The sequence below is a fragment of the Dermacentor silvarum genome, chromosome 2 (genome assembly GCF_013339745.2).
Source record: "Dermacentor silvarum isolate Dsil-2018 chromosome 2, BIME_Dsil_1.4, whole genome shotgun sequence".
NCBI lineage: Eukaryota > Metazoa > Arthropoda > Arachnida > Ixodida > Ixodidae > Dermacentor > Dermacentor silvarum.
Genome location: NC_051155.1, coordinates 192,856,336 through 193,144,693, shown reverse-complemented (window position 1 = coordinate 193,144,693; position 288,358 = coordinate 192,856,336). Strand labels below are relative to the sequence as shown.

The 288,358-nt window shown below is 45.6% G+C and overlaps 1 protein-coding gene and 6 non-coding genes across 7 annotated transcripts; 3 read left to right on the top strand and 4 right to left on the bottom strand.

The window, feature by feature from the left end:
- Nucleotides 1–60,326: 60,326 nt before the first annotated feature.
- LOC119442365 (neuronal acetylcholine receptor subunit alpha-10-like) lies at nt 60,327–235,595 on the bottom strand. The gene is made up of 7 exons (XM_037707220.2): nt 234,518–235,595; nt 146,326–146,516; nt 106,972–107,016; nt 81,661–81,770; nt 78,777–78,957; nt 64,376–64,733; nt 60,327–63,476 (listed from the first exon to the last, which is right to left on the bottom strand). Exons 1-7 carry the CDS (start codon nt 234,591–234,593, stop codon nt 62,782–62,784), a joined length of 1,656 nt encoding a protein of 551 aa, XP_037563148.1. The 5' UTR covers nt 234,594–235,595; the 3' UTR covers nt 60,327–62,781.
- Nucleotides 153,965–154,036, bottom strand: Trnap-ugg (transfer RNA proline (anticodon UGG)). The gene has a single exon. It is a non-coding gene; the product is annotated as a tRNA-Pro (tRNA).
- Trnap-cgg (transfer RNA proline (anticodon CGG)) lies at nt 158,659–158,730 on the top strand. The gene has a single exon. It is a non-coding gene; the product is annotated as a tRNA-Pro (tRNA).
- Nucleotides 166,087–166,158, bottom strand: Trnap-ugg (transfer RNA proline (anticodon UGG)). Its single transcript has one exon. It is a non-coding gene; the product is annotated as a tRNA-Pro (tRNA).
- A 10,643-nt stretch (nt 235,596–246,238) lies between the features above and the next one.
- Nucleotides 246,239–246,310, top strand: Trnap-ugg (transfer RNA proline (anticodon UGG)). Its single transcript has one exon. It is a non-coding gene; the product is annotated as a tRNA-Pro (tRNA).
- A 38,440-nt stretch (nt 246,311–284,750) lies between these two features.
- Nucleotides 284,751–284,822, bottom strand: Trnap-ugg (transfer RNA proline (anticodon UGG)). The gene has a single exon. It is a non-coding gene; the product is annotated as a tRNA-Pro (tRNA).
- Nucleotides 284,823–287,177: 2,355 nt separating this feature from the next.
- On the top strand, nt 287,178–287,249 carry Trnap-ugg (transfer RNA proline (anticodon UGG)). Its single transcript has one exon. It is a non-coding gene; the product is annotated as a tRNA-Pro (tRNA).
- Nucleotides 287,250–288,358: the final 1,109 nt, after the last annotated feature.

Sequence of the window (288,358 nt, the reverse complement as noted above, 5' to 3'; positions counted from 1 at the left end):
AGCTGCACGGCGTTCCCCGTCGTTCCTGCGAACCCCCCCCCCCCTCTTCGTTTCATTGCCTGTATGTACGTGAGCGACTAAGCTCGTGTGTGTGAGAAGAGAGCTCGTGTTTGTATGTACGCACTGAGCGATTTGCTCTCGGAGTGCACCGATTCGCGCGGTTCTCCCCCGGGTCGTGCCTCGTGTCTATACCCTCCCTCCTTTCTTTGCCGTTCCGCGGCTTGGCTCTGGCTTGCGATGTTTGTGTTGGGCGTAGCGGCCGGTTTGTTCTCTCTGTACACACACGTACACGCCGGAGCCCGTGAGCTTTCGGATGTGATCCGGCCTGCCTGCCTGCCTGCCTGCCCCGCAAGGACCATGGAAATGCGCGTATAAATACACACTCCTCGAGCGCTGGCAGCGCTGATTTGTAGTAGTTTAGCTGGCGGCGGCTTTCTTTTGGCCGCTGCGCGCGGCGAAGGAAGCGAGCGTGGCGCATCGCCCGGAGCGGCCCAGGTTACGTCCGCGCGCGCACACAGTCTCCCCGCGCTACGCCAGGTGCGATGACGCTGTGTTTGATCAAGCCGCCGGCGTACGGTGTGCCGTCTGTTGTTTCGCAAGCATTTGTTCCCCCCGCGCGCCACTGCGGTGAAGCAAAGAGATAGAAAAATGCGTGGTGTGCGGGGAAAAGCTGAGGACCTTGTTTGTCTTCGGCGCCACAGCGAAATCAAGGAGTATATACACAGGGTCTACAGCAAAGGTGAGAAGAAACACACACACTCTCTCACGGCTCGGTGTAGGCTTTCTTACAAGACGTGCAAACAAGGGAACTCACTATACAGGCTTTGCCCATCAATCTCGTGATCTGTCAGCCTGCCTATGGAGCCTAATTACGTATTTCGCGCCTCAGGCACACCACCATGGCTCACGTAAGTGCTGCTCTTTCTCTTTCTCTTTCTTTTTTATTTCCTGTGAATCTTTTAGAGACGTAGAGCATGGTGGCGTTAATTGTCTACTGCCTGATGTAGCCTCGTGTGGGGGATGTTACGCAACTAGATGCCATATGCTCCTGTAGCTTTTTACAACATATGCTCATTTACCAAATGTAGCCATTCAGGCGTTGTGCCGTGCTCCCTAAAGGGCTGCAGGAAATAGCGCCTCTTCCTCTCCACGATCACTTTCTCTCTCTCCCTCTTGTGTAGCATTTATCATGAGGCTCGCTTTTACAAGTATCCTTTCTTGGTACATGGGACCACAGGTGTTTGTTGTACAAGGTTCAGAGCTGTACTTGCTTAAAGGCAATTAAATTTTCTTGCCGAGGTACAAGCAGATTTGAGAAACAAGCTGCGTGTGAACGCTCGCTTTCCCTTCGTGCTTGTATCAGAGGCTCGTACAAATAGAGGAAACGCTCGCCGTATACAAGCTAAGTTTTACCCGTTAGACGGAGGAAGGAGGATGATGTCATTTAGCATGTCAGAATTCTTTACTGTGGGAACAGCCGAACCAAAATAAGCGAAACTTTCCATATCACCAATGGTATATTTCTGCGGGCATTCAGATACACTATATAGCTCACGCGGGAACGACAAGACAGACGATGCGGTATTACGGCCCCATAAACGCCGCGACACGGGTTGCCTAGTCATGCTGAGCACTATTACTCGAGTTGAAAGTTGGTTGTGTACTGGGGTGTGAACGTTTATACCGACAAGGACGTATACACACAGTCGCGGTTGTGTGCGTCTCGTGCTTCCCACGAGACTATAATTTACTTGGCCTGAGGTGTACGACCCCCGATGATTGCCTGTAAGCTATGGTGGTATGCGCTTCCCGACACGACCACCAGGCTCGAGTCCACATATATATGTGGGTCTGGACTGTAGGCTTTGAGTAAACCAAATTGCTTGCCATATGTTTTACATCCTCCTTTTCTCGTCATCGTCACCCATCTTGTGCCTCTTCCCTTTCCCCCAACGCAGAGAAGCTGGCTAGAGGAATATACCTCAGGCTGACCTCCCTGCATTTCGTATCATTAAACATCTCTCTCTCTCTGTATTCATATCGAATAATAATAATAATAGACAGTTTTAGCTTAACGTTAGCGTAATAACGGGGCTAAGGTAAATCTCATTACCGTTCCGCGATCGAATTTTCCAGAAAGGGAGTTTTAGTATAGCGTAGTTTACGGGCGAGACACTTCCATTAAGCTTTGAATTTCCCATCCATGGTGCACCTAAGTGATTCTATCTGTGTGTGCGTCCGAAAAGGGCGAGAGGCAGCGCAATGGATGCCAGGAGCGCGTTGTATTTGTACGTCCCATATCCGCCGATCTGCGGCGAAACAGACAAGCAGTACAAGCTGTCTACCATAGCCTCCGAAATCTTCCGATCTCAGAGGCCACATACCGTCGTTGCGCCTATCTCCTGAGTTCACCGATAGGTGGCGCTGGCATCTTGGAGATTTCTCTCGTTAGGCTTACACGCGTTCGAAACGAGAAGTGATCGCGAAAAATCCTTCAAGGTTATCCATAATACTCTGTCGTCGAAGCGACCTGAGACTAAGCGAAAGCCGTTTACACAGCCATTTGCTACGAACGAAGTGAATTATACAAGAACAACGCAAAATTCAGTACGAAGCGGGCGGCCGGGACCACCGCCATGTTTTACGTAAATTACGTAAACCACGCAAAGACGGTAGCCTGCGTACGCTAAAAGGTATGGGTCGTTTAGCGTTCTGCGCATGCGCATTTAGATCCCGCTATTCTGCTAAGCCCGCTATGGTAAACATGCTAAACTAAAACTGTTAATAATAATAATAATAATAATAATAATAATAATAATAATAATAATAATAATAATAATAATAATAATAATAATAGTAATAATAATAATAATAAAATGTTTATTATAGTGTCCAGGAACAGCTACGGAGCCTTCGTACTGGTGCACTTAAAAAGTAATACGCAAGACAATTTGTGCACAGAAGACAAGTATGGTAGACAGACCAATGTGAGATAGAGAAACAAATAAGGAAGACAGAAAACGAGGAGGGGGTCGTAAAAGGGAGTTAATAGTGCAACATGAGTACCTGCATATATACAAAACACTGGGAATGAACTCTGAAATATGTCAATACAGGCAGAATACCTATTACTTTTTTATTATTCTTTGCCGTCGAGCCATAGGACATTCTCGAATGCAACAAAGCCACGCAGAAACCGTGGAATGCTGCCTGGTATACTATTGCGGAACGGAACATTGTACATGGTGAAGAAGCTTTGGGCAATGTATGATGACATGGACCATGTAATACAAAACCAAGAAGGAATATGACCAAGTTCGTTGTTATGGAGCGCCCTGATACAAAGCCATGCTGGTAAAATATTCTTTGCACTACCAGAAAGCAGGGAATGCAATACAGATTCAAACACTTTTGAAGGCGCTGAGGACATAGATAAATGCCATCACTATTGCTTTCCTATAAAAATTTCTTTCCATATTGTTTTTCTCCTCGCGTGTCTTTCACAAACTTTCCAGCCCCAACTTGCCCTAAGATATGGCAAACCATAGGATTTTGTTCCGGAATTTGGCACGTAAGACCTGCTTCTAGTGCTACTTCCTGGTACCAAAAAGTTCAGGGCCGTAAGTGCGTTGTTATGCGACGGAAAACTATGTGTTTTTGTCGTATGCAGAGATAGACATCTTAAAATATTTTTGCTGCTTTCTTGTTATATTTCACAGCCTCATCATAGCCGCTCGTATTATGCTTGTGTTCCTGTCACATGCAAAGTTGTACGGCTCCTATATCCACTCAATGCGGCACAAATTACATTGAGAGCTCTGAAAATCAAATTCCTTCGTGGTCTCCCTCCTGTCTTCGTTCACTCTGGGACGGAAGTACTTTACTGAGTTAGATTCTCTCCCTGGTAAGTAGAAACAGCGAACACATCCTGTACTTCAGGAAAGCTGCTCTAGTCTTTGAAAAGTAAAGCATTTTGTGTCCAACACTTGAAGAAGAATTATTTTGCTTTTTGCTGTTACATTGATTTCCTACCTTTGTCCTAGGGATGATATATATATATATATATATATATATATATATATATATATATATATATATATAATAAGCTCTCACTGAATCTTAAATGGCACTAATAATATTTGCGCAGTATAGCTCACATCCACTTGGCAAATAATCGTCTGGATTAGAATATAACTATTAGATTAGAATCTTGAATCAAAACACTGACGAAAAATTGCGTTTCCTCCGAAAAGCTATCTTCTTCTTTTTCTCCAATCCAGTGTACAGGACGAGCCTATGCACACCCAAAACCGCGAAGGAAGCGAAGCGTCCTCTGTGCTCGCGAGCAAGAACCAACCCAACCAACAGCCCGCAAGCTCCGTCCCGATGGGCGATCCCTGTCTCAAGCAGTTTTCGCTAATAGCCACGGGCCAACTCGCCGTCATTGGGCGCAGTTTAGGCACGGTCGTTTTTTTCTCGCCGTCCGCGACTCGCCAGACGCTGTTCCTTCGTCCGTGCATTGCGCGAAGACCATGCGGAGGCCGGGCGACCGGGCGACCGGGTTGGGCGGAAGAGGTGCCGGAGAGGGGGAAGGGGCCACAACGGAGCGTGTTTTCCACCTCAAATATTTAGCTGCCGTCACGCCCACTTCCTCCGCGGTGCCGCGACAGCGTCGGTGCAGCGACGCGACGACGATTCAGCTCCCGGCCCGGTGGCAACGCTCTGCGCAGCTCGCGCGCCGCGGAGAATGGAGTTCACCTGCCCACCGTTCTCTCTTTCTCTCTCACCCTGTGTGTGCGTGTGTGTGCGTGCACGTGTGTGATTATACATGCTGCCCGCCCGGCTGGACAGAGAAACACGAAAAAGAAAGGAAACCGAAAGCATGAAAGGCTTCGCCGCCGGCGTGGACGCACCGTGGCGCGCACATGTTGTTCGGACGAGGCCGCCCATCCTTTTGTACACATCCGTGCGTATATATATATATATATATATATATATATATATACCGCGTACTTTTGTTGAATTTTGCTCGTTCTTTGGTGCTAGACGGAACAGCGATGGGTTTGATGTATTCGCGGAATAAGAACGGTGAAAGTATAAAGTCCGCTGGTTTTCATGCATAATATAGGGACACCAGCCGGCAGCTCGTCCTCAGGCTAGACTTGAAGGGTTGTAAAGAAAAAAGCAGGACTGCCAATCAGCCTCTAAAGTCTGTAAAGAAGTACGTTTATTTAGATCAATTACTCACGGGGGACCCTGATCATGAGAACGAAATTTGCAGAAGAATAAAATTGGGTTGGAGTGCATACGGCAGACATTGCCAAATCCTGACTGGGAGCTTACCACTATCGTTGAATATAAAAATGTTCAATCATTGTATTCTACCGGTGCTAACTTAGGGCAGAAACTTGGAGGTTAACAAAGAAGCTCGAGAACAAGTTAAGTACCGCACAAGGAGCGATGGAACGAAAAATGTCAGGCCTAACGTTAAGAGACAGGAAGAGAACAGGGATAGTCGATATTCTAATTGACATTAAGACAAAAAAATGGAGATGTACAGGTCATGTAATGCGTAGGATGAATAACCGGTGGGCCATTAGAGTTGCAGAATGGATACCAAGAGAAGGGAAGCGCAGTCGAGGACCGCAGAAAACTAGGTGGGGTGATGAAGTTATAAAATTTACAGGGGCAAGTTGGAATCAGCTAGCGCAAGACAGGGGCAATTGAAGATCGCAGGGAGAGGCCTTTGTCCTGCAGTGGACATAAATATAGGCTGATGATGAAAGAAAAAGCAAGGGTCAGTGATGATACTGGTCAACAGAGGCTGCCCCTAGGTCGAGTGTAATCCACGCGTAGATGTACTATGCTGATGACAACTTCCTTTCTCATTTTCAATCAACGCTCTGTACGAAAACATCCTTGCCACAGCTGTAGGTAGTGATGCGTGTGCCAACAACCGTCCACCTTTATGATTCCAATTCAATTCTTTACTTACCCGCCGCGGTTGTTCAGTGGCTGTGGTGTTGGGCTGCTGAGAACGAGGTCGCGGGATCGATTGCCGGCCACGGCGGCCGCATTTCGATGGGGGCGAAATGCGAAAACACCCATGAACTTAGATTTAGGTGCACGTTAAAGAACCCCAGGTGGTCCAAATTTCCGGCGTGCCTCATAATCAGATTGTGGTTTTGGCACGTAAAACCCCATATTTAATTAATTATTTACTTACCGAAATTAGATTCTTTATACTATTCAAAGTTCTTAAGTTCATTATTTATTAACCTAATGGCACTTGATCCTGCTGTAGTTCCAGTAGGATCCAGTACACGCCGTACAGCCTGTACTGGATCCCCTTCCACGAACACTCATTGGCAAGCCATGGCATGATGCGATATATCCCGCAATGCCACGACACCCCTTATGTAATACCTTCTGGAGGGGCTTTTACGATATAGTAAGCTGAACTGAACTGAAATTTACTATTCGAGACTGCCACTTTTGGTTCAGCTGGTGTGCCGCACAGGTTGAAGCCGTTCGTACGGTTAATGCGCATTTGTATGTGCATTTTACGAGCTTAAGCGCAAAAAAAAAAGAAAAAAAAAAAGAAAAAAGGCACTTTAGTTGCTTCACCTCGTTGTTCTCGGTACAGTCATTTGAACTGTTACGGCTCTTTTTCTACGTACAGTGATACGAGGTGAAAATGTAGGAGATGAACTTGTATCTGAATATTGTTGTTCATTGTTATGCCGGTTTTCACTCGGACGATTCAGCTATGAGGCCGCTGCCGAGAGTTTATTATTTAGGACATGCTCCTGGGATATAGTGTTGGTTGAGGCACTGTAAAGATGCCGTAAAGTCGTTAATGAAGGATGACTTCTACACCGCATCATTTTTTGCACGCGTTGAAGCCTCTCCATGTGAAAGACGTCAATTGCGGTGACACGTTAACGTCTTGCATTAGCATTACAAAGACTATACAGATCTGAATATATATATATATATATATATATATATATATATATATATATATACATATAACGTTAGTCCTAAGATCTTTTCGTTCCATCGCTCTTTGTGCGGTCCTTAACTTGTTCTCGAGCTTCTTTGTTAACCTCCAAGTTTCTGCCCCATATGTTAGCACCGGTAGAATGACAGGAAGACAGGAATGACGGTAAGAGACAGGAAGAGAGCGGTGTGGATCAGAGAACAAACAGGGATAGCCGATATTTTAGTTGACATTAAGCGGAAGAAATGGAGCTGGGCAGGCCATGTAATGCGTAGGATGGATAACCGGTGGACCATTAGGGTTACAGAATGGATACCAAGAGAAGGGAAAGCGCAGTCGAGGTAGGCAGAAAACCAGATGGGATGATGAAGTTAGGAAATTTGCAGGCGCAAGCTGGAATACGCTAGCGCAAGACAGGGGTAATTGGAGATCGCAGGGAGAGGCCTTCGTTCCTGCAGTGGACATAAAAATATAGGCCGATGATGATATATATATATATATATATATATATATATATATATATATATATATATATATATATATATATACGAGTATTTTGTACAGTACGTACATGCTTCCCCATACCTGTTTCCTACATACGACTGTACTCGCGACTGAGTACACGTGTTCATCGGAAACTTTATGAATTTCGCCCTTTTTTGCTAGTATACAGTACAAATAAGGCGTAAAGCATCCGTGGTCGTATACCTTCGATGGCGACTGTATAGTCAGTTTTCGGAACATTCTTGTTTTCATTTTTGCCGACATGTTCTGATGAAACCTCAACGAACTCATCACTGTGCTTAGTTTCGCTTTTACTTTTAACATTCCGGTGTATAACACAGCATCACGATTGTTCACTCCGAAATACAAGCGCGAATACCCGCGTATTTCTTGCAGGGGTCAGTTTTCTACTTGGAATGCAGTTTCCTTAGTTCGCTCTAGTCGGTTCCTACATTTTCGCTACACGTTCGTGACCCACTCAGAGCTGAGGAGCTGTGAACCAGGAACAGCCCCTAGTGTCACACAATTAATGATTTCCTCAAAGTTGGCGTTTTCACCGTGTAAACCGCTCAAGCATCTCGGATGACTCCAGCCTCTACTGAGCCCTACAGTTTGTATGTAGAAGCTAATTACACCCCTTGCCTCATTGTTAAATTACTTTAAGACGGAAATTGCATCCCTCAAAAGAACGTTTATTTATAAGACGGCAGAAGATATGTCAGTCTGAAGTGCACTCATTTAGCCAACTAGTCGGCCCAGGAGGAAGGAAAAGAGGGCGGAGAAAGAGGAGTGATTGATGACATGAAAGCGCTGAGAAGAGGCGCATGAAAACCTATAAAGCCACATGAAGAAAGACCTGGAGACCTGTGTTGTTTAAGAAACTTGCTAAAGATTTGAATGGCCTCAAAACAACAGATACAGTCAGCCGAGAAGCTGGTATATAGGTTACTTTGACAACCACTCACAGTAAACTAGCGGCTGAACTGGTCAGAGTTGTCAGTCAGCAGTTTTCCTGCGTTTTTGTGTTCTCTTGTCTCCGTTTCATTCGCACTGCGTTCCTATACCAAGTACGAAAATACGGTACGTATAGAAGCTCGATTAACGGAGTAATCTTACTGCTACAACGTTTATTGTGAATCGATTGAAATTAAAATTACCGGGTTCAACGCTCCAAACGGCACAGTGGATTATGAAGAAAGGCTAGGGCTAATTTTGTTCACCTGGGCTTCTTTAACGTGCAGCACGTCTCACGAGCGTTTCTGCATTCCACCATCTTCGGAATGGGCGCGCCTTGGGCGAAAAATTGAACCCGTGACCTCGCGCTAAGCAGGAGAATGCAATAGCCGAACCCACGCAGAGGGTGTGAAGCGATTCCAATACAACAGTTTTGCTTTAAGGCTCAGTCTCCAACTCCTGTCCCCTTTCTCATCCACTGAGACGTCTCATTCAACCCATTATCCATCAGTCGGCGCGAACGCCTGCACATCCTTCATCTATCTCGCTCGTGTTTTCCAAAACAATGCGCCGCTCGCGTTATAAACAAACTATTACACGGAGGCGATCGTTAGAGTCTTTCGAAGCCTTTTCCCCCAAAGCCGCGCCGCCACGATCTCATCGGCCGATTAACACTTCAAACGTGGAGGCCGAAAACAATGGGCTACGCAACGTTTTGATAAGCCGCCATCGCCGAAGTTCAGTCGAAGAAAGAAAGAAAGAAAGAAAGAAAGAAAGAAAGAAGAAAGAAAGAAAGAAAGAAAGAAAGAAAGAAAGGTGAGCAAGAGCAACTAAATGTGTGTGGACGCATCAAAGAAACGGAGGCTGCTCGAAAGGAAAGGAGAAGCGGGTGTGGAAGAAAGGGGGGAGTTCACAAGCACGAGCGCCCTCGAGCGGTGAGATAAGGAAGCTCTGGTGTGAACTGGGCGGAGCTGGACATTATATCCCCCCCTCATCCGCTGCTGTCGGCTCCACGCTGGTGCAGCCCATCGGCGCTCTTTAGATGTTCGCCGACGACGCGCCGTCCTCACCGGCGAGCCGAGCGCTAATCACGCTGATCGTTAACGCATGATAGCTCCATGTTTAGGCTCCTTGCAGTGTACGGAGCGGCCGAACCGCTCTTTTGTCATGACTCGCTTTGTTTCGTCGTCGCCTCCACCGCTTGAGCGCTAGCTGTTGGGTTGCTTCTTCATTTCTGCGGCGTGCCTCTTTCCCGCGTCCTGTTTGACCGCTCGCGCGCGGAGTGAGATTTCCTGGCATCGGGTGTACTCGTTGCGTGATGCTTTGACGCGCGGCTCCAGGAGAGGAGTTAGCGCTTCTTGTTGGCAGCTTCGTTAGGTCCTGTGACGCAACAAACTGTCTTTTGTAGCACCGTGTGTGCTGCGCTATGCGAACGAGTTCTCCTTTTCCTTTTTGTTGCTTGATGCTTCTCTGCCGGCATTGGTGGCCTACTGTTCCGCTCATGACAGTAGTCGAAAAAGCTGACTATTCATCTTCATCGCAGCAGCCTGTGACAAAAAAAAAAAAATGACACAAAGAAGTCTCCGTTTCACCCGAAAAGTGAATCACCGATTGCGATAGCAAAATAGTGGGCAGCTATACGAAGTAAGGATAGTAGTTTTATCTGCGGTATAAACTTATAAAGATAGGCATACTAACTAAATTAACAAGCATGGTGTCACGAGCGCACACGTAAACATGAACGCATTTCACTCGATGACCGCGGAAACTCGCTGTCAAAACGCTGGAGTGAGTGAGTGCGGTCGCAGCAGCGAGCGAATTGATCTTCGAGTGGCCGCTCGCATCAACGCGAACTAAGCCGCGAAGTCACAGCGTAGGGCGGACTCTGTCCCCGCCGCATATGGCTTTCAAGATACAGCGGCCCGAGCGGCTGGTCCTTCCCCTCCCCCTCCCTACCCTCCCCGCAAGCTGTCATGTAACGTAGACGCAAGCTCGAGTCTACGCACCTTGCGCCTGTCGCGCCTCGCGAGGAATGGCGGTTTGCATCCACAAAGACGCGCGACAGCGCGCGCTCACTGGGCTCACTCACAGCTAGACGTATTGGCAGACGCCGCTTCGTACTTTGTTAATGACAGTGTTTCAAAATGCTTCGATATCTATAAACGTAATTGTTATATGTTAGAGCTGTTAGGTCAGCACAAAAAGGAAAGAAGAAGCACTTTCTTGCTTGATATAAATCTGCATCACTGAGAGTTGAATGTACCGCGCCGTAGCTGCGTAGCCAGGCCCGCCGACGCGAAGCATCCAACGCGCGCGATAACAGAGAGGAGCTGTTCACGGAGATCGCGCCGTGTTCGACGCGTACGAGCCGTGGCGCACCGTCTGCGCATGCGTGGTCTCGCGGCCGCGAGCTTGCGCGCGACCGCAAGCGTACGTGTTATCCGGGCTTAACATGCCCCCTTTTAATACCCACCCTCCGGAGAGTTGCGCGTCACTGGAAGACAATGCACTTCCTTCCTGCTCCCCTCCCTTGCGTGCGCGAGATTGAGCCGCGATCGCCGCTCACTCTAGCACGCTTTCACTCGCATGCACACAGCACACGGCGCGCGGCGACGATTTTATCGCCCTTAGACTTTATACAGAACCTCACAGCGACGGCGACGGCAGAAATACGCCGGGGTTGTGCCTTTAATTGCTATCGTAATAAAAGGGGAAAACGATGGAAAACGGAAGGAAGCAATCGTTACAGAATACGGTCCAAGTGCTTGTTTGAAAACGAATAAGGAGCGCACTGCTCTTGCTTACATGAAGGAAAACTCTATAATCATAGCCTATATTGTATAAACAACATTGCGACAGCAGTTAAAAGCTCGAAACGGTATTTTCTGAGTTCATATTATTTGATAGGCTCATAATCATCGAATGATAGGGAGTTTCGAGCTTCGATCATTGCCCGTCGACCGCCATGTGAAACTCCTCCACCTATTTTTTTTTTTTTACTTTTCCATATATAGCGACACTACCCTTTTGTGCTCACTTGAACAGAAGAACAACCCGATGCCTGAATTGAGCAGTCATATAGCCACCGACTGCGCCGCTCATTCGCAGGTCTATGCAACACGAGCGACTGTAAGGTCGATTCCTATCATTCGATAAAAGTACGTTGTTTTTAGTTTTCTTCAGTGCCATCAACATCGCAATCCGCCGCTTACGTCAACGTAGAGCTTCCATAACATGCACGACATGACATGAATGACAGGACATGTAATGCCATCACACGATACACCTGACATGCAGGCATGACGTATCATGACATGAATTACATGACATGGATGACATGAACGACCACGACTACATACCTAGTGGTCCAAGCTAATGCATGGCATGACATGAATGACTGGCTTCTGCAGCCAGGCAGCGTTTGGCTCCTTGGCGCGAGAAGGCCTTACCGCATAGCTTTGGAACAATATGGCGGACCTTTGCGCAACTCTTCTCACTAAGACTAACTAAGACTGACAAACGCACCAATCTAGTGTCGAAAACTAGATGGGTGCATCGAAAACTAAATGATCATCGCTTTGGCGCAATGCTATGATCATTCCAATTCCCAAATCAGGTTCGAAATAAAAATTAAATAACTACCGCCCTGTGTCGTTAACAAGTGCTTGTTGCAAACTAATGAAACACATAATTTACTAATAAACACGTATCCCATTTAGAAAGTAACGAACTGCTTTACAGCCGACAACACGGATTTAGATCAGGTCTTTCAATCGTAACCCAACTCGCTGAGTTAACGGACGAAATAGCTAATGAAAGAAACGATGGAGAGCAAATAGACGCAATATTCTTAGATTTTTCCAAAGCGTTTGTCCCGCATCAAGATTTCATTGCAAAACTCTCAGCTTTTGGTATTGACAGCGAAATAATTGCATGGATTTACAGCTTTCTATTAAATCGAAAAAAAAGTGTGGCCATAGATAACCGTGCTTCGCAGCAACTTGAAATTTACTCGGGGGTTCCGCAAGGGTCCGTTCTTGCTCCTATCTTATTTCTTATGTATGTCAATGATATCCAGTTCAATGGTCATGGAATTGTCCAAATGCGGCTTTTCGCCGATGATTGTGTAGTATACACAGTTGCACGTAATATAGGATACCGAAATCAAACTGAACAATTAAATTCAATCCATCCATTCATGATGCGATACATGGGGCATGAGACTTAGTGCATCAAAAAAGAAATGCGTCACATTTAGTACCAAGGAAAATCCACTTCATTTCATGTATACTCTCGGAAACATGGCACTCGACAAATGTAATCAGGTAAAATACTTGGGCCTTAATATCACGTCGAACCTTAAATGGGAACCTCACATTTTCTCCATATGTGAGACCGCCGAAAGCAAACTGTCCTTGCGAAGTAAGCCGCGCAGTACTGCGCCACATGTCAAATTAAATGCCCGCAAAACGCTTATTAGACCATCATTAGAATATGCTGATTTGATCTGAATTCCTTATAAAAACACCTAATTCATAAAGTAGAGCACATACAAAAACTGGCAGTCAGATTCATATATTCTGATTATTCGAGACATTCCAGTGTCTCTGAACTATTATCGAAAGCAAATTTAGAAATACTTGCACAACGAAGAATAGTTTCAAAGCTTAAATTCATTTACCTTTTGTACCATAGCCACTTCAAAATTCCACGGTCACGTTACTTGCTTGATCCGTTTTTACACTCATCAAGAAATTCGCCAACCTCCAAGCCGCGTTAATACACATAAATATTCACTGTTTTACTCTGCCATCTCTTATTGGAACGACTTACCTAACAGTGCTGTGTGTTGTAATACTGTGGAATCTTTTGTAATCTAAGTTAAAACCATTCATTTTTGTTCATGATTGTTGTTGTTTTACCTGTGTAACCACTCCTTGCAAGGGCCGTCAGAGTCTGCAGGATGTTAAAAAAAAAAAAAAAAATGCAACTAGACGCAAGCTGACGGATATGCTCGTCGTTGGTTCACACTACAAGATATTTTTGCTCACGATTACTATACTCGTCACCAACTTCCGACGACGTCTAAACTGGTTAAGCGTTTAGAAGACACTTCAGCCGTAATAAAACACATATCGTGAATTGGCATCAGATCAGTCCACCCACAACTTTCACATGGTCTCCGGGATAGCTCCATATCCTAACCTGCAGACGCCCCAGATTTTTGGCCGGCCGAATAATTTCTACAGTGCTAAATCATTAGAAGCGGCGTAGCTGATTAGTTCATGTTGCTTATGTTCGACTGCCTCCTGAGGATAAAGCCTGTTCCTCTTGCTGTCGACGGAACAGGACGCCCGCCTTCTGAGCAATCATCGCGAGTCGCATTTACATAACGCGACGGGCAATCGCAGGCCATGTACGCGGGCTGTGATCGGTTATGCGTACAAGACCTAACGGGTCTCTGATGAGTGCGGCATAATAGCACGTATCAGGTGCCGAAGCGCGCGGCCTTGCGCTCACGGTGCGGTGTCGAGGTCAAGGCGACGTTACGGGAGAACCGCTCAACGGGTATGCACACATCACACTCATTGTCGACACGGAAACTTCATAACGCACGCGCTCGAGGCAGAAATTGGAGAGGTACCCTCGACCGCACGCATTGAGTCCAAGGCACGCGGTAGGTGGCGCGACGAAGAACGTATATACTGCGGCAAAGAGGTTCTACCGCGGTCATCATTGCTTTCCAATCACCGTCGCTCATTTTCGTGCGAAGGTGTTCGGTCACGCGTCCTTTGAGCCTTCGTTTTAGCTCAGCCTTGGGCAGTATATGTGTCCGAAAATGCGACGGTCTATTCTTTCCCTCATTAGCACGGGGCGTGCGGATGTAGGTCGAGGATCTCCGCATGCATCGTGTAACTCGGGTCGCGAGAGTAGTTTTTGTGCAGAAGTCACTTTACCAAGGACGAAACTGTGATTACACGCAAAGTTAGCGCTCGCTCTATAGCTATCGGCTTGTGTTTTCGAAAAAAAAAACAATAAAAAAATCCAAGCATGGTTTATTTCTTTCATGGGCAGAGTAGCATCTGCAGTGATCATCATCATCAGAAGCATATTTTTATGTCCGCTGCAGGACGAAGGCCTCTTCCTACGATCGCCAATTACCCCTGTCTTGCGCTAGCTGAATCCAACTTGCGCCTGCAAGTTTCCTAATTTCATCGCACTTTCTCTTGAGACTTCTTTCTAGCTGCGCTCCTCTCCTAACTTCTCATTGTTTCTCTCTCCTTCCGTACGTGTTCTCCGTCTCTCAAGTGTTATTGCTGTATTTTTGCTCATTATGTCATTGTTTATCCGGTACTTTTTTGTTTTGTTTTTTGAATTCTATTTTTTATCCCATAACTTTTGGTCATAGCTGTTTTACATTTTTACTGTTTTTTGTTTATGGTTTTCTGTGCACTAGCACCCAGACATCAGTGTTGTTCCAGGGCACGTTAAATAAATTGCAGGATCATCTTCATCATCATCATCATCATCGGCGGCGGCGGCAGCAGCAGCAGCAGCATTAATGCATTAATGCGATTACTTAGATTACTTCATGCGCTTTCTGAGAGCTGACTGTCCATTTGTGTCTCTAACTGGTCTGCTACCAACTATAGGGTCCCTGGGTAGCCCATGGTCTAATGGTTTTTGAGCATCAGGTTGCTGTGATGAAGGAGCCGGATACGAAATCAATCGTCGGGCCAACTTGGGTCACTGGTATGTTACACAGCGTATGTGGCAATCATCAGTTAAACCATTTCACGCCAACTTGTTGATGGGTATGTGTCACTGCTTATGTGCTCCTCTTCAATCTCTTTTGCCCAACTTTGATCAATGGGTATGTGAAACAAGGCATGTGACACAATCCAACGAACCTCTTTTATGTCCACTTGGGTCACTGGGCGAGTGGCACTGAGTATGTTCCTTTCCTGAATGACAAAATATCATTTGAATATATGAGGAGCTGGGCGGAGTCCGACCGGGTCATACATATTCAGACAATCTTGTTAATACATATTCAGACAATCTTGTTTTAATACATATTCACACAAGCGTCATGCGTAACTTCGTGGTGGCGCCGCTAAACGGCGCAGCGTGTCCAAAGGGAAACTTTAGAAGGGAACCTGGCTGCATACAAACTTCATACAAGACGCGTCTCTGCGGTGGCAATGCGCTGTGTCGCTGCATTGCTTCAATGCTAATCGCATTAACGTCGACTTTCACCGTGAGATGGGTTCTGCCAGTATTTTATTAATAATGCTGAACTGTATAAACGTTGGCGCTGACCCCCGCTGATTTTATTTCAGCAACCCCAGTTGGAACACATCGCCGTATTCTGAATATTTCACGTTGTGGTGACGGTGAAGAACAAAAGACTGCCGAAACTGTCAGTCACGAATCTAACTCTTTAATAAGGAAACTTGTACTCCCCCCCTCGCCCCTCAAAAAAAATTAGACAAAAAGGTGAGGCAAGTTCTATTGAAGTTGCATCGGTTTTAGGAAATAAAAATACATTTCATTTCGGGCCCCGCTTCGCTCCCGATATTGCTCTCGACTACATCTTCACTGCATTGCAACTAGCGATGCGGTGAAGATGTAGCATTGAGACTGCTGCGAACATGAATTTAGAAAGAATAAGAAGAAAAAAAAAGAAGAGAGAAACATTTTCCTACATTTTATAACATAATGAGGAACAAAGGAAGACGTTAATAAAATTGTAAAGATCACTTTTTCGAGCTTTCAAAATTCAGTTCAGTATATCCTCTGCAGTGTCTCCACTATTGGCTATGCCTTACGGCCGTTGACATAATACGAATTAAATTTGTCTAACCCTCTTTAAAACCTTGTAAAAGCTTTTACTTTAAACCATAAATCGCTGCAATAGAACATTCAGAAACAAAACTGGCCTTATCATTACCCTGAATGCCTCATCTCTCGTATTTTTAGACGAAACACCTACGCACTTTAATGGTCGACTACAGGGCAAAATAAATTTTCGTCACTCCGTAAGTTTCATTATCGCACATATCGTGTTAGTCATGTTCCCAAATGTCCTGAAAGCTATATATACGCTACAAATGTTTCAAATATACTTGTTTAAATGACTGGCGGCCTGCGAACATTCTGTTTTTAGGACGTCCCAAATCTGCTGTTTATTTTCGGGTCCATGCAGAAATAACATAAGAATGTCCAATGACCACTGCAGGCAAGACGAATATCAATGTCAGTTCATCTAAATGTTCTGATCCCATATTAGGCGAGTCCTATACGCCAGTCTCTTATGCTTTCTTTCGGCCAACATGTTTCGCTGCCTAGTGTGAAATCAAGCTTTCGTTGATAAATTAAAACACAAGAGCAAAGCAAATTAAATAATATTTTTTTAAAGTTTGGCGATGGACCTCTTCCGTAGCAACAGTGGTCCCCAACATATCTGGAGCATACTGGAGAGCGTTGGTCCGTGGTGGTTCGTGACAAGTCGGCAGACAATGCACAGAACCTGACGACTGGTATTTGGAACACACGTCCAGTAATAAAGTGACTAATACAAGTTACCAATAAAAGCAATACTGAAAGCATCGTAAGTAATTAGTATATGAATCAGGAAAGTATTTCATACATCAATTCCTCATGGGCAGGCAAACTAATAGCAAAAATTACAACTTAAAAAGTAGAACCTTTCTTACGGGTAATAGATCAAGATGGAAAGTATTTTCTAATATATCTAGTTACTGAAGGCAACGAAAACAGAAGGGCGAAAAATCACGGGTTAAAACAGCCTACAGGTGTTCTCTTCCTGCGTGTGAACATGAAACGTAAAGCGAAAGACCTTGGCTTGTACTTCGTACTAGTACGGTATTGACCCTGAAAGGGTTAAAAGATGGTAACTAGGGCCGCAAATTAGGATAACACTCCCGCTCATGAATCGCGATATAAATATGTCTTGTACCTTGAGTTGATGATGCAAACTGCAACAAAAAGACATATACCGTGCGTTTATACACGCTATACCAACGCGGATAAAGCACACGCAAAATAGCCCCTACACCTCCTCATGCCTCTCGCGCTCAGCCCTGCGTTAATTCCTACTTATATTTTCGCCTTGACCTAAAACAAACACGTTTCCTGCAGTCTTCGACAAAAGAAGTATCGCGCGGCACGCACACCTTAAATTGTTGCCATAAATTTCGAACTCCCCACCCGTGTGGAATGTTTGAATTGCGCCTCTGCTGACAGGGAGCCTCGCAAGCTGTAGCATTAGTTTTTTGTAACTTTTAAAAAGCGACAGGGAAGGACTCTTGACCCGCTATACGGGGTGCTAAATAACGGCGCTTTGTTTTAAAGAAGATAAAAAAAGGGGGGGGGGAAGGAAAGAAAGGAAAAGGAAACACAGTATAGGAGCACAGAGACACCCTTCTATTCCTCTTTCCCATTCACCCTCCTGTACATTTTTTTTTGCTTTGCTTTTTTATACGTGCATTCGAGTTCGTGTCTGTTGCGCAGATAGAGTCCCCTATATTGCATTTCAAAAAAGAAAAAGAAGAGAGAAAGAAATAAAGAAAGAAAGACAGACAGAAAGAATCGTCGAGCCGCGACTCTTCAAACAGTTCGGTTCCCAGTACTCGGTGCTATCTTTACACATGTTGGGTTTCCAATCGAGCCGCCCGACCGAGGAGCAATGAAATTTAAAGCCGCCAAGGCATGCGACGAAGAGACAAAAGGAACAGGCCACCCCATATACATGCGGTGGAAGCACAATATTGGGCGAACGACGACTCGGCCCCAAGTGCTTGGTTCAGCTCTCCGCGCCGGCGCATTGCGTAGAAGGCAGCCAGGGCTATTTGTTCTCGAAAGACAATATTGAATTCTCGGCAGCGAATTTTTCAAGGTGTTATAGCCTCTGCCGATGGCTTTCTCGCCAGCCCGGTTCCAAATGAATTGGAACTGTTCATTCCGGATCGCTGATGTCAGCGGGACTATTTGTTCCCCCTGGGTTCGGAAGGTTCGCTTTTGCCCGACACTGTCCTTCGGCAGCCGCCATAAAAACGAGCTCTCGCCTCGCCTGAGTGCTATTGGTTTCCGAGTGGTGCGTATAAGAACAGTTTATATCTTCTCTTGAATTGTTTCTTCGAACCACCGCTATAAAACACTAGCGGTGCGTAGCCTTTAACAGTGCTGCACTTTATGCTTTCACTCCCCGTGCTCCTTGAACAGCGTTGGAAATTGTATCGCTGCTGCTTTTATATCCAAAATAAATATCTTCTTCTGTGTAACTGTATTCCTCGTGCGCGTGCTTGTGTGCCGGCGTGTGCGTACCTGTGGGAGCGCTTGTTTTATTTCGTCCTATAGCCCACGCTAAAGTGACTCTATATTTACTGCCGTTTGCTGCACAGTCCTTATATCTGTCCCAGTAAACACCGCGTAGCTGCCGATATCAGACTGTGACGCGCCGCACTGGATGCGATGGTGCTGATATGAAGGTCCTTGTATGTATACAGTTTGCCAGAGGGCACCTCTGGCGCCAAACTTACCACAAGACAGCATCTTGTCTGAAGCTGGATAAGGAGGTTGCCACAGACAGCGGATCGTGTTGGGATAACTGCAGTGAAGTGTGATTGTAGGTACGGATTCGTTACTAACAAATACTGTCCACATTGGATACAACTTGAGCCCTTGAAACGCTCATTTACCGTCTGCGGCTTGGTAACACGTACACGAAACACTTCTTGCTAAACATTTGAAGAGCTGACAGTCCGGAATGCACTTGTGGCCACGCGGGTGAGGATGTACAGCATCTTCTGTTAGAATGTCCGCGACACGACACACACAGATAACGCTTAGCACGTGATTTAGTGGCATTACACTGCAGACCTTTCAGCCTCAGGAAGATCTTAGGTCCTTGGCCAACATATTAACGCGAAGGCGTTAACGCCGTGTCGCAGAAAATCCGGCGTCAGCGTCGGTGTCGGCGTCGGCGTGCGATGTCGGCGTTCGTGGCGGAGAAAATCGTTCCGAACCACCCCAACGGCGCAGGCCCAAAGTTTCAGTGAACAAAAATTGAATTTCTCGCAGTGAAATCCGTCAGAAAAATGGTAAAGTACGACTTAATCACAACCTACAGTCACGGTGGCGTCGGATTGTAATTTGAATGTACGAGAAAACATAATTCTGTTGCGAGGAAACTCAAACCCTCTATTCCCTTTCCAGCATTTCTACCAGACCTACAGCTGCGCGCTCGGGTAGTTTACTTGCGAAAATAATATCCAGATGGCGCTCGCATCCTCGGCACGTCAAATTGGGATTTCGCCTGCTTAATGCGTTTTGGACACGCGCGCGTCGGGGCAATAGCAAACAATTAATAAAATAGTAAAAAAAAGGTGCTAGGGCCTTCAAATTTTAGTATAGCATGACTTATGTTGCCCGTGGAAAAACGTCTTCCCAGCAATGCATTTCTGTTTAAAAGTGAAGCCGACTTTAAGGGGATCGGTGTAACCTTGGTCTTTGTAAGCTGGCTTTCCCACGTTCTGTGATGCAGTGGGAAAGCGAGCTTACAACGGGGCCCGATAATGCCATCGCGTCCCACTCTGGAAGGCGAAGCTTAAGCGTCCTCCAATTTTTCATTCCAAAGACGAGCGTTAATGTCCCTCCAAATATTTCTAGAAGCGATCAATTAATATTCTCGGAAACTGTTGAGTAGAGTGTTTATCTGCGATAAGCTCACTGTGTAATTTTTCCTCTCGACTCTGGTCAATTCAGCGTTTGGGTCCGTGTACTTTCATTTGAATCTAATCCATGCTTTCTTATGTGCACTGCTTTTAGTGTAGTCAGGTGATCGGACTTTGTGTTTACATTAGTGCACCAAGGGGATTGGACTTTGTGTTGTGTTTCTGAGTTGACTTTCAGTTTTAGTGTGGCATTAGTGCACCTATTTGACTGGACTTTGTGTTTACTTTAGTGCACCTTAATTTATGACTTAACTTTGTGTTTACTGTGTTTCTGAGTTGACTTTCAGCTTTAGTGTGGCATTAGTGTACTTATGTGAGTGGAGTTTGTGTTATTGGGATTTGGAGTTGACTTTTAGTTTTAATGCATGTAGGTTAATTCTTGTTTTCCATATCTCTATGTGAAAAGGAGTAGCCGGCGCCAAATAAAGGCGACAACATCTCTTAAGTACCATATAATAATAAAAAATATGGAACACAAAGCACGCGATACAAGAGGCACATGCAAGGCACTCCCCGTGTCTGCACCTTGCGTCCCGTGCACTTAATTTGTTACTAATGCGATGAACGTAAACAAATGCTAATTGTAGAGATCTCTTATATTTTTCTCCAGATCGTTCACGCAAGTCTTTTGTATGTAGGTACCCTATATTTACGCATATCTTGCATTTTAGATACATTGCCCATATTGCGGAAATGTCGCATTTTGTTAAGATCGCCAGCACGCAGGGAATCGCACAAATGTCTCGTTATCCTTAGTCTGTTATCCTAAGACACATGGTCCGTGAGTTTATGAGATGTTCATTCTTTGGTTTTAGTGCGCAGTGACAAATAACAACCTTGTGTGACCAAACGATGCTGCTGCCGATTTTCCGCAATGTCTTCGTTTTACGCACGAGTATCATTAAATTTTCGTTTTGCATAAACGTATTCGTACGTTTTCCTTATTTCTTTTCCTTGCTTTTTACTTGCTCTGTCAAGTGTAACCGTTGAAAGTGCGTAATGAAAGTTAGAGTTGGTATTAAGAAATGTATTTTGTTCGTAGTTTCTAGTACAGCGTCTTGCGCAGTTTTCTTTAACATGTAGCCGTGACACCTACAGCTTCAGTTAAATAGTTAGTTAGACACCGTTACGACACGAGTTTGAGTTGCATGTTCCTAATGGGTCTTGATCAAATGCAACGAGAACGTCCAGCACAAGGAAGGAAGAACGATGCTTTCATGCGACCAGCTATAACGTTGCATTGTTAGCTTCAACGCCACAGGTGGTGAGCTGCACTTTCAACGCACGCACCTATGCGTTTCGCAAGCGCAGCGTCCTCGCCAGCGCTCAGGCTGCACGGCAGGCAGGTACAGGTAGTAAGTCCGCCGTCTCGTCGCTTTCTGTGTGCATATGCGCTGGACGACCGGCCAGCCACCACAACGTTCGGAACATGCAAAGCCTCAATCAGACTCCAATCAAGGACGCAAAACAATGGCCCTAACTCGTGTAAACACGGGCTATTCTCCCAGAGGTGCGCGCTCGCACATTAGGGGGAGCCCATTCCGCTCGCACGCGGACGCAAACTGAATTTAGGCTTTCCGCAAACACGGCTGGCCGGAACGCAAGAACTCGATCTCAGCTCGGCGGCACATCGCGTTCCCGCTCACGCGCGGCCACGTCTATACGGAGGCTTCCTTCCTTCCTGCTCGTTTATACTTTTGATATTCCTGTTGTTGCGTCGAAGCACGGCACAGCAGTCGGACACTGCTGGAGGGCATAGCGGCACAAGGCACGAGCCCATTCGAGCGCGAATTATGGTTCGTCCACGGCGAAGAGAGAACGGACCGGAAGCCCGCGGAACACAATAAGAAGATGGGAGACAGCTCTGCAATCCCGCCCATGATTTTTGGTGTGCCACTGGGAACGCCCCCATGGTTGCGGCTGCTACACGTAATAAAACGCTTCCGAACCAGCAGGGAAGAACTAAGTCAGACGCAGATATACGTGAGAAGATACAAATCCGTATACCCGTGCGTGAGCGTCTCAGTGAAAATATATGGACAGTGTGGAGAAGGGGATAAGGAAGACCTCCCACGTATGAGGTAAGTTTATAGAGAAAACACTCTTAAAAAATTCGGCTGTACTTGTTCTCCGGTTTATATAGCATCAGGAACTCCGTTATTACATAGAGCTTAATATAAAGTTTGCGGGCACTGCCTAGTGCTGGCCTAAGCAACTTTGCCAACTGGTGGAAGAACAGATTGTGGGAATCCGGCCGCAGAAGGCGAGGATGTGGAACACTTATTTGGTTATCCGTGCAGTTTGATGTGGGAAGGATGGCGTTGCTTCACAACCTATATTAAAAAAAAAAAAAAAAGGTCTCCACACGCGAGCTTTGTGGACATAGTTTTCCTTGAAGGGTCCGCAGTAATAAGGACGGGAGTTCTACGGCTGTTGGTTGCCTTTCTTCGAGACATAGAGCAGATCAACGTTTTGTGAGCAGTCAAACCTTGTCTGCTGCAACACCACCACCGCTGTATAATGCCGCTAATAAGCAAAAGTAACCACGGACACCGCGACTGGACCTTGGCGCTTTAGTCAACGTTCCTGTGCGCGTATCCGCCTTTCAAAGTCGAAATTTTCACTCCCGTCTACAGAGAAAATAATTCGGTTAGTTTACTTTATAGAACAGTGGACGAAGCACTCTGAGACGGGACGAAGTGTCAACATTGGCTTAAATTGAATGTCGAAAACAAGAAAGAGAAAGAAAGGGAAGAAAAAGAGAGTGAGATCCTAAACATAATAAAATGTCAAATAAACGAAAGTTGTCGACATTATGTAGCATAATATGGCAATCGCAGCCCTGACAACCTACCTACTTTTATGCTAATTACCGTAGTGTACTGTAGCGAACAGATTACCCTGATAAAGTCCTCCGATTGTTTAGGCAACATCGGCATGATGTAATTCGATTTTCTAAGGGAACCACACTTACTTGAATTAATAATGGGTAGTATCTATATGCAGTTCTGAGATCTCTTGTAGCGGCGATGTGCGTTGCGTCTTTGATTGCATCGCTTTGTTGCCTATGCTACAAGAGACTTGGAGGACAACTCTGGCCATAATGATGCTTCCACGAAATCACACGAGTTGTTCTAGTGGCCCAGCGTGTGTTAAACCGTCTGTAAAGGTCAACTGTAGGGGTTACGGATAAGATGTAAATCGCGGCATCAGATTAACGCTCCTATTTTACAACTGGGACCTTGACGCAATCCACTCTTTATAGTCCTGCTTCAAGAGAATTCGCTTTTACAGTGTCGGGTCTAAACGACCGACCTTCGAGCTTTAGCCATGAACAATTGATTATGCAGTTGAAAAGGACGACTACAAGCGTTTCGAACTCTAATATAATTACATGCATTTTTACATGGCGCAGTAAGTGGTTTTCACCTCAGTATCTATGAGCATGAAAACAAACAAACAGTTAACGTGGGACGCCACTGACACCTCCAATTCCCGATTATGTGCAGCGTGATTCAAAATTAGTATACTTTCTGAATGCTAAAAGAAGAGCAAAAGCTATACAATAGTTGTACTACTGCCTGTAATTACATTATTAGCATTTCTTTTCATTAAATGAATTTTTATTACAATATTTGCAATATATATTGTAAATTTTAGAAATATACTTGCAAGTATACTTGTAAAAACTGTGGTTACTAAGAAACAATGAGAAATAAAAGTAAACAGTTTAGAAGGGACGATGGCTTCGAATACTTGCTAATTGAAAAGTATTAACGACATCTAAATACTCGCAGATACAGTAGCGACAATGATGTCATATGAACGTTTACAGCTTAACAGCTTGTATTTTCCAGGTATGGAATTCTGCTGGTGATCTATCTATTGTGTTGTGCGGAGAGGCTAGGAATTGCGAAAACAGTGAAGTAGAAAGGAGAAAACTGTCAAGGGGCCGTGGGAACGAGAAAAAAAAATTTGACTGGTGTGTCTGTGTTGCCATCTAGCGGCCGACGCGCCTGATCGTACGGTGCGCAGTTTTGCTCTGGGTTTCTAGATGGCGCAAGCAGCGCGCAACTCGCGCACGTTCGATGGACTTGCAAACAGAACAGCGTAATTTTTACGCTGCTGAACAAAACTTGAGTTAAAACCGCAAAAAGATGCATGAGTTTGTGCTCCAGTAATCTTTCTTTTGTTATGTAAGTTTCTGACCTGCCAGAACTCACGACGCTGCGCCCGTGCACCTTTATTTCGCAGTTTCTGTCATTCTGTATGTTTCTTCAAGTACGAGATTGTTTGCGTGAACCGCGGTGCCAGGTTTCGAATCCAGCGTACCGGATCGGCACCTGGGGCGTTCCGTTGATTGAACCCCTCTCAAGAAGTCAAATTTCCAGACATTCTGACGGCACATCCGAGTGAAGTACAGAGAAAAACACGCGCAAAGATGAAGGAATGCTCCTGTTAGAGCCCATCGAGCAAGCTCGGGCTCATCAGAATACACACATTCATTTTCCTGGAGGTGTTTCCCACTTCTGCTGTTCGAAGGGATGTTTTGGGGTTCGACAGTTTTCTGCAATCATGTCTTGACTTTTCTTTAATGCAGTTTATCACCTGTACCACACGATTTCAGCTACCTCCGCGAATATCTTAAATATAGCAAGAACCACTGATGGCTCATCAAGATGAACTATCTGATCATGATATGATTACAGGCAGTCTCGCCGTTTTACTTCACAAACGTCAGTGCTCCGATAAGTAAATCCGATGTTACAATGGGGTCGATTTTGACAGAATCAACTCCGAGCTCTCAGCCTTTCTATTCAACTCATGAACAGCTGCCAGTCACGCACCTTTAAGACAACTGGGCAATGATAAATGTTACTTTTATTGGCTTAATTGGTTGTTTCGTTGATCTTATAAAATATCTTGCACTCGTACAACACCATGGTTTAACAAAGCTACGACACCTTAATAATAATAAAATCCGACATGAATTGTCTCTCAGATTCTTGGCACCATTAGCAGATCTGCGATAAGGAATACAAATCACTGTTAAACTCTTCAAACGACATTTAGTTTCGTATGAGGTATCCTTTATGCTCATTCTATTCCCAACATTTTGGGCGCTAATAAATCCAAGTAGTTATCCCGGTATAACACTCGTTAATGAGCACGGAAATACTGTTCACGGCTAGGAATGTGCTGATTTATAGAATAATGACTTTTTATCTGTGTTTTCGCATGAAGACACTACATCACTTGCCCTGGACGATCCCCTGAATTTATTGATGCCAGAAATTTATAGCGCAATAAATTTACTATTCGAAGTATCTAAACGTGCAGTGATTTATCTAGGAAGAGAGGAGAATTTTATTCTTGGTTGTTTCGTTCATCTTATCAAATATCTTATAAAATAAAAGCCAAAATTTCGCCTCGCTTCAAGTTGTTTTTGTTGTGTTTTGTCTGTGTCTCTGTCATTTGTATGTTTCCTATTTTCTTTCCTCCTACTTTCATTTCCTCTATTCCCTCCTCCTGAAAGAGTAGGCAGGCGTTGTGCAACTCTCGGTGACAGTTGTCAGCTTGCTCCCTCCCTATTTCCTTCATGTCCTTGTGTGTATATGTGCACAAACCAAATAATAATAATAATAATAATAATAATAATAATAATAATAATAATAATAATAATAATAATAATAATAATAATAATAATAATAATAATAATAATAATAATAATAATAATTTTTAAAGCAGTATTTTCAGATCTGCGTAGTCTCCTCTTAAAACGATGTACGGACGCCTACAGCATCAATTACGGTAGGCGATGGCACTACCATGCCGGTAAAAGTGCGAGACTGGAAGCGCATAGGGTTTAATCGCATAATCAATTGCGCATAATTGTGTCGCGCATAATCAAATGGCTAAGTGACTTAGCACAACGAAGCGTTACTGGGGCGATCGCGGCACAAAAGAACATTTCAGTAAATAGGTTATGGAATGTATTTGCCAGAAACACGATATCACAATGAGGCACGCCGTACTGGGCCACCTGGAGTTCTCTAACGCGCACCTAAATCTAAGTACAGGAGCAATGGCGCCTAATTTCTGTGGGCGGATCATGCTTGCTTAATTCGTGCTCTATCACGACGTCGAAATGCACAAACGTAAGCTAGCACCGACACAGGCAGGCGACTCGTTCAAAGCTTTGAAAAAAAAAAAAAAAAAAAACAGTACACAAAATGATAAGCAAACATATAACCCGCCAAATTTGAGGTATAGTGTGTTTCCCGCACATGACGATGTTTTGCACAGATATCCACTTCTACGTACACCGACACAGGCAGGCGACTCGTTCAAAGCTTTGAAAAAAAAAAAAAAACAGTACACAAAATGATAAGCAAACATATAACCCGCCAAATTTGAGGTATAGTGTGTTTCCCGCACATGACGATGTTTTGCACAGATATCCCACTTCTACGTACCCGCGAAAATGTAATGGGAGCGTGTGTGTAGAAAAATATAGACGCATTTGAGAACAAATAGGTGCCAGCACGCGCTTTGCCCCTCGCACACCTTCAACCGTCATTTCGAAATCAGTAAGGGATGATATTTAGTATTTTTTTTCTCGCCTCACTGAAGCCGCAGCAACAGTACTGGAGCACCCGAAGGCTTCGATGCATGAAAAGCCCTCGGTTGCAAGCGCCGCGATGCGGAGAAGGAGCCGACCACATCCACCACTGAACTCTTGCTCTCTCCGAGCGAGCTCTCTCTGTGCGAATGGGACGACCGAAGCCAAATCCTGCCGGTGCGCTCAATCTCGGAGGGCATGTTCGCACTATCGTGGTTTACCCAGTGTCTGCCAGGTGGCGACTCCGCTCTATCTTGCGGCCAATACCCTTTTATGAAGACAGTATGGTTGGCGTGGCGTTCACCAATGCCTACTACGCTTTCTACATAGGAATGACCGAAACCGCAGCCTGTGACCACTGCCGTGAAGAGGAATGCGTCAGCCACACTCTATGCCGGTGTCCGCAGTATTGTATACAGAGACGCTCACTTACTGCTGTGCTCAAGTTAGACGACTGACCTCTCTCGGAAGAGATAATATTACGACATAGACGTGACTCTATACCATCTGCGTCAAAAGTTATTGTACAGATTCATTGAGCTACGAAAATCATAACGTTCTTGAAAAAGCAAATATATTTTGGCTACGTATTTGACATAAACCAAACAACAATATATGCATGTCTCCCTTTAGCCACAACACAAGCCCTTAGACGCTTGATAAAAGCGTCCGCCATAGCACACAATCAGTACTAAGAAAGTTTCCTTCACGAGTGAAGGCTTGAGGGACTGCAGATCGCGACGGGCGGTGCGGAAGGCGTTGCTCTCCAAGTACCTAGAGACAGAGCAGTCCATTGGACTGAGGGTAGGTGAGTTCGACGACCAATACTAAGCCGCAATGCAGTCAGGAAACGTGTTTATGCACCACTGGTGCACTGTCCTGGCGTTGTCGGAGGGCACAGCGTGTTGTTGAAACATAAATGTTTTTTTCCCCCAAAGTGCTTTGTGGCCCAGGCGTGAAGTGTTGTTTTCTGGATGCCCTCCAGGTAAATTTCCTTCTTCACTTTCACCCCTTTTCGATTGAAAGCAAGTTTTAACTTTCCACCAAACGTGATGGCTACCCAGACCATCACTTTCTTTGGATGACCAGACCTCTGCACAATTATCTCCACTAGTTAGCCTCCTGCAGCACTTCAAGCCACAGTACTGCCATTTTCTCTGCTATTGCACTTTGCGCTATAGTTAAAAATTTCGCTTCGTAGAGCACAATGCCACGATGGTGCATTCGCGGCAAAGAACCACACGAGCTTTAAGCATCATTGTAGCCGTACTTCTCGCATTTTCTCTGTGAGCGCATGACACCTTTGAACATTCTAGCTCTTCATGCTCAAGACATGGAGGCATATTCGTCGTACGGAAGTGTCACTAATTTACATGTCCTCGGCCATGTGGCGCATGCTTCGCGGTTCTTTGCATCGGATCCATTCTCGAACCCGTTTAACGTTTTTCTCGTTGATATCAGAGCGAGGCCACCCACTCAATTTTATGTCACGCATTGTCCGGAGTTAAAGGAAGCGTTTGATGGTATAATACACCGTCAACGTCTGCACACGAAGCCTCTTTGAGATTACAGAAGCTGGGACGATTACAAGCGGATTACAAAACCCTTTCGAGTCGTTGTAAACAAATAAACTGGTCGCAGCGAGACGTCCGCGCAGCGCTCATTTCAACGCGGTATATAATTGCACGACTTGCGTAGAGGTTAGGCGAACAGCCTTATCTGCGCCTGAGGTGTCCTTTTGTTATGTGGTTTTGGCACTACTACGAAAAAATCGCTTTGCCTCGCAATTAAATTGTGTTACTTTAGTACTTCGAACTAGAATATTGCACATGCAATATGTTAGTTCAAACACGCTGCTCAGACTTGGAGACACTTGATGCGTAAACGCTGCAGTGTCTTTCGGGACTTTCGTTCACGTCACAGCGCTTACGCAATGCAGTATGTTTTTATAAAATAATACTTGCAGGGAGCTGGGTAACGAGCTGGAGAGACAAAGGCTATCCTGGTTCTTTGTTCCTTGCACCACGTTCCCCAACGCACATACGAGCTCGTACAGACGGACAATCATATCCTCTCGAGCGAATTGTCTACAGACTACCGCACTGCAGAGCTATGTGAGAGTATTAGCCTTTTCGTAAATAACTTACCATTACGAATTATAGCGTTACCGGAGCCGTGTACGGCAGTAGCATAGAATGAGCGTACAGTGGCAAATCGGGTAGCGACGGCTTGGCAAGACTTGCCCAACTATAATGCGTTTGAAAAATACTTGTGGCGTGTCGGTGTTATCGTCGAAGGAATATAATAAAATAACTGCATGCTTACAATTATACCACTGCGAACACTTCCCCCCATCAGTTAAGCAGAATATGTAAGTTACTGCAGTATTAGCTCGGCGTGATCTAGGGTTACACTCTGCATTACCAGATGTCGCTACCAGTGTTGTTGCTGTCGTACACCTCTGCGGTAACAAGGTATTCCGCAACCGCCAGTACGTTTACGGACAAGCTAAATCTCTCATTTTGAACGTTTTAGCATTTGCGGAATACCGGGTAACCGGAGACGTGTAAATGGGGGCTGTCAGGTATGTGGCACCACCTGACGCCGGGAGGTTTAACCCCAAAGGACCCAGCTAGTATTGTTGTAACCAACCATATTCTACTCAGATGTTGCTGTAAACCACCGAGAGTGACATTATCGTCAACACGCAGTCCTTTTCCGTATTTTCCTTCAATAAGCACATCTATCTAAAACAAAAACACTTGTAAAGGGTTGTGGTTGAACAAGACGCCACAATATGTCGCTACCAGCAATGCTAGTGCGGTTCGCGGCTCCGGTAAGCCGCCATTCCGTGAAGGGTAATAATACTTATGTGGAAAAGCTAGAGCTTTCTATTAGAGTACACAGATAGCATTGCGAAGTGTCATGACGACGTTTTTTTCCTTTACTTTTTTTGTGAGATGATGTCGCACAGACGTTTTACTATCAGGTCGGAAGGGACACAGAGACGTACTTTGAGCATTATTTAATTAGCTTGCAGAGCCGAACACAATAATCACTTTATACTATCCGACCGCATTCTTTGCATCATTGATGTAAAAGAATACCCACTAACACAGCCTGCGGCATCTTCAAAAAGGTTCGAGATCATGTCCTGGGAAAACGACGAGTAACATGAATAGACCACGTAGGTCGTCAGAATACAATTTTGTCTCATGCAATTTAGGCAGGCGACTTCACTGGGGGGAAAGATGAAGTTTAAAGTTGTAGTACATTTCTGCACACTGTGGCATAGATCAAAAGAAATGACCTTATCAATGTGGAAGAAAAGATAGTCCTAAGCGAAGCCGCGCCTATCTTGGTTGTATTATCATCTTTATCGGAGGGCTTTTCCACTTTCTCACCCTAGACTCACTCGACCGCAATAGTCGGCCTTGAGGATGCCCCAAACGGGGTCTTTCCCTTCGAGGGGCACTTTTAGTCACTTCTCGCCCAACAACGAACCGCAATGTCCGGACAGCGGAGAGGCGTATTGCTCATTAGCACATATGCTCTGGCAATGTCCTGCGTTATGCGACACAGAGTTCATCAACGAAGAGGACTGGGAGGAAGCCCTTAAAAGCGGCGACCTCTCGGTTCAACTTCGGGCTGTCCAGAGGGCCTGCGAGAGGGCGGAGGGCCACGGTCTTCCGGTCCCTGCGTGGGAGCGGCCCGCGCCTGCTACCGACTCCCCCTGAAAGGGGGCGTCCCAACGCAGTTCCTCAGGGACCTGAATAAAAGTTTTTTGTCTGTCTGTCTTGGTTCTATTTACCGTATACCAAACTTTGGCCTCTCGGTTTCTATAAGGCAAGGCATAACTTCACATTGTGATGGAACGCATCCGAGTCATTCCCATGGCCGTCACCGGTAAAACTGCCACTGAAACTGCCTCGCCCACCTTCTAGTGAATCCATTCCAGCCCGCTATATCCATAGAGTGAGCACTGGGCGTATCTATTATTTTCTGCCGCACAGTTATGGAGGTACATACTATCAAGCGACGAGTGCACCCAACTAGAGACATACCTTCTGCTTATGTCCCTGATACAGCTACTTGCGGCAGTCATAGTTTCCGGCAAGGTCTTTCGTCTTTTTCGTGCTCTTAACACCTTTGATATTCTATTCACACCATGCCCACGCAGTTTCAAAGGCGCCTTGGTGGCAAGTCGCGAAGCTTTTGTACCTCGTTCGATATGCGATTTTCGCGGTTGCGCCGAACGAGCGGAGCGGCTTATCACGACCTCTGCACGCCCCGCAAACTTGCCCACCTCCTTCCACCCATCGCCTACCCCGCTTTTCAGAACGATTGCTTCATCCGAAAACAAACAGACCAAATAGTAGTCTGGCAGTCGCGCGCCGGCAACTCTATAGCGAGGGCCACATTCCCGAGTCAAAGGCGCGAGATGCTGCGGCGATGAACCGAGCGTTTTAACGCAACACCTGGCAGACCGTCTTCTCTGGGGTCCTCTTGGTTCTGCTCCTGTGTGCTATGAGCATGCGTGGGCATGGAGTGGATGTGCGCCTTGAAGCGATTTTGAAAGTGATTCGTTTAGTGGTGGTGGTGGTGGTGTTGATGTTGTAACAGGCGTATTTAGCCTGCGAAGCCAAAGCCGGCGATTCTTCCACCTATAGCGATCCTTCATGTGTATATTTTGTCACCACAAGTTTGAATTAATATCCACTAATGCGAAGAACCACAAGCGAAAGGCGCAATGTTTCTCTTCGGGACGATCTGCATGGTAGCCTTCTGAAAACGCTAAATGTCGTACACAATCGTGCGGGCACCTTCTTCACACGATTTTGTACAGCAGTATAGTGCTGTCGTGACTGTATGAAGTCCGCTTACGGCCACCTTTGCAATGATGAAACATTCCCACAACGGCTATTTCGCGCAAGCGGATCGCAGCTCGTGCTTTTACTTCGCTGCTAACCCGCTGACGGTGACAACCTAAGATTGTAGTTTCAAATACACCACTAGTCTAACTAAATGAGGATTTTTATAGATGTGCGGGTCAGTTATGTTCGCACATATCCCTGACGCCAAGGCGAATTTTGTTGCGTGACGATAACACTTAGTCTATACTGACATGATATACACTAAATCGCTGAGAATGGCTGAGAGTCGCCACTGTACATTGTATGCAATGCTCGCGATGACTTGCATCACGTTTTGCGCATCGGGACGCGCTTTGCAGTGGCAAGTACAGTATTCAAATCTGCTTTCAAATTACGGGGTAGCTTTTTCGAGTAGCAAAATTACTGGCGAACCTTGGACCAGCGCCGTCAATTCCTTGCGCACAACGAAGGCACTATTAGACTTACTGTAGGACAGTGCCCTTAACCTCCCGATGCTTGGTATTGTTTGCGCCCGTGCTTGTTACTTGTACATGTTGCGTAGCGTGTACGGCATATGAGGAGGTCATTTCATGCATCGCCTTTGTCCTTTTTAATTGCATGGTAGGCCTACGACCAGACAAACATCTGCAGCGTCATTAAAGAATCCATTTCTCTCTGCGGCGCTGAAAGGTACACTGCCGAGTGTGTGCTCTGTCGCGCCCCAGCATGTTGAGCGTACTGCCTGCCTGATGTTGCTTCCGAAAAATACTCGCGGATGCAACCGCTCACTCTGTCTACGTCGTGCATTTACGAACCACCCGCGATCCGCCAAGCGGCGACTTTCGACGTTAATTTAGCGGTTATCGCTTTGGGCTGTCGACTGCACATTGTCGTTGTGGTCGCATGAGTTCGTCGCTAAGTGTCGGCTGTTACCAAAGATTTGTTTTTCTTTTCCACGCAGCAAAAACGAGATTGAGAAGGAGGTAAGGGCAAGAATGTGGCATGACAACAGCGGTGGTGAGACGGCCAAGCCAACAGACAGCGCAAATACAATTACGGGCTCCTAACTGCATGCTGTAGCAGTGGAACGCATACGTGTATCGTGATTTGGGTACACGTTGAAGAACAAGTGGTCAAAACTAATCAGGAGCCCCAAGTTACCGTGCCTCTCATAAACCGCTGTCCATCTTTGGGACTAACCTCCATACCTCGATGTAATAAAAACAATATATTATTAGTGACTACCGCATGATAGTTTTTGAAGGCACATAAGGATGTTAGAAACAGAGTGCTTCTACCCCAGGAACAGTTGAGACGCACGTAAACTTTTTGTGTTTCACTTAGAGCTGCCGTGTTGCAATGTTTTCACTGTTTTGAATAGCGATACGTCGCCGCGCTCTGAGCAACCATGGCATTCAGGCCCCGGGCCGCGCATTGTCCTCGGCAAAAAGGAAGGCGAAGAAAAGAAAATGAACCTGTTGAAGAAAAATGTGTCGATTGAGTATGGAAAGCATACAAGCCAGTACCATATTGCATGAATTCATTTCGGAGCCCCGTTGAACATTTGAAGTTCGACCGTAAGTAAGCTTGGCGATTGCTATAATATTGACGTTTTTATGCCATGTTTCATAACTTAGTTTCAGTATGGTCGCGCTTACTTACTCAAGTTTTTATGTGTTGATCAATAAACCACAAACGAACAGACCTGATTGAATTTTTGTTCACCTTTATACTTCTGCGGGATTTCATGAGAAGACATGTCCGGCAATAAAAACTGGTAGTGTACTTTTCTGTATATTCCTAGTGCTCTGCGCAAATCGGTTATTTCTGCACTTTGTGTTTTTTTAATGCAAAAAAGGCAGTCATGCCTGGATGTTTGCAGATTCTTAGTGCTTAGAATGTTAGAATATTGCTCATGTTGCTGAGCAAATGTCGAAGCTGTATGACAATAACTGGAAACGTTACTCATTACGTGTGTTGCGTTCCATAAATCTTTCATAGTTACCTTCACTCCGTGCTGTTATTCTTGTTGTGTACAGGTTGTCAAAAATTTCTTAGGGATTAATTTAGGGGCCATCATTGCCACGTACACTTTATAGAAGGCACAATAGCAGTATTGTGATTTGGACAGAGGAAAGTTGACAAATACGCCCACTCTTAGCCTTCAGCACACCATTGAATGCGTAAGTGTCAGATAACAGAGTACTCTTAGAAATACGTTATGTATTCAAGGCCTAATAATGAACCCTAATAAGTACCCGCTTGTGTCTCCCGTCCTGTCCAACCCTCTCCCGCCCTCCCCTGTCCTCCCAAACGTGTCTCCCGTTGCTCTCCCGTCCTGTTCAATCTGAAAGAGATGCTTCAGGGTGGGATAGTTTCAGCACAAAGGACTATTTCAGTGGATGTCACAACGCCTAAAAAGCCGTGCGCTAGGTGGTGGCAAAACGAAACACGAAACACGCGACGTGTTATTTGTTCTTGTGCTACAGGGCCCGGTTGTCTATAAGAGTACGTCTCGGCATCTCTGAGCTGATTTTCTAGAAGCGGGAAAGCTACCACCGCCACGTGTATTTTCACAACAGTTTTACCCTTTCCATGAAAAGTTTCTAATAACATTTTGTGCTGAACACTTTCTGCGGCAGACACAGAATACATTTGGCGTTTGCAGTGAGCGCTGCTTTATGTGCGGAAATCGAGCGCTCGGTACTAAGCATGGCTCAATCATACCATTCTAGAAATACCTCTAATGACTAGTGCAAAGGTTAGCCTCTTATTCGGGCTCGTTTACTGGCGCATTGAGGTCGATTAATCGAAAATACTCTTTATGCGACAGCTAATAATTGCTCTCAATCGCTGTCAGCCTGTCGTTTGCTCAAGGCCGCACCGCTTCATTTACTGAGCCCCATGACAGCTTGTCAGTCCACATTTTGACTCCCTGTTTGCTTTCGACGTCTTCGGTTTGCTTCTTCGTTGGGCGTATATTGATCACCCCACTTTTGCTGAATGTTTCTCAGCCGCCATGCATTACTGTCAATGACATCCGCCAACTTTGTCTCAAGTGAAACTTTTCCTGGCAGACTTCCACCCTGAATTGCATTAAATGTTTTTTGCATGCATTACTTATTGTAATAATTTGAATATTTTTCTTTAATTAGAGCTTACATTACAGCGAAGCTGTTTTCGACTAAAACCGGCCAAAAAGGTTATATGCCAGTTTTCAATACTGCGAAAAAAAAAAACGGGAAGTTTGCACTCGGTCGTGCAAAGCTTAGGCACAGCGAAACTGTCGATCCTCAAGTCTTACTGGCTGCTACTACTAGGTATTAACTTGGTTGCTGCTAGGTCTTCACTTGGTTTAACTTAACTACGGATGTAGGAAGGTATTCTCGAGGGATCATTTTCGGAGGTACCTTCCCATTCGCGACATTTTGCGTGACTAGCGCTGCACGCGTAGGTGCCTACGAGCGACAGCGTTCCTTGCATGGCAAAAACGCAGGCAGGCTAACCAAGGTTGGCACAGTGCCAAGAACGCTGTTGCTTGCCGACGCCGAACGCGTTGGAGGCTAGCCGCTCGATATCAATCGGCGAGCGTTTTTTTTTTCTCCTGGCTCAGCGCGCCGCGGAGAGAAGAGAGGCGGTGGTCGGGAAGGGAGGGAGCTGGCGAGGAGGAGACCACGTGCGCATGCACGCGGTCTCCTCCGCGTGCATGCGTTGTAAAATTCCAAGTACCATTCTAACGATGTCAGCATAATTCTCTCCATTACCTTGCTGACGCAGCTGGCTAGTGCCATTGGATGGTAAGATGACAATTCCAATGAAGATTTGCCAGGCTTGAGGAGCGGAACAAGGCGACTGGATTTCCATGTGGTAGGACCACGCCATCACGCCATGATGCGTTGTATACGCCAAGGCGTGCATCTCTGGCCTCTTGACCAAGGTGTGCCAGCGCAGAGTATGTGATGCCATCGGGTCCTGGTGATCAAGATCGCCTGCACCCAGTGAGCTGCGGCCTCCAGTTCTTCGACGAAGAAAGGAGCGCCCATACGGGGATCTAGGGAGCCAGGAGTAAAAACAAGAAGAGGTTTACAAGTCTGGAAAGTCGGGCCCGCGATCCTTGTGTAGTAATCTTCTACTACGTCGCCTTCTCGGCGTCCTTGATGGAGGGCCAGAGATTTAAATGGACGGCGCTGTTGAGGAGCTGTTCGAAGTTCACGGACTGTTCTCCAGACAACCGACAGAGGTTTACGCGGATTCAGAGACTCACAAAAAGATTTCCAGCGTTGATTTTGCAGTACGGCAATGCGACGCTGAATTTTCTTTTGAGCACGTCTGGCCTCTCTGAGGTCGTAAACTGATTTAGTCCGTCTGTGCCGTTGCTCCACTCGCCAGCGGATTGCACGGAGGCTCTGTACTTCTGCCTCAAAATCCGTGTATTTCTTCAATGGTTTAAATGAACGCATAGCATCCTGCATGGTCTTGGCGATCTGAATTTCCAGTCTGGACGAAAAGCCTTCGTGGCTATGCGTCTCCCATGAGTGATTTAAACACGGACCAATCCATTGTGTGATGAAGATTTGAAGAAGCCGATTTGGCTAGGCCCTTTATCTTCAGGTAGGTAGGAATGTGGCCGCTTCCGTGGGTTTATATATGGGCGAACCAATGGATGCTGCGGGTGAGAAATTGCGAGACAAAAGATAAGTCTAAACAACTGCTGTATTTCCCGCCACGCAGAAACGTGGGACTGCCATCGTTTAGACAGCAAAGTTCATGGTCGCAGGCAAAGGAAATAAGGTTTCTTCCTTTGGAATTTAACTTGATCCTTCCCCAAAGTGAATGATGCGCGTTAAAGTCCCCAACAACAATCCATGGACCAGGAGTCATATCTAAAATGTCACTGAGTCTCTGCCTGTCGAAACGGCTTGATGGAGAAAGGTAAGTGCCCACTAGAGTAAACGCAAGTTTGTGTTTTTTCACAGTCATATAGACATACTCATTACTGTCATGAGGCCGCACTGGATGAACAATATAAGTCAGTTGAGACCGGATGTGGATGATCACCTTGCTAATGTCATTACAAATCGATGACACATAAGGTAATAGCCTGAGAGCCGGACAGGTTTTTGTAGGTTCGGTTCACATACAACAATGATGGGGAATCGATTGGCGAAAACGAACTGGCGAAATCAGCAATACGGGATTTCAGTTCACGGGTGTTCCATTGCATAATGGACGCTTCCTTAACGTGTCTGAAGCACCGTTGAGACGGTAGAGCCAAGGTGCTTGCTATTCGAGGCTCGCAAGAACCGGATCCAGACCGTCCAATTCTTGCAGTGCACCCCGAACACCCCGTCTGCATGTCATTTATCAACACGCGAATGACTTTCATAAGAGACTTGACGATTTCGATTACTTGATTTCTTGGCCTTGCACGCAATCTGTGCCGTCATTGGTGCGTCGGTAGTGTACTGTCGGTCTTTGTTCTGCTGGAGGACTTGGTGCCGGAAGTGCAGGCCAGGCGTTTGCAGTAGACGTATTCACTGCGTCAGACACCGTGTTGTCAGTGCGGGTGACCGCCTTATGAGCACCAGCTGCAGAAAGTAGTGTCTTGCTTACGACGGTATGAGTATTTTTCCTAGACGAAGATCGTCTGCGGCGGGCACGACGCAGTCGCACTTTGGCGGCAGCCTCTCTGTGCGTTGAGTTGTCTCTCACCATTTGTTTGAGGACTTTCAGCTCTGTCTTGTACCTCGGGCATTCTTTCGACGATGCTTCATGGGGACCAGAGCAATTGGCACACTTGAAGTCAGTCGCACGGCAAGCATCAGCGCTGTGCTGCTCAGAGCATTTTGGGCACACGGTCGAATTTTTGCATATACCGCTAACATGCCGGATCTTCAAGCAGTTACGGCACTGAAGTGGTCTGGGAACGAAAGGTCGCACTGGGTGACGAAAAAATCCAACTTTCACGTGTGACGACAAGCTTTGTCCCTTGAAGGTTATCTTCACACAACGTGATTCTCTTAGGCGACGGACTTAAATAATATTTACATCTGCTGTGGTGGGTTTAACCAAAATAGGCAGGTCGTTGTTCATTGGCTCATCGATGTCATAAATCACACCTGATGAAGTATCGCTGTCCTGTGGTATTGTGTTGCGAACCTTTGACTGTGCTCAATATGTCCAGTGATGCTCTTTTCTTGACATGGACCACAAGAATTTTCTTACGGGTGGTAATTCTCACATCCGTAACCTTACTCGGAACAAGAGCCTCTGGTGTGACAGATATGGCTTGCCTGTTTAGCCGATTCAGGTCATCGGTTGGCGTCTCGGGCAAGAAGAGGATGGTATGGACCGTGTCAGTGTTCTTTCCCGTCGCCGTCGTCCTTGTTGAAGAGGACAAAGCAGTGACAATTCTCCTCTTTCCTTTTTGCCGTACAACTGTCAAGTAGTCACCGTCATCCGACACATCTTCTGAAGCAGAGTAGTACAGCATGGTGTCCTCGCTGCCTGTGTTGCTCATGAGGTGGTTGCGCTTCCTCGGGGCGCTTGAAGTTGACGCTGTGACGTCTGTCTCGTCCAGACGCCTAGCTGACTCCGCTTCCATGGCCGAAGCTCTCGGGAGCGGCGCCTTCCGAAAACACGCAAAAATACTCGTAAAATGAGAGCACTAGAAAACGGGTTTCTACACAAGAGCCACGTCTCATAACCACATAAAGCGAACAGACAATGAAGCCAAGGAAAGCATCGGGGAAATTAAGTGTGGTTGAAATTGGAATGTAGAAAATAAAAGTAGGAAAGTAAGGAAAGGTTTTTTTTTTGTTGCGAAGTGCAATCATTCTCGCGATTAGCTTCTTTGTTGTTGTTGTTGTTGTTGTTGTGTTGTCCTCCCTACTTCGACCTTCAGTACCCACTGTACATATTCTACAAAAAATATATATATCCCTGCCTTTCCTTCGTGTCTTTCTCTCTCTTGTAGAAAATAAATGAAAATAAAAAATTCATTGCCCTCCTCGACGATATTAGTCGCAATATATATATATATATATATATATATTTCATAACGCGCTAATTCTTTCAAAACAAATTCTCTTTCGTTATGCAGTGTTCGTGGGAAAAGTAGGGCGGGAACCAGCTGAAAATTTCTGGCATACAGGTGGCTTTTCTGTGTAGCGCGAGCGACACAATGCGTATGTTTGGCTTTCCCCGTTCTCATCTACTACGATTTCAGTAACCCGCCGTGGTTGCTCAGTGGTTACGGTGTTGGGCTGCTGAGCACGAGGTCGCGGGATCGAATCCCGGCCACGGCGGCCGCATTTCCATGGGGGCGAGATGCGAAAACACCCGTGTACTTAGATTTAGGTGCACGTTAAAGAACCCCAGGTGGTCCAAATTTCCGGAGTCCCCCACTGCGGCGTGCCTCATAATCAGATCGTGGTTTTGGCACGTAAAACCCCATAATTTAATTAATTACGATGTCAGCAACATCTTTCATACCTACATATTGTGGGATCCCCTCTATACATTCGTAATTTGTGTTCTGGTGGCATAATAGACTTGCTTTTTGCCGCATCACGTAAGGATATCATAAATTAACCACGTGTTCTGTTCATGGATGCGCAGGAGATTTCAGGGGCAAGCAGCTTCGAATCAGCTTGCACTTAGTCATTCATCTATCGGCCGCAGAGGGTTGTTCCTAACGTTCATTGTTGACCCCCACCTGCAGTTATGCAAATAGCGTGCGCTTCGGGGATCTACGTTGCGGTGAGGCACCGCCAGTCGTAAGAACAATGAAATTATTTTAGGTGCTTTGATATTCAGGAGGCACAATCACGTCGCGGTGATTAGGCATAACAACGGTACCGTGTTGCCATAATGCGTTTCATTCCAAACAAAACTCCAGCAATAAGGGCTAGGAGGAATACGGGACGAATGCTGGACTGCCAGTGTGATGAGGAGCTTCAGCAGAACGACAGCGGGAACTTTGTACACGCGTCTGCGACAGTGGTGCTACAGAGCAAGCATTTGGATGTTGCAATACGAACAAAGAATTACAAACAATGAAATGCTTACCTTGCATTGTGTATACTGTAGTACGAAAACACGCCCTGTTTGTCCAGCCGCAAGCTTGCTGTTCGCTGTCACCAAATGAAATGTGCTCTTTAAGCTACTACAAACGCACGAAGAAAGGTTGCGATATCGCGCTGTTCACGAGTGCCAGCGCAACCTTGCGATGGTACTGCATTCTGTAGCCACGAACAGCGAATTTCCCTTGAAAGGCGAACGCTATACATATAGTGTGTACCCACACTACGTATTGCAGATTTCGACATAATCAGTGAATCACTGTCCCCTTTGGCTGGTAGAGGTAGGGGTGATCACATCGCCAACGCCATGCTGAGCAGCTTACTAGGCACGCAAAAAAACAACAACAAGGAAATAAAAAGAAAACCCCTTATAAAACTTCTTTCGACTGTTGAAGAAATTTGATGATATAGAATTTACAGAACCTGATCATTCCTCTTCGCCTTTTTTTATCGACTATATTCTGAAATTTCATTATCTTTCTATTTTTAGGTCAAATACATTGGAAGCAACTTGAGTGCGCTTTTCGCTCATACATTTTGTTGCTGGACTTATTTCCGCTTTTTCTTCGTCGTGAGAAACAGCCACGAACGCTATCGCACCACAAAAGGGGGAAAAAAATGGTCTGCGTAATGCAGCTTGTAGTACTAACCCAAGGCAGCGCAGCCAGCATAAGTTTTGGCAGCGTAATCGCTCACCTTTTGCTAACGAACCATTTGGTAAGTGACTCTTATTTTTATTGTTTTTTTTTCTTTATTTAAAGGCAGTTTCTCAATATAGTGGGCCAAATGGGAAACTTTGCTGATGGCTCATATAAGATTACGTATTTTGTTCAGTGCTGCCTTTGAAAGTGCTTACAAACTCAATTTTGAGCCACAAGAAATGCTCTGGGCCTCATGGAAGTAAATGAATTGGAATAGTGACAGTAATGTTGAATGAAGGTGGAAAAAGTAATAATATATAGCAAGTGAGCAATAGAGGGAAAAGAAGACCCCAGACTGCTACGGTGTGATTAAGGCTATGCACGAACATTTGTCTTCGTGGGGCGTTTGTATGCATAGGAAACAATGGCAAATTGTGAATTCATTGAGGACGGGTTAGAGAGGGTGTCCCTACATCCTCCCCTCTTTAAAATGTTAAATAAAACTCAAGGGGCACTTAGTTATCCCTACGTGGATGAATGCGGAAGCATTGCGGCCACGTCGGCAGAAGCGCGGCGACGTCCTGTAACGCCACTGGCAGAGTCCCGTGACTCTCTCCATGCCATCTATGGCTTGGAGTAGCATTTTCAAATGCGTACTCTTTTCTGATCGGAATGGCTAACAGCCCACGTTGTGACTTCTGCGGGTGCAGCGAAACGATTGCGCACCTTTTTTGCGAGTGCCCTTGTTTCAACCCGCAAAGAGCAGCCCTCTCAGCCCCGCTTAGATCAACTGGACAAGCGCCCACTCACGGAAAACAAGCTTCTTGGAGATTGGCCGACATGAACAACAGCGCGAGCCGTTATGAAGGTGCTGCTGCGTTATTTAAGTAAAAGACATCGGGCTGTGCGACAAATTGTGACGGTACCCTGTGTGACGTAGAGCTGTTGACGCTGCGTAACACTATGCAACGCCTTCGCAGACTGTGTGACAGCGCCCACAGAAACAGTTCTGTATTGTGCGTGTGTTTGTTTTGTGTTGTTTTCTTTTCGTATTCTTTTTCTCTGATCTATTGCGGCCCTTTCTCCCGCCCTCGGTACAGGGTAGCCAACCGCAGGTAATCTCTGGTTAACCTTCCTGTCTTTCCTTTGCCTTTCTCTCTCTCTCTCTCTCTCTAGTTTCTCAGTGACAACGCACTATGTTAAGAGTGCTGTTTGTTCATAAGCTGCGCGTTTGAAATGAACTGGGATCGGGCCGTGCAAAGAGGTAATCATGTTTTTAGTTCTTTTCTTTTTCCTGTGGCGAAGTTTTCCCAGGGAGCGGAAACTCCCTATACCTCCCTTGGGACAATCAGACTCATGCCGATACAAGGTGGCAACGCCGCTTCCGCCACTGGCAGTTGCCGGATATTCTACTGGAAATAATTCGCAAACAAAACAATGCCTCCATGACGTCACTGATAAGTCAGTTGGTAGAGGCAGAGGGCGTGTAGCCGGGAGGAGGAGGGTTGCTGCAGAAGCCCTCCTTTCCCACTTCGCATGCAAGTGGGCTGTGTTCGTGCTCCCTTGCGTGTCCGGTGGCCGCGAGGCGACATTGGCCAAATCGCGGAGCAGAAACCGCTGATGTGTGCCGTGTTTAGGAAGCGCTTTCTTTCTGCCGCATTTACCTTGCAAGCTTCTATTCATTTCTTAAATGACTGGGGCATCGCTCGTACATACCAGCGCCAATCAATTATAATGAGAAATATTTATATAGCAAACCGTCGTTAACTACCAATATTCACTGTTAAAGTTACATTTTGTCACTTCGTCAAAGTAGTCGCTTTGAAATTCCTAACATGTGGGTATGTTTAGGGACTACGATTTCATCTAGTCCGAATATACAGTGGGGCTAGCATAAAGAAAATAACTTCATAGTACCATCATTCGTTAATTTTGTTCGTGTGTTGGGAAGTGGATCAACTAAAGCTGGCTGACTTCTCAGTCAGCCAGACTCAACACAAGTAAAAGTCGAACGTTTTCATTTTTTTCACACATTTCGTACTGGAAGAAGACTGACCTCCACGCAGTGCGAAAGTGTAAATCTGCAGAAGTAATTTTCAATCACAACGGAAATTTGTACATATAATAAGCGAACATACGCGTAGATATACCAGAAGATCTGAACCAATGCGAAAATTATTAACCACCACGCCTGTGTCTTTCCTTTTTTTACTTTTACCTGGGCTGTGCATGTCGACAAAGTAAAGAGTGAACAAAATGTATTGCCCAACAAACACGCACTCTAGCCCTTCATTACAAGTATTTCAGTGGCAGCAGATGGGCTACCGTCATGACGAATGAGTCGAGCGACGCTGCCCTTATGTCAGTCGACTCAGGCTTGCGCAGAACTGGTTTACTCATGCGAAATGAATACCTGCTCAGAAAATACAGTGAAATACTTGTGCTTACCTGCTGTCATAAGGAAACCTGGAAAACTTGGCAGAAACTGGCAATCCTGGCGTTTGAACACCACACAGCCGCACAAGACATGCGATGCCCCGATTTAGCCATCTTCGTCTAATGCTTGGTTGGCCTGGTTTCCTGCGTCTTCCATTCCTTGCACGCCTGATCAAGCTTATCTGTCATATCTTTCGCATCTTCATACTTGACCCGACAACCGAAGCAGGTAATCGAGCGCTATCCGACATGTGATACTGCTGAGCGAGTGGCAAAGGGTGAGCGGAGGCAAGCTCGACGGACGCACGAAGACAACCACTTCCCGCGATTCACCCGATTTAAAATTCACAAAAAGAGAATAAAAAAAAAAAAAAACTTACGATGTCCGGCAACCGCTAGGAGCGCGCATGTTCCTTGAAACCGAAAATAGCACTCACCTTCCGGGGGTTGGTTTTCCTTCCGACCCGTCCCTGACTTTCCTGACCGTGACGGCTGCCCTGCCAAGTAGCTCCTACTTAGAAAGTAACTAAATTACGTGCCTGATGCGGGGATCGAGCCTCGATCCACCAACACAACAGCCCGATGGTCTAACTATTAGGTCACAACCGCGCGCATACATTTAGCGTGGCATCACCAACTAGCTTTTTGAGATGATCACAGCGTTATTAAGCTAGAGCGGGTGCGCGAGAGCCCATGCGAGTGCGCCAGTATCCTTTACGCCAAAGACGCGGCAATGAAATGGGCAAAGTTATAGCATTTGATTACCCGCTTTACGAAAGCTTCCCATCAAGATTCCAAGGTGTGAGTTAGATGTGCAATTTATTTTTTTCATGTGTCGCTAAATATTTTAAGACGCGGAACGTATTGCGTACTAAGTAAGAAGCTAAATATTGCTGAATTGGAGGTTTCTTATAAAGGTTTACTGCTTTCCCATTCAAAGTTTTGCCCTGTAAGTCGGATACTTGTGAAGTTCCTCAATTAACCTTGACTATATTATGAAGTAGGAGGACTGAATGCTTCAAGTAGCGTGAGTTACTCGATGAAGTTACCAGCAACATGATTTCTACAACGCAGTATATGTTACAGGCATATACCATGTATTTTTTAAATGCGTACAAAACAAAGTTTTTTAAGCGACGTCCCGTACGCAGCGTCTCTTAGAGCTAGTGCCCAAACTTGGCGGCCACGTTAAGGTCAGTGAACCTTATCATTACGCGTACATCATTTTGCTTTTTTGATAGTCCGCGTTCTCAGCGGATTATCACTGTTATCGATTAGCCACTTGGTGCAAGTCGAGCCTTTGGTACTATCGTGCTGTCACGTTTCTTGTTTACACAGCTTCTCGGCCATGTAGGTTCATACAATTACTAGATGAAAATGTGGCGCTACTCACTACGGAAGGTGCAAGCAGGGCAGTTCAGCCAGCATGACAATGATGAGTAGTACCACATGCATTTGCCTAAACTTCGTCCTCCTGGCTTTAAATGGCTACGGGACTTTGCAAAGTGATCATGTTTAAGAGAGTACTGCCTTATAAATGATTAAACATTACCGAAACAATCCGACGGCAGCATTCTAACAAATGACCTCTAGCACAGAAGCCAGACATTGAAATCAGTACGCCATGGAAGCATGGACAAGCGGAACCACTGTCGTTAGCAGCGATTATGCATTCTAGCAGAGTCTTTTTACTTTCTGCATTAAAAGTATATCTTGCTTTGAACTTTAGCCCAATTTAGGCCCAGATCAAGCGTAATAACTAGGTGAGGTGATGAACTAGGTGAGATGATGAAGTTAGGAAATTTGTAGGCGCAAGTTGTAATCAGCTAGCGCAAGACAGAGGTAATTGGAGATCACAGGGAGAGGCGTTCGTCCTGCAGTGGACATAAATATAGGCTGATGATGATGATGATGATGAAAGCATAATAAGCGAAGCCGCAATAACTCCTGAAGTCCGAAGCACGAAGCTCAGGCACATCCATGTACTACCCAACATTACCACGGTGGCTGAACGATTGCAGCGGCAGAGTTCCCTCCATAGTAATTGTAGGAAACTATATGTTCTCGGCGAGCTAGCACCCCAATATGGCGGACACGATGATGTCAATGAAAACTAGGTGACCGTACTTATTAACCGATTCGCCCATATGTGTGTCGTCTCCAGCAGGGTGTTACCGTTGTCTCCAGTGATGCGATGCGCCGGCTTTGAAGGCGACTGTCATCCTCCTCTCTCGCAGCCGCCACAGGGCGAGAGCGCGGCGGGAGAAGTAAACTCGCGGACAATTTTCTGGGGCAATGAAGGGAAAGCTACGAAGACAAAGCACTCACAAGTGACAGCGCTTCTGAAAAGAGTCCCGTGTTTAAATCCGCGTTATTTTAGGCTGGGGAAGAGAAAACAAACACCTTAATATCCACACTTAATTAAGACAGAACACACCCCTGAGCGTAAAAATTTGCTTATTTTACGGTTTTTCCCTTCTGCGTCTCGGCAAACGCGAAACCATCGCACGTCGAAGCTGCGTCGATTCAGCGTCTGTTCCGAGCAACCAAAAGCAGTGGGCCTCTTCAATTATCCGTCCCTGACAGTCGTCGCGGACTGTCCGAGATGCTGCATACGCAACGCTCATTGGCTGAAAGCACCGCCTCGGACAGTCCGGGACTGCCAGGGACGGTAATCGAAGAGGCCCACTGTCAAACGCTGCCGGACTACTTGGCGCTTTAACACACGTGCAGCAGCCACGCGCCCGTAGCTTTCCCTTCATTGCCACAGAAAGTTGTCCGCAAGTTATAGACCTGTCCTTGCCGAGTGATCTACCGCAGCATTTAAATGGCTCTCGCGCGACAGCACGTGCGTTTCAACGAGTTATATAGTAGTTGGCGTTCGACGACGAACGCGCCCCCCAACTCGGTCGCGCGAGATCACGTGCCTTTTGCTTTGGCGCCTTTGTACCAGCGGTCAAAGTTCGACCACCGCCGACCACCACGGAAGCGGGCTAAAGAGAAAGCTACTCGATTGAAAACCAGGAAGCGACGAAGAAGGAGTGTACATACATACAAGTGCTGGCGGGGTGGACGACGCCGCCATGGTCTCGATGGTTTGCTGGTTGTGAAGGACAGACCATGCGAAAGGGCCCTCTCCGGGCGAGTTTTCACTATTGACCACAAAAGTTACTAGCGTTGTCGCTTTGAGCCATCATCGATACAAGCCCAGCGCGTAGAAGTCAGGAGAAGGGTATCTGAAAAGCAAAATCGTTGAAAGACCGTCTATATTATCTCGACGGAATGAGACCGTAACAGCAGAGCCCCTAGCTTTTGGTACATGCTGCGCCGTCTAATTGCGCTAAAATAAATTGCTGCAGATGCTCAGTTAAGTCTATGCTGTATCGTAGTATGATTTCAAGTAGATCCCCACGATGCCCAGATCCACCGACTCATTCCTTGTACCAAGCGGGATGTAGATCAGTCGGCTACCCTCGCAAGGCAGCCATGCTATGGCGTGCCCATGCGCACCTCGATTCATGTTTGTTTTACGGTACGTGGCTTCCAGTTGCTTACATTCGCGGACTACATGCAGATGCGCAGAAAAAAAAAACCCGTGTGTGATTCGGCTCCATAGCTTTCGCTGCGCTGCCACAGATAGTTGTCGTCGGGTGTAGGTCCTGCAATTAGGCAGTGACTGGGTACGTCGTCAGGATCCTTATTTATTGAGGGAAAGGGCGGTGAGAAATATAACTTGCCCAAGACAAACATGGGTGCCGCTTTAGCGGAGGAGGGACGTAATACATGAGCAAAAAAAAAAGCAAGAAAAAAAAGAAAAAACTAGAGATGCTCATCACCCCGCTCCTTAATTTGTTGATGTTCTTATTCCGGCCGTTTTCCAAGTACATGGCGGTGAAACCACTGCGGACACTGTATAACTGTCACGTCCGAGGAAGACACATGGGTCATGTTAACAAAGCGCGGTCAGGACTCGGCGTTTTCATGTGGTTTCTGCCCCAAGCACTGATCGAGCACGATGCTGCCCAACTTCGGTGATCCGATGAGAAGTGGCGCATTTATTTAGCATGACGCATCCATGGCAAGCGGCAAATGGTCCTGCTAGATTTTGGGAAGGTTTGTATCTTCTGCCCTCGAAGCTGCTCTCGTCTTTTTTTTGCTGTCATTCCCGCATGACGAAGTAGTCATGACACAGCGAGGTCACCATGCGGTTCAGAAGCAAGGATTATTGGTTCGAATAACTTCAGTAATTTTTATTCCCAAGTGATACGGTACCTACATTATGGGACTGCTGCTCTACAGTAAGTGAGAATGTGTGTTTGCAAGCGTAAAAATGGAGCTCGAGGGCGTGAGTGACCGAGGTGATTAAGCGCTTACTCCCTAAGTTACGAAGGAAAGCGTGCGCAGACTGCGTGGAACGGGCAGCCTTGAATTGTTTGAACACTTTATGAAATTTATAGCCTTGCAAGGGAACTATTTTGACTAATGTGCTCTGGCGCACCATCTTTTTTTTTCTTTTTTGCTATCCCTTATGAACATATTTGTTCTCCGTCCAAGGTATAATTAGTTCAAATCCACGCAGCAGCTTATAGGACTGCATTAATTCATGGAAATTATGCACTGGCGCGCACAAAGCTTGCTTCACACAACTTCGTACACCGTGCCAGTGATATATAAAATTCTTCAGTTTTTGATCTTATCTGGTTTTAGAAGAGAAAAACAACAGCACGAACTCAAGTAAGCAACACAGATAAAGTCTTATCAGCACTTACAGTACTTAACTACTTACTTAGCTCCACGAAGCGGCTTTGGTCTCAGTTTTGAGATAGTAAGCTTGAATCTTCGTCGCTTTGCGCAAGACTCGTCTGAGCCTTCGCGTCGCGCTCTTATAAGTCCCCAAGCAGTCGGTGTTATCAGGCGCTTGAAGTACGGCTATGTTTTCCAGCGCCAGCAAGCAGTCTCCATCTTCCAAGCAAACAAGAGGGAGGTTAATCCCTGCTGTATCCCAAAATCCCGAGGAAGCTTTGTTCGCCGTGCCTATGTTCTCTAGTTGCTTATTTAGTGGACGTTCTCGGCTTTCTTGCAATTCCGAGGACTAAGATGGCCGTTTTAGCTGTGAACGTTTAGATTTTCTGCACTGAGCGAGAAGTGAACGGTAGATATCATTTTAGAAATGCATTTATGATAGAGACACATCTGCAAATGAATTTTTTAAACTTTTCTATCTTTCAGATCTACCTGAAGGTAGCTGACATACTCGTTATCATCACCTCACTGGCTACCAGCACTTCTTCAATTTACCCGAAGAGCTCTTGTCAGGCGTTCGACACTGACGTGTATGAACCTGTTTCACTAGATCAGCTTGTCTGCGGAGAGCGAATGACGGCATATATACTCGCACATAAGATGCGTCATGACGGAGAGCGGCTAATTCGCTAAGTTCTGCAAATATTTGCAAATTGCTTGGGCAACAGCTGCTTTCAATAGTTGCTACCTGTAGAGCTAAGAGAATAATTGGGCAGTCTTAACGTTTCCCATTTTTTCGATAGTTGTCCTTCATTATCTTAGCGTGCTCTCAAGCTTTGCGGCAGATTAAAAACCCTAAATTACAAAAAATATAAGGGACCGTGAAATGAGCGTATCCATGGAGCGGTATAGAATGCGATGGGCGACTGCGGCGGAATCTAGTCAGTTTCTGTATCAGTGTCTCAGCTGGAAAGCGTGAAAACGAAAACGCAAGTTCGACTTCCATGTACTAGCTGCAGGCGTGGACAAAATATCCTGTGATCTACGAGTGCATCAGTTGCTGCCAACCTCAGGGGGCATACGCAAAACCGAATTTGCACCCTCTAACGAAGCAAGCGCCAGGAGTCGAAACATAACATTACTCACGAGCGTTCGTTTGTGCTTGCGTGTTTTCCAATACGCCCACCTCTGGCCAGCCCGTTGTCGGAATCGCGATGGACGCGAAATATTACGCTATATCAGAACGGCGCCTATTTCGGCTGCTGTGAAGTACGACAATGCACCGCATGCTCCACCGGCTGAAACAGACACCGCGCTTCAAGCGTAATCTTCATCACTCAGTGCAATTCCGTTAAGGCTCATTCACACTAGGCCGTCACAACACCGATTTTGGTCTGCTGACTGTTGGCGACAGCGTTTTCCTTCCTTTAAGCCGATGGCCACAGCGCTTTCCGTCCGGGAAACTGCTGTCGCCAACAGTCGGGAGACCAAAATCAGTGTCGTGTCGGCCTAGTGTGAATGAGCCTTTAGCAGAGTGGCCAGAAGTGGGTGCTTTGGGAGGCATACGATAACGAAAGGAGGCCCACGCACAATGCCATAGTTCGATACCAAGCACTTACTTCGTTAGAGGGCATGAGAATGCACATTGGCACGCGCTCGCAGATGCCGCAATATGTTGTCCCCGTCTGTACTTTCCATATGACGTGCTGGAACCACGCTTCAATCGCGTCATCAGCTGGTAAAGAAGCTTCCTTAGTAGTCCATACGCTCAAACATCGATGTTCATTGGCGGTTCATGGGGCTTAGCATCATCCGTGTGACAAAGAAACACTTTCCCTGATACAAAAAATAATGGGACGTCATATCCATTAAAAACAGAAGTGACGTCATTTTTGTTGTCAAAGGAGCGAAATTCGTTTTCGTAGCCTGTCATTAGAGCTGTATTTTCAAGGGATCAGCAATTCTATTCGATGGCTGTTTAGAGATTATAGCACGCAAAGCGATGTAGAAAAACAGCAGTCGTATACGGGTGTTGAAATCGCACCCATGCAAAGAACATCGTTTCTTTGCTGGCCAAAGAAACTTTGGGTGTTGAATGCTGGTCGCATCGTCGGACGCCAAACCCGTCGGCTAACGCCCTCGCACAAAGGCACCTAAAATAAATAATTATCTGGTGGTCGCGGCTCACTACTTTTGACTGAGTATGTCGAATGACAAAAAAAAAATACACATCTGCAGTAGTGGGAATGTTGCGCCAATTGCGCCAATCTGTGCCGACTGGAATTTATTGCTCCATACTTCTCCAAAAGGGCCCTTTTCACCTAAGTTACGCCACTGCTGCGCCACGAAGTAGTTTCGGCAGTGGGAAAATTGGGAACCTACCACGCAATGCACTACAAACCAAGGAGCCGCTGAATCATTGGCCGCATTCGTTCATGGCGTTACAGCCAGCGAGACTGCAGTTGTGACAGCCGACAGTATCGAATTGATTCCTATTTTTATGCACCAACCATGAGGCCTTCGAAAGGCTGCAATGAGTTGGATGGCCATGCGTGCTGGCTTTGCGAAGCCATGATCAACGCAGTAGTTTTACGCATCGAGGGCTCAAGCCCGATTGTGCTTCGTAGAAAAAAAAGAAGGTGATCAGTGTCTACCGTATTTATTCCTGTTGCTTGCAACGTTATTAGTTGCACAGTATTACTTTTTTTTTTCAGGAGAACTTGAGGTCGTTGGTTTTAGCATCGGGCATGATAACCACACGCACGGTGATCGGGTACTAGATGGCGGTTCGTGCTCTTTTTCATCTATGTCTTTGGTAATACATGCGCATATGGCAAAGCTCGTGGTAATAAAGTTGAACGCGAACGAGCCTAGCCCTATTTGCCTTGTCCTGCGAGCGGATGTCAGTGGCGGAATAAAGAACATTCTCGACTCGCACCACTGATTACGGTTCGTAAAACGAAAACAGTGTGTTTAGCTTTTTAATGCTTCTATCCTTCTTGTTCTTTTTGAGGTCATTAAAATGGAGTGTCAAGTCTACAAAAAAGTGCATTTTCGACACCTTCTGCCTTTTGGGTTTAATTGAGGTGCCAAATCCACAGACGCTGCTCGAAAGACTTGTGAAGTGTATGGCGATGAAGCGATGCCTCTTAGGACGGCTCAAAATTGGTTTAAGCACTTCGAAGACGGCAATGTCGACCTCAAATACATGCATCGCACCGAAAGGTGATTTCCAGGTGAACCAGGGGATTTCTATACCGTCGAGGCATTGACCAGCTTGTTCAACGTTGAGAAGAAGTTGTAAACAACAACGGAGAATACATTATTGATTGAGTTGTTCATTTCTCGTTTAGTTTTGCTGCAAACCTAAACTTAGAAAAAGCACCAGAACAAATGGACCAACCCGATACATCCCAGAAAAAAATTGGGTCCTAGCACTCTAAAAACACGTGCTTAATCGTTTCAGGTTTCTTACATAAGAAGCAGTTAATTGACCAAGGGACAGAAATACCTTCAATGCATCCATCTTTTAACTGATAGTGTATTAGTGTGTAGTTTAAAGAAAAAAAAAGTTTTTACCAAAGGGTGTACTGGCATTCTTTTAACCCCTTTTGAGAACTTCTCCTGGGCCTCCACGGTACAGTGTCTATTAGGTCCTTATACAATTTTTTCTAGTAACATTGGAGAGATACTGCATTGAAAACCGCACATGCAACAGTCTGCACGCAAGGACAACTTCTTGTGGATAACCTTTAACGGCACCACACATCGCTTCAAACTAGCATACAACAAATCCTGAAAGGTGACGACATAAACGCACTAGCAATGACTGTGCGATGGAACATATCGTTCTGATCGCGAAGGTGCATAATGCGCGATGCAAGTTTTCGCACAAATAAATGGTCAGACCAAGACCACTTTTCTTTACGGGCAAGAACCACGGCTGCTCCACGGTTCTGGATTACTAAATGTGTACCTAGTGCGTGCCTGATTGCACACGTCACGTGGTCAAAGAGACGCGCTCGTGCCACTGCTCGCACGTTCGTCGTCGTCTTCTTCCACAGCTGGCAGGCTTTTGGCTTCAGGTTTTACAAAGGTGTGACTCTTGCTTCATCATCATCATCATCATCATCATCATCATCATCATCATCATCATCATCATCATCATCATCATAATCACCATCATCATCATCATCATAAGCCTATATTATGTATAGTGCAGGACGAAGGCCTCTCCCTGTGACTCTTGCTTACGTTTTGTTAATTATAAAATAAAAGAGAGTGGTCTTTTCTTTCCTTGCGACAGGCGTATAACATTGGTTAGGAATTTTATTTTCGCTGAATGAAACCAAACTGGCTTGTTTTAATTAAAATACGGTTTTGCTGATATTGGTGACAGTTGGTCCTGAATCGCTTTTCACCCGAAGCTTCGCGACCAATTTAGATCGACCTTGCTTCAACTATCCCACTTGCACTTGAGATGCTTATTTTTATATGTTAACCGGGCACCAGTACCTGAACATCGCTGCGACAATTTAAACGCCACATTTAACGCGGTTCACAATATTTTTGAAACGAAAGAACCTGCAGCGCTTGTATCTCCATTTCTGATCGTGTCATATACGTATCGTTTACATATCCTTTATGTACACCGATTACTTTACCACGTTTTTGGGGTGATTTTGTGCATAACATCGCTGGTGAATCAGCTGTACAATGTTTCCGCTGAAACCGCTAGCATGCTCACTCAATTTAACGTTTTCCTGGCTTGGTCGAACCCTTGAATTTCCCTGAGTCTGTGAACCCTGAGTCTATGTACCCGCCAGAATCCATGACGTAATATAAAAGCGCAGCGTCTCGCCTGTAATTCACACGCGACGCTAAGCGTATATACCATCAAAGATGTTTGCGCAAAAGGGGGGAGCCACGATTTCACTGTATCGATCCGGTTTTTGTATTTCGGTATGAACGGCTCCTTTGCGTTGGAAGCGTGCGTATACAGACGACTGCAGTTGTCGCAACCCGATTACCTCTGCAATAGCGGAACGATTAAGTTTAACGATCGGAGGTGTGGTAACGTCGTTTCCTTTGATTTGGCCCCCGAATCGACGATATGTGGTTGGTATTGCACTAACGTGAGGCATGGCACTCACGCGGCGGCCGCATTTCGGTGGGGAGCGAAATGCAAAAAAAAAAAAAAACTGTGTACTTAGATTTAGGCGCAAGCTAAGTAACTCCAGGGGTCAAAATTAATCCGAAGTTCGTCACTGTGGCGTGCCTCATAATCACATTGTGGTTTTGGCACGTAACATGCCACTTAATTGTAAGTTGGTGAGGCAACATCTTTGAAAGGAGCGGCGCATAGACGCGACAGACCGGTTTCAAGCGCACACCCGAAACGTTGACTTTCAACGAAGTTTACAAACAACAAGTGATCCGTTTTTACGTAGTCGCAAGCAACAGTTCAAGCCACTGCGTATGCGAACAGTGCAGTTTATTGATAGTTTGATCTAACTTTCTTCTTACAGGTAATCGATTCCAGTCATCAAGGAAGATGCATGTCAGATTTATTCCGGATTTGAGGCCGAACTTCCTTTATTGCGATTAGCATTCTTAGATACTTCACGCATGTTCCGGTGTCTATGTGCCTGTTTGTCAATCTGCCTGTATATCAAACCATTTTCCCAACACCTTAGCTTGCCGGGTAGCCCATGGTTTAATGGGCAGAACTTTGGGCTACTGTGCTGAGAAATCCGGGATTGAAACCAACCGTGGCTTTCTGGGCGTCTGCCCCTGGTAATGTGCAACTCTTCAACGACAAACATGTGATTAACGATTTCTCCATTAACGATTTAAGACCGAACACTGTCGGTCTTAAAATTGTTTCTTGCACAGTGTTTTTGAAATGTTTTTTTTTTAGATTCATTCCAAGTGGATACTCGCCTGACAAGCTCACTGGCTACAATTCGTAAATTGGAATATATGTATCGTAAAGTAAGTAACTAAGAACTTAATTAGTTAATTTTTATTATTTAGTTGAATATGTGTTTCGATTTCTCGTGCTACTAATGTCCGCCTCATCGAATAACCCAGCTCAACGATAAGAATTATGCTACCTGCCACAGGCGATTTCTAAAACATTCCGTAAAACTTAAAAAAAATTACACCCCGTATATTAAGAGAAGCGCCACGCGCGGACTTCGCGCCGCTGAATGACCCAGCGTGTCCGGAGGGAAGCAGTACAGAGACGAGCCTGGTTGCGTACAGGCCTTATAAATGACGAGTCTCTGTCTTAGCAATACGGAGTGTTGCCACTTCGCTTCATCGCTAATCCATTAACGTGGACAAGAAAATTACCGAGAACTCGCAATAAATTTCAAAATAAAGACAATGTTTGCTGCATGGCTTCGTCTAGCGCTAATTTTTTATGATGATTTGGCAGGGATCGAGTACCGTATTTGCAAAGCTGCTCTTACGCTAAAGTGGTTCGTAAGACGAACTCCGACCAATCATTAAAGCAAGCGTGTTACCGAAGGTGACCAGCCAATGACCAAGTGTTCTTGCAAACAAAGATATTTGCTGATTTGTTCCCTGGTCTTATGGCCAGATTGTGGGCTCGTAAAGAGGTCTCTTGCCTCAGTTCATGCATTGTGCTGTCCTCAAGAGCGCCGTCAGTGTCACGGGACATGAAACCGGCGCACTTGCACAAGAATGCTATTATAATTTCGAGCACACGGATGATCGCTTAGCAAACGTCGTATGTGTTCTTCCTTTCACCCAAACGCAAGTGAGCCAAACGAAGCATGCTTTGATGACCAGTTTGATGTTCCGTACCTAAGTAATCGCGCTAATGATTGCGGACATGCACAGTCATTCCGACTAAATCGGCTTCAGGGATAACAAAAAGTGCGTTACAAACGTCGTCTGTCTCTGCCGTCCTCTCTTATTGTGTTTAGATTCAATGAAGCCATCAAAAAGAACGGCCGGGCGGATTTATTTTTTTCGCTGTCGGAGGTGGCACTTCTCTCGAACCACCGAATTTTTGCAAGAGTTCGCTGCATTCACTCTTCCGCACGGAGGCATTCCCCGTTAACTCCCGTATAGTCACCCCCGGAGCGTATCATTCAAATTATATTGCCCTGGCCGTAGTTTAAATACTGCCACCGAGCCCTGCTATTTGAACTTGTTTTTCTCGCGCCAGGCATGCTGGCCTTACGCTGTCCAGAATACGGGGTAAAAGATGGGGAGGGGGGGAGTGGACATATGTATGAGGCTCTGAATCCACGTATATAGAAATAATCTGGACACGAGTTATAGCACAAAACATGTTTATTCGAAATAATTTTATTTGAAGTGAAAAGAGTAATGCAGCTCAAAAGGTCACAGTAATAGAATACTTGCTTTTTAAAAATATTTATTGCTTGTGAGAGCACGAAAACGATTGCAGCTCAAACTAGATCAAGAAAAATTCAATTACGAAAGATACGCCGAAGTTCTAAAACATAAATTTTCAAGAGGCTACGGGCTAATTCCTTAATAGGATCTTGAAAAATGGCATGCACTTCTAATATTAAAAAAGTAAATACAAAAACTGAAACCCGAATTAAAGTCAAGTAAGGGCATAAGAAACAGGCAAAATAATGACATAACTTCTTTTCTGTAGCCTAGATACCACTTTCTTTTTGTTGTTGCGCCGAAAGTCCTTGCCGAGCCTTCTCTGATGAATACGCCACTGAAGCAGCGCGTGCTGAGTTGCCTTAGGCGTTCAATTCTGATTGGCGGCTACCAAGGAAGTGAAGTTGTAACGAGGCACGCTGAACGAAACCACAGCACGACGCGGAACACTTCAAGGCGGTATGAACGCCAGCCTCGAGACGAACTTTGGTCCTCCTCTCGGGTTTCGATGCGATGAAAAAACACTCCAGCGCCCGCGCACGCAAACACGCACAGCGAGTCATCAGAGGAAGATGGCACGGTCGTATAGAGAGAGCCTCACCACCGTGGCGTGGCGTTCGATACCGCCCCGCTATGCGCTCCCTGGAGAAGGTCAATTTTAGAACAAGGCCCTGGGGGCGCCTGTTTCTGACGCTCTTGTGCTTCAATGAGACGCGGTAGGCAGACCCAGCGTCTCCGCGCACGCACGCACGCCGGCAGCGCACGCAACAATAGCGGTCCCGCTGCAGCTTAGATCACGCGCTCAATCACTCCCGGGAGCCCTTCCGAAGATGCCGCCTCTGCGCTGACAATAGAAATGCACGCGCCGCATTTGCAAATAGTATAGGGCGGCGTTAGAAGCCGTTCAATGCGAGCGACTCTGTATACGTGGCATTCGTGGGTGTCCACGTTGTCGGTATCGACTACGCTGAAAGAGAACATCTAGAAGGGAATGGAGAATCGGTAGACTTCAGCCATTCCTGCAGATCTGAAGTAATTTACTCGAACAGCAGCAGGTTCTCAGAGTGGTCACTGCCATCTTCGCAAAAACGACTTCGTTGCAATGCTCACAACGTCGTCCTCGTCCGCTGCTTGGTATTGCCTTATTTGGCTTCCGAACTACAGGCACAGACCACACCGACCTCATGGCCTGTTTACGTATGGTGGAATAACGCAAAGTGACGGACAGACAAAAAAAATGGGTAAGCAGGTAAACACATTCTGTTAATTAACTGCTCGTAGCATAGCACTCGTCCTTGGTCTTTTTTCTTGTGTGGGTGTCTGTCCGCCGCGCCTGTTGCACTAATTCACCACCGTCAGAACGCAATACCAACTGCTAGCACACTCAATCCTTAGCAGAGTCTATGTCGGGAAGATAACCCAGCACAAATTGCCAAGCGCCGAAGCTTTCGGTAGCACAGTGGTTGTCCCGTCCAGCTGCACGCTGCCGCATCAGCACGAATTCGAATCATGATGGCGGCGCTGTCAGCAAAACTTTGTTTTGGTGCAATAGCAATGATATGGACACTCCAGACGAATGGCCGCCGTCGTCGTCGCCGCCATTGGCGTCATCGTGAGGTTTCGTATAAAGTACAAGTGCGATAAGATTCGGCAGCGCCTGCATTGACGGCGTCGACTGTCGTACTGACGCATCCGCGTGATCCAGGAACCTTCTGCGGAACCAATGGCGACTGGCTGGAGATGTATGAATGGGTGAGCCACCACAACAAATGGGATCCCACAGTGATGCTGACGAACATAATTCTTTACTTGGCGGGAACAGCGCGAGTGTGGTTTCAGAACCATGAAGAAGAACTCCGTGACTGGGAGACCTGCAAGCAGAAGCTGCGAGTTTTCTTTGAAAAACCGTTGGGTTGGAAGGTCGTCGCCAAGAAAGAGTTGGCATCACGTGTTCAAACGTCCCCCGAAGATTACTTCGCCTGTATACAAGACGTGCTGGCACTCTGCCGCAGACCGACTCTGAAATGGCAGAGTCTGACAAAGTCGGGCATGTCCTAAAAAGGTATCGCCGATGACGCCTTTAATCTACTGATTTGTAAGAACTGTACTTCGGTTAACAACATAATCACGGAGTGTAAGCGTTTCGAGCAGGCGAAAAGCCGTCGTATCTATCAGTCATTTGCACGGCTTCCCAATACGGCTGCCTGTCGGTCTTGACACTCCTTCGTGGCAGCGGCAGCCTTCAGAGCAGCTGACGAAGATTGTGCGCCGTGAGCTGGAAGCCATGTGTCCCGCGGCTCTGCACCAACCTGTCAACGATACATGCGCTCTTATGATTCCCCTTGTTCAGGTTATTGTGCGCCAAGAACTCACCAATATCGGCTTTCAATCAGTTTGCACTATGGCCAGTTCCCGTCCAACAGAACGTCCTGTGCATACCGAAAATCAATGGATCCCTGGAGGTTCTCGCAACATGGCAGAGTGGCCAACGCCGGATGAGCGACCTATTTGCTTCAGTTGTCGCCGCGTTGGTCACGTTGCCCGATACTGCGGCAACATCACGAAAACCGCAAGTTTTGATATTAAGCATTTGGTTAATATCACTTACTTTGAAGTGACCTGCTATTGACGAAGAGAGCGTTTGATCGCTCGGTTCAAACAACGCTGCGGGTCACCGCTCGTTGCTTGCGTCGGCGGTTACATAAATTTGATGTCAGGAAGTTGAAATAAAAACAGTTTGGAATAGATTTACGCTAGAGGGCCCCAAGTTCCTAAAAGAAGCCAAAACTAAGCATGAATAGAAAAATGCAGATGCACTTGTCATCAATGAAGCTGGTGATATGCATTTTAGTGTGTCGTGTGTTCTGCTGGAAAAAGAATAATTGTTTCTAGATAATCACAAATGACACTTTTGTATTATGCGCATGCTCGCTCTCACAATATTTCTTTTTGTGTGCGCGAAAGTGCGGTGTATGTGTTCACCTTTTCTTAATAAAATTCAGTTGGTTGTCAGCGTCTGTCTGTCCTAAACTCTTTTCTTTTTGCCAATATTTCATGCTGTTTCAAGATTAAAAATCGAACATAGAATTCCGACATGAACTGACTGCAAGTCATTCAAAATAATGCCTTCAGAGTACTAACTTGCTGCTCTTACAACATCAATTCAAAAAAGCTGTGCAGGTCTCTATAATAACATGCTTACAGTGGGTCAGATAGTTGGCACCTTGTTCTAGAACGTAATAAATTATCAGCTCTCTGTTAATAATCTACTTTTGGAATCGTCTGTAGTGAATAATAACCTTACAATAATTTGCATCTAATAAAAACATTATTCTCTTTGAAGTACGCGCTAATTATTCTATATTTAGGTTTCAAATTTTCCGTGCATTTAGGTGTGGAACTTTTTGCTGTATTTATGAAAGAATGTAAAACCACATGCAGGTATAACAATGATCTTAAGATAATCTAGAATAATTTCTTTTAATTGCCGTACACATTTTTCTTGATTACTGTGTATCATAGCGCTTTTCAGATTTTTATCTGCGTTGTCTCTTTTCATTAGTGTATGGTACCTTTTAGCTACTCAGGTTAAGGTGACAGTGCATTTTCTATTTCCAGAATCTTTCACGTTTTCACTGAATGTTTCACTCATGATTGGAACTGTCCTTGTACCCAAATATATGTAAATACGTACATATATGTAAATAAGCACCAAGTCCCAAAAAGTCAGTGTCGTGGATTGGTCGCAGTTGCTCCATGCATGTTTCGTCTCTGTTTTGCTGTTATTCTCGATGTAAATATGCCTTATCGTTAACATACCGTTCCGGACACAAATATAGGCTGATAATGATGATGATGATGACGTCTTGTTATATGCGTGCTGTTAATGCTTGATTTATGTCTGTAAGTGCCTGCGTATTTGTGTTCGTTTTTTTTCTACCAATGCTTTTCTTTCTTTTCTTGTGAATATTTGTGCGGCAATCGTTTTCCCCTGATATTTGTTGATCTCTTATCTCTTATATCTCTTATCTTGATTTTTCGTATATAAATAATATTTTAATATATTTATTTTGCTGCTGTGCATTTACGCCTTCAAACAATCAACCTAGACAGGAGGAACCAAACATTAGGTGGCTATAGGACCTCCTTTTGTATTTCATACTTACCAAAAATGTAACTATATGAGAAGCAATTGATAAATTGAAATTCAGTTGAAAGGCATGCAGAGAGCACGCGAATGCTGAGAGCGTAGCAATATACTTTTTGGTGGCTGTCGGGACCAGTAAAAATTTGTACAAGGGCACCGAAAGGGGACCTTGTGGTGGCCGCCGAAGTTAGTGGTAGCTGGCCTGACAAAAAAATGGCCAGGATGACAGGATAACGAACAGGACGACGGTGGCGACAATGAAGACGTAACATTGACGATGACAAGAATGAAGACAGCTACACAACGACGAAGATGACCGATGGCGATGATTGCAGGATGAGCGCTGAATTTCAACGATAGCACGACGGCAAAACGGACACCCCGACGATCACGGCCCGACGGTTCACTCACCGTGGGCCCGGTATCCTATGCTGGGTGCCTTATAGAGGTTTCTTCTCAGTCGACTTCTGCCAAGGAAGCGCGATACCGATAAAAAGATTATATTGATACATGTAATATATGGCAGAAAAATTTGTTTAAACACCTAATACCTACGTGTTTTCCCGCAACTTCCTCTTCACGAACACTCTTCCATTAGTGTGGCCTTGTCATGGTGGACTCCTTTTCTTGAGGAAAAAAAAAAAGACACACTCGCTGTAAAGTACACTACGCAAAAAGACTAAGATTTGTAGGAGCGGGAATTTATAGGTGTTCATTTTAGGCATGTGAGAGAAGTTACGCTTTCACGGCATGCCCTAGAACTATTGTCTGGTTTGGGAGTCGTGAAATCAGGGGGCAGATTTACAAAGATTTTCTTTTGTACGTACTATGTGGTAATGGCCGGTCACCTTAGATAATAACATGTAGTGCATTCCGGCTTGGCTGAAATTATTTCGTACGAACAATTCTAGCGTAAGAAGTTTTTGCGAATTCGGGCCCAGATTTTTTGGACATCCAGACCAAAGTGGCGCATCGTGCAGTTTCTTGTATCTCCAACTTCCTCTTTTTGCCCCTGCGTATATGTTCGCCGGTGTATAAGTACGATAGAGCAAAAGTAAGAGAGATTGAGAGATGACTGGTTTTCGTTCTTTACGGGTCGTCAATGCCAAATTGCGTTTTTCCACTCATCATCTTTGTTGTGTTTTTCGGGATTACTCGGCTATAGAAGAAAGAGTCACTACGATAGTGGTCATTTATTGGAAGAACAGGAACAAAATATTTCGTGGCCAAAGAAACACAAGTAAGGCTAATGCAGCACGCGTGCATGGATGCAAGCAGATTTCCTACTCCGGCTAACACAAGACCCACATTGAAATTTGATAAAAAAAGTTTAACCAAGTAATTGTGCTGTGCGAGAACATAAATTCGTGCGCTCAAGTCAGACCGCTGCTCAGGCCCTCGTCCGCATTTCGGTCTGAGCAGTGATATGACTGGAGCGTCAGAAGAACGACTGTATAGGTGCATATAAATGAACTTAAGGAGGCTCCACAACAGCAAGCGATAGCCAGGCAAAAGATAACAATATTTTCTGGCCGACTCAGCCTTCAAGGTGGGGGTTGTGGTGCGCGAGGCTACGTATAAGCGTTAAAATTTCAGGCTTCCCTGAGTTGAGCCCTCAAGCACCAAGTCACAAAAAGTCAGTGTCGTGGATTGGTCGCAGTTGCTCCATGCACGCTTCGTTTCTATTTTGCTGGTATTCTCGATGTAAAGATGCCTTATCGTTAACATACCGTTCCGGATGACTTTTCTACGTCACCGACCGCTCATCATCGTCAACAGCAACGAAGGAACACAAACACTTTTGGTCGCTGTAGTAGTTTCTTTTATCACCCATGTGCTTGCAACAAACCACATGATTGCACGATGGATGTATAAAATCACTACCACAGCAGCAAGTCATGGACAGCAACTCGCTAGCACAACATACATATATATACAGCAGAAGTACTAATAATAACGTACTATTGAGCAAACGCGCGCTTGGATGACTCTGAGCAGTTCTCTGAAGATTCACGCGCTCTTTTATCTCCAGTGAGGAGATGCAAAACGCTAAAGCTTAATAAAAGCTGTTTATTAGCGCTGTAATCTATTCGCGTGAGAAACATGTTTGTTCGATAACGAACTCAGTGGTTTGCGTGTTATATATCATATTCACAGAAAACTGGTACGTGTATTGGGGCACGTACCAAGGCTGATGATACACCTTTACTTTATCTGTATACGATTTTCCGCAAGATCATTGTTGACAGTGAAGCTAAAAAAAGAGGGGGGGGGGGGGGAGGAATCAATGGGCGTGGAACTTTCATGCACATGCCACAACAGAAGTTACTTGAAAGGAACAATATGACATTTTGCTAAAGACAAAACCAGGCTTCCTGCCTACATATTTTGGCACGTCTATGTAACTTGTGTGATAGTGGGTGCCGCAACCTACGATGTTTTTGTTTTTAAGATATGACCAGCAAATCATAAATGTGCTTCCTCTGTCGCACTATGAATAAAGCTTAGATCCCCAAGGAATATTGCGCGAAACTTGTCTCGGGGACGGTTGGGGCAAAGTTAGTCTCTGGAAATATCCCAAGCACCATAGTTGTCACTCGTTAACTAAGTGCAGTCGGTTGCATTTTAATTTTGTTCTCGAGCACACTACTCCAAGTTCTTTTTCAACACGCTTTGTACGTGGCGGTACAGCTCACTAACAACAAGCATAAGCTTCATAACATATAACAGCATGGCCTGTCTCCATGGAGATGTAGTGTTTGCTGAAGTTTGTGAGAACAGGTATTCTGCTAATGAAGTGAAATGTCCCATCTCTGTAGTCACAGAACCGGAGCGTTCAAGCACTCTGACAGCACTTTGTATGCCGGTTGTCTCGTTCACGTTGATTTGTTCTTGCGAACATGCGGCCCATCTGGCACAAATAAAACATTTTTAACAAGCAAGATATTCGTAATTGTTCCGGTGAACAAGAATTTCATATATTGAATATGTGGCATGTGTTACCGTCTTGACTAGCAGCATTGTTATTTTTGCCTGTGTTAAAGCACAAAGTTCGGAGCTCGTAGTACATATTACGTAATGAAACTCGGACATACCTAAAGGCTTGCAGTTTTGAATACGTGTCGCCTTGACAAATAAGATTTCTTTCTGTCAGGTACAGCCAGATGTGCATTTATTAATTAATTATTATTTATTTATTTACTTATTTTATATGCTCTCCTAATTCGTCTGTTACTGCATCTTAAGCGCAACAAAGCGTTCATAAAACATATCTGTGCAATCCTGAGATGTGCATGGCCGAACCGGGCTGCTAGATCTATTTTAAATAATCTTAGTCGGGAACTCGCCGTAATGTTTATTTACAATAAAATAGTGCATATGCCCTCCAGCGTTTACTCGCGGAAAGGGCCAGAACCGCAGCTCGGCCACGGCTTGTTTTGTCACCCCCTGCGACTACGGCAAACAGAAAGTTCAGGCCCAACTAAGGCAAGGCGTACACCGCCCCAGACAGCCAAGACGGTAACACACATATCCTTTTTCTCTCTTCTCCCTCCCCCCCCACTATCTTTCAGCACATCACCATATGACGAACTAGCAGACAACTCTGCTCAAGTCACAGTCACAGTCCCCGCCTCTGCATAGGTATGACAACAAGGAAGCAGATGGATGAGACGGCTGTGATGATCAGGAAGAACCAGAAGAGCGTGCGGTCTATCACGAGCGCAATCTGTCGCCACTCATTTACAGTCCGGGTGAGGTGCTCTTCCCGTTGTTGCTTCTCCAGTAGGTACCGCAAAGTCCGCAGCACTTCTTCCTGCACGCGCTTAGTGGATCCGCCGCCACTGCCTGCGCCACTGCGACACCGTCGGTGCCTGGCTGTTGCGGAGGCGTTGTTTCGCGCCGCGTCGCCGTGGATGACAGGGCTCGGTGACTCGTTGCTCGCGGAGTGCTCGGCGTACTCGCCACGCGGGTAGCGGTCTTCGCCGCCGATCAGGACGCTGTCGACCACGAGCCGGAAGGTATCGTCGGCCGGCCGCCGGCCACCGTCGCCGTCGTCGTCGAGGTCGGAGCGGTCCTTGGCAGGCGCTGTGCGCGACGGCAAGTCGTAGAAGTGCACGTGGTTGTCGCCGACTGTCTTGCGGCGCGCCGGCCTCGAGAACCACCCGCGACCGGATGAAGATCGGTCGAGCAGGAAACGGCGGAGCCACGCCGGCACTTCCTTGCGGCTGGGACCACGGTAGTGGAAGTTGAGCACGATCACTGTCATCACGACCGAGATGGATGTGATGGCCATCACGGCCGTGAGGTAGATTCCTGCATTTCGGTTGAACGAGCGACATTGTGAGAATACATCGATTCATCATGCACTTCGAGTATGAGTTAACAATACCGAACCTCTAACTGTTGCCTTGCGCAGAGTCCACATAGGTTATGTGCATAACACACCAAGGGATCCGCCCATATTTGAATCGACCAGATGAAACTGCGCCACGCTCCAACGGTTGTTAAGTTACACTCTAAACCTGGTAACATTACGGAAGATCAAAGTAACGTTTTGTTCGTCATCGGTAACTTTCATTTAAGTAGTTCCCGAGTTTGAATATACTGAATAATTTTCTTCAGACTTTGCACCAATTATAGCAAACTGCGGCACCAAGTGTCATGTTGCAGCATGTATAAAATAAGGCCTGGCGCTTAAGTGCATATTTTTGAAATTTTGATATTATTGATGATATCATTTCAGAGCTGGTTATTTCTGTGGTTAAGCTTATATTTTATAAAGAAATAACCAGAACATTCATGCCTATGTGGTAGTTGCCATTATTTAAAATACAGATGCCTTTTTTTTCGCACATACAAATTTGCACTTATAAAATGCTACTATACGTTTAGGGTGCCGCTGTGAAACAACTTTAAGCATGCGAACTCTAAGAGCTGCATTTTCCCGTACATGTGAAAATGGTCAGAAGGGGTTATATATCGTATTTCGATCGCAGTACGGAGGATAACCTGCCTAGTAGAAGCATTTTATTGCTGTCATATCCACCTTCCTCAGCTCATGCAACCTCCATCTTATTATAGTCCGATTCCCAACTCAATGTGCCGCCGTTTTCCTAGCGCTTAGAACTGTGCGAGCGGATTAAGGTGCCCCACATACTTTAAGATTGAAGGTCGGGAGCTTCATTTCGTACTCATGTATCGGGTGCACTGACCTAGTAAGGGTATGGACTCTGATGTCTCGGGCATCTTCTCCGCTATGGCCAGCATGAACACGGAGAATGCGAGCAGCACTGTGACGCCGAGTGCGATCTTCTCGCCCGAGTCCGGCGGTAGACAGAAGACAAGCAGAGTGAGTACGGACATCATGATGCAGGGCATGACCACGTTGTACATGTAGTAGAGCGTCTTGCGCCTGATAACCAGAACCACCGTGATGTCCGGGAAGGGCTGGTCCGGACAGCACGGGTAGTACACCACGTTGCGCACCATTCGCGCCTCGAGCAGCTCCCACTCGCCGTTCGGCATGTAGTTGACCAGGTCGACCTCAGACGTGCGATTCTGGATGTCCACCTGCACGTGAGCAATTTTGATTGGTCACGTGCTGGACCATTCTGGTTGACTGATGATTGATTAGGGTCTACACATCAGTACTATACGATTATCTTTAATGCATATAGCTCCGGATGAAATGGCATCATTGCTTCCTTTCCTTCCTTTAATTCCCATCGCTTGCACTCCTTCCCTTGTGTAGGGTAGCAAACCGATCGTGCACCTGTTTGAGCTTTTCTACCTTTTCTTTCTTTCTTTTTTTTGCTGTCTCATCTTATGTGCAGCATTCATATAAATGCGATGGTGTGATGGCGCATTGATATCGCACGACCTTAGCGTCAGAAGAAGGGCCTGCATGTAAACATACAGGCACAGGGCAGCCGACGCGCTACATCGTGTCGGGTATCTGAAAGAAAAGTCAGCGTTGCATGTTTGGTCAGAGAGCATGTGGGCCAAGCCTTGCTTTCCCTTTCTATCCTTTGATGCAGTGCATCCGCCGTTTGCACCTGTTCGCTGCAGTTGGCTGCACTCGACCCCCACCTCTTAATTTATGTATCCCTTTTGTCCCATTACTGCAGTGCTTGTTCTCCGCGCATTACCCCTGCACGTATTTTTGTCCACTTCCACTTCCCTCTACGTTATTATTATTTCTACTATTTCAGTCAAACATAATATTTAATTTCTCCTACGCTTCCTCTGGTTTCATTGACTTCGCATTGTTGTGACTTAAATGGATGTGATGCACTTGAATAATGGTGCATGTGCATTTATGCCTGGTGAACATATTTTATGTATACGAAATTATTATATTTATGATATGGTATGCGCTTTTCGCTCTTGTGATGCCCTGTGTCTCTACTGTACGTGTAGTGTTTGTGAGATGTTTAGCTGTATTTCTCCATGGTGCAATGTTGTGCTTTGGTTTATCTAAATGTCGTTTTATAATGTATCGTTCTAACCTATCTGATGTGCGATACATTTCCGTGTTACTCATGTGAAAAAGAGTACCCGGCATCATGTGTTGGTGCCAACATCTTATTTATTAATGTCAAGAAAACATGTTTATGCCAAGCGTATATAATTTTATGAATCCATATCGCATACGTCTATCAAGAGGAAGGAGTGGCATTTAGCGAGTATATGTTATCTGCTGAGGCATTACCGAGGCAGAGATAAGAGATTTCGACATAGTTGGCTCTCCGCTTGTCGCCAAAAATGTCAGGAGGCAAACATTACGAGCTGGTGCTTTGCATGTGTAAAATGGTGCGTCACGCCCAGAGCACGACACTTGAGGCGGTACATGTAAAGCGCATTGAAGCACATTATTACGTTAGTCAATCGCATGATTTATAAGTCGCGCTCATATCAGCAACGGTTTTCACTAACGCCACAGTGAAATACTTTAAATTAATTTTAGTCACCAGGTCTACATACTTAATTGAACATCGACTCGCGTTTCTGTATCGTGAATCGTCATCTTTAGACTCTGTACATGGATATCTTCGCATTTCACTCGCAGAATGATGAGTCTACCGCGCTCCGAAATCAAACACGTGACGGATAAACAGGCTGGTCTCCGTCCGAGGGCACCACAGAAGCTTTATTGGAGCACTGGCTTACTGACGCACAAAATGAGAGTTGTGCCAAGACAGTGATAAATTCTTCGCAGACGTTTCAATGCATTAGATGGACATCCTTCGACCTTATAGTCGTACCCCAACAAAGATTGAATCTCAAAGCACTGCGGGATTTTGTCGTGGACAGCGACTTGATCAATGCCCTGTGAGCAGTTTTTTTCACTCTTTACTCTGTGTTTCTGTGAATTGTTCGTACGTAAAACCTATTTCTTTCTCTCCTTTACTTGATTCATGGATTTGTTTCGATAGTTTTTATTGCTTCGTTAACTCTTCTCTTTTTCTTGATGTAATTGTTGGCTAAGATTCTGGGATAGCCAGTCTTCCCATATTTAACAACCTATAAAGCAGCACAAGAGTCGCCAGTCTCTAAAGAAGCATTATCGGATTAATTTCCTTTCGTGTTAGGTATGACGAAGGGCCCATATTTAAATTTTATAATACATACATTATTGTGCTAAATATGGCGGTATCTCACTTTAATATACGAAATAAAAGAGTCTTTCTGGCAGTTTTTCAAGGAAACAATAGTTTCACTCTAGCATATCGGAACTTCTAAAAACTAAATTGGTACCAACAACACTTCTCTGAATAATCAGTGTTTTCTTAATATTTTTGTTGTAACTTTAAGAATCGTGAGCTACATATGAGACTGTCGAAAGCTCCTTTAAGGGAATGAAACCTTTGCCTTGGTGTATAATCTGACGGTTTACCGTCTTCGTGAGCAGTGATCGGTTGCGAAAATGTAGCTCGAGGTCACTGCTCGGGAAGAGAAGCTAAATGATCATCAGAGATCTTTGAAAGATGAGAATGATGTGCCCTTAGGGAGCCGACAACTAGTTGTACTGTAATCTGCAATATATGGCAATGGCAGTAAACCATTAGAACAGTAGTTATTACAAAGAGCCCAAGATAGAGCGCGTCGGTGGTGACATCCGGTTAACCAATAAAATGACACTTCAACTTCACGCGCACATAAAATTGCGTATGCGCACCGAAGTCACCATGCTTTGCAGTGACAGGGTTAGGTGTCGTACACCAAGATATTAAAATGGCTAGGACGCGATGTTCTCTGATTATACTGTGCCGCGTGCTTTAGTGGCCAGGTGGCAGCACAGCCGGTCGCCGCCGGGTTTGAGCCCACGGCTCTGGTCGCCGTTCAGCCCCCTTCACTTGCTTGCTGGCGTCCGCAGCACTCCATGTTAGGAGAGGAAAGCTTGGGTCGTCAAACAAACAAGCGTCTGGTTTGCTACGCTAAGTTATTAAACTATGGCTGCCAGCGTTGAACTAAGTACCAGAGTAAGTTCGTAATCCAATAGAGAAAAGTAGCTTTTTTTTTAAATACTCGCCGCGTAATGCTTTGTTAAATGATGACACGTGCATGATCATTGCACACTTAAACAACCTAATGGCAGTAACTAAACATGACCATTAGCTGCGCAGAACGTAAAAGAGTATGTGAGAATGAGCTCTTGCCGCCGTCGTGAACAGGGATGATTCATTTTTAGCCGTCCATGAGTGCTATTACAAGGGTGAAACGCAGCGCTAAATGAAAAGGCGTGTATGTAGGTTAGGTGGTGTCTGTTATTTGATAAATCACTGAGAGAACTCTTGATGTACTGTGGTCAATTGGTTTTTACTTCTCAACGCAGTTTTGAATAACTAGTCGGCGGACAATCGCCACGACTTTGAAACGAGCGTATATGACAAGCTCGTTGGCTACTATAGCTACGCACTGGTGGACTCTTGACTAAGAAGATTACCCTTATACAATCTCAGAACACTCACCCGAATGCACTGCTAATCGAATTTGCCAAAATGTAGCGCACACCCGCAAGCAGTGGTTGCAAGGAGCGTAGGAGTGTACATCTTGCGTACATCTTAGTGTGCATCTTGTTTGGACTAACATTAGCGGACTTGGAGCGCTTCTAAAAGGCTGTCGATCTCTCTTGAAGTTGTGTTAAAGCAATTTGACTGGGATCGCAGTGTACAGTTAACTTTCCTGCAAGCAATTTATCAAGAAGTTGTAAGTAAATGGTTTTGTTTTATTGACGTTGCACTTGTTAACGAGTTTGTGTTCGCAATCGACCTTTTCCCTGTCTTGTCGAGTTGGTTGAGGAAATTGGATGCGTCGCTTTTTTTTTTTTTTGGTAGACACTGTTTGCGTAGGATGAACTGCATGCTAAGAAAATAGGATTATGTGAAACTTTCGAATAAGAGTTCAGCTTATCGAGCTCATCTTTTGAGAGCTCTAGCCCCTTCATCTCCTTTGCTACACTTTCACCGATTATTCTAACTAAAGCATGCTTACGAATGTAAGTAACCCAGCACCTAACCCCGCGGTAACGCAGGTGGAAAGCTTGAGTCTATAACAGTGTTAGAGCGTTAATGCTCGGTTGCTATGCCGAAAGAAATGTAAATGACGACAAACGTGCACTAATGGCTCTATACCGAAGACTATTTTGTGAACCAATGGATCTGCAGTAATGTGCCGTCTGGGTCGGTAAGTTTGCCTACCACTGACGCCAAGGCTTAAAACCAAACACCAGTGCTGAAAAATTTAATCTGAGGATAATAGGAGAAAAAAGACCATACATCAACATAAGGCGTCTGTTGCGGAACGCCGGCCACTTATAGGTCGCGTCACAAGAAAAGACGGATCCACGAGACACACAACAAAGCCTTTAATGGCGAGAGACGAACACAAAAGGTAACATCATGATAAAGGTGCGCACACTTCTTGGCGCCAGCCGCGGAGGCAGTAGCCCACGATTCATGATTTTTCTTCGTCGTCTGCTAATCTCCGACATCCTCCGGGGCCTCAAATGAGGTTACATCTAGTTCCAGACGATGTAGCTTCTCCACTGGCCTCTTGAAGACTTTGCCTGCCTGTAATCGGATTAAACAGGCACGCCCAAATCCGTCAGTGCCTGGGTACAACTCTTGAACCCGGGCTAGCGGCCAGAATAACTTGGGCGTGTTAGGAATGTAGACTATTACGATGTCGCCGACCTTTAAATTTCTTGAGTGATGCGCGGGTGAGCGATGAGCCGATGGTAGTCGCAGCAAATATTCATGTTTCCATTGCTTCCAGAAGTCATTCATCGTTTTTTTGTAGATGTTGAAAGCGTCGCTGATAGTCGTTGCCATCATGGCTGGTTACTCGGTCTAACAATGTCTCTCTTCTGGTAACGTCGTAAGTTGCTGGCCCACTAGGGAATGCGCTGGCGTGAGGGCTACAGGCTCGCCTGCCTGTTTATCACAATACGTTAGTGGCCGTGAATTGAGCACCGCTTCAATCTCAGTCATAATAGTTGAAAGTTCTTCTGCGCACAGACAACTTCGACCTAAAACTTTGCGGAGTGCTATTTTACGGTTCCGACCAACCGTTCCCACCAGCCTCCCCACCATGGGGTCCGCTTCGACGACTGAACTTTCATTGAATTCTTTCGTTCGCAATGTAAGCCTGGAAGTCGTCTTGTCGTAGGACTTTCCATATTTTTTGTAGCTCCCGCGACGTTCTCCTAAAGGTTAAGGCATTGTCGGAGTATATGGTACCTCGCAGTCGCCTTCTTGCAATGAAACGCCGGAATGCCAACAGGAACGCAGGTGAAGACATATCCGAGACCAGTTTCAAATGCAGTGCTCTTGTTACTGCACATGTGAAAAGTACGATGTACATTTTCCTGTCGGAGCTCTCGGATGACTTCGCATACAATGGTCTGGCAATATCATGTCCTGTAGTGTCGAACGGTTTCGTCCTTTCGACCCGGCACACTGGAAGCGGCGGGTACGGCGTCACTGTCGGTTTCGTGCGAAAACGGATGCATAGAAGGCATCGGTTCATTGCTTTCTTTGCCGCTTGTCGTGCTCTTGGGACCCAGAATCATTCGCGCACGTTGTGTATAATCGCCGTTACTCCTCCATGCATGACTAGACGAAGGGCATCCGCAAATACCAGCTCGGTGAAACGATGTCGACTTGGAAGTAGCAATGGATGCTTCACGTCTCGGCAGTCTGTGAGGTTTTGTAGGCTTCCTCTGACGCGTAGAAGCCCGTTATCGTCGAGAAATGGGTGTAGTTGTGCTATCCATGAATTACTGGGCAACCCTGTCTTTCTAGCAGCCAACTCCTCTCTTCGGGAAACGATTCAGTTTGAACTTGCCGGATCCAGTATCTCTCTGCTGCCAATATTTCTTCAGCAGAGATGACTCCTGCTTTTTAATCTTGCATTTGACGTTGGAGACAAAGCGCTGCACCCATGCTGTGACACAGAGAACCTTGTGCAGTGAACTGAACATTGTGGCGTCTATCAGTGGGGTTAACTGCACTGCGTTTCCTGTAGAGTGAAGCGTCGTTGGTTCTGTCGCTGTTATCCCTAAGATGTCGTTGATTTGGGGCTGTGAATGATTCACAGCTGGCCATTTTTCCGAGTCGTTACTCAGCCAAGCTGGTCCTTGCCCCCAGTCTACCTGGGTAGCCAGTGCATCTAAGGAAACACCTCGGGTCAGTATATCAGCAGGATTGGGTTCTCCTGGACAATGCCGCCAGCTACATTCCGAAGTAATAGACAGAATTTCTGTGACTTGGTTCTTCACAAAGGCGTCTAAAGTCGAAAGCGCTCGCTGTAACTAGCCAAGCACTATGGTTTCGTCAGTCCAAAGAAAACATTGTGCTCTTGGCATGAGATCTCCGCAGCTTTCCACTATATATTTTAACAGACTGCTTTCTGTCAACGCACCCATTAGCTCTAGTCGCGGCAATGATAGAGCTTTCAGTGGGGCTATCCTTGACTTGGCTACAATCAGAGTGCTTGCCACGCTCCCATTCACATCTTCTACACGAAGTTATACACAAGCTCAGTATGCCTTTGTGCTTGCGTCGACGAAAACGTGTAGCTGATGGTCACGCGGTTCTGCAACTCCACTCATGAGGTGACGGGGAACGTTGACTTTGGACAAACGGATCAACTCGTTTCTCCAGTCGTGCCACTTTTCCGCAATGTGATCAGGAAGATATTCGTCCCAGTCGGCCTTCGAAACCCTTAACTTCTGAAAGAGCATTTTTCCTTGCACTACGTACGGCGCGAGAAATCCTAATGGGTCGTAGATCCTTGACACTGTCTGGAGGACAAAACGCTTAGTGTACTTTGCCTTCTCCAAGAAAGTAAATATGTTAAAGAGGTTGTAGATGAAGGCGTCCGTTGCTTTGGACCAACACATACCCAGCACTCTCTCTTGATGTCCAGCGTTCTCATAGGCTAGAGGGGTAAGAGCATCATTGGAGTCGAACAGTCGTTCTAGTTGCCTACAGCTTGATCTCCATTTCTTTAAAGGCATGCCAGCATCATCCATCAGCTCTTTCGTGCACTTGTAAAGAGTGACCACTGCTTCTAAGTCATTCGCTCCAAACAAGTGGTCATCGACGTAAAAGGATTTCAGAAGTAGCTATGCTACGGCACTTTTCTCGGGATGAACTTGTGTCTTCAAGTGATGCTGTATAGTAGCCGTAAGCACGAATGAACTTGCTGTAGATACATAGGGTACTTTGGTCATACGCCAAACCTCTACCGCTTCTTCCTTGAAAGGAACAGCAGGTCTTTTGTCAAACCAGAGAAATATGAACATGTAACGGTCCTCTTTTCGTAACTCCACTTGCAGGAACGCCTTCTCGATGTCTGCTGTCATAGGCACTACGTATCATCTGAAGCGAAGGAGAGCCTGCAGTAAGTCCGGGTTTAGGTTCGGGCCAGCTTCGAGGCAACTGTTCAGAGATCTCTCTCCTTTGGCGTGAGAGGACGCATCAAAAACCACGCGCAGCTTGGTTGTGAGTGAGTCCTCAAGAATAACCTACCTGTGTGGCATTTAGTAGGCAGGGCCATCTATCTATTCCTTCTCGAGTACAACTTCAGCATGGCCGGAAACAATGTGTCGACGAATCGCCGTATCGTATCGGGCTTCGAGATGCACTTAACCAGATTTCGTAAACGATTGAGTGCGACGCCGTAATTGTCTTGTAGCAGCTCAATATCTGATTCTTTACACGGCATGGCTGTTTAGTACCGCTTTCCAATCTTTGCAATTTTACGTTGGAAAACAGCCCACGTGTCTGGATGCCCATGAGTTGCTTCCTTTGGCGCAATTCCCATAGCATCCAACGTCCAAAAGTACTCCAGTGTGCTTTGGTCTAATCCTTTAGTTTCTTCAGCTTGCACTCGCAGGACGCAGATCATCATTTTGGATGTTCCGTTTATGAAGCTCGTTTTCGTGACAGGACCTTGCAGCGTCCAGCCGAGAGTGGTCTTGTGGTCTTGACCGTGTTGTGTCTGGCGGTCCTTCAGGACAAAGGAGGCCTCATCGACAGACGTGACGCTATCAAGTGCTCTTCACGCTTGTCGTTTCTCGCGGCAGAGGAGTGTCAGTCAGTCACCTGGGACTGATGGATGAGCAATTAGTCTCCAGGCTGCAATGATTCATCGGCCTCATGCGTCGCTAAACAGCAAAGTCGCCCTTTGGTGCGTTTCCGTGAATTACCAGCGCCGCCCGAACTATGACGAGGCCCGGCGCCGACTGTGACGCGCCAACCTGGAGCCCCCTTTCGAGACACCAGCCACCGCCCTCCCTGGAAATGGTGGCTTCAGCGAACGGACCGCTACGGAGAGGCGACTCTTGCAAGGGGCCAGCGTCTAGCATTCCCGTGGGGGCCACATCAACGTTTGGTTCCCAAGGTGTCAACCGCTGCCTGTGTTCGGGGGTGACCAGGTAAGATTGGAGGCGGAGCTCGGTGGCACGGGGGCGACGCTCATGGGCGGGATATGGTGAACTGGTCGGAGGTGGTCATTGGCTAAGAAGAAATAAAGTGCATTCCCTCGTTGTGTGAAAGAGGGAAACGGAAGGGATAAAAAGAAGAGCTGAAGTGTTGTGAGGTGTCGGACATGAAAACCAGATCATGTAAATTTGTATATTAAACCCTTTTCCCATCTCTTCGACGTGGCTCTGGGCCTCTCCTTCTCCCGGTACCTGGCCCGGCACCATCCATGGACGCTTGGTGGCCGCTCGGACCCTCGGACTTCGCAACAACCGCCACCAATCCTTGCACTTTCATGCTGCGTATGATGTCGCCGCTCAAGATGTTCCACAGTTGATCAGATGCTATGAGCAGGCTAATGCCTTTCTCCCCACATCTTCGAGGCACAGTTTGGTCGTCCGCGAGCAGGTAACTTTGCTCTCGTAATTTGGCTGCGAAGGAACATTCTATAGCCGTGGCAGGGATGTCGTGGCAGATTACTGGCATGGCTATCGCTTCAATGATGTGCTCGCTGTCATCAAATTGACTACGTAGACAAACCTCGACGACATTGTAATTTCTCACACGAGAAGGAGCGTCTGACGCAAACGTGTTCACCGCTAGGCATACGTATATAATGATTTTTAGTCCCACCAGCGCCACCAGGTCCTCCTTAGTGAACGTGCGTTGACTGCCTCCATCGAAGATGCCTCTGATATAACACGTCTCGTTGAAACCGACGATCCAAGAACGAATAGTCTGTAAATTAATGGCCTTTTCAAGTTGACAGCTTGTAATGGCAGTCGAACCGGGACTCTTTTCATTGGCTTGGTAGCATCAGATACGACGTTATATAACTTCTCGCCCCTTGTCGTTCGAAAAACTGGGTCGCACATCGTTGAAGCATGCCTGCCTTTGCCATGCCGCGCACACCAACTTCCGCCGGCACTCGTTTGCGCGGTGGCTCTTTATAGTACATCGGTAGCAATGCATAGCTTGAGCAAGCTGGTTCTTTTTCTTTGATGTACTCGTAGTCAAGGTAGCGCTGCATGCCTCGGTTGCATGTCTTGTAGATTTGCAAAAGAAACATTTGTTGCGGATTTGTTTCCATTCTTCCGATGCATGCTGGACTGATGACAATGGCCCAAGCTTTCTGTGGGACCCACCGCCTTTGAAGCAGGACGCCGATAGAGCACACTGCTCTCGTGTTTCGAGCTCTATCTGTGTATATCACAAGAGCTGCTCGTGTTTCTTGCAAGACGTTGTGGTTGCCTGCCCTGAAGCAGAGGGTACCGTGCCTTGTTCGTCATCCTGGAGACGGCTATGGCGGTGGAACGCCACGACGATTTCTTGTGGCAGGGATTGAAGCAGAACGTCGTAGAGCATTGCCGCAAAACTGCTAGTTGGAACGTCTAGGACGATCAGGCCACGGACATTCAGCTGGACTCCGTCGTACAGCCTGCGCGACTCCCTCCTATCCGATGGAGACGTCACGGACTGCCGTTCGCGGAGCGCTCTGAAGTGATGCTGTACAATCTGGCTCCTGTGCCCGAACCTCTTCTTTAGCAGATAGATGACACTCCCATAACACGCTTCAGTCGTTGGTAGTCCGGCAATGGCAACTGCTGTTTCCCCCTACCAGGTAGTTGCGGAGATAATAGAATTTATCAGTCGTGCGCAGAGTTGTACTCGCGTGGAGAGCACCATTGAATTGCTCCCAAAACAACGTCCATTGACACGTCCCTATGGAAAGGCTTGATGGTTAGTGTTGGGAGACGAGCTGTCGTTGGGGCAGGTGGCGTATTGAGCGTCGTCGAGGGAGGAGTCTGCACCGTGCTGCCGACGCTGAGATCATTGATCCGGCCCCGGAGGTGAGTCAGGGTCTCAAGCGTCTGGTCGTCATAATGCGCTGCAGACTCGTACTCCCTTTCAAGATCCTCGATGGGAATCACGTCTTCAAGCTCGGCATTGATCCGTCGAAGCTCGTCACGGCTGGCGACGAGCTTGTCTAGAACCTTGCTGAAAGCCGTACGGTCGTTGCAGCCGCTCTCCAACAGCTTCGTCGCCTCATTCCTAATTTTGGTTGATTGGGTTCATCTAGCAGAGCGTTTAGATTTCCGGCGGTGCATGTTTCGGTAGGATCATGGATTACTTGCTCGTGAGGTAGCCGGCTCCACGCGTTGCTTCTCTGGGTGCGGTTCCCATGAGGATCAGGTTGCTCCAGCTGCAGTTTCTAGAAGAAACTCGTCGGCGCCCTCTCTATTTGTCCACGCCGTTGGGATCCGCTCGCTGTCCGGGGGTTTAGGCACCATACGTTGCGAAACGCCGGCCACTTATAGGTCGCGTCGCCAGAAAAGACGGATCCGCGAGACACTCAACAAAGCCTTTAATGGCGAGAGACGAGCACAAAAGGTAGCATGATGATGATAAAGGTACGCGCATTTCTTGGAGCCAGCCGTGGAGGCAGCAGCCCACGATCCATTCTTTTTCTTTGTTATCTGCTAATCTCCGACAGCGTCTGTTACCGAGAAACATCACTTAGAGGAGAGCAGAAATATTATTCCAGTGTAGAGTGTTATCGACACTCTACACTGTTCTCCCCCTCTCCCCCCGTCATCCCTTCTCATTTTATCGCTTTCTAGTAATCAACAAAGCTATATTTAACGTAAATATCTTGTCGGCATGCCAACTATTCTCATAGGGATTATAAGGCTGTCAGGAAGGCATGTACACAAGGTAACAAGCATTACAGTGTACGTGTCCACGCAGGCGTCAAAAGAACTACGAGTACACTTGACGTATAGATTGGTAAATAAAGTTTACGAAACCTCGCAATTAAAAAAATTAACATTGGTTTCAGCAAAATTTGTGATATCTTAAAGCCCACTTAGCAGGCAACAGTTTTCTAAACAAAGTTCAGCAAAACCGGGAAAGCACAGCCGTATGCATCCAACACAAGGAAACACACTCAGTCTGTTGGTTTACAGTAGGGAATATTACGAAGGGCTAAATTAGAAACAAAAGCGAGTGAAACATGGCTCAATAGAATTGTACCTATACAACTGCCTTGTCATGTTATCCCTGTAGTTGAAACACCAAACGTGCTTTGTCCACGAAGTCCGAGGCACTTCTTTTGTTCAGTGTTGCTTTTATCTCCGCATGGTGCCGCTTGCCCTTTCTCGCTTCCTATTGCATTCTTGCCGTGGTGCCTGTAGGGTCTCTGTCTAGATGTGTTCTCATTTCCGTGATAACTCCGATGACCCGCCTTATATACTAGGCAAAGAGCAGGGTACATCGTGTCAATGCTTTTCATGTTTCCTGTGGCCGAGCCATTGATTCAGTTCTCTATACTGCACCCAATTAAGTGCACGCATGGTGGGTGTATGCCTTGAGTTGATAAATTAGTTGGTTGACTGTTCCTTAGTGAAATGATGCAACGCACTCTATGTATCGGCCGCGAATCTGGCAGTATGTGGGTTCAAAACATTAAAAAAAATTCTGGAATATAAGTTGACAAAGAATTACCTGGACATATTAAAACATCGCGTTTACTGATACAGATGTGATGTGAAGAATGAATAAATATTACAGTTAAAACAATGAGATTACCAAAAAAGTATGCACTTGTCTCGCTCAGAAAATTGCAAATGGCATTACAAACGTTCCTGTGGTTGAAACCCAGAGCAGTAGCATCAAAAGAAAGTGCCATCGGAAGAGCCAAGTTTACGCCAACATTTCGAAAGGGTTCTCCCAAATTTATTTTCCTTTGAACAGTGAACCGGCAACATACTAAGAAAGAATGTTCTTGAGATTCGCTCTCACCACAAAAATGGCATAATAGCGACGGAGGCAGACGAGACCTATGCAGCTAAAATTTAAGTGGGACAACTCGACAACGTAGTTTTGTATGCTGGGCTTCAAACTTTCTAGTGGAACACCATCTATTTTTCCAAGGAAAGTTTAGACGCAGAAAATCAGAGGGCGATGAAGATTTTGCAAAGTTATTGGCAGTAGCAAATTTTCAGAATGGCGCCTCAATGACGAACGTAGACGTTGGTAAAGTTGAAATTACAGGGCTAACTCTGGATGCCACTGCGAGTGCATCAGCAAATTCATTTTGGACAACATTTGTTGCCCGGCGCGCACGCCAAACGAACGAGGTGTTTATAGTAATAGCAAACTGGGCGAGTTGGTAGTGGTTCATCCTTGAAAAGCCGCTTAGAGCTCGAAAAAAAAAAAAAGAAAAGACGACGAATTGAGGCAAGGTCTATCTTCCATCTTCACCTAGTTCTCCGTCTTAAACTTCTTTTCAAAGATGAGCGATGTGTAATTGTCTTGTGACGAAATAATCTAGAATGCCTCTAGTAGAGCACTGCACGGGCCGATTTTTTCAGCCCAGCCCGGGCCCGTTTTTACGTTGGGCTGCCCGCCCGAGCCCGACCAAAAGTTTTATGGCAAAACCCGGGCCCGGCCCGGGCCCGGAAAATAATCTACGTTACCCGCCCGGCCCGGCCCGGCCCGCCACCCCTTTACCTGAGGCCCGAGCCCGGCCCGAGCCCGGCTCGAAACCGGCCCGAACCCGGCCCGAGACCGAAAAAGACATGTTTTTCAGGGTCGAGACGCGCGAGGATAACTCGTTGCACGTTACATCACACCACCAGAAAGTTCGAGCCCTGCCCGGGCCCGCGTCAGAAAACCCGAGCCCGGCCCGGATCGGGTCAAAAAGCACATGCCGTGCCCGAGCCCGGCCCGATCCCGCGAAAAAACTGCCCTACCCGGCCCGGCCCGACCCGTGGGCCGGGCCGGACTCGGGCTTTCGGGTAAGCCCGAGCCTGTGCAGTGCTCTAGCCTCTAGGACGTTTCATAAATTGGTTGTGATTAGCGAAGCAGATATTAAAAAAAATCAATGTTCTAAAATAGGGCAGACAACAAAGACAAAAACACTTTCAGTACAACTGCCAATAATTCAGCCTGAAAGGTAGGCGCGATGTCTCTTAGGCGAATGGAACAAGCCCGTATACAACGAGCTCCCAAGAACACCTTCCTCGCGATGTACATAACGTAGTATTCGTCCAATACAGAACTAACTGCTCTAGCCTCCGAAATGGAGCTGCTGAAGCTAGAGTGCTGATACGTTTAAATTGCAACAACAATGCATTCCGCCGTAGATTTTGACATATTCCTTGAAAATAGTGCCAAGCATTGGATTGCTGCTAAATAGATACGACTACGTTAATGCTCGTTTTCAATCCTGCGTTAATACATGTGTCGTAAAGCGAATAATTACTAAGTTAATTAGTTAGCACCACACTCCGAGTTGGCGCGCAAGGAACATCCGCCCCTGTCACATCAGATGGATATAGCTTATGTGACAGAATGACACTTTCTACCACACATGATTTTTATGTAGATTCACGATAAAAATGTCACCTAGTACATGCACAAAGAGTATAGTCTAGAAGCCTAGAGGGCAAAGCTATTGATGAAAAGTGTTTGAAAATTCTCTTTTATGAGGACCACAATGCGAAAAAGAGTGCCCAATCCGTCCGCGCCATCACTATCGAGAGGTGCGTTTCTTGAGTCCTCTAGGAGACAAGCGTGCGTACTTTGAGGAAACAGAAACACGGTGTGCTGCTTCACTCACCTGAAGCCCGTCGTAGATCCAAGAACCGAACTTCATTGTGCACACCTGGTCGTCAAAAGGAAAGTATGTCACGTCCACTGGGCAGGTGCTGCGAAACTTGGTGGGTGGCGGCCAGAACACTCGGCCCTGGGGGTCGATCATGGCGCGTGTCTGGAAATAGCCCCGCGTGTAGTCGTCCGCACTGCGAGTTGAGCACACAGTGACATTTGTAGCTTGGTGCGAGCTTGAGAAAGAGAGTGTAAAATAAAAGACGTGTATGTAAGCAAGTATTTTAACAAATTATGTCAGTTAGTGCTGCCGTGGCGTTTTGCTATCATACTCAAGGAAATCGAATGAAGTGTGCTGGAAGGTTCTCGTAAAGTGTGACATGAAGAGATACGTAGTACGTCATGTCGCATCGCTATCTTTGGAACGTATACACAACTCGCATGTTAGACAGCCCCAATTTGTATATTAGTCGTACTGGATTCTCATAAACGAAGCTTTGTGACCTCAGCCTTCGGACGCAAAGCGAAAAATAGGTTTGTAGCAGATGTCCGTCCGATTTCGCTCGGTGGATTTTTAGATTGCCGGAAAGATAACTTTGCGAGACACCCTCGATGAAGTCTTTAACTGCACGGGACTCGCATACTTTCTACCCCGAGATATACGCCAGCGATATATGCAAGCTATGCAAGTCTGCTAGAGCCATCCTTCAACACATGTTGTGGGGATGTAAAATATATCAAGAAAAAATGGCAGTCTCCCCGGAAAATCTAGGGGCGCGGTGGTCGGCCACGCTGCTCAGCTCAGAACTCCAAGACCAACTTTGGGTCGTCCAGCGAGCCATGGATGCCGTGCGGGAGCAACAGCTCCCAGTGGCCATCTAGGCGCCTCCAGGCCCGGGCCTCCCAATCGCCGGATTTCAAATAAAGTTATGTCACTCACTCTCGATGAACGAAATGCGGTGGGCCGGCTGTGCATTAACCGTTGCTGCACATGTCAGAATGATATGAACACTAATGTTGCTATAGTATTCTTTAATCGCCAAGACAGCTTATTTAACTTTTATAGCGTTAAGCTGGCCGAGAACCGTAATAGCGGCACAATTAGCGGCCTGCAAGTCCATCTTTCAATTTTTGTTTTGAGGTGCTGTTTTTTTTATTATATGGTTTTTAGGAGATGTTGGCGCCTTTAATTGGCGCCGGCTACTCCTTTTCACATAGAGGTATGAAAAAAAAAGAAAGAAAGTATGAACCTACACGCATTAAATTAAATGTCAACTCCAAATCACAATAACACAAAGTCCAGGCACATAAGTGCACTAATACCACACTAATACTGAAAGTCAACTCAGAAACACAGCAACACAAAGGTGCTGTTAATGCGACTAAAGGGGGTCTCCTTCACGATCTGAGTAGTAGCCTGACGAGCGGCAAAAGCGTCGTGTGGTCGATTATTGACAAGCCCTCAAGAGCACCGAAGGAAAGCGACGAACGCCCAGCCCATTGCTGTTACGCTTTTGCATTTGTGGATGGAGAGAAAGGGCTCACGTTGCTTGGTTCGAGTGTCAGGCCAAACTTCCGATTTGCTTCTCGGAGCGCGGTCAGGGTGGCTCGTGTTCACCGCTCTGGGCGCAGTTCCGGCGGACACTTGATCATATACTGTCGTCCTGCTGTTGCTCCGAATCAATGGAGCGCGCGGCGCTCTCGGCAACGGCGTGCAAACAGTTCTCGCGAGGCCGCGGAAATGTTCCTACGCGCCCACAAACCAGCTTGTCCCCACACTGGCGCTTGCTTCCTTTGATGCTCACTTTCCTAACCATTCCCAGTATTCAGACCAAAGTATACCGTAGCACGCCTCCTACATTCTTTGTGTATACTTATCGTCATGTGTTTCTTTTTTTGCAGCGTTTCCTGTTGTCGTTGTTCTGAGCATGAAGTTTTGTGTTCAAGGCCAACAAGGTGTGTTGCTTTAGTCATACGTAGCTGTTTTGTGCTGTTTTTATTAATCATTGCATTTGTAAACTACGATCGATTCTAAGGCTCTGCTCTATTTCATTCTATTACTTCTTTTGCCATCTGTTTCAGTAAATTGTTCGTATATCTAACTTTTTCTTTACGGTGCAGTGTTATGCGGACGAAGGAGTAGTTTTTTAATGTACTATAGTGGTGGCTTTTTCATGGTTGTAATATTTCTCTATTAATTATCTTGTCAATTTATTTCCCCATACGCTTTATGTCCTCTCTGCATCGAGGAAGGCGGGCGTTGTGCATCTTCCTCAGCGGCGGCGGTGGTAGTGGTGGTGGTGGTGGTGGTGGCAGTAGTAGTAGTAGTAGCAGTAGCAGTAGTAGTAGTAGTAGTAGTAGTAGTAGTAGTAGTAGTAGTGTAGTACTACTACTAGTACTACTAGTAAGAGTAGTAGTAGTAGTAGTAGTAGTAGTACTACTGCTGCTTCTACTACTACTATACTACTACTACTACAACAACTACTACTACTACTACTGCTGCTGCTGCTGCTGCTGCTGCTGCTGCTGCCGCCGCCGCCACTGTTTCTAGTGGTCATAGCAGCAGTAGCAGTATAACAATAATAGTAGTATAATAATGTCGCAATGGCGCATGACCAACGCGAACTAAATCATGGACGCACTGTGTGATAGTACCGTAAACACGAGAACAGTTAAAGAATACGTGCTGGTACGACACTACAGGGCATAGCTTAGTCGATATTGTAGACTCACGAACTGTGCTTTTTTTTCTCTTTTTTGCAGCCAGATGACATGTATAGTGACTGAGCACCGAGACATTGTGTGTCTGTATGGGGCACCTTGTCGCTGTTCTAGCTCACTGCAGATGGAATATCTATGCAGGAAAATGTAATTCCAAGAGATGATATTGTACTGACTTGTTGTAGAGAACGATGTCTGGCAGCCAAATCTTGTGGCAGGGCAGCCTGAGGTTGCTGAAGTTCCCAAACTCCAACGGGTCCCAGACGAGGTACTCGTCGAACCACTCCTGAAGGAAGAGAAAGAATACCATTGATACAGTACCCGTGTAGATCGCGAAAAGATTATTTGACAGGACTGTACGCACCGAATCGAACAGTTCGTTACGTACAAGGGTCTTGTTGTGTTGTTAATTAAACAATTAGATAATGTAAAAATTGGCCATCGAAGGTCTGGCTATCATCATCATAATCGTTTTGATGTGATGTGAGCACAGCAGTGGCCATAGACGTTGAGCCACCACGATGGTCTTGAGCCATGCTTCAATGAGAAATCGTATTTGAAAATGCTGCTATAGGAAATCAGGAAAGAGAGAGATGGCGAACAAAGAAAGAGCGGAAAATCTAAACACGTCTGTATGCCATAAGCCACCGCAACAGCCACCGAACAATTGACACCCAGACGAAAAGACCACGGTCGTGCAGCTTAAGATAACCATGAGCGTCGTTATATTAGTTATAACTTGATAACCTTCAGAAAACTGAAACTGATTAAGTAGATGGAAAGGTGAAATTCCAGGATGGGAAGAACTAAGCATTTCGACAAGACGCGATACGTGGATATTTGTCTTTAGAATCGCGTCCAATAGTGTAGGTAGGTAGATAGTAGCTAGTAAAATTTATTGAGGGCCGGAAGAATCTTCACCCCGTTTTTATAGGGGCAAGACTGCGGGTCGCTCCCACGTGGGACGGGAAGGCCAAGCCTCACCACCGCATCGTGGGCTTTCTGGACAGCCCGGAGTTGATCAATTCATTCGTGGCTCTTGACCAATGACTAAAATGCTTCCGTCATCAATACGTGGTCCGTGTGGTGCTGTACTACACTCTTGGATGCTCTGGGAGTGTCCAATAGTGTAGTAAAAAATATTGGCAGAGTATTGTTGGCAAAGTAATATTGACTCAAATGAACAAACAACCCCCTTACTTTCAATGAAAAGAACGAATGTCGAAAGCGCCCGAAAGCATAAAAAATAAATGTTCGCGCTAATCTATATCAGCTCTCCATGACGCACCAGCTATTTACCAAACGTCCAATAAGCCCACAGTCTTGCTGGTACTGCAGCCGTGTATTGTGAAATTGATGAATGTAACTGATGAATAGCCTGCCTGCGCTATACACGCGATTCGTAAGAGCCGCACACAAAGGCCATCCTCCATTAAGGGACAAAAAGGCTTTGACACCGAGAAAAAAGCTCGCTTGCGTACGAGACTGGACGATAAATCTGTGATCGACCTGCAGATGAAGGATGGTCTCGAAAGATCAGAATCTGGATAAGATAGCCACAAGATTCTTCGTCAAGTGTATAGTCGTTGAAAGAAGTCATGTAGAGTCAATTGTTAGCTTAGCTGATGCGCCTGCATATCCTGTGCAGCGCGACCAAATCTTCGTCTTGGCGCGAACGTTGTACGCTCACAGGCCACAGCATTGTACGTGCCTGCTCCAGGCTAGTATGATGCCGCCAAGAAGCAAACGACGTCTGTTCGTAGGAGCTATTCTCGACACCGGGATCATAACTGCCCCTAGGGTTCTTTCACTGGGCGGAACTGTCAGCGTCGCCGGAGAGGTCATTACCGACGATGACGCCCGGTGAACCGGCAGGCTGTGAAAAATGATGCCCTGGTGCGATGCTGAATGTACCAAATGTCAGGGCCCCGTTTCTGCTAATTGCTGTGCCGTAGAAGCCGAGTGCAGCCGTCAAGCACTGCCATGTGGGGGCGAAGTAAAAGCCAGATCCGAGGGGAAAGGAAATGTAAGAGTTAGAGTTGCTCTATTTATAGCCTACGCGAGTCATGATTGACATTAATATTTACCATTACGAGATGGCTATCTGGCAGTTATTCAGTGCAGAAAAGCGTAAAACAATAATAAAAACATAGGGCCAACCAAGTGTCGGCGTTAAAAAAAAGTACAAGGTGGTTGTTCAAGTGATCCGATAATTAAATGTCGATTATATATTTCTATTCTGCCTTTTTGTGTCTCTTCTTAAAGTTCATTAGTAACTTATTTCGAATCTTAATCACGTCGCATTCCAGTGCAATTACGTCGACTCCCATCGGGTATCCCTGGCCGCCTTGCAATGTAGGGGAAAACCACTGTATTTTTCGGAAGTATCGGGCCGACCGCGTCTGTGTTGGGTGACTCGGCTCCACTTCAGGGCCTCCAAAGGCTGCTCGACGTCAGGCTTCTCCTGGCGGGCCCGATACAAATCACGCTTTTAGGCGCGATGGGCCTCGCGAGCTTCGGCGTCTTCTCGTAGTGGCTGGTGCGTGCTTTGGCGAGACGAGCTTCCCGTGCGTCGATATTCTCGCTGGCCCCTCACACACTACGAGACGCACACGGTCGGCGGCTCTCCGCTGTTAAGTTGGATGGAACTACTTGTTGCTGGCTATTGCTATATACTTGCTCTCGGTTTGGAGAGGTAATGTAACGAGCATACAAGAGGCAGTTGGGAAGAAGAGGAGGACGAAGTGCTTCTAGGCCGGATTGCTCGGTCACCATCATCCATCTCCTGTAAATAAAGTCATTTCTGCACAACTCTCCGTAACAGTTGTGGTGGAGGTGCTGGGTAATCGACACCCGAAGACGGAGGTTATACCGCAAGTTCTTCGTCGAAGCCGTCGCCTTGCTGGACTTCCACCGAGCCCAGCGGAGTTGGAGATGTCCCGCGACGCGGAAGAGCAACGGCCTGTCGCAGCCCCTGCCAGTTCTGTCCAGCAACTACGAGATGCACGTCCCTTCGCCGGAAAGCCGGGCGAAGACGTCGATGAATGGCTCATCCATTACAAACGGGTAAGCGCCTACAACAAGTGGAATAGCACTTCTCAGCTTTCCAACGTTGTGTTCTTTCTTGCGGGTACCGCGTTGGTGTGGTTTGATAAAAGTCGCAGTTTCATCTGAAAGGCGAAGCATCAATTGCGATAGCAAATTTGTAGAGAGCTATACGGAGTAATGATATTAGCTTTATCAGCTGTATAAACTTGGACATGCAGCAGCGCCGGCAACACGCAGAACTGTTGTCGACGCCGTCGGCGTTTTGCCCGCGTTCGCTCAAAAGGCGTGCGGCGTTGGTGACTGTTGCCGGAGCCTCTGATATAAATAGGCACTTGGTGCCGCAGCTAAGCGTCGCCTCCCTTCCCTCCCCCTCCCCCATGGCCTCTTGCGCGTCGGAAGAAGGCGCGTTTGCTCTACATATATGATGATTGCAAAGGAGGAAAGAGACGCCTACTTCTGCAGCCGTTAAGGGAGCACAGAGCAGAACGCGCGTTTGTTCTCCGCCGTGCGTTCACTCCCCGTGAAAGCGCGCGTCCCTCGCCCCCTTTCACTCGCACATACAGCGTTCGGCGCGCGACGACGATTTCATCTTTGGCGCTGAGCCGTGCTCCCTCAAGGGCTGCAGAAGATAGCGCCAACCTTTCCCTTTCCCTCAAGAACCACTTATCATCGATTTCATCTCCATTGACGTCATACGGAACCTCACGGCGACGGCGACGGCGACGCCGACGGCAGAAATCTGCTTTTGAGTGTCCATATAATAAGATACCTATCAAGAAAGGGGTCAGGCAAGGAGACACAATCTCTCCAATGCTATTCACTGCATGCTTAGAAGAAGTATTCAAGCTCTTAGACTGGGAAGGATTAGGAGTGAGGATCGATGGCGAATATCTCAGCAACCTTCGGTTTGCAGATGACATTGTCCTATTGAGCAACAATGGAGAGGAATTACAACAAATGATTGAGGACCTTCATCGAGAAAGTGCAAGAATTGGGTTGAAGATGAATATGCAGAAGACAAAGATAATGTTCAATAGCCTGGCAAGGGAACAAGAATTCAGGATCGCCCGTCAGCCTCTAGAATCTGTAAAGGAATATGTTTATCTAGGTCAATTACTCACAGGGGACCCTGATCATGAGAAAGAAATTTACAGAAGAATAAAATTGGGTTGGAGTGCATATGGCAGGCATTGCCAAATCCTGACTGGGAGCTTACCACTGTCGTTGAAAAGAAAAGTGTACAATCATTGCATTCTACCGGTGCTAACATACGGGGCAGAAACTTGGAGGTTAACAAAGAAGCTCGAGAACAAGTTAAGGACCGCACAAAGAGCAATGGAACGAAAAATCTTAGGAGTAACGTTAAGAGACAGGAAGAGAGCGGTGTGGATCAGAGAACAAACGGGGGTAGACGATATTCTAGTTGACATTAAGCGGAAGAAATGGAGCTGGGCAGGCCATGTAATACGTAGGATGGATAACCGGTGGACCATTAGGGTTACAGAATGGATACCAAGAGAAGGGAAGCGCAGTCGAGGACGGCAGAAAGTCAGGTGGGATGATGAGGTTAAATCGCAGCGCAAGTGGAATACTGCGCAAGTGGTTGGTTTTTTCTTGCGTGATAAAGGGGTGGTATGGTTCCAATAACGAGGAGACATTCACAACATGGGAAAGATTTGTTTCGCAAATCAAAGAGCGCTTCGGTGACTCCGGGACGAAAAAGAAAAGGGCAGAGCAGACGCTTTCACAACGCGCACAAGTGCCGGGAGAAACATGCATGACCTACATTGAGGAAGTGTTAAAACTCTGCAGCATGGTGGACTCTGGCATGTCGGAAGACAAAGTCGGCCACATCCTAAAAGGAACCGCCGAGGACGTTTATAGCTTCCTGATCGCTAAAGACAACGTGGCATCCGTCGCCGACGTCATCCGGCACTGCCGCACGTTCGAGCACCTTAAGACGAGGCGCGTTACGCCGAAGTTTGGTGGATTAGCCAACGTTACGACCGTTGCAAGCATAGATAACGACCAGTCGCTCGATCTTGCTTCAACGATCCGTCAAATAGTTCGATAAGAGCTCAGCCTGCACTCACAAGTGATTCACCGCGATACTCATCACCCATGCTCGACACCAACTGTTGAAACAACTGTTTCATCCTTCTCCGAGTATCCCGCGGATTATGGACTCCCGCCTCGACAGCCACCACTTGTCTACGAAAGCGGCGTTCCCTCTGACGCTCGATCACGATGGGCAGAGCCACGTTATTATCGCCAAGGCCCCGTGACTTATGATGCCGGGACGCGACCAGAGCAACGTCGACCCTACTACCAGGACCCCAATTACGACCGATACAGCCGATCCCAGCGAACACCGGAGGCGAGTTACCCAAAAGAGAACGACCTCGCTTACCGCCCACAGAGAGCAAGCATTGGTTTTGAGGAGTATACAGTGAACCGTGACCCTCCCGTGTGCTACAGCTGCGGTTCCACTGGACACATAGCTCGTTACATTAGAAACGATTCTCGTGTTGGTACGATATCTACAAGTCACCTAACCGACCACCTAACCCGATGAGGACAAAAAGGCATTTCTATCATTACATTATATCTTAAAGCGAAGCTTTCTTGCTTTCTCCTTCGACTTTTGTGCTGCTGCTGCTGCTGCTGTTGTCTTGCACGCCGCGTCGGGGGATAGTTCAGAGCGTGTATATACATGGCAGGGGCGTGGCAGAGAGGAAAGTCTACGCGAGAAACTTGTTTGTACCTTTCCATCGCTTCGCATGTGCACAGTGCCCTATGGAGCTCGCTGGGTGTCGCCGAATCAGCCTCTTGACAGCTATAATTGTACATGACCCACCTCAAAAGCATGATAGAAACCGCAGCGCTAACCTTTCTACTAACGTGCAAATCCAGAGGGGAGGTAGATAGAACTGTAGACAGGAGGATGGAGAGGAGGCAGAGAATGGGTAGAACCGACGCAGTCGCGAAACGAGTGAATAACAGCCTTGCCACTCTCGCAGTTCCCATACAGGGGGAGCACGGGAGAGGAAAAAAGATGAGGCGAAAAGGCAAGGAAACATTGGTTCCGGGCAAACCGAAGGTATTTCTGAAAAAAAAAACACCCTGCAAAATTTGTCAAGCGGGCAATTGACGCAGGGTGTGCAGACGCAAAGCCACTTTAAACCACCGTATGCTTTAGGCTGCACTACGGAAGCGGTCGCACGTCAAATCAGCACTTCTGTGCCAGCCGCGGTAGCTTGAAGGCTATGGCATTGCTCGAGGTCGTGGGTTCAATCCCGCCTGTGGCAGCCGCATTTCGACGGGAGCGAAAAAAAAAAACTCACTAGTGCATTTAGGTTTAGGTACATGTTAAACACCAGGGTGTCGAAATTAATCCGGAGAACGCCACTATGGCGTTCCTCATAATCCGATCGTGGTTTTGGCACGTACAGCCCCGTAATTCAATTAAAGTTTAACACTTCTGCCACGATGCGATGTGTCATGTGAGGCAACGATAAAGCTCAACCCTCTCAGCGAATATGAACAATGGCGCACAACAACGCCTCAAGGCAAACCCGTCTCCTTGTGTGATCTGTGTACTACGCAGACAAACAGCAGTGGAATGGCTTACATTAATTTCTACAGAGCCTGGGATCCGCAGAGTTTCTTGACTTTCTGGTCGATCTTCTACCATTATATACATTACTACTCGACCTTATGGTCCCTTCTAAAAGTTTAGTAGAGCAGAAGGTAGCTGACTATCGCAAACCTGAATAATAAACATATTTGATGGAAAATGAACCATGTGGGGTGCCATAGTGAATCGTTAAGTAGCTTGGTCTCACAACCCCGAAATATATCAAGTATGGTGACACCCCTTCCCCCCCCCCCCCCCTCCGAGCACGCACACGCACGCACGCACGCACGCACGCACGCACGCACGCACGCACGCACGCACGCACGCCCGCGCACATGCGGACACGCGCACATGCACACACATACACAATTGTTAGCTCATCGTCTGTCTTTCCTGACCTCATTCGTCCCTCTTGGAGCAGTAAAATAAGTTGACAAACACTGGCCAAGTATAACTTCCGGTGGCTTGTAAGTATTTAACGGCTTCTCAACGAGATCGCGTAACCGTTAAAGGTTAAATTAGCTTTCTAAACGGGGCGCTTCCCGTTAGCCGTGCGAGCGTGTAATCGAGGCGATAGAGCTATCGACCCCGAGCCTCCTGAACCGAAAACCATTTGAGCCCGCATTCCGGTCGACCGGAGGTCGTGTCCTAACTCAGGCTCGTTAAGACCTTTTGGACTAAAACAGTCCTACCGTAGTCGCAGGTGGAAATTCTCAACTAGGCACTGAAGCCGACCTGGTCATTACAAGATGCGTGAAAGAACAGGGAACGGCTACAAATTGTACATTATAGTTTCACTCAAGTGGGGCACGTGCTTGTGAACGCCGTCCGCGTGTAGTTGTCAAGCGATTATAGTTTTGTTCAGTGAAGCGGCCGGAACGATTGCACTTCATAGAATATCGGTTGCATGACCTATACTCCTGAAGTTTGCTGAAAAGTTTTTGTTATATTTGCTCTTCTTTCTTTAGAATATCTTAACATTAAATTTTACGTTTACATGGTGAGATATGCGGCACGCCGCAGCGTAGGACTTCGAAATAATTGTGCCCACTTGGGGTTCTTTTATAAACGTGTACCACGCTACAGGAGAGCCTTGCGCTTCGTAAGCTCGGAATGCGGCAGCCGTGGCCACGGAATTGAACCCACAATCTCGTGCTCACAGGACGAGTAGACTGCATTGTTCGATCAGATGTTATTTGATTGTTTTGGCTTACAGCTCATGTGACGACGTTTAAACCTCGCGCTTTGACTTCGAATTGAACGGTTGAAAGCAGCGCTTTGTGTCGTCATTGTCGCCGTCTGTGAGTTTTCCTGTATGTCGCACTGACGATGTCATACCGCACGAATACGCAATGTTCGTCTGAATTCTTCAAGCGATAAGTTTATTTCTGCAGGTTTCCTTTATTCAAATTTCTCACTCCTTTCGGATCCATCCTCTGGATTCCAAGAACTGTACTCGCCGAGCTCTCATGTGAAACGGCTATGTTACGGCCAAACAAATATTTTCGCATGGTTGTCACGTCGCGTATGGTATGACTGTCAACTGTAAGTGCGATGTCAGTCCTGCTGGGACGCGATCGGAGATCTTTGTTCGTTTCGGTTTCTCTTCAGTTGCCGCGACGTCACGAAGTGGCAGTATGAAAAATATATTCAGAACGAGAGGGAGAGAGCAGCCAATCGGCAAGCGGTAAACCATTCCGTAGCCGCAGCCGCCGTTTGGATCCAATCCAATCCACGAGACGTGCCATGCGAAGCCGGTCGCGTAGCGAGCGGATGATCGCTCGAACTTCACATCTCTCGTCGCGTTCTGCTCCTAGCAGATGACGGGCTCGTAATCAAAATGATTGACAGGAGCGTGTCGTGATTTTGACGTCACCAAAGCGACGAACTCCCCGGACGTTCGTCGTCTGGCGAGTTTGTCCTCCGTGTCGTCCAGGAAGGTCGCCGCTTGCCGATTGGCTGCTCTCTCCCTCCCGTTGTCACAAGTTTTGCATAGTGTCACTTTGTGACATTGCAGCAACTGAGCAGAACGCGAAACGAACAAAGATCTTCCATATAATTTAAATGTGTTATGGTTTCTAGCTCGGGCACGAGTCTATGGCGTATAATATATCACAGCTTGCTTATTGGTGTCCATGTGCGTGGCTGGCGAAGACGAAAGGCGAGTGTTTGGGATCTCTCTCGCCGGTCTCACCAAAAATTAAAGTTGTGTTGTCACAGCGCGTTGGCGGTTGCCTTGCACCGCTGTTCACGGCTATATTTTAGCAGTATACAATGGCTCGAATTCGGTCCTTAGTTCACACTCTAAAGGTATGGCCCCTGCGTAGCCAAAGAGAACACCAACATGTAGCAATAATGCTTGCAATAAACTCCTGAGAGTTAAACCGCTTTGACCCTGAGTACGCGGTCGTAAGACAGATGAACATGCGGACAGCTTGACCACGGATTCGGAGACAAACGGTGCAATGCTCGGCGGAAGGACAGAAATCCGAACCTTCGGACACGGAATTCAATTAGCGTCGTCGGGCCTCAGATTGAAAAAAAAAGAGACGAAAAAATTAGCGAGGGAAGCACGCTTGCCCGACATCCTGCGAACGAAACTTTCTGCGTTAGCGCTAATTAGAGGGACCAAGATTCTCGCAAAGCAAGAGCGCAGGTTCGCGACGCTGCACTAGTAGACGGGGATGTTTAGGGTCACGCTTGCTTCGTCTGGCCTTCCCAAGCGCCTCGCTCCTCCTGCAAACCCCCAAACAGCGGGTTATTAGCCGCACGCCCGAGTGATGCCCAGCCAGGCGGTCCGCTGAGTCGCGCGCTTCCATGGGCTTTCAAACCATTAGCGCCACAAGTAAGGAGGTGAAGGCTGTCTGCTGGAGCGTCCTTTTGAGAGGCTGAGAACGAGACGGCGACGGCCCGCCCGCCTCATTTGCGCACGTCCTTTCAATCCAGTGTCCAAGATTGCCCCCTAATATCGTTCAGCTTTTATTCCTCGAACACTCTCATTTATGGAAAGAATAAACAAAATAGAAGGGATAGAAACGTGAAATGACGAAGACAAGCAGAGCCAGATCAATGCAGTTGCGTATAGTGACACAGATATTGCAAGTTTCGCAACGTTGAACCTTATAAGGTGAAAATTTTCGCTGACAAAATGCCAAATATTTGAAAAAAAAAAACGAAAGACGTAAAAGATATGCCAGTGAGGGAACACAATGCATGTCACGTAGAACACTGCTGGAAAGAGCTGTAGATGGTTCGGGAAATTTTACCGAGCCTTTGTTGCATAAAGCAAAGATTGGGGAAAGGATGTCCTTGTTGAACGCGTTTCCTCAGTTGTAGTGATATTAAAACTATAAAGGAACTGATGTCACTCGGATCGAAACGCTAGGCTCATTAAGATTCACGCAGCGATTGAGCCGGAAGTGCTCTGTCCTGCCGTCTCGTGTGTGATTACGTGCCAGGCATATACAACCAATCCATTATATAGAAACGGTAGAGTGTTGTGTAAATACGTGACCGCTACTTGACTGCACTTGCTGCGGGTGCGCGGTGTGCTTTGAGAATGGTCCTTTAATTAACGGCCGTTTTACGAAGGAAATCTCGCCTAGAAACAGACATTTGGTATAACTTAAAGCAAGGACGTTGCAAGGATATTGGGCTTCAATGCAATCGTAAGTTCATCTATCAACGTTTTCATTGAATGAACTTCCAATATAGCATAGATTTTTTTGAAGCGTTTCAATAATTTTTGAAGAGCTCCTTTGCTGTGTTTCGCTTAATGATTCGGAAAGAATATTAGTATGGCGTTGGCAAGACAATCCGGTCTTCAGTATATTTCCTTTTTTAGCTCGGGAAGTGAGATAAAACCCGATAGGCCTACGCGTTGTTTCCATGAATAGCGTTGCTTAAGGGTAACATAGACCGATAAAAAGAACACTTCTACGGCGTTACTTTAGAAAGCAACAGCAAACACAGCAGTTGTTCGGTTCACATGAAGTCGAAGTCATTTTTCGAGCATCCAAATCAGAAATCTGAATGTTAGTCGCGTGCACTGAGAGCTCAGTTTCGCTGCCTTCGTGGCACATATGTCTTCTGAAAAGGGGTTGACCTCCCTTCCTTTCCTCTCTTCACTTTCTCTCAAGAGACAGCAAGTGTTAGACTGACCAACAGTGGCCGAATAAAGGATGTTCGGCAACTGTTGTTCGGACAATGGTTGAGAAATTTTTAAATGCAAAGCATTTCTTGCCCCTGCGGCTCTCTCTGTTGTCCCGCGTCCCACATCCCCACAGCGCATGCGCGTACCCTCCCCTCTCTCCTCTCCTACGCTCCCCCCTTTCTCTCCTCTAGGAATACTCTACGGAGCGGCGCCCGCGTGCCACACCCCCACAGCGCATACGCGTCCCCTCCCCCCCTCTCTCTCTCTTTTACACTGCCGCCTTTCTCTCCTCTAGGAATCCGGAGCGGCGCGCTCGACAGGTGGTGCGACAGCTGCATATTCCACTGGAGGCGCCATGGTAGTTCCGCGGTATGAAAATGACGGAGCGCGCGCGCCTCAAGCGGGTGACACACGGTCCGATTCGGTGTCCGATCCGGCATCCGACGCGCCGGAACCGAGGCGTTTTGCCGTGCCGAAGCGCCGGATCGGATGCCCGGCGTGCGACAAACTGGACAGATTTTCACCGTCCGACGCGTCCGACAACAGCACCGTCGTTTGGCCGCAGCCAATGACAGCGCGCCTGGCATGTGACGTTCTCTGACGCTCCCTGCAGAGAGGCGGTGCCGGCGGGCCGGTTTCTCGTCGCCTCTCTCTCTTTTTTTTATGCCGGCTGCAACAGCATTGATACAATTCGTTTCTGGCGCGAAATTGTTACCAGTGCGATAAAATTATCTCGAACCTGTGCCTGTTCTGCAAAGCAGCGCCCAGTACTAGCACTCGGCTACTTGCGAGAACGGCCGGGAGCCGCGATGCGACAGCATTTCACAGGTAGACAGCACACACCAACTGTCTGAGCGAGGCTACTCGCTTAGCTTGCACGCTTGCCCTTCGCATCGACGGCGTCGAGTAATCCAATTGTATTTAATTACGGGTAACCTACGTGTACAGTGTTAATCGTGTTGGCAAAATTAAGCGCACTTCGACCAGGCTCGGACTGGATCGCAGGAGCCGTCGGCCGTGGCGTCCGCCGAGCTAGGCTTACCGGCCCTATCCCTGGCTGTCGGCGAGCCGTCAGTGGAGAACACACCGCTGCGAAGTGTTTTGTCGCTCGCCAAGACGTAATTTTAGTGACAGTGTTCGCGTAAAGCGAAGCCGCATTGCGCAAAGTTGTTTATTTTGTATTTCTCGACGAGGATACGAAGTCTTCCGAGCGTACAAGCTTGGGCGCAAGATCTGGGCGGAGCTTAGGCGCCGCTCACTCGTTCGGATGCCAGTCCCGGGTGCCCCGAATCGTCGTATGCCGCATGCCGGAGCATGCGGCGCCGCACATCGGCTCGGACGCCGAATCGTACCGTGTGTCTCCTGCTTCATTCTCTCTCCTGTGCAGCGCCGCGATGAGCGCTCGGGCCGCTGCCGCGAAACCATCTCCCGCTCAAGCTAACCATCTCCCCGCTGCTTCGCATCCACACATGGTTCCCTTTGGTGGGAGATGGAGTAATTTTTTTTTCTTCAGCCAGTGTTTTGTCGATCACTTCAAGTTTCCGTCTTACTATATGAACCGATGCTTTATTAGAAAGTGTTATAGGTGGTCATACAGAGGGGTCATCGCAAATATATATATATATATATATATATATATATATATATATATATAATGCAGATCCACGGGCTGTGGGAATCACAGTTATGCGAAGCATTTTGCAGGTAGCTGGCTATGGCGTCGACCCTGCGGTGTTGCATCGCGCCCGGCTCTTTGACTCACTCGATGACTTCGAGCAGGCGCTCATGGTGGAGCTCGAATAGCCGCCGTAGTTCGCACATGTTGAGGGTCAGAAAGAACGTGGCCTTGTCTAGCTGCTCCATCATTGCGAACCGTTCCCCTTCCTCCGCGCCACCCGAGTAGTACGCCATCCTCGAGCTGCTCAAGCAAACGTTTTGTAGGAAACCATGCCCTTGTTCCTATTCTTACCTTCTGTAACCGTTTCATGTTGGTTTCAGTCGTTCGGATGTCGGTCGGTTGCTGGAATCCAAAAGTCCTTTGCGAGGAAATCACGAAGAAAGAAACGAAATATTCTCATCGCGCCGCGAGGATTCGAACTTACGACCAACAAATACTACCTCTCAGCCACATTTACTTTTGTTATTTCTTAAAATTATGAGTATTTATTGCAGTAAACATTGTTAACTCTACCGATGCTATTCTCCTCTGTTGTAGCCATTCTGCTGATGCTACAGCTGTGGAGAATACTGGTCCTGGAGAGCGCGCGACCACGTCATAAACTGCCATCATTGGCTAACGCCCGCTCAACATTAGTGTACTGGGATCCTATAACGTCAGACTATTACAACCTGTTTTTATCCTGACCTGCTGAAGTCAAAGTTACGTAACCGCAAAGTTACGTAACGTAAACATTTCTTTTTTACTCGGCCGCAACTGGTAACTCAAATGTTACAAATTCTGCAATAACTGAAGTTCATTACCGATTCGAAAAACAGTAAATAGTAGAGCCCGTTTGCTGCCTCTGCAGGACTATCGCGTCACTTGAAAGAAGTGGCTAAAGTAAGTAAAAAAAAAAAAAAAAACTGAATGCATCGTGCACCTGTGGGCGTACAATGTCACAAAGCGCCACTTTGTACGTAGTAGCGAAATCGTAGCACCACGGCAGAACGAGAAAAAAAAGGCAAATGGCGAAACGTCTCGAAGCAGATGTTAACCCCACAAAGCCCAAACCTTAGTCTACACGGAAGAAAATTAAATTAACTTGCTCACATTGAGCAATTTGAGCCGAGAATTGAAAAGAAAATCGAGGAAATGAGAGCAAAAATAGACAAAATAGAGGAAACAATCGGAGCAAAGATAAAAGAAATGGGTGCTGAAATACTGCAACAGTTAAGCAACTTGTAGGGAATAGTATCAAGGGTAGCAGAATTTGAAACAAAATGGGGACCTTCATCCAGCGGAGGAGGACCCATTAAAACGACAGGCAGGCCCTATAACAGACCGCTGATTTCAGAACCAGGGGCACTAAAGCCGTAACGCCGTCATGGACAGACACGATACTTACAAAATTTGGCAATGGAATTGTAGAGGGTACAATAGGAAAAGATTCATGGACCGAAAAGCGAAAGAACGTCGTAACAAAGGCAACACAAATAGTCCCGACTGAAGCGCACCTGGAAGCCATATAGACAGCAGGCTCCTCCATATGTGGGAAGCGAAAGAGGGGCTACAAAGGAGACGTAAAAAGCAGAGACATTACAGAACACTCAGGAAAAAAAATTGCCGAGCTAAATAGAGTGATAGACGAACATGCACAGCACTTACGCTTGCAGAAGTGGGAAGGGACATGTAATGACATGGACAATAAGTTAGGATTAGCAAATTACTCAGATTAATTAGCAATTTAGCAAATTAGCAATTTACTCAGATACCTGCTCAACCCGGAAGAAACCAAAACAGCATACAGACAAAACTTTAATAAAATAATCCATACCTATAAAGGAACAGAACAGGAATTACTAAAGGAAGTGGCGGAAAAATGTATTTCGCAAGCCAAGCTGATTGCACATCCAAATTACACTGTAAGAACCAACGAAGATCTAGACGAAGAGTTTAGTGAATACTAAATAAGAGCAGCACTGCATAAACTCAATACCAAATCGGCACCCGGACCAGACGGGATAACCAACAAAACGTTAAGAAGCCTAGACGATGAGTCTATAACAAAACGAACAGATTATAATAATGAATGCTGGAAAGCGAGACAAATTCCAAAACAATGGAAGACAGCGCATGTCATATTAATACCTAATCCAGGAAAACGCTTACAATTGGAGCATGTAAGACCTATATCTCTCACATCTTGTGTAGGAAAGCTAATGGAACATGCAGTCTTAACGAGAATTACAAATTGCATGGAAGACAGAGATCTACTACCCACCACAATGCTGGGATTCAGAAGGAACCTCTAGACTCAAGACGCAATGCTCCAGCTTAAGCACCAAATCATAGGCGACCGAAACAGATTAACCAGAGCCATTCTTGGCCTTGATTTAAAAATGGCATTTTACAACGTGTCTCACGCAACAATACTCAACAGATTGAAAGAGCTACGCTTAGGAGAGAGAATATACAACTATGTTCGAGACTTCTTAACTGGCAGAAAAGGAAAAATTAATATAGGAGATTTGGAATCGGAAGAAATAAATATAGGCAGCGCAGGCACGCCGACAAAGATCGGTGATATCGCCTATGCTCTTTAATTTAGCACTAATCGGATTGCCAACCAAACTAAATGAAATAGACGGCCTAAATCACACCTTATACGCCGATGACATCGCCATAAGGGTGAATAGTGGCAGTGATGGGCAAATAGAACAAACACTTCAGAACGCAATGGAGACTTAGAAGGGACCGGGCTGGCCTGCTCGGCAGAAAAGTCGGAATTATTGCTATACAGGCCCACACATAGAGGACGCAAACCAAATAATATCAAAGAACGTAATGAGCCAGAAGAAGCAGAAATACAACTGAGAACTGCGGATGGAACACTCATACTTAAAGTTGATAAAATCAGAATACTAGGACTAATAATAAAGGCCAAAGGCAACAACGGGGAAACAATCAGGAAATTAGAGGGAATGGTTTTTAATATAATCAGATTAATCAAAAGGATAACTAACTAACACAACGTAATGGGAGAAAAATACACAATAAGACTGGTATAGGCATTTGCCTTAAGCAGAATAGTATACGTAGCACCATACCTCAGATGATATGTGGCTGAAAAGAACAAACTAGAATGTCTAATAAGAAAAGTATACAAGCAGGCATTAGGACTGCCAATAAGCGCTAGTACAGAAAGACTACTAGCATTAGGACTACACAACACATTGGATGAACTCATAGAAGATCAGCGCATATTACAGTATGAAAGACTGTCTAAGACCAAGACAGGAATACGTATATTAGAAAGATTGGGTATTAACTACCCCACACAACACGGAGAGAAGAAGGAAATGACAAGAGAGATCAGAAATATGATAATGGTTCCCCCCCTGCCAAAGAACATGCATCCCACTCAACATGAAGAACGAAGACAAAGCCGAGCCAAGGAGATACAGAAAAGATTTGGACAAGATAAGGCAGCAGTTTTTGTAGACGCTGCTAGACTCAAATGCAGGAAAGGGCTCACTGCAGTCGTAGTAAATCACAAAAAAGAATATGCAACAAGCGTCAGAATAAAGACAGAATATACAGAAGCAGCAGAAGCGACGGCGATAGCACTTGCAATAACACAAATGGAAGCATACATAATAATCAGTGACTCACAGACAGCAATTCGCAACTATGCAAATGACCGAATCTCCCCAGAGGCACTACACATATTATTGAAAGGAGCCAGAAAAATAGAAGACAAACATGTTCAATTACTGTGGACACCTGCCCAATACTCCGAGCTCACCGGGGGACGGTGGAAACAACCAGGCGGCACACAACGCAGCTCGAGGGCTAACCGACCGAGTTGCGACAAACAACGGTGCTGTCAACTCGGGGGCCGCCGAAGAAGGGGAGGACGGAGATTGGGAGTGGGGAGACAGATTGGCCAACTACAAAGATATAACAACAGATTCTTCTTCGTTCTTGGGTTTTACGTGCCAAAAGCAGTTCTGATTATGAGGCACTATAACAACAGATTATAAAATGCAGAGGTGTATTTATCCACCACCTCATCAAAAACTAATTAAATCGCAGTCTGCCCAGTGGCGGCAGTCACAAACGAGGACATACTGTAATCCAGTAATGTGAAATATACTATATCCGGATATATATACGACAAACGAATGCAAGTCATGCGGCTCAAGAGCAATTCTTGTGCATATGCTGTGGGAATGCCAAGGGCTAACGGGTAGCAACGGGGAGACAGCCTCTAGCGAAAGCCTCCGCGCGCGTTGGTGTGCTGTGCTGCTCAACTCAGCCCCAGAGAATTAAGTGTGGGCAGTCAGCAGGCCGACGACGCCGCCAGAGCCCAAGGGCTCGTGGCAGACGCCTAGGCAGGGTGAAGCCCACCCTATTAACGTGTCGGACAAAAATTTTTTACCTACCTACCTCACATTGATTTCTGGCCATGGAGAGCGAATGTAAAAAAAAAGAAAGAAAATACAATGAAAGTTCAGTACAAATTAATTAGTATGACAAATGATTAGTTAGTAACTGGTTTGCTTAACTAACCAAAGTTGAAAGCTTTTTCAAGCATATCGAAAACGCTACTTAGGCTTTGCGTTGAGCTTACAGGGCTTATATTAAAATTTCAAGCTATCAGATTCAGCATATTACGAATGATAAGTTGGGCTGTGTAGTGTTAAGCGTCTCTAAGCAGATCTTACAAAGCCATGTAACATATATTACATAGTCACCAACTTCGCTGAATAATCCTTAACGCACGTTAGCAGTGACGCGTGTATTACCGGTTAATGGCGCATACATCAACCGCATACGCCATGGAAATGAAGAGCCCTGCGGTCCCACGCTGTGGTTGCTAATAAAAAAAATGAAGATAATAAATGAGGGTGTGACGCGGTACAAGAACCTAGGAATGCAAATACGTATTTCCGCTATGTTGACCTTAGCCTTCTTGCGTTTTTCGAGGTTGGCTACCGTGGGTGGGTTTTCTCTTGCTTCGCGGAGCTCCTTCTGTTTTGTTTTTGTCTGCCTTTTTGCTTACCGTTACGCTTTAATTCCGTTTATTCCGGTTCGTCGCGCGAGAGTATTGAGACAAAATCAATAATCGCGTACGCCACCGTCTGGAAGCAACGTCTCGTGTCTGAAATAAGGGTGGCCACCCGGCCGGTTCGCGTGCTCGCGGGTTTTAACGTCGTCGGCGAAATCGACAGGCCTCAGCGTCTCAGTCAACAGCGGGGCTGACACAAGGGGCTGGCGCACTGAGTGAACGCATCGGGCCCCGATAGCCAGCGCGTCGCTTCAAGCTTCGCAAGATCGATGTGCCGTCAAAATAGTGGCAACCAGTACGCGGTCTCCCAACAAGGTATGATAACGGGCTCGTTGGTAATCCATAATGAAAGGTAGGACACTGCGGGAAGAGAGAAAGTATGAATAACAAAGGACTGACGCGAGCGCTTCCCTCCAACTAAATGTTTATATTCAGTTTCATCGATACGTATTCACGAATGGATAAACACATTACCAACAACCGCAACACACGTGGGCAACAAAGGAACAGTTGCTATTGGGGGCCGCGTGTTCACGAATTTGTGCATACGTAACGGCTAAATTGAATATGCTTTCGTTAACAATCAGCGCTTATGTCTGTAGCTTGTTGCCATGGGCAACAACGGAACCATTGTGATTGGCGGTGATGTGTTAACGAATATGTGTATATGTATCTATATACAACCATACATAAACCTTTAGTCGGAAGGCCATGCTTGTGTCTGCCCCCTTTTATTCGTCCTTTGTTTCAGAGGTGTAGTCGCTTCCCTAACTGTCCCCCGACCAGCGAAGCCCGGTCTTGCGCAAAAAAAGTCTGGCTTCAAACTAGAAATCTGGCGGACAAACACGTTACATTCGAGCAGTCCGAGCTGCATATAGCAACAGCTCAATAATGACTGGACGTGAAATAGTGCTGCTTCATTAATCACTGCGGCGATTGACTTAAAGGTCACACTGCGGCTTATATGTATATATGCCGAATACCAGTACGTGCTTCCTCTGTAAATGATGAACGAACGATTTGCAGGGCGATTTGCATGAGTATCATGCATGCACGAGAAATCGTAAATGCGAGATAAAAACGAGCAGCGAACGATGCAGCGCAGTACACGCTGAATGAATAAATGGCCGTCGAGTGCCCTATTTTTACTCCAACTGAAGGCTGTTTGTCCTAAATTCAATGCCGCAATGGCAATATAAAAGCAACAATTTTGTTCTAACATGTCGCGAAATGTTAGTAGTATAGGGATACCAATTATGTTAATGCCATGATGAACTAAGCACGTGGAGCTCATTTAACGATAATGGAGAGTTGCCGTGTCTTTATGGTTAGCGGATGATGAGAGTAACACGAGCATGTTTGGTTTTATCCTATCTGGTAAAGTCAATGATATCCCCTTATGTAAGCTATGTTAAACTATATTGGAGGTGGTGTCAACAACTTCTGTAAGTTCTGCCACAATATAGTTTTTATTACTTAAATGTCATCATCATAATCATCATAATAATAAGCCTATTTTTATGTCTTCTGCAGGACGAAGGCCTCTCCCAGCGATCTGCAACTGTCCCTGTCTTGCGCTAGCTGATTACAACTTGCACCTACAAATTTCCTAATTTTATCTCCCCACCTAGTTTTGTGCCGTCCTCGACTGCGCTTCCCTTTCATTGGCACCCATTCTGTAACTCTAATGGTCCAGTGGTTATCTGCCCTACCTAGCTTACCCAACCATGGCCTTTCTTTGACCTAAATTATGATCGAAATTTATTACTAACTAACTAACTAACTAACTAACTAACTAACTAACTAACTAACTAACTAACTAACTAACTAACTAACTAACTAACTAACTAACTAACTAACTAACTAACTAACTAACTAACTAAAATATTATCATATATTACCGTGCTGGCCAAAACTACACAAATTGACTCATCCAAGCTGACTCTGATACCATCTTCAAGAAAGTGACGCAATGACGCTTCTGTCAGCCACTGCGGGGCGGGGCGCTCGCAGCGTGGCCTGCGTCAAACGCTAAGTTTGAGAGGCTGATACAATCTCAAGGGTGGCGGTAATGGAAAAGAAACCTGCAATGAGTATATAGGATGAAAAAACGAAATCATGAAAGAAGCTATTTATGATAACTCAAAGGGAAGCTCCTTACTTTTCGAAGCGAGATCTATCCATCCATCCATCCATCCATCCATCCATCCATCCATCCATCCATCCATCCATCCATCCATCCATCCATCCATCCATCCATCCATCCGTCCGTCCGTCCGTCCGTCCGTCCATCCGTCCATCATCCATCCATCCATCCATCCATCCATCCCATCCATCCATCCATCCATCCATCCATCCATCCATCCATCCATCCATCCATCCATCCATCCATCCATCCATCCATCCATCCATCCATCCATCCATCCATCCATCCATCCATCCATCCATCCATCCATCCATCCATCCATCCATCCATCCATCCATCCATCCATCCATCCATCCATCCATCCATCCGTGTGGGGAGTCTGAATGCGGGTCACATAATCGTTTCAATCTCACTTTGATATGCCACGCTTTTTCTATAGGCGTGATCGAACGTGCTTTCATGAAATTTCCTTGAATGTAGCCTGCACGAAACACCATTTATTTAAAAATTTACTGGCGATTACGATACTCCCTAACGCAAAATTAGAGCGCAGCTCTATATGTGTTTTCATTTCGCTATTTATTGACTGGCGCGGACAATCTGTCTCGTGCGGCACGTTGCAGACGGAGCAAAGCGTTGCAATACATTTAACACTCAGGCATAAGGATAGCGGCGAGCAGAGTCGGCGATCGTCGAAAATCTGATCGGCGGGTGAAGCGCGTCGACTTTTATACATTTTATTTATTTACAGTACTGCCAATCTCCAGCTAGATCATAGCAGGCGGGGCACACAATCAACTACAGCACCAAGTCATGAATTAATAACAGGCGAATTCACAATACACAATATTCAAGTGTAACATGACGCGGTGCGGCAACTTTTAAACATAAGCGCATTGTATCATCAGTAAAGACAATTCAGTCATCCTAATTAAGTATGTCCATGTTACACATTTTACACTTAAGCGTCGAACTAGAGCAGCATAACAGTGCAGTACAGATGCAATCATGAATACAATATATGTACACATGAAGAAACTAAGAAATGAAAAAAAGCTCAATAAATAAAATCGCCATATATACATAAAACACGTACTCTATTAAACACGTATTAGTATTACTGGCCGTATAACAGAGATAACATACTACGAGATTATTTCTTATGAAAAAAAAGTAACAGTAGTTATTGTAACTGAAATGCCAGTAGTGGTTTTTCTGATATGTATGCAAAATTGTTTAATGACTGAGTGTTAGTGATTTCTTTGTCTAATTTATTCCATTCATTATTTACAAGTGGAAAATATGAATATTTAAATCAGTTTGAGTTGGCTGAGAATTTGTCCAGCGTTCAGGAGTGCTTATGTCGGGTTGGTCTGGTGATGGTTAAAGAAATGAACTTATATGTATTAATTTTAATGTCGCCTTTCAGACATTGGAACATAAATTTTAGTCTTACTAGTTTCGCTCTGTTTTCAATAGTTAGTAAACAGGCTTTATTTATCATTTCCATTGGCGAATCAGTTCATGTGTATTTGCTGAATACAAATCAGATTGCCTTACGTTGAACAGCTTCTAGTTGTGATAAAAGTTACTTATTGTGAGGAAACCAAGCAATTATGGCATATTCTAGGATTGGCTGAACCAGTGCAGTATAGGCTAGTAGTTTCATTTTAGGTGGCGCGGAGCGGAGTCGACGTCTAAGAAAAAGCTTTTTCCATGCAGATGACGTGATGTTGCCTACATGACTCGTCGAAGGTTCCAGAGTAATCGCTGGTGCCCGCGTGACTTCCCTACATAATTCGCGTCGAGCATATAATCAGATAACCAAAAGGTTTCGTGGCAACAGCCAACGGATAGAACTATCGATAACATTCGAGAAGCTTCTGATACATGCAGGCGCGTCGTGCGTCGAGGGACAACGTTTTAGCATTTGTTGGCCGATGAAACGCAGTGACCGAAGTAAGATAAAGTGAACAGACACTCTGGCGCCTTCTCGTAGCGAGCGTCGGTACTACGGTTTTCTCTTTCATCCTTCGCTGTTGTGCTCATTCGCTCGGTTACGCCGCCAACGCTCGCCACAGGAACGGGCCATTAAGAGCTGCGCTCTAAAACAATTCTTCCGGCACCCCAATGCGTCCCACCGGCGGGGTGGACAACAACACAGACCATTGAATTTGTATTTGCGGACACTTTACAACCTCAATAGCTGTATTGAGGAGTGCTCTAACCAAGCGACACGACAGGCGACTTGAGCTACAAGAGGTTCTTGGACCGTGTCAATGGCTGGTTCTGTATGTATGTATGTATGTATGTATGTATGTATGTATGTATGTATGTATGTATGTATGTATGTATGTATGTATGTATGTATGTATGTATGTATGTATGTATGTATGTATGTATGTATGTATGTATGTATGTATGTATGTATGTATGTATGTATGTATGTATGTATGTATGTATGTATGTATGTATGTATGCATGCATGCATGCATGCATGCATGCATGTATCTATGTATGTATGCATGCACGCATGCATGTATGCATGTATGTATGTATGTATGTATGTATGTATGTATGTATGTATGTATGTATGTATGTATGTATGTATGTATGTATGTATGTATGTATGTATGTATGTATGTATGTATGTATGTATGTATGTATGTATGTGTCGTGTTGGTGTGTCTTTTTTTTTCTCACTCCTACCTCACCTGGAGTAGCATGCCAAGACTTTCGCAAGGCTAAACCTCTCCAGATAATATTAAGCTATCTTTCTAGTGTTTTTGAGAGACAGAAACGTTGACTAATTAAATTGAGAGGGCTTCTTACACGTATGGAAAAGGCAGATAGAGCACGGAAGTTTTTTACCGTTCTGCTATCAAGAGAACTAATTGGCTTCGCCTTGCGAGGTCATTCACACGATCTTGTCCTTCCGAAGCATTACTTATCAACAAGAGCAATCCCCTCCCCCTTTCCTCGATTAAAAAATAAAAAGAGAGAATCAACCTGTGAAGATGAAACAAAAGGTGCGTGACCGTAACCACGCCTAATGTATGCACAGAAATTTTTCTGCCACACGGTCTCGTCAAATTAATAAACGGCTGCTGTTGTCAAAATAGGCTCGCGCCTAAATTCCTACCAATATCAAAATATGATAACGCAGCATCTTTTATATGCCGGTATTTCCACCTTTGTGAGATTAGTATGGATCTTTGAAAAAAGCCCGGTACATTTCGATCTATTTCGTTTCACCGCAGTCTGAGTAAACGTGCACCTGTAAGGTGCTCTGACTGCACACTTGAAATATTCGCCCCTGTACCATCACGTCTTGTTTTTCACGAACTTACGACATCTTTGTTTAAGTGCGGAACATGAATTCAGTTGGAAGCTCCGGACATATATATATATAGTTGCACCCTACTGAACTTATAAGTTCAACTTACATGGGTATTGTTCTAGAGCGTAATTATGTTACGATACTCTAGGAAAGTAGGCGGCCTTGGTACAAAGCTCACTATAACTCGAGCTAAGATAGAGAACTTTGTAATGTCCATCACTGCCTTTAATCGGCTGAGGTAATACCTAAAACATACTTGTTCATGGAGTGCCTCTAAACTCTACAATAAGCCCTGTATCGCAGTCCTAACAAATTGTTGATATCCCAAATACGATAATCTTACTACCGCGCCGTTGAATATGGGCACACCATCTAATTTCAGTGGCTGCCGGGTCGTTGCGGCGCCATCGGCTACGAAAGGGCCGATGGTGCCGCACCCAATCTTTCCCGGGTGCGGAATGCCGAGATCGAAGCGCATTGTGAAACCAATCTTTTGCAGCCCGTCAGAATATGGTCATCAGGAACGGACACTCAAAGGACCCCACAGTGGAAGGTCCGCTGGACTAAAAGCCGTGAAAACGGCTTGACCGGGCCCAGCTGACCGTTACATGGCAGCAGCTATACAAAAAATTTGCCGAGGTTGAACGCGGTTAAACCAAGTTTGTCGAGCGATAGAGTGGTTTCGCTTGCTTTGGAAAAGGACACAGACAATGCTCGGCGCTGTCAGCAACTACCGCATCTACAATTGCACCACAGGACCACACACAGGCGCTGCTGGGCGCGGAAGCAGCAGCGAGCGAATTGACCTTTATGCTGTGTCTCGCTTCAACGTGAACTAAGCGTCGAATGCACAGCGCATACGAAGCTACCAGAACTCGGCGCACTTTGTACACATCGCAGATCGCTTGCAAGATGTGGGAGCAGCAGACACCGGTAGTGGCAGGCCAAGTCCCAGTTTGACCTTGGCTGAGCTTGAAGGTTAGATTTAAGGAACCAGGCGTTTTCTGGGTTTGTACCTGGAGTAGTAGAGCTATTGCTCTAAAATGCGTATAATAATATACAGATAGGGCAGATCCATGCGTGAGCGTTTTGGGCAGCGAACGTGCCGATGAAGCTGCTCGATCTGCTCATGAAGACGGCGTGCAGGAACCAATCCCGCTGTCAAGAACAGATGCAAACTTCGAGTGCTTGCAAACAATGTCACACAATTGTTGTAGAACACATCGAGTTTGCAGTACACATGTCTACAACGACTGGACCCCTGTCCTCCACCTGGACTATCCCAACCCGAGAAAACGGTACTTTGCCGTTTATGGCTTGGAGTCGCATTTATGAAGTCATTTGCTTTCCCCATCGGATGGGAGGATAGTGCTGCGTGTGACCACTGCGGCGACGAGGAAACTATTGAACACGTTCTTTGTCATTGTCCCCGATACAGCGCACACAGGCAGACACTAAGCGACCATGCTGGTGCGTCTTGACGACCGGCCGCTTCCGGAGCACACAGTCATGGACCGCCGGTCTATACAGTAGTCACACAACAAGGCAGTCAAGGCAATCATGGAGTTTTGCGTTCGAGTGGACTATTAGAGAGAGTGTAGTTCTCACGAACGTTTCTAACCTCCTCTATCTTTTTTCGTGACCTTGATTTCTCTCACCACTATTCTTTGCGTCTTTCATTTCCCATTACCCTTCCCCCAGTGCAGGGTAGCAAACCAGAGTCTCTTCGAATTAACCTCCCTGCCTTTCCCACCCCGTTTCTCCCTCTCTCTGTGTACAGATACGCCGTCACAGAGGCAAAATAGAAACAAGCAAATTAAAATATATAATCAAACATATTCATCAATCACACAATAGTGTTACAATTACATTATACATCATTACAGAATGTTAAAAGGGCAGATACGGAGGCGCGCTGCTATAGCTTCGGCGAAACGGTCCTTGGGTGGCTGTCAGCGACTGCACCAGGTTGCCTGGAGCGCGCGCGAGTGGTCTTCTGTTATGCCACCAGACTACCACCCTCATCTTCCGTGATCTATGCATCCTCTGGCTTTTTGTCCGAAGCCACGCTAAACTCAGCTGACGTCTCGAACTGGTCGCATAAAAATGTGATCTAATTACCTATTTGCAGCGCTCTAGAGAAATTACGGCTTCATAGCGGGATGTTTTTATGGGTCAACAGATATATAAAAAGAAAAAAAAAAGAAAAAGGAGAGAAAAACCATCATGAATAATAAGCGAGACACAATTTTTTGTAAGTACTTTCTTAATAGCGTTTGTCCACCTGATGTAATTTGCCTCGTCGTTCTAATTAAGCAGCAAATATGCATGCGAATGCACTATGTACCACGTGCGACTTGAAAGAAAAAGTTCGAAATAAAAGAGAAAACCAACCTGTACAACTACATGCGAGCACTCGTCACTGCACTTACCTGGTCGAGCCAAACGATGGTTGTAAGGACTTGATTCTTCTCGTCCTGCGTAGAAAATTGAAGCTGAAGTTAGTCACAAATATTCGCAGAGTTTGCAGTGAGCTTGTAAGCAGCACTTACGTTCAACTAATCTGTAGGTGACTGGCGAGCTACAAACACTCGTAACCAAACCTGTGTGGTACATGTGTGTTTCATTTATGAAGAAAATAATGTGCCACACAAACACGTAGTCACCGTGTCTTGTTTGTAAAGAGTGACGTTCCCTTCATGCGGTGTGGTTAATTGCTTTGTTACCGAGCTTCTGTGTAAACCAGACTAAAGTAATAAGCATCACAAAATATAACAATATGCTAACAGAAAACTGTCTTCTTGTTAACTTCCCTGTCTTTCCTCTCATTATCTCTAGAGTACGCCTACTTACGGCCAACAATAAACCTCTAGAAATAATTGTGCAGTAACCATCGACGATAATTCTCAATGCAAGTGAATAACGGCATGCTTCTAGAGAGCTATTCACTTTATTAAAGGAATGATTCGCTTGACGTCGCATATATATTGTAGAGGTATTTAGGTATGCAGCGTTTATTGTTTTTTTTAGCTTAATGCCCGTTAGAAAACACAATCGTAAACCAGCACATCTGTAGTGGTAGTATACATTGACAGTACGTGCGTCTCAAAGATCTATAATAGTTGGCGTTCACCGACAAAAGCACCCCACAACTCAGTTGCTTGAGAGCGCTCTTTGTATCGAAGCTTTAGTATCAGCGCTGAAAGCTGTGAAAGTCCAACCAACAACCGTCGAAAACCGCCAGAACGGCCTAAAAAAGCTATTCGCTTTGAAAAGGGCTGACATTTTTAAACTAATTAATAAGCACATATAAGGGATATTCAAAATTGTAAAACTGAAAGAAATTCAGGAAGCAACATCAGCAAGAAATCAATTTTTGCCGCATTTGACGAAATCAAATCATCTTTCGGAAGCTAGCGCAAGATGTTCAATGTTGCGATTTATGAATTGCAAAGAGGGGGCCGCTTTTAGACGAAGCCGCGCTTGCATACACCCACGAGGTACACAGAGTCGCACTTGCCATGACACACCACATATTTTACAGGAAATTTCTCTAACCTTCATCGCACGTGCGTCATTTCTATTTCACATGCAATAGACCATAAAAGGTATGTTATCTGTAATGGTGTTCATATCTTTATGATTTTGCCGTGAAATCCTTGAAACGTTTCGCGATGCATCATGTTCCTTGTATACATAAAAATGTGTAAAGTACGTGTATTTTCCTGTTTATTTTTTTACCGAGAATTCTTAGATTACAGGATGCCTGCCAAAGAAAGGGAAACACATTCGAGATGTTCGATGAGGTTAGGCGATCCGCAGGCATATAGAATTGAGCTCGCGGACGCAAGAAAAAGGTAATTGGAGGTCGCTCGTAATGGCCTTCGTTCTGCATTGTGCATAAAGCTAGGCTGATGATGACTAACTTGGCACCCAGTGGAGGCGAGAAGAAAACCTTGTTTTTTTTTTTCACAGTAAGTGAGAGTGAAGCTGAGGACCAAGAGGTAGCCGGACATCGACGATACGATATCCATCGACGACACCACGACGACGGTGTACCGCAAAGAGCGCAAACACCGAACCCCAGTTTAGAGCTCCTATCTGCTGCGGCACTAAACGATCTGCTACAAATAAGTGGGTATCGGTTCAGAACTGCGCCACTATACTGCTGGTCCTGAGCTGCAGGATCATTTCTCATACGAGGAGGAGAGACAGCTTTCGGGATAACTCTAAAAGCAGGTCTAGGCGTGATTAATGAGCTTTCACGACACTTTTTATTACTTTTCTACACACATGGAAAGTAATTAGAGTGAGGAAGGCGCTAATCTCGCCTTTTTTTATTGGCCTACGTTTTCGTGCTAATTAACGGAAAAATCAAGCTTTGATAAGTCCTTTCACTTCGTCCCTATCGCTTAGAAACATTTCCTGCCAAGTAGTCGTCAAAATACCAATGCGGGAATCGACAGCGCAGTAATTCAGATTTTTAAATATAATAACTGCGTCACAGTCCTCTAAGCCTCAAAAATGAAATATGTATTTATTAGATTCATATCTATCGGACTCGTAGCGAAAGCTTGAACTCCAATGAAGCCATATAGAAAATTTCCATTCGCATCAGAAGTCATCGTGTCCTGATTGCGTGAGAGATATACACACGACAGAACAAGATTATTGCGACAGCCAAGATGAAAAATAATGTATTTAATTAGGTTTGACTCGCGTCATGGCATTAAAAACGTTTCCTCGCCCAAACATTGTTATCTGTCCTTGTAGCAATCTTCGGCGGCACTCATTTAGCCCGACTGCATAGTCCGTACCCCTCACGACATATCTTTATTTCATCTTTTGAACAAGCACCAATTAAAGAGAGTTCAGTGCAGCTTTCTGAACGGAAACATAAAACAAAGAAACAAAAACACTTATCAACATTTCTAGCCAGACTTTTCTACAAAGGGGAAATAAAAAGAAACGTACGTATGAAGGCTGAAAGAAACCCGGTGGACATGGTATATACTAAACGCACTGACAGAAAGCGGACATCACGTTTAAGAAACGCGGCAGGCGCTAAATTTTGTCGAAGCAGCACTAATTAAGTCCTTGCTTACACAAGAATCTGGGGATCCTCCACGCAGCTCCAAGTGAAAGTAGATTTTCAGCACTCGACAGCTTTAAGTTTGCCCAGCGAAGTAGACAGTCAATAAAAATAAAATCAGGCTAACGCTTGCGCATGTTTAACATGCTCTTCTGATGCAGCAATTCTTCACTATCGGTGCGGGAAGCGCTACCTTGTAAAAATAAGGGAACGGAGTAAATAAGAAGCAGCTTTCAAGATTACTCCGATCGAAGAAGATGGGCAAGTGGGAGGATTAGAGACGCGCGCCTTTTCTTGGCCATAAAGCACGTACCACACCATGAGCACACATGCACGCGGGCACCCAAACGCACCCACTTCCAAGCGGGCTCTTATTTTTCATAAGAAAATTGTGTTACTTACTTTAAGAGTTTCGACATTGCTTAATGGGCCATTTTGTTTGTCCGCATTCGTTGAACTCGAGTGGTTATTCGATGAAAACAGAACGCATGCGCCATCTACATTTTCACCAATATAACGTTAACATAATAGTACAGTCAAAATATGTGCGTTAGAGAGAGAAAAGAATTCTTCTTTCTGAGGTTTTACGTGCCAAAACCAGTTCTGATTATGAGGCACGCCGTAGTGGAGGGCTCCGGATTAATTTTGACCACCTGGGGTTCTTTAACGTGCACTACAACGCAAGCACACGGGCGTTTTTGCATTTCGCCTCCATCGAAATGCGGCCGCCGCGGCCGGGATTCGATCCCGCTACCTCGTGCTCAGCAGCGTAACGCCTTAGCTGACTGAGCCACCCCGGCGGGTGAGAGAAAAAAAAAAGTGGTTGATCCCTCTTATATAGGAATCGGTATAGAACACGAAAGTGAAACGTGTCTTCACAGAAGTAGTGTAATGTTTATTGCACATTGATATATAATGTCTATTGGTGTTTTGTGGCTAAAGCGCCCTTAGGCGTTGATGCACCCACGCTGACGCCTGGTGGCACGTCTCCTCCATCACGACTACCAACGTCGACGACCATGAGCAACCGTCGTGCATATGGAAGCTGCACTACGCTGCACACGCTAGCACAACGCGAAAGACGAAGCACGTAACTGACACACTAATACAACGCGCAAGACAAAGCACGTAACTGAATCGTCACCGAGTCAAATCAGCGCGTACAGCGCGTCGTAATTGCAGCCTCCGCGATCAACTTCAGAAACATTTTCAGAGCTAATTGCGGAGGCCACGCTCCGCTGTGCTGAGTACGGTGAACGCCACCTAAGTGGCGTTGGTAGTGCTTCTTGATGCCAGCGTCCCTTCGAATGCTGGCATCGAGGCGTCGTAGTGCTGAGACCACCGAAGCGTTCACTGTCGGTGCGCGTTAGTGTCATAATGCAGTACTTCTCTTTTCTGCTCGTAGGCGGCGGCACCGCCCCGAGCAAGAGCGCGGGTACACGGAGGAGTGTTAGATATATAAGGCGCGTCTGTGTAGCTCTCTGCAAATGCGTTTGTGGCGCAATGGGTTAAACGCTCGGCGATCTATCGTCGCGGACCGAGAGGTCGTGGGTTCGATTTCCAAATTTTGCATGTTTGTGGAACTTTTTCTTCTGGTTTCTTTCTTTGTATTATGTTCTATGACGTATTTCCGTGACGGAAATACGTCAGTGAAGTCTTGGTGGACCCCGGCATAAAACACTTTCGTGTTAAAAAAAAAATATGGTTGATTCCTATTTCATAGGAATGGGTAAACACGAGAGTGAAACGTGTCTTCACAGAAGCTGTTGCATGTTTGCTTCGTGAAGTCACGGTCCGCTGCAGCGAAAGGCTCACGATTTGCGGGCCGGCGGCCATGTTGCAAGTTTACTTGGCGAGCGCCGTCCTGCTGGCGAGTGGCTTCGGCGAAGGTGCGGGCATTCTGGTCCGGCTACTTAGTGGATATGGCAGTCAGTCGATCTGCGACGCGCACAGCTGCAGGAATGCCAGTGGCAGAATTTGCACCGTGCGCCGCGAACGCGCGAAGGCATTCTATTTCACGCTGGCGTGTGTCTCGCCTGAGCAAAGCGAGATTCGCCCGGAGACGTCGTTGTCTTTTTGCGCCTTTTAGCGCAGCAGGGCCGGTATATTGTAGCGATGCGTTATGCTTTATTCTATATTAGTCTTATCAACCACCGCTCACGTACGGCCGGCTGATCCTGTTGATAACGTGAGCGGACCGTCGCTCTGTCCACTGACCAAGCGCGAAAAGCGCGAAAAAGCATTAGCATCGGAAAGGCACCGCTACAAAATACCGGCCCTGTTGTCTTAGGTGGTGCCATCGCAAGCGAAACAGTAGGCGATGCACTGCTGATGCACGTTGAAGCCTCACTCCGTAGGCGACGAGGCGCCACAGGCTAATGCGACGCTAACTGCCTACACGAGGCCACAGGGCCGGTATTTTGTAGCGATGCCTTTCCAGTGCTAATGCCTTTTCGCGCTTATCGGGCTTTGTCAGTGGTCAGAGTGACGCTCCGCTCGCGTTATCAACGGGATCAGTGGGCCGTGAGCGGTGGATGATAAAACTAGTATAAAAAAAGTCATAAGGCATCGCGAAAAAATACCGGCTCAGAAGTACATGGATTTGTCTGATCTTCGTGCTTGTGGATTTAGATGTTTTTGTGGCTCTGTAGTTGGCGCTTTATATGCTTTCATTGCTGTACATTGCCGCGCAATGTATACCTTTCTTAGTGCAGAAGACGCTGTGAACACGCACAATCGCTACTAATTACAACGGTTCAGCTTGGTGAGGTGGCCAAATCGCAACGCTCCAAGTGTCTCAATGCACTGGCTTGTCCGTGATAAAATCATAAGTTTGTTTTATGTCTCGTGTCGAGGCGTTCGTCCGTGGCGTAATGGTTTCAACATCGCGCCTTTCTTCCAGAGTTCCCTTGTTCGAATCCTGCCATCGGACAATATTAATAATGTTTTTTATTGTATGATTATTTATTGTATAATTATTGTATGAAACTATGCACGAGGCTACACTTGGTTGTTTATCCTATGGCTACACCGCGTTGGACCATCCGCTGTGCTGTGACTACCGAAGCGCTCCCTGTCGGCGCTCGTGAGTGTCACATTGCAGTGCTTCGCTTCACCGCTCCTATATGGCGACTGTCACATCCATTACATCCGTTGTCGGAAATCAGTCGTTAAACCCGGGATAAAACACTTTCGTGTTAAAAAGTTAAGACAAAGACAGGGAGGTCAGCCAGAGGCACGGTCGGCTTGCTACCCTACCAAAGAAAGAACAGGAAGAGTTCTTGAGGGGGCGCTCACATGGAGATACACATATAGGGAGCCTACATGCAAGCGCCGTTTTAAAACGGCGTTGCATGGAGGCTCCCTAGGTACACATAGAAACTACATTTGGTCACTGCACGGCCGCTGGATAACGACGCGTTTCATCGCCGATGGCTAGCGCCGTTCGGACCAGCCAAGCGGCCGACAATGGAAATACGGCCGTCACATTCGCTCCCATTGCAAACGCGCCCGACGCGGTAGGCCGCACCTTTTTTGTTATCCAGAGGCCGTGGTCATTGTCACAATGTGTCCTTAAGAACTGTAGCAATGCACGCGTCGCTTTCTGAGCTTGAAACGCAGGACGTTCTCCACTGAGAGGGATATTGAGTAGAACGTATTGCGGAGTGCCGGGCTCTGGTCGTCATAGCGGGGACAAATGGAGAAGAGAGTTTGATAGACTCACCTCAGACGTCCTTATCGTATGAAGAGATATACAAAGAAGAGGCTCTTTTGTGATGGTGTTCAACACTTATCCATACGAAACGGATAGGCCACCCAGCCGAAAGCGATACAATGTGACTTCTTTATTTACAGGAAGAAATCAGCAGTCGTCGGCAGCAATAAATGGTTGCCGGCTACTCCTTTTCGCAACAGAAACATGGAAATGTATTGTGAATGGTCAGCTTATGATAGAGCTCTGACGTGGACTCCAATGATCATCCTGCAGATACGTCGCTATACGCATACTATATTTCACAAAGTGAAGGCTATTAAACTTTGCACGCAGACACAAACGGAATAACGAAAATGATACTGTAACAAAAGTGATGGACGTTTAGGAGTGGTCGCAAGGCGGATCTGAAATCTCCATAACAGCGCTACGGAAGCTTTCGTATCACATCTTGGTTAGAAAGAATATAGCCGGTGTAAAAGTATCAGCCATGCAATCTAGGTGTTTCCGCGACGCCGATACCACCACAGTTTGGCAAGCTTGGAAACAGAGCACGATGAGACGTCTCATATGGTGTAAGTATCGACTTCGGAAATCATATTGTTGCAAGCCATGACTTTTCCGTAAGAGTAAAAATACAAATAAAAATACATTGTAACAAGATAATTTCTCGGATATATTTATACTGAATCACTTTAAGGCCTAGCATAGTGGAAATAAACGAAAACAAAAATGCGCCTATTTGGGGCTATTTGAAACAAAATAAATTCTGTTTATTTACGTTGAATTGCAATTACCATTTGTGTTAGTTTTTCATGCCTTTGTTCTCAGACATTACCTTAATTGTTTCTATAAACAATTTTCCAAGAATAAAGGTCAAAGAAGTCACGCTTTGCAGCTGTGGTCCTTACTTTTTTGGTGAGGTTAAATGCGCAGGGGCTGCCGACCACAATTAATGGTCTATATATGCTATGCGTCACTTCATGCGATTCATAGTAGAATCTTAGTTTCTTCAGTAATCTTAGTTTCAAGTTGAAAGTGCTGACATTACTGCTATAATTTCATCAAGCATAGCCTTTTTAGGCAACAAAAACCGAGAGGTAAGGTAAGGATGACAACTCCGATGGTTACAACTAAAGATGTTTCCGTATGCAGAGTAGCATATTGGCCTTAAACCAAAGCAGCATGATGTGTTTGCGTCATTCGCTTTTTGTGATTGTACAAGTATACTCGTGAGCAAAAAAAAAAAAAAGTTGAACTTTTAGAATCTGTGTGGCCAATGTGCTGGAGGCAGGAATAAACTACTGTGGAGCAAAAGAGGATATTTCCAGTGAAAAAGAACATATACGAATGTGTTGTGAACTTTAATTAATGTCAGTGCAGCATTCCGCTGCAAGAACACTAAACTTTCGGTTATGGCGGCATAACAGTGCTTGAAGGATTACTGCCGGCACATCTATTATCCAAATCCACTAAATGTTAGACAGGCTTAAGTGCGATGAAGTCGTTGGAGGAGCAAGTACTTTAGAGATCTAGCTGAACGTTATGAGAAATTTAGCTTCGCGTCTTTATAAAGACACTGGGTGTTTCGAAGTCGCCCTGAAAAAAAAATCTACATATCAATAAGTTAAGCTTAATTCGAGTTGCCGACGTTGTTTCCAGAGCATTTGGAACAACGGCGAATGAATCGCGGCGTCAGAACCACGACGTCAGGGAGGTCATCTTATACTGCCGTCTTACGAGTGAAACGCAATACAGTAAACCATTTGGCAGACCGGAACTAGGACCGCTTCGCCCGCACTTTGCTGGGAAGAGACTCAGCGGGCACGAAGAGGCTGGCCTGCTGCGGGGCCTTTCCATTAGGGAAATGTCCGGGCTGTGGAAGAAGCCGTAGCGTGCTGGGTGGCGTTGTGGTCGGAGAAGGGCGTTGCACCCATCCCATCCCGAAGAGTGCTCGATAGCTGGGATCGGTGTCGCCATATGTGGCGTGGCTATTTTTCTCAATATCTAGGACGCGTACCCAACATACGCGACTGCGAAGGTGACTAGCCGTCGGTCATATTAGTCGACGCACGGCGGCAGTGGAGAAGAACTGGCGCAGTTCCTACAGTGCAAACGAACTGGTGCTTCCCTGTAAGCATGCGATGCGATAAAAAGCCTAATTCTTGTTTTTATTTTCTCCTTTTTGGTTCTTTATTCATTGCTTCAGGAGAATCGGAAGCTATTCGGGTCAAGTCTTGTTTTTGTTGTCGTTGTATTTGGCTTTGCTCTTTGGTCATGACTTGTTTTACACGTTCTTCGTTCTCTGTGCATGCTTGACTGCAGTCAATTCCCAAATCATTGAGTTAGATAGCGTGCACGCAAGTTGACAAGAAGAAACGTCAGGAGCCGTGCGCTTTCAGCGCACAAGAACAAGATAAAGTGCTCTTGGCACCCGTTTTCGCTAACCCAAGTCTGCTAATAACGATATATATAGAAGTGAAAGGAAGTACCAGGAAGTAAATGCTTCCAACCTTTCCACCTTATCCCCCAGTTAAATATAATGTAACTTAATTTGAAACATTTCCCGTGTTCTTCCCCTCTTTCTTTGTTCATGTCATCAATTTCCATGTTTCCGTCTCTTCGTCTATAAACAGTAGGCCGGCGAAGTGCCTCTTCCGCTAGTATTTGTGAGCCTGCTCGTTTTCTTCTTTTATTTTTCAGTCTTCTGCTATGTTTGTTTGTTTAAAAACTAAATATTATTTTAAAAAATGACACCTCAAAGTTACCTTGTTTCTACGTAGCCAGGATGGGAGGCTCTGTTTGAATATACACGGCACTGCGCTTAGTCTTCGGCCCACTATAAACAAAGATCAAGCATTTGTACTAGGACTCTGAGGAGGTCCTGTTGTATCTGTATCAGGAATCTGACACGTGTGCTTGCCCTTGCCACACGCAGTGTTACTGTCGTTGTATCACCATCGTCAGCCTATGTTCATGTCCACTGCAGGAAGGCCTCTCCCAGCGATCTCCAATTACCCCTGTCTTGCGCTAGCTGATTCCAAAGTGCGCCATTATATTATTGTATTTGCGTCTGTATTTTTGCCATCTCTGTGGCACGTCCGTGGGGACGCGCCGAGAACTGCGGCTTCACCTGTCTAGTGTTTCGTGTGGCATTTTGTCTCTTGTCCCCAGGCGCTGCCTCATGAGTGCTCGGTCACACGCTTTACGTATGGCATCGTGATCGGGCTTAATAAACGGTTCAACGACGTTTCAGCCTACGTTCCTTTTGAGATGCGATGACGCAACGAGTGCCTAAGCCTTATAGTAAATATATCGCTTTCCAATCAGTGTTTGCGGTCATGTCTTCCACGTGCAGCTCGTGTCAACTAGCCTACTTTCTAAGGGTCATGCACATGAGCCACAGCTCTCGAAGAAAAAAATAAGCTGGTGAAATGAAAGGGTGAAGAAGGGTATATGGGAAGTCTAGATATTTAAGATATCTAGCGTATTCTTGGAAAATTCACATGAACGTTTTATATTTAGCAAACTGCCATGAGGAGGTCCATGGAGTTTTGAACATACACTTTAGTCGATTAAGTCGATTACTGCCAGAGAGAGAGAGAGAGAGGGAGAGAGAGACGGCGGGGAGATTAACCTAATCTAAGTATCTGGTTTGCTATTCTGCACAGGGATGGAGGAAAAGGGGTTAGAATGGATAAAAAGAGAGAGATAAAAAACAACTATATGCGTTCACCGAATACGGTGAATCGCAGCCCGCACAATAATAATTCCACGGTCTTCTCATGTGATACAGAGCCACATTTATGTTGTTCCGTCAGAGATGTGTCGTCCATCTTGCTGAGCACAGTGGTGAGCGAGCGTCTCTGCACGCATGCTTACGGACATCGTTGGTACAGAATGTGACTAATTGTTCTCTCTTCACTGCACTGTTCAAAGCCTGCGGTGTGCGGCTTAAAGAATGCATATAAGTCATGTATAGGAAAAGCGATCTTGTAAGGGTGCTAATAAACAGTCGTTAACTTGTTTGAAACCACTTACATGAACGCTGAGCTGGCTTAATTGCCTCAGAGGTCACCACACTTGCATCTAGATTGAAGTAACTGTTCATATATTTGTCTCCACGGACACGTGCATTGTTCATCGCTTCTATCCAGTCATAGCGGTCTGCCACTTATGCTCTTTACACATGCCTGGCTCCACCATAGCGCTGTCATCACTCCCCTCTGATCTTGTGTGACGGTAGTGGTGACACACACAACCAAAATAAACGGCAGCGCAAACTGTTTCAACAAACATACCGCATTCTTTCGGACACTGTTAGCCAGAAACACGGCGCGACTGCGTCGTAGATGGGTGGATGACGAAATCAGCAGATGTTCATGACGAGTCCGCGATCTCTCATTAGCTACACAGAAATGACGCCAGCGATCGATCCTTTCGGAATCCTCTTTGCTCACCGCTCGTCAGAAGGTTGCATCCTAGCATCGCGGCAGGCGATTTGATTAGCTACGGTTTCGCCGTCCAGTCAAGCTTTCTGGACTCTCAGCATTGCCGATCGAGCAATAAGTGGCAGGACTGCGCTCCTTGTGGCCAACCACCGAAAAGGAGAAGGCTGTCGTCATGGTGTTCTCTGAAGTTAGCTACGACATACAAGCCAGAGCTTCTTGCCTTCTTTCTTTTTTTTTCATACGTTCACGTCACTGATTAACGCTTCGAAGGCTCGCCCGGTACGAACGGCCGACGCAAACGAATACGGCTGCCGAAATTACACGTCCGTGCGCCTAATGACATGTTTTCGTGAGAGCTCTGCTGGTGCGTTCATTGTGGGGTGGTGCAGCTATGTTTAGTAATAAACTACACGCAAAAGTTTGGCGAACGCAACACCTGCAGTGAAGTAAAGCACACCAATTATATATATATATATATATATATATATATATATATATTATAGCGAAGAGAGAGACGCTAGTGGGTTCAGCGCTACTGGTTCAAAGTGCAAAACGCTAGTGGGTCGCGCGCTCCTGATCGGCAACGGCTCTCGTGCTTGAAAGCTGTTACTGCGCTGACCGTTGACATTGCGCTGCTCCGAGCTCTACCGAATAAACACCTTTAGAATTGGTGGATTGTGCTGGGTAACCTCAGACAATCATCCTGGAACTCCGATCCCGTACCCTACCATCTACCATGCCCCAAGACACCTCCGAGCAAACGCCTCATCCCGCACCAACTGCGTGTCCCGGGGTACCTCGTCACCGCGACCCTCCTATCTACACAGGAGCGGACGACACTTCCGTGGACGAATGGCTCACGGCGTATGACAGGGTAAGCGCCCATAACAAGTGGGAAGAAGCGGACAAACTGCGCTATGTTCTGTTCTACCTCGCTGGTGTAGCAGGCCTGTGGTATAATAACCATGAAGCAGAGTTCCAGACATGGTCCAAATTTAAGGCTTCTCTCGCCGATGTATTTGGTCACCCTGCTGTTCGCAAGATGCGTGCCGAGCAGCGTTTGCGAGAACGAGCTCAATGGCCAGGTGAAACATTCACCAGTTATATTGAAGATGTCCTGGACCTATGCCGGAAAGTCATTTCGACCATGGCGGAGTCTGATAGAATCCAAAAGATCCTGAAGAGCATTGAAGACGACGCCTTTAACATGTTGCTGGCCAAAAATCCTCTCTCTGTGGCCGAAATTATTACGCTGTGCCAGAGCTACGAAGAACTCCGCAGGCAGCGATCACTGACCCGTCGTTCTCTACCGCGTGATGAACACGTCGCTGGTTTGGCTGCCATGTCCGACCAGACAACTTTGCTCGCAGAAATGAAGGCGTTCGTCCGCGAGGAAGTTGCCCGGCAACTCTCATTGATGGAGTTTGCACAGCCGCAGCCGGTGCACGCGCCAACGCCGAGTTTTGCGCCTCCGCTTCGCCGCGTCATAGCGCAAGAACTGCACGAGGTTTTGCCTGAGCACTACAAGCATGTTCCGGCGGCTGCGCCTCACAGCTACGCTGAAGTCATGGCCAGGCCCCGACAGATCCCGACGGCTGTACCACTCAGCTGCGCAGAAGTCGTCCCCCAGCCCCAACAGCTCCCTCAATGGGGACCTCTCACGTACGCCGAAGTCCTCGCTATGCCTCGACAACAGCCTGCCATGCAATCACTTCATCAGCCGCCCCGTCCAACGCGTCCTCCCACATGGATGGGGCCTACCGCAGCGACTCGGTGGCGCACAGCGGACAATCGGCCGACATGTTTTGCGTGCGGCTACGCAGGCCACGTCGCACGCCACTGTAGCTGCATACAGTCGCCTAGCGCTACACCATATGCGCCAAGTCGTATGGTGGATTCACCGCACCCATATTACGATGATGAACCTCGTGCTGCGTCACCACCATTCCGCCGGTCTGCCAACATCCGCCGCTCATCCTCTCCACGTCGACGCTCCCCATCACCGATGCGGCCGCGTCCCGAAGCTCGGGAAGAGTAAAACTAGTCGTCGCAGTCCATGAGGCAAAGGCTGCGACGCCGTCGAAACGAAAAGTCCTCGACGTAGCCCGACCAATGTGATAGACGTGTTAGTTGACGGTGTGCACATATATGCCCTCGTAGACACCGGAGCCGCTGTATCAGTTATGGACGCAAAGCTTTGTCGCTTCCTTCGAAAGGTCACGACGCCCCTTGCTGGATTTTCCCTCCGCACAGCAGGCGCACAGCGTATTCACCCGATAGCCGCGTGCACCGCTCGTGTTCTCATCGAGGGCGTTGTATAGGCCATCGAATTTATTGTAATTTCATCGTGCTCCCACGAAGTTATCCTGGGGTGGGACTTTCTCGCCCTCCACAATGCTGTCATTCATTGCGCACGGGCCGAACTAGAACTGTCGCCGATGTCAGATATGGCGCTTGCCGATAATGCTTCTTTTCTGAACAAGCTACTCGTCAGGCACGACACCATTGTACCTCCGAACTCGTCAGTGATTGTCACTATGCATTGCAGCAGCCTCTCTGACGCCGTCCCACTACTTTCTCCATCCGGCCGCTTTTATAATCGAAAAGGTCTGCTGCTACCTTTTGCAACAGTGAACGTCAAACAGGGCTCCACAGCTATTCTTGTCTGTAACCCCTTGTCATACCCTGTCATGCTGCTTCAAGGCGAATGTCTTGGCTGTGTGGAAGCGATCGACGCCGTACAAATTACGGATGCTCCCGAAGACAAGTCCTGCGCCAGTTACAGCACGCTCGGTTCTCTCTCTATGTCCGACCCTTTGCCTACATCCACAGGTGCGTTCAATTCATCTATTGCCGATGGCCTCACCCCAGCTCAGCGTTCTCAGCATCTGCGCATCTTAGAAGAATTTCGTTTTTCTTTTGATGTCGGGCAACCTTCCCTGGGCCGGACATCTGCTGTCACGCACCATATTGACACTGGCTCCCAATCGCCACTGCGGCAACGCCCATATCGCGTCTCTGCCGCAGAACGTCGCGTCATTAATGAGCAAGTCGAAGAAATGCTTCACCGCGAAGTGATCCAACCCTCAAACAGTCCATGGGCATCTCCTGTCGCCCTTGTGACGAAAAAGGATGGCTCTGTACGGTTCTGTGTAGACTATCGGCGCCTGAACAAGATCACTCGCAAAGATGTATACCTGCTACCGCGAATCGATGACGCTATCGATAGCCTACAAGGAGCTGAATTCTTTTCATCTCTAGATTTACGCTCCGCTATTGGCAAGTGCCCATGGCTGACGCCGATAGGCCGAAGACAGCCTTTGTCACACCCGACGGCTTATACAAATTTAGCGTCATGCCCTTTGGACTTTGTAATGCGCCAGCAACCTTTGAACGCATGATGGACACAGTTCTGCGCGGCTTGAAGTGGCACACGTGTTTATGTTACCTAGACGACGTTGTTGTTTTTGCCCCTGACTTCACCACGCACCTTCAACACCTCCGGCGTGTTTTGACGTACCTAACAAACGCTGGCCTACAACTGAACCTAAAGAAGTGCCGATTTGCAGCGCGGCAGCTCACGATACTGAGTTACGTCGTCTCGAAGGATAGAATCCTCCCCGATCGAGCCAAACTTCGTGAAGTCGCCGAATTCCTGAAACCGACGTCCGTCAAAGAACTGCGCAGTTTCGTAGGCTTGTGTTCCTACTTCAGGCGCTTCATTCGTAATTTCGCCACCGTCATATCGCCCCTGACGAAGCTCCTTGGAAGCAACGGGCCCCTCCATTCGTGGTCATCCGAGTGCGACGAAGCGTTCGCAAAGCTCCGTCGTTTGCTGACGTCTCCTCCCATTTTGCGCCACTACGACCCAACGGCACCTATTGAGGTACACACGGATGCCAGCGGTGTTGGCCTCGGCGCTGTCCTAGCGCAGCGCAAACGAGGGTTTGCTGAGTATTTTGTGGCATATGCAAGCTGTACGCTTACTAAGGCCGAGACCAATTACACCGTCACAGAAAAAGAATGCCTGGCGATCATCTGGGCACTTACTAAGTTCCGGCCCTATTTGTATGGTCGCCAATTTGATGTCGTCACGGACCACCATGCATTATGCTGGCTGTCGTCATTGAAGGATCCCCCAGGCCGTCTCGCCCGCTGGGCACTTCGCTTGCAGGATTACGATATCCGCGTACTGTACCGCAACGGACGCCAGCATGCTGACGCTGACGCCCTCTCACGTTCGCCCTTGCCTGACGACAATGCATGCTGCTCACTATCCCAGCTTGACGTTTCTTCCATCGACATCGGGACCATCGCTTCCGAGCAGCGCAAGGACCCCTGGATTGCCTCCATCATAGACTTCCTTGCTGATCCGTCATCGCAGCCAACCACTCGTGCGTTGCGCCGTTAAGCTCGCCATTTCGCCATTCGCGGCGACCTGCTTCACCGACGCAATTACACCTCTGACGGCCGCCAGTGGTTATTAGTAGTACCTCGAAGCCTCAGTTCTGAGATCTGCGCATCGTTCCACTCTGATCCACAGTGTGCACACTCGGGACTTTTAAAAACCTATCAGCGCCTCCGACAACGCTACTACTGGCGAGGAATGTACAACTACGTTCGAAAGTTCATTCGCTCATGCCCCGACTGCCAGCGCCGGAAATCTTCACCCCAGCTCTCGCCAGCTGGTCTGCATCCTCTACCCTGCCCTAACCGGCCGTTCGGCCGCGTTGGAATCGATCTGTATGGACCACTTCCTTTGACATCAGCTGGTAACCGCTGGGCCATTGTTGCAGTCGATCACCTCACACGATACGCCGAAACGGCCGCCCTTCCGGCAGCTACAGAGCGCGACTTTGCCGCATTCCTGCTTCGCCGATTCATTCTGCGGCATGGTCCACCTCAAGAACTGCTCAGCGATCGCGGACGAGTCTTTCTGTCGGAAGTAGTTGAAGCCATTCTCAAATAGTGCCACGTTGTTCATCGCACAACTACGGCGCACCACCCTCATACAAATGGCCTCACGGAACGCTTCAACCAGTACTCTCGGTGATATGCTTTCAATGTACGTCGCCTCCGACCACACGAACTGGGACGCCATCCTACCCTTCGTCACCTACGCGTATAACACCGCTACGCAGACCACCACTGGGTTTTCACCCTATTTCTTATTGTATATATATGGTCGGCACCCTTCGCACACCATCGACACAATTCTGCCGTACCGGCCGGATGCATCCGAGTTCGTGCCTATTTCTGCCACGGTCAGACATGCAGAAGAGTGCCGCGACCTCGCTCAGGCCTTTACTACCGAAGATCAAGAGCGCCAGAGGAGCACTCGCGGTGACGCCACTTTCCCGGTCACCTTAGATCCGGGAGCGCTCGTGTGGCTTTCAGTCCCTCTCACTGCCCCTGGCCTCTCATCAAAACTGGTTCCGAAGTATGAAGGCCCTTATCGTGTCAGCGAAGGCGCATCTCCTGTGAGCTATGTAATAGAACCAGTAGAGCCATCTTCAGACATGCGCCGCCGTGGACGAGACATTGTCCATGTCGACCGTCTAAAGCCTTATTACGACCCGCTCATCGTGACGAACTGCTAGGTCGCCGGACGGCTCCCTTATCGCTCCCGGGGGTGATTGTAGCGAAGAAGAGAGACGCTAGTGGGTTCAGCGCTACTGGTTCAAAACGCTAGTGGTTCGAGCGCTCTTGATCGGCAACGGCTCTCGTGCTTGAAAGCTGTTACTGCGCTGACCGTTGACGTTGCGCTGCTCCAAGCTCTACCGAATAAACACCTTTAGTATATATATATATATATATATATATATATATATATATATATATATAGTGCAATCAATACTGCAAGACACGCCTGCTGTGCTATTCATTACAGTCAGTAATTATGATGAATTGCCGATAAAGGTGGCAGCGTTGCATAATTTTAGTTCAAGGCATTGCAGATTCCACAGGAAATAAAGTCAAGGTGCAAAATGAAGCTTCGTACATTTTCTAGTCAGCACTTATAATTACAGAATAAATAAATATCGGCACACAAGCATTCTTGATAAAATCAACTCACTGATTGTCTCAAAGCACACGAAGACGTTTGCCGTTGACTGGAAGCATTAGACAAAAATTGGAAACGAATCTTTCGCCATCGTTGACGAAGTAGAGCACACCGAATATCCTGTGAAACGTGCATGGTAGGGCCTCCACCGTAGTGGTCGTATATAGCAATACTTAGCGCACTGAATTGAAACGGAGCACATATTGAGTACGCAGCGGCTTCAACTTACCCGCTTTACATGCTAGTTACGTCAGACTTCGACTTTCGAATTGACCAGATTTCACCAACTCCTGATTGTATTCACTGGGCCCTTACTTGCGACTTCGCCTGCCTCCGGGAAACAAATTTAATGTGCCGCCTGTGTTGGGCGTCTCATTCTCGAACGCTTCCTTATCCTTAGCCATTGCTTCTCTCAACGATGGGGACTGCGTACTAGCCTTGCCGCTTTGACGACGGGCCGTTCTCGGAAGCAAAGGTAGGAAGAACTGGCCGAAGATCTCTGATATGCTAAAGGCCACGAAAGCGCTAATGACATTTCTTGTGGCCAACTGGGGTATACGAGCGTACTGGGGTGGCGTGCGCACACTGACTTTCCTTCTTCCGTCGCGCCTCTTACATTTCTTTTCCAATTTTCCCTTTGTAGGGTAGCGATATATATATATATATATATATATATATATATATATTATGATGAAGTATCTATATATCCCGGACGCAGGAGTCCTGGGATATATATATATATATATATATATATATATATATATATATATATATATATAATCATATCATAAGAAGCCAACAAACAATGACACCAAGGACAACATAGGGGAAACTACTTGTACTTACTAATTGAATTAAAGAAATTATACATTAATGAAAATGTAAACGGATAAAAAAAAACTGTCCGCAGGTGGGAAACGAACCCACGTCTTCGCATTACGCGTGCGATGCTCTCACCATTGAGCTACCATGGAGCCGTTTTCCCATCCACTTTCTGGGGATGGGATATATATATATATATATATATATATATATATATATATATATAGCAAGGGGATATAGCCGCCTCTACATGTTTTCCAACGCATGTCCTTTGTGCATGTCCTTTGCATCTCGAACCGCAAAGATACTTCACTTGCAATGCACAGTGGAGCTTCCCGAACCAGCAGATAGGCAAGTAACGACTAACGTACGGAAACGTATCCTCTTCGAGAGCGCCATGAAATAAGAAGGCCAGAATGTTATAAAATTGAGGTGGAACTCAAACCCGTGGTGACATATCGTCAGGCCAGCTTTGACTGCTATCTTTTATTTTCTTAGTTCGCGCAACTGGATAACTTTAAAGCAGAAACAAAATGCGTTGCGAAGATATACTAGTACACTGCAGAACAAGTAACGGAATACAAAAAGACCTGGCCCCGTCGTATAACACCGCAGGAGTTGAACCGAAAGACAAAGCTGTTGAAAGGGACTACATGAATGGAAGACAAGGACAAATATAGTCTGCCAAAATTCGAAGTACAGTAAAAGGCTGGCAGCACTTTGTTGCTGAGCCTTTTACGACATGTGCCCGTAGCTTGCGCGCACGACGCATGCGTACTTGTCGCCTGGCGATGCGCGACTCGTCGTACAAGCCATCGAGACGCTTAGGCCAACAGTTAAGCCCAAGCCAGAGCGCGCGCAAACGTGTTCACTCTCAGGAGAGGCGGATACAGCAGGAGCCAGGGAGAAAATAAAAGGCACAGAAGATTGAGGGTGCTTCCAGAAAGTCGTGTTACATTGCTCGCTTTCTTTCTATAGACTATAAAAACGGGCCCGGAAACGTTCGCTATATACGGCCCTTTGTTTACGATCGCGCTTTGAGCTGTCCTGCAGTCTATGACCATGCGCTCTAGACGCAATTTGAGACGACCGATATGACCGCCAGGCTCTTCATTGCGGCTTTTCGTTTTGTTTCAAAGTGTGTGAAGAAGAAGGAGAGATTCTAAAGCTGAGACGCAAGTACGTGATGAGCGAAACGGCAGGGGTGAATAAATGTCAACTCAAGATACAAAGAGTCGAAAATATTGGCAATTTCGCCTGAAGTTCAATGCTGTCGTTTCGAGGCGATAGTCGCCAACTTTTTGCACCACATTTCTTCCAAATCAGAATAAATGGTAAGGTGCTTGTCACAATTTGTTGAAGCGTGGGTGCGTCCTAGGTCTTGAGCATGTGAAATAAAACAAAACCACAGTTTGTGTTTCTCATTTTCTTGCAATAACAATGAGAAAAATGTGATCGCGATATATGTGTCCACTATCCCTGATTTAATCGCCAGCTACAGCAATCTATTCGATTGGGATGTTTATACGACGGTCAGCTGTTTGCGAAAACGATGTTAGCACAAGGATCTCACTGTTCTCCAAGAATAAGGCTTCGAATGTGCTATACCGCGTTCTCTCAAGCTCTACGTCATCGACATATGTCATCGTATTTGGCGACGCCGCATGGGATATTGTCAGCGCAAGCACCTACAAGGACTTGATTTCTTGCGTCTTTCCATTTATCACATTTATTTACACAGCCTTCTCCTTCCTATGTCAAATCACACAAGTGAAAATTGATGGTTTTCTGGCCAACTTCCCTGATTGTATTGCTTCAGCTTTTTCTTCGCATGTGGGAACTGGACGAAAGGAGTTGGTGCGATGCGGTTCACCCGTCGGGGAAGCTTAGCGCAGGAGTCCGGGATGCGCTTGCGCCCATTTTTTTCGCTTGGTGAACGTCAGCAAGCGAAAAAAGAAAGCATGACGTACGGTAGCAGTGGTGGGCACTGAACCGTGAAGATGGCTGCGGTTCCTTTGTTTGTATGATATAATTCAATCCTTGCTGAAGTTACATATTTATCGTTTTCCTCTTATTTCCCCGGATATCTTGAAGCCCACAGTAGGTAGAATAGTTGACAGCCCATCTGACGGCCCTCTATCAAATCCCTTGACAACAGATGGCGAAACGCCCACGCTTGTTTCACAGGAACTGACTTCTTGCCTCTCGTCTCCCCTTCAATGAGCTTGTTTACGTTCGAAGTGGCGTAGCGTCCGCTACTGTTTTCTCTATCAACCTCGATGCGATCCGACGGCCTATCGCTTTCCACTTCGTTCGAGGAAACAAGACCTTGGCCTCAATTCAGTTTTACAGATTTTCTGTCAGCGTTGGAGCAGTCCTGTTCTCAGTGCCAAGGCAGGGCATGGATACGAGAATGACGTTGTTTGGGCAGTTGTATGCGCTTGATACATTACATATTAGGTCATTCTTTGCGGGCTCGAATCGGGTATGATGATGATGATGATGATGATGGTGATGATGATAATTTATTGGCATCCCCTTTGAAACGGGGCGGCGACACATAGTCACCTAGCCTTATTGATTTAATCAGGTGTGCTATACATGTTTTTATCTGGTATTGTTTGTATACATTTCATTAATTTTTTTTCCTCAAAAATCTACCTTGTACCACTACCTATGACTTTTAGAGATCAGGTCGTATCAATTTATTCCCTGCTTTCTTTCCCACCAATACTCCTTGCTTATCTCGAGTGCTGACCGGTTGATGCTTCCGTCCACTTCCCAGTTTCCTTCGTGTTCTTGTGTGTATATGTGTACATACCAAATAATAATAATAATAATAATAATAATAATAATAATAATAATAATAATAATAATAATAATAATAATAATAATAATAATAATAATAATAATAATAATAATAATAATAATAATAATAGCTACCGTAACGAGCGGACCTAATGGCCGAATCGGGAGTTTTAGCAGAAATGGTGATTTCAAGGATCTGCCGATGAGAATTTTTGGCCGCGGACTAAAGCTGACATGGCGAAGTTCAGAAGTCCTCCCGTCTCTGCCGAGGAGGCCGCAGTTACCTATCATCCATCCCCATTCTCCCACACAACGCAATTCATCATCTTCTTTCTGGGGTTTTACCTGCCAAAACCAGCTCTGATTACGAGGTACGCCGTAGTGGAGGGCTCCGGATTAATTTTGACCACCTGGGGTTCTTTAACGTGCACTACTACGCAAGCACACAAAGCAATTCATGGGTCGTACCAATCTGCTAGTCGCGCGCACTGAAGTAATAGTTATTTCTAAAAATCAGGAACCTTTATGAAGAGCCGTTGTTTCCCTATATGCTTGAACCGTTTCGTGCCGATCCAGTAACCGTTATAATTTGTTTTTCGGTTTAGGTTTGGTTCGGGCTCAAGCACGTTCCCAAAAAATATCGGTTCGGGTTTAGGTTCAGTTCCGGCCAAAATTCTGGTTCGGGTTTGGGTTGGTTCGACATCCTCCTTTACATGCTACGTTTGTTAGCGCGAGAGTTTCTACGCGCCCTTTAAACGCCGCAAACGGCATGACCAAATAATTTCGTGTGTCCAAATGAACGCGCTTCCAAATTTGGGCAAGGTTTTTTGACCCACACAGACTCCTAAAGTGGTGGTGTCTCAGCATGTAAATTGCTAGGGCCACAAGATGCAATCATGTAGCAGACGAAGACAACATTTTGCGGGTCGTAAAGAGGTGGTTCTTGTGAAATTAATGTCCGCTCTTAGAACATTTTGTAGTCGTTGTATATGAGTCCAAAGGAGAAAGAATTGTTGAAGTCTGTTGAATAAAAAAAGAGTTATTTCTTCGCACAGAGAAAGGAAGGAGCGTGAAGGACGGCTTGCTTCATAGGATCTTGCAGAGTGCAACCAGAGAGGCACGCACGCGGCCACGCGCGTCCTTTTGCAGGAGACGTACCGCTTGCAATAAATTTGTACCCGGGCTCTTTCGGAAGCTGATGATAATGACCCTGTCATCGTGCGGCTGCAAACTGCTCTCCAGGGAAAAGTTTATCAGGGTGCTTGGGCACAGCGTTGTTAACTTATGCTATCATTCGTATTCTGACAAGAAAGAGAACTGATGGGTCCTTGCGCGCGAATACGATCGGTACAGAGACGCCGTAAGTTGGGTCACGTGGCAGCGGGAAATATACGAAAGAAGTACGTAGAAAAGATGAATGGACTAAGACAAACAATGGAGGCCACCGCGAAAAGACATGCACACTTGTCAGTTGCCTGTTATGGCGGTACGTGACCCAATTTCCGAGCAGCGGCAGCCACGTGCGAGGATTCGGCGGCCAAATTTAACGTCTTTTTGGGAGGGGGAAGAATAAACGGTAAGGACCTGTCGTCGAAACCTTGAAATGTCGCAACCTTTGTTTTTATTCTTGAGGCTCGTTGTCATCGTAAAACATATTCAAATCCTTCGTACAAGCCCAACAGGATCGAGGCCTTGCGTTGAGAAGACGTATATGTCCAGCTGTCTATTGCATAAAAGATATTGTAGCTGCATTTGTGCTCCGCAGTGTTGTGCCCGAATACTGTCAGCCGGCGCGAGCTCGAAACAAATCAAATGGTCTCTGAATTGCAGCTTCGGCCAAGGATAGCGGTGTACATAACCGTCGTAAGCCCTGACGCATTCTGAGTGTAGTGGAAGCAAGGTGGACGATGTATACAGTGTTGAAACGCAAGCCATAACTCACACAATAAAGGCCGGCCTTGAAAGATTCTCCAGTCAAAAATGAACCATGTTTTCGCGATCTGAGTAAGTTAAAGAAATAGAAAGAGACGGACACATACAGGGAAGCAAAAAAGAAGTGCTTCCGGGAAAGACGCATGTTGAAGTCTGTGCCACATTTTTGCGGTTACCATTTGCCTGGGCGGCTGTTGATCATTGCCACGAGAACCGAATGATTTACGACGCCATAACAGTTTTCCTTCCTCTACAGATTAGGTGCTTGCCGCTTTTGTAGCCAGGGTGAAATGCGGCGCCTCTAAAGGGGTTAAATGGGAGATCGTTCTTTCGGCGCAAGGGCAAACTCACTTAGTGTATGCCGGCGTGAAAAAGGGCAACTGCCGTGGCCGGCATACTTCGAGGTTGACGACGGTGTAAATTTATGCCGTTAGTTTTGGAAGAACCTCAGTAAAACAATTTCCCTGCTGTGTGTCGCCATACGCTTCCTAGCTCTATAGAAGCTGGACATGAAAGAATAAAACAGGGAAGCGAGATGTAAACACCCTGCTAACAGGGCCGAACTTGTTGCCCTTCCTAACCGCCGCTCCCAAACTGTATGCAGCGCCCATTGATTATCCCTGGCTCTTCTATGCACGCAGACGCCGTGGTTATGCGAAGCATTTAGAGGTCCTGACATTAACGATCGCAGCAGAGATGGGATGAAAAGCAGTCAGCCACTCAATCTTGTCCTGGGTGTGCGGTGCTGAAAAAAAAGAAAAAAAAGGAAAAGAAAAGAAAAGAGACGTTGTTACGATAAGAGTTGATGTCCCGCTATTCGGGTCGCGTTTGGAAACTGCCGGATGCTTCGGTTTTTCTCGTCTTTTTCGGAATTTGACTACTTTTTTTTCATATTTGTGCCCGTTTCATTAACTTTTGCAGGGGCTGGCTGTTCACTCCGAGTTTTTGACAAAGTGCCTTTGTGATCTCCTATAGCTGACTGATTTTTGATAGGGCGGCCACAACGCACAAATAGAGCAGCTAAAAGGCCGAGGAAACTTTCTCGCCACTATATCACATTGTTTTTACGCTTGAGCACAATAACATGCGCATTTTTTCGGATGTTCTCACCACTGTACCCTTCAAGCGAAGCATCGATGCGCGTATAATGTCAATTTAAAACACATCAACAACAGCAACAAAAGAGAGAGAGAGAAAGATAATCTATTCAGAAGTTGTTGTTTTTTTATAATGTGACGATGCATTTACGACAATGTGGCATACAGCAAGAATCCAAAGCTAGTACGAACCATTCATATGGAATCCGTTTTGATTGGAGGAAAGCAATCAAAGTGAAAATAATTATGAAGTAGTACCGGCTTTGAAACGGTGCAAGGCAGGATTGAAAATAACTGCTAAAACTGCAGCCGTACACGTTTTCGAACTTGTGTCATTCGAAATTGCAAAAATATTGCGGTACCCAATTCCCCATGTCGCTGTACACTGACCAGTTGCGTTCAAACATCATGGAGAGTGAGAGAGAAAGCAAGGAGAGGAAATGTACGGAGGTAAACAAAACATGCGTTCAGTTTGCTGGCCTTCGCTAAAGGCAGGAGAAATGGGGAAATAGAAAGGCGAAAAGAAGTAGACAGTCAACAACTTAAGGTCGTGGAAAATTTATTAAATAAAGAGGCAAATGATCATATCTGTAAAGCATCTGGATCTTCTGGGATTGCCACACGTATATTTTTGTAAGCACTTCTAGCTTTGCTGCAGCTATTTCCCACCCTGAGTCAAGTTGTACTGGAGCATCGAAAACGCTTTAGTCAACGATGCGATCTTTTTGAGATTATTTCAGTCGGTTAGATATTTCCTCGAACTTCGTCCAATTGTTAGTGCGTACTGTACAGCTGCACATTGCCTGAGCAGAGAGGGCTCGCAAATGGCTGAATAATACTAGCGAATGTGCGGGCTAATGTGCAACGCTCTACTTTCTATGCCTCCTTTATCTTTTGTGATCTCCTTTTAGACCTTTCCACGGGCTCAATGCCAACCCAGCTCAGTCCTTGCTGAGCTCCGTTTCCTTCCAGTTAGCGTTTCTTTTCGTCTCTTCCCAAAGAAACACTCGGGTTGTGAGAGATGCCGTGGTGAAATGCTCTGTGCCTAAACGTAAACCTAAACATGCACCTACATCTACGCACAAGAGAATTTTTGCATTCACGGGAAAACCAACTGACGACCTCGGGCTCAGCAGTAGAAAGTCATATACGCTGAGCCACTGAGGTGGTATCTGCATGATTAGCAGCTACTACTACTACTAGTGCTATTACAGAGTAAGCTGTTGTGGGCTCATTCCAATAGCCATTTCGGTTCGCGATGGTGTCCGCCGCCACCGCCGCCTCCGCCTCCGCCACTGGTGACCGTAACCGCTATCACCGGAAATGCGAACAAAAGCACCCGGTCCCCGCCGGGATCGAGCCCAGGCCCGCGGGAGTCGTTTACCACTGAGCCACGCAAGCGCTTACTATCCGGCAGCGGAAAAATGCCCTATAAACGCGCCCTAGGCAGGCGCGCAAGCGCAGATGACCCGAGCATCCGCCAGTGTGGTGGCGCCATCTAGGTAAGGCTCCTGCAAACGCAGCGTGCGCAGGCGCAGACGACGAGATGCGATTCAGACGAGGCGCGCAATAAACGCGATCCCGAGTTGCCCGAGCCTCCGCCAGATAGCGGCGCCATCTAGTTAAGGTGTCTGCAAACGCAGCGTGCCCGACATGTAAGTTGCATATAGCAATTGCATGCTGCATGTAACTGGACCTGGTTCACTCAAGCAGGCTATTCGACCTTTTGTCACCAGCCCATTTTGAAGATTCTAATAAACAATCATAATCATCATCAACAACAACGTACGATGCCACGGGTCAAGGGATGGGAGATGTGCGCCACGTATTCTGGATACCTATTCGGCACACGTTATATGGCGTCTCCTCGCAAGGTACGAATCGCTGCTGAAGAAGCGAATCGTAGAGCTATGTGCACGGCTACATCGGGCTAAGCAGACTGCTGTGCAGCGAGCATTAGAAGCCGCACGTCGCCGTCGACGCCGGGTGGACAGTTCAGATCGTTCTCATCAAAACGAGGCGAAGAGACTTTGCCGCGAAGACCCATGTTGTGCGTGGTGCCGAAATTGGAGCTACTCTTGAGCCACTCCACCAGCTTGCGCTGTGACTGTGCTGCGTGTGCCGCGCAGGCCTGTGACTTTTATACTACTACAACTATTACTAATACTACTACACCCCCGTGGTGGCTTATCGGCTATAGTGTTGCGCTGCTAAGCACGAGGTCGCGGGATTGATCCCGGCCGCATTTCGATGGAGGCGAAATACAAGAACGTCCGTGTCCCGTGCATTGGGGGCACGTTACAGATCCCCTGGTGGTCAAAATTAATCCGGAGTCCATCAATACGGCGTGCCTGATAATCAAATCGTGGTTTGGGCACAGTAATACCCCAGAATTCAATTCAATTTTACTACTACTACTAATACTAATAATGGTAACATTAATGACAAGTAGAAGCAGAAAGACACTTTGCAATCGAAGAAAAGCTTCTTTTTGACGTGTAAGGATGCTCTCTCCACCGTGGAGAAATTTCTACTGAATTCAAGACAATGTTCTCAGTAAATTCATAGTACATTATGTCATTTTTCATTCCTTTCATTCTCAACCAAAATTTCAGTTGTCTTTATCAAGAACCATCCGACATTTAGTCAATTCTCTGCAGTCGGTATGCGCCATCAGCAAAAACAAACGAAACCAATTGCGACTTGCGCGGTCGTCACTACTTGAATCACTACTAGCAAGTCCTTGAGCGCGGTTGTGCGAACGAGACTTGAGCGGGAGTGCCACCAGGGTTGGTAGCTGCACACGAAGGCGGCATCGACTTCTTGGAGAGCAAAGGACGACACGAGACGGGGATGACGGGGGAGGATGCGCTGCGCACCGTGGCGCGTCGTCGCACGCTGGCCCTGGCAAAACCGAGCGGTCCGGGTAATAACCCAGATTGCACGGGATCGCCCAACCGTTACTCTGCGCCCCACTCCCATGCGCGCGCTTACGGGGGCGTACCACGCCTTGGCGCCGATGCCATACAGCACGCCCGCCTCTTCCCTGTCGACGCCGCTTTTGATTTCCCCGTCGTCTCTGCTTTTCTCTTTATGATTTTCCCCCTTTCTTTGCTGTACCTTTTGCGCTGCTTCTTTACGTTAAGCCACGCTTGTTGGGACTCGGATCCAATTACTGAGTAGAAAAACTCGTTGCGCACACGCGCACAGTTCGTTAACTTCACTGACCATACAAGCACTGCCTGATATCTCTCACTTTACGTGTGTTTGTGCGTGTGTGTGTGTGTGTGCGTAAGCATTTGCTTAAGAAGGCTCGCAAGCTCTTGTTACTTGTTTGTCTGCCAGCTTGATGGTGAATGCCCGCAGGCTTGCCCCAGAAGCCCCCGCCCCGCGACTTAGCCGCCAACTCCAGCTTCTGCACCGCCCCTTTCTGCGATCGCGCTCTCCCGTATAGAGTACAACGACAGCGGTCGTAAAGATACCAGAGGTTCTTCGCGGCTTCCCGAGTATCTCGCTGTGATGTTGGTTGTTGCCAACAAAGCGACAACGACGAAGTGGGCGCCTTCACTTACCGAAGGCGTCGGACACGCGCTAGCGAAAGACCACAAGTGGAGCACGAAAAGGGCCAGTAGTGTACGGGCTCGTCCGACGACGCACGACATGGCAAAACTGGCCTAGATTTGCGGAGCTTCAGCTCGTTTGCACTTATTGCAATGAGAGCGTTCCTTGTACTCTTTTGCTGGGGAGAAGAAGTTTTTATTTACCTATTTATTTGAAATATGTCGGAGTATCCGAGAGGCGTTTCCTAAAGAGGGATGTATGATGATGCAGATGGCTGTAATGTGCGAAACTTTTGCGCGACAGCATGTTATAATGCAATAATTCAACATATAAAGAAAATGCAAGTAACGCCTTATACGGGTTAAAGCTACGCCACAAATTAGAATACATGAATACATGATTAAATGACATTGCGAATATGTAGATCAGTGTTTGTTTAAGGAAATTATTTATGAAAAATGTAATCGACGAAAAGCAAGAAAAAAGAGTGCGAACATCCCGTTTACTTTACTCAAACAGCCAGAGAAAATGCCAATCTAAAGATGACAGAAGCACACATGGCCACAAGCGTCCAACAATGCTACGATTCTTGCTCAGCCTACATCTTGCATCTATAGAAGTGCGAAAACACAACGCGTTGATATTATTAGCAGGCAGCAGACAGCTCTTTACACCCAACATTGTGTTGAAGGCTATGTAAAAGTTTCAGAAGAAAGCGTATCTCGAAGCAGGAAGTTCCTTACGAAACTGAGCATTCCGCCAGATTACTTGTACAGTAAAGGGCTTCCAATGTGTTAGTTTGACCAATCAACTTAACTATGAAACAGTCGACTCTAAAAACTAGTTGTCTTCAGCGTAAACAAAACTGTTTTTATCAGCCCCGTGCGATTGATTCAGGTTATATAGCAACGCCAGACGTGTCACGCCTTCACCCGGTCATTACGTAATTAACCCACTATGATGTTACGTTACGGCAAAAGTTAATCACAAGAAAGAAATATAATGTGGCACTTGTCACATAGACCGCTGCTCAGGGCATACAGGTGAGCCAGAAACTGGGAACATCCGTTCTCTTTGCTCGCGTCACCAACCACGATTTAATTTGTGTAATAGCAGTAAGATATCCGGGCTCAGCTGCCGGTACTTACATACTACACGATACTTACAAAGACAAAACTGGGGAAACGGTGATGTGCACGCTGAGAGACTCTCGATGCGTAACGAGCAAGGACGCTGACGACGGCAGAACCTATAGGGATTTGTGGTAATTGGCCGCAGGAAATGGGGATGCTTATCCTGTTGCGACTACAACCAGCGGGTCGCGATATGTTCAGGCAAATTTGTTGCGCCACACCGGAAATCGGCATCTAAGTTGGCATGTCTTCCGAGACACATCTGCCTCGGAACTACGGTGTCAGCAGGCTAAATGTGCTCGGAGGAGCTCAACGGCCGCATAGATTATGAGAGGTTATGAGGTCGGGACAAATGCCGAGTAAAGAAAAGCGCTGCCTTAGCTAAGGCCCGTTGTTGATCCGTTGAGCAGAGAGATGGACAGAAATATACAGAATGCAAGGAGGTTAACTAGATGGCGATATCTGGTTTGCTAAATTACACTAGGGGAGATATAAAAGGGAGCATACAAAGGTAAACGAAGAGAGAGAGCGTACAACACCATGAGGGTGTGCGCAATACATGTTCGAAAGCAAGAACAGGTGATACAAAAACAGGTCGGTCATACAAGCAGTTGTCCGAAGGAAGCGCACCATCGTCTTTGCTGACAATCGCTGAGGTCGCGTTTACATCTTCCGTGCAAGAAATGATGAACATTTTGGAGCCTTCCTCTTCTCAAAGTACCAGTAGAAATGCGTACGGAAAGAAGAGGAAAAGAAAGTACTAGATTCATTAGGATCACTAGGATTCATCAGGATCTAATAAAGTACTAGTGGTAGGAAGGTGAGAAGCTTTAGTACCAGCAAGATTTGAAAAATACTAATGCTCGGAAGTATACATTGAAGAGTCTGCTGAGGGTGCATTCACTTCTACAAAATATCAAACGAGTTTGACGCCGTCTTGAATTAACGACGCCACAGTTAGGTTCAGTCCACCAGAAATTTTGCCCAAGCGTTTTTGCGTGTTCTATCTCCGTTGGAAGCAATTAAAGACGTGAGAATTAACTTGCAACGGATAAATTGAGGTTGCCGGATACTTATTTGTTTCTCGGCTGTGTTTTTGTATGGGGACATGATGCTTGACTTCTTGTTCGAGAAATCAGTACAAAATTAAAAAAAATTAGGCGCACGTATACTAGCGTTACCGTAACAGCACAACAATCATGAAACTCTTGTCGACAAAGTGACGCTTTCTAGGAATCGCTGCCAGGTCAGACAGCGGACGCGCCACCCGGCGAGACGGCGGGCGCACGGCTGGCGCCATCGGTCTTCAAGGCGTCTTTCAGTGTCTCTCGCAGCTTCTGCGTCTCAAAACTTGAAGAGGAAGAAAAAATAGCGGAATCCACTTATTAGGTTAGTCTCCCCTGGTAGCCGCGAACACTGCAATGCGATGGGTTGTCGGCGCCGACGGAAGGATTTCTGTCTACTTGGGACTATAGGTCCAGTCGTTTTCGTTGGTGCGTCAAGCTAAAACATTGTTCGGCACAATTATTCAACCTGCCGGATAGCCGGTTCGTGCCGGGGATGCAACCAAATATAACAAGCGCTGCTCGTGACCACGTACGCCCCTACGAAGTAAGAGGTATTTCGTGAACACTTTGTTTCTTCAAAACGCTTCTTTGTACGCCGTTATTGGGAACCCGACACCTACTGTTACTGCCAACCGACCACTGATACAAAATAGTGCAGTGAGCATATTTTGTTGCAGACGGCCTCTCACGGCTTCCCGGTACTACTGCTAGCCCAAATTCCAGGGCGTATAGAACGTTCAATTTGTTCGTTCAGGGAACCTCGTCGCTGTGCTGGTATGTCAGCAAATACGAACGTCGGCCGCCATATAAGCTTGCCTTAGCCTCCGTGTAAGCCTTTATGCATTTTCTTGTGTTGTCAAGGACAGTGCTCAAATCAGACTGATCGGACAAGCGGGTGCTTAAAATGTATTTTGCATCATTACTCCTCCTACTCCTCTACATTCCACTTCTTCCCTTTCCCTTTTACCCCAACGTGGTATAACTTGTCAGAGGCATGCTTCTCTGGCCAACTTCTCCGTTTTTGCCCTCATTACACCTTCTTTTTCTTTGCGTTCATTTCGCAGTTTTGTAAAGATTAACTGTTTCATTCACTGTGGTTGCTATTAGTAGTCCGTGCATAAGTAGTTGCACCGCATAGGACGTTACAGAGCCTAGTAGATGCGAGAACTTCGCAACAAAAAAGAGCCTTCCAGAAGATCGATGTCGAGATCGAGCTCCTAAATTTTGCCTAATAGAGAACAGAGCGTACTAGCTCGCCACAGCTCTTGAACCCCTCAAATGTCCCACCAAAAAAAGCAGACTCCTTGTATTTTAGTCAGCGCTGACGTTGGCCCGACCGCTTTTACACTGCTGCGTTTCTTTTAAGACATGTTGGCTGTGTGACAGACTGAACGTTTTCGCGTGCTTCCCAACGTGTACGCAGAGAGTTCTTTCTTTTTTCTCATTTTTGCTTTATTTTACTTCATGGACTTCACGGTTGCCAACCGGACATTCTTTTTTGTTGGATTAACCTTCTTCTCTTTAGTAGTCTTCTCTCTCTCTTCCCGTCTTTTAATAAGAGCGTCCATCTATGTGTTTGCAGTGTTCTGTAGTGAGCCAAACATATCAAATCATAATCGTTGACTGTTGGGCCAGTTGTTGCATCATGTTGTGTCGTTGAGTGGAATAAGGGCGGAATTGAGCGGAATCCGTCAGTCAGAGGGGCCCAAGCGAGTGTGAGTCTAATTTTGAGTGAGCCTCGGTGAGCTTTCTTACTGATTTTCTTACTGTGTCCCTGAATCCGTGAGTAGCAGTAATCGAAAGTGGACTTCGACCTCATGAACTCTTGAGCCTGACTGTGTCTGTATGGGTTCCGAGTAATATTCCGTGCGGGTGCGTCTCGTGCTTACCATGTTGAGCCTTACTTCAGGTGAGTTTATGACGCGTAGCCAACTTGTCTGATTTCACAAATAAAATATTTTGATAATAAAACTTAAATTAAGATACATTTAGAGCATGAGTATGAGTGTGTTTTCTTTCATCCATCTTATCTTTTTTGCCCACATGCATGCGCAAATAAAATTGTGGAAACTTGAAAAAGCTGCCTTACTAACCACTTCATGTTTTTTTTTTGTTATAGGACGACAAAAACCCACGTGATGAAGAAGACCATGAAATGAATAAAAAAGAGCTTTAATTCTATTTACAGCTAGTGTCACTTTCTTAAAAAAAAGTATGAATTGGTGGAGCAGCAGATCAGAGCTTGACGCATCTAGTCGACCTCACGACTCTCTCCGTGTCTAAATTGAATAATGACGGTTTAGCGCGAGATACCTAATGTGTCTTGCGCAATGAAATGCACACAAGACGGAGGTTCACAAGAAGATGGGGATTTGAAGTGATAAATAATGGCCAAAGGTTGTCATGAACTGGAGCCAATGTTTCGACGAGGGGACTCGGTTTCCTCGGGGCCTGATGAAGACAAATCCTCTTGTGAAAACATTGGCTCCAGCTTGTGACATTTCGGCGCAATGAAAATTTAAAATGACTTAGGCCATCAAACATTTGTCGGAGCCCTTTATATTAACTTGCTTTGGAGATATTGATGGGGCGGTTGGTTGACCATTATTGTAAAAGCAGCGCGCTTGTTGGTATTTGGACGAATACCAAAGTCGCGCTCACTGTTTGGCTGCCTTGCAACACTAACTCTACATTAAAGTATTCATTCAAGTCATTTTTAAATACGCAGCAGCCAACGTAGGAGATATATAATAAGCCTGTATATTTAGACTTGCACTACGAGCAAGGTCTCCTTTAATCTCTCGCTTTTATAAGCTCTTAATCTCTTCTCCTTCTCCATTTCAAATATATATATATATATATATTTGCAGCTATTTTTATACTTGTCATCACGACTACTACGTTTTCCATTTTCCAGAGGCTCAAGTGGAGGCAATTATGGCGGGGCACTGAGTCCGCCGAGAAGCATTAAGGGAAGTTAATGTCTGTGATCTTTGCTCACTCTAGCCTCGAGTGCACCATCAGCGCTAATAAGCTACTCAACTATTTGATGTAAGTTCATAAGCTACGTCGAGCTGCCGCCAAGAGTCCACCGAGATATTAACAAGCAAAACGCCATGGCTTCCCGGCCAGTATCGTTCTCACTGCACTGTGCAGCACGCACTGTTATGAAACAAGTTCCCAGACTGTCCAAGGGGAGCTTTTTTTTTTCCAGAGTGCGTTCGTAAGAGCTATTATACCCTGTATAGAATTGCAGGATTAACGAGCGAGACGCACTTGTGTTGCAACAGCTAACTGACATGTGGCAGTTTGCTACTGCGCGACATGGGGCATGCTGTCCTTGCAAACGACCTGTTCTTCCATAAGGGATGGCGGCAGAAAGCCGGACACAATCGCGGCCGCTAGTCGACAAGACGTCTAATGGCCAACGGCAGCTCTACAGCGTCAGGTGGCTGGTGTTGTCTACACCAGCGGAGAAGAGATTACGCCACGCTTTTACGGCGCGGCAGCTTCCAGTGGGCGGGGTGTCTAAATGCACTAAAATTAGCGCCTTTAACACTACGGCGAATCCTCAGGTACCGTAATTAGGTCACCGGTGATACGCCCCTTCGGAGTTTTCATAGTGTCCCTCTGCCCTCGTAACGCTCTTGAGAAATCAGGATCTCTGCTACAGCGAGTATGTCGGCAAACTGCTGAGTAACTGTATATTGCACCTCACCTTCGATGATTATTACTCTGCCTCGTTTGGACGGTCCCCGCTAAAGCAGCTACAGATGGTTGGACGCTATAGCTACTGAGTGACGCACACAGCAATAAAGACAACCAAAGTTCACCCTCTTGACGCATAGATATATGAAACAAATCTGTGGTTGTGCTATAAAACAACCTTAGAATTGGTTGGTTTTGCATTAGGGCAATGCAAAAAAAAAATGTTACACGGAACCACATTTTATCCAAGTGAAGTAAAATCGAACAAAAAATATTACCAAAGCTTGTGCTGGCAGTGCCGGTAAGCTGCGAATGTGCTTCGCTATTCCGATGTGGCCCAGAAATAGCCACACAATGAACGCATGCTGGACACAAAGTTCAAAGCTATATCGACAATTGTGAGAGTCGTTTGACTAAAATGGTAATTACTTTACTAGATGACTCTTTCTTCTTTTTGTGATTATGTTTTGTGCTGCAAGCTCTAATCAGCTACTGCGAGCAAGTATAACCTTTGCAAAATAAAGCTTTGTAAACAGATCTGCCATACCTATTACCTGCAGTTGACGATAAGATATCTGTTCCTTTCAAAAGAGCATCTTGTGTGCCCTTAAGGGCGCGGCACGGCCCGCGAAGGTGCACTTATGTACCGCTAATTTGATTTTGATAAACATTGGAGGATGTATTCAGGATAATATTGTAAGACCAGGTGCCAAATTTTAATTTTCTAGAAGAATATTCGAAAGAGTTACAAATTTTCAAATGTTGAAGTGACTGGTTAGTTGCAAAAACTGTCCTTCTGAAATTACAAGAAAATTCGGAATTCTTTTGCGTAATACATTATAAGAAAGTACCAAACTATGCCACTGCGCAGCTGTATTGCTCACTCGCCACAGTCCTTATGTAAAAGAAATTGCATAATTAGCTTCACCAGGATCTTAACTTCCACTTTGCGACCAAAATTTCAATTGTCATATAAAAAGTTGTGGAATCTGAAAATTTTGGTCTGCAGTTGCATTCTGCATAAAGTTTTACCACAGTAAGCACCCTAACAATAAGTCTTCCTTTTCTTATACCAGAACGATAGTTATTGCAATACGAACTTTTGTGGAAAAAAAATGGCTCCAAAAGTTCTGCAGTGTCTCATCTTATACAAATTGCATCTATCGTAACTAAAACTCTCCTGCAGCATACACTGGGCCTTCTTCTTCAATTCGCCTTTGTTCTGTAGTAATAGCTGTAATCTTAATGTTTTTCTGAGCCACTTTTGAGCTGTAATGTTCCCTGGCTTTTGCCCGTGTCGAGCACAATCTGGTGCTGGTGCTTCCGAGTACTGCCTGGAAAAGTTGCCGCGCGATCACATAACTAGCGCAAAGGAACGTCAAATAACGTCTCCAAAAGCGGAGCTTCTGTTAGCGAAATGAGCGATAAGAGAAATGGCGCTGAGCGAAAAGGCGCGAAAATGTTGCGGCAGCTATATATATATAAAAGGACCATCACTGCCTTCTTTTCACATTGAGCGCGACTCTTATCACTGCGAGCATCAGTTAGTGCGGTATTCCTCCTCGCCCCCTGCAGCTGCGTACGAGTGAACCACACGTAGTCCGCGAGCGCGGCGAAGCGGCTGGAAATCGGGACATTCTCATTTGCGCAGAGTCACCGGCTTGTGAAGAAACTCTAGTTTGAGCATTTCTACTGCGCTGATGAGGTTAAAATTTTTGTGGCCCGTTCTCAGATAGTAATGGAACCTGCAACTGCTATAATCCGTAAATGCGTTTTTTTTTTTCTTTTGGTCGGGAATCGCAATTATTTGCCCTGTGTCCCCACTTACGCTCAATCTCTCGGTAAAGGGAACTCCTATGAACAGAATTTATTTACCTGGTATCTTGAGGTTCCGTTTGTCGAGAGTCCATTTACATGCAGATGTTTATGCTGCACTGTACGTACAGTGTGCTAGGCAGGTTGAACTACGTGTGTGCTATATGTTTCCCACATTGCGATTTCTTTATTTCACTAAGTTCTTGTAGGTAATTCTTTATATTCTTATTAAAACAGAGCACACGTAATTCCATTTTCGTAAATCTAAAAAAAAAACACAGTTGCCGGCACCAACAAAATTTTCAACATAAACTATAGACGTACGTTAAAGGGACATTATACGTATAAGACCAAAGGGCCAACTTCTCCAATTGAGAAATGCCATTTATCGGACGCTAAATAAAAACTCAAGATAAATGAGACTGTTGCACTGTAGCTTTAGACAATCTTTGAGGTTGTCAATGGTAGAAAAAAAGATGTATTTTAAAAACAGAGATAATACTTAAACAAAAGAAAAGTGATCGACCCTTTCGAATTTCGAGGCGCAATCGCTTCGCTCACAACGCCAGTTTATGTTAACTATACCACGTATATTTTTGCCGTTTTTAACAGCGAAGCTGTTTAAGCCAGCCTTAATTTGTGGTTTGTAGCCGTGGTAGCCATGGCAACCCAGAAAAAAAGAAGGAGGAGACCGCGTGCGTGCGCTCCACGGCGCTCTGAGCCAGGAGAAAAAAAAAAGCATAAGCTTGCACTAGACCGCACAAAGCACAAGACACAGTGAAGCCGGCCGATTGATATCGAGCGTCTAGCCTCCAACGCGTTCGGTGTCGGCAAGCAGCAGCGTTCTTGGCACTGTGCCAACCTTGGTTAGCCTGCCTGTGTTTGTGGCATGCCAGGAACGCTGTCGCTTGTAGGCGCCGACGCGTCCAGCGCTAGTCACGCGAAATGTTGCCAACGCGTTCGGTGTTGGCAAGCGACGGCGTTCTTGGCACTGTAACAAACTTGGTTAGCCTACCTGTGTTTGTGGCATGCCAGGAGCGCTGTCGCTTGTAGGCGCCCGCACGTCCAGCGCTAGTCACGCGAAATTGTCGCGAAAGGGAAGGTACCTCCGAAAATGATCGCTCGAGAATACCTTCCTACGCATAAACCAAGTTAAGACCTAGCATCAACCAATTTCATACCTAGCAGTAGCAGCCAGTAAGCTTCGCTGTGCCTAAGCTTTGTGCGACCGAGTGCAAACTTGCCTGATTTTTTGTTTCTGGAAGGAAAGCTAGCATAAGTTGGTGGATAAGTCTTTGAGTTAGAGTACGATATACCGTTTTTTTAGTAACTATTACGTTAGCATTAGCGCAAGGAAGGCGCTGTCTAAGTAAGTGGCATCATAAAGAGATGGTGCAGGAACTTCGAGGTGCTTAGTCACTTTCCTTTTGTTATTGCATCGGTATTATCCCTTTGCTTACTTTTTTTCCCTTGTCACTGTGTCCTGCATGTACCAGTGTAGCAATGTAGGTGCAACCTGATTAACCTCCCTGCCTTGCCTTTTCTTTCTCGCTGCCTTTCTGCGTCTTTGTAGAAATAGCTGGCTTGCAATTCCCCAATTGAAAGGGACTCTAAGAAAAATATTCAGTCGAGCCAGACCGAAAAAGATCAGGCTTCTGTAATAAGGAAAACAGTGCTTTATAAAGCTAGAAAATGACAAAAATGAAGTACCTGAGTGGTGCCTCATATTTTGGAGGGGAAGTCACGTGAGAATTACATCACCTCGTCCGTTTTGGCGCGGGCGATTCAAATTGAGGAGCAGCTGCGGGACCTTCAGCGACAATTTTGTACGCAAAAAGGACTTCACAGAGCCAACATGATATTGACTTTTACAAAACATGGAGGACGCTTAAGCTTCGCCTTTAAGAAGGCCATAGCGTTATCGGGCGCCGTAGACGCCGACATCGGATTTTCTGCGACATAGAAAACAATGGTGGGCTAATCCAGGCGGCAGTGCACGGCAGGAGCAATGGCTCCTACCCCCGTAAGGCAGAGGCTACAAAGAGTGACTCATCAATGGTTCATACCCCCGTAAGCAAGGAAAAAGGGGTTTGTGTTTGAGTTTCCCGGTAACAGAATTATGTTTTGTCGTATATTTAAATTATTTGCTCGTATATTAAAATTACAATTCGACGCTATCATGTCTGTAGGTTGTGTGCAAGTGGGACTTGCGAATTTTCTTACCCGTTTTACTTTGAGAAATTCAATGAGTTCAGTAACGCCTGTGCGCCACGCGGAGCGCTTGCGTGCATGGTTGTGGTTCGGGATGATTTTTTCCTGACGGAGGACGCCGAGACCGGTTTTCCTGCGACACGGGTCCTTTAAAGCTTTCGCGTTAAAACATTTGGCAGATCACATCACACGATGACCTTCGACGGTAATGTGTTTAGCATTGAATCAGTATAGCCACACAGCTCATTGCCACCGTCGAAACGAGTTACGTATGAGGCGTGCACTTCAGCGGGGCTGCTATTTCGCGCGGTTTGCATAGAAACACTCGGGGCCATCTATAACGCCGCCGCGGACATGAAGCCTACGCGTGGCCTCAGAAATACATGGCGCGCCAGTGCGTGCGAACGCTGAGAAACGTGTCATGTGGCAAGCGGAGTCCTCTCTTGCGCTTCTTTCTGGAAAAACGGCGCCATCCAGTGACAATGCCGAGAAGTCCGCACGTGCCTTCCGAGATAAGAAGCGTGGTGCGCCGGTGCCTGGGAACGCTGAGAATTGTTCCCTCGCTCGGTGCACACTCAGTGGCAAACACTCAGTGACCGAAGTTGGTGAGGTGTTCATGGAAGAGCGAGGCATACCCACCTGCATTCATGACACAGCTCGCTAAATTATTGGCGTGTAATGCGTTCACTGAAAGCGGCACATACCCGGTGCATTTGTGGCGCAGCCTACACATGCGTCGGGTTGCTGTACTTGAGGAACACTCGTGACGAGGGATTGAGTCGGCTCAGAATCAGAGAAATTGAAGGGATCTTTTTCGTCATTGTTGGGCGGCACATTCCCAGTGGCACACACCTAGATACCCTAGTTGGCGTCAAAAATTACTGCGGCTTAGCTCAGCTAACCCTGGACATGCAAAGCGAAAGGTTGTTTATTTTTTTTCGTCCGAAGCCTGACTTTGTCTACGGTTGTGGTTCCGCTTCCGGAGTTTTGCGAGCCGAATGGCTCGCTCTTCCTCAGTTTCCGATGACGCGCTTGGCATTCCGGACCCCCTCCAGCGAAGCAGCTCGCCGGGCGATATCCGCGGGGTGGTCAGACGCCGCTTGCCGACGACGGCTCAAAGCCTACCGCTCCCCGCGCAACGTTCAGAGAACGCCTCGCTCTCATTCATGGCCAAGCTCGCACAATTTTTTATTTTTGTAGGGGAGCACGGCGCTCCTCTTAGCCAGGCGCGTGGCGAGTGATGTGGTCAGGCGGCGACCCTTCTTTCTTCTTTCTGGGGTTTTGCGTGCCAAATCCAGTTCTGATCATGAGGCACGCCGTAGTGGAAGGGCTCCGGCTTAATTTTGACCACCTGGGGTTCTCTAACGTGCACTACAACGCAAGCACACGGGTGTTTCTGCATTTCGCCTCCATCGAAATGCGGCCGCCGGGTCCTGGATTCGATCCCGCCACCTCGTGCTCAGCAGCGCAACGCCTTAGCTGACTAAGCCACCCCGGCGGGTAACGACCCAGCTGCGGAGAGCGCATGCACCAAGCCGGAGGTGGTGGCGGAGCTCGGCGCGGCGAGTCACGTGATACGTTGCCAAGGCTACGGCGCAGCTGCGGTGAAATGAAGGTCAAATTTCTGGTGACGGCGAAACTCGGCTCGACTAGGTTAGTAAAGCTTTCGCTTTAAAGCTTCAAAGCGTTAATTAAAAAGCGGCACACACCTCCTGGCACATACCGAGTGACCCAAGTTGCCATCAACGAGTTTCACTGAAGGTACGTACCCGCACAGACGGAGTGGCATATACCCAGTTCTCCAAGTCAGCGCGAAACAGACTGGGTACCTACCGAGTCCCGCATCTACAGTGAGCCATGCCGGTCGTGACGGAAGTTCGTTGAAGAGCGGCACGTATGTACACATTGGCACTGGTACACAAGTTGGTCCGATGGGTTGTTTCGAACCCTGTTACCTCAGCACAGCAGCTCGGTGCGATAACCCTTCGACCACAGACTAATCGGTGATTAATGTAGGCGGGAAAAATGTTTAAATGCAGACTTAGGTAGATAGACAGTCCCCGGTAATTGCGTGAAGTACCCAAAGAATGCTGACGCAGCAAATAAAGTCATGTATTGGCAAGCAGGAAATATTGACTTCTAGACAAATAATCTATTGTCGTTTCATTTCACGTCCTATTTAACGTAGCCAACTAGTGAACATGGCCAACCGAACTTAGAGTTTCGTTTCAGAATTCCTTTCGATTAATGCGTCCCGAAAAAGGGTCAAATTACACGTAGTTTAAGGATCAGTCACGGCGTGCGTGTACTGACCAGGTCGAAGATCTGCGTGAGCGTGATGCCCAGCCGGATGATGACAGGCTCCGAGGAGTTTTTGACGGGCCGCACGCTGGCGTCGTAGTGGCGCAGCAGCGAGTCCATGAGCCGTTTCTCGTGGCTCAGTGGCGGCGACGAGGAGTCGTTCTCGCGGCCCGGCGACAACCATGTCTCGTCCGCCTCGGCCACTGCGGGAACAAGAGAGGTCACCATTATATTGACAGCATCGCATACGCTCATCCTGACCCGTATTCACAAAGAACGATTGCGTGTCAATTTTTCGTAAAAGGAAGCCCGTTATACCTAGTGGCACTGGGCCGGGGTAATTACGTTTCCTTTTTTTTTCTTTTTAACCCCAACCTAATATATGTTCGTAAAAGAGAGTTCAGCCAATCCTCATGCTGGGCAGGCTATCAGCAACGATGGCCTGCCAATGGCAAATAACACTTGCGAACGAACAGCAATGTGTGGGCCGCGTATGAGCGGCGGGAAAGATTTCAAACAAGCGTTGAGACCTCAGCGCAGTTGTCTATCTTTCTGAGGCCTGAAGGCCCCTCGGATTCCCAAATCGCTTTTCTGGTCTCTCCGTATTAATAACCTTTATGTTAAGAATGTGAAAAAAAACATCCTTCTTCATTGAGATGCTGCGGTTAGATGCTTAAAGTAACCCTTCTAGGTAGATGAATGAAACTAACCTTATCCGCATGTATGTTGTCGTAAAAAGTGCTTTTATTTATATAAATGCAGACATGAAGAATGGTAACATCGTGTAAGGAGTTGGCGTGCTGATACTGCATCCGATTTTCACGTCATCTCGCGATATTTAATCCGTATTTCACGGGTTATTTTCGTTGTGTAGGACGACACACTAGTCTGTAAAAATATTTGTATCGGTTGCCTTAAACTTGACGGCAATAATATTGCTACAGAACAGTATTTACGATGACGCGAAGGCGAGCAGTGTGAAGACAACGACGACGATTAGAGGCTAGTGCGGGCTGTTACCTCTTGGCTAAGTGGGGCGTATTTGTTTGTAAATATACTTGTATATAGCTTCTCGTCTGCGTCTTCCTACGTAACATATCTGGTGGAGGTGGACGTTCCCTGTACCTTGTCAGTCGTTACGGAGCTTCGCAGTGGATGGTACGTCGAGCCTTCTGTCATGGCGCCCCGCGACAACTGCTTACTGACCGTGGTCGTAACTTCCTGTCGAAAGTTATCACCGACATTGTGCGTTCCTGCTCCACTCAACACAAGATGACTACCTCATACCATCCTCAACCAATGGCCTGACGGAGCGGTTAAGCCGTACCCTTACCGATATGCTGTCCATGTACGTTTCCAAGGACGACCATGACTGGGACATTGCCCTTCCTTACGTCACATTTGTGTATAATTCTTCCCGGCACGACACCGCCGGATTTTCTCCTATTTTATCTACTGTACGGTTGTGAACCGACCTTGCCCCTTGATACGGCACTTCCTCCCGCAGCGATCTCAACAAGCGAGTATGCGCGCAACGCCATTGCCCGCGTGCCGACCATGCGCACAGCTTGCCCGTACTCAACTGACAGCCTCGCAACCACTCAGCAGTTTCTGTACAACGCCCGATACCATGACGTACAGTTTTCGCCTGGTGCGCTCGTGCTCCTGTGGTTGCCCTCTCGTCACGTCGGACTTTCAGAGAAGCTCCTTTCGCGATACACAGGGCCCTACCGCGTGCTGCGCCAGGCGACGCCTGTGACGTACGAAATTGCTCCTGTCAGTTCGACCTCGCCCTCTATACTCAGGCATCTAGTGATGTCGTGCACGACAGTAGGCTCAAGGCCTACTGCACTGCTTCCGAGTCCGGCCTTTAGTTGCACCGGGACGGCGCTTTTGCCACAGGGGATAGTCCTACGGAACAGTATTTACGGTGAGGAAGAGGCGAGCAGTGTGAAGACGACGACGCCGATTAGAGGCTAGCGCAGGCTGTTGCCTCTTTGCTAAGTGCGGCGTATTTGTTTGTAAATTTACTTGTATATAGCTTCTCGTCTGCGTCTTCCTACGTAACGATATGATTAAACTGCTCCCATAAAGTTATACAAGCATCATACTTAATATCTAGGTTGTACATTTTTCGTAATCGCTTTTGAGTTAAAATTGTATAAGTATGGAAGGCGATGTGCAATTTAATGTACAAAGGGTATCAGTAATAAAGCGTGGTAGCTGTTTGAAGCAGTGTGCGTTTGCACCTTCCAGAGAGAGAAAGTGATTGCGCCTCTTCCGCTACACAATCACTTTCTCTCCTTGAACGGTGCATTTGTGGACTCACTTGTGGAAATAGCTAAGCTGAGGTAATTTCCTCCTCAGGAAATTGTGCCTTAGTGGCAGGATGTTGCTAATGGCGCTGCCCACTTTGCATCGAAGGCTGCCGCTGTACGTAGTGGTGCATCACGCACCAGATTTGCATCTTGACGAGTAAGAATGCCCTGGCGATATCGTGGATACAAGGGGCCATTGTAAGGCAGTTCCATAACGAGGAGCACGACCAGCGCTGACCAACCCCCAACTGGCGACGCCCGCACCAAAGCAGGAAGAGGGGAAACATCAAGAATGCCTCGCATTTTTTTTTCACCAGTACTCTAAACGTCTCTTGCTTATCTCGGCTGCTCACCGCTTGATCCATCCACATTAAATACAAAGCCCTCGGCTAAAAGCGCCGTCGCGTGGCAGCCGGGCGCGCAGGCAGCATTGCACTTATTTGTTGGGTAGCGCACCGAATGAGACTACCGGAACAAAGCTGCATCGCGCGCAATCTCGGAGGCCATATTTTCCTCGGGAGCCTCATCTGCGCCTCCCCGTGAGAGCGATGATTCGTCACAATAAATTGCGCTATTGCGTAAGGTTTTCACCCGGCTTCACTGTAGTTACAAAAGCACGCAACTTCGTTCGAGGCAGTGCCGTCGAAAGAGGAGCCTAATGGAACCATCGCGTGAGCAGCGAGCGACGCTCCGATTCGGACGGTCCCGGCCAGCACGTCAGAAGACGTGCTGAAACCTTTTTAACTTCTCCTGGGCGCTCTGGATCCGGAGGGCTTTCGCCAGCGTTTCGCCCACAAAACTACAGAGTTTAAATAGTTGTATTGCATAAAGCTCCTGTCTTCATTTCTCGTGGCCTCGTTCCTCACCCTGGCATCTGTATATGGCAGCAGACTTTGTCAGCCCCGGTCACGCAACCCAAGTCCGAACGCCAGCTAGAGCTCCTCGTCAGAGCAGAAACGGTGCTGTAATTATGCACGCACCTTCGAAGCCTCAGACGGTGAAGGTGTGCGAGCCCTAGGAAAGCGTTGTATATGTGGCTTGTATTTAAAGCGAATAGCTTTTCTTGGCTCTTGCGGCGTTCGGGCTCAGTGGTCGGTGGTGAATGTACTTCCACGCCTCTCGCGTAACTTAGTTGCCGGTCGTGTTTCAGACGGAGGGGGCCGAAGGTAGGCGGCAGGCAGCGACGAAAGCGCGACGTGCTCAGGGCGTGTTTGTCGGCGCCGCCAAGGCTTGAGTTCGTTGCCAAACGCAAAACCGCCTCTTTGAGAGGAAAGCGCTGTCGCGTAATTGGTTGATTTATTAATTGATTGATTGATTGATTGATTGATTGATTGATTGAAACTTTATTAGAAAGGATGGCCCTTGGTCTAAGATGGGGGTAAGGGATCAGGTTGTAGCCTAATGGTTTGAGCAACCTGGCGGCTGGATCGAGGTTCACGCGAGAGCTTTGTGGCGTCTGAAGGTTTGAATGCTCTGGTCAGTGGGGGCGCTAAAACAAAATCATATTATAATAGCAATAAAAAAAGATATGCGCGCCGATCTTTCCAAGACGTTGTCCCAGAAATCTTCGCAATTGCTCTAAACTTAACTTTCCCACTCATGTGAAATAAAATACTGAATATTATTAGTCGGCAACACATTGTTATACTTGTTGATAGCATTGTAGTGCAAACAAAAACGAACACAAAGAACACAATACCGGACACAGCACAATATTGTATTTACTCATCTCAAAACATTACAGATAAAATATCCACCGACATCGAAACGCCTTCTAAGCTACAAGTGCAACATTTTAAGAACTTGCCGGTGCATTCAATAAATTTCAGTGATTGGCGGACGACTTCAACAGATGATTCAGTGCAATCAGAAGACTATTAGCTTATTTGATCGTTTTTTTTTAATTAAGGGGTTTTACGTGCCAAAACCAGTTCTGATTCTGAGGCACGCCGTAGTGGGGGACTCCGGAAATTTGGACCACCTGGGGTTCTTTAACGTGCACCTAGAGCTAAGTACACGGGTGTTTTCGCATTTCGCCCCCATCGAAATGCTGCCGCCGTGGCCGGGATTCGATCCCGCGACCTCGTGCTCAGCAGCCCAACACCACAGCCACTGAGCAACCACGGCGGGTTTTGACCGTTTTTAATCCAGAGCCCTCCACTACGGTGTGCCTCATACGCAGAACTGGTTTTGGTACGTAAAACCCCAGAAAGAAGATCTTTGGTCGTTTCTAAGTAATTTATAACCCATTGCGAACGTGTTTATCGCCGTTTAAGTACGGTCATAGTCCTAATTTCTTGAGCGTATGCAAGTTTCACATAAAATTGATTGCCAGCTACTTTACAATTTTTTGAAACAAATTACAAATAATGGTTAAATTGTAAATTGAATTTTAAAGACATAATAAGTAATTACAAGATGTCTCTTTTTGTCACTTCCGGGATTTTTGTGGGAGAAGGTGCGTCGGCAGCGCCAGGTCCCTTCTCACCTCGCTGTGACGAGGATTACTGGCGTCACATATAAAAAAAGAAAAAAAAAACATGTTTGAGAGTTCTGTTATTCAAGTGCTTCTGATTTAATATATTGCAATTTGTATACGTTCAGATTTGTGCCATTCTGACAGTAAATGTCTTTTATTTTCTGCGGTGTACTTATCGGCCAGCATCGTTCTTAGTCCTAAACTTAAAGCCTTCGTAATTATGTTAAACGTTGTGAGATTGTGAGATTACGTGTAAACGTTGCGAGATTCCTACGCGCTCAAGGCTGTCTTTATGGTCGATATCTCCTGCGTCACGACTATAAAATTTTGTTATTGCGATATCATCTATACGGACATCCCAAGCGAATTTTCGCCATCGTCGTCGCCATCGACGTTGCCGTGAGGCTCCGCATTATTTAGGTATATGCATGCTATGTGCCATGTCACTCTATATGCCTGCTTTATATGTGGCTTATATTGTTAGACTATTCTATCGCTTAAGTTGCTCATACCATGCAGGTCTTACGTTCTTCACAAAAATATTCCTCATAACTTTGAGAAAGGCAGCCCATAAAAGAATGTCATGAAACATAACGGCGCACGCCTTTTATCCTTAATCTTCTCGGACTACTAAATTTTAAAAGTTCAATACAATATCAGTACTCAAATTTGAAAGTAATGTAATTTTACTGGCGCGGCTCTTTATGTGCAGCGTAGTGGCATCTGTGCGATGTCATTACAGGCTCTACACGGCGTTGTAAAGCTTTTAAGTGTGCCAGTAACATTAACGTACCCGCGTATGTTGCGTCTGCATTAGTCGGACCTGTGTGTAGTCAGAACTCCATCCGAGGAGTTCAAGAGCAACGCTTAAACTTGCTATCGCAATCAATGCCTTTATGTTCATAAAGAGTTCCTAAATATAAATCGCTTGTAACCATCTGTCTCAGGTTTTTATTTAAATCCTACTTGAAAGACGCGATGAGAGGTTCACATTTTAGGGCTTAACAATCTGGTTCATTAACAATCTAGTAATTTATTAGTGGCCCAGTAACGATTGAGTTTCCAAACAGGTTAGTTCATTCAGCGGCGCAAAAAATATTAGCGTAGCATGCCTTCTGGAAATTCTTGTGGGCACATGATGGTGTCGCTTGATGTCACTCATCCTCTTTAGAACTAAAATATCATGTACGGCCATGATTGCTGTTTACAAAGAGCATACCCGCAAAATATAGCGAATAAGGCTGCACGGATGCAATCACAAAGAACAGAAAAAAATGGGGCTGCTTTTTAAAGGTGAAGTCGCGCAATATTTTAAAGTCTAATTTTTCTTAAACAAAATTATATTCGTCTTTTCATGGTCGTCTTTTCTGGCAACTAACTCTCAAAACGCAAACGCTGTGAAGGATGAAATAGCGCGATACACAAGACAGAGATGAAGACGAAACAACACAAGCGCTTGATGTCCTGTGCATTGTGCTATTTTATTTTTGATACTAACTGGGCCTATACTTATACCCTACTGACACGCAAAATCTATGCGCAAAACTCAACACATATTCGTAGAAATAGCAGCGTTCTGGTAACGACACATAAGCAAAATAAAGAGCCCTTTGTAAAAATGGAGGTGATTCCCAGACCACCTCAACATTACTTGTAGATATCTGCCTGGTGCAGACAAAATGACGGTGAAAAAGCAATAAAACTACGTGCTACCGGGAAATGTGGACAAGCTTGTTTGACAACACCACTATTTAATATTATTTAAAGTTCATATATCCATGGAAACTTGTCGTACAAGCAATATTTTAATCCTAAATAGTTATTTCACTCCCTTTCTGGACATAATGGGCGAAGGTGAATGCAAGCAGGTAACATAAGGAATTATTTGAATCAAGTACGTCGAATAATGGGAACAAAATTAACAGTCTATGCGCCAAGTATTGCTGTTTACGTTTCCTAATGCATTTTCACAATTTTTTATTTAGTTATTTATTGTGCGGCCCCGACAACACTACAGGTTGCCAATCCGGCTCTCTGACCATAACGTTTGGAGACCTTTGTCTCTAAAGGAACACATATGCGATGAAGCAGACATATCCTAGGGAATCAGCTACCAAACACCCTGCCGGGTGCTGTTCTTCCGCATAATTTCTGCTAGTAAAATATCACAAACAGTACAAAGTTAGTCTGCCCATCTTTCTGATCGAGATTACTTGCACTTCGCACAATCTCGCAGAAGACTATTCAAGAAACTTTGTGACAATTACTGTCAAACATCGATTGTTCCTCTCAGAATCTTTTCTTGAAACATATGTGGTGTATGATCTGGTCATGGTGTTTTCGAGGTATGAACTTTTTGTTAGAGATATTGTTAGATATTACATTTAACATCGCTACATTACATCTAACATCTAGCATCGGCCGTAGTTATTGCGATATCGCGGAAGCACGATGACATGTCGTTTGCGATGAAAGTTGGAATATTGCCACTGTCGCAACCAAAGAATGAGTTAAAATAACTAGCAATGACCTCTCCAATTGAACAATGCTTCATCATTTACAATGAAAGAAGAAAAGATTGATTTGGGTGTGGGAGTTGCAGTCAGAACCGAAGCACAGGCACAAGGCAGAAATGGGGCATCTTACCCGTTATGCAGCTTGCGCTTACTTTTCTTAAAATACACCAAGATTTCGGGCGTAACGCATTGTTTAATACATCAAGCATAACCAGCTCAAAAGTTGCCTAAATAATTCCTCTTTGGTATAGCCGAATGCGGAATAGCTGTTTGGACAAGTCTTTTAATAATGACGCGGCAGTAACATAATACTCAAAAAGAAAAAAAAATGCACACATGGGCCCGTCCGGGATTTGAACCCGGGACCTCTCGCACCCAAAGCGAGAATCATACCCCTAGACCAACGGGCCAGCTGCGCGCGCTCCCAGATCATACATACCCGTGTCTTCCGCCAAAGGGAGCATAGCAGAGAGCGAGAAAGAACCGGAGAAGATGGCATGCGGAAAGAGAAACTCGTTTCGCCGTGCTTGCGAAATGCTTCTTTTCACAATCGGCTTGAGAGCAAGCACAAGTGGGGCGTATACAAAGAGCGAGGATTGCGCAACACGGCACTGGGAGGATTCTTGCACACAAGATAGACGTCGCGTCTTGTTTTGATAATTGCGAACGCTGGTGTGAGATTACACCGGAATCCGGCTTCAGTGAAAGAAGATACGATACCCTATTTTCGCTCCCGGAGTCACTGACCTCTGACGAGGAATGCGAGCTGGTCAGCTACAAGGTATTACACGTAATATATTAGCATATATCAGGATTTCGTAAATACCCTATATTTAACGACTATAGTATATGTGACTGTCCACGGTCATCCTGCTGAATGCTTAATTGACGAATTATGTTTAATCAATCTCCATTGGAATGTATGACACGACAACAAATGAGATGCAAAAGTGCCATCCAACCGGTAAAAAAAATGTTTTGAGGACAGTGATCAGCCTTGAGGACCTTCTTGCACTATTGGCGCCATGTACATATGCACCATATGGCTGTTATCCCAAAAAGGCATCTTCATATGAATAATTTATTTTTATTGGGGATTTCTCTGTATTGTGCTCTTTGAACCAATATGTATACAAATGCATAACATGCCCGTATGTAGTATACTACACGTTTGTCATATATATATATATATATATATATATATATATATATATATATATATATATTGTGAGAGAGAGAGAATCACCCGCGTAATGCGAAGACGTGGGATCGTTCCCCACCTGCGGCAAGTTGTTTTTTCATCCACTTTATTTTCCGTGAATTTATAATTTCTTTAATTCACTTAGTTTAGTAAGTACAAGTAATTTCCCCTATGTTGTCCTTGGTGTCTGTGTTTGTTGGCTTTTGTTGTTAAGTGCAATACGTTTTATGAATGGGCTACATGTAGAACAACCATATGAGAAAAACACTAAATCTTCCCGGGACAAGAAGTAGCCGGCAGTGCATTTCTGGGCCAGCATCTTCTTTTTGTCAAAAAACAATGTGCGACTCTTATAGACGTGAAAAGACTATCGAATATCTCCTACGCTGTTGTTCCCACTAACTGTCACCAGCATTTTTGTACAGTGTTAAAACGACATCATTTGAGACCACTTTCAGAGGCGAAGACTTCACACCTTTGCCGTATGCGTCGCTGGAGAAGAAAGCAGCGAAGCTGTTGGTGAAATTTCTGAACTCAACAGGTCTCTACGAAAGTTTCTAGGCCGTGTGTACCTCAACGAGTGCACACAGATAGACCACTGTCAGCGAAAACCATTTCGGAATGCGGACTTCATAAGCCATCGCTCCTGAGGGTGACGAAGGTATTGCTACAGTTTCTAAGGGCAACAGACTTGCACAAGCACCTGTTAACCGTAAACAAAAATTGGGAGGACGCGTAAGCTTCGCTTTTAAGAGTGGAACGCGATAGCATTCAAATATCCCTGACTGCTACTCATGGTTCCCGACGACTGCAGCTTATGCAACCGTAATGGTTACTGGCAAACAGTGGCGGCGAACGCTATGCACGTGGGCGAGCTTTCTGGTGGAAACGCGGCCTCTTGCGTGGGCCAATCCCGGAGAACCACGCCAAAGAAATTACATAATTTTCAGGTTTCCGTATTTGTTTCACACTTTTAATATTTCAGTGTGAGAAGATTTAACATAAAAGGCATGCGCTGTGGGTGTTTTGTTTCATGACATTTGTTTGTGGATTGTCATTCTCAAAATTCCGAGGAACAGCTTTGCCAAGAATGCAAGACAAGGTATGAGCAACATTAATGATAGAATGGTGTGGCGCACCTAAACGTGGTTGGGGATGATTTTCTCGGCCGCGGGCGCCAATGCCGACGCCGGATTTTCTGCGACACGGGGCCCTAAACACTATCGCGTTAATATGCGTTGGTCGGCACGTGATTCTATGCTTTGGTAGTGTGCTGTGACAGTTACCGTCCATGATCGGCCATCTGTGTTCTCTGTCACTCTCTATCCCTTTCGACATTATTGTTCCTCTTCCTCTCCTTTTCCCCAATGTAGGGTAGCAAACCAGATTTCCCGCTGGTTATCCTCCCTGTCTTTCCCGTTTATTCTGTCTCCCTTCCTTCGTTCTCTCTTCTCACCCCTTTAGTTCCTTCTCACATCGCGAAGTAACTTATACCGGATATGCGGTTGGCTAAGGTTCCACATTTGTCCTATCTTTACACAATCTTCGTGCGGGCATAGAACTCAGTATACGTGCATATGTTGGGACTTTATATTGCGTGTGCTGCAACTCGTCCTCGCCTTTTGTCCCTGTATGCTCCAGTGTGTCGATGACTGTATGCGGATTTCCTTTAGTCTCTTTAGCTGACGGCACTCTATAGGTTTTCCAAAGCTGTGACGTCCATCTTAACTTGCAATATTTTTCTTATCAAATATACCATAATGTGAAAATGAGCAACCATCACTGTGGCAGAGTGAGGAAACCTCTTACAATTTCATCTCCATAAAATGAAATTCCATCAAGTCCCACTGACTAGCATTATTAAGCTGCCGTTTGATGCTCACATATATTTATCCCTTGTAAGAAAAGTCAAGAAAGACCTGCGGCTATTGACTTCGAAATTCAGTTTCGGCTTTCTTAAGCCAAATAGCAAGCTAATAAAGGATGGCCTATGAAGGTGCTCTTGCTTTAAAGAAGGAGGTGTAATAACTTTCGCAAAGAAATCGAAAGAAAGAGAGAAATAAGAAAAAAAAAAACCTTGCGAATATGCCTCAAGAGAATCAGCGAACCGAAGCCCATTGAGATTAGAACTTGCATTGGGACGTGTCTGTGAACTGAAAGAGCTAGAGCGGAAGTCGGAAGAGAGAGCGTCTTCTTTCCTACCGCAATGACATAGCGTTGCCGAGAAAAGAGGAGACGGGATGTGCCGACATCGCTTTGTTCTCATCTCCCATACATGACGTGACGAAGGGATTAAAGAAGAAGACACAAACACAACTATGAGGAGTTTTTCTAATAACCATTCGAGGTTCACGCCCCCTCCCCCCCCCCCCCCTTTCTCTCTCTGTCTCAACTCGTTCTATATCTTTACGCTATTCTTTACGGCGAAGTTACTGACAAAAGGATGGTTGTTTTGAAAGCGCCTTGCAGCCTCGATTCTTCTTGTGTCCCGTGTTTATTATAAGGCTACATTAACGAATATACGGTATTTTATTTTTCTGCCTTTTTCACTTTTCTGTGACCCTTTTTTCCCGCTCACTGTTTTCATGCAGTGCAGCCAATAAACCGAAGTCAGGGAGTAGGCGGAATATATCAGGTTGTGCCTTCCTCTTCCCTCTTCCCTCCTTTCTGCTTCGTTACGATTTTCAACTGCGCCAGGTAAATATTGCCCCGTTTCTGTGTTACATATACGTATCTGCGCAAGTATCTTAGCAGCCGCACTTGTGCGGCCGATAATATTAGAAATGTTGCAGTTATAACTCATTTATTATTGGTTATAACTTGTTTTTTTTTTTTTTAAGTGTGGCAGTATCGGAAGTTCGGCTACTGAGGAGCCCATTATTCCGAAATTGTAGGCGTTCTCTTAAGGAGTGGACTAGAATGTATTTTTGAATCGACACACCTTTGACGACATTTATGGCTTATTCGAGTGGTTGTTTCAGAGCACTCTGGCCGTGCTACAAAAGGGGTGAAAAACAACTTTAAAGCTGTATTACGACAATAACCGGGCATGGAAGTGATCAGAGGAACTTCGTTATCATCAGAGGAACCCGTTATGCGAACGGTAACGCTTGGTAACTGTTTTACATGACCTTCGTAGCGCTACCAGAGCGCGCTAACACGACCACCCGAATATGCCATTAATTTACGATGAAGCGTGTATAGACCTGAATTTTCAGCACTTGTGGGTGATAGTCATCTTTTGCCGGGGGCTGCGGCAACTGGCGGAAAGAACGACTACGATAACGCTCAGTCTTCTCTTATCGCATGCTTGCCGCGAGTGTTGCACTCGTCGTGGCTTTTTCGTCTGCTGCCTCGCCATCAAATCCGCCACCCCATGCAGATTATTACTTAGACAGATAGCCAGTCGTAAAGAACGCTATACCTCCCCCTTCCTTTTTATTTAGTTGAAAAATAACGTGCTTTAGAGAAGGGCTCTTGCAATGTCCGAGCACTTCAACGAGCGAGCAGGTGAGCTAACAAAAAACAACACTTCTACTACTACGACCACTACAACACTAATGATGCTGCTTCAACAATAACAACAAGAAAAAGAAAGAAAACAAGTCTCTTGGCAAACAGATGCTGGGCCCTGGCTTCGTTCAAGGTTAATCGTCGGTTTTCACACTGCAAGGCAGCGCCATTCAATCTGTCAGCAGAATCTCGGCGTGCTGCGGAAAACACGACGACCGAGATCAGGAAAACTGGTACAGCACGCCCGGCTCGTGTGACCCCTTTCAGGCGCCTGTGATTTCGTGTTTGCTTCGAGCACTAGGCGTACCTACTCATCTCGGCTCGTTGGTCTAGGGGTATGATTCTCGCTTCGGGTGCGAGAGGTCCCGGGTTCAAATCCCGGACGAGCCCGAAAATTTTTAACTTTTTTTTTCTTCCAATGCTTTGGCAAACTCTATTTTGTTCTACGGGAACGTTAAGTGATCATATGAGCATATGACCGCTGTCTGATTTCGACATAGTAATAATATACATGTACATAGCTTACATTCAAAGCAGGATTCTGGACATGACAGACTTCACAGCTTCTGTTCGTTCGGACTTATTAACGGCGGAGCTGTTTAAAGAGGGCGTGATGTGCCTGCTGAATCCAAAAATGTGGGCCGATCCTGACAGCAGTGCAGAAAGGGTCTAACTGCAATGGCACTTACCCCTGTGAACTAGCGAAGCTGAGCCTGCCTAAGTCTAGCTAAGCGGGGGTGGGACTACTTAAGCTTAGTCATCGATATCCAAACGATAGCCAATGAATAGCTAATCAATAATTGATCAATAATCAATAACTTCCGGGAAATGCTGGGGATGACATGGTAGTGATTAGCCTAGCCGAAATACGCGGCCAATACCTTGCGGTAGACAATCAATAGCCAATCAATAACTAATCTATAATCAATCAATAATCAATAAATTGCGGGAAATTCTGGGGATGACTTGGTAGTGCTTAGTCTATAGCCCAAAAGCCAGGACCTGCTAGGTGCCCATCAGCTCCGCTGTCTCTTTAGCATTGCGCCCCGACGGAAAGCAGCAGGCTCTGTCGAAGCGAACTTATGACCTAACTATCAGCAGCAGAATGCCATAGACAATTCGCGGCACGTAATTTGTAGCAGGGAAAACAAATAAAATAACCGATTGAAACAATTTGATGCAAACACGGTGGATGATTACACATTGTTGACGAGAATGTCGCTGTGGCTGAAATATATCAGTAAGCATAAAAATGCATACAAACAACACACCATTAGTTGCAGAGAGTGCAGAACGTCTTGTTTGTTCGAGCGAAGCTTCCCTTGCGTGCCCTTTGCCGCATGTCAAAAGGCAGGATCTGACTGGCCCACTTGGCGAGATGAGAAGAAATAACTAAAGTGTGAATGATAATTTCGAAAATGAGCAAATAATATTCAAAATAATATATGGGCAATATACAAAACAGGAGCGTAAAGGAGGATAAATTTTGGAAAAAAACAGCATTTACTACACGCGGATGCGCACGAGAGCAGTTAAAGCCGAACAACGATACATGTTTCGTTTTCATTCTTCCTTTTGAGCCGAATTGAGGGGTGCTTATGCGCTTCTTATTCCAAATTACAGATCTGGAGGGCAAACAAGCGACGACCACAGTTGATTGTGTTTGAGCGCGCGCTATAATTTCTCCGGCATTATTGTCTCTGCAAACCGAACCACCGGGTAGCTCGCCAGCGTGCTCGCTGGCAGTTGTTTGCGAGGGGAACACAATGGGTTATACCCCATCTTATCGCTCGCTGTTGAAGATGGACTTCCCGCGCCGACGCGCCGATGAAAGAAAGACAAACACGGCAGTTCGCTTCCCAACGCGGAAAAATCAAAGGAACGAAGGGACGACGCTGCATTATTAAGCCCTCGTCGGTGATGCTAATATTGACGGATCAATGCTCCGGAAAAGTAATTGAGGAGTTCCAGCCTACGCACTGGTGGTATGGCCATAAATAAACTTATTCTAGACGAAGCGGAGAGCATACAAATAAATACATATATATTGTAAATCTGTAGCATCCCTTCCACACGCCCTGGACTTACTGCACTCTCGTGGTCTCCTTCAACATGCCCTGGATGTAAGAAACCAAGGAACACTGTGCAAGGTTTCGGCGCTGTTCGCGCGTGACGTAGGAAACGTGGGCGCCTACCGTGCACTTAGCCAAGCATAGTAAGCTCTGAAAGATTTTGTTGCCTGAGCGGTCACGCCGGGAGGGCTAATAGAAGACATCAGTGAAGAGTCCTTGCGTTTAGAGAGGCAAGACACAAAATTGACCAAGAAATGTGGTTTTGTTCAAGTCAAGAAAGGGGTAAATCTTAGTCACCGCGCAATTTTCTCGGAGCTACGCAATCTATTCTTAAACGATGATTTAAAATTCAAGAAATTACCAGTAAAGGCATCTTTGACAGACACCTTTTTATGTATCCGTATGCATGCAACAGGTTTTCTGCATGAGGAGTCGCATGGGCGCGCGTTACGCCATCTTCGAAATTGTTCCTCTTGTCTTCTTGGACTCTTTTGTGTACTTTGACTTGTCACCTTCAGTGACGAATTATAATAAACTGTGCATAATTCTGCCACAATTGGATAATTTTATTCCACGGTGCTGAAGATTTCATTTGAAGTATAAGGATCAAGGTGGTAGGATGATGATCCCATCGTGCATTTTCTAACGAGTCCTCGTAATTTCAGAGAAATCTAATTTTTATTTAGCTTGCAGTACGTCATGTAGTATTTCTTTCATAAAAAAGATTGAGTAACCTGCTGAAAGCGCATGAATACGATAATTATTGACTGATAGCATTACGAGGAAGGAAACACTAAACCTTCATCAGTGATAACGGAAATCGTCGCGTCGAACAAACTGTCGAATATGGAGTTCCTCCTGTAATGTGGTCGTGTGCAGCAGTATACTGCGTACACCAAAGTCAAATGGAGCCACATTGGGCAGCCAAAGGGTTCAGTTAACCCACACTTCTCTTTTGCCGCCTTAGAATAGGACATACATATGGTACACATTAATATATTTTAACTGGTGCTGAACCTCCCCTCTGTGGCAGATGTGGGGAAAGGCTGACCGTACTCCACGTCTTACTGGAGTGTCGGGAAGCCGAAACAGAGAGAAGGAAACATTTCCCTGTAGCATACCACTATCATAACCCTCTTCATCCTACGATGTTTATTGGTGAAGAACCTCTTTTTAACGCCAAAGCAGTTCTCCGTTTCTTGAACGATGTTGTACTACACGCTATTAGCCCAATAAGTTCGTAGCGCATCCTCTCTCCAGAGGATGCTGCTGTGATAGTTTATTTTTATAGCACGTGCCTTCAGGCCCTTGTGTTTCAAGGGCTTTGTTTAGACACTTGTGCTTCTCGCCAATTCTTGCATCTGTTATATTTTGTAAATCGTATCATTCTCCCTCAATGAATTCTTCATTTCCCACAGCTTCATTTCCGTGTGTTTCTTTCTCGTGCCACTACAGGACAGAACTGGCAAAATCAAGTTGCTCGCACAAATCGTACATGCCCCCGGTTTGCCCACTCTGTTTTATTCCGTACTTCCCGTTCCTGCGGCACCTTCCTGTTAGACTTAAACAACAGCGAGGAAATGTTTACTATACATCATGACTGAAAGGAATATTTCTGTTTCGCAGTGTGCCTCTTTTTATTTGTGTGCGGGAGTTACCACATTTTTTTTTTTTGCTCTGTGTAGATTGTCTTGCATACCTTTCAGTGCTTTTCGTGCTTTTATTTCATTTTTTCTTGCCCTACAACGCAGGTGCAGCCGAAGCCGCAAAAGTGCCAATCTGTCCATGAGTTAATATCAATGAAACATAACATTAGTGCATGTAGAAGCGATGCTTGAATTGCAAGTTACGGCGTGGCGTCGAAAGGGTACCACGACTTTATCTCTTGAGTGGCTGTAACGTACGCTGTTCTAGCGCATTCTCGACAATGCCGATATGAACGTATGAGCCCAGGGAATATGCAGTTTTGATCGTCCACGGCAGAAACAATTTTCGTCTGTCGAAGACGAAAGCGTCACCACATGGTACTAACAGCGATTGTGATCGGCTGTTTACCCCGCGAAACCAGTCGCTCACGGAGGACGCGGCAATAGTGAACGAGCAGATTACCTTGTAAGAGCCATCCCCAACTGCATCGATTCATGGAAAATAGTCTAGTCGCTTTGTCAAGAGAGGCTATGCCAGGAGGGGCTCTGCCAGGAAGGGGGCAGGGGAACATTCCTTCACATCACCTGTCATCAGACCAAACTGCTACGTTTGCGCCGGATTGATGGGGGATGATGTCATCCATCTCCTGACGCCGGATTGGTAGACGCTGACTTGACCAGGACGACGGAGGCGTCAAAAGAGGAGAGGGGCACTTTTGAAGAGGATTGACAGCTGGAACTCGAACGTGATCACCATATATATTCAGTATTCATCACTATTCTTCTACAATATGTAAATATAAATATTTGTTTGAAGCATTCTGTATGTCGGGCCTAGTCCCACATTCCCTGACTCCGCCAGTGTGAACGAACGTCTCACATCGTCGGTCCCCCGGTCGCAACAGAGCCCATTCAGCGAAGTTTACGTTAGAACCGCGATGATGGCTCACATGTTTGCACTTTCTGTTGATCAAGGATGGTGAGCTTGACAACAACTCCTGGAAGTGAGAAAGATAAACTTCATAGAGAGAGGTTCAAAGTCTAAAAGAGAGAGTGAGAAAGAAGCAACTAAAGGCACGAAGGTCAGTAAAACGCACATATTATTTGCTGCCCTGCGCTGAAAATGGCGAAAGAAACTTGCCCGCCCACTTGAAGGTGGTCACCAAGCCTGTGAACGGATGCAAAGGCCTGTATAATTGAGGTACTGTCGCAATGTACTAGTTGTGTCGTGCGTCAGCGACGTGCATGACATGGTCCAAAGAATATTCGCTTTCCAAAAGGGCTTTCAGGTCAGCCGGTTCAATGCTGCCCGAGAGAGCTGGACGTCGTAACTAGAACAGAGGCATAGGTGTGTCCTCTAGTCTCTTCGGTGCCTCAAGTGGTCGTACGTAGGTGTGTCACCCATTTTAATGCGGAAGGAGTAATCGTTTGTAAATTCCACCCACATCCAAAACGGCGTAACAATGTCGCATTAGAGCGGGTAAATTGTGATGGCAGTTGTACCCTTAAAGAAAGGCATATAGTTTATTAAGACGACACTGCCGAGAGACAAGAATACGACCAATAACTGTGCGTGATAGTTCGATCCATATCCAATTGCCGATTGCGTTAGTTCAGGGGGATCGGGACCACCCGGGTTCATGATATATGTTTTCAGTCTATGGCTTCTGAAAGTCGCAGTCTTACGACTCTGCTCTGTGGCAACGACGACTCTGTTGAGAAACAACGGGCTCGGCAGCCACTCATCCGTGTTGTAGGTTTCAAGTGTGCGAGTCTGGTGGAACAATTCCGAATAGCTCGAGTGTCCCTCGAACAGTCCGACCGTAAACGGGTGCTGTTGACCAAATTTATATACGACCATAGTAAAAAAAAATTTTAAGAAGATGACGAGGGCCCGTCCGGGATTTGAACCCGGGACCTCTCGCACCCGTACGCGTCTGCAACCAACGGCCGTACGCGTCTTCGGCGAGAGGTCGCGTTGAGCTTCTCTGGCAGTAGAAACCGGTTCGGCGTTCCTGTCAACGACAAAGGATAATGTTTCTGCTTTCACGTGGCTTTCATTCCAGTGCGCATAACGAGGTTAATATTTTGCATCAGCAGAAACTCTGGACGTTGCTGTTGCCACCAGTGACAAGTAAGTTATCGATGACCTGCTCTGCGTAGGCACCTGAATTTAAGAATTTAGCTCGGCTTAACATGCTTCTATGGCATACAAAAACAAATCAAAGCTCCTTTCTTAAAGAAAGATGGTTGAACGCGAAGCTTTCGCCCATGCAAACTGAATCAAAGTTGAAAGCCAGCAACCACGCAACGAACCCAAGAAAGGCTGAGCAACCCGATGCGATGCATATGTGATTTGATTGCTTGTTTAGGATTGTATTTTTTGAACGTTGAAGTTCAATGAAGACACATTTCGTTAAGCTGCATATCCTTTATTTTAGATTATGTAGCCGTTGATTACACGCATACACTCGCACTTTCACGGATTGCATGCCGTTGCCGACACACGGGATTGGCCTTACGGTCACGATCGCGCTCGAGCTTACGGTCGCGTATGGCAGCCTCCTCTTCTGCTGTACGCTCCACCCGCGGCTACCTATGGTGACGACCGGGAATGCGTTGCGTGACGCGCGTAATGCAATGCAGATATATACAGTTCGTCTGGGTAGCGTAGCGTTGCAGTTCCCATTGTTCTTATCGGTACAACTGCGAATGTAAACTGTAGTGTTCTACGATTGTGTGCGCAGATGCCCAGATGGTTTTATTGTGTGCCAGATGCGCAGATAGTTCCATTGTGTAAGTTGGCTTTCCTGCGCTGCGTTTTCGGTGCTCACGGACGAATCAGTGAGACATAGAAAGCTTCGCTTAAAAAAAAAAAAAATGCACAAGAACGTGCACCATATATTTCGCAGTTTCAGGCAGATTTTGGACCTTTTCAATCAACGGACCAGCGCCGTCTATGCGACGGGCACTCTAGGAAAAGGCTACTGACATTACAATGGGCGAGAGTTGTTAACCAAGAAGCGTAAAGTGTTCCAAGTTTGCGTCCACTGTGCCCATTTGTATTCGTGTTTGCGTGTGGTAAAGTGTCCGTGTTGTCTTTTGAAACTTTATTTTTCTCTTCAAATATATTTACATTTTCCATATATGTGAAATTGAGTAGCTGGAGACGTATTACGTTTAAGATATCCACTTGGACCTTATCTAGCCCGACATATAGACACATCGGTTCTATTTATGTTAACGGGCCGTCCCGGATGACTAGGTTCGCTTTTCAAATGCTAGTTGGATGTTGTCAAACTCTCTCACTATAAGGATTTAACTTCCTTAGAGTCAAAAGTGGAATCAAGTTTTTTAATTTACTTGCTTGAAATAATAGTAAAAAAAATGACATTTAGCCACCTGTAATGGTGTCGGCTTCTCATTTTCACGTAGTAGTAATAAAAGCAAAATAAATATTGTGAAATAAGAAATAACGGGGCAGGTTTTAACTATCGAGAGGGTAGTTAGATAAGAAAAGAAATGAAGCCAACGTATAGTATTAGAATTACTGGAATATATAAATAGAACATACGAGCAATGGTTGTGCCGCGCAGTTTACCGAATCCCGAATCATACGGGTTTAGGGAGTTCCGAACATGGGCACGAGACCACAATGCGATCCATGATGAATGAGCGCACAGATAAGATGACGTGATACACGCACAGGGACACAAAGGAAAAAAAAAAATCCTTTATTACTTTATTACACAAGGCGCCCCATAGTACAATTTTAATATTCCTGTTTCTCGAAATAACTGTGCTAGTGCGTTCAGTTCATTCATTCCTTCATACATGACTTAACCACCTCGGAGCCAGTTATGTGCCACCAGCCTATTATGACTCACTCGCGAACACTCCCAGAAATAGGCAACAATATAATGTATCACTGTGACCAAATGCAAAAGAAATGTGGAATATGCCGATGACTTTTGGCTTGGCTATATCCCCACTCAGTAGGGGAATTAAAAAATGCAAAAATACACAGAGGGCCCGTCCGGGATTTGAACCCGGGACCTCTCGCACCCAAAGCGAGAATCATACCCCTAGACCAACGGGCCAGACGCGAAGGAAAGAAGAAGGCGCCTCCATCAAAGATGAGCTAGCGTTCTTTACGACGTCCGCATCTGGAACAGGTTTTTTATTGAAGCAATATATCCTTTGTAGTATCCTGAGAACTATCTTTTTTTTTCTCTCTCTCGGGGACAGCGTCTCTCGCGAAGGCGACCAAACTGACAACTTCCAGTGCCAATAATGTTGCTCTATTCGCAGTAGGAGCTGCAGGAAGCTTTGGGCAGAGGCAGGTATCGAGCTTTACTCGCGACCATTGTGATGGTTCAGATTATTCCTAGTAGCGTGCGGCAGCCACTGAATGCGACACCAGCGAACATTCGAAAAACCAATGCATTCTTTGTTGGCCCCATCACGCAGCGGATGCTGCGTTATGCTCGGTCGTTTGCTTTCTCAGGGTTTGCTGTATATTTGTAGGTGGTATGGAGTGCTTTTCTTTCTATCTAAGCAACTGTGAACACGAGAGAAGCTGGCACAGTTTCTTCTCTCGTGCAGTGTTTCTCACACGTATGTTTGTGATTTTGGTGTAGCGTGCTCTTCGGTAGTCAAATTCACATACTGTCACAGGTATTAAACAGGCAAGAACAAATATAAGTAGACGAGGGCAGCACGCACACACGCATGCACGCACGCACACACACACTATATATATATATATATATATATATATATATATATATATATATATATATATACAGGGTGTCCCAGCTATCACGCAGCACGATTTTAAAAAAGAGGAACGGCGTTACGTGAAGCAAACCTAGCGCGTATTGTTTTCGGTACAGTGTAGTAGTAGCCGCCAGTAATTTTTTCGTTACTGTGATTATTTTAGCTAATTGTGATTAATTATGTAACTCGAGAAGTACTGTCCTAATTGTCAAAGTGTCAACGAGAAAATTGTAGAGCAACATGAAGAACTCCCGATACAGTTTTCTGTTGCTCAGTACGTGCTATATAAATGTGTTTTTTTCGAGCATGAAAGAAGCCTGCGAATACACGCAAAGCACCTCGAGCGACCAGTCGTGCGGCAATTCTGCGTGCATTTGCGGGCTCCTTTCGCACTCGCAAAAACACAATACAGCAACAGAAAGCTGTATCGGGGGGTTTTCACGTTGCTCTACAATTTTCTCATTGACACTTTGACAATTAGGAGACTACTTCTCGAGTTAGATAATTTACAAGTAGCTAATTAAATCGCAGTAACGAAAAAAATAAATACTGGTGGCTACTCCACTGTACTGGAAACAATACGCACTATATAGGTTTGCTTCGCGTAATGACGTTCCTCTTTTTTAAAATCGTGCTGCGTGATAGCTGGGACACCCTGTATATATATATATACTTGAGGTAGCGCACTTTGTTTTGTGGCTTCAGTTGTAGTGTCAGAAAGCAATATGCATTTGCGTAGGCTTTATCAAAGAAAACTTAATGCGACTTGCCGTGCTCTAGTGAAGCCACAGCGAGTCGGTGTGCCTTCTGTGTTATAATGAGAGAGGTGCAGGCCGTGTTTTACGCATCAACGCTCAAAGACAATGACGTATAATGATTTCACCCACCAAGAGATCCGCAGCGGGACGTCCAAACAAGAAAGTCTATGTTCACGAAGCTATACACGATGACTAACTTGGAGGCACTGTCTACCTTGATATTATAAGCAATATATGTATACACGAGGAACCTTAGTAGGCCACAAAGGAGCTGTTGCTAAATGCAAATTTGTTAGGCTTTTGATGACTTTGAAGCAGTTGTTTGCCTGGTCAAGAGCCTTGAGCCCTTGCTACACCCTATCGGGCGGCGCCAGGACCACTTTACGTCATCCACATATATAGCGACATAGATAATTGCAGTGTTTGCACTTAACTGCATCATTTGCAAGGGTGATGAAATGCAGAGACATTAATGAGGAACAAATATGGTCAGCAATGAAAGAGACCAACGTTGCCAGCGCTTTAATGAAACACTGAGTCTCGTAACTGGAACTGATTCATAATTATATAAATGGCATATCTAACAGCGAATGAGGTTATAAGGTGCAGAAGTCGACAGACCATACATGCCAACCATTGACATGTAAGATGGTACTTAGAAGCCACAAGAGCAAAGCTGGCACGCAGGCAAATTTTACTGACGTCTCTCAGGTAAATATGCGCACGAGAGCGCGTTCACTGCTCTACCAGAAATGGAAGCTCTGGTGTTACAAATACAATGGACTGCTAATTCCAGTGACATCACTAATAATTCGGAGGCTTCAGACTACTGTTGTAGGTCGTTACTGAAGTTTACCGATACACAATTCGTGTAAGCATATTCGTAAAGCGTAAAGTGCAGCTGGAGCACTGGCGAATGCGAAGGATGGCAAAGGGAAGCAAGAAGGAATGATGGCGTGCAGCAAGTTTCGACGGCGTGAAGAGAACTGTGGAATCGTAGAAAGCAGCACAGGAATCGGGCACAAGGGCAGAAGAGAAAGCAGGGATATCGGTGTCGGCGGCGACGAACACTCTAGCAGAAGAAAGAGGCAAATCTTGAGAAAGACTTACGCAAAATGGAGTCAGCGCAAGTTCTGCACGGGCGCAATCAATAACTGCGCGATGAGAAGAGAGGAAGTCCCATCCTAGAATGATGGCATGAGAGCAGCGGGGAAGAACAACAAACTCAATGTGATATAAACTGTCTTGTATGGCGACACGGACGGTGGAAGTTCCTACAGGCTGAATTGGCTCAGCGCTTGCTGTACGTAGCTGAAATAGCGTAAAAAGCGTCGCGACCTTTCGGAGCGTACGGCGAAGCTGGTCGGCAATCACTGACACCGCGGCACCGGTGTCGACAAGCGCGTGAACGGCGATACCTTCCGCATAAACTTCAATGATGTTCGCAGGGAATAAACGAGGGCTTGAGCAGTTCGATGAGATCGCAGTTCTTGCCTCTGGAGCTGCGCCTTTTAGTTATCCTCCACAGCTGGAGGGCAGCGGACAATGGGGGACAGGGAACGTCGACGGGGAGATGGAGACCGACGAGTGGTGAAACTTCGAGGAGCAGGAGACGAGGAAGCGAAGTGCGGAACAGGTGGGACATAGCGGGACTGGGAGTCAGGTGCATTCCCTTGTGGTCTCGCAGTATCGGGAGGGTACCAACCCTGCCGGCGGCAAAATCGTGCCACGTCGCCAGCAAAGCCACACGCGTAGCAGATGGGCCGATTGTCTTGGGTACGCCACGGATTGTGAACAGGGGCCCAGGCTGGGGTGCACAATGCTGAGCCGGGCATGGGGGCTGCGGAGGTGCGCAGAAGTCGCTTCTGGGCATGCAGTTTGCAGCTGCAGAAGGCGACGCGTAGAAGCCGCTTGTGGGCGGGTAGTGCGAAACTGCAGGCGGAGGTCTTGGACTGGCGACGACGGCAGCGTACGTGAGCGGAACCGGCGCTGGAGGTGGTTGATGAGAGAGAGGTAGCACGTCGCTGAGTTGTTCGTGTATGACCCGACGTAGTTCCGGAGACAAGAAAGACTCAGATGACTGGGTAGCAGGCAAAAGTGAGAGTTGACGCGCGACTTCCTCTCGAACGAATTGTTTGACTCGGTCGAGGAACGAGGAGTGGGCGGGAGCAGCATTGAAACTGCCGGTTAGGGCCGAAACCGTGTCATCCGTAGCGGCAGCTCGGCGCGTAGTGAGGCGTTGTTTGCGGAGCTCGTCGTATACTGGCACAAGGTGATGACCTCGTCAACCGTTCGAGGATTTTTCACCAAGATCATCTGGAAGGCATCATCCTCTATGTTTTTCATGACATTCTCTATCTTTTCACTTTATGGCATAGTGGGGTTAATGCGCCGACAAAGGTCAACGACATCTTCAATGTAACTGGTGAAGTTTTCACCCTTTTGCTGAGCGCGACCACGCAAGCGTTGTTGCGCACGAAGCTTTCGCACAGCAGAGCGACCGAAGACTTCTATGAAACAATTAGTAAATGCTGTCCAGGTGGAAAGGTCGGATTCATGATTCCGGAACCAGAGATGAGCGACTCGAGAAAGATAGAAGATGACGTTAGTCAGTTTATCTTTGTCATCCCATTTGTTATGCGCACTCACTCGGTCGTATGAGGAGAGCCAATCCTCGACGTCATGATCGTCGGGGCCGCTGAAGACAGGAGGATCGCGTTGGCGTAGGGCACTGGAGCATACAACATGGCGATGCCTGGGGATGATCAGGCGGCGCGGCGTCCTCAGGCATGGCAGAGACGGGAGGGAGCGTCCGGCTGCGGAGTTCCATGTCGGTAAAGGGCCCAGAACGCCCACCAAATGTAGAGAGGCGCTCTGGTTTAATTAATTAGGGCGTAGAGCACTGCAGCGAGAGGTTACGCAGCTCAGGCAACAAAGGCACAAGGCTTGCTTGCCTTCAAATGATGATGATGATGATGATGATGATGCCTCAAAAGTGGCTCGACCAACTCGTCGTCGTCGTCTTTCTCGAAGCAGTGCAAACTGCTCGTTCTTCTTCAGTACACTTAAAACATCTAGAACATAAAGCAGAGGGCGTATTAACCAGCTGAGACTTCTTGTTGTTGACATCCCACAAATTACCAGCTAATTTATTGTTGAGACCGCAGTGCAGCCTATATACCGGAGAAGATACAACGCGCGCTGTGCAGGGCCGCTATTTTGTAGCGATGCCTTATGACTTATTTTGGAATAGTCTTATCATCCACCGCTCACGGCCGGCTGATCCCGTTGATAACGCGAGCGGACCATTGCTCTGACCACTGACAAAGCGCGATAAGCGCGAAAAGGCATTATTACTTTAAAGTCATCGCTACAAAATACCGGCCCAGAACACTCAACAGACTACTTTAGTATCTTTGTACTCCTTCACAAGCCCTGCGAAATTGAATAGGAACATTACAACGCATACATTGACCATCATACCGTAAAGTTATTCAATGCTGACTTTATTCTAATCTGCTGACGTCAAATTTAGTTAACCGTCCACGCAAGCTCGGTTGCTGACCCGCAAAGTTTTTTCGACAGCCCAATAAAACGCTCTTCTCTTTTATAAAAGGTGACTTTTGTTTGTTTTCAAAGCAAGTAGCATTGGCTACCGAGACAGGTATTCCTTATCTAATTGGCTGGCGACAAGCGAGGAGCGTACAGAAGTGGAGAGGGTATTGATGGGCCCGAGCTAGCACAGTGAAAGCAGATAACCGCGTATTTCGCGAGAAAAAAAAATATTTCACGAGAATAGTTCAAGAACAACGACTTCAGCCGAGCGTTTCAGGCTGTGGTAGTACCACAGTCTCTGTGTTTGTCATTTCACCTACAAAAGGTACATATGTACAGTATGAACCTGGTAGCGCCCACCCGATAGCTTAGGTTACAACCTAGATGACTGAACAAAACGCTAAAAAAGGAAGAAGCATCAGCGACTAGCCTCACTTCGCATAATTGGCAGGGATGCAAATGATTACGACAAAAGACAGTGCCCGATTGAACGCCATTCATTCGGCGGAAGAGTAACCCATCATTTCGGGGCTTTGTTGGCAACAGAGCGGCATTTCCCATGCGACGCCAATCTGCGCGGAATAATCGAAGCGCGGCTTCCAGCTCAGTATCCGAGTGTGTCACGAGGAAGAGGGTGATTAAAAGAGCTCCAAAGGTTATGTGATTACTCGCTCGCTAATGCGAGCGGGGGAAATGCGGCACAGATGCTCCGGTGTTCGACAAGTCAACCGTGCTTATGCAAATGGAGTTTGAGCTTGAAGCCGCCGTCAATACTTCAAATTTGGAAAAGTTTTTTTTTTCAACTCTTTGACATGCTAATGGGCCACCTGCGCTCTTCGAGAGAAGGTGATCATGCAGTCCGTTCTGTGGATGGAAATCTGCTCAGTACTCAGTGGTCTACGTAAACGTTGCATTTCGGAACAAGCTTGGGGCCCATCGAACTCACTCAAATTTTACACTAATTTTCAGTGCATGGCAAACCCAAGTGCTCTAACAGCACGTACGTTCATGAAATTTAAACTCGTGCGCGTTGTAACTAAAGCCCATGTGACGGATGTCGTGATGGCGGTGACCACAGGTGGGTTTAACCTGGCGTCCGAGGCCTCGGTTATTACTCCTATTCGGCGTCTCTTCTAACGTCATGAAGCACGTCATCAGATATCTAACAAAGTTGTGTGACTGAGGATCGAAGATACCTTGAGAAGAATGGCGGGTCCTTCGGATGCACCAAGTATTGTAAGCAAGCATAACGGAATACCTTTTAACTTTAAAGTCTCAAGTAGCATGTCCTTTTTAAAACCATAGCACTTGCCCAATAGCAAACATGAGGAACAACCAAGTGAAAGAACACGACATTTTAAAAATCTCAAACCCATTCAACTTGGTCACAAAGGGCTCATGTGGTGAATTACAAAGCTACGGAAACAGGATGGAGATGTCTGCGTTGTGTTATTGGAGTAAAGACAAAATAACCACATTTGAATTACGGAAAATCAAGAGTGGAGTAAGCTAAAAAGAGGAAACGTAGTCTCCAAATTGTCCGAGAGCCCAATGTCCTTATACGTACAGTCATGTGCCCCTAACTGAACACTTCGCCCCTAAGCCTAAGGGCCGAAGTGTTCAGTGCTGTATATAAATGAGAAAGCGGCTCGCCACCTGTCATACATAGAAGTGACTTGCCGGGTGAAGACTCACTTAAACGATTCAGCTTAGTCAGTAGGGTCGAGGACGCCTGCAGCCGGAGAGGGTATGACCCAGCTACATCCAACACCTTTTTGTTTGAAGAAATAGCTGAGGAACTCCCAGGATGGGCCAAAGAATATTCTTGGGTACTGTTTCTCATTGCTCGTAGCAAGGGGCTCACCAGCGGAAGCTGGTAAGGTATTCAGCTGAACCAACGCTGATTGTAATCATAGTACATGAAGTAGGATGATTACCCCAGCGATGACAGCGACGTAGCGTCTCTGCGACGTCGACGCCATAACGTGGCCTATAAAGCGCAGCGCCATAGTTGTATGTGATCCAGAGTAACGTAGACAAAGGGCGCTCTGGTGAATTGTCTAACCAGGTAGCCACCAAAACTGAGCTCCGAGCCTGTTGATTTTTTTCTTCATCCAACTAAAAAGCACAAACGATTTCTCCACCTACACCAATATGCCAAGCGTTTACAAGAGAACATGTAGAGCAGAGATGGCTCACAGTATAGTATATGAATGAGAAGGAGAACGATGAAAAAAAAAAATAACGGTACCCATAGGCACATGCACAGTTGAACATTTTTTTATTATTTCTGATTGTTAGCGTCTGCGGGTGACTCACAGCGAAGCCGGCTGCTCACTTCATATGCCACCCTTATCATCCACCTTTCAGGGCTGGCTGATCCCAACTCAAACGTTGGCGGAATGTCGCTCTGACCACTGACGAAGCGCGAAAAAGAATACAATCGGAAAAGGCGTTCCTAAAAAATCACAGCCAAGCTGTATAGCGATATTAAACAACAGTAGAGATGCTATTCTCTCCTGCGGTACCCCGCAAGTGATGCATGTGTGTACAGTATATTTGCTCTTTCGGGACTTGCACTTTGGTATTACCTCGTTTGCTTTTTTGACTACCAGGCAGCTTGAGTAAGGCATTTATAGAATGTTTTTGCTGTTTCTTTTTTTTTTGAAATTAAAGTAGAGGCACCAATCCGCCGGTCATTTACTGCTTCCATATTTCTCTTTCACGCCGTTCTTGCCTTGTCTCGGCCAACTCATTCGGCTGTTTAAGAGCATATAAGCGTTCTCATGTGGACGTATCACCAAACAGGTTCTTACGCTAGAACTGTTTTTATTAGCAGAATGGCAGCCAAACATGATTGCGGACATGCAATCAGTAAATACGAACGGTGGAGGGAAAAGAACATTTACGAAAGACAAGTTTCAGAAATCAAGCAGCAGTTGTTCGCGTATCTTCCACTGGCTATATACTTGCTCTTCTTCGTATACCATGCTCCTGTACGTAGGAACCGTAAAAACACATGCGTCTCAGCACACGACGCAGCTGTGATTACTCACGAATAATATAACAATTTTGGCTAATTATCGTAAGAACTTTGTTCTGAATTTGCGACACCCTCGTCGCTAACTGCGAGGAAGTTAGGAAGTGAGGAAGTTAACTGCGAGGCGTTGCGTGAGATAGCACAGCTGAGAGCGTGTGATGGATATTATCTAAATTTGTCGGGCAGCGCCATTAATTATGAGTGGCTTTTCACAGCTTTAGACCTCTGAGTGACGGTGATAAGAAAACAACGAAGGAAGTTTTAATAACCAAGCTTCTTCGCTGTGTTCATAGCAGTGGCACAAGATTTATCGGCCAGAGCCCAGCGTACTTTAAGATCTCCTTATTTAGATGTTAGGTAAGAGTGAAAAGCAGGCGTTGATAATATCGCAATTTCTTTTTTTTTTTCTTGTCGTTGTTTAGACATGAAGTTTAATCCGCTCCATTCTAGGGGTGCCTACAGGCACTCGCGATATAGAGTTGCCTTTCTGGAAAGGAGTCAAACAAGTAACGCCCCCTTTTCATCTTTACTGAAGACTGCCTCAAGGCTGGATTCATGCGCAAGCAATCGCGCAAAGAAAAAAGAAAACTAAGGGCTAGATGCTGACATGCGCCTGAGTCGACAGGCTTATCCGCTGATTAATCGGTTGACCGTTTGCACCTTTTTTCTAAATCGCATCCCTTTGTCAAGCGCATTACGCCTCTTACAGGTGATATAGGTGTCTTTATTCTTGCGTCGCATTTACGAACCTCATTTATACTCGTTTGCTTAAGCCGACTCTTTTCGTGCCCTTCTGGAACACGTATACTATAGAACTATAGGACTTCTACTAATCTAGCGATCTTATAGCGTTACTATCTTGGCCACTGCGTCGGTGCCAGCAGTGGTTCGTGACGGTTACATATCACCTCGCTTTCGAGGAGATCATTGTTTCGGGAACGAAAGCTGATCCTTTCTTTATTCTTATATTTGCATAACGTTCTTCGTGGGTGGCCGGGATATCCCGGTTACGTTACAGTCGGGCGATTTATCAGTCTTCTTGCCCTCTCGCTTTATACGTCATTTACTTTTTTTCTTTTTGATAACGTCTTGACGACAGCATGAGAAACAACACATTACATAGAAAAATGGGAGAGACCTGAAAGCCGACCCGCTACTGTATTTTACTGTCCTCGCCGGCCGAAGGACGGGATTTATTGGGGCCTTAATATTTCATTATACTGCACCCAAGCATTTATAGCGAGTGTTTTGCGAGCGACACCTTCTCGAAGGCCTCGCGACGTGCTCCGAATGTTCGGAGATTTACCGTCGATGCGGTGTTAAGAAAGACGTCCTGAGCCAAGCTGTGAGAAAGAATACCAACTAAGTACCAAAAGAAAAAAAAGCTACAACTTTAAGGAGGTACAGTTTGAGTGCTGAAACAATAAGTTTAAAGGGTGACCTTGAGGGCAAGGCAGGCAGTTCGTAACAGAAACACACATAGGAAACACTCGCGACATGTGGCGCGGCCGGATAATCGAAACTCGGCGGAAAGATTGACGACACGTTGGGCGGCTGGATAATCGATGTCACTCCGAAAAGTCTAGATACTTCACAAAAAAAATGTGCAAGTGCGCCATTGATGTCTTAATCAGCAGTGTAACTTTCGTCTTTCTTATTCTGAACTTGACTTCATTGTGTTGGTGTGTTTCAGGGAAAAACGCCAACGTGTATTTATTGTAGGCATCTGCCGCGGAATTATAGTTCATACGTACTGATCCTCAGAGTCCACCCCGACAGCGTTGTCCTCGTGCAGTAACAGAAACATGATAACAGAAACAGAAAAGCGTAACCGCAACAATCGTCATGACGATTCTTTGTCTTGGTGAGGGTCACGAGTGACTCTGAAAGTGGCACTGTTGTCTTTCTTGAGGGCGACTGGCCTATATATGTGAACGCCTTTGAATCGCTCAGGCCCTCCGCGTGTCCTTCCTCCCCCACTCCTCTCTCTATCTCATCTTTCTATTCCCTCTTTCCCGTCCCCCAGAGTAGGGTAGCCAACCAGACGAATTTCTGGTTAACATCCCTGCCTTCTCTTTCTTTCCTCCTCCTGCTCAACTCAAGCACCGCGCGTTGTGTTTACTTGTGTTTTCTCATGCTCAAAGATGAAAAAATACTCTAATGATGCGTTGAGTGTGTTTGCAGGTTAGTTAACGATTACTGAGAGACGGTTGAGCATGCCACATGAGAGACGGCTGAATATGCACTAGTTCCTCCTTGACCGCTAAAATTAAAAAAGAAAATCTGGTTGGCTTATTCATACTGCCCCACACGGCCTTTTTGCGTCCCTTTGGTACCTTCGGGAACAAGGCCTTTAAATATCATGTAATAGATATGCAGTGGTGGCATTTACAAGGAAACCAATGTCTCCATATGTGATATCCGTAGACGGACAGCTGATCTCGTACAGCACAAGTCACACATTTTTGGGGGTGGTTATTGACAGAAATCTCCCCTGGACCCCTCATGTGAATTATGTGAGAAAACGTCTGATGGGAATTTGCCCTATGTTTAAGTTCCTAGCAGGAAAGACCTGGGGAGTGTCTGTACAATCTATGCTGCAACTGTACAGGGTCCTCTTTATTGGATTTCTGCGGTACGGCCTACCGGTCATCTCCAACACCTGCAGAACTAACCATAATATAACCCAAGGCATCCAAGTCCAAGCCCTCAAGGTATGTCTTGGTCTACCGCGGAGTGCGTCAACGACAGAAATTATTGCAGTCGCTCAAGATTACACTATTATAACGCATATTGCCACTTGAAACAATGCGTGTGCACATACGACACTTTGCCCGGACAACTACCCACCACGTCACAAGCCTGTAGAAAGGCCCCACACGACATTCAGTGCAACTGTCTTCGGGCACCGTGCCTGTCTCACGTCAGGCTACGCACCTGCGGCAAGACATTCGATTCCTCCATGGTGTGTGAGCCGTACTCAAGTGAACCTCACAATCCCAGGACTTCAGGAAAAGTCGAACTTACCCCCATCTGCACTGAAGCAACTTGGTTTACTCCTCTTGTATGAGAAATCCAGCCACTGCACGCACGTATATACTGACGGCTCATTTACTCCAACCAGTTCCAGTGGCGCTGTAGTTATCCCAACAATCGGAATAACTCAATGGTTCAAGACTCCCCATATCACTAAGTCTACAGGTGCAGAGCTCGCGGCTCTGCGCGGTGCACTTCATGTGATAAATACAGAAAGTCCTGGAATATGGGCCGTCTTCAGCGAGTCAAGGCTGGCCTTACAATGTGTACTGTCGTTTCTGCGACTTGGAACTCATGATAAGATGACGTGGGAAATCGTGGAACTTATCCATCACTTGAGGGGAAAAGGCCACGACATCTCTTTTCAGTGGATACCAGGTCATTGCGGTATCATAGGAAATGATGACGCAGATAAGGCAGCTCGCACGTCAAGCCAAGAAGGCCGCTGCGTCCCCATTCCTCTCTCAAGGACCGACACTGCGAGACAGCTTCGCATTTTAGAACGCACACTCTCGTTAGCTGAGTGGAATACTGCACATACAAGGCGCACCAGACTGCACAGACTAAATCCTTCGCTGCAACTCTGACCTCCGACTGGACTGCACCGACGCGAGGCGTCTCTTCTGTGGCGGTTTTGGCTGGGAATTGCCTTTACGAAAGCTTATTCAACACTAATTGGAATGGCTGACAGTCCTGCATGTGATGTCTGCGGATGCGAGGATGACATTGACCACTTATTGTGCCACTGTCCTCAATTTGAAGCAAAGAGACAATCTATGATTAACGCATTCAGGAAACGAGATGATCGTTCTCTGAGTGAACAGATTATACTAGAACACCGTCCCCACCGATCATCGGCTCAGAAGGAAGTGAAGGCACTTTTGTGCTTTCTGAGAGCATCTGGTTTGTACGAGCGCCTTTGACTCTGAAGTACGGTCCGTGCACGTGTGACTCTGAAGTGTGACTCTGAAGTACGGTCCGTGCCGTGTGACTCTGAAGTACGGTCCCACCCTCTCTCTCTCTCTCTCTCTCCCTTCTTTCTCTGCCCCTTCTCTCTTCCCCCAGCGTAGGGTAGCCAACCGGACTCATGAGTGGTTAGCATCCCTGCCTTCCTTATATCCCCCTCTCTCTCTTTCTAGGTACTAATCAAGATTGTATACTTAGCTCTATTTGGCGTAAGGGAAGGCGGGGAAGCATTGCGCTAAAGAAAAGGACAAGATTTACAAAACTTCTGAGTGTCCTTAAGCTAGCGATAAAAGGACACGTAAAGAAAACAACATGGTCGCTAGGTGCATGAAAATACAGCGATGCTGTGAAAGAAAATAAATATATAGCACAAAGTACGTATGGGGGTGTGAGCGCGAGTGTAGGCAGAAACCGCCACACGTTGGCTCTGTAAAAACCTGCGAAGACTAAAGAACACTGTTTCCGCATCATTTTCCGCCGCCCAGCTCGCGTCAGAGCAACGTGCTAATTAGTTCCGCTGCATCACCCGCCCTGTGCTTCTGCTGAATAGTGGTGTAATTTACCGGAAAGGCCTAATCGACTTTCCATTGATTACTTCCTGTTCTCTGTTGTAACACCAGTGACAAGACAACAAAATAGACTTGTCCGTCCGTTATACTCGTGATTAGAAAATGCTGATTATACAGCGCCGACAAATCGGGTGCAATGCCGAATGCGTGTGTGTGTGTGTGTGGGGGGGGGGGGGGGGGGGGTTGCTGACTGGCATAAAATCGGAGAAATCTCAGGCGCATACCGCTTTTTTTTTTCAGGTAAAGAAAAAAAAAAGACTGAAGAAAGGAGCAACTTGCGTGAGATGAAGTAGGTATAGCTGTCAGTTAGTGGTAGCTTATAGAGTTTTAGTAATCATAACAAGCTGATGAAGTCTCCATTTGACAATACCAAGGTATACGGGCGCATACAAGAGAAAAAAAAAAGGACGGCGTTGAAAAATATATCTGAAAAATCATTCCGCTGACCACACCGGAAGAAAATAAAAGATAATATAGCACTTTCACAAGAGCCTTGCGCTATTTTATCTCTGACTGACGATTTTTATTTCTATCCAAGCACGCTAAACACTCAGTGCATTTAAATGCTTATCCTTGAGTGGTAAATTTTCCGCCAACTACTGGCCAGCATCAGTGAGCTGTCTTCAGCACGCCACGTGTCACGCCCATGGATAATGTAATAGCCCTTCTAAAAGGCCTTATCGGCAGGATACCGTTATCCGCGCAAGGGTGTAGGAAGCCGCATTTATCTTAGCTCCAGAACTTACAAGGATGTAACAAAATTTTTGTTTAACTAGCGCGTTCAGGTGTTAAACAATCTATTTAGAAGCTTTCTTCCTGTTGAATAATCTGCTGCGAGCTAATTCAATCAGCGACCAGGTAAATGTGGCTAACCACAAGTTTTATGTGCAATGCGACGCTTACTTGTGGACTAAGGACGAAGAATGCAGACGAGGAATTCAGAAAAAAATAAGAAAGAGCATGGAGGTTATTTTTTGTTGGTACATTGTATGCAATGATGCATTTTTTCTACATTTCTTTCCTGGATTTATTTTGGCTCGCCAGGTCTGAGTGTACGTTACCCATGCATACTACATACATTTTCCCACCTAATGGACAATTTTGAACGCCACACAAACGGAAGTTCCCCCCTCTGCGTTCTTATTCGTATTCAGTCGGCCTTGCCCATATGCACCGTTTAAACTTGAATGCGCTCGGTGAAAGGTTTTATTACTAATTTTTTTTATTTTCCACGATATTATGAACTTTCTGAATGAGACATGCACGGTGCGACGGAAAGAAAATTGTTGAATATCCCTTGGGGTCAACCATATGAAGAGATTGTCCAGTGTCCGAAGTGCTCTGCTCCTGCGTCTGCAGCAGATGCCCGCCATTTACTTTGGACGTGCCCTGGGACAACGACAATTCGCAAAAGGGTACTTAAAGGTGTGCAGTTGAACGGTGATCAAGCTGAAGACAATGAAAGATGGATTATGGACAACGCATTTTATAAGTCCCTGTTGCAGTATCTCTATGAAACGGGCCTGTATGTTTATATTTGGCTCCATTATGACGTTATGCCGCGTGGCAACCCAAGCACGGAAAAAAAATTTTCCTTTTAAATTTATGTCATCAATATCGAAAACAAACAAAGAAAGAAACAAACAAACCCAAACAAACAAACAAACAAACAAATACAGCATTCAGGAGGAAATGTACATGGTAAAATTTCTAGTACATACGACTCGGAACGTAATTGCTGTCACAACTGTTCTAGACGGCTAGCACCTTCGAACCGACACTACGCACTGTTGTTGGTCTAAGCAGGCAAAGTGTTTTTGTGCTGAATTTCTGAGGTGAGCAGCGACCAAAATTATGAGCGAGAACTATATAGGTCGGCACCAGGCTACAGCGATACGACTGTGTAACAGACACCGTCCACACACTAAGCTTACGGTATTTTTTTCAGGTGAAAATAGGTAGAGGAGTCTGTCGCCGTCACCAATTACGGTTACTCCTTTTCACTTGGTTGTGAAATACTAAAAGGTCAAACTATAAAAAACAAAAAAAAAATATCCAAGTTCTTGATTTAGGTAATACTGAAATAAAGCAGTAGAAAATGTAGCGAAGTTAAATCTAAAATCTAAAAGCGCCCTCAAAATGTGTCTCAAGCGCTTCACACTTATTAGCTGGATTAGCGTAGCAACCAGGCCGTGCCAGATTTAGTCGACTGTTAAGCAGGCGTTCTACAGAAATATCGATGCCGCGCGGACATCTGTAAGCTACCGCCGATGGTTTAAAGAATTGTACACCACACTTTCGATGGTTAAGGGCAATCTTTCGCGATCTATTTCACGATTTGCCTCCTTGATGGAGTTGGCGGCGTATACGTGCGTGCCTGCGAGACTGCACGAATGATGCAGGCATCTCCAAGCCCGCACATCTACATTTCAGGCCTCCCATTGTGCGCAGGCCGAATCTCCTTGACTGCACAATGCAGAGGCCTGTTGGAAGCGATAAGAGCTCGCTCTAATCGCCACACAGGAAGTTCGGCTTCAACTTGAGGGAAGGCTTCCTTCCATTCCTTCACATGGTATCCGCGACGCACGAGTCAATTGAATTTACAGTTCCGTAGGAGTGCGGTAGACACGTTCAGTTTCGCGATAGGGATCAAGCAATGCATTTCGCATGTTGTGTGTTGTATGGTTTGTCTGTGTTACGTGTTTTTCGTACGCTTTGTGCGTATCATTCTATTTATCATCGCATTCGCGTGGAGTATAGCTATAGGTGTAGCGCCGAGCAATTGACTTGTTTTCAGGGCCTGTCTCTCGCATCGCGTTCTTTCGTTCAAGTGTTCAGGTGATACAGAAATTGATACCACCACGCAGAAAACACATTTCCGGATTTATCGTCGTAATCATAAATGAAGCTATGCTTTCTCTGTTCGCAAAAAGCGGAAAGAGTAAATTTTTCTTGATTATCGTGAATAACTTGCTTCTTGTTAAATGAATCATTATGCAAATAAAACTACATAAAGGACAACGTGGGATAAGTGGAAAAAAACAACAACAACCGTGACTGATAAAAGTCTATTAAGATGATTTAAGAATACTTTTTTCCGCGAGAAGTACAGAAATGAAATGAACGTTCTAATTTTGTAATCGGAGCAGGTAGCTGAGAGGAGTTTTTATCGACATCTCTTTAAATTCGCGAATACTAGCACCCGATGGGATGTTGTAGAAAAAATTTTTGAGCGTAGGGCTGTTTTTCTTATTGTTTCTGTAGTGCTTCTTCCGACACAAAGCAGCACCCGATGTGTTTGCGTTTTTCTCACATATTAATTGCACATCGCGCGCAGTTATGTATTCCACTCTGGCGATGGTCTTGTAAGGAATTGATGGGCCTAAAGTAAACGAATACATAAAACGACGGTAAAGTAAGAAAAGAACAATCATATATATATATATATATATATATATATATATATATATATATAAGCGAGTGAAGGTGAGTGAACGCGCCACAACTTACAGTTATGGCTCCAAAATTAACACTTAGAGATGTAACACCCTATTCTAAGCTTAGAGTGTGTCACATATGAGTGCGTAAAGTTTAGCGAGATGGTTGTTGAGTCTTTTGCTTACTTCATCAATTCTATTTTTTTTCAACTTCTTGCAGGGGTGCGTTGAATTCTCCGATTGCATCAGGAAATTTGCTACAGCGCCTCCAATTAAGTGCACATACAAATTAAAACTTTCCATAAAATATTATTGTCTTTTCTAGTGCAAACAGCAATCGCTTTGTTGTCTAGGCACGCGCAGAGAAATACCCCAATTGGTAATAATTTGATGGCTTTCGTACTGTGCCCCGAACGCACCTAAAACAAAAAAAAAAAAAAAACATTCCGAGTTTCCTTTCACCATGGCCTCTCAATTATAACAAGTGTCATCGTGATACCCACCATTTTTCTAAAACTACGCACTTGCGAGTACCCGATTGAGCCCTGAAGAGCAATACGAGAAATTCGGTAATAATTTACGACACCCTTATTTAGGCCACACATTTCTAACTTCGGCCATGGATAAACGCCGACGTAATCAATGTCTCTTCTTAATGTTGTTGTGCTAGCTAAAAAGATCTTTAATTCAATTTTGGAGTACATATTTCTAAGCAGGCGTTACGGAGCCGACGTCCTATGCCACGCGTAATGAGAGGAAACATCGCTAGAAAAGACGCTCACACAACCATCAAAAACAAACTCACCAACTATTTACAAACGTCTTTTTCTTTGCGCTAATTCCCCTCATCAGGTATGCAAGACAAACTAGCCTAATGGTTATTCCTTCCGCGAGGCTTAGCCACAATAACAGAGAGAGAGGGGGGATATAAGGAAGGCAGGGATGTTAACCAGTCACGAGTCCGGTTGGCTAACCTATGCTGGGGAAAGAGAGAAAGGGAAGAGAACGAAGGGAGAGTGAGAGAGGAGCGCTCGTACAAATCAGTCGTTCTCGGAAAGCACAAAAGTGCCTTCACTGCCTTCTGAACCGGTGATCAGTGGGGATGGTGTTCTAGTATTGTCTGTTCACTCTGAAGACGATCTAGTTTCCTGCATGCGTTGAACACAGATTATCTTTGTGCTTCAAATTGAGGACAGCTGCATAATAAGTTGTCAACGTTCTCCTCGCGTCCGCAGACATCACATGCAGGACGCGCGTTAGCGTTCGCTTTACTCATGTCAGGGTGCGGGTGTTATCGAATGAAATACCTTCAAAGTACAAAGCACAAAAATATCCGTGCCGAACGACCACTCTCCTGTTATTCTGAGGAAACAAGCTCTTATGGCAGAGCGCCAAGGTAGATAAACAGCAAGAAGCAAACGATATCGCGGGAATGACAGACGACGTATTGGAGCAGATGTTTTTGTTGTCGATGACAACGCAAACAAAAGAGCTAAACATTACATAAATCACAGCGCGCGGGGCATGTAAAGAGTGGTTTGGTTTGTCGTTTAATTTAGGCGCACGTAGAATCATGAATAAGAGTGAGAGAAGTTCGAGGCCATTCGTTTAGAATTTACACACATATAGTAATATTATTTTCAACACTTTTCTTCACTATTGCGTTGAAATGCTGCCACTGTTTTTTTATTTTCCTTTCAACGATTTGACTGGCGAACGGCGCGTGTAATGCTGGTGTTCAAGAAAGGTGACACCTTGCTGCTTTAAAAATTATCCCCAGAATTCACTAGCATTAGAGTGCTGCAGTCTATTAGAGCATGTCATTGCCATCTATACTGCAAGGGATGACATAAATATAAAAGCGTTCCTTCTTGGTAAAAAAATTTAGCTTACACGGCGATTATTTGTCCGAAACTAGAGCTTATGAATGTACGATATGGGATCCGTTCACGAATGCAAGCATTGCTTCCTTGGATTTGGTCGGGGGTAAAACTGTCCTATTTCTCTTTTTCAAATTCTGCAGTACTGGCCTTTTCTCATACAGGCATCATGAACGATGAAGTCATATCAACACTTGAACGTCGATGAAAATCCCCACGTCTTAAGTTTCTTTTTCAGCTGAACAATAAAAATGCTATCTGGGATTCTTGAAGCATATCTAGGGATCTTAAAACACGTGTAACTAGAGATCGTCATGCACAATTAACCTCTTTGCGCACCTGAACCAGCATATTTAAGTACTCCTTTCTAATATATGGAACAACCCGCCGTGGTTGCTTAGTGGCTATGGTGTTGGACTACTGAGCACGAGGTCGCGGGATCGAATCCTGGCCACGGCGGCAGCATATTGATGGGGGCGAAATGCGAAAACACGCGTGTACTAAGATTTAGGTGGACGATAAAGACGCCCAGGTGGTACAAATTATTCCGGAGTGCACCACTACGGCGTGCCTCACAATCAGATCGTGGTTTTGGCTCGTAAAATCCCATAATTTAAAATATATGGAACAAGCTGATTCTAAATTTACTGAATAACACTGATAACTTCCATATTATGTTGCCATGATTTTCTTGGCGTATAAGTATACTTAATTGATTTCACTGTGTGATATGTGCTCTCAAGAATACATGTATGGTCATTGTAGTGTGGTAAATTTTTTTTTTTTCATTTACTTCAATCTACATTACCCCTCTTGCCTGGACGTGTCAAAGGTCAGCAATATTGTATAACTATAGTAAAGCTAATATAGCTATCACAACCTATCTCAAAAAGTTTCTTGTGCTGAATATAGTTTCACTTTTTCCTTCTTCAAATTACCTGACAGGAGCGAATGATATGGGCACGCTACATAACTTCCTGCGTACTATACTTGCAAATACAAAAGAAAGACATAAATGACTCAACTAGCAGAAATACACAGTAACGCCAGTTATCAGGAGGCGGAGCCTCTCATGACGCACACACAACAAATCGCTTTAATATCGGGAAAGCTAGGCAACTGGGGAGTTTCTTTCCTGGCATGAAGCGTGCGTCTATTGGCGTTTACTAGGTCTCCCCCAGCGGTTATCTCGCGCTATCCACGGCATTAGCGGACTCGCTCGCTGACAGGCCTCGGCGAGCAAGCGGTCTGGGGAGCTGATTTATAGTCACGCGCGATGAGATGTGCAGCCCATTAATTAAGTTGTGCGATAACTACGTGTTCCAAAACTTGCGCACGCGTGAGGGCTGTTTTGTGTTTATGCACAAACGACAGTGCTTGACGTCCTGTCCGCGCTATCGCTAATAATCCCCGATGTTTTCTGCCTACATCTGCCTTCTTTTCTTTCTTTTCCTTCTTTATGCTGTTTTTGTTGTTTTTATTTACCAGCAGAAGTCACTGCAGGAGTTAGGCAAGGGGGGAAGTATGTAGAGAGAGGACGAAGAAGAAGTGAAAGACGGAGTAGGTGATTGGTCGATAACAATGTTTTGTTTCATGGCATATTGTTATGCATTTTTTCTTTAAAGGAGTAAAGGTAGTTGCCGTACCTTTACCTTGATTAACGTCGCCGTATGGTTAAACGTTACGTTCGATTAAGAGCAAACGCTCCTTCAGTTATTTCTTAATAATGCTAAAAGGTTCCTTCGACAACTTCCATCAGGCTAAAAGACTTCACTTTCTGGTTAAGTAATTAAATGCTATACGTGCCGACACCTGTCGGTTATAGCGTTCGTCATTATAAAAAAAAATGTGAAAAATGGGCACAAAAGTTTATGCTGGAAAGTGTCTTTCTTAGCCAGTATGCCAATTATGTGACTTTGGAGATACAAGGGTCTTCAACATGTGACTCGCTTAGCTCTTGTATGAGGTCCGGAAGGCTGCTGCGTATAGAAAAAAAAAAATGCATTCCTTTCGGTTCGCGGTGCGTTTATACCAATCTTTCCGCATAATTTCTTGAGTATGTTCGCGCAAGTTTTTGTTGCTCACAGTGCTTCCTTGCGACAATACAAATACTTTTGCTTCCTTGTACTACTTTTTATAGTGCCTTGAATGCAATAAAGTAAGACGCGCGTTGGAAAAAAATGCACAGCATACATATCGCATGATACTGCTACGCTTAGCTTCTGTATCAATAGCCGTGCGCGTCACTGTACTCTTGATCACGTTCCACTTAGACTTCAGATATAAGTGTAAATTTTTTGGCAAATCTTCTTCACTTATCAAAAATGAATACCGTCTCGCATAACACGAGCAACACATGTACAGTTAGCCACAAAATTTTACGGAACACGAAATCTGAGAAAAAAATGTGGTTGATCCCTCTTATATAGGAATCGGTATAGAACACGGAAGTGAAACGTGTCTTCACAGAAGTAGTGTAATGTTTATTGCACATTGATATATAATGTCTATTGGTGTTTTGTGGCTAAAGCGCCCTTAGGCGTTGATGCACCCATGCTGACGCCTGGTGGCACGTCTCCTCCATCACGACTACCAACGTCGATGACCATGAGCAACCGTCGTGCATATGGAAGCTGCACTACGCTGCACACGCTAGCACATCGCGAAAGACGAATCACGTAACTGACACACTAATACAACGCGCAAGACAAAGCACGTAACTGAATCGTCACCGAGTCAAATCAGCGCGTATAGCGCGTCGTAATTGCAGCCTCCGCGATCAACTTCAGAAACATTTTCAGAGCTAATTGCGGAGGCCACGCTCCGCTGTGCTGAGTACGGTGAACGCCACCTAGGTGGCGTTGGTAGTGCTTCTTGATGCCAGCGTCCCTTCGAATGCTGGCATCGAGGCGTCGTAGTGCTGAGACCACCGAAGCGTTCACTGTCGGTGCGTGTTAGTGTCATAATGCAGTACTTCTCTTTTCTGCTCGTAGGCGGCGGCACCGCCCCGAGCAAGAGCGCGGGTACATGGAGCAGTGTTAGATATATAAGGCGCGTCTGTGTAGCTCTCTGCAAATGCGTTTGTGGCGCAATGGGTTAAACGATCGGCGATCTATCGTCGCGGACGGAGAGGTCGTGGGTTCGATTTCAAAATTTTGCATGTTTGTGGAACTTTTTCTTCTGGTTTCTTTCTTTGTATTATGTTCGTGTACATTGTAAGCTGACGTATTTCCGTGACGGAAATACGTCAGTGAAGTCTTGGTGGACCCCGGCATAAAACACTTTCGTGTTAAAAAAAATGTGGTTGATCCCTCTTATATAGGAATCGGTATAGAACACGAAAGTGAAACGTGTCTTCACAGAAGTAGTGTAATGTTTATTGCACATTGATATATAATGTCTATTGGTGTTTTGTGGCTAAAGCGCCCTTAGGCGTTGATGCACCCACGCTGACGCCTGGTGGCACGTCTCCTCCATCACGACTACCAACGTCGATGACCATGAGCAACCGTCGTGCATATGGAAGCTGCACTACGCTGCACACGCTAGCACAACGCGAAAGACGAAGCACGTAACTGACACACTAATACAACGCGCAAGACAAAGCACGTAACTGAATCGTCACCGAGTCAAATCAGCGCGTACAGCGCGTCGTAATTGCAGCCTCCGCGATCAACTTCAGAAACATTTTCAGAGCTAATTGCGGAGGCCACGCTCCGCTGTGCTGAGTACGGTGAACGCCACCTAGGTGGCGTTGGTAGTGCTTCTTGATGCCAGCGTCCCTTCGAATGCTGGCATCGAGGCGTCGTAGTGCTGAGACCACCGAAGCGTTCACTGTCGGTGCGCGTTAGTGTCATAATGCAGTACTTCTCTTTTCTGCTCGTAGGCGGCGGCACCGCCCCGAGCAAGAGCGCGGGTACACGGAGGAGTGTTAGATATATAAGGCGCGTCTGTGTAGCTCTCTGCAAATGCGTTTGTGGCGCAATGGGTTAAACGCTCGGCGATCTATCGTCGCGGACCGAGAGGTCGTGGGTTCGATTTCCAAATTTTGCATGTTTGTGGAACTTTTTCTTCTGGTTTCTTTCTTTGTATTATGTTCGTGTATGTTCGTGTGACGTATTTCCGTGACGGAAATACGTCACACTGACGTATTTCCGTGACGGAAATACGTCAGTGAAGTCTTGGTGGACCCCGGCATAAAACACTTTCGTGTTAAAAGCTGAATATCTTCGCAGCCTCACAACGCAACCTGATATTCGCATTTACAGCCTCGACCAGAATATGTGAACAACGTTGTGATGTTCGGTTTTACTGACTACTGTTACAGGCTGCTCGGAAATTGAACGTTTTATGAGATACCGTGGTCCGTAAATTTTTGTGGTTGACTGTACGTGGTCTCACGTACCTAAGCGTAGTTCTAGAGTGGCGATTGTGGGCTTGTTGGTTAGTCAAGTGCAGCGCGAACACCAGGTCATGGACAGAAGAAAAAAGTTATGGTTTTGCGTGCCAAAACCATTATATGATTACGAGGCACGCCGTAGTGGGGGACTCCGGAATAATTTGGACCATCTGGGGTTATTTAACGTGCACCTAAACATAAGTACACGGGTGTTTTCGCATTTCGCCCCCATCGAAATGCGGCCGCCGTGGCCGGGATTTGATCCCGCCACCTCGTGCTTAGCAGCCCAGCACCATAGCCACTAAGCAACCACGGCGGGTCTCACGGACCGAAGAAGGAACGACAGGCATTGTATCTTAGGCGTTGTGTGTCGTTTTCTTTTATGTCCATATCCTTGTGTGGTGCTACCATTCGCCCCGTTTCCACATTGTTTCAGGTACAGGTATGTGGAACGTTGTTCAGAAGAACAGTGGCTATTTCACCGAAACAGAGTTCCACAGACTTATCGCTATGTGTATATGAAAACTAAGAGGGTCCAATACACGGAACGCCGTTCCGTTTATTTTCTCTCTTTATGTGGGACACCGCTTATAGATTTATATGGGGAACCTAAGTGGGTTTATAACCGGAACCTAAGTGGAACAAGATTGAGAGTGTGGGCATTGCCGCCGCATACTTGTGACGTCATGGGGCGGAGGAGACCAGAACACCTTTCAAGCGGTGCCACATGCTGCACCTCGTAGCAGTACGCTGAAGGCTTGTATGATGCATCGTACGCGACTGCGTAAGGTGCCTTGAACTTGCCTTCGGTAGCGCGCGAGACACAATGCCTATTGTCGGCTGCAGCTGTTGCACTTTGAAGTAAGCGTCATTCAGCAGGGGAGAATAAAAGCGCTCGTGCTGATTTGTTCCTCTTTGTGACAGGCGAAGACGTCTTGCTGCTCCGAGACCAGACGGCGCCAATGCTTGCGTGTCTATGGTCTTGTGACCGCTGCCGTGTCATCTAAATGCGTGGCTCACAGTTAACGTGTTACAAGATAGAAATAAAAGGACTAAAGCGCCCTTAGGCGTTGATGCACCCACGCTGACGCCTGGTGGCACGTCTCCTCCATCACGACTACCAACGTCGATGACCATGAGCAACCGTCGTGCATATGGAAGCTGCACTACGCTGCACACGCTAGCACAACGCGAAAGACGAAGCACGTAACTGACACACTAATACAACGCGCAAGACAAAGCACGTAACTGAATCGTCACCGAGTCAAATCAGCGCGTATAGCGCGTCGTAATTGCAGCCTCCGCGATCAACTTCAGAAACATTTTCAGAGCTAATTGCGCAGGCCACGCTCCGCTGTGCTGAGTACGGTGAACGCCACCTAGGTGGCGTTGGTAGTGCTTCTTGATGCCAGCGTCCCTTCGAATGCTGGCATCGAGGCGTCGTAGTGCTGAGACCACCGAAGCGTTCACTGTCGGTGCGCGTTAGTGTCATAATGCAGTACTTCTCTTTTCTGCTCGTAGGCGGCGGCACCGCCCCGAGCAAGAGCGCGGGTAAGAAAAAAAACAAGATGGATGGAACGCTAGTGCCAAATGTGAGGATGAATTCTTCTACACGTAACTTGTGTCATTGGAGTATTAGTTTTTTCGTTAGAAATACGTCATCAGGAGAAGCCGAATAGACTTCATTTAGCCGCATCATTAAATATAGCCGAGACAACTAGCATTGTTATATTGTTTTCGTCATATGGCGATGAAAATATTAACCTACGAAACGTAAAAAAAATGTCGCACTTGGGCGCACTGCCAATAAGAAATTATTATTATTATTATTATTATTATTATTATTATTATTATTATTATTATTATTATTATTATTATTATTATTATTATTATTCGAAATAAAAACACACGCAATGGACCGAGAGGGAAATGGAGAGGAAGCAAGCTGGCACTGCGACCGAAAGGGGCACCACGCCTGCCGACTCATTAGAAAGGAGGGGATCGTAACAGAAGTAGACTATAGGAAGAAGGGAAGTAAAGAGGAAAGGAAGAAACGAGATGACAGGCCACAGATAATGAGGCAGAATTGTGCGGCTTCAATCACTACGAGCAAAGTTCGTCGCTATGTGTACTGTCTAACTTTCCTGGTTACGATTGATGGAAAGAGCGAGAGGAAAAGGGTATGCAGCTTTTGTAAAAAAAAAAAGAACGATATTTTCTGGACTGCTTAGAAGACGAATAGAAGAAACAGCGCCCTCTGAAAATGATAACATTTCCCAGCAACCCAAGTGCCACAGTGTACTTGCTGCATATGGGATAATTTTGCCTTTTGACCCTGTCAAGCACCCGATACATAATATGAAACAGGTGAGCAATAATTAACAAAATTAAATTTAGTGAGAAGCGAAGAAAGAAAACAATGTAAAACAAAAGTTATCTCTGCACTTCCCCGCACCTGTTGACTGATGTTGCCTTTGCAATAAATTGTTGCGCAAGTCATGTGACGCGCTAACAGTGACGGAGTATGCACAAGCTTGCGTTGATGAAGAAACGCTTTTATGAAAAATCGGCACGTGACGCTTGCAAAGTAGCCATCGATCAACGGAGCTGAGTAAATTACCAGCTGTCTTGTAAACCACATTTTCTTGTGGCTTGAGACAACTGCTTCAAACGAGAGAAGGAGTGAAATAAACAAAATTTGCTTCTGGATTGGCGCATTTCAGCAGGAAAAAAAAAAAAGAAACCCTAATGCTTTTGAGTGCGTTGCGAGTGCGTGAGAATGACTCATTGGAGAAGGCCCTTATTGCCTGCTCTCACTCTGATGTACTTTACTACTTTTCCGTAACATACTGCAGAAAGCAAGTCACGACAGCGTGGCCCCAACGACTCCGTATATATATATATATATATATATGCATGCTTCTGCTTCTTTAAGTATTGTGAAGAAAATTAAGGATGAAAACCTGGCAGTACGTGTAGACTTAGCCTAAATGGCATCTTACCGTAATGAACGAGAAGAAAGGGAACTGAGGGGCCCGGTTGTTAATAATCATATGATAAGAAGCCAACAAACAATGACACCAAAGACAACATAGGGGAAATTACTTGTACTTACTAATTGAATTAAAGAAATGATAAATTATAGGAAATGAAAATGGATGAAAAAACAAGAGGCCGCAGGTGGGGAACGATCCCACGCCTTCGCATTACGCGTGCGATGCTCTTACCATCATGAGCTACCGCGGTGCCGTTTTCCCATCCACTTTCTAGGGTATTTATGTTTTACAGCTAGAACTAACCCTGGGAGTGTTAGCCAGCGCCACCACTCACAAACCTTGGTGACGGATGAGGAGCAACCTTTCTGCCGCAGGCGTCACGATTACGTGATCTTTATTGGTGAAGGCAACTAGTCAAGAAACTCACATATGCTACCTGAAGGCATCAATGTTGCCGGATTCGATACCTCGTTATGTAATGAACGAGAAGAAAAGGAACTGAGGGGCCCGATTTTTATTAATCCTATCATAAGAAGCCAACAAACAATGACACTAAAGACAACATAGAGGAGATTACTTGTACTTACTAATTGAATTAAAGAACTTATAAATTAATGGAAATGAAAATGGATGAAAGAACAACTAGTAAGTACAAGTAATTTCCCCTCTGTTGTCTTTGGTGTCATTGTTTGTTGGCTTCTTATGATATCTTACTGTAATGGTATCTCGAACGAATGTTAGCGCCATGCCTCGTAGCTTATAAGGCGCTAGGCATAAAGCAATTTTTTGTTCCCACATACAATTCATTGTAGCTGTTGTCGTAAGTCTGACAACGGCAACCTTGACAACGGCTTGACAACGACAACAGTGCCGACCTGCCACCTTGCACTTTGCTATAGCAGTCGCATAGATCTCTTCACCTCATATCGAGAGCGTCTTCGTTAAACGGCACTTATCGTGCTTAGATGTCCCCCGAGAAGTGTCCTTTCTGTTCTTTCGGACTTCTCCTCACATAAGGCTGCGCACACTTATATCTCCCTGACTGTGTCAGCATCCCCCGTCATTTGTCACATGTGCATTCGAACACAATGCTGCGCGCCCATCAGGGTGCACCATATAATCTACGCGGCAGCAATTGAGGAAACAAGTATGCCCAGATTATAAGTCATCATTCATTGACCTGCGAAGGAAAAGCAATGCGACCGTGGTCACAGAGGTCATTTGTCATCCAACGCAAACGACTCTTCTTCGGTGTAGCCGTTATCAGTGCCGAGCGACTGTTGTAGCGGAAAAGAGGACCGAACCACGCAAATCACTTCGAAGAGGTGCTTTTCTCGACGGGCTCTCAGTGGTGTAATTCAATGCAGGAGGAATGCTCAATCGATGGCTTCCGCTGGACGGGTAAATACGGGTAAATGTCTGATGACAAATATATAGGCAACGTTTTAGCGGAGAATGAGCGAAAATAAGCATGTTTTTCAGACAAATAACAAATTCATCGTACGAGAGATCCATCGTATGAGAGATCCATCGTACGCCGGAAATTTGCACGTTGAATACAGGAAATACACACAACTGTATCGTTCCTGTCGAGCTCCTTAGTAAGTCGTCTCCGAAATTCTTGGTGTTATTCGAGGCGTCACAGACGTCTTTATACGATCACAAACCCCAGATATACGTACTGGTCTGTGATCGCTCTCTCGACGAGTTGGTCTCCTCGCGAAGTACCGCAATACCAAGTTACACCATCCCTGACGTGTTTTGTGCCAGGTCACCGAGTCAAACATACGGCGCAGTCGGCGGGCCTACTTTATGCTATCGTTCATGTCGTTCGACTAAGTCCACTCAACTAGTCTCCTGATACTGCATCCTGACTAGACCCGTGTAAGTAATTTTGCCCGGGTTGAAGTGCTGCCAGGTTTATGAAGACCAATACATTTGGTGAGCCGATACCGACGTAGACGGGGGTCGAAGTTCTTCCTCGCCATCGTATAGCTATATTATATACCTGTGCCTCTTATTTTTCCTTTTAAATACTTGGATGCACATCCCTGTGCCACAGTGCGATGTGAGATCTACAATACTGCGTTTTACAGTAATCTGTCATTGAAACTACGCGCCATGATTTCGGCGCCCAGCGATGTGCTTGAGAATGATGTCGTGCGACTAAGCGCACGACGCTCGCAAAGCCACAAGCAGCAGTATATAATTGCATTCGCACGATAATGTTTCTCATTTACTTTTGTCCGCACAAGAACTTCCGCGCTACTGCAACATTACTTTGAAATTGAGCATAGCTCAGCGGAAAGGGAGGGAAAGGAAGTGGAAACAACTTTATTTAAGAAAAATTTCAGGGCTTTGTAGATGGCCGCTCGTTTGCGGTGACCTTTTCCGCCCAGGCAATGATTGCTTTTTTTGTAGTTTTTCTTCGGAAGACTGCATTAGAGTCTCCAATGTCGTTTCTAAGGGACCTGGCAGAAGTTATCTGGGTGGGGGACGGCCCTTGCATTCCCAGAGGATGTGGCTTTCGTTTGCTATACCATTTTTATCGCAGTTTTTGCATATTCGGTCAACCTCCCCATCTGTAAAGATTGTTAAGCAATGAGGAGTGGTAAGGGTGTTAGTTTGAATTCGGCGGAGGATAGCGGCCTGCGCTCTCGTGAGGTTGCTGCGTAGTATAGGGTATAATCTCCTGTTCTCCTTATACAGGTTGGAAAGTTCGTTGTAGGAAGTCACCCGCTCCCATCGGTGGGTCCGGTTCCAAGGAGAGCTCTACCAAGTTTGTTAAGCCTCACGCCACTATATATGCGCTTCCTCGTTGCCGGGATTTCCCGAGTGAACGGGGAACCAGAAAAGAATGATTTTTGTTCTGTCTTCCTGATTGAAGTTTATCAGGATCTTGCCTGTATTTACTCCCACACTGCCCCTCATTAGCTGAGAATAGCGCTCTTAAAGTCGCTAAGGACACTATGGGTAGTTGGGTTCATGATGGCCAGCGCTTTGACCTCTTCATCGGCCTCTTTGATTGATGGGGCTCTAGTTGAGGGCAACATTTACGATTCTAGATTCTCCGTCCACGGCACTCGGGTGTATGTGTTGCTTCCCTGGTTGGCGGCATCGACGAAGACCATGGTTTGATCTTGCTTGTGCTTTTCGCAGTAGTTTGTCTGCCCTGGCTTTTCTCCTACCATCGTGCCTGCCCGCCAGGGTGTTTTTGGGTATTGGTTTGATTATTACGTAATGTCTGATTGCGGAAGGTAGTGGTGCTCTGCCTCCCATGGCGTGTATGGTTCACTGAAGTTCAGTCTACTAAGGATATGTAGTCCCGTCATCGTGCCTGATAGCCGCGTCATTCGTGCTGTTTTGTGTGCTTCGATCACCTCCTCCTCTAGGGTGTTGTGCACTACAAGTTAGAGGAGCTTTTCGTTGCTGGTATAAACAGGCAAATCTAGGGCCAATTTGTACGCTTGTGGAATTATAACTTCTATTTTATTTTTGTCTGATAGGGGAAGGAGTAGACTATGCGGCTGATTAAGAACGCCTGAATAAACCTATCCAAGTGCATCTCCTTCATTCCTATGTGTCTGCTGGCCACTCGCCTGAGTAGTCCACCAATTTGTTTGGCGGTGTCTGCAGTTTTGTGAGGGCCGCGGTATTCTGCGTGTTGTGTTGAACAAGCATGTCCAGCATTTTAATGGTCAGAACCGGAGGAACCGGTCCGCTTCAGAACACAATTTTGATTGGTGCTTGATGTTGGGGGCCATTGTCTGGCATCGTTTTGGCTTTATTTCCAGTTATATAGGAGTTCAGATTTCAAGGGGGAGCATTTTAGCCAGTTGTGTGTGACATACTCTTGCACAACATTTGCTGTCTCCTGTAACGCACCATTTATCGCACCATCCGAGCCGCTGTTTGTCCAGATGGTAACATCGTCCGCGTATATATGGCATGTTTGATGTGTGGTATCCTGTTTAGTTGTTGTGGTAAGTTCATTACGGTGATATTGAAGAGTAGGGGGAAGAGGACGTCGTCTTGCGGGGTGACTCTTGTCCCTATAGCGTAAGCTTTTGACCACGCATTTCACCCAGTTGGATGGTTGCCGTTCTTTCTTTGGGAAAGTCGGAAATGTAGGCGAAAGTTCTTTCACCTACATTCAACTGGGATAGGCCATTTAAGTTGGCCTGATGATCTACATTGTCAAATACCTTACAGACGTCCTGGCCCAGTATAGTACGAGTGGCTTGTATTGGGCGTGGGTCAAAAATTTCATGTTGCAGTTGAAGCATGATGTCTTGTTTTGATAGAGACGCTCTGAAACCGATTTGCGTGTCAGGTAGTAGGTGTTGTGTTTCAATGTAATGGTTTAGCCTGTTTAATATTACATGCTCCATGACCTTGCCTAAGCAGGAGGTAAGAGAAATTGGTCTAATGTTTCGAAGTTCTAACCTGTTGCCCGGTTTCGGTATGAAGATGACCTTCTCATGTTTCTGGGGCTTTTCCTTTTCTTCGGCCCAGTGGGTGTTAAAAAGTTTAGTGATTTCGCTGATTGAGTGATCATTTAAATTCGGATCATTTCGTTTCATATGCTGTATTCCCCTGCAGTGGCAGTGGTCTTAATCTGGTTTAGGATGGTTATAACTACTGCTTCGTCTATATGCCTATCTAAAGCTGGAACTGCATGCTTAGAAGATGTATTCAAGCTCTTGGAGTGTAAAGGCTTAGGGGTGAGGATCAACGGCGAATACCTCAGCAACCTTAGGTTTGCATATGAAATTGTCCTATTCAGCAACAATGGGGACGAATTGCAACAAATGATTGAGGACCTTAACCGAGAAAGTGTAAGAGTAGGGCTGAAGATTAATATGCAGAAGACAAAGATAATGTTCAATAGCCTGGCAAGGAAACACGAGTTCAGGATCGCATGTCAGCCTCTAGAGTCTGTAAAGGAGTATGTTCATCTAGGTCAATTACGCACAGGAGACCCTGATCATGAGAAGGAAACTTACAGAAGAATAAAATTGAGTTGGAGTGCATACGGTAGGCATTACCAAATAATTACTGCGAACTTACCACTGTCGTTGAAAACAAAAGTGTACAATCATTGCATTCTACCATTGCTAACATATGGGGCAGAAACTTGGAGGTTAAGAAAGAATCTCGACGAAAAGTTAAGGACTGCACAAAGAGCGATGGAACAAAAAATGGTGGGCCTAACGTTAAGAGACAGGAAGAGAGCAGTGTGGATCAGAGAGCAAGCGGGGATAGCCGATATTCTAGTTGACATTAAGAGGATAAAATGGAACTGGGCAGGCCATGTAATGCGTAGGATGGATAACCACTGGACCATTAGAGTTACAGAATGGATACCAAGAGAAGGGAAGCGCAGTCGAGGACGGCGGAAAACTAGGTGGGGGGATGAAGATAGGAAATTTGCAGGCGCAAGTTGGAATCAGCTAGCGCAAGACAGGGGTAATTGAAGATGGCAGGGAGAGGCCTTCGTCCTGCAGTGGACATAAATATAGGCTGATGATGGTGATGATGAAAGCTGGATTGCCTTCTATGCACACGTCTGTACATACATATCACTGATAAGGTGAGCGGAGCTTACAAATTTACAGTTTTGTTTATGCTACCAGAAGATTAGTCCATGGCGTACTTTTTCTATTCCATTCTCTTTCGTATGCAACCCTTAAATTATTATAAACACTTGTGCTTATTTCTCCGTTTTATGTTGTGTTAGAGCCACGTTACAATTCAGAATTCAAGTGTGGTGATCGTCGAGACTTAATCGTCGAGACTCTCTCACAATGCAGAGTTCAGGAATAGATTACAGAGTGTCACTCTTCCGAATGAATAGAACTCCAGAGGAACGCTGGTACTATTCTGCTAAATTGTACGATTTCTATTTCCACACACGGACTCAACTGAGATCCATACCATACTGGAAGGAAAAAAACAAAACAAAACAAAACATTCTGCTCATGAAAACTCTACAGCAAAAATCCTACAGGCTAAATAGGACTTTTCGCATCTGGCACCAAGAACAGCAGTACACAGTCAAATGCCTACGTGAACACCCTGACGTTTACAGCGCCCCTATGGATTCCTTAGAATAAGTCACACAGTAATGATCGACATTAGGCATTCGTTACCAATGAGCCTTGGTGGACTGTGGACTCGTTCTTGCTTTCGACACGTCAGCATTTAACGTAATGCGGGTCGAAAGGCGTGTATATTCACGCATTTAAATACATACTGTTCAGTGGTTCGTGCGACTAGCAAGCGAGACAAATAAATGTGCCATCCGGACAAAACATTCGTTGAAATTGCCTTAACCCCGCTGCTTTGCGTTTTTTGCTCACGCGCATAGTGATGAGCAGTTCTGCAATAAGCTTTTTTTTGGCGCCTTAATCTGCTCCAAATGTGTTTCTTAATCACCGCACGTAATACCCTCGACAAACAGGGAGCCATGGTCTCCCTGGGCATAAGGCCACGTTGCGAAGGAGTTAGGGTCTTCGAAAGGTCTGCAACGACATTGTAATAATGGTAGGCATGGCGTAATTACGCTCTGAGGCCATGTATGGGAAATTTTGCGAGCTTGAAAGTGCTAATGGGCGAAACGAACTACTCTTGCACAATATTTTTTATAAACAATGTTTACATACTGTTGTTAACGACAATGCGAAACAATACCTTAGGAATGTAACGAACACCGATTTTGGACATTACAGAGTCAGGCGATCTGCCAATAGAAACAACCCGACCTTTACACCAGCCCACATTGATTCCTACATTGGTTTTGTGCAATAATGCTCTACAATAAATATTCATTATCGGGGCAGCCTTGGTGAACCGTGGACCATACTGTTATTACTCTGGACACGGTAGCCGTTAACAAAATTTATTTCTTCTCAACTAGAACCTGCAGGCACTAGGTAGCGTGCGTAATTGCCTAAAGAAATACTATACGCGGAGCATAGTAATGCCATCCCATCGGTCCACACCACGTGCTTTCTCATAGTTTCATTCTAAACGATTATCCGGAAAACGTGGAGTTAGCGGCGCAGTGTAGATTCTTAGGAATTGGTATTCCGTTTTTTGTGCCTCTTCGTCATGTCTAATTATACACCTAGGCTAAAAGCAGAATATTTGCGTTGAGTGTAATGTATGGATTCTAAGATGGAAACGGTTTGTTCATTTTTTTAGGAGCCGGTGCAAAGGGCACACAGGATGTGTGTGTGTCCTTGTCACATGTCCAGTGTGGGAACATGACACGGTCCTTTATATATATATATATCATCATCATCATCAGCCTATATATATATATATATATATATATATATAGTGTACGGAAGAACATTACGACCCAAATTGTGAAGAATTGTTCAAGTAAGGAGAACTTGATAAAAGAACAGTAAGAACATAAAATACTCGTGAAAAGAAAGGACTCAGGCAATGACCCAAACAAAGCACTCAAACGTAGAGTAAAAGCCAGCAGGGCAAGTGTGTTGGGCTATAAACTTTTAACTAGCACTAGCATTAGTGTTGTTTTTTTTGTGCTGCTATCCAATGTGCAGGAAAACTAAAATGTCGCCCCTAGTGTGAACGGCCCTGGACGCAAGCACAAAGTAGTTTTGCTGGGTTTTTAGCTTTTGTAATAAAAAAATGCTTATCTAAATTTCCAAGTGTGTTCATTCGTTACAAAAAAAAAAAAAAACGTTGTTATCCATTGGCAACTCAAACTCATTAGGAAGAGCGATAAGCCATGTAGAGAGATACCGATGCCCCTTGGCTAGAAACTTCTTCAAACTCTCTTAGAAGAGTGGTAACCATGCGACACCACAGTTATTTCCCAAGGGATGAAGATGACCCGATTCAAAGGATTATCAGGTGACAGTGTGACAGGGCAATAAGGCATTTTTCGTCTTCGAGTAATTATCTCTGTGAAAAGGGTATAATTTGTTCCTAGCAGACAAGAAGCATTTTTAAAATTTTAAACCATTATAAGCAATTTGGGAGTCGTAAGCTTTCTATACTGTAATTTCTGCTCCAGGTCTTCTTTGGGAACTTAACAACTCTAAATGTTGCTTACCTTAGGTACACAGGACCTTCCTATTTAAAGTAATGTGAATGCTTCCCAAGAATTTCGGCTTACACTGTTGCAAATCTTTCTTGAAAGCAGTTATATAAACAAGTACATGGGCCGCCCTGAATTTACACAAGTAAATATCAGTTTATTGTGCAGTGGTTTCAGTGTGCGAGTTTATTGGCATACATCAATACTTTAGGCATCACATGCAGAAACTTTGCGAGGATAAGCCACAAAAGTTTAGCGTATAGACCTCTCGAAGTGTTTCCCGTTTCATATTCATCTGCAAGAGTTTCACATAGTCTAAGAAGGATTCAGTAGTTCTACATTCGGCCGGGACATAATAGCTTCATTGATACATCTACGTTTCTTCGTGCTTTTCTGTATCTTGGACTCGATTGCGAACTACAATCTTTTGGTAATGTGCCTGTATAGTTACTAGGATCTTGGCCTCACAATGTAAACCGATTTTCACCCTTCTGGTGTTTTGTCTCTATAAATAACACCTTTACACTCGTAAGAGTGCAAGGATGTGAGTTAAATTAAATTATGGGGCTTTACGTGCCAAAACCAGCTCTGATTATGAGGCACGCCGTAGTGGTGGACTCCGGAAATTTAGACCACCTGGGGTTCTTTAACGTGCACCTAAATCTAAGTACACGGGTGTTTTCGCATTTCGCCCCCATCGAAATGCGGCCGCCGTGGCCGGGATCCCAAGGATGTGAGTTATAGACCGATTTCTATTCTTAAGCACCCTTAAGGGTGTATTTTGGTTTATAGCGCATGTAATCTCTTTCGATAAAAAAATTAAAATAAAAATAAAAAAATAGGTTTCAATTTGCCTTCAGGCCTCAAAGTACAAAATAAACTGGCTACACTAAATCCGGCTGCGCATTTTTTTTTCTTTCACGAACGCTCTCTGTGGTAGAAAAATGGCTTAAACGTGTATTACGGCGGTGCTTCACATTTTACAGCAGTTTCTAACCTTTCTCTAGCGTAAAGCATAATCTATTTTCAGCTACAACTGCGTACTCATTTAGGAAGTTGTCATTCATAATTTCACAAGATTCCCATCACCGTGTCAATGTGGCGTTCTATTTACACTCTGTGTGATTGTATCACGTGTAACTGGGCCAAAGCGACAAACTGGATGGGCATGATATCGCACAATGTTATCCTGTGTTATAGTTAACAACAAACACAGACCCAATCGAGCCTTTCGTCAAGTGCTCGCTACTGATGCACGTATCAAGGAACAAGTCTGAATTCTAAAATGAGGGAAGCGAGAGAAATAAACACTTTATTTTATTGTAATGCGACAAAATTCCAACGTTGTCTTGAAGGAGGAACAAGTCTGAATTCTAAAATGAGGGAAGGCTAAGTAAGTTGCCACTTACAGCACTGTCTATTAGAATGTTAATGCAAGTAAATAATGTGCCTGATCCCCATTTCTGCGCAGTGGCAAAGGCGAAAGTTATCACGGATAGTTTCATTAACTCTCTAATAAGAGAAAGATCAGCAACGCCATTAACGTGTTTTTTATGATGGACATCGGCATTAAAGGAACCATGTGCTCGAACCCTGGAAGTCACAAATGCACAGCAGAGGAACCCTTCCGGTTCAATTCAGCGCATACCGCTGGTGCTCGCAAATCCAAATGGAGTGGCAGCAATAGTGCAACTACAGACCCCATTGCAGTCCCTACACAGTACTTCTGCAATAAAAAAAAGGCAGCGCTAAGCGATGACGACATGTTCCCCAGGCTCGATGTGTTGCCGGTGGACACGGGTTATGAATCCTCGCTTCCGAAGCAATGTGACCGTAAGGTCATGTTATGTTTTGACGCGTGCCTTCCTACTTCTTTGTGCTGTTTTCCGCATCGGAAGAAAGAAGGCCCATATTCTGTCCTATATGGCATCAAACAGGCATAGTTGCATCGATTTCTGCTTCTGGGCTACCGTCTTAGAGCGAAGGAGGGTAAGGCCGCTAGTGTGTTTGCGCTGAGGTCGTTCCGAAGGCCAATGAGCCTACATCTTCATTTTCCGTAATCTGTGTATTGTGTCTCCCACTGGTGATCAGATTGTCAGCACAGGCTCGTAGATGGGATCCTTGCGGAGAAGCTTCCGTGGCGTAAGACAGTGCGTACTTTATGGGCAGGCTTCCTATACTGACACGCGGTTTACCCGTCCATGGTTTGCACAGAACTGCGGGCTAAATGGGGCTGCCGTTCGTAAACTTCCCATCCTGCAGGAAGTATAGCACCGGAGCTTTAGTCAATGCGACTCACGTTTACTCGCTGACATCTCCTGGTGTGGTCTGATTTGGGGACGTCATTGTCACTTGAGTATGTTGCTATATATATTTCGATGTGTTCGACTTCGTCAAGCATTTGCAAACTTACGTTAAAATGAGCTTTATAGAAAAGCCAATAGCAAAAAATTGACTCGCCATCCCGGCTGCGAAAATGGTTGTCCAGCGAAGCTGTTGAAAACCACCACTAGAACTGCTGAGGCGGCGTATGCAATGCTTTATTGCTTTAGGTTGTAATGGTAGTAATGGGAATAATGGCAATTTTGGCAGCACGCTGCCGCTGGTCGTTTTACCGTTGCTTTCCCCCTTTGCCGCTCCTCGTATTCACGGTGCTCCTCGGGATTCCTAACTGTGCGTTGTGCACACATTGCGATGCTACAACAACAATGGAATCAGTTGATAGGCTGGTTATTTTATATACGAAAGGCTATAGAGACGTCACTCCCCAGGTCACAAGATGCCGTCGCCACGGTAACTTGCGCAACAGTAATATTTACCGGGAAAGGTATGCGGGGAGCACCACGGTGCTTCGCATTGTTATCAGGAGCGCCTTATCATCAATTATGTGGTTCGGATGCTTGTTTTGTGCTTGTTCTTTAATGAAACAAATGCTGTTCTGTGTGTCGTATATGCGTGATTCTAAAGGATGTATGCACTTTTCGCTTCACCTTGCTGAGTGCTTGAAGCCTCGGCCTTACGGAAGTACGAGCCACTGCTCCTGCCCTGCACTGCCGCCGGGATCGGCCCTCATTTTTGTTCACGGACGCGGACACGAAAAATGCCGACCCCCGAGAGGCTAACAGCTTCGCTGTAAGATTATCAACTTGATGCAATAATGCCGACTTCTTTTAGTGTAGAATAATCGTCCAATTCTCTCCAGTTCGTATTGTTGGTTGTAAAATACAGGGCCCGTATTGACAAAAAATTTATTAAGTTTAAATGCTTCGCAAAATTAGATGCCAGCCAATTTTGATTTTGGACATACTATTAGCGAAGGCGTCCGGTCAGTAGCAAACAAGAGTACTTAAAAACAAAAAAGCTTTCGAAATTCAGCTCCAGATTACTATAGTAATCTGGATCTATAGAAAGGCATTTAGGACAGAGAGAGAGACCGTGACTGTTGGCAGCCATCTAAAGCTCCGAAAGGGGTCATGAGTTTCGCATCCGATGCGCGCGACAGCTAAGAGCAGCCTCCACCCAAATGTACTACTATCTGGATGTCGTTTTGTAGCATGTGCTAAAGGAATTCGATGTATTGTGACGCCTCCACGCGGTGCTCGACAAAGAGGTAAATGTCGCAAGAGAAACTAGAGAATAATAGCGAAAGTAATAAATAGAAGCGGTGATACCTCCGAGTTGCAGTAAACAGGGTTCATTATGCGAATCATATACGCATCTCAAGATAACTTGAGTTAAAACGCAAATGGCCCGGTGAACAGAGAAGAAGCTTTCGCAGTGCTACAATGGGTCTTAGAAAAACAAAGCATTTTTATACTATTCCCGACGCATTGAGTATGTCGAAGTCCTTCGTTGTGAAACGCATTCCATGTAACGGCCGAAAACAGTCGATAACAGCTATCACATACCTTCTTTGAACAACGTGGTGCGAATAACAGCGCTATGTATATATATTTTTTCTTTCTTTTTTGCAATGACCAATATCATGTAAAAGAGGGAATGAGGCGTCAGACGAGGCGAGAGGCGTTTCTTGATATAGCCTAAATCTGCGCTTTCCGAAGGACACGCTCGCTTTCTCATCGAATCGATCTTTCCTAGCACGGCCACCTTTGTCTTTGACAAGCCGCGCGGATTCGGCTCGACGTCGAATAAAGTTTGCGCATTTCGACGCGAGGTACGATGGCTCTCAGGCGCCCACGGTTGTGAAACGGCCAGCGTATCTGCTTGCCTGCGTCTAGGCGTTCGTCTAAACGACGGCATGGGGAGAAGAAAATTTGAGAGAGATAGGAAAAAAAAAACAATGTAAGCAAAGTGCGAACCCCCGGGCATGTCACTGAGGTAATCATCTATGTTCATGGCCAGAAAAAGAAGGATGAAACACAATTTTACAATTTCCTTGATGATGTGAGTACACGGAGCAAACTACGAGCAGCCTCATTGTAAGATTGTTTTTTGGTAAGGATGTAGATGCAAAGTTGTTTTTACTGCCGTCGCAATTGGTTTCTCGAGCAACGTCTCCAATTGAAATGGGCAGGAGATTGTTCCAAGTGCATTTCCACATTGGCTGCATGCACCGTTCTGGGATTTCTCTAGTTTTGCTTTTGCATAGGCAGTTGGATTTTCAGCGTGTTTCTCATTTGCGTCTTTGGAGCGACATTCACAGTACGTCGGCTGTAATTTCCTGCCTACGTTGGCAAAAACCTATTTGCAGAAAACTAGAAGATTCGAAGGCGAGGATGCTTTTGCAGCAGCGATTCGTGGAATAACTACCGTGCCTGGGATGAGCTCAGAGAGCGGAAAACTGCGCAGGCAGATGTAGTGGATGTTTTGTTGTTTTTTGTTTTGTTTTTCTTTGTTTTTACTATTTGTCAAGCGCTCCGTTTTCACGGGCTACTACGAAGGTACCTATTTCCATACGTGTCTGCTTGCACAATAACTTTTGCGTCCGTAATAGTTCGTGCTCTTGCATGTTTATTTGCACGTGTATGTGAGTAAAATCAACCAGCCCTTCGTTACATAAGAAAAAAAAAGATAGTGCATGTAAGACTACATACAAAAATACTGCTCTTTATGCCATTGCCAGCGCAGGACCCGCATTTCTAGTTACGTCCACAAAAATACAAAAGCTGACGCGCTTGCTCGCGAAGTGCAATCACATGCCCCGAAATTGAGAGCCCTGATAAATTTACAGCAAACTAATGACACAGCGTGCAATCATTCTTGGGCGTTCCACAAAACTCCACATCAAGCCCTTGTGGTCTTACTCGCGAAGAAGCTACCTAACTGTATCACGTTACAACTGACTCCGGTTATACCCAAGCATTTCGAAGGGCATTTCGAGGATGCTTTCTCTGCAGCGATTTGCAGAATTATTGCTGTGCCAGAGATGAGCTCAGAGAAGTGGAAACTGCGCAGACAGAGAATTGTATCTTTGTTGTTTGTTTGTTTGTTTGTTGTTTGTATGTTTGTTTTTACTATTTTTTAAGCTCGTCGTTTTCACGGGCTACTACGATGATACCAATTTGCATACTTGTCTGCATGCATAATTCTGGCACCAGAGAGAAGGCGACGAGAGAAGGCGGCTGGCGTAGGCAGTGACACGGTCCTGGTCGTTCTGGCGTTGGGCGAGTACTGCACCTATGCCATGGCCACTAGCGTCGGTGCGAAGCCATTCATGCTTCTGCATGTTTGTTTGCACGTGTGCGTGAGAAAGTATCCATTCCTTTGTTATATAAGAAAGTAAATTTGAGCACGTAACACTGTCCGATAACAATGCTGCCCTTCACACCATGGTCAGCGCAAGACTCGTTTTTCTAGTTACGCACAGTAAAATACGAAAGCTGACGCGCTTGCGCGCGAGTCGCTATCATTCATGTGTCCCAAAATTGAGAACCCCATAGGAATTCCCACCAAACTAAGGATGTAATCCGGCATCTTTTTCGGACGTTCCCCAAAACTCCACATCAAGCCCCTGGAATCCAGACTCCCTTCTTTTTCGCTTGGGTTACCACGTGGCATAACGTCAGAATGAAATTAAATATAAGCATCTCGGTCCAAACACTTACTCGCGAAGAAGATACCCTATTGTATCGCGTTAGAACCAACTCCGCTTACACCCAGGCTTCATTATTTAAGGCCGGACAGTTCAATTCACCACTTTGTGCCTCATGTGGTGATATTGGTCATGTAGAACACTTTATGTTGTTATGCCCGCAATTTAACGTGAATAGAAATGTGTTGCTTTAAACCCTACGAAAGAAAGGCCTTACACACGCGAGCTTCGAAGACGTCGTGTTCCCTGCAGAGCCCGCACTAATCAGGAAGAAAATGCTGCGGCTGTTGATTGCCATTCTTCGAGACGCGGAGTTGATAAACATCTTGTGACACAACCTAGCTGAAAACGTATAAGAAGCTCAGGCGCAAGAATTGCCAACCAAGCGTGCCAGGCTAACCGCACCTGCTGCAACATCTCCTCTACCACCACCCCCACAAAAATAACAGCGTGAAAATTCGTTCTAGATGTTGCGTGCAAGAAGCACGATCATTAAAAAAACGATCATTATTGTCGTAGGGTCAAAAATAATAACGTAAATGTTTTCTTACGCCAGCACAGAAAAAAAAAAGAAAGACGCTGCGCTACGTACACAATGTAAAGATCATTACAAAACGGGCTTGGCTGGATGGCAGAAACCACTTTCATAGAGATTCCTGTGAAAGTGATTTTTCCCATCCAGCCAAACCTATTTATATATACAGTATAAACATATACTATAAGGAATATACAAACATATACATATTGTGACGGGGCGTCAAATAGATAAAAGCGGGACAGCATTTGTAAACAGGGTCTGTTGACAGAGATAGCCAAGATGGCTGAACACGCGCAGCGTCCCCCGGCGATCGTCTTCTTCTTCCTTAATGCAAAGAGGTGGCCCGTAACATCTAAACACCCCAGAGGGCTGAGCGCCGTCTCGGCGCAGACTAATTGCACGAGGAGGCGACGGAAAAGTACGGCTTCAGTCGGGATACGTGCACGACGTCACGAGATGGCAGAGTAGATGTTGAAGAACTGTTCAGTGGGGTGATTTCATAGTTCATGTCACCAAGTTGCCGTAAAACCTTGTAAGGTCTGGTGTAACTCAATAAAAGCTTTTCGGAGAGACCGACGCGACGAGAAGGAGTCCAGAGAAGCACAAGAGATCACGGAGAAAAGCAGAGGTGCTGGTGGCTGTGGTCATAACGGTCCTTTTGGCATAATTACGAGTCGGATAGTCGCTCATGAGCGATCTGACGTGCCAGATGGGCTTGCGCGGCAGCATCACGAGCATACTCCGTGGTATGTTGTACAACAGCAGGTAGTACAGACAGAAGAAAGGAGAAAGGCAGGGAGAATAACCAGATGGGAAGATCCGGTTTACAGCAGGTAGTAGCGCGTCAAAAGGCAATGCAGGGTGCTGACCATACAGGAAGTAAAACGGCAAAAAACCGGCCGTGTCGTGACGGGAGGAGTTGTACGCGAACGTGACGTATGGCAAAGCACTGTCCCAATCCCGATGATCGTCAGACACGTACATCGACAGAATATCGGTTAAAGTGCGGTTCAGCCTTTGAGTGAGCCCGTTGGTCTGCGGGTGGTACGCAGTAGTGAGCTTGTGCTCCACAGAACAGGAACGAAGGAGGTCATCGACAACTTTCGACAAGATGTAGCGCCCTCGGACTGTGAGCAGTTGCCGAGGGGCACCATGACGAAGGATGACGTCATGAAGGAGGAAATCGGCGACGTCAGTGGCGCAACTAGTCGGCAAAGCTCACGTGATGGCAAAACGCGTAGCGTAGTCGGTCGCAACTGCGATCCACTTGTTCCCTGAAGCAGACGTAGGAAATAGACCGAGGTGGTCAATACCGATGCGGTAGAATGGCTCCTGGGGTATGTCAGTAGGATGCAGGACTGCAGGCAACTCCGAGGGCCGTTTACGTCGCTGACAAAGGTCACACGCATCAACGTAGCGTCGAACAGATCGGTACAGACCAGGCCAGAAAAACCGGTGCCCCATGTGATCGTACGTGCTGGATACGCCAAGATGGCAAGCGGTAGGGGCATCGTGGAGTTCTGTGAGAACAGTAGCACGAAGATGCTTGGGGAGAACAATCAGAAGCTCTGGGCCATCGGGAGTGGTACTACGACGGTAAATATCGTCGTGAAGCTCAAACAGACGAAGCGATGGGTCGGGCTGACGAGAATGGAGGCGGCCAATTATATATCGTAGCGTGTCGTCACTTTGCTGTTCAGCGCGTATGTTGGCCAGATCTGCAATAGCCATGACGAAGTCACCGGTATCACGTTCGGTGGTGACGGGAGGGTCGGCAGGGTAGCGTGATAAACAGTCAGCATCTTGGTGCATCCGGCCAGATTTGTAGAGCACTTCAAAGGTGTACTCCTGTAGTCGTTACGCCCAGCGGCCAAGCCTTCCTGTAGGATCCTTCAGCGACGAGAGCCAGCAAAGGGCATGGATGTCCGTGACAACGGAAAACGTTCGGCCATACAAATAAGGGCGGAATTTTGCCACATCCCAGACCAAAGCGAGGCATTCGCGCTCAGTTATCGAATAATTCCGCTCCAACGACGAGAGAAGGCGGCTGGCGTAGGCAGTGACACGGTCCTGGTCGTTCTGGCGTTGGGCGAGTACTGCACCTATGCCGTGGCCACTAGCGTCGGTGCGAACTTCTGCAGGGGCGGACGGGTCATAATGCGCCAAAATGGGTGGTGAAGTCAGTAAACTGACCAGGGTGTTGAATGGGGCAGCTTGTGCACGACCACAGGAAAAAGAGATGTCCTTCTTGAGTAGGTCAGCAAGCGGCCGGGCAATGTCGGCAAAATTCCTGACAAAGTGGGGGAAGTAGGAACACAAGCCGACAAAGCTTCGTACATCGCTAACTGAGCGAGGAACAGGAAAGTATCGGACGGCATGCACCTTGTCGGAGTCAGGTTGGACACCGCTAGCACTAACAAGGTGACGGAGAACGGTGATATGATGCCGAGCGAAACCACACTTGGAGGAGTTAAGTTGCAGTCCAGCGCGGCGAAACACATCGAGAATGGCCGACAGGCGGGCTAGGTGGTCCTCAAAAGTAGGCGAAAAGGCAATCACGTCATCTAGATAGCATAAACGCGTAGACCACTTACAGCCCCGAAGGAGAGAATGCATCATTCGCTCGAAGGTTGCGGGGGCATTACACAATCTAAAAGGCATAACCTTGAATTGGTAAAGTCCATCTGGTGTGACGAACGCAGTCTTTTCGCGGTCCATGGCATCAACGGTAATCTGCCAGTATTCGGAGCGTAGGTCGATGGAAGAAAAGTAAGTGGCGCCGTGGAGGCAGTCCAAGGCGTCATCGATTCGGGGCAGGGGGTAGACGTCCTTGCGTGTGATGTTGTTCAAGTGTCGGCAGTCAACACAAAAAAAATTTCGCAGTTTCGCCCGAAAGGCGAAGCATCAATTGCGATAGCAAATTAGCAGAGAGCTATTCGGAGTAGGGATAGTAGTTTTATCGGCTGCATAAACTTGGACACATTCGCTTTCTAACTGAATTGACAAGCGTGGTGTCATCGCGCACAAGCAAGCATGAATAGATCACACTGAATAACCGCAGACAACGACTGTCAAAACGCTTTCAGCAGCCGCAGCGGGCGAAGAATCGTGCGGTCTATCGCTTCAACGGAAACTGAGCGGCGAATGCACAGCGCATAGAATGGTCAGAGCCGTGTGGAGATAAGAGACGGTGCGGGCGACCGCTACCACAGCCAGTGCAATCGTATTTGTTGGCAGAGTAGAAGCTGCTCCCCCCCCCCCCCTCTCTCCCGCGCTGCCTTCCGGCTTTTTTGCTTTCGCGTGGGAGATTGAGTTGCCAGTTCCCCTTGCGCACGGTTGCAAGATACGCATTTGGTGCCGTAGCACAGCGTCACCCCGCCTCCCTCCCCCCATACCCTCACGGCCTTTCGCGCGACGGTCGCGTTTGCTTCTGCTTCCACTCCTGCGCCTGCGATCTCTTTCCCTTCTCTTATCTTTCAGTCCCCATCCCCCTGTGCAGCGCGGTTGAGGTGTCCTCTATTGAGAGACAGTTATCGCGCTGAACTTTAACCCAATTTTTCACCATTTCCAACTATAATCTCTCTCTTTCCGCCGTGCGTTCGCTCTCCGTGATAGCGCGCGTCCCCCGAGCGCTTTCACTCGCGCATACGGCGCGCGGCGACGATTTTATCGCCCTTGGAATCTATACGGAACTTCACGGTGACGGCGGCGGCGACGACGACGGCGACGGCGACGCCGACGGCAGAAATCCGGTTGAAGTGTCCATATAATTGCTACCGCAATAAAAGCGCCAGCTGCCGTCTTTCTTTTTTAGTAGCCCCACAGGGGACGCCCACGGACTGGAAGAAGGTTCGATAGCGCCTTTTGTGAGCATTTTGTCAACTTCTCTTTGGATCAGACGACGTTCGGCGAGGGAGAAACGATAGGGACGGCGGCGGATAGGGCTCGCGTTCCCCGTGTCGATGCGATGTTGGACAACAGACGTTTGGCTCAGAGAACGATCGTCGAAGTCGAAAATGTCGTGGTAAGACTCCAGGAGGCGGCGAAAGTCAGTAGCTTGATCAGAAGAAAGGTCATCAGGGATCATTCCGACAAAGACATCGCGTGGCGAACTGCTTGTGGTGCAAAGGAAGGACGAACTGGAGGGACTGGGGGGGTCCAACGCGCAAATTTCACAGTCGTCGGCAGCAGTGGTGGCGGCGAGTGACATGCCTGCCGGAATCAGTTGAGGAGGGGCGCTGAAGTTTAGAATAGGAATGGCGATGCGGTTGCCGGTGACAGTCACGAGGGTGTTAGGCACGGCGACGTTCTTGGCGAGCAGAATGTCTGTTACCGGGGATAACACGTAGTTGCCATCAGCGACAGGAGGGTTCGAGACCACGGCGATATACATGGCGGCTTGCGGGGGCATGCGCACATATATGTGCGCATGCGAGAGAGCCGAGACGGGCCGAAGGCGTGGTTTGGGCATCGGCCAGGTGGGGTAGTTCAAGCTGCAGGAGGCCAGTTGCACAGTCAATTATGGCAGAATGAGTTGCGAGAAAGTCCAGACCAAGTATAACGTCGAACGGACATTACTCAAGAACGGCAAATAAAACACTATAGTTGGGTGACCGGCGATTGTGACGCGGGCGGTGCACATGCCAAGGATGGTGGGAGTTCCTCCATCGGCCACTCTTATACAACGTGGGAAACAGCAGGTGTGGCCACCTTCTTTAGGCGACGGCGAAGACCAGAGCTCATGACAGAAATATAAGCCCCGGTGTCGACAAGTGCAGAAATTGTCACGCCATCAACGTCAACATCCAACACACAGCCTCGAGTCGGCAGAGTAACTAGAGTGTTTTGGGGCAGAGTCGTAGATGCAGCGTTACCTCCGGGCGCTGCATCGTTTAGTTTTCCGGAGTGAAGGAGCCACGGTTGCTCGGCGACGGGGTGAGGCGAGGTGGCGGGGAGCGGGAGGACGGACGGCGGTACGGTTGCGAACGAGACTGGTGACCTCTAGGTGACGGCGAGCGGCTGGACTATGTCGTGGCAGCGTCAGGATTGTAGGGGTGTGCCGCAGATAGTGTCTCATAAGGGCTGCGATCAAGGCAGTGAGCCTGGCCAAAGGATGGAGTACGTTGCGGGAACGACCAGCGGTTGTTACAGTAGCGAGCAACGTGCCCGACACGGCGGCAGTTAAAGCAGATAGGCCGATCGTCTTCAGTTCGCCAATCAGCAGGGTTCCGAGATCATGGAGCGAACCGTGGATACCGAGGGAACGATGTCGGGGCCCCGGAAGCGGATGTAGGGCTGATAACGGCGCAAGCAGCGTGAACCCCGAGATTCGCGAGTTCGTTTCGCACAATGACTTGGACGAGTGAAACCGCTGGTGTGCTCGAGTGGCCGGCGTTAGAGCTGGCAAAGAGGCTAGCGGGAGCCATTGCCTCGATTTCGCGGCGGACAATCCTCCTCAATTCGGCCGAAGGCGGCGAAAGGTTAGATTGCGGCCGCTCTTCACACGAAGACGTTGCAGCGGTGTTGGGAAGCCGGGCGAATGGTCGTTCAATACGGCGGCTCTTAGCCTGCTCGAAGCGCTGACACTCCTAGATCATGGCATCGACGGTAGCAGAATTTCTGCAAATGAGCAAATTAAATGCGTCGTCCGCTGTCTCTTTTAGAACGTGGCCAGCCTTGTCAGATTCTGGCATGTTACTGTCAGCTTTACGGCACAGCTCCAGCACATCCTGTATGTACGAGAAATATGATGCCGTGGACGTCTGGGCGGGAGTTGACAGCTGTTGCTTCGCAGCGATTTTTCGACTGGAAGCCTTACCGAACAGGTCACGGAGCTTTTGTTTGAATGTATCCCAGCTCCCAAAGATGGCCTCGTGATTGTCAAAACGCAGCTTCGCCGTTTCACTAAAACACCACATTGGCCAGCATGACTGTCAGGTCCCAGTGGTTGGAATCGCTCAGCCGTTCGTAAAGCGTGAGCCATTTATCAACGTCGATACCATCGGTCCCGTTGAACGTTCCAGGGTCTCGGGGTTGGACTACTACAATCGGTATCCGCGTCGTAGAAGCAGACCCCGGTTGGTTGCCATGGTGGTCGCACCGCAGCACCGACCGCTCCGGAGCACCGTCGTCTGGCGAGAATACCAATGTGTGACGGGGCGTAAAATAGATAAAAGCGGGACAGGATTTATAAAGAGGGATTGTTGACAGAGATAGCGAACATGATGATGATGATAGATAGTGAACATGATGACGATGATGATGATGACCTTATCAGCTTTGGCGCATATACCCACATGCGCAGCGTCCCCCGGCGATCCTCTTCTTCCTTAATGCAAGGAGGCGGCCCGTAACAATGTACCATAAGTTTAGGCCTACCAATAGTCCCGGGAATAGAATTGCCGTTCCCGAGATCTACTTTCACCAATCATACCTTCGGCGGGAAAGTTTAGCATGGCAAGTAGCTGGCGGCAGTTAGAAAATGTGCTTAACAAGCGACAAAACCTGTTTTAGGTAGATTGTTATTTTAACTAGGGTAAAATATGGAACGATTTGACGCTGCAAACTATCAGACAGCATATTTCCATTTTCAAGATCACAGACATCATGGAAAGCATGGCATTTATTGCAAACACCACATACTTCTCTGGTCGTATTCAATAGAACGTGCCGCATAATTTTTAATGCGATTAGCATCCTTTGGAAACTTCACTAAGTTTTCTGTCAGTTCGTGCCTATGACAACTGCATGATGACAATGGCAAGACAGCAGCGTCGTAAGAACAATTGAATTGCTGCAGCATGGTTACGATGTAACGATGAAGAAGGGATGACGTAGACGGTATAGGACGACGACTGTATGACAACGATGACATCACGATGACGGCGTGATTACGACTGTATGACGAGAATCTCATTCGTGTGACCATATGATGAAGATTGGCTGAGAGACGACGATGGCACTTACCCAGTGGCACGACGACATACCAGGTGACACATAGCCAGGAGCACATACCCTTGGGAACTGTAGGCTGTAATATCTCCGGAATCAGTCCAACACTACGGACGGGGCCAAAGGCGCAAAACTGAGTGACGAGCTAAGAAACGCTTTAGAAAAAAAGAAAACCTAGATAGACGCATGAAACTTGTGTATTTGCTGCGCACTGTAAAAAGACGAAAATGAAGCTGTTGGCCTTGTTAAAGCAGAAACTAGTTCCTCGAGTAGTGTAGTGCCAAAAATTCATTACCATTCTGCAACACTCACTGAGGTCTGCCAAAGATACCCGGAGCAAGGCCCCAACCGCCACTGGCACAAGAATTAAGTGATTCGTGCACTAGTGCAGTATTCAACGTGCACGGGCTAGAGAGACCGCTTATAGTGAGTTTGTGCATCCTCCCACGTGCAGTAACTGATGACTCTCTTCCTATATTCCTCTTTCGGCTCCCCCTTTCCATTACTACCAACGTAGGCTAGCAAACCGGACGCTCGTCTGGTTGACCTCCCTACCTTTCCTCTTCTTGATTTCTGTCTGATTACTCTGGACTGCCCTAGCTTGTGTTGACGTAGTCAGAAAAAATGATTTTGGAATGATTTGAACCTTTGATCGCAGCAGAGGGCTACGAAAACATTGATGCAATTCATAAGAGCAACAAACTTGCACAAGTGACTTTAGCACTGAATAATACTAAATTTTATCCTTTGCCGTGAACAGCTGTCATCATCTGCTCATGCTCTCTCTTTATCTCATTCTCATCTTTCTATCCCACTCCTTATTCCCCCCTTTTCTATCTCGGCATCCCCAAGTGTATGGTAGCAAACGGGAGTTTCGTCTCGGTCTCTCTCTCTCCTTATGCTAAATGCTGATATCAGCAGACATGGAGAACTGTGGAAGCACCGCCATTGGTGGCTTGGCCGTGTGATGGCGCACAGGCCTCGCGAACCAGAATACTGCTGTTTCTGCAGGCTCCTGTGGAGCAGCTATATCGGACGCGATCGGGTGCTATTCCATCAAGCGGCAAGGTTCCTTGGCACGTATTAATAAACTCCGAATGGAGCTAGAGTGCCAACAAGTGCCAACAAATGCCTAAGAAAAAATCGTATAACGAGAAAACCGAGACCTTCTGAAAAATAAGTGCTTCGTACGCATCGGAGGGCCATTGTGTTCGAGTACCATGGTTGCAGCAGATTTCTCCCTGCTGCAGTTTCGTGCAAGCATCAAGAAATCTTCATACAGTCTTATAGTACGTCGTGGGTGCCGGAAGTAGTCTTTGGGCTTTTCTTTCGCAACTGATGCAAAGGGAGGTACGAGAGGCCTTTCTTTTATCAAGATGAAAAGGAAAGTAGGAAAAATGGAGCCTCTTAGTCGCAGAGATAGCTTTGTATTTGGCCACTAAACCCCAACTCTTGGATGGGCATGTGAAAAAATTCTTACGTTGCAGCTATTGAGTAGGCGTAAGTGGAAGAAACTGTTTCTTGCGAATACGCTAGTTCCTACCCTCTCTTGGAAAGGCGGCCCGTTGGCACCCTCAGGGCTTAGTATCCTCAAGTATAAATCCATTCAATCCCGCAATTATATCTGTGCCTTACAGGAATTGCGGTTCCTGGAAAAAAATTGCGGTTCCTGGAAAGGATTGCTCTCTCAGCCGCTGCCTTACTCAAAGGAGGAGTGATAGCGTCGAGTTCTTTCTTCCTTTCTTTCTTTCTTGGTCACTTCCCCGCACAAGACTATTCCGCGCACACCTGGGCGCTTGCTCCAAGAGTGCGCGAACCTATCTACTACGGAAATGTATTTGAAATGTCGACCACATATCTGTTCACACATCTGTCCAGAACTTGGGCATGTAACAGCACATTTGTTGGAGTCACACATGTCAGAAAGGTGGAAAAAAGAAAAAGGAGCATTTCGCGCTGAATTCATTCGTGCAAGTTTTGCGGACGGTGACAAGATTATTTTCGCGAAGGTTTGATCTTTATAAATACTACTATCACTGTTACTATTACACAATGCGTAGAAATTGTAGCACGCTGCCGTTCGGACTTCAAACGAAGCCGTTTGTTGCCAGTGCCAAAGGGAACGAAGAGTTGTCATCCAACGAGAGACAGATTTTTTTCATAGTTAACGAAAGTACAGAACAGCGCCTAAAGGGATTTCCTTCGTTTCTTCGCACGTTCGTGATACGCCGCTGACACCAGCGTTTGATGCATTCCGTTTGGTTAAGTTGCGCTAAGTGAATTGGCTTTGTCTCGGGGAGACTCGACGCTCAGTTTGCGAAGAAGATTTACGAAAGTTGTTTGAATAACGTTTAGCATAACTGCATACGGCCCGAAGAAAAAAAATTAGTAACTTCACCGGCTATTGCCACATCATGTCTTCCTGACGTAAATGACCCAGAAGTTCCATCGGTTACCACAGGACTTTGAATTTATGCTCGCAGGCGCCGTAAAAGAGAAGGGGAGAAGGTGAGGAGGGTGGCTGCTGCCAACTCACAGCGATACATTTATTTGTTGTTCACTCGTTACTTTTACCATCTGGCCCGCCGTGGAAGTCAAGTGGCTATGGCATTGCGCTGTGGGTTCAATATCCCGGCCGCGGTCGCATTGCAGTGGGCGCCGAATACAAAACGTTCGTGCACCGTGAATTGGATGCACTTTAAAGAACCCCAGGTGGTCAAAATTAATCCGAAGTCCCCACTATGGCGTGCCTCAGAATCAGATCGTAGTTTTGACACGCAAAGCTCCAGAATTGAACTCACAATTTGATAATCGGACCCTCCGTTGTGGCCCAGGAGCTATGGAGTTCTGTTGCTGAGTACGAAGTCGCAGTTTTGGTTCTCAGCCGCAGCAGCCGCATCCTGGTGTACGCGAAATTACCCCCCCCCCCCCCAAAAAAAACAAAACAAAAAAAACGGACATAATCCTTTGTGTATTTATCTTGGTCGCACTTTAACTGAATCTAGGTTGTCGAAAGTGTATCCAGAGCTCCTCACTAGGGCATATCTCATAATTCCTGAGTTGCCTTGGGACGTTCAATTCACAAATTTAAAATGATATGCAGCTCAACAGTCTCTATATTATTAAAACAGGGCAGCGTCGGCGGTAGTGAAACACAACGGCCGCCGGTGGAAAGAGAACTGGGTTAACTCGCCTGCCTCATGACGGGTCGCATTAAGAACTTCAACAACGGCGCCCCTACTTCTGAACTGACAGGCACATGTGCGTTTACAAATGTGAGGGCACGGTTCAGCCACAAGTGCAGGCAATGCATGAATGAAAGGCGCGGAGAAGGTAGTCGACCTGAACCGAAAGCCGTCGTTTTTGTTACCTCTGAGCAAAAAACTAAAGTAACCTTCCGCTTCAATTTTTCAATCTTTACAAAATTCCAACATCCCCTGGAAATTACATCGTGCTAGCGGCGATGGTTCTTTCTGTAAATTTTTGTCGTCGACAACATTTGGAATGATGGTTTGGGGTGAAGGTAAAAACTGACGCTTCATACTGGACATAATACACTAGTAAGGTCGCTAAAAACGAAAAAAAAAGAAGTTATTAACGTGGAAAAATTCTGCAATGTGATGCTATGTTGCGTTCTTTCTTTTTTTTTTATGGGTGGGCGTACGGTGTTAAACATTTAAAGAATGCTGTGATAATATAGTGTAGTAAGGACTCTACTTAAATTGGTAATTGTTGTGAATGCTTTTCTTTCAGTGGTACCCTAAATTATTCCATTCATGAAAGTGTGAAAATAATTAGAGTCTCTCTAATAATAAACTTTTAATTACGCACAGAGAAAGACAACACTAGAAAAATTTAACGGTAAGGTGCCGTAGGACGAGACCAACAAAGTCGAACTTACACTTGCATCACCCAGCCACTCTTCCAGTTATAGCCTCCATACGTTCGCATCTTTATAATCTTTCTATTTTAATATTCTCTTATGACGTACGTATATATAGTATATGCTTGCTGCCATGCTGAGCGTCATCACGCGCACACACCCGCGGTTATTAAACGCAGGCAGGCATATTGCGGAATTGCGTTTACTTGGGCCGGCTTTGCTGCGTCGTAAGCACTCCTATTCCATTTTTGTTGGCTCACAGGAAGAAAAAAATCAGTCACTGCCACCAAGAAACCGACAACATTTATTGCTGTAAAGCGATGTGAACATAAAAGAGGAAGACGTTCCTTTTCCTACGCCTCTCGTCTTTCTCGACTTTCCATTCTTCCGCAGTCTTTCAGTTTGCCGAAGCAAGTCCCAAATGGGAAGCGAAGTGTATGCCCAAAACTTTCTGCTTCTCGCGATCCTTAGGGAGCGTCTCTCGATGTCTGTGGAAGTCTCGTACCTGCCTTGCAAACACATCGACAGCTACGTTTTTAGCCACGTGCGCTGTCAACATCTGTCACGCCGGCGCTAGCCGACTGAAGCCGGAACACGGGTAAATATCTTCAGGACTGGTCTGCCAGGTGACGGATTTCGCAGTTAGCGATGACAATGCTTAATCCACATTACTTTTGCCACATAAGCGAGAGGTTGGCCTGCCAGCGGCGTTGATTCGTATTCGTTCAATATAATCTGGTAGTTTACGCAGACGTCACACTGCAGCTAAAGCGGGTCACTTGGTTTGGGTAGTTTTATTGGAATTTGGCGTTTGCTATGTAGTTGAACACTCTGCATTCCCCAATAGTTTGTCACCGCAGGGTCAACTGTAGGACATCCTGTTTGCACGGGGGACGAGCATCCCTCCTCTCATTCAGCTTCTCCTAAGAAACGAGACTAAAGAGAAGGCTACTAAGACTGAAGGCAGTCACCCACTTTGTAAACCAGAAAGATTGGGAATGCTGTCTGTCGAGGACAGGCTTCTGTTGAGTATGTCTGACCGCCCACATGCGAAGCTCCTCTAGGTGAGTAGTAGAGAAACTACTAGTAAGTAGGGGAGAGAAATGCCATAAGAGAGATAACGCGGGAAAGAGACAGAAACATAAAGAAAGGTGACAGGGTAATGAAAAACGAATTAAAAGGCGAAATTTTTTTGAAATTTCTTTGAAGACAACTTTATTGCTGTTACATTTGCAAAAGGGATCACAATGTGATACCAACAGCCCAATAGCATCAGAACAACGCGTGTTAAATTCAGGCAGGATTCTCTCCTTAAAAAAATAAATAAAATAAATAAAAAAAAAAACGTCAGCAGGCTCAGCTACTTCGTACATTTGAAGACGCAGTGCTCCGAGGCTTTTGTGATGTTACCATAGATCATGTTTCGAAATCGTCTGATGAGCGCATGTTTCTTCGAAGGCATTTTCAATAAGGGCAGCTAGTGCTAGGGCTCTCTTTATCGAGTTAAGTCCCCTTTTATGGAGCCACATTACCGATAACAGCTCCGTCTTACGGACTAACTCAAGTAAAAGCTTTCGCCTCCCTGCGTCTACCTTCGCATTTCAAAGCGCATTGGCGCCTCATCAAACAGAGCTGTTCTGTGCTTTCTTTGTCGGTTAAACCTGAATTCTCTTTCTGCGTAGAAAGGCCCCCAAAACAGCAGCGGCGATACAACTACTGAAAGCTGAGGCGCAACTGTGATAATAAATGCAGTTCCAAGCTTGCAGCTGCGCCGCAATGCGCGTGTCATTCTTTTTTTTTTTTTTCTGTCGGGTATACGCGTCGATGGCCGTTTCCACACGCTTCCGCAAGAAAGCCATGTGCGCCGAAGTTGCAGTGTAGTTCCGGGCGTTTTCGAACGACATAGATCCGCCGCATTCTTTAGTTCTTCGGGCCGGAAAAGACGAGGCAGGTTTAGAAAGACATTCCGTGTTATTTGCCTTAAAAAAAAAAAAAGACGAATGCGTTTCGGGGAAACGCCCAATTTTTACGAACAAAACTTTCAGCCTTTGTTGGAAGAGGCATAGGTACTACGTGTCGTGCGTCAAAACAACTCGAAGACTGAAAGCAACGAAGAAAAAGAAAATTATCGAAGGGTTGCGAAAATCCTTGTCCGTCGTAAACACTGATACGTTGAGTCGCCGAATCGAGAAGGACGCAGAGACGCGGATGGTTTCATTCCAGCGACGGCAATCCACTGCTGGACACGGGTATGAGCATAGATCTTCGTTACTTTTTTAGTTTAAATTTTACTTTTCGATTTCATTCTTGAGGGCTTTCCTACGGACCGTCAAAGACAATCCCACGTGGAGGACGTGGTGGCCGCTGCGGCCGTGTTTCTCACATCTGGTTTGCGTTCTTCCTTCTCCGTGTTGTTCTCGTCAGTTTTCTTTTTTGTTTCTTCGTTTTGTTTTGTTTCTCGTTGTTACTCTATCAAATCCGCACTCTATTGCGGATTCCATCTTAGATCTTGAGTAAACACGAAAACAAATACGTACCCTGTGTTCTCGACAATGTTTCATGTGGAATCGACTACGAAACTTCGGCAGAAGATTGCACCACCCGTGCGCCACCGCGAAAAACGATAAGAATGTAGAAAAAAAATGAGGCTCACACTACAATTTTAATCTGCCCGCAGAGGTATATATCGGGATTGGTAATACAGCGCTGTCGGTCTGTAGATGTCGCGCGCGACTAACAAATTTTTTCTAGATTGTCTAGACTTTTGCTGCTTTCACTGGTCTATTGTTCCTTTTGGGCATGGAGTAAAAAGAACTGAATTTAACATTTCCAGTTAACGCAAAAAAAGAAAAAAAAGAGTGTCGGAATTGGTTGCTTTCGCAATTCCTAGTCTTGGGCAGCGAATGAAACATATTTTTGAAAAGCCCAATGAAACCCACTGCTCATTTTTCTGACCAGTTTTGTGACCAACAGACTATTTTTCTGCTGTAAGATCACTTTACAGTTGTTCTACTTTCTCTTTCTGACAGTTTCGACACTTTGGCGCAGTCATGAGACAGCTTTGACAAGCGTATTGTATGCTAGTATTGGTAGGAGTGACTTCGGCTATGAAATACGAGTAACAGCTAGAGCGCACGCCTACCTTATGGCATGGATTAATCTCTGACGCTTGTAGCAGGATCTGTGTGCTCTACCATAGTGACTCTGGCTTAGAGGCAACTTTCATGTACAGCAAACTGTCGCAACTTTTCTCGTTTATATGTTATTGCTGCGCCCAAATCTCGATGCGTTCGTTCTGCGTCACGTTTTCGGGTGAACTGCAGAACGAACAAGACACAACGAGTTAAACAAGCTACAAAGTCCAACGTATCATTTTTGATACGCTGAGTTTGATGTTTCAAAATTCTGATTTCTGCGCAATAAACATAACTCATAAGTCATGAGTAGCGTTCTTTGTTACCGTGGAATTCGATTGAAATTGGGGGGTTTAGTTTAGTAAACCTAATTACCTAATAATTATTCATTATACATATCAATTTTTACTGAAAAAATATAGAATTGTTTATAATGTACTATTCGTGACTAGGAATAACAGTGAACAAGTTCTGCCGATTTTCCTTGGTGTGGAATAGTGTTTGGGCTTTCTAGCGTGAAGTGGAAAATAATCACGAATAGACAGGTACAACAAAACAGTGAGCAACACCATCTGCATATCGGGGGTAATGAAGTTTGGGAATGAAGCTTAAAAGGCGAACAGCTAATGAAGAGGCAGAAATCTCCAAGGAAATCGACAATTTGCTTTTGAAGTAGGTCGTTACATTGTATTTAGCATGATAATCTAGAAAACTAAAAAGAAGAAAGACAGAGTAAAATGAATGCCGCAGAAGTCTGTTTAGTTACCAGATGAGTCCGTTATTTCGACTTGTTATTTCCGAAGATAAGCCACCTCGTTTTAGATCCTAGGATATCGATCACAACAAAGATTACAGCTATGCAGCAAAGGTAACGTCTTTTTAAGTGTGTTGCGTCATTTTTCATAATTTCAGTTCCTAATACATTTATTTAACTGTAAGCATAAAGCCCTATATGTTAAATATTCAGCATAAAGAAAGGTATATGGTCGGACAAACTATCTGGACGAACAAATAGAAACAAAAAAAAAGGAAGAAGGCGACAATGGCCAGGTCAACTAGCTCAACAAGTGGAGGCCATGCTATCTGGTTGAAAATTAAAGCTTGAGGTGCAAAGTAAATAAATTAATTAAAAAAAGAGCAGCAAGGTCGTGACAGAATGTGCTGAGATTTCTTTATAGCCTCAAAAGCTGATGAAAGAAACAAGAGAAGAAAAAAAGAGGCAGGGAACTAACTCGTGAACTCGAGAACGATCCTCTAAGGTCACGCCTTTGTGCTAGACACGTGTTCTAAGACATCCGCGGAAAACCGGGGGCACGTCGTGGCCACAATACTTCTTTCGTAACCATGTTAAGAAGGTATGGCTCATTTCATCAAGCTCAACGATGGCCGCGGGGCTGCTGGTTGATAACAGGACTTTCTCGGGCACTAGGGATAAAGAGAGCAAGAATGGAGTAAACAACACTGTCTGCGCACGAAGGATAGTGTGCAAATCATGTCTAAACGGTCACTGAGCCTGGCGACATTAGTGAGAAATCTGCGACAACAAATTTTCTTGCTTTCTCCGCTGAGTGACAAATTGATCGTACGTCTGGTAGATCTCTCTGGTTTTCTTCTCTTTTTCACCTTTTCTAGAATTGTTGCAGCGCTGAGCTGAGATAGGAGTCTGAGAACAGCAAAACCCTTTAAAAATTCCAACCAGCACCGTACTTTATTCGTAAACAGTTTATCACTGCGCAGAAACGCATGAAGTGACTTCGCGTGGTTTCCGTCATGAAGAGAGAAAAATTAACTGAACGTGAGCGTCACAGGATAAAACTGAAGCAAAAAAAAAAACAAGAATGTGCGGAAACAATCGCCGATGATTACCAATGCAAGCGAATGGCCAAATGCTCCCACAAAGCTATACCGCTTTATGAAAGGAATGATACATTGGAAGGCACATATTTGCTGCAGTGAATATATTTAGGCGGCGCTTGTTGTTTAATCGCGTAGTTCCGAAGGTAACAGAATCGTTAAACGGCACATCTGTAGCAGATTGTGTAGGTGATAATAGATACACTAGCCGATTCCTGACATGTGTTCTGTCTCCAGCGGCGCGAGCATTGGAGACAGAACATCCTCCTCTGCAGAGTGCTAGGAAACTGCTATCCTTCTCTCCCACAGCCGCCACAGGGGGAGAGGGTGGCAGAAGAAGGAGAGGGTTGTCCTTCGCGAGCGTTCCTCCGTAGCACACACCCCAAGGCTCTTGGACGCGCCCCGAAACTCATTTGCGGGACACCACGTCTGCATCGGCATTTTGTATCGGCGGCGAAAGTCTGAACCCTAAAAAAAGCGGCCAAAAAGCCAATGAAAGCTATACGCTTTAGAAAAGCTGATCCGACACGTGACCATGTCGCGGTAGGTTTCAGGGTGTCACCCAACGCCTCACTCCCCCAGCGCGCGCTCTTCCGAAAAAAGACAGCGGCCGCGACGGCAGCGTACGGCAGCGCGATCGCACGTTGCAACGAGCGTATTTGGTTGAGCGTATTCTGTTAGAATGTCAGAGTATTCATTCAACAATAACTTTTTGAAGCAATAGGCTTGACCCAGGCATTAGGTTTTAAGGAAAGTACGGGAAACGTAACGAAACGACTGCGAATGTTGTATAACAACAGTTGGAACGTCGGTGGTGTAATTGAAGGGATGCTGCACAAACCAGCGAACTTTCTACTGTGAATATAATGAAGTTTCATAGGCGTGCACGAGGCTTTTCATTATGTGGGCCAGACTATCTCGCAATGACCTCTTCCATCAACTTTCATTTTCGCGTGATATCTGCACGGATATTTCACGGATATTAAACGAGAAATCAAAAGCCCCTTTAGGATATATTATTCATTATTTATTTATTTATTACTACATTATCAGATGACTACGTTGTATTTATGTGCATTGTGTTTACAGTATTTTAAACAACGTTCAACCATGCACCAGGAACTGTAATACAAACTGGTGCAAAAAAATATGTTAATGGCTTTCTCTTTTTGTACAACCAAATTAACAAGCTGTTGATCGGTGCGTAGTCATAAATCTACATGTTCGTTTTCAGAAGCTTTCTTAGCACAAGAAAAATTACATGTACCGGATTTTCATTTTTTTTTATTTGAGAAGCTTGCCTTGGGGCATAGATATTTATTTACATAAAGGCATGTAGGCTCTACCTAGACATGAAAAGTAATCTTAACGAAAAACTTGCATTGCTCATTCTTTATAGCAGCGGGCATTACCAATCAGCATGCTAAAAATATGGATAATATGGTATGAGTAAAGGTTCTGCTCCTTCCACATCTTGTCTTCACTTAATTTAATGCAAAAGCCTGCATTGTTATCTTGAGCAATACAAAATATTGTAAGCAAAGCTGGTAGACCGAGAAATGCCATGTCCAACCTCAATAAAAGGCAAAGTTGCTCATGGGAGTTTGAACTGAAGACTGTGAACTCAATCCCCTCTCCCTAAGAACGCCAGGACGGGGGCATGGCCCCCTTGTCCTGTACACGCCATAAATCATGTGCACACAATCGCTGATTATTAAGCGGATCGGGACAATCGAAGGCTACAGTATAGCTATGACATCTTAAATCCAAACTGTTATGTAGTTACTGATGCGCGGCTATACGTAAAATTCGGTACTCAAGTCTCCTTGTGACATCAAATGAAGCAAGCATTCCACACAAAACCTCTAATACACCAGGCACACCTCCAGAAGCATGTAAAATGCGAGATAATAAAAATAATCTTGTTCATATAACTATACTCTAATGTTTTAAGGTCAGTGCAACCGGCAGGTGAAGAACAGCAGCAGGAGAGCAGATAAATTAGTTCATTTATTTAGAAAAAAAAAAACGAACGAACGAACGAACGAACGAACGAACGAACGAACGAACGAACGAACGAACGAACGAACGAACGAATGTAGCTATGTCATTTTTGTTGCCCTTCCCGAGCCAGAGACAGAAAAACTCAACCATGAAGTTCTCCTTTAGAGTCCCGCATTCTCCACACTTAGGACCCCGACGGCGTTATCAGCAGGAATTGGTGCTTTATGTTTTGGTTATCACAACCATTGTGTAAGAAAAGAGTAAAAATGGAAAGCGTATAGGGTCTCCTTACCCGCGCCGTTATATAACCAGTACTGAGAAAAGTGTGTTTTCTGAAAGTTGAAAGCTACAGAAAGAAGATTTCAATACATCAAGGATTCAACGACGATTGGTGTAAGCGAATGGTGTTGGTTAATTTTACTGTTCTCGCATAAACTCCCCGTGGCTTCCATAAGAAATACAACGCCGTACTTTCCTGCGCCTTTACATAAACGCTACGTATACCGTCATTCACAGCAGAAGACCTTTTCAGCCTTTGCCGTCTGTTCACAGCAAGTGTTTTCATTCTATTTCTCTTTCTTTCTGCGTAAAAAGTCACTTTCTTGTTTAGCTTTCTAGATTGCCTTGCAATATTTCTCATCCGTCTCCCACGCAAGTACCTACACACCGATATACTTATTCCAACTGAAAAATTGTCTGCCTTGAAAATGGCTGGAAACGGTTTGGTGTCATCGTTTTCTTCAAGCCTGGCCTATCTTCAACCGATGGAAGCTTCTATTGTTTAGTGGCTATTTTCAGCTGTATTGGAAAGTTTGAAGAAGTCTTGATGCACTTACTTTAGCATAGTGTAGACGATCTCGAGTGTCTACCGCTATAATGTCGAAATTTATTTTTGCAAGCGTTGATACTGACAATAGCCGCGTTTTTATGAATGGTACAGGATGGCATCGCATCACTTCTTTAGCACATTACATTCATGTAAATGGAGCCATTTCATTGCGACAGCGTCTAGTGAATTCATCTGAACTCCAAGCACATCGCATCAAGGGGACGAGAGGGAAATTGAAAGGCCTGGCGGTTTACTCTTCGGCTCCCAGGCGAGTCGCGCTTGCTAAAACAGTCGCGAGTTTCTCTAGGAAGCGTGGGTTGATGCACTGCATGCAAACGTTGAATAAACGCATTATGTTGATGTGCTAGAAAATGCGATGCACAAGCGTCGTATTCAGGTAGACGCGGATAATGTGATTCGCCTTACTAGCTGTGTAAACCTTAACAAAACTGCACTTATCGTCATTATTGCCCTGCTACGCAAGATCGAGTGAGCGTCCGAGAACGTGACTCTTGAGGCTCATGTGCGCAGTAAAGCGATACTAAAGGCAAACGTTTAAAACAATTAAAGCGTACTTAAGTTTAAAGCAGCACTTGGCGTTCATCACAGTGGCTCCTCTGGTGTGATGCAATCACTACACTGCGGTCAGAAATATAAAATTGAAGCGTCTTTTGAATTTTATATTTTATATGGCGCGAGAAACAAACACGCTATCATCGTACAACGGAAAGACGCAAAACGCCAAGAAAATAGACAGTTTTAGCAGAGCACCGCCCACACTCCGCTGCGCTCAGATTTCACGCTCTGAGATACTGCAGGAAACTGCGTAGATTTGGCATTTGATAAGCGCGTCTTGCCGAGACGCGAGCGACGCGCTATCAACTCGGCTGCAAAACGACGAAGAGGCCAAGTAGACACGCTGTCACGCTCCGCTCAGTCTGCTTTGTAGCGGAGCGAGGGATGCGGTCTTCGTTCAGCTGCCGGTATGAGCGTTGAGCGCAAGCGCAATAGCGTTCCCGCTAAGCGGTTGTGTGGTATTTGCTAGCATTTGCCGGTCTGAGCGAAGCGGACAGCAAGCGCTCAGCTAAAGCACTCTAATGAGAGGCGGAAGGAAAGAGCGTCACTCGCAACTAACGCCAAGAAAACATTGCAATATATAGCCAAGCCGCAGATGTGCGGCAAGGTTCCGCGTATCATACCACGCTAGATGAGTGAACAAGGAACATGTGCTAGTTTAAAAAGCGTCTAAAAAAGTTGTCGCAGTTTCACCTGAAAGGCGAAGCATCAATTGCGATAGCAAATTTGTAGAGAGATATACGGAGTAATGATATTAGCTTTATCAGCAGTATAAACTTGGACATGCAGCAGCACCGGCAACACGCAGAACTGTCGTCGACGCCGTCGGCGTTTTACCCGCGTGCGCTCAAAATGCGTGCGGCGTTGGTGACTGTTGCCGGAGCCTCTGATATAAATAGGCACTTGGTGCCGCAGCTAAACGTCGCCTCCCTTCCCTCCCCCTCCCCCCCTCCCCCACGGCCTCTCACGCGTCGGAAGAAGGCGCGTTTGCTCTACATATATGGTGATTGTAAAGGAGGAAAGAGACGCCTACTTCTGCAGCCCTTAAGCGAGCACGGCACAGAACGCGCGTTTGTTCTCAGCCGTGCGTTCACTCCCCGTGAAAGCGCGCGCCCCTCGCGCCCTTTCACTCGCACATACAGCGTTCGGCGCGCGGCGACGATTTCATCTCCATTGACGTCATACGGAACCTCACGGCGACGGCGACGGCGACGACGACGGCGACGCCGATGGCAGAAATCTGCTTTTGACTGTCCATATAATTGCTATCGCAATAAAATTCAAACTCAGCGTCGCGCCACACCACTGACGTATCGCTAATGCAGATATCTTTTTCTTCTTCTTATGTAATATGCTTCCAGGATTTCTCGTGCCAGCACCTCGTTGCTTCTACCTAATGCTAATGCTGATCTTAAATCTTGCCTTACATTTACAGGATTTGCAGTGCACAGGTAAATATGTCGAAAGGTTATTCTTAATGGAAAGTGCATGGCTCTCTCACTCTATTGTTAACACATCGGCCGGTTGGGCCGATGTAAACCCTGCCGCAGCTGAGCGGAATTTCGTATACCACACCCACCGCACAGGTGACGTCAGGCTTTACATGCCTCTTGCCACACATAGACGGTTTTGGCGCTCTTGAAATCCGTGGGCACAGACCTGACAACTTCCTTGGTGCAGAGAAGACCGAAGGGACCTTGTACCTATTCGCTGCCTTCTTAACGTTGTGCACAACCTTATGTACGTAGCGTACAACTATTTGCCTTTTTATTGGGATAGCAATTATATGGACACTTCAACCGGATTTCTGCCGTCGGCGTCACCGTCGCCGGCGCCATTGCCGTGAGGTTCGTTATAGATAAAATCTTCGCCGCGCGCCATATGCCCAAGCGGAAGCGTGCGGGGACGCGCGCTATCACGGAGACCGAACGCACTCAATCTCCGACGCGCAAGCAAGGAAGCGGGAAGCCAGCGCCGGAGGGAGCGGGGGGGGGGGGGGGGGCGCACTTCTACTCTGCCAACAACCGCGCTCGTCGCTCTCCCGCACCGTCTCTTATCTCCACACGGCTCTGACCTTTCTATGCGCTGTGCATTCACCGCTCAGTTTCCGTTGAAGCGATAGACCTCACGCACCTTCGCCCACTGCGGCGTATGCGCTTGCTGCCAGCGTTTTGACAGTCGTTGTCTGCAGTCATTCAGTGTGATCTATTCATGTTTGTTTGTGCGCGCTCACACCACGCTTGTTCATTCAGTTAGTAATAGTCGGGCCACATTTTCTACGCACGCTACACATGCAATGGTGCCCGGATCGGCAGTGCAGCGCTACAGGTGTGTCCCTTCGCACGCGCTGCCCACGGGAAGCGCTTCTCATCAACACCACCGTTTCACACGCGCCTTCTCGTGGTCATCGAGTCTCTCTTCATGTCGGTCTACTTACGCCGCAGCACACCTGCTTGCTTAATCAGCTCATGTTTACTACAATTCATATTGCTACCAAAGCCGCTGACCTTACTTCGTACGACATTGCTGTGTTGCTATCGCATTCATTGCTTCGCCCTTAGGGCGAAACTGTGACATTTTTTCCATCGGCTGCCGTTCTTTCTTTTTTTATTATATGGTATTTAGGAGATGTTGGCACCTTTAATTGGCGCCGGCTACTCCTTTTCACATACAGGTATGAAAAAAAAGAATGAACCTACACGCATTAAAATTAAATGTCAACTCCAAATCACAATAACACAAAGTCCAGTCACATAAGTGCACTAATACCACACTAATACTGAAAGTCAACTCAGAAACACAGCAACAAAAAGTTCAGTCACAAAGGCGCATTAAGTTAAACACAAAATCCAGTCACATAAGTAACTAATGTAACACTAAAACTGAAAGACCACTCAGAAAAAGTGCACACAAAGTTCAGTCACATAGCTGCACTAAAGTAAACACAAAGTCCGGTCACGTAATTATACTAAAATACGGCACATAAGATAGCATGGATTCGATTCAAAGGACACTACATCAACCCAGGTGTCGAATTGACCATAGAGTGAGTTTATCACAGATAAACACTCTTTTCAATAGTTTCCGAGAATATTGCTCGCTTCTAGAAATCTTTGGAGGGCCATTAACGCTCGTATTTGCAACGAATACGTTGGCCAAGGACCTAATATCTTCCTGAGGCTGAAGGGCCTGCGGTCTAATGTCTCTAAATAACGTGCTAAATGTTGTCTGTGTGTATGGTGTCGCGGACATTCTAACAGAAGATGTTGCACATCCTCATCCGCGTGGTCACAAGTACATTCCGGACTATGAGCTCTTAAAATTTTTTGTAGAAAATGTTTTGTGTACGCGGTACCGAGCCGCAGACGGTGAATGAGTGTTTCGAAGGCTCTGGTTGTATTTAATGTGGACGGGATTTTGAATTGAAGTGCAGGGTCAATGTGAAATAAATCTGAAGATTTTGAGTTCTGATCAAACCATGTCGCTTTGCAGCCACGGACTGAGATCTGTCTTAGTATGTGTCGCAATTCTCCTTGCGTTAGAGGGAGACCGTGCGTGTCAGTATTAATATACGCTTGTCTAGCAGCCATGTCCGCTGCAACATTCCCAGGGATATTGCAGCGCCCAGGTGTCTATTGGAACATTATTGTGCGAGTTTTTTCACTTGCCTTTGTGAGCTCCTTTAGTGTCTCATAAACTAACGCCATGTTTTGGGAATTGCTGATGCCATCACGAAGTGACGACAGAGCTGCTTGTGAGTCACAGAGGATGACCCATTGGTTCCCTTTTTGCGTTGAATTTATGTATCGTAACACAGACAATATAGCAAAAAGCTCTGCTGTAGTTAATGATGTCGTGTGAGAAAGTTTAAACGTCTGTATTCGGTTCCATTCTCGAATGACAAATGCAGCTGTAGAAGAATTTGTTTGACAAGAACCGTCTGTATACGCTTGAACATATCCAGGGTACCGAAAGTATATCTGGTACAGCGCTAGTTGTTGGGCTGCTAGCATAAACATGTCTCGTTTGCGAATAATTCCGTCCACCGAAAGTTCAATTTTTGGGGCGACAAGTCGCCATGGAGGGTAGGAACTATCTGAGATCCAAAAGTCGTTATGTGGTAGTAGATTTTTTGCACCTGAATCACAGTATTGATGTTCGCCCTGTCTCTCTCAATAAATGTAATTGCTAGTGGGTGCCTTTTGTGCTGCACTGAAACGCGAAAGTAGTGTCGACAGGTTTCAACCGTCCTCATAATTGGGAATGGAGGATGACGTGCCTCTGCAATTACTAAGGAACTTGAGGTTGCTCGGGGAACACCTAAGCATACTCTAAGGCTCCTAGCTATTAACCGTTGAAGTCGCTCTTCAGATGAACGGGAGATTCCATGCAGAACAGGTGAAGAATAAGCTATTTCTTGCTTTATAAGTGCATTATGCACTTTCAGTAGAGAAGAAACCCACCCTCCCATGTCGTGCCTGCTACGTGGCGAAGAACATTTATTGTTGAGTTTATTTGTTCTTCGAGTGCTTTAATGTGAGCATTCCAAGAAAGTTGTCTGTCTAGTATAACCCCCAGAAATTTGTGTTGTTTTACTATGTCTAAACGTTGCCCCTTAAGGCACAGCTGAAAGTCTTTTAGGCATCCTCTGGTAAATGGTAGCACAGCCGTCTTACTGTAAGACAGCTCCATTCCGCTTTCTTTTAAGAATTTGTCCACAATGTTTAGGCCTTCCTGCAAAATTGATTGAACAAGGTCTTTCTTTTTTTCCTTTCAATTTTTGAAGGAGCGTTTCAGCTACAGCACTAACGACGGAGCTAGGATACCGAGCTGAGTAGATAAGGTAGATAATCCTGTAAATGTAAGACAAGATTTAAGATCAGCATTCTTGGTAGAAGCAACGAGGTGCTGGCACGAGAAATGCTGGAAGCATATTACATAAGAAGAAGAAAAAGATATCTGCATTAGCGATACGTCAGTGGTGTGGCGCGGCGCAGAGTTTGAATTTTTGGCGTTCACCGTACTCAGCACAGCGGAGCGTGGCCTCCGCAATTAGCTCTGAAAATGTTTCTGAAGTTGATCGCGGAGGCTGCAATTACGACGCGCTGTACGCGCTGATTTGACTCGGTGACGATTCAGTTACGTGCTTTGTCTTGTGCGTTGTATTAGTGTGTCAGTTACGTGCTTCGTCTTTCGCGTTGTGCTAGCGTGTGCAGCGTAGTGCAGCTTCCATATGCACGACGGTTGCTCATGGTCATCGACGTTGGTAGTCGTGATGGAGGAGACGTGCCACCAGGCGTCAGCGTGGGTGCATCAACGCCTAAGGGCGCTTTAGCCACAAAACACCAATAGACATTATATATCAATGTGTAATAAACATTACACTACTTCTGTGAAGACACGTTTCACTTTCGTGTTCTATACCGATTCCTATATAAGAGGGATCAACCACATTTTTTTTTAGACGTTTTTTAAACTAGCACATGTTTCTTCTTGACTCATCTAGGGTGGCATGATGCGTGGAACCTTGCCGCGTATGTGTGGCTTGGCTATATATATTGCGATGTTTTCTCGGAATAAAGTTAGTTGCGAGTGGCGCTCTTTCCTTTCGCCTCTCTTTTTCTTGGTGTGTTGCGTCTTTCCGTTCTATGAAGCATGTGACAACTAGCCCAACAAAAAGTTTTATTCCGCTGTCATCGCTTCAGATTCAACTTAGACTGCGCGGACTACTTTCAGCACGAAATTCTATGGCAGACTCGCCAATGTGCTCTTTGTGTTACGTTCCTGAGGATTTGCCACATGTTATGTGTGAATGCTGCCGTTACTGTTTAGCGCTTGCAGCGCGACTCGAGCTTATTGAGCTACAGCACACTTCGCCCGTTGGAAAGCTCCACCTGACCATGGGTCCGGATAGCGCAAAAGTATTCCACTCTGTTTTATTGCGAGAGCAGTTATATGGACACTCCAAAGCAGATTTCTGCCGTCGGCGTCGCCGTCGTCGTCGCCGTCACCGTGAGGTTCCGTATGACGTCAATGGAGAGGAAATCGTCGCCGCGCGCCGCCGAACGCTATATGTGCGAGTGAAAGGGCGCCAGGGACGCGCGCTTTCACGGGGAGTGAACCCACGGCGGTGAACAAACGCACGTTCTGCGCCGTGCTCCCTTAAGGGCTGCAGAAGTAGGCGTCTCTTTCCTCCTTTACAATCACCATATATGAGAGCAAACGCGCCTTCTTCCGACGCGCGAAAGGCCGTGGGGGGGGGGGGGGAGGGAAGGGAGGCGACGTTTAGCTGCTGCACCAAGTGCCTATTTATATCAGAGGCTTCGGCAACAGCCACCAACGCCGCACGCATCTTGTGCGAACGCGGGCAAAACGCCGACGGAGTCGACAACAGTTCTGCGTGTTGCAGGTGCTGCTGTATGTCCAAGTTTATACAGCTGATAAAGCTACTATCATTACTCCGTATAGCTCTCTCCAAGTTTGCTATCGCAATTGATGCTTCGCCTTTCAGGTGAAACTGCGACAACTTTTTCTTTAAAATCTGCCATTAGCCCTCTGTGACTGTTCAAAATGTTTCAGGCCGCGGCCAAAATTTTTCCCAATCCCGAAGGGCTAATGGCGCAGTTGACCAATCACGTAGAGTAATGGCGGATTTGGAATAAAAACAGAGTGAAATAGTTTTACGTTATCCCGGACCCATATTTCCCACCGAACACGTGGAGTAGTATATGCTAGGCAATCAGCCTGGCTAGCATCCCCAGCTTTTCAATAAATCAAGATATATTTTTACATTTGAGTTCAATAATAACTACCCCCACCCGCTTTATTTTTTCGCTCAGACATTGACTGTGTCGCGCTCATAAAACATGTACGTTCTTGTGCGCAGAGTAATAGTAAAGGCCTTGTTTGAAAGACGAGATATGACCTACTGCTGGTTTTGTGACAGTCGCTCGTTTTTTGGACACATTTACAATGGTGGATGAAGGGTCTCAAAATAGATTAAGATAATGTGGGGTAGTGGGTGACATTATTCGGTTTATATTGTACTGCTGTGCAGAAAAAGGGACGAGAAGAAACAAAGTGGACAGAACAGACGCTAATTAGTTTATATTTGTAAAGTTCTGAAAGCCTACTCAGTTCATTACATTGCGCGGGTAAACTTGTAGCTGATTTATTACTGAGCAGGAACGGGGCAATGAAATTCAGAATTTTTTTTACGTGATCATAACAATACAGTGGCTTCATCGTCTTAAGTTCATGCCGTGTTCGAACACATAACGACCTTATCGAAGTATCTTAAGAGGAACTCTCAGCTGTGACATTGAACAAAAATGAACTCATAGTTAAGAATTCGCAGGAATTCACAATATATTATTCGTGAACGGCTATGCAAAAGCTTTTCAAAACATTACAGAATCATGCTTTTGTCTTGTTAGACAGTTTCATTTTGCTACTGGAATATCGTAACTCTTGGATAATAGTACAAATGCAGGCAGCACTGCATAAGAGGAAATAGGAGAAAATAGAAGAAAATAGGAGGAAAGCACAACAAACACAGATTCGGGTTGAAACCCAAACACTGTGATGAGGTAGCATGCCTAGGAGGACTCTGATTTGTCGAATTCACAAGGAACTGAAAATAACAAAATAATTAACTTGTTTTCATGCAAACGTCGAAGCATTATGCAATGCGAAGTTTTCCGTTCCGACTTTATTGGTGGAAGGCTTCTTTATTTTCATATTATATAACCTCATATTATCAGCCTTTGTGCATTGGACAACCTATTGCTTGCGGAGAAGCCGGTGTGACACAACAGTTGCCAGCATTTCCAATTTCATCAGAATAAATAACGCACACTATATGTAGTTTCAGGGCCCAGTGCCCTTGAAGGCGCGCTTTACAATATGAGGCGATCTTGGGGCTTTAATTAAAACTAAAAAGTTTGAAATTATGATAACACTTTTCTAACAATGCGGGAAATAACGTGACGTAGAGTGCAATATGAACACTCTTATGCAATACGTCTAATAGACGGAAAATGAGTAGAAATGAGCGGTATATCGTTAAATTAAGAATTTGGTCTAATGCAAGCAAAGCCACAGTTTAAGCAAGAAGGGTCTTCTTTTTATTATTAAGAGAATAAAAATGGGAAGGTAGGCCTTTTTAGCGTCGGTTGTCCCGAAATTCGGAACACTACTCAGGAAAAAAAAAGAGAAAGCAAAGTGAAAAGAACAAGATACAGTACACACGCTACAGTCACAAGTACACAAGTAGTGTCATCAAGAGCATCCGCACCGGAAGCGCAGCCAATAGATATTTGGTACAGTTACCACATTACACTGGGAGTGTATCCCACACAACTCTTATCAAACGTCAGTGACATCCAAAGATGCACGTTTGGGAACTCAATTGATGACGCATGAACTCTGCTATAATTTTGCTGATTTTCCAATCGAACAAAGAATGCATAGTTACATGCACCGAGAAGATGTCAGAAAAATAAAAGTAGAAAGAGAAGAATAAAAAAGAAAACGCTGGCCGTGAGATTTCAGGCGCAGCTTTGAAATCTCGGAAATCCTGTGTACTATATCACAATAAAACCTTAGTACACACGGTGTCAACACTTTGGCAACTGGTGCAAAGTAATACGACTATGGTCAAGTGCGAAGAGCTATTTTTGCTTATTTATTGAGCACTATTCAATAAAATTTAAAAGGTACACCATCCATGCAACGCAGTGGGTTACATTTGGCGAACAGCCATCAAGTCTTTCGTTTTTCTGCTAGACATCGCTCGTATAATAGACGATTGCGGCTAGCGCCACCCAGTCTGAAGCGAAAGGGGGCTTGCAGGCCTATATACTTTTGGAAAATTGAAAAGCGCTTCTACTCCTCCCGCTGTGCATTGTGTTTCCATAGAGTCGAACCTATTTCACAAAAGTATCGTTCGTCACCGCATCGAAAGCGTACATTTGTCTAGTGGTTTGACAAAGCAGTCAAATTTGCCGACCGTTCGCTTACGACACGCTACAGTTTTGAGTGAAAACTTCGTTACTTGCGTCACTGGTCGTTTTCGGCAACGGCGAAGACATTGCAACGCTGTTTCTATTGATAGTAGACCTATAGAAAAATCTGTATCCACTCACCGAGGTTCGTGGAGAGGAGGGAGACGGTCCACAAGCACACGTATACGACGGCTCGAATCAATCCCCATCGGGACATGGTGGTGGTTGTGTTGCAACGGCAGCTCCTGCTTTTAAGTCTCGACGCCCAACATCGACCATCTCTGCAACACGCAGACTACGGGTTCTCGCGGCGAGGCAACCGCCTCTGACAACGAAGACAACTTGCTTGACATTGTCCTTCGCGAACTTTTCACCGCCACGTCTCCTTCGCCGTCCCCCCTTCAACCACTGCGTCAGATGCGGGTGCTCCTCCTCCTTCTCTATCGCCGAGTGCGCTGCGATGTCGCTTTCGAGCTCCGAAATGGACAATCCAACGACCACTGTACTCTCGATGACTTGAACTTGAGGACTTCGGTGCTTGCTTTTTTTTTCTTGCTTTTTTTTCTGCCTAGTAGTACCCCTGGCTCTCCGCGCGTAATCTTGTCGTCGAAGCCGAATCCACAATTTATCTGACAAAACTTTGGCTACGTATCTTTGCTTCAAAGGCCCGCAACAATTTGGTCCCTGTGCCGACTATCATTTTCTGATTTGCGAACTTCAAGACTGCTGCAGGTAGCCTTCTTTTTTAAATTACGAACGTTACTCCCCCAGTTTTATAATTAAGTCTTGATACCGACTAGCTAAACTTAAGCCCAACTAACTTTACGTCGGGGTAACGTGAGCTAACAAGCAACTCGGAAGGAAGTAACGTAACGCGCCTCAGCCCCCTCTTCGAAGAATAATGCTCCAACGCGGACCCGGAAGTTATCCCTGTCAGAAAACTATGCTCTCAAGTTTCGACGGGTGAGATATACCGTCAAGCGGAAGCCCAAGGTGCGGAGAACGTTTTTGCGCAAGTTGCGTCTCACTCAGTAGCAACCCACAGAGAAAAAAAGAGAAACTTGCATGCGGCGAGGCGGGTAGGAGGTCACTCAAAGACGAAGCACATTGTTTTTCCAGGCTTGTGGGCGAAGAGGTGATGTGGGCGCCGCAGGAGGAAGAGACGGAACAGTGCGCGATCGGGAGGCGCCCGGCGCGGCAAGCGTGTCCTCGCGGACGAGGCGACGGACGGGCTTTGAACCGAGGCTCGGAGGAGCGGCGCAAACAGCGCAGCCGGCGCACGACGCGGGGCCGACGCGGGGCCGTGATTGCTATGGGCTCCGCTGTAGGGCGCTGCGCCGGAAAGGTACAGAAAGAGGGAGCGCGCGAAAGGGTGAGCCCAGGGGTTGCGGGAGGCGTGGATGCAAAGCGGGAACACAATAATGGGACCGTGAAAAATGAAACGCACACCGAAACGGCATATGCCGCGTTTGTGGAGAGATGATAGTTTGGACAGTATGTAGGTGCAGAACCGCGAAGCGCCACGCGAGGGAGGTGTTCGCGTCGAAATGATTAAATTAACGCGGATGCGCACGTTAATGGCGTTGGCACCTGCGTGGGCCAGTTCGAAGGTTTGGAACATTCTCTTTATTGCTTTCTGTCATTTTTGTTTGTTTTGTTTGTTTCGGTTTTCTCGCTGCGGCGCGCGTCACGGCTCGCGCCTGAACCTTGTGCCCTGATCAGCACTTCCGCAATCCGACCTATGTATACCGGAAGACGCGGTGTTAATTTCGCCGGGGGACTGCGTATGGAAAACTGGTGGGAGGCCTCATCGTTAGCTGCAGGCGAACTTGATTTGGCAGAGGCATGCCGGTGACGTTTCCACACTATAGTGCAGCCATGCTCAAGCTCATGACTCAAGTGTGTGTGCGTGTGTTTGTGAGTGTGTGTTGAGTATGTGAAGTATGCACTAACTATAGGTAGTCAGTAAGCCATTTTAAGTCATATGACTAACGACTTTTACAATAGATAATGTTTTTTCTTTAGCTGCGCCAAATTAAAAAAAAATTGCCTGCGTAAAATAGCGGCAATTCTAACCCTTCGTATAAATTACTCGATGAGGCGGCCATTACTTCTACGAGAAGTATATATCCTTAATTGATTATTTAACATAATTATGCTAATAAACTTTTTGATTTCTTATTTTACGGCAATATTTCGAACTACAAATTGTAGCGTGTGAGTTTGCAATGTAAAAATCGACTTAGAACGGATGCTGAGGATGGCACTGGTTTCGACATATGCGCCTTCAATTTTGCGGTAAAAATGCACCGTCGTTCCGCTTGCTCCTTTAATTAACAAAACAGCTGTTTTATACACCGAAGCACAAAAGTAACTGGAAGGCTAATGCATTTTGTCAAACACTTGAAAAATTAGCATCTCGAAACTGGTGATGTCCTGAGAATTCTTTCTAAATGGATATGCCTTGTGAACTCACCGGCTACAATTCGTAAATTGAAGTATGTCCCGTTAAATTATTAATTCAAAATTTCATTAGCATAATTGTGGTAATTATTCAATTAAGCATTTGGTTTTTCGTACAAGTAATGGCCGCCTCATTGAGTAATTTAGATCAATGGCTAGAAATGTGCTACCTGCCACAGGCAATTTTTAAAAATTTGGTGCAGCTAGAAAACAGCCTCCTGTATTTTGCAGCCGCTGGCAGCGTAAGCTAACATCGAAAGATTATGTTTACAGTTTTAACGTCTAAACAGCCGTCTGAAGAACCATAGTTTCAGGACATTACAAGCTGCATCACTGTGTTCTATACCAATGTCAATCCTCATTCTTCTCCTTCTCGGCTGATAAACTAACCACAGCTTTCCATTTTATGAATGACAAACAAATGTCACTTTTCGCTATTTTCAACTGCTGTCCAAAGCTTAACACATCGGGCCCACCTCTAGGTTTGTTTCTTAGTAAGCTTTCTGCTGCTTCAGCTGCCGGATAAACTATTAAGCCTGCAGTTGCAAACGCGAAGCCACCCTTAAGCATTATTCAGGCTCGCGGTTGATTTACAACTGCGTCGTGCACAGTGGTACGGCGTGGCGAGGGCAGTACTGCACTTATTTACCTCCATTAGAAACAAATATGATGAAGTGAGGAATAGGTGTTTTTTTTTTCTCTTGGAGGATGAAGAAGAAGCAGACAGCAGCGGCCGCATTTCGATGGGGGCCAAATGCGAAAACACCCATGTACTTAGATTTAGAAGGTCCAAGTCATTCCGGAGTCCCGCACTACGGCGTGCCTCATAATCAGGGCGAGTTTTTGGCACGGGAAGCCCCATAATTAAAAAGAAAAAAAAATGAAACAGACAGAATTGGTGACGAGCGGGGCAAATGCGACGCTTAGCTGCGATGACTTCGTAAACAGAGTGCATGGCTCAAATTTAGAAGCGACACAGATTTTCTTATTATAGCCGCTCAGGCGCTCTATCTTTAGGTAGGGTTGTTTGTAAGATGTGCGCTTGCTTATGCTCCACATTACACATGGTGATCCCGGCGTCATCCTTCAGTGCTAAGCGTTTACCACAGTATAACTCAAAGTTTAACCTAACTGTCTGATTCACAGCTTGGTGTTGTTTCATACATCCACAATATATATATATATATATATATATATATATATATATATAGAGAGAGAGAGAGAGAGAGAGAGAGAGCAATATTGTACTGTCTTCAGCAAATCACGTGAGCCCGTAGTGAGCTTACTTCAGAAAGGGCAGAGACACGCGTCACAAATATGCAGCCGTGACGTGTTGTTTGAGGACAGGAGGCTACAGACGAGGCCGCGCTGTCGTTGAGTCTAAAGCTTGCTAAAGCACCCGTTTAAGCATGTGCGCTGCATTTTATTGGAATGAAATTACGTTCGTAGCAAAACTATAAATATCGAATATTAAAAAAAATGTCAAGTCTTCGAAACTAGTTGGAGTAATCAAGTTGAAGTCCTGAATACTCGGATTGCGCATTATTTTCTCATTTGCTCAGAAGCAGTAGAGTGCTCTTTTCTCGTCGCCGTGGACCCAGTTTTACATGGCACAGACGCTGAGCTCCAGGCAAAAAAAAAAAAAAAAAAAAAAAAACTGCTTGCTTTATGCACAGAAGTTGCGGCAGCTTGTCTCACTCAACTTTCGGTACGTCTGCGCCTTGACTCAGTGAGTACAAACTTGAAAAGAAAAAAAAATTATGCTATCCCATGTACATGTATGGGAATGTGTCTGAAGCAAAGCTTTACGGAAGCGGTTAAATAAATGCCATAAAAATAAATGCCAAGTGCACAATTGCTTATGTTACTCATATGCGCAACTCGTAAATTCATGCAACGTTTATTTTTATGCCCTACGCCATTGTAAAAGCACAAAACAAATCAGGAACTGTAACTGCCGCGATTTCATAAGGACCAAGGGCTGTGATGTCAGAAGGACCAAGGGCATGTTTGACGCTTATCGAGGGTAGAATGAGGAAGAGAGTTGAATGCACAGAAAAGTACGACGCATTATGTAAATACATTTAATGTGTTCCCTACCCATAACAAAGAAGAAAGCTTCGGTATAAAGGGATGCCATTCCCCGGAAGACGGCCTGAGAAATGTATATCTAGAGTGATATAACGTTAACGAAAGCCGTAAGCACAGTAAATGATCAAGCCGGAGAGGAATTTATGCCATGCACCGAGCAATACAAACCACACACAAACAAATTGTAGGCCGGAATATATGAATAGTTTTCCGTAAAAGAAATGTTGAGCCATAACCAGACTTTCGTTCGTTACTGTCGCTCTTAATGAGGTTGTTGCCATAGAGCGCTGAAATTCCGACTTTACTGATTAATACCTTTCTGCCAGTACTTTTGTTGAGCTATTCGAAAGCACGCCATGCGCACGACATTTAATCCTGCTTGCTTAATCGCGAAAATACCTCAATGTAAATACGATAACCCCTATTTTTCCGCGCATATGAATGTGCAACCTCAGAAAAGAAGGCCTGCTGTTTTTATAGCGGCGGCACGGTAATATGGGCTTCGGAATGCATAAAAAATGGCCATTAGATAATCCGATTTTCACGCAGTCGATGTTTTTGATAGTCTTCCTCAAGTCAGTATTTGTCTAGCAGCTGAAACCACTCAGCCATAACTAATCATAAGCTTGGCGGACGAATATCTAATGTGAAATGTGGCCAGAGACATTTCGCGTGAGAAAACACGTTAGTCTACGTATAGAGCATTCCAATTGGAAGAACCTGTAAGAAAAACAAATGAGTGCGTGGGGTAATGGTAGCACTGAACTGAACATATTGGCCTGAAGGCTGACGATGTTTGCGTACATTAAGTTCCCTAAGTATACTATAGGAGACAGTTCGTTCACCCTGAAAAACCACTAAAAAATAACGAATATTGGAGTTTCTTAAGGTACATATGAAATCTTTAACGATTATTTAAATTTCTGTCCTAGTTCAAGGCATTAGGTGCAGTGATTGCATCATAAACATACAAATACATCTGTAGTTCTTTTCTTCGCAACTCAGTTAAAAGTGTATCAGATTCAAAGAATACTTTGAAAAATAAGTTTATTTTCAGTGAGGCGATAGAGTAAACATCTTTTATATTTTGTTCTTCATTTTCCAGTGCACTGCCAAGAATTCGCAATATAGCTGCTGCACTTTTCATACTCGAGCGTTCTAGAAGTCGTCAGGATTCAATGCGCCTACAACATAATCCGTGGTTCACCGCACTCAGTCGACCAAGCAAAGACTCTTCAAAGTTGTTTTTGTTTTTCATACTTGCCACTTTGTTGCGCCACAACAGGCCCCTGCAGCAAGGAACAGGAGCTGCGGTCGTTGCGAAACAACTTGTGTTATTCGACGTCACTTTTTACGATTTCTCTGAACATAAATTTCGTTGGTCCTGATAGTGGCATCGTTCGCCGTGTAATCGACCGCCTCCCCAGTGGTGCAGCAGTGATTTCCTGTGAGAGCTGTAAGTTTGCCGACGGTCTATAAAAACATATCGCCTTGAGGCGGCACTCGTCTATCTTTGATACGTATAGACCGTGACTATGCAGCGATATCAACAAGAGAAGCAGAAATCAATCTCGCCGTCCGACAGCCAACAATGCGTCTGTGTCCATCAATCGGTTAATAAACGGAATCATCAAAGCGGCGTGAGAAACAAGCAACCAAACAATGAAAAAGAAGCCCAGTAGTGAAAATCACTCAAATTACCGGCGTGAAATCCAGTGCAGGGCACTTTTGCACAATAATAGCCAAAATAAACAGAAAGGGGCAAGAATGGCAGAAAGGGCACTACCCGCTGAAGAGATTTCCCAAGGGTAGAACAGGCAGGGAGCAATCATTTACCTTCTAAAAAGTCACGCGCAACCGTGGAAACGAAAGAAAAATAAAATACATGGCCTGGCAGAAAAAAAAAGGAAAGAACGTAAAACACGCCGCCGTCGATCGCTTTGCCATTGGCGCTAAAGTGAGCGCGAGCACGCTAAGCTCGTGGTGAAACATGGAGTTCGCGCAATGCGGAGCGATGTCCTGGCAATATTTAGCTTACCACGTTACTTGCTGCCCCAGCGGGAAACATGCTATCGAAGCAGCAAAAATTTCTCTAAACCTCTGGAGTTGAAAAAAAAGTAAAATAAGCAAATGTGACAGTAGTGTGTGGCAAACCTCGTTGTGTTGATGTATCGATGAAATATTGGTTCGATGGAAACGTGCTTCGAAATGGCAAGTTTACTACCGCTTCTCTGTGGAGACATACCGCATACCAAAAGCTTGGCTCGTCATTTACTGTGGTGAGTGAGTGAGTGAGTGAGTGAGTGAGTGAGTGAGTGAGTGAGTGAGTGAGTGAGTGAGTGAGTGAGTGAGTGAGTGAGTGAGTGAGTGAAGTGAGTGAGTGAGTGAGCCGGGTCTGTGAGTGAGTGAGTGAGTGAGTTAGTGAGTGAGTGAGTGAGTGAGTGAGTGAGTGAGTGAAGTGAGTGAGTGAGTGAGTGAGTGAGTGAGTGAGTGAGTGAGTGAGTGAGTGAGTGAGTGAGTGAGTGAGTGAGTGAGTGAGTGAGTGAGTGAGTGAGTGAGTGAGTGAGTGAGTGAGTAGAACGAGCGCGAGTAAAAAAGAGACGCAATAAAAAAGGACTGCACATGCTCGGTGTCGTCTTTCTCTTTTCTGCGTAATGCATGGAGGAACGTGAGGTGAGGCTTGGAGTTGGTCTTGAGTTACCTCCAGGCCGTGGCTTCCGCTCTGGAAAGGAATGGGTGTGGTGGCGGAGTGAACTCGGGTTGCAGTGACCACGTGTTGCACGCCATTCTTAATAGACACCTTTGTGTTTTCTTCACAGAGCGAGTTACCCTATACCACAACACATGGGCCTGCCAAAAAGTCCTTAACAATCCCCCCATCGAAACGCAATGCATGAGCAGTGAGGGACGGGGCTGACTATCTCGGAATCGGAAGATGAGCGAAAGCTGTTCGCCTGAGCCGAAACCGTTGCCACCACCGCTGGAGCCCTAGACTGAAGGCTGCACCCAACAAGGGCATTCTACCCCTCCACATGCGCGATCAAAATAAAGTGCGTTTTTTTCTTCTCTGTCTTCCTTTTGCACAGGACAGAAGATTGCAAGAGGATAGAGGTTTAAAGAGAGAAGAAAGAGAGTGAATGTCCCCTCGTCGAATAGTTGACTCCAGCGACATAACTTCAACCACTGTTGATAGCTTCCTTTCTGTGCACGTGCTTCCGATCTTGTTGAATGTTTGCATTGCAAACTAATCTGGAATACATTTGCCTACATGTGCCTAAAATTTGCCCCTATGTGTTCACTATACTACAGTGAAGCTGTAAGCCTCTAGTTGGTCGGGAATTTTTGTGTCCGCGTGCGCGGTGCTCACGCAAAAATGTGGGGCGATCCCGGAGACCGTGCAAAGAAGCGGGAAGCGCGCAGTGTGCTGCTTTTCCAAGAGGCATCACGTGACGCCATCAGGTGACATCATCACTTGACCAAGACGTCATCGTGTGACGTCATGTTTGACGGGATTACTTTATCAGATTACGTCATTAGGCAATATCGTCACGTAACGATGCCGTTATTCTCGTATATTGGAATTACAATCCGAAGCTATCATGTCTGCAGCTTGTGTGTAAGTCGTACTTTACGAATTCTCTGACGCAGTTTAGCTTGAGAAATTCAATTAGTTCAATAACGTGCTTGCGCTTGGCGGAGGGATTAGAGGCATGAGCACGCATGCTGCACTTCCGCACACGTGAGTGCGCGCGTGACGCACGCCGCTTGTGGGGGTGTTGCTTGTCTAACGTCGGTCGTGCATGTCTAACGTTGGCAGCAGCTTCGCTGTATATCCGCTTTCACAGGGTACAATTGAGGCGGATTTTCTATTCCTTTCATCACCTTATTACTTTTTTTAGTACTGTCCCACTAATAATATTTTGATTTCGTTACCCTTTTGCTTGCAGCGACATCGCAAGCACTTAAACACATTTAATCCAAGTGACAAAGCAACGCGTCCGAATGTGCGTGCGTAAGAAGAAGAAGTAGCGTCGGCGAATAGAAAAAGAAGAAGATGACCTTCATTCGTTAGCTGCGTTCTGTGAGTATTCAGCGTTTCTTCATATTTTCCGACAAAGCTAGAACCCGTCTATATGGGCGCGGCAGCTGCGCTCCCGGAGCAATCTGTCTTTCAGAAATGCTAAACTTGAAATGTTCTTCACAAGTCAGCGTGGCAATCAGCTTTTCTCCGTCGCCCCCTTTGACTCACGGGGAGAGCAGACCAAACGAAGATTGATCTTCGTGTTGAACATATGAACGTCGTATGCTCGGCAAGGTGTAGTAATGGAAAAGTTGGCACACCAGCATGATGGAATATGCGGCACGTGAAACTAGGCCAAGGAAGCACGCTGTAGCCGTGGCAGCAAAGGGTGCGTGTGAATGGGACGTAAGTGTAATTGTTCGCAGACAGGCGTGAAATCACTTAGGCAGAGCGTGTGATCGCCATGACACGAGGCTCTTCATTCTGTCTGTTCGTGATGACAAACTAAAATTACAAGAGGGCATCAGCGAGGAATGCCTCCTAAGAATGATCAGCGGAAAGTGGCAAAAAATGCATTAGTTTGTGTCGGGTCTTGTTCATTTATATTTCAGGTGACATTCTCCTTTATTTGTCTCACTAAATGAGCTCTGCATCGCATAATATTTCCACAAAAGCTCAACTTTCACAGCAGAATAGATCGATGCTGTGTTGACTAGTTTGTGTGTCACGAAATACGAAATTCTGTACGCATTACTGACAAGCGGTATGGCTAATGTGAGGAAGCATTAGCTAGCCTCGTGCACGATAGTCAATAGTCGCTGCTATGTTCCAGTGATGTCGAGTGGCTCGCCTGAAATTCGAAGGCCCGCCGCAGGTTGTTGGACTTGCTACGGGAAGAAAAACAAAATGTCGCAGTTTATTGCCTTCACTGGGTAGTGCAGAATTTGGGGCAGCGCCCCTCCTTCACGCATCTTCTTTACGACATCTTCTTCAGGCCCACATCAATTCTTCACTGTCACCTCACAACGTAACCGCAATTTTGCATGTCACTTCTCAATGGGTCACGACAGTCTTCTATAGTTATAAGAGAGTGGCAAACTGTGATTGTAGTCAGTAAATGCGTTAGGTTGTGATAAAATTGCGTATGGTTCTCCGACATTAGCAAAAATGAACTACAACGCAATTATCTCTCATGGAGCAGTAGGCCATAAGTTCACTATACGCCTTGCTACAGCAACGCGGCCTCTATCATATGATCACTGAGGATTACGGACCCGTAACGTACTACCTGTCACAGCTGTACCCATATAGATGTTTTATAGTGCGTTAAGTCATAATATAGCGCATAGTTTTATCCGTGTAGGAAATGCATGTCATCGGGTTGAGCATGCATGGGCCATTTGCTTCGAGTGCTATTTTGTTGTGCCTTCGAGGTTGCGCACGTGTGGTTGGTCTTACTGTGTCTGTAGTCGCTATGAAAGCAGCAGGTGCTTCGTCATGTCGATGCAGACGCGGGGACACTAAGTGAAATTTCCGCTTCGCGAACAGATACACTGGTCTACTTTTCCAGCTGCCACTCCTGTCACTGTGTGCGGTTACGTCGACGTTGGCTTCGTTCTCAGGACGAACGTTTGCGCCTGTATTTGCACGGTGATAACCTCTAGACTGTACAAGCCAAATAGTCTTGCACATATCACTTTTTTTTTGTTCAGTAGTTCAACCGTCGTGGTCGCGTAACGTTTATGGCGTTGCGCTGCTAAGCCTGAAGACGCGAGATCAAATCCGTGGATTTGATCTCGCGTCTTCAGGCTTAGCAGGCGGCCGCGTTCGCATTACGGTGGTGGTAAATTCAAAAAACACCCCTGTACCACGCATTCGCAGCACGTTACATAACCTCAGGTGGTTAAATTTATTCCAGAGTTCCCCCACTACGGCGTGCCTCGTAATAAGATCGTGGCTTTGGCACGTAAAACCACAGAATTAATTTTTTATAGGCCAAAGAAATTTTCTAAAACTAGCACGGTGCAGATAGCGCCGTTAGGTTTGTTGAGTTTAATTACCTGAAGAGGCGTACGTTACAAGAGCGACAAATCGCGATGTCCTGGTGGCCAAATAAATATTCGCTAACTAACTTTTTAATTACTCGCTTTAGGACACACATTCGAACCGTGAAATTGTACCCAAGCAGTAGTGAAGTGATGTCTGCTTAGCGGAAGTCCCAAGACCAACGCCACTTTCGAAGTATTCCCCTACAAAATCTGCTAAAAAATGCATTGGCGTTAGTCAAGAGCATTCCGAACTGCTTGACGCCCACTTTTGGGGAAACTGTTAGCTGGAACGACCACGCTATCATAGCACATTTTAAGACGTAATTTCTCGAAAGTGGCGATAGTTTTCGTATTTGTGTTCAGCCCACATGACTTCACTATTGCTTGGCTTTAATTTTGATTTCGGAGCGTATGCCCTAATGTGAATAACTAAAACGTTAATAAGTAAACATTATTAATTAGCTCCCTGGAAATTGCGGTTTGTTGTGCGAGTAACAGCCGCCCCTTTCTTAAGTGCACCTAGAAAGGCGGATCGCTGCTATGCACAGACGCATTAAAAGAAATATGCTAGACCCTTCCTCCCTCAAAAAAAAAAAATAAATAAAATAAATAAAGCAAGTGGTATGAAGGTCAACGGCACTGAAGATACGCTTGCCCTAGTTTTTTTTTTCTTTTTGATTAATATTTTGAGGCCGTCCTGTTATTACGAAACACACTTCGTGTTACTAGATACCTGCTGTGCGTGTCAGTGAGTGCAATGGGACGCATCAGAACTTCGGCCCGCGCGTGATCGCACACGTAGTGCAAAATAAGAATAGAGACGGGACTCACACGGGGACATATTTCTAAACTCATCGCTGACGGTCACTATAGCAAAGGGAAACAACGTGCGTAAAAGGTAGTGCGGGCGATGCAGTGTGATCTCTCTACCAGGCTAGGACCACTTCAGCAAAGCAGCAAAAGTACTATGTTTTTACGCACTGAAAGATAAACTTGAAATTGTGAAATTTTGCAACTTCCACGCGAAGATCCGCGTATTATGACGCAGTGCGACGTGACAGGGCATACGCATGTGCTCTGTTCAGTAGAGGTAACACGTGCCGCGAATACGAAGTGCATAGCGGCATTGAACATTCAGCTCGGATATCGGTAAAAGATATAGAAGAAAAAAAACTACGGATTTAAGCACATTGCACAACTGTGTCTTCATAAGTACATTCGTGAATGAGGCAGCCGGTCGGCCCGTTGGTCTAGGGGTATGATTCTCGCTTTGGGTGCGAGAGGTCCCGGGTTCAAATCCCGGACGGGCCCATTACTTTTGCAGCTTTTCTACAAGTACAAAACAATCCAAAAAATATAGCCTGCTTTCATTGAGTAACAAAACTCGAATTTGGCTGGAACTTTGCAAAGCGAGTCTGTTGGCAATGCACGACTCCAGAGTGGGCTCCAAGGTTTGCTTGGAGAGCAAAACAGGATGAGCGAAAATAAACAACACCAGGTTATTGCACTCTGTATTTGGAGAACTACTTTTTTGTGTGTGTGATATCCTAAGAACAGAATAGCTTAAGACGATGCTCTATCTGGTTCTTCAAGCGGCGCGCCAAAGTAAAATGATAAATCTGTGAATATAGGACCAGGTACGAGCGCATAGCGATTTCTTCCCCGAACAGGAATTGAGAAACCGTATTACTAAAGCACACGCACTCAGTTAGTTTGGTGGCTAAGAGGTACTGAATATCAATATAAAAAGTTCTGAATATGAAAGGAAAATAGTCAACACGATCATAGAAACGACGAAACCATTGATAGTCGTTGTATGTGGTACTGCTCTAGTCCCCTGAAAAGAGGACTATGGGGAAACCACGTTAATGTTTTCTTTTGTCAAGTATAAAATAAGAGCTTTCACATTTTCAAGGTCGAACAAGTTCACCACTGAGGAAAAAAAAAAAAGCACGATAGGCCAATGTGGTGTGGCACCGTGCAATGGAATCTTTGAAGATAAGTACAGAACAGCCGAGCCGTAGCGCATAATAAGTGAAAGTAGTGCACTTCCACGTGTAGCACGCAATCAGACGTACCAGAAAGAATATTAAGCTTTACACCAGCGTCAATATTTGCACTGACGTTCTCAAGCTACAATTGTTCATAAAATCATATTTGTTAATCAATGGTGAGGTTAGATACTATTTATTTATTATGCAAACATTGTCTGGGATGAAGGCGCTACAGGCAGATGGAACTGCCTGACGAAGCGCGCCTCGACGGAGCAGAGCTGGCGAAAGGGATCACCTGCTGTAGCAGTAGCGCGCTATAGCAACACCCTCTAGAAAAATATTTTCTAGAGGGTGTTGGCTATAGGTGTAGCACGAGGGGAGAGGGCATCGCCGTGACGTCACGTCAACCTGGATGTCGGAAGCCTGTGTTATCCGCGCGTTCATTGTCCGCGCAAGCTCTCGCCTGCGTTCTAACTGCGCCTTGGTAAGGCCGAATCAAAACGCGCCAAGCGTTTCAACACGCTGTCTTGCCGGCGAGGAGTTCATAACTAGAAGGACCGCTCTGCGGCGTTGCATTGGACATGAATGCTTTCGCATTCACAACTCATAAGAAGGGCTTAGGTGTCCTCGAATCTTTTTAACTCTTTCCCTACCATGGGGAAAATAGGTGTTTTTTGTATGTTACGGCAGATGTTCTTTTCTGAAGGAACTACTGCACTCCATATTTAGTGTAATACATAAACAGAAAGCAAAATGAATGCACTTTTCACGCATAAATGTTTTATTAGCCAGATGTATGTCATAAAAAAAGATATGAATTGTTAAAATCAAGATTGTGCGATAAAATTGAAGAAAGTTTGTAAAGACAGGCTTGTATCTTCTAAGAAAAAAATGTTACGAAAATTATGAGATATACAAAATGTTTTGCCGTCTATTAGACACTATTCCCGAACAAAAATAAGATTTTTTCATTGAACAGGTATTCCGCTAGAAAAATATAACTGCAAGCACTACAGTTGGGCGTGCCGGGCTGCGGCCGCCGATGTTCCGGAAAACTTAGTCTGTCTGTCACTCTATTCAACCGCCCAGCCAAAACCAACCAAGCTACTAGCACTGGTGGCACGGGCTCATAAACGTCAACATTATAGAACAAATATATGTACAAATATATGTGTTGAATTAGCAATGAGAAACGTGCAAACTCAGTATACTGTAGTCATGGGCGACTTCAATGCGAAAGTGGGGAAAAAGTAGGCTGGTGAGCAAGCAATTGGCAACTACGGCATCGATTCTAGAAACACTAGAGGAGTGATGTTGGTAGAATTCGCGGAAAGGAATAGGCTCCGAATAATGAATACCTTTTTCAGGAAGCGCAGCAACAGGAAGTGGACTTGGAAAAGCCCTAATGGAGAAACAAGGAATGAAATACATTTCATACTCTCTACCGATCCCAGCATAGTGCAGGATGTAGAAGTGTTAGGAAGGATAAAGTGTAGTGACCATAGGCTAGTGAGGTCTAGGATTTCTCCCAATTTGAAGAGAGAAAGACTAAGATTAGTCAAGAGGAAATAGGCCAGCCTATATGCAATAAGGGTAAAAAGAGACCAATTCAGGCTGGTGCTCGCAAACAAATATGTAGCTTTAGAACAGGAAGATGAAGACAACATAGAGGTAATGAATGAAACCATAACTAAGCTGATCTCAGAAGCGGAAATTGAAGTGGGAGGTAAGGCACCAAGGCAACCAGTAGGTAAGCTCTCCCAAGTAACAAAGGACCTAATAAAGAAACCGCAAAACATGAAAGTGTCAAGCTCGAGAGATCAGATAGAATTCGCTTAACTGTGAAAACTGATCAACAAGAAGAAAGTAAGGGATATTCGAAATTATAACGTGTAAAAGATTGAGGAAGCAGTAAAATATGGACGCAGTATGAAATCAATGAGAAGAAAACTTGACATAGGACAAGGCAAAATGTATGCACTGAAAGATAAGAAGAGTAATTTCATCAGCAATTTAGATGACATATTAAAAGCAGCGGAAAAATTCTATACCGACCCGCACAGTGGCCAAGCTATATATACTTTCATTCGAAGTAGTGATGAACAGGATACACAGGCTCCTTCTATAACTAACGATGAAGTTAGAAGAGCCTTGAGAGACATGACCAGGGGAAAAGTTGCTGGAAAAGATAGAATAACAGTCGATTTATTCAAAGAGGCAGGATATATTATGCTTGAAAAGCTTGCGGCCCTTTATCCGCAATGCCTCACGACTTCAAGTGTACCAGAGAGCTCTAAGACGGCCAACATTATACTAATCCATAAGAAGGGAGACATAAAAGAACTGAATAATTATAGGCCCATTAGCTTGCTTTCAGTATTGTATAAAATATTCACCAAGATAATTTCCAATAGAATCAGGGCAACACTTGACTTCAGCCAAACAAGAGAACAGGCTAGCTTCAGGAAGGGATATTCTACGATGGATCATATCCATGTCATCAATAAGGTAATCAAGAAATATGCGGAGTACAATCAGCCTCTCTGTATGGCTTTTATAGATTATGAAAAGGCATTTGATTCAGTAGAGATACCAGCAGTCATAGAGGCATTGCTTAATCAAGGAGTACCGGAGGCATACGTGAATATGTTGGCAAATATCTACAAGAATTACACTGCTACCTTGGTTCTCCACAAGAAAAGTAGAAAGTTACCTATCAAGAAAAGGGTCAGGCAAGGAGACACAATCGCTCCAATGCTATTCACTGCATGCTTAGAAGTATTCAAGCTCTTAGACTGGGAAGGCTTAGAAGTGAGGATCAACGGCGAATATCTAAGCTACCTCCGGTTTGCAGATTACATTGTCCTATTCAGCTACAATGAGGACGAATTACCGCAAATGATTGAGGGCCTTAACCGAGAAAGTGTAAGAGTAGGGTTGAAGATTAATATGCAGAAGACAAAAATAATGTTAAATAGCCTGGCAAGGCAACAAGAATTCAGCATCGCCAGTCAGCCTCTAGACTCTGTAAAGGAGTACATTTATCTAGGTCAATTACTCACAGGGGACCCTGATCATGAGAAAGAAATTTACAGAACAATAACATTGGGTTGGGGTGCATACGGCAGGCATTGCCAAATCCTGACTGGGAGCTTACCATTATCGTTTAAAAGAAAATTGTTCAATCATTGCATTATACCGGTGCTAACATATGGGGCAGAAACTTGGATGTTAACAAAGAAGCTCGAGAACAAGTTAAGGACCGCACAAAGGGCGATGGAACGACAGATGTTAGGCCTAATGTTCAGAGAAAGGAAGAGAGCGGTGTGGATCAGAGAGCAAACGCAGATAGCCGATACTCTAGTTGACATTAAGCGGGGAAAAAAATGGAGCTGGGCAGGCCATGTAATGCGTAGGATGGATAACCGGTGGACCATTAGAGTTGCAGAATGGATACCAAGAGAAGAGAAGCACAGTCCAGGACGGCAGAAAACTAGATAGGGTGATGAAGTTAGCAATTTTTCAGGCGCAAGTTGGAATCGGCTAGCACCAGGCAGGGGTAATTGGAGATCACAGAGAGTAGGGTAATTGGAGATCACAGGGAGGAGCACGAGATCGCGGGATCGAATCCCGGCTGCGGCGGCCGCATTTCGATGGAGGCGAAATGCAAAAACGCCCGTGTGCTTGCGTGTAGTGCACGTTCAAGAACTCCAGGTGGTCAAAATTAATCAGGAGCCCTCCACTACGGCGTGCCTCATAATCAGAACTGGTTTTGGCACGTAAAACCCCAGAAAGAAGAAGAAGAATGGAGATCACAGGGAGAGGCCTTCGCCCTGCAGTGCACATAAATATAGGCTGATGATGATATGTACATAAACATGATCCACAGCATTCATTTAATTAAGAATACACATTGGACTTGTTTTTACGTCAGTAAATGAAAAATCAACGCGTTAGAAATGGTGTCGAAGTGACGCTACGTGTTAAAAACAAGCCTACTGAAGCCGCGGCTCTGTAGCCGGCTTTAAGCCATCAGATGGTCCCAACAGAAGGCGCGAGAGCAGGGCGAACGCGGGAATTGAAAGAGCGTGAGAAGTGGGAGGGGAGAGAGGAGAGTGGGCTACGTATCAGGGGCGGCAGAAGACTATCGTCTTTCGACGTCATTTGCAGCGAAGCAAGCCAGATATGCAGTGAATTTTTTCTTCTTTCTTTTTCTTTTTTTGAAGCCATATTCCGACCTGCACTGGTGACTCGTAGTAGCCATATCGGGAATTTTTGTTTAAGAAACCGGGTATTAGTTAAGAAAGTGTCCGAGTTCCATAGTTAGTTGTGAATATCGGTGTTCTAAGTTGGGTGTGCCTAAGATGGCATTGTGTATTGTCCGGGAGTAAAGATGAGGGCAAAGTATACAAGTCATGTATAACTTTCTTTTGCCTATACGCCTTTTCATCAGGCAAGGAGGACAGGTTGCGCGGTGAGCCTTTCCTTCTGTCTCGCTTGTATGAACCATCACGACGCGGCTTGAACATTAAACAAAATTCTGGAGCTTTACGTGCCATAACCAAGATATTATCATGAGGCACGCCGTAGTGGAGGACTCCGAGTTAATTTTAACCACCTGGGGTTCTTTAACGTGCACCCAATGCACGGTTCACGGGTGTTCTTGCATTTCGCCCTCATAGAAATGCCGCCGCCGTTGCCGGGATTCGATCCCGCAAACTCGGGCTTAGCAGCGCAACAGGCTTGAATGTGTTGCCGTCGTGTGCTGCAGAACAATTTGAGATGCTTTAGCTCGTTTTCCGTGACATTTATGTGATTTGAGTTCATACAAGGTCGTCGAGGAACCACTGTGTAGCCTTTCGCTGCCGCAGCAACTACAGTATATCCGTAAAGTTCTTTTGGCTTCGCGAACATGCAACGTACATCACAGCCGCCGTGGCTGTGAACTATTTTCGCTGTATTGGTTTGCACTCGGTGAAGAGCAGCGGCGTCGGCGAGGTCTCAGCGTGAATTGGAAACTTTTCTCACTGCCTGATCGCTTGGCGCGATAACTAAAACATAATAGTGCTCGGGTACGGTCAACCCTGCAACCCCGAAACATTTAGGAGCCAATCATTGCATATCTGCTTCGGCCTCCGGCATCGTTCTCACACATTTTGAGTCTAGTAGACTTGAAAGCATTATGCTGTGTCTACGTTAGGATCATGTATGAGGCAGATAGCGTGGATCAACACAGTGATTACTGCGGTTGGTAAAACAGCATGATACATATCGTATAAGCTTTGTGCTTCGGCATTGCCTCTGTGCCCTGTAAAGCAGCGATATACAAAGGGGATCGCATAAAAAGATTGCGACGGCTATTTGTCAGGCCACAATTTTCGTAAAACAGGTTTCTCACTCGTTACAGGTACCCTAGTTAGTTCCATGCGCGGATGAAGTCCCGATTTCAAATCGCTGACTGGCCTGCAAGGTTCTCTATTCTTGTTCTATAATAAACAAGATTGTATATTGATTTTGAAAGGAACAGAGTTTTTGGGTGCAACAATACGTGAGCGTTGACAATTTTTGTTCAATGGCTAGTGTTAGAGTATGTTTGTTAAGAAAATATTGAATTTAAATTTGATGACACTCATTTATGGTGCCAAATATTACAAATTGTACGTCCACAACATATGTAGTGCTCAATGTTTAATGTGGCTTTTAAAGCTCGCCCACACTTTTCCTAATGCAGGAGAAATCGGCAATGCCGGAATTACTAAACTACAATCAGATCCTCAGAGGGGCCTTTTCGCAAAAATTACATGTAGTCGATAGTTCCTTAGAAATGTTTCTGAAAGTCTTTAAACATATATGTAAAATTGCGCAGGTACCTCAGAACTAATGCACCTTGCTTAGAAGGTTGTCATCGAGCAGAAGGCTGACAGGCAAATGAAAAATAGACGCCACCTTCCCCCAGCTGTTAAATTTGGTGCAGAGGTTACCCAATTCCAGTTGATAACATTGAAAGATTTTTTCGCTTAGTTTAATAAGATTTTCTCCGAACACATAGATTCCGCTTGGATTACAGTTTGTCCGCCTTTCGCATTATAATTCAGCAATTCTGCGCTTCGGGGTGACTTTCTGCAACGTACGAAACAGTTCTAACCGGTGCCAAGTGAACTGCGGCGGGAGCAGTAATGTGCGTTCAAGAGAGAACTCGACAAACAAGTGCAACTCTCGTAAGCCGACGAGAAGATTCTGATGATGCGAGAGGCAATAAGAGAGCTATATGTTGAGCGCTTTTAATACCACCGAGTTAGAGTTCTTTCTCACTTTTTTCATCTAAGCACCTGCGATTGCGTTGACTAAGCACTCCATTTCATTGAATGGCTTCTTCGCTGCTTAAAGTTGCGCAACGCGAAGCGAAGTGCGGAACCCGCGTTTTCTTGCTCCTCTTCAAGACGTCTGTAAAGACCGGAACGAATGAAGCGATGAGCACTTTCGTGTGTTCGTCGCAGACCAATCGACAGAGAAGAGGAGGTTCGGGTGCCTCTAGCAAACGGTCCTGCAGAGATTTATAAGCTACGACAATAGTGTAAATAACGAGAATGAGCTGAACAAGTTGGTATGGATTCACGTCGAAAATATAGAGATAAACCCACACTAATACGAAGAGAGTGAAGGCAACACGAGCGCTTTGGAGGTGTGATAAAGTAGGAGGTGTGATTAAACACTCATGGTCTGGTATGTCCCTTTGTTTTGCCTGTTTTTAGCTCCATATTTTGGGCATGTGACAGTAGTGTAACGGCTGGCGAAGGACTTTAGGAACGGATGGAATATTTGCGCATAGCTCACCTTACTGAAGCGGACAGAGTCTCCGTTTTGCAACAAGTCTTTCTGATTTCTTCCTCTCAGTCGACATCTTGGTACCTGTTAGCTGGTGGTCCACAGTTCATCTTTGTATCACAGTAATACAAGATCTGCTTTATTCAACAGCTGGGCCTATGTGCGAATGATCGTTCATTCGGAGAGATATATGTATTTGCTACACAAAGAAGAACCACTAAAATTTTTGGGCCATTTTTGTTAAAAGAGATTGGCTGCGGAACATTGTGCTCTATGAAATTAAGTAGGAAGACATTATTTTTGTTTTGTGTATGTGCCTTAAATTTTGTGCCAGTCGGTGGTAAACCTGCAGAGTCACACAGAGCATAATGGTTTGTTGGAATTGTTTCTAAAATAGCAAGATAATTTTTTTCTCTAATGCTTCAAGATAGTTTAAATATTTTAAATACGTGGACCATGTCATGCAGTGTATACCAAACAAATAAAACCACCAGAACTACTACAATGTTCTTTAGGCAGTTTTCAGTGCATTCCTTTTTGGCATTTACACGTTATCAGTGCCAGATGTCTATTGTATATTCAGCGGCAGCGTGGTTTTCAACTTTGGTAACTGTGTTTCTTCAAATCGCACAGCTCTGCTGGTTCGTATGAAGACAAGTGGAGCAATCCCACGCATCAGCACCTACATTACTACGGTCCACTTGAGGAGCAAAGAGAACACGTGACCTCTGGGCGACGTCGAGAATCAGACAAGATGGAAAATCAGGAGCATCAGGGCGCACTAAGAGGTAGTAAGCTTGGTCCCTTTTGCGCCGCTTCTTTATTGCCATATGCATAGACCGAAAAAAAAAAACAGCTAAAGACATCAGTACTATACTATATTTCACAATGATAAAGAGTAGAGGAGTGCAGCGCTGTGCCCTTGTTTCCTTCGTGTTTCTTCTCTCTTGTTCGCGTAGTAGGAAGTGTGATATTGCAATCTAGAGTGGCCCAGAGGCTTAGCAGACTGCGTCCTCTAGCACATAGGTGTGCAGACGCCTACGCTTGGAGCTTATGTACTCACACTGATTAGTAGTTCACACCGTGTGCAGTTTTCGCTCCGCTGCCACATTTTCCAGAAATATTGCGAAATTATTTCACAATAGACATGGCTACCCCATATATATGCCCCATATGGGGCAGAAACTTGGACGGTTAACAAAGAAGCTCGAGAACAAGTTAAAGACCGCACAAAGAGCGATGGAACGAAAAATCTTAGGACTAACATTAAGAGACAGGAAGAGAGCGCTGTGGATCAGAGAACAAACGGGGATAGCCAATATTCTAGTTGACATTAAGCGGAAGAAATGGAGCTGGGCAGGCCATGTAATGCGTAGGATGGATAACCGGTGGACCATTAGGGTTACAGAAGTAATACCAAGAGAAGGGAAGCGCAGTCGAGGTCGGCAGAAGACCAGATGGGATGATGAAGTTAGGAAATTTGCAGGCGCAAGTTGGAATACGCTAGCGCAAGACAGGAGAAATTGGAGATCGCAGGGAGAGGCCTTCGTCCTGCAGCGGACATAAAATAGGCTGATGATGATGATGATGATGATGATGATGATGATGATGATGATGATGATGATGATGATGATGAGACATGGCTAAAATGCCTGCTGTGCTTGAAGGCGTGGTGCAATGTCGCGTTATTTCTAATGTTATCGATTGCCACAACTATGCTTACGACTGTTGTTTGGAAAACCCTGTCATTTTTCCTTAGCGAAATGCGCATGTTTAAGTTCACCTGAGCGTAGGCCGCGAGAGATTATAAAGAAAATGCGTTAAAAAAAAGAAAGCGTGGAAGTTGAAGAAACATTTGTCCTGGTCCGGGAATTGAACTCGGGACCAATGCCTTTCGATTTCGTAGCTTCGTGACACTAGCAGGGGGGTGACAACTTTTTTTCCTGTCCCAGAAACTAGCAACAGTGGGAACGAAGCCACGTGCGTTTCTGACCACCATCACTTTGGAGCCGACACATTTCGATGAAAAAGGCTCATAGGCTTCTGTAGATATATTCCGCAGTACGGTTAAGTGGTTTCGACGTTCTGGTGCCGAACGTAGTGTCCTAGAATGGGCTCCTGGACTTGTAATACAGGTTAAAGAAAGTGTTAGATTTTTCTCTCTTCATGTAGTGACGCCCTCTAAAGTCATCAGAAGGCCAAATATGAGGCTACATTTCCAAATGCTATCAACCCTTTGATGACGACGCAACCTAGCCTCTTTTTGATAGCCGCATAAGGTTGAAGGAACGAGCACTTTTGTTCGCAGGAATCACAAATTTAACTGGTTCACGTATAAACTAGCTCCCTAGTACAAACTTGTTGTTGCTGGACAAAAATGAAAGTGTGCCGCGCCATAAACATGAAAGAAGTAACCAAATGGGAGTTACTTTTCCGCGCAAGGTAAACAATCTTGTATGTGACTTTCACTTTTGGGATGCTTAATAGGTTGCTGTCGTACTTGTTAATTGGGCACCGACAATTAAACCTCTAACACATTTCGAAATCGTCTATTTTACTCTGGAATGTAGCTACGTTTAGATAGCGTTTTTTTTTTGTGTGTGTGCACATAGCTTAACAATTTTCTTACTTCAGTCAGCTAAGGCGTTGCGCTGCTGAGCACGAGATCGCGGGATGGAATCGCGGCCACGGCGGCCGCATTTAGATGGAGGCGAAATGCAAAAACGCCCGTGTCCATGCGTTGTAGTGCACGTTAAAGAACCCCAGGTGGTCAAAATTAATCCGGAGCACTCCGCTACGGCGTGCCTCATAATCAGAACTGGTTTTGGCACGTAAAACCCCTGATAGAAGAAGAACAATTTTCTTACTAATTCTCTTAACTTCGCGCCACAATTATTGCCGTTCCTTTTAGGAACTTACTCTTAGCAAAGCCACCTGAAGCAACGTTGCCTTTTGTGCGCGGATTAATAGTCAATAAGGCGCGGTTTCCTCTAACTCAGCATAGGGTATTGGAAAGACCAAGCAATGATACGATTGTGTCAGCCGTGAGCCGTAACAAACGAAAGTGCAATCTGTCGATGTCACCTTCTACAATTACCGTGGCGACCCACATTGTTCAAGCAGTTAGTTTACAGCAATCGATTTGCACTTATGAAGCACAGTAGCTGTAAGTCTTTGGTAGCCTGTCTGTTATGCGCCTTCTTAAATCAACAGTGACGCTTGCCTCGTATTACAATTAATAATGCACTGAGCAAATTTATTGAATCCCGTATATACACGACCATCGTTCCTGGCAGCTTTTGCATCGGTATTTAAAAGGCTGCCTGCTTTTGAATATGTCTATCTTCAGATAAAAGTGTGTGATTGAGCATTATTGATAAGGAATCTATCGTAATGATTTAAATCCTGCCAAGCAAACTGCAGCAATTTAGCCAGGTCCTATTTACGCTGCCTTGAGATATGAATGTGTGCAGCAGTGCGGGTTTCACGAGATCGCAGCACTTAATCTGTTCCGAAAAATGGTGGGCACATATTGCAAAACGTGTCGCTATAAGCGGCAGCAGCTGTCTTGGTGCGAGTCTCGCGATGCGTGGCGTTTTATGTTGTTGAACGCGGAAGAAAAATCGTGCGTCACGACCATCGTCGGCACGCGGGCACGCGAGACATATTTCAGAATGACGGAAATCCTGACTCATACTCGGAGCCGTATTTTGCCCTTGAGCGTATTATACTTCGATAGAGTGTGTACGAAGTGATTTATCACTCCGAAGATGACGAAGGTTTTTTTTTTTTTCCTGCGTACTCGTCAGATGCTTGCCCATTGCCGGACTGGCAATTCGTCACAGTAATTATCCTGGGTGGCTCCGGTTTTTGTTGCTCGTTTAGCTCTCGCTGACAGTGAAATGCAGGTTCGCGGCATGAAAAACCAAGTGCGATCCGAAATACATCTAAAGTTTCTACGGCTACATCAGGAAACAACTGCTGCTTCCTTAATGAATCGTTCGAGGACTGGCATTCTTAGGTACTTAATTATCACACCTTTGATTGTACAGTCGAAATAATGTGGGCGAGAAAAAATTTCGCTCGTTCTATCGCGGTTATAACTCCCAAACTTACTTTTCATGTAATATTTTTTTCCACAACAGATATTGAAGCAGCTGCTACTAATGCAGGCTTCAATCATGTCTTAAACATATATTAACTGTGTGAAAAGACTCATTCATTCCGTGAATCTAATGTCGGAAGTGTACGCCACTCGTAAATTTGTTTGTGTGAGGAGGGCTTAATGGGCGCATGTACATAGAGGGGGAACCAACTGCATTGCGATCTTGTGTGTTATTATGAGAAAACTTGAGTCCATGACCTTGTTGCAAGGGAGCGCGGCTGCAGATTGCGTACCTCCTGAGAAGTTCACCCGGGTGGGAGAACTCTTAGAAAGAAAAGAAATCACTCAAAAGGTGTCACAATAGGCGGAATCTAAAAGAAAGCAACAAATTTGAAGCAGCTAGGAGTGGGTGGGGGTGGCGTAGGCTGGATGCAATGTGATGGTTTCGAAGTTGTCGCTGGTAGTGGGTGTGGTGAATTAGGCCATGTGAAATCAACTACATGTTGTCACACAGTTAGAGAAGCACCCGAAAATGAACGTACAAAGCAGAAGAACAGCAAATGTTTTGAAGGGCAAAGCAAGGGAAGAGAACAATATGATGAGCGAGCAGGGAAACGTACTATAGAAAAGCGGAATAAAGAGGGACATGAAGAATGCAGACCTGCGACATGAGACAAAAGTATGCCAGTCACGTCCAGATCGGATGGCTGCTCAAGGCAAGGCTGTTCTCAAAAGTATGCATAGTCAGCTGTGATAAATTATTGTCGGCTTACTTCTTCCAAGTCCTTCACCGAATGTGCGTTTGCAATTTTCTTTACTTCGAAACGACGACCATTACTTTGCGACGAGATACGCACCGCCGGACTGAAATACACGTGGACGAGAAGCGCAGAAAGTAGGGTGCGTTTGTCGCTGTGCAGCTTGAAATGTAATTCTTACATTTTTACCAATTTGTTGTCCTCAACGCGCGCACTTTTGAGGAAAAATAATTATGGACTTTATTTTGTATGTTTTACTTTTTTTGCCGGCTTCCGCATACCTATATGAATGTAGCTCAGTATGAGATGAACAGTCGCTATGAATATCAATTCAGTAGTACAGACAGAGAAAACAGGCATCGCTACGTGGCATGTAGGTTTCAGTTGTCATGGCTCCAATAGCTTCTGAAAACAAAGGCTGGACATTAACCCAATGCTGCTGCGTTAGTCAAAGTTCGGATATTTTAGGAGCGAAGCTCCTTATAGCGGCACCCGTTCCGTCCCCGTCGTAGTAGTAGTAGTGTGTAACCAGTCTGAGAAAAATGAGAAAAAGAATTCCGAAGTTGTGTCCGTAGCGCGGAATCGAACCAGGGACTCCTCGCTTCCGAGCGCGCGGCGTTATAGCCCACTACGCCACGAAGCGCACATAGACACACGCACCACGATGGCAATAAATACCCAACATTAACGAAAGGCCGCGTTTCTAGCGCGTTTCTAACGCGTTTGTGCTAGCGCGTTACGGCCCGTGTAAGAAGCTGGTGTAAGACGCTGTGGCCTCTCCGCCTTACCTTCAACGCGTTTCGAACGCGCTGCCCAAGGCGGTGGCAAGTCAAGTTCAAGTCGAGGAGCGTTTATGAATACGGGGGGTATACTCTCTCGGCAGTCATGTGATGGCGTCGGCAAACGCGGTGCACGTTCCGGCATCTGTAAATGGCTGCGTAAGACGCTGTGGCCGCTCCCCCTTACTAGAGAGTACTGCACGTTTCTAACGCGTTTGTGCTAGCGTCCCCTTAAGTGGGAGATCCGATGATTCCCTCTGGAGCTTAATTACAACATTGCACATAAATTAATTCCTGGTACACTGTGCTACAAGTGTATTTTAATATTCAGAAATATGACTACAGCGCACGCAACGCATTTCGAGTAATAATTGCCCAAATCGGCAAAATATCGCGATGATACAAAGCATGTGCTGAATGGCAGCAAGCTTCACGTTTTTTTTTTCTTTGTTTTATAGCGTTGACTTTTTTCGAATCGTGCGCATTCTAGATCACTCTATGACTTTCTCATTTAAAAGTTGAATCAAGGTTAATGTTTGCTAAATTGAATAAGTAATCTGTACAACTTGTGTCACAATTTGCAAAAATTTGGTAACAGGGTAAAAGTGTGACTTGCTCCATAGGTTATCAAGCGACATGCTTTTGGTCGCGTCTTCCTAAAATGCACCGACAAAACCTTTGGTCAAGTTAGGTGAACCACCCTGTATAATAAAATGATGCGATCGTAAGTTTAGACTTACTTACTTAGGGCGGGATTCCCATGCCAGGGGAGAAATTCTCTAGTTAAACAGACAGCGCCTGACAGTATTCTTTTCAGTGCTTGCCAAATGCTGTGAAACGCTATTCGCACGCATCTGTTGTCGAGTCAAGTGGATGTCGGCACAATTTTAGTGCGAGCCGATAAGCTTATGCTTGATGTGGCCCAGGCAGGCCATTTGCGCAAGGGCTTCTTTCTCCGCTATTTTGCTTTGTAGATTGCCGCGGCCTTTAATGTAGCCCTTTGTATACCGTTGCTGGTATGTTGTGTATATTTCACTGCGGTGTGTGGCCCCACCTACTGGGAATGGTATGAATGTGATATGACTACCCGAGTGAAAATATTTGCGTTTCTTTATAATCTTTACCTGCAATTGTCTACCGAAGACTCCGAGCAACGGACGACGAAACGGCAGCGAGTAGTAAACATCGACAGCCCACCGTCTCCAGAGGCTCACGGTAAGGCGATGCTCACTCTGAACAGTTTTTCTGTCGTTGCTGGAAAATCTGTGCTTTTTTTTCTTGCTTTTTCCGGCAGGCTGGGTAACAGAAAAGCAGCCTATCTTACGCTTACTTTCGAAGGCGTGCATAGCTTCGATATGGGAGTTCGGAGACAAGGTAAACATTCGGTGGATTGCATAACTAAAAATGCCTGTTAGATGCCTTTGAGGTCATAAGTATAGTTCGCTAAATTGGCCTCACAGCCGTATTTATCAAGCTGATTCGAGCATGAAAACAATGTGTACTCTGTCAAGTGCCCCGATTATTATCTCTAAAATATTTCACCGATATGTAGAAGTCTATATAAATATTTAGCAATGATGTCTATAGACTGCACTAGCACGGAAACTTGGGCGAGTGGGTGGACGTTCATATTTGACGAGCAGAAGCGCCAAGAAGACGAGGACAACGAAACGAGAATCCTCATTTCTTGGTCCTCGTCTTTTCAACACTGCTGCTTGTCAAACATGTATGTAGACGCTTCAAGAGAATTTACATAATCCGTGTAAACCCCATTACATTCTGCGGGTTTGAGCATATGAGTGCTACTTTTATGTGTTGAAAAATCTCTCTCTCTCTCCAATTATAGGCTTCCACACCTAAACAATTACGTACGCAAGCTATCCAACCGCTATCCCTAAACAAGAAAAACAATCCGGAGAGGCCAAGAGACACTACTGAAGTTCTTACAGACACTGCACAGACCGTTTCAATTTGTCTATGAAGGAAGAACAAACATTAGAGTGCTGAAGCGTAAATGTGATTAGATCACATTTGTTCGTTTTAAACACTGCAAACACACTTCCGGGAATCTTCAGTTTAGATAAGGGGGAGGGCGAATCTTCGCATCCCAAGTGGTCACATTAAAGAAAGAATTCGCAATGTATTTACGATTCTTAAGACACCTCGCTGAAGTGAATTGGACTAGCTTTCACTGATTCAACGACCGAAACGAAATTATAAGTGCTCAAAACTCTTCGTTACGATCGAAGCACTTTAGAGGAAACATTCTTTTATTCGAACTTTTTTTATGGGTCTCGAATGCATGTGCTTTAGATTGAATTATTCGACGAGCACTGGTGTCAGGCTTTCAGGCGTGTCCCGTGCATTGGGAGCATGTGAAGGATCCCCTGGTGGTCAAAATTAAACTGGAGTCCTCCCCTACGACGTGCATCATAATCAAATCGTGATTTTCGCACGTATAACCTCAGAATTTAATTCAAATTCTGAATTAGCACGAAGTGGTAAGCGGCATATCCGCACTAGACCACAGATGGTGCGGCATACACGGTTGACTTTTGCGTTTCACCTTACCAACCTCGAGACGGAAACAGCGTAACGAAGGTAGCTTGACGTTATGTTCACTGTGTGGCGGCAGCTCCTTGGACCTCACCGTATCACGCGACGATAGCTGACAGACGAGGCTGCGGCTAAAGGACGTTAGCAGAAATTATTCACTGCCATGTCCCTACTATCAAGCGCGGATGTGCTTTAGCATACGTTTTAAAAATTCTCACATGGTTGGAGTGCACGTGCCACACTACTGTGGCTCTTTTATAGACCCTCCATTATCCATGAAATCGCGTTATTATGATGTCGAACGAGACATCCTTTGGACTGCGCTAAAACCTGCTAGATCATAGACCATTTCCGGAGAGAAGTAATCTCGGAGCGCTACCCCATGCTTCGCACTCTTACAAAGCAGTGCGGGTATTACTACAAATGAATGGGCCTCATGGAGTGACCGATTGTAGGCGAGATAGGCAGCCCATTGGGTTCGCACTGCTAATGACTGGCTCCGTTTCTTTTCTTTTTTTTTTCTTCTTCTCATCCCTTGACCCGTTGCTCCTGCGCTAGGTAGCAAACGGGATGCGTGTCTGGTTGTCTTTCTCTCCTCTCCTCCTACCACCACCGCGAATGATGAAGCAAGTTTTCTCTCCCGATTACTATTTGATGCGAAGCGAAGTATTACTGCCCCATTTTTGGCGCTCTGCTGTAGGTAGGTAGGTAGGTTCCTGCTTCGCCTTGCTCTATGAAAAAAATTTGCAGTTTCGCCCGAAAGATGAAGCATCGATTGCGACCATTACAGTTACAAAATGGATACCAAGAAAAGGGAAGCGCAGTCGAGGACGGCAGGAAACTAGGTGGGGTGATGAAGTTAGGAAATTTGCAGGTGCAAGTTGGAATCAGCAAGCGTAAGACAGGGGTAATTGGAGATCCCAGGGAGTCTTCGTCCTGCAGTGGACATGAATATAGGCTGATGATGACGATGAAGATGATGATGATGATGATGGTTTTACGGTATCATGTTGTAAATCCTCTATTTGACGCTCGTAGATGGTCTTGAGTTATACTAACAAACACTTATTTCTTGCGCATTATTCTGTAAAAGAAAATGCCCTAAAATTTGGCTTATACGCATCTCGAGCAAATTGCAAAAAATTACTTGTGTAAATTTTCGTGTGTATTGCAAAGCATTCACTAAAAGGTGGATGCGAAAAACCTTGCGCCGAAGTTTCTTCTTCAAATGAAACTTGCTGTTTACGTGAAGTTCTGTTGGAACCGTGCAGCTTTACCTGCAGCTGACGGTTACTTTAACGCTATGGGTCAAACGAAGTGCGCTTGAAGTCTAAAAACGAACTTTCAATCTTACAGTTGCCAGACCCGCAATGTAAGTACGACTGAATCAATAAAGTACTGGGCCGGTATTTTGTAGCGATGCCTTTCCGATGCTAATGCCTTTTCGCGCTTTTCGCGCTTGGTCAGTGGTCAGAGTGACGGTCCGCTCACGTTATCGACGGCATCAGCCGACCGTGAGCGGTGGATGATGAGACTAGCATAGAATAAAGCGTAATGCATCACTACAAAATACAGGCCCTGTTCAACTTAAGTTATTAAGCCTCAGGCTTTCTTATGCACTTAGCCTTTATGTAAAAATACATCTTCGTATTCTTCATGTACTGACCTTTTACAGCCCTCGTTTGAGTTATTTTATTCGAGCTGGCATGAGTTTTGTAATCTTATCACTTTTATCGGGAATTATTAGGCAATAGTTTAGAAGCCAATGCTGCATGGTGGCTAAAGCGATAGGATGCAACTAAGTAAATGCGTGACGTATACCTTCCGCCACTTAACTGCACATAAACTCACAGACCAGTCTTTATGTTGCAGGTCTGTCGTAAAAAAAAATGAAAACAATTTACCCGTATTTGTTACCATCTTCCAGAATAGAGCTACACTTAGGTGTTAATTTCCCAATGCTAAATAAATATTCTTATCTATCTGATAGCACTGTTCTGGTTTCCATCTTAGACAAACACGACTTTTGTTTAATCATGGGAAAACAACTTTATTCTGGATTAACGTTAGTCGTCTGACAAAGGAAAACCGAGATGGATGTATAACACGTAATGACGTTTAACAAGAACAATTGTCCCAGAACCTTTGTGTGGTTAAATATAAAACGGCACACATTACACGAATGGCGTGGTACATCGTAAGATTGAACCGGATTAACCAAAACGCACGCACGTCACGGAGTGCGTGCTTCGTTGTTAGTTAAACGGATGGAGAGGCAACAATTATACCAACAAGCTGTAGACGCACGCAGTGTTCATCGTAAAACCAAGAAGAGATTTTAAAAGTTGGGCGCGAGAAAGGCCACGCGCAAAGTGAGTATTAAAGCTGAAGCGTTAAAAATGCATTTTACAAGTTACCCGTAATACTTAGACTTATCGCTTGCAGTTCTGAAGCCGGCACAACCAAAGGCCTCGTAATTATGGCTGCTATCTTCGTTTCCATCGGTCTCATCGTGGCCTCCGTGGTATTCATGAAAACCAAAGGTATGTATTCCTTAAGTGCACCTTACAACACCTGTCCTACCATTTGAGTATAGCGGAAGAAAATTAGGTTTTCGATTAATTGGGGAAATACTCGGGAAGACACGTACACGGCGTGGTTTTTGGCAAAAACGCTTTCCAGGGTCTAGCGCTATACTTTGTCATTGCGCACTGGTCCCATGGGGAACGAGTGCTCGCCAGGAGGCGCTGGAGCAGTATCTGTGTGCAACTAAAAAAAAGTTGACGGTAACTTTAGCATACGCTACAGAGGATAAAGGCGAAAGCCTGCGCGCTCACGAGGCAATATCATCAGTTACTTTGGCATTCTCATTAGAATGCGTTGTTACTTACTATTACTTGTTTTCTCTCTGTTTGTTCTCTTTTTCGGTCGCCTAGACATTGCCACTGGTTCTGCGTGCTTAATGGCACATTAGAACGGTCGTGGCTTTCTCTTTCTTTTTCGTTCGTCTTCTTTCTTGTAGCGCAGGCAGGATGACAAGGAGACGGAAAGGCACATTAGACAAACACAAAGCGCTAACTTTCAGCAACAGATTTATTTCCTGTTCTCGATCACAGGCGTATTTATACTCCCGCAAACGTCATAAGGCACGTGTACACTGCTCGGCAGATACGAACAAAACCGGGAAAACCACACGCGGGCACCTTTGTGGCCACACTGATAATTTAGAAGGGCGTCCGTTAAACGCGAACAGAAGTAATCGAGCTCTTTTATTCACGAGGAAATTGGTAGCTTATTGAGGCATGCGTCACCAAATCCGGCTATGTTCGTAGCTTCCATAGTCATATCGAGCTTGTTTCTACTCATGATATCAGTTTTTTTTTAATGTGTCTGAGACGTCACTTGAATTTTGATGCCACAACGCCGGATGGTCGTCGGATTTTTTGACCCAATTGCCATTTGAGGCTTTCGCCTTAATATTTCGCCTTAGAGGTACTCGGATCGATACCCAGCACCTCCACCTACTAAAGTTACGTGTAGGTGATACCCAAGGCTATTTACAATTTATTTACAGGGAAGCTAACGGAGGCCAAAATGGCGCCGCTATATCTACCGGGAACACGTCATCTTCCTTCTCCTCTGTGCAGCCACACTGGGGCGGCCGTTCCGTATCAATAGGCTTGCGCCGTCCTGTAGACAGGCCACCAAAGGGGCGAGACATTGAGAACGATAACGGACGCGCATCTGCATCAATGTTTGCTTCAGCCTGCATCCTGCCAAGCTCTCCCTGTTGTCATGCGTGTTCCTAGGAGCGTATGCGCTACTATGTTCTAACACGCCGGTGCACAGTCGACCCAGTCAGTTCAGGAGCTCGACCGCATGTGTCTCAAAAATGAGTGGTAACTTTTGCCGAGGCGAAATCGCAGCCACCACTATAGAAAATTGTTTCATCCGCTGCGCAGGCAGTGTGTTACGGCACTGCTGATGGCACGCGAAGTTTCGGCACTTGTGGCACGTTGTGGGCAATCGCTTGGACAGACCGTGCTTATCGTGACCGCGATGAGCCTCCGATATGTGAAAATCGCTGCCACTGCACTCGAGCAGTTATTTGGCAGTTGCATTTGAAGACATTGACTAGTACCAAAACAGTACATGGTCTTTACTGTGAAGTCTTACTTTTGTCAGACGAGAAGGAATTGGTCGTTTGCGCTTTGTCAATTTATTTCACGAACAGATATTTTTTTTTCTTTTGCTGGGTGATAAATGTGGGTAAAACCACATGGCGTTTTTCTCAAAACTATTTAACTGTAGTTGTAGGGATCGCATGCTATGATGCGATCCACAGGTAAAGTTGTCTCAAATTGTATATAAAAGAAAAAGTGACGTAGAGGCATACGGGAAATAAGTCTTGAAATTGCATTTTAAAAGAAAAATTATTTCTGGGGTTTTACGCACCAAAACCACGATATGATTATGAGGCACGCCACAGTGAGGACTTAATTTTGACTCCCTGCGGTTTTTTAACGTGCACCCAATGCGCGGTACGCGTTTTTACAATTCGCCCGCATTGAATTACGGCCCCCGTGGCAGGGTTTGGATCCCGTGCCGTCGGGTTTAATAGCGCTATGCCGAAGCCAGTACGCCACCACGGCGGGTCAGGTGATGCATTTCGTGGCCCTGATCATTCAATATAACACTCGGCCTTACTTGTCTGGCTTGTCTGGCTTGTCGAGAAAAAAAAAGTGAGCTTGGGTCCTCAATCTTCCCGCCATAGGAAGCGTCCAAAACATGGCCGTTATGACATCACAGGGTAGCTTTCGTAGTCTGCAGTACGGCAGAACATGACTTTCGAGATTGGTGTCCATCACTCACTGGCAGGTGTGAAGTGTACATCTCGAGGAGTGTTGACGAAGGCCAACTCGCATTTATTTTTTGATCGGAACACCAGGCGAGTAACAGTTACAAATATTACATTGAGCAATCACAGCCATAAAATGCGATCTTTCTTTGAAATTTCAGGAGAATGAAAACAGCGGTAAGCGATGAACGCGATAGGAACAATTACGAGCGTGTGTGAGCTACAAACAATTGGGCCTTCACTTGCACATTTTTGATGTCGCCGTACTGCATGTGCACTTCTAAGATTTTCCGTCTCGTAAGGCGCATTCTTTTAACAGGAGCAGAACGACTAGTCATGGTTCGTACGTATGTGTAATCGCAATAGCAGTGTACTGCACATGCAGTTGTGGTAATAAACAGAGAGCGTCTCTAGTGCAAATATATTTTCCTATGTAGTGGCAGGTACATGAATTAAAGATGTGTTGTTTCACTTGAAATTTTGTCCTGAGCACGTAACGCATAAGAAAATATCCTTAACCGACCGTAGTTCATTCATGCGCGAAACACCACGGCCCTTTGGATCCAAAACCTTTAACTTGATTTTTTATTGGTCAAAATTATTCTGGAGTCCCCCAGTACGACTTGTCTCATAATCAGATCGTGGTTTTGGCACGTAAAACCGCCATAATATATATATATATATATATATATATATTGCACACTTGCACACTAGCTTTGAATGTTGCCGCTGCTTATATATAAATTTCTGGGAACTATGTTTCTTGCATGTTCAGAAAAAGCGTTGGATGCGAGACGCAGTAAAACCAACAACGATACATTCTTAATGCCACCAAAAACAATAATATCGACAGACTGCTCGCACATAACCACTGTAACGGCGGATTGCATGGTCCTGAGGTAGTAAGAGGTATCCGCTGTGACACGAAAAAAGAAAAGTATGCGCATTAAAGTATGGCTTCATGGGAGGATGCACGCGTGCCGACTTGTTAGCATTCGCTCACAGCCATCAGGCTAAAGGAAGGCCGTGTGTAAATTACCACGAGAATTAACGTTCTGTTTGTGTTTTTCGTTGAAGGCGTTGCATTAATGGCGAACAATAATTGGCCCGGAGAGCGAGAACAGCGTTTTTCTACACTTACTCAGCACGTCGTCTGCTATCAAGAAGGCGAAGCCAGAAGGCGCTCAATGGTGGCTTGGTCACGTATTCAAAGATGGCCGCGCCCTTGCAGCAATGGTCTATACTGAAGGAAAAGTAGTTATGCGAAAAAAAGCTAAACCTTTGTAACAAAACTGAACAGACCAAAGTTCGTTGCACGTTCCGAAATAGATCAGCAACTCCTTTTCTAAATTGGGTGGCGCTGTTAGTGTGAATTTATGTTAGCTGTGGTAACGAATTTGATTTCGTGTTTGAAAACACAAGAGGGGTACCTTTGGAACCTATTTCTTCGGGTAAGGATGAGTTTTAATTTGCGCATGGGATCACCGCGTTTTTGACCAATATAGGTTCTTGCAAATGGTCATCTTCTGCGATACAGGGCGTGAAAGAATGGCAAGCAGGTATACTTTTTTCGCATTGCAAGGGGCGCAATTTTGAGCCTTTCCTTGCGAGTAAACGTGGTGCGATGAGCTTTGCCACCTTGGTTTGTACTGAGTCAATACTATGGGTTAGGTAATCGTGGTAAGCACGTCAGATCATGAGATGAATGCATACTCTAGCGATGACCTGGTTAAAGAGACGTACGCCTGAAGCCTGGTTTAATTGTTTACAAGCAAAAGGCACCGTTTGAGGAGTCCGAGTGTCTTCAGTGATTTAGCAGTAAATAAGTTAACATGGGTAGACCAACCAAAGTCTAAGCTATAGTGAGCAGTATGCAGTAAAAGAAACTTCGCAATTATTGTCTGGCGCGAGCTCTCCTGTTTGGATTTGGACAAGCGTTTCACGTGAATCTACGCGGAGAATCGTCCAGTCATCAGATCAGGTACATGAAAAATGGAACTGGAACACGATGTCATGCATTAACATGCGTGACGACCAAGGCCCAATTGGGTCACATATGGTGGGGCCCAACAGGCTTATTTATGTAGGGCAAATGGCTCTTTTACTCTGATGCTTCGCTTTCAAAACTGCAAGAGAGAGAGAGAGAGAACGAAAATTCAAAGATATAGATAGAGTTGCAGACCCATCTCAAAATTGATGTAGGCAATCTTTGAAAACCCTAAATACCTCTTCAAGTGAGATGCACCATACCTGTATAGACAGCCTGCATTCTTATGAATTCATAGTTTTTTTTTTTCATAATAGTGTTCGCAATCGTTCAAACGTTTTGAAAACGACCCCTTCGCAATCGTAAGGATGATCAACACAGCGACGGTAGTTGACTTAACAGATTTCGCTTATACGCAGTCTCGAGAAATTTGGTTAGGCAAAAAGAAATCTATAGAAAATGAAACAAATGTTTACGAAAAGTCTTAAGACGCCCCATAAATAGCTAAAGATAAATTCTATGAGGGACGTGTCATTATTTTATGAGGATAAAGTTGCATGCTGACTTTTCAGAATATACTATTATTCTCTATGTGTTTGCTTCAGGCACACAAGTCGCATCTGTCGGCAGCAGTTGTTAACATTGCGCTGTCATATCAAATTAGCATTCACCCCAGCACATTATTCAGGAATTCCTTGCAATAGAGGAAGAATACAGCAGTTTCACAAGCTTTTATACTGATGGTTCGAAAACGATTGGCCATGTTGGAAGTACAGTAGTCCAAGGGAACTGGGAAGAAACCGTTAGACTTCCGCAATATACGTCTATCTTCACTGCTGAATGTTACGCCATTTTCGTAGCCGTAGAAAAAATAGTAAAGGAGAACCTCACAAATATTATTAACACCCTAAGTGTACTCAAAGCTTTTCACTCCAGAAATGCAGTCACACCACTATTGGGGGACGTTATACACAATGTAATAAAAGCCACCACACAAGGACAGAACCTTAAGTTATGCTGGGTTCCGAGCCACGTCGGAATTAGCGGCAATGAGAGAGCAGATGTATGCGCAGCACAAGCTCAATACAAACAAATCAAGAAAATAAATATACCTCCTAAAGACTGCATGAAGTTCATACATTATAAACTAAGGGAAAATGGCAGTCTGCTTGGAACAATGAACTAAATAACAAACTACACTTGGTAAAGCCCGTGCTAGGCGAATGTCGATCTTGCGCACACAAGGAACGGCTCAAAGAAGTGATTCTATATGCCGCCTTCGCATAGGACATACACACCTCACACACAACTTCATACTAACAAAGCAAGACAAGCCCCAATGTGAAACAAGTGGCGACGAACTAACAGTGAATCACGTCTTATTTTCATGCAGGAAACTTGAAACACTGAGAAAAAAATATTTTACTCCATTTTACAAGGAACACATTCCTTTTCACCCCGCTTTGTTGTTAGGCGAACATGCGCTTCTTGATATACCATATGTTTTTAACTTTTTAAAGGAAGCAGGTATTCTCGAAAAACTCTGAATCCTCACCGCGTGCTTCGCTACACATTATGCTACACCTCATCCACCTTCTCATCACCGAGAAGAATGTCGAGGTCTTTGTTTATATTGTTGGGACCCTAGCGGTCCTTGCCCAGACAAGGACTCGCTGAGGTGATGCAACTTTTCGGAACAATTATATCTTGTGCTTGGCGCATGATAGCCTTAGCTGCTTATGTGCCATTAAATCCAACAACAACAACAACAACAACAACAACAACAACAACAACAACAACAACAACAACAACAACAACAACAACAACAACAACAACAACAACAACAACAACAACAACAACAACAACAACAACAACAACAACAACAACAACAACAACAACAACAACAACAACAACAAATTAGCATTCGACCACAATTTGACCGGAAGAGCGCAAAGCATGACGCTGCATGAAAGCCGTCGTAGAGGTCGAGGACATTTATTATCTGCCGGGACAGAATTCGAAAACGTGCGTCTTCGTACATACTTTAGGGCGGAAAAATATCCTTGGGTGGTCGAATTTGTACTGGATGTTTGCCCCTAACTGTTCTTTTGGAACGTGAGACCCAATAAGTCAGTTCTAGTTCTACCAAAAGTAGTATACTAAAAGTTTTTTTAGCTTGTAAGACTACAGTACCTTTCCCTGGGCACAATTGTGACATAAAGGCTTCTATGAGAGATTTCATTTAAAAACACCGGCCAGACGTAACACAGTGCCTTAACGATACCTAGAAATACAAAAAAATTCCTTTACGTAATTTTCTTCACTTCATTCACGTAATTGCCTTCGCCTACAAATCCAGCTTCTTTTTCGGTACTGTTATCCAGTGGAAGAAACTGGCGAACGCACTGGAACAGACAGCCGAATGCAGTCGTTGCAGCAGCTCGTGATGCTTCCCCTGCTTCACGTATGCAGCACCTGTGCAGTGTAGCTTAGATTATCATGTCAGCAACAGTTCATGCTACGTACATTTGTTTGCACGGAAATCCAGCTCGGTGATTTCGTTGAGGCGAAAATCACAGCACAACTCCTGCAGTATCAACGCAGCGGCGCTGATAGTATTGTAGTATTGGAGTGCTTACGCGATGTGTGTTATCCTTATTAAATATGTTGTAAAGTAACAAAACATGTTTGCGCAAGACCACGTGCCATGTGACATGTAGCGGTGACTTGTGTTTTTTTAGGCGTTATATGCAACCTTTTTCTCTTTCTTTCTCTATCAATCTATGTATTTGCACTACATGCACTAGTTTATATATATATATATATATATATATATATATATACTTGCAAAAACCCTGCTACAACAATGCCCTGCTGAGCAATTGGGAAATTCTGAATAATAAAAATTAAACGAAAATTACGGGCACAACAGTTAAAAATTTACATCGACGAAACGTGTAAAGCTGGCACCATCCAGTGCGCGTGGCGAGGCAAACATTTATTACAGTCTTTATATATAGAGCTTTTTTTAACATTCTAACTGCATTAGTTCCATTGAATTGAATTCTGGCGTTTTACGTGCCAAAACCACAATTTGATTATGAGGCAGACCGTAGTGGGGGACTCCGGATTAATTTTGACCACCAGGGGTTCTTTAACGTGCCCCCAATGCCGAGGGGCACGGGCGGTTTTGCATTTGCTCCCACGGAAATGCGGCCGCCGCGGCCGGGATTTGACCCCGCGACCCAGGGTTTAGCAGTGCAACACCAATATCCTCTAAGCCACCACGGCTGATATTGGTGTTGCCTGACGAAATACATCGTGTTGACTCAAGGTCCAAACACGATATCAATTCTGCATCAGAGAAAAGCGACAAGAAAATGTTCGTAAATGCTGAATTAAGGCAGATGCAGTATGCGTTATCAGAGTTAACGTAATGCTCAGAGCTCTGCTAATGGTGCGTAATGACTTTCGTTGCATACCCAACCACACGCGGGGACACCGTGTTCAAACTACCCGACGGCCAACATAGCGCTTCCTTTGGAGCCCACAGATTCCGCCGCTGTCGGAAACGAGCGACCATTAACACCATGGGCGCAATGGCGCAGTTATGGTGTGCATGTTTGCGTCCTCTGCTCAAACAGGAAAAAGGCGATAAATAGATAGGGGAAACCGTAAGTTTACAAGTAACATGATGGTATCACTACAATGTTGGGCAACGAAATAACGGCCGATGGTTTTGGACCTCTGATAGTGCACTAAATTTTGTAGTTCATTAGAAAACAACGTGAGAGATCGGGCTTTTGGGGATTTCATGACCAAATTTTTTTTAGCACGCAGTAACCACAACAGGTTGTCACGTTCCGTTTGTTTTGCTCTCAGTGTACTTGTGATGTGGCTTCTATATGTATGATCTTTATGTGCATAAATAACATGTCCTTAGTAATAAAACTTTGGTTGGAAGTAAGCGCCTGTACTTATATTTTCTGTTCTGTCTGCTAAAAAAAAGCTTAGTAGTGAGAGAACGCTTTCACTTTCGTTTTGTTTGCTTTAGGCTAAATTTGCATGCTAACAACACAATGAAAAAGAAGCAGCCTCCCTTAGAAAGGTGAGGTGTCTGTGGTACGCTGCGGATTTTTCAGTGTGTGCCAAGACGTGTCGTCCTCACCCGCTAGCAATATCTCGCAATTGACGCGACATTTCAAACGACCGCAGACGCACGTATGTACGATGCTTCAACCTAGGCCCAATCAACTGCTGTACACTTGAGTACCGCAGGCGCGAACGCAGTTCCTCAGGACCTGAATAAAAGTTCTTTGTCTGTCTGTCTTCAAGATTTGAGCCATGGGTTGCAGCCCCGAATACGCAGCACGTGTTAATAAATCCTGCTTCTTCAGCTCACTAGAAGTCCGAGGTAGCCCGTATAACACCATCTCTTGCGGCTAACATTGCCTTCCATCTCCGCCTTCAACTTTCAGCCTATACATGACTAGGTTCTTGCACGTAGTTTCTCGTAAGTAACACAGTACGCATCTCTTCAGGCACATGTTAGAAACGTGGTGTGTGTAAAGAGTACAAATGACACTATTCGTTCTTCCGTTGATGTCCTCTTCAGTGGCCCGCCTAGCAGTGCTGTTTTACCCGCGCACGACAAAACTGAAAATAAAGTGACCATTTTAATTTATAAAATGGGCATCGGTTCTTTGAGCACACTGGCACGAACACGCTGCGTCAGCTCCAATCTCAATTTTCAAAATTATCTTTTACATATGGTGCCGAAACTGTCACCTAATGTTTAGTTCTAACTTATCCTAACAGTGCTCTTGATTACTGGATTGCATTCCTGCTGGCCTTCCACGGCACAATAGGGGGGGGGGGGGGGGAGGTATCAAGGAGTATTTGTCATTCCAGCACATTACTCCTCAAATGTTTGTAGTCTCAGCCAATAGCATGCAACATGGATTGTCTGGTCTCGGTTCGACATCAGTCTTACCGATACGGGAGCTGAGCAGCTTTAGAATCTCACCTTCACAAGACGCAAACTGTACTATACTGTTCTATGTTCTTTGGCCATACTTGGCCCTTGCGCCATAAAACGCTATACATCAATCCCCAATCACTGTCCTGTGTTGTCGACGTTTCCTGTGCGGCGGTATATTGAAAACGATATGGTGCATGTCTTAACAGCGCTAAATGCTTTATGGTTAAAAGCCAACGTTCCTTGGCAGCTCATAAAATAAGCGCTCATAAATGTAATTAGCCACAATGGACATGGCCACATTGAGTTAAATTACTTTTATGTCAAGTGTCAAATATATCCATTTTCAGCAAGCATGTCTTATACATAACTATACTTGGACAACTGTAAATATCTTTCTTTATATTTGTCTATGATTCTCCGGAATTGTCAGAGATCTTATTTTGAGAATTCATTGGTCCAACCAAAAGGTGGCACACAGCCAGCAGGTCGAACTGCAATTAGTAATTTCATGGCAGTGCAGAACACGTATTTATGCAAATGTGAGTCACAAACTGTTTGAACAATGCGGAATCCTGTTTTCAATGGATGTAGCATGTAGCTTAATTTATTACGTTCTCATGAAGGGGGTGCACATTACATGATTGTTGAAGCGTGCAATATGTGTGTTGTTATGCTAATTCTAGCCGCCTCATTTTTTTTTTCAGACGACTTCTATTCCCCACCAGGTGAGTGCATTAAATTGTTTTATTATCTTGAGTACACCAAATCACCAAGTTTGTAAATAAAATTGTTAATTAAAGTGACTGAACTATACAAAACCTTCATTTAGTTAGTTTTGTTATTTACAAGTCGTTCCATTTTGCGTTAGCCAGATCATCTGTATATTCTTTAGGTATCTTCTTTCCTCCTGTGAAGACTAGAACTTCTGAACTGTCTTGCTCAGTCGCATCACAAAAAGTGAGAAGTACATAACTGAAATCACTCTAAAAGCATTGTATTTTTTGAATTTTGCAACTTTTTAAGGTCCTGAACCAACTTTAAGTTTTATTATCAAATAAACAAGATATCATATCCATACCATCACTTGCTGTTTGTTCTCGTGTACCAAATTAACCCTCTATTCATTTGCAGCATCAAGCACCATGACGCTGGGTAAGAACTCCCAAAACCATGCGCTTCTAATTAGTTCAGTTAACTAATTGCAGTGGGAAAAAGTCACACGTGAATGAAAAAAAATAATATATGTAAAGCTGTATTGGCATTTCTTGTGGGGCAAAACTGGCATCAAGTTAATTAATTGGTGTGTACTAGTGCGTAACATTACCCTGTACACGTCAAACCTCTCCAAGCAGCAATGAGGCAGCATTTTCACGGTGAACAATGCCTTCGTCAATGGGCCTGTGACAGAATAGAATAGAGAGGAGTTAGAGGTCAAGTTCTGTTAGCAGGACCACTTCCGTTACTTATTATATTTCACTCTTTCAGGTTCAAACCCAGTTATTTGCGTCTACAACGATACTTTAGAAGGGCACATCACGTTCCCAGAGGATGGGCTGTGTAATTTCGTCATCTTTATGTCCATATATTTGAGCAAAGGTGCGTTTTTCCTGTTTTGTTCTTAGTTATAATTTTTAACGTATCATTCAAGCAGTATTGAATTTTATGAGAATGTTTCGACTCCTTCCTCAATAAAACAACAGCGACAGTTCAATCGCAGCAAAAGCTGCAACTGAAAACAAAAGAAGATTAGAAAGAACGATTCAGCAAACAAACAAATAAGTAAATGAATGAACAAACGCAGTCGACACTAGTGCCATTCTAACAGCTCGATAATCTACGTATTTCCGCAAAAACCTTGCCTAGAAATTGCCCTTGACTTTCCTTTATCCGTCAACACAACATAAACGTTTTTTATCGAACGTGGACATAATTCGTATGCATCACTCAGTCATAATTACGAAACAGATATGCATTGTTGTTCGCTTTTGCACGGGAGTTTAGCCAGTGGCTAACTAATAAAACCGAAATGTAGGCGTGCACCATTCAAGCTGCGCTAAGAAGAAGAAAAATTAATGACACAGCTATCTGCGGGTGAAGCGAATCTGACGTAGGGGAGGGCATATGTAAAATTATCGCGTAAGTTTTGTGTTATGCCTATATTGCTATAGGCTATTTGATAATTAGGTAACCCCTAATGCGCTGTTTAGACAACCTGTGCGTCATGTAGAAAGCTCTACCTGAAGAATATATGATCAACTGCTTGCCGCGCTTTATCTTTCATGTACTGCTTTGCGGATGGGAAAATTTTCATCCTGAAGTCACTTGAAGCTAAAGCCACTTTTGAACAAAAAACGTTAATGCCATCACCGCCACCGACACCGACACCACCACCACCACCACCACCACCACCACCACCACCACCACCAATAACAACAACAACTACTACTACTACTTCTAGTACTACCACGACGACGATGACTACCCCCACAAAAAACTTGGGATACTCTTTTAAGCTTCGCTATCAAGAGCAGAACGCGACAGCATTAAAAGGTTCCTGACTGCTTCTCACGCTTCCCGTCAACTGCAGCTTATGCAACCGTAATCTTTACCGGGAAACACTTGCGGCGAACGCTATATATGCACGAAGGCGAGCTTTCTGGTTCTTTTTTCTTTCTTTCCCCGCTCTGCTGGCGCCGCCGCTCCCGCGGATGGTAGAAACGACGCCCGCCGCGCTATGATTGGTAGAAAGCACGCGGCGCATGCCGCTCTGTGATTGGTAGACACGTTTCGCTCAAGGTCAACTCACGCTCAACGCCGCCGATGCTGTGCTCACTGCGCAACAGGGCCCTTAAGGCTATCACCTTTAAAACCGCATACATTTGAGTCATAACTTCTAAATTTGTGCATATTATTGTGATTTTTTTATGTGCAATCATTTTACTTCGCAATTATTTTTGCCGGCTTTGCAGACCGCAACATAAAAAGAAGACGTTCCGGAGAGGAACAAGAAGAAGGTTGGTAGGATATCTTTTCCTTTGCACATGGAAGAATGCATGACTCCATGGTGGCTATTAACCATAAATGTTTCTAACTGTGCCCTAATGGATTGTACAATGACCAAGCTCCCCGACAGGGAAACTGTCATGTATTTCAGCGCTTGCACGCGCACCATACCAGAGTGCTGTAGCATGCCGAAATGAGTAAATTAAACTACCCCTTTCAGTCATGAATGATGTCATGAAGTGTTCCGGTTGCATAAATTTATGCCAAGGTGCTGCAGACTTCACTGAAACAAAGTCAAGGTAGTAGGATCAGCCTTTCTGCTCATTCTACTGAGTCCTCGTAATCACAGAGTAACTAAATTTGGATTTAGTATACAGTCAGTCATGTTGCCGTTCAAAATAAAAAAAAAAAGGTTTAAATCCCCAGCACAACCCACCCCCAAAGAAAAACTACTTGTTCAATTATTACTGCCGAAACACGGTAGTATCGAACATCCTGTCAGATATGGTAATGTCATTAGTAAAGGAATAGTGTAAGGCAAAACTCTGAAGTCTGAAGTAAACTGGAGTGATAATGGGTAAGCAGAAGGTATAATTGAACGGCAGCTCAAATGAGCATGTTTTTTTTTTCAATAATGGACAGAAGTGGAAAAAACAAATCGCGTACATAATGGCGTACACCGTGACTGAAAGGGATTTTGGGTGTTTCTGTCGTCTTGCGCGTCGCGCTTGAAGGCGTTGCAATGTTTTTTTTTTCTTTACTTGGAGGAGTTCTACAGCCGTATCCACGCTATCCCGGCTCCACGGTTTAAGCCAACTAGGAGATTTTACGGCTGCGGAGTTTAAAACTGGTGGCGTCTTGACAACCGATCGTGCGTGGGAGCTGTCGCTAAAGATCATACATACTTTGAGGGATCCCCAATAATCTTCTCCAGTAAACAACCATCAATGAAGCCACAAGTAGTTCCGAAGGGTGTGATAACCCGTGGATATAACTTCCCTGTCCTTGGTGTATAGCTTGCTGAGATTGGCATACATCTGCATAGATCTACATACATCCTGACAACAAGGCTTTCAGTGTAGCTCTCTGCGTAGCGGGTGTACAGCTTGCCACGTCATCCGGTAGTGAAAAAAAATGTGGCACTTTCATCCGAAAGGTGAAGCATCGATGGCGATAGCAAATTAGACAGCCACACAAAATCAGGATAGTAGTTTTATCGGCCGTTTGCGCTTGTAAACATTAGTTGACAAATAAAGTAAGAAGCATGGTGTCACGCGCGCACAGGCAAGCATGAGCACATCTGACTCGATGACCGCGGACACTCGCTGTCAAAATACTGGCGTGAGGCAGAGCAGCAGCAGCAGCGAGCGAATTGCCCTTCGTGCTGCCTCTCACTTCAACGCGAACTAAGCCGCGAGACACAGTGTACACGAAACCATCAGCACTCGGCCCGCATAGACTTCGTTCCCACTGCAGATTGCTTACAAGATAGAGCCCACGCGGCCACGCTCAGCCGTATACCATACGCAGGCCCCGCCGAATATATAGCAGGACATAGATAATAAAACTGTTTTAATTGCGACAGCAATTAGGCGGAGACTCGAGGTGCAATCGCGCTGTCACGATATCAATGGCACATGTGTGGTCTGCGCGTGGAAAGTTAGAAGACCTCTAGAGACGCTCATTCGGTGTCACAGACCACGTGAACGAGGCGCAGACGCCGGACCAAATTCCAAAGCCGACTTATCAGCTTCCAAAAATAATCCCACGAAAGCAAGGACAATTAAGAGTGGGCCCTCTGGTGCGCCAGCGAACGCCGGTTGCTGTCCAAAGACCGAGTCAGAGCCCAGAGTTGTCAAAACACAACAAAATATATTCTTCACACAAGGCAGTTACACACACACACTTGCACACTTAGGCTAGACACAACACAATTCATATGGGTATTATCAAACACAAGAAAATAATTAACGACAAGCACTAAGAGTCCAACACGTAAAGTACAAAATAAATAGGAACACTAAGTGCCCAATCGTATTCACCGTGCTGGTTGGTCTTGGAGTCAGACGATCTCGGCGTAGCTCTGGGCAAATCTCGAAGAAGGAACTTCTTCCGGAAATGCAGACGCTCGATGAACTCGTTGACAAGCTTGCCGGGGAATCCCCTTCTTCCGCAGACGCTCGGTCTTCACATTACATCACTTCACCGGTGCGGACTGAACTCCTGAACTCCTGATTCTCGCACCGCGGTTATATAGCTTCCACAGGCGTTCTCGAACTTTCCTATCGGTGTTGTGATCTCGTAGCATGGCCAAAGCTTGGGAATGTTCTCTCCTTTTCTCGTACCTTCCGCCGCCGCCGTCGCAGAGTTGTCAAGGGGTGGGGGGGGGGGGGGGTGATGACTCACTGTTGGCGCACGCTCACGCTGTAGTTATCTCTCTTGACTCGCCGGGTGAGAAGGTGTCTCGGCGCGCGCGTGTGCTCTCTCTCTCTCCGGTTAACGTCGCTTCGTCGAGGCTCTTCTAGACGTCTCGGCGCCCATGTTCGCGTTGTTGTTTGAGGCGTATGCACTCTCCCCCTCCGTTGAAGTTGCCGCGGGGCCGACGTGTTCTTTCGCTGGCTTGCGTGACACGGGGCGCGCGCTTGGATTACGCGCTCTTTTGTGACATTCTGTTTGGCTGCAAAAGCGAAGAAGCAAAGTTAACGCACCGTCATGCTCCCCTCAGGTGGTTCTTGTGGAGCCAGGACAACGTTCTGGCTTCAAGTACTAGCACGAGTGTTTCGCACGCACACATTAGCTTTCCTGCTGAGCAGCTCTGTATGTTCCATACCGTGGTGCATACACTGGTGTGAGCGTATCGGGTAGTAAAGGTCGAGATAAATTTATCTAATCCTTTGATTGGGCGCTTACAAAACGCCGAGGTTCTTTCATCGATCTCACTTGTGCACCGTTTAGGTGCTGTAACTGCCTGTAACTACCTGCAACGCTTCTGATGGCTTTCCTCATCGCGCCAGCGTTGCGACAAGCCTGGGGAGGTATTCTGCAAGAGCCCACCTATAGTGAACATGTTCATTTCGTCTGCTGTTAAAGTTATGATTGGCTGGGCTGGGGTGTGCTTTAGCACACGCCACGCGCCACAGCCAATGAGCATTTCAGCAGCAGACGAAATGGACATGTCCACTATAGGCGGAGTCTTACAGAATACCTCCCTTCGTATCTGCCAGGGCGCTGCTTTTGCTTCAGGGCAGCATTCGTCGCGCATGCTGCGTCATGCCATGTCACGTCCGCGCATTGTTAGAACACAGTGCGAGTAGCGCGAGAGCAATGCCAGAACCTTGCTATCGTTTTCAATGCGTCGCCTTCGAGAGAAACTCACTGTAATTCCCATTTGTCATTTGTCAAGACAAAAGGTTGATTCCTGCGGTAATAATGAAATATGAATGGAGTGGAACTGGAAATAATGTCGACGTCTGAGTTCCGCGCCTCTTGCTTCATTTTACAACGGAAATTGATTCTCTAAAGCTATAGGTTATTCGCTGCATATAGTTCAGCCATTGAAGAGAATGACGCTTGACTGCCAGTTGTGTGTCAAGAAAATCAGCACACATGTAGTGTAGGGAATGAACATGCTGTGCAGCACCAAAAGAAGGTTGTATGCGTTTGGACTGAACGGGGCTCTCTAAGCACGTACAAGACGCACGCGAACTGCCAGAAATAGCACAGTCGCGCAGAAAGCCTTGCCATGGTTACAGAGCGAACATACGCGTTGCCGGTTCGAAAACTTTCAAATTACATCTCAGTCCTCCTTTTACGATAAAGTTCTGGCGAACGTCGAAGAGTTTTGTAGAAGTGAAAGGTTAGGGCACGTAAAATGAACCGCCGTACTAGGCGAGTTGCTCTCGGATAACGTCAACTTTGCTCAACTGATTGAATCAAAGCTATTCGGTAACATCTCCTGAAGTTTCAGCGCCGGAGTCACCATCCTTCCTAAATAAAAAAATAAGGCATTAACTTTTAGTATCCGAGCGCTATGTTAAAATCGATTTCATCTCATTTTAATAGAACTTGCGACAAATTCTATTAGTGTTATGATACCGGTACCTTTGTCGTGACTTTCTTTACCTTTTTCGGAGTCTTATTATGAAGGAGCCACAAGCGAAAGCCATTCTGTGGAACAGGGCATGATTATTTTACGCTTGTATGGTATAACGTGATGGTTAAAGATATAAAGCAATATTGTAAAAGCGCTCACAACCAGGCAGATACGTGAAAACAGGGTGAAGCATAGGAGAGGATAGGACGTTGGGATTTAACGTCCACCATTGTACTGTCATCCTCGCTATGTTTGTCTGGTTAATCATGCGCCAACCAAACCTCCTAGTTCTGGCCTATAGACTCATATTTCGGTGCCTACACTGTTAATCTCTTTCTTCATAGGCTCAAGCTATAAATGGAAATTTTTGCCAATATTTTTTGCTTACCTGATTGGAATGCTGTTCCACACAATATAATAAAATGTATGTAATGGTGCTCCGTATATTTGAACCTCCAAATCTTTAAGTTTATACAGCAATAAATGTGTGGAACTGTGTTCCAGTGAAAAAACCACTGTTATCCTGATTAATGTTCCACATGTTTGTACCAGTCAGGTGTAACATTTTCCCACACACCTGTATTTGTAACCAGGTTTATGTATGTGATACGATGACCCACGTAATATAAATTGTTCCAGATACAAGTGTGGGGAACTATGCTCCGGATAATCGGTACACGTGTGCAGAGTACGCACGGTTCCAAATATCAGTGGCTATTTCCCTAAAACCCAGTTCACATATTTTTGGTACGTGTACTTAAAACGCAAAAGACTGAAATAAGAAAAGCCGTTCTATATATTTTGTGAAGTTTTCTTGAACGGCCGTTCCAGTTATAGGTAAGCAAAAAATATTTGCAAGCTTTTTCCACTTGTAACTCAAACCTAACTTGAATGAGATTGATACTGTGCCACTCTTCCTTAAGGTCATAGTGGTGGTTTTTGGCCACCCTGTACCTCCTCACCTGCAGTACACTGTGGGCAAGGAAAGACATTCCGCCATTCATTTGAAACAGATCAGCACTAGGGTAATCCGCCACGCGTGTGGTGCTTGTGAGAAGGCAATATTAGCCGCCCGAATTTGTTGCTCGTAAGGTTGGCGAAAGGCACAGGAGAACCCTCCACATATGAAATATACGACGCCTTGTGTCGGTGGATGCAGCTCATTGCATTTTTGTTTTTCTCTCTGAACACCAGGAGAATATAACGCAGCTTGGAAAGGATACCAAAAAACAGCATTTCTAGCCGGATTTCCAACGGAATACATCGACGAACCCGAAATGATTGCATCGCAAAAATTCGCCGAAGCCATTGCCCAATTCCGTCGCACGGCAAATTGCAGAGGCCACGGAATCTTCTACTTGGTCAGCAGATTTGCCGAACTCGAGTCTTCTGTGCCCAAGCTGCGTCTCTTCTTTCTGGTGAGCTTTCTGTGTTGTGTTTTGCTATAAGCGTGGGAGTAATCATCAGAGAGCTCTATGCTACGCTGAGGTCACGTACGTTGTCAGCCATTTTCTATTCGGGATAGAAAACTGGGCCAGCTTGGTGCACACATATAATTGAATGACAGCGCTTCCACAAATTACGACAGTGGGAAGGAAAAACAGAGCACACACTGGCTCTTTGACAAGCACTTGTTAGAGAGGTGAAAAATTATATACTGGTGAAAAATGAAGAAGCGCAAGGGAGCGCAACTGTCTATCAGAAGTGTTACAGTTTAATAACAGGTGCTCGTACTATCTAGGTACTCAAATTAATTTACATCAAAAGAGAGCGTTGTTTGCTTGAGGCAAGTACCTGCTTTCCTTTTCCTGTGGTAACCTATAATAAATTATAGGGCTATATCTGCTGGAGGCAACTAGACAGTGTACCAGTGATGCTACAGAAACAATGCAGCACCAACATTCACAGCTTTGCGGAGGTAGAAGAAAAAGGAATTGCCGCGCACAGGAAATGCCTTTGCTCAAACATACGAATGTTCAGACATCTTCCTCTTCTCGCAGCTTGATTCTTAGCGTACAACAACAACTACGAGCGTAAACAAAATTGTGCGTTGTGAAGTTGACACTGTCTTAACAGCTACCACTAATATACATTTATTAACTTTGTGTGGCCACTATAAACGATGTCTATTCTTTCAAGAAGAAGAACTCGTTAAACGTTAAACATGTGTAAGTGCTTCGATGCTTCAATGGTGTTCTAATGTGGAAATTGGATCTTGTGTTCCTCAAAGGTCATCTGCGGATAACAAAAAGCTCTCATACAGTTCAGTAAACACCCTTCGAAGACTTTATTTCACCAAGATTAAATCTTGAACTGCCGGAATGAAAGGCAAAATAATTGTATGTCATCATTCCTCACTGTATGAAAGAAGACATGCCCGTATACGCGCAATTTCTGTAAATAAATTTGTAAAAAGAAAATTGAACGCATTTCGTAGAAGAAAGCATGAGTAGTGAAGTACACAAGTTATTGACAAAGCTATCCGGCAACTTTCCATTCTTTCTGTTTTTTCCAGTTCTGAAAAGCGAATAAGAAAACACTCGCAGTTTATGAGAAATTCAACTGCAACCCTTCCAAAGCTACAAAAATAACAGTAGCTAGATTTCTTGTCAACTGGCATAACTTCGACTCACAATAGTTGAAATTCGCTTAAACACCGGAGCCATTTCACATTCATTTTTTCGTTTATTTATTTATTTATTTATTTATTTATTTATTTATTTATTTATTTATTTATTATTTATTTATTTATTTATTTATTTACGCATATAGCTGTTTACTAATTAACGTTTTTCTTTAATATTATTATTCCGTTTATTACCGTAGCGCAGCGACAAGGATAGCAAAGCTGTAGCTGTGTCAGGAGTCTTGCGGAATAACATGGTCATGGCACTTCGCAAGAGTTAACAAGAAAAAAAAAGAATATATCCACCAAAGCGCAACCTTAGGTGGACTTGCTACCTTTACACGTAATAGAGGAGGAACGAGGCACGGCAGAATGCATCTATAATTCAAGGCACGTGGACTTCTATCAAAAACGGTAAAGTTCTGAGCCTGACAGCGTGCGTCGCTTTGTACATACTAAGGCCGATACGCGTTCTTGTGAAGCGGTCACAGAGAGGTAAATTTCAATGTAGACATCGCCTTCCGGGGGGAGTGACAAGTCCCGGCCTGTTGGCCTAGTGGTATGATTCTTTCTTGGGGTGCAACAGGTGCCGGGTTCAAATCTCGGGCAGGCCCTTGCGCTTTTTTTTAAACTTTAGTGGCGTTAACTATTAATACTATCAAGAAACATCAAATCGGCACTTTTCGTTAGCACATGCATTGCTTTCGTGAATCGCTTTGCATGAGATGCTTGTTGGCCTCAGATGGCCAGGGGACTTGAGGAACGGTGTAGTCCGTACTCGTAATAACATATGTAGGCAGCAAACACGTATACGTGAAGTAGCTGTTGGAATTGTGCAGTAGTTGCTTTATAGTTAGCTTTTACCAACAGTTAGGGTCGAGGGTATCCTCAGGTGATCGCGTTTTCCCGAAGGAAGTCAGCAGAAAGGCCACTCCTGTCACTTTCAATCTTCAGCTTGCGATTATTTGCACAGCCAGGTCGTCGATCTCTTAGTGCATTAGAATAAAGTGCCGCATTGCCGGTTAAACAAACCACGGGTGCTTTGGTTTCTGGCGACTCCGGTAGGAACTCCCAACGTTAGCAGTTTATACCGCCAAATAAAAACTTCTCTGCCGCACGCAATGCTTTGCTGCTTTGTAGCTCGGAAGTGTTTCAGTAATAAAACAAACAATAATAAAAAGATGGTGGGCCCGTCCGGGATTTGAACCCGGGACCTCTCGCACCCAAAGCGAGAATCATACCCCTAGACCAACGGGCCGCTCACGGAAGGACGTTGCTCAGCTTCTCATATTACGATTTTTACATTTGCCGACCGGTTTATTATGCCTCTCTGACCCATCGATGGGGGAGGCCACGTACCAAAGCAAGTTCGTTAACGTGACGAACACGTCCCTCTGTGAATGGGCTCTCAATGGAACACTTGGTGACTCGATGTGTCGAGTTTCGCTAAACCTGCCCATTCTGTATATGAGAGAGAGATAGAGAAGAGAGAAAATGAAACGAAAACTGAGGTAACTGCAGATACAGCACCGGTGAACGTCAGTAACGTAGTCTGCGCAACAATAAGTGCACTGGAAAAAATAAATTTAAAGCAGGAGTAACACCCATCAATGATGTGTTGAAAGGAAGTTAGGTTTAACAATAGAAATGATTCCATGTGGCCACACAAAATGCATAATACCACAAAAAGCATGTATTTAGGGGAAACAAATTCTACTTCATTCATATTAGATAATACCATGTACTTTACCATAACAATGTCGCATTCACAATTTCTGTAAACCTGTGAAAATGCATTTGTTTGTGGTATAAGATTTGGTGGCCGAGGAGAGAAGAATTGCCCGGTTTTAGCGTTGGGCTGTACAGTCCGTTCTACACGCATTTTTGTTTGCTTATTAACTTGGTAGACAGCCTAAGCAAAAATCTATGGGTCAGAATGACAAATCCAAAACGTTTTGCCCTTAAAGTGAATGTTGCTCTGCGCTTGCGACCTTCCTATATTACCGCGAAGATCCCCATGCCGCCGTCGCTAAACGTCAATAGTTCGCTCCGTGATTAGAACAGTCAATAAAACCAGGTAGGCCAAGGTTGGGAGCTCTGAAAATGGCTGATCAATTTCATTTTCCCTCCGCAAGTGCGTCATATGCGCCAGATATATGTATTCATAAGCAGCATGCGTATTGTGGCTGGTGCCGTTGGTCGAACGAATTATGATGATCTGTTTTCTCAGGGAATTAACCAGCCTTGCTTGAGTACATTAACTTTCTTTGCCTTGTAGCTGTCCGAATCGATACTCGAACTCGTGGCACAGTTGTGTGCAAAGTGTGCACTAGCTGTCAGTCTTATTATTTTCATGTGTGCGCTGGCTTTACATAAACTTTCTCAGGTAGCAGGCAACAAACCAACTTTTGACAGAGGTAAATGTGCGCGCTGTCTTATGCAATGGATTAGCAAAAGTCGCCTTTAATACTCCGCGTTGGATAACAAAGTTCTTGCACAGAAATATACCGATAAAAAAAGTGTATTTATCATTCGACAAATGCGTGTTTGTGTGACTGTTATAATATCAAGTTTTTCGCTGACAGTATATACAAATCATCAGGTGTCTGAGCTGTGAAGTTGGAAAATCCGTTCTACTATTGGGCCCAGAAAACAAGATTACAGTAATTTGGTGATAACGCGTTTATCGCTTTCCATAAAAGAAATGTGCACACCGAGGTTAGGATGTGGAACGCTTTCGGATTCTTAAAAGGGCAAATTAAATACTTACCATGAGCGCAAAAATATAATATGCTCTAAATACGTTTGTCAGAATATCGGCTTCTCCTACGGCAAAAAAAAAAAAAAAAAAATAAGACGAGAATGAACCAGAAATGCGCATAGTCATCACTCACTGGAAAACTATCTCATTGCTGACTTCTTTTCTCCACAAAATGCACAAAATGCACAATGCACAAAATAGTTGCATTGACAATGCTGTGCATGCAGTAATAAAGATGTGTTGTTCGTGAAATTTATTAAAACAACTTAACCGTAACGAATAATTGTCATGTGAAAGTGCTATTCGGTCTTGCAAGAACTTTCACAATTATGGGCGCCACAGTGATTACTGTCACCTGAATAACCGGGAAGGGGCGACCAGTAATTTAATCATGGTCCCACCAAAACTGTAAGTGCCCCAATAAATTTCGTAATTCACATTTGCGCATACCACAAAAGGAAAGCGCATACATCCAACTCTAGCCGTCGATATGGCACTTTGACTGCACATTGAGTGGTTACATCCTGATACTAACTCCACAAAGAGTGTAATCAAGCCGCTTAAGTCATTCGTGGCCACGAAAAACATGGCGTCTCAATTACCACCACCGCTTTCGTTTAATTTAAGAATTCTTATACGCGGATTGGCTATGAAACTGCTCTCAACTTTGCAACGAGAGACGCGTCGAGGTTATTGCCGGCGTTCTATTGGCAAGCGGCGTGTTCTATGCGTGCGAAAGAATCCGGAGATGTCCGTGGCCTTCCGCCTATGTAGGTCACGACGACGTTGTAAACCGGTTGGGCAGATGCAAGAGACGACACATGACCAGCTGGGGAGCCTCTTCATGTGAGTGGCCCGTTGGTCTAGGGGTATGATTCTCGCTTTGGGTGCGAGAGGTCCCGGGTTCAAATCCCGGACGGGCCCGAAACTTTTTTATAATTTCTTTTGACGCTAGACACACCACTGAAGTTGAATTGATGTTTTCGCAGCACAGGCACGTTAATAGTGCTTTAAAAAAAATGAAACACATCATGAAAACCGTGGCCTCTGTTTTCATATATATATGGTGATTTCTGTACCGGAAGTTGTAAATTCTGCTTATAATGCTTGAATACGCCTCTACACGAACGATGGTGGTACCTTTTTCGTCCTGACAAAAGTAACTCGTTTTACAAAAAGCTGGAGAGCCACAATGAGATATACTAACAGTACATAGAATGATGTAGTTACATAAATGTAAGCTAAACGGCGAAGGTAGGTGTCAGCATTGAGACAATGGCAAGAGAAAAATATGAGTGTCGATTTACCGGCCCAAGTTCTTAGTGAGACAATCAGCATCCATAAAGGCGCCTAATGCTTCTTGACGCAGGGTCCGTTCACTGCATTACCACCAGTACACATTAAATAAATAAATAAATAAATAAATAAATAAATAAATAAATAAATAAATAAATAAATAAATAAATAAATAAATAAATAAATAAATAAATAAATAAATAAATAAGTGAGTAAATAAATAGATAAGCATGTGCCAATGTCGGAATGCAACAATAGCTTCAGAGTGGTGCTCAAACGATGTCTGCTTTATGCGCAGTATTTATCAAAAGTTTTGAAGCCACTGAGAACGGGAAATCACCTCTCACTTGGCCAGTCCGTGTTCGGGAGACTACGTAAAACTTCTACTGTTTGGATGTCTCGGATATAGAAAACTACTGCGCTTCTCGATTTCTTGTGAGGACCTGTTCTAGATGTATATTGAAAAAAATATGACCATAACATAGTGCCCAAGAAGACCATTTATGGTCTACTTGGGCACTTGTGTATGGTTATAACTGGGTATAACCATGTGTCCGTCTTAATTTATGGGCGGCTGCGAAGAAGGGCAGGAGACAGGCTGTAAAACCGCTTGGCCGTACGTTGCTCGCTGTTAACTTCATCGTTCTAAATTACCTGTAATGCACGTGAACTTCTCTAGTTCCAACTACAGACTTGAAGAATTCCAAGAACGCTGAATAACGCTCAACGTGGCGAAC

What these genes read in the sequence shown, in the direction of transcription:
- LOC119442365 (XM_037707220.2), bottom strand. Translation starts at nt 234,593, where the DNA reads ATGTCCCGATGGGGATTGATTCGAGCCGTCGTATACGTGTGCTTGTGG. An exon ending in GACATCGTTCTCTACAACAA is followed by an intron (nt 78,958 to 81,660) that starts GTCAGTACAATA and finishes CTCAACTCGCAG; the next exon opens with TGCGGACGACTACACGCGGG. An exon ending in GGATCTACGACGGGCTTCAG is followed by an intron (nt 64,734 to 78,776) that starts GTGAGTGAAGCA and finishes GCTCACGTGCAG; the next exon opens with GTGGACATCCAGAATCGCAC.